The 288,358-nt window shown below is 42.4% G+C and overlaps 2 protein-coding genes across 3 annotated transcripts; both read right to left on the bottom strand.

Annotated features, from left to right (window-relative positions):
* Nucleotides 1-33,658: 33,658 nt before the first annotated feature.
* Nucleotides 33,659-126,168, bottom strand: ACVR1B (activin A receptor type 1B). The gene is made up of 9 exons (XM_077483278.1): nt 125,981-126,168; nt 77,319-77,558; nt 70,818-71,057; nt 64,526-64,756; nt 59,805-59,972; nt 59,537-59,693; nt 57,024-57,148; nt 48,096-48,226; nt 33,659-40,443 (listed from the first exon to the last, which is right to left on the bottom strand). Exons 1-9 carry the CDS (start codon nt 126,051-126,053, stop codon nt 40,318-40,320), a joined length of 1,491 nt encoding a protein of 496 aa, XP_077339404.1. The 5' UTR covers nt 126,054-126,168; the 3' UTR covers nt 33,659-40,317.
* A 25,303-nt stretch (nt 126,169-151,471) lies between these two features.
* Nucleotides 151,472-281,322, bottom strand: ACVRL1 (activin A receptor like type 1). 2 transcript variants are annotated; one of them, XM_077483276.1, is made up of 10 exons: nt 281,095-281,322; nt 233,654-233,762; nt 213,088-213,318; nt 211,100-211,299; nt 208,381-208,480; nt 200,051-200,197; nt 192,367-192,642; nt 190,064-190,261; nt 177,303-177,433; nt 151,472-161,716 (listed from the first exon to the last, which is right to left on the bottom strand). In XM_077483276.1, exons 2-10 carry the CDS (start codon nt 233,706-233,708, stop codon nt 161,582-161,584), a joined length of 1,473 nt encoding a protein of 490 aa, XP_077339402.1. In that variant the 5' UTR covers nt 233,709-233,762; nt 281,095-281,322; the 3' UTR covers nt 151,472-161,581. The 2 variants fall into 2 exon arrangements, with proteins under 2 accessions (XP_077339402.1, XP_077339403.1); XM_077483277.1 differs by having other exon boundaries at nt 233,654-233,759.
* Between the last annotated feature and the right edge of the window lie 7,036 nt (nt 281,323-288,358).

Raw genomic sequence — 288,358 nt, 5'->3', positions numbered from 1 at the left:
GTGGAACTTCCGCTCATTGGAACCCTCCCCCCCTCCGGCGCCACAATTGGCACCTTTCAGGGGGAGGGGGGTGCAGGTACCTGTACAGTACAGGTATCTGCACCCACGTCCGGCGTAGATTCTGCAGAATCTACACCCCTTTCCGAAGGTCCCCCGCTGTCTCCTGGGAAACACACGGATCCCAGAGACAGCGGGGACCATCCTTATTGCGCAGCGCGACTCGCACATGCGCAGTAGGGAACCGGGAAATGAAGCCGCAAGGTTCCCCTTCCTGATTCCCATAGCCAAGATGGCGGCGGCAGCACCCGAGAGACGATTGAGAGATCGGCTTTGGGTGCCGACATCGCGGGCGTGCTGGGCGGGTAAGTGTCATTATTTTAAAAGTCAGCAGCTGCAGTATTTGTAGCTGCTGGCTTTTAAAAAAATAAAAAAAAAATGGCAGAACTCCCGCTTTAACTCTGGCAGCTCCCGCCCTCTGTTCTGAGCTGTGCTGCCTTCCACTCTCTGCTCTGCGTATATCTGAATAGGCAGGGTGTGTGTTTGTGTGTGGGGAATATGAAAGGGGAAGAGGACACTGCTAAAGAAGGGGAGGAGGGGATAAAGGACATTGCTATAGGGGGGATAAGGAGAGGGGGGGGACAAAGGACACTACTATGGGGAGGGGGGGGGCAGAGGAAATTGCTATGGGGGACAAAGGACACTGCTCAATGGGGGAGGGGCAGAGGACATTGCTATAGGGGGAAGAGGTAGGGAAAAAGGACACTGCTGGGGGAGGGGGGGGGGGGGCAGAGGTCATTGCTGTGTGGGGAGGCAGAGGATACTACTGTGGGGGGAGGGGGGAGTGAAGGGGCAGAGGTAACTGCTATGGGCAGGGCTGCTTAGACAGCCACTGTAGGGCACCAGGATGGGGAGGGGTGTTCATAAAATCTGAATCCATTCAGATTTATAAAATACCTGTCTTTCAATGATCTCCTATATTTTCCTTCATTTTTACTCCTCTAACTCTACTGTCCTCTGCCCTACTGACATCATCCATTGCCCTACCAACCAACACTGGGGGACTTTGCAGGCACTATAACACTAAAATTAGCGCCTGCAAAGCGCCCTGAAAAAGCCGCTGCTGTGTCTCCAATGTGATAGCCGAGGGCTTTCGCACTGGAGCGGTGCGTTGGCAGGACAGTCAAAAAAAGTCCTGCTAGCAGCATCTTTGGAACGGTGAAGGAGCAGTTAACACCGCTCCTAAACTGCTCCTGCCCATTGAAATCAATGGGTCAGTGGGGCTATACTGCTGGCATAGCACTGCTGCAGCAGTGCTTTGCGGTGGTTTCAACCCTTTATCGGCCGCTAGTGGGGGGTGAAAGCTCCCCGCTAGTGACCGAACAGCACCGCAAAATTGATGGTAAAGCGGCACTAAAAATAGCGGCACTTTATCAACGACGTACCCACCGCCCCAGTATGAAAGGGGTCTTAGGCTCGGTTCACACTTATGCGATGCGGGAACCCTGCGAATCCACTGCGGATTCCCTCATTGCACCCGACTCACACAGCAATTCACACTGCCATATGCGAACTGCCAGGAGTGTCAATACATTATCAATGACACCATTTCAGCTCGCATATCGCACTGCGAACTGACAGTTCAGACATGAATCAATTCGCATGGGTATGAAAACCTATGCATTCTGATTCTGTTGCAGACCAATAAAAGGGTCTTGTTTGCTTGATCAGTGCTGCTACTATAGTCGGCAGTCCCGATGAGGGCATTCTAATGGAAGGGAAGTCTCTCCGCTGTCAGAACACTATCACCAAGCAGCAGGGATTACCCCATCCACCTCGAATGTGTGGATGGATTCATTTTCTTTTGTTTTGTCTGTCCTGCTGGCCTATCTAATTGAGTACATAGTTGAGTTGTGTAGCCTTGTTTCCACATCTTATGCATGAAAACAGAAACTGGGGGATGGAAAATTGGCAGCAGGTTCTCTGGACTAATGTAAAATGTGACATATTTGGCTATAGCAGGAGGCAGTTTGTTCACCGAAGGGCTGGAGAGCGGTACAAAAATGATGGTCTGCAGGCAACAGTGCAGAATGGTGGAGGTACCTTGCGAGTTTGGGGCTGCATTTCTGCAAATGGAGTTGGAGATTTGGTCATGATCAATGGTGTCCTCAATGCTACTAGCAGATACTTATACATCATGCCATACCATCAGGGAGGTGTGCGATTGTCCCCAAATATTCTGCAGCTGGACAATGGCCCCAATTTTGCAGTCAATATCATTCAGCACTATCTTCAGTGTAAAGAAGAATGAGCAGTTCTGGAAGTAATGGTATGTCCCCCACAGAGCCCTGATCTCAACATCGAGTCTGTCTGGAAATAACACGAACAGATAGAAGGATTCTACATCCACTAAAGATGTTCGGTTAGTTCTCCAAGAGGTTTGGAACAACCTACCTGCCGAGTTCCTTCAAAAACTGTGTGCAAGTGTGTTGTTTTGAACACAAAGGGTGGTTACACAAAATATTGATTTTATTTGGATTTCTCATCTCTTCACTTAATACTTAATTAAAGCAGTTGTATGCCCGAAAAAAAAAAAAAAAAAACCTGTAAGGCAAAGGCATAATGAGCTTGTATGCACCGCATACTAGCTCATTTTGAAATACCTTAGAACGAAGCACTGGCATTGCCTCCCGGTCACCGATGAGAGAGCAGACATGTTCCCTCTGTGTTTCTTCCGGGTTTGCAGCTCCAGCGTGGAGAGTGGCTGGAGTCCTTTTTCTGGCAAGAAGCTCTGATTTTCCAGTAAAAAATGTATAATAAAATGCTGCGCTATCCAAACGAAATCATATAGTCATCACATTCAGAATTGACATGACCATCTCCAAGAGATGTTGTGAAATGCTGCAATCCCACATGACTACCGACTAAACATGAATAGCAATCCCATGTGATTAAAACATTGCACTCTTATGCAATACATCCAATGTCAAACCAATAAGATTAAAAAATTGCAGTCATGCACTAAAACATGCTTAAAGTGTTCTTATGCCGCGTACACATGATCGAATCACAGTATGACGGACAATTCGATCGTGTGTAGGCTCCAGCGGACTTTTTCATGGTAAAAGTCCGGCGGACTTAGAAAGTAGTTTTGACTCAAAATTTGTCCGCCGGACTTGGCTTTCAGCGGACAATCTGTTCGTCAGTGTGCTAGTGTGGCGGACTAAGAATGACACATGCTCTGAAGTATGAGAAGGAAGCTATTGGCTACTGGTATTGAACTTGCTTTTTCTAGTCCCGTCGTACGCGCTGTACGTCATCGCGTTAGAAATCGCCGGACTTTCGGAGTGTCCGTGTGTGGCCAAGTCCGTTCGTTATAAAGTCCGGCGGATTGTTTGCCGGACCAAGTCCGCCAGACAATTCAATCGTGTGTACGCGGCTTTAGTGTTATTTAGTTTTGTATATTGGTTTATATATGTGAATGCACTTTATTTTGAATGATACATAGGCACATAGGTTGTCACGATCATAGTACATGATTGCAATTTTTTAATCACATTGGTTTGACATTGGATATATCGCATAGGAGTGCAATGTTTTAATCGCATGGGATTGCTATTCATGTGGGATTGCAGCATTTCACAACATCTTTTGTAGATGGTCTTGTCATTTTTGAATGTTATGACTATACGATTTAGCTTGGATAGCACTGCATTTTAATATACATTTTGTACTGGGTTGGCACGATTATATGGGACATGATCAGTGCTAGCAGCTATCCTTTATTATTAGTTGGATTTTTTGCATGGTAGCTCGCAAGAAGTTGCTTTGCATGAAATGCCTTAGCACATCCTCTTCTCTTGTATTGTCTGTATGGTTTATTAAAGAAGATTTTAATATTTTTAACAGATAGCGGTGTGCAGTCATCCATCTTCTTTATTGACATTCTTCTGTCACAAATTTGACTAGCATCTGCTACTGACTCGGGCTATATAATTATTGTGACAGACTCATCTGGGACAGAGGATTTTGGAGAGGACTACATGCCTCTTGCCTTGTGATTATGGTCCCAGGCATTTGGGGGAACTGTGCTCTTTGTGAGCTGTATGCCTGGGGACCCCTGAGGAGGCATTATTTTGGATTTAGGTCCATGTCCCCTCCAAGACATACAGAATTTGGATATGTATATGCCATATTAGCAATAGTGACTGAATTATACTGTTGGGAGACAAACTGTTAGATGCTAATATCATCAACTCCAGCCACCTGTCTGTTGTCTTCTATAATGCAAATGAGTCTAGTCTGGCTTGACACAGAGTATTTCACCTATTGTTGTTTTGTCACATTGGTGGCAAGCAGTGGGATGCTTCCTGCAGTCTGGGACATCCAAACCTCCACCTGGATCCAGGGTCCAGATAGCAGGAGAGGAGAGGTACAGATAACGGCCACCGTGGAAGAGGAATTCAGAAGGAGGTTGCAAGAGATGCAGCACAGAGGACCAGTATCAGAGCAGGTCCTGCTGGGATGGTTTGATTCTATCCGCTGCAAAGTCTGGAAGGAAGCGCTAGCCCATGAGCAGCTTCACCATGGAAAAGTTCTCCCCTCCAAACAGGAAAAGGTACTGGTCGCAGTATGGATTTCGGGTGCAGTTTTTGAGAGAAAAACCACACAAGGAGCAGACAGCTGAGTTAAGCAGGCTGGTCTGGGCAGAGATGAAGCTGGATGAGAGTTAGAGTCCTCCGGTGGCATGTATCCCAAGCATGTCTCTGGATAGCGGATGACGGCCCAATGGAAGGCTTAAGCTATGGTGGCCTGGGACTGTTGTATGTGAAGCTGACAGGGGACTCTAACTTTGGGAGTGATTTGGAGTGGCGGTTGGACGAAATCATGGATTTCAGAGAAGTGCTACTGAACGTCTCGGAAGTGCACTGGAAGAAATAGAGTTTTGGCCGTTCAGGAATGGGAGCTGGAGATCGCCTACAGGCGGCTGCTAGACTCTGCTCAGTGCCAGGGCTGGGCTCCCTTTGCCTGGGACTATCAGGAAAATTAGAGTTACGCTTACCGGTAACGTCTTTTCCAGTAGTCTTTCAGGACAGCCACTATGAGAGATAGACTCCTCCTCTTCCTCTGGAAACACTGCGCCAGCCCATAAATTCTTACTTCCCCTGCCGGACCTCAGTTTATATCGAGAATACCTCCGGCCAGCTGGGGAGACACAAGAACACATTAATAACATATTTATCAAATACCATTATCTTGCTGCGCTCTGGTCTTTTGTAAGACTCCCCCCAATTTTCGGGTGGGAACTAGGGCTGTCCTGAAAGACTACTGGAAAAGACGTTACCGGTAAGCGTAACTCTAATTTTCCCTAATCGTCTTTCAGGACAGCCACTATGAGAGGATAAGCGAGCACTTACCAGTTAGGGTGGGACTACAGCTTGCAAAACCTTTCGCCCAAAGGTTTGCTCACCTGCCGACACCAAATCCACTCTGTAGTGTTTTACGAAAGTGGAATAGCTGGACCATGTTGCTGCTCTGCAAATCTGCTCTGGCGTTGCTCCCGCTCTTTCTGCCTGGGAGGCTGCCATAGCTCTAGTGGAGTGTGCTTTAATACCCACTGGGATTTCTTTCCCTGCAACTAAATAAGCCTGCTCGATGGCTACTCTGAGCCACCTAGCAATAGTGCGCCGGGACGCTTTACAACCTTTTCTGGCCCCGGAAAATAAAACAAATAAGGAATCTGACCTTCTGAATGCCTTGGTCAGTTCCAGATAGTGTAGGATACATCTCCTAACATCTAAATAATGAAACTTTAGTTCCTTCTCACCGGAGGGATTGGGACAAAAAGAGGGCAAAACAATTTCCTGGCTTCTATGAAAGCTGGATGCCACCTTCGGCAAAAAGGCTGGATCGGTCTTTAAAACTATCCGATCCGGAAAGATAACACAAAAGGGAGCCCTGACTGATAAGGCCTCCATCTCACTGACCCTCCTGGCAGTTGTTACTGCTACCAGGAACACTGTCTTCAGAGTAAGCTCTCTCAGAGAACACTCCTTTAAAGGCTCAAAGGGGGGTCCAGTTAAGCTCTGCAAAACTAAAGATAAATCCCATCTGGGAAAGGACAGACCCTGGACCGGTCTCTGTCTGGACAGGGACCTAAAGAACCTGACTACCCATGGGTTGGCAGCCAAATGATCCTCCAAATAAACACTGAGGGCTGATACTTGACCCCTAAGGGTACTAATGGATAAGCCTTTATCTGCCCCGCATTGTAAAAATTCCAACACTGCGGAGGAGCTTCGTACTGGGAAAGAGCTCTCTGCGCACCACTTGTTGAAACGTAACCAGACCCTTTCATAGATCTGGCGAGTTTCCTTCTTCCTACTGTCCAGGAGGGTAGAAACTAGTCTCTCTGAGAATCCTTTAGATTTTAATAAACCCTCCTCAGTAGCCAGGCCGCTAACTTCCACTGGCGTACCTGTGGGCATAGGACTGGCCCCTGAGAGAGGAGATCCTCCCGAGGGGGCAAGAGCAGGGGAGGTTCTACCGCCAACTGCTTTAGCACTGAGAACCATGCTCTCTTTGGCCAATGTGGAGCCACCAGAATCAGAGATGTGCTTTCCATCTGAAACTTTCTCAGAACTGCTGGCAACAACACTGGAGGTGGGAAGGCATAGCAAGTTCTGAAATGCCAATTCTGGCTCAAAGCGTCCACCCCTAGAGCTCCCTCTCCCCTTTTTAGGGAGAAAAAACTGTGGGTTTTTGCATTGTTTTTGGACGCGAACAGGTCCACCTCTGGAGACCCCCATCTCTTTACTATGAGATTGAAGACCTCCTGGTTGAGAACCCAATCGCCCTCCCTCAGCCTCTTTCGGCTGAGAAAATCTGCTACTACGTTTTCCTCTCCCCTCAGGAAAACGGCTGAGAGCGAAAGGGTGTAGGTTTCGGCCCAGGACAGAATCTCTGTCGCTAAAGACAACAGGGCTCCGCTTCTGGTGCCACCCTGTTTGTTCACATAGGCCACTACGGAAGAGTTGTCCGACCGCACATGAATGTGGTGACCCCGGAGCTCTTCTTTGAAGAATCTGAGGGCTAGTCCCACTGCCCTTAGTTCTTTCCAATTGGACGATCGAGTCAACTCGCCGTCCTCCCAAGTGCCCTGGGCTAGAAGGGAACCCAAATGTGCCCCCCAACCTTTTCCACTTGCATCTGTGGTTACTACCCGAGAAACCGGGATGAGCCACAGACGACCTTGCGACAGATTTGTCAGTTTCCTCCACCACCAGAGGGATCTCTTTACCTGGTGGGGAATATGTACTAGGGTGTCTAGGGCCTCCTGACTGTGGTCCCACACCCCTAGGATGAAGGTCTGTAGGGGACGAAAGTGTAACCCTGCCCACTGCACTGCTGGAAGGGTGGATGTAAGAAGACCCAGTACTGACATCAGAACCCTTATGGAAACCAGCTGGTTGCTCTGAAGAGAGGCCACCGCACTGTCCAGTTTTCGTACCTTTTCTCTTGGCAGAAAAACTCTCAACAGTGTTGAGTCCAACAGGAAACCTAGATAGGAGATCTGTTGTGAGGGGATCAGGCTGGACTTTTCCAAGTTCAGAAGCCACCCCAGGTCTGTAAGGACCCTTTTGGTTAGATCCAGATCCTTGACCAACTGTGTTGGGGATGCTGCAAACAGAAGCAGGTCGTCCAGGTAGGCAATTATACATACCCCCTGGAGCCGAAGAAAGGCCATGGCTTCTGCCAGGACTTTGGTAAAAATGCGGGGTGCAGAGGATAGCCCGAATGGCAGGGCCTGAAACTGAAAGTGTACTGTTTCTCCGCCCAGATCTATGGCAAGGCGTAGAAACTTCTGCGAGGCCTCCGCTATAGGGATGTGTAAATACGCGTCCCTTAAGTCCAGAGATACCATGAAGCAGTTGTGGGGGAGAAAACTGAAAAGATCGATTCCATGCGGAATCTTTTGTATGTCACTGAAGCGTTCAGGGGCTTTAAGTTCAGAATCAACCTGAACTTCCCTGAGGGTTTTTTCACTATAAAGATGTGAGAATAAAACCCCCTTCCCTCCTCTGCTTTTGGGACCCTGAGAATAACATCCTGATTCTCCAATTCCCTCAGAGCTTCTAGCAAGGCCTCGGCCTTTACCATGCACCTGGGTAGATGCGTGACCAGGAGCCTTTGAGGGGGTGGTCTTAGGAATTCCAAGAGGTACCCCCTTCTTATTACGCCTAAAATAAATTGATTGGGGGATATTGTCTCCCACTGTGGAAGAAAGGCCCCCAGTCTTCCTCCCACTGTAGTTGGAATGTCACTGGGTTTTGCGGGGCTGGATAGGAGGGCGAAAAATCGCCCCTCCTCTGCCCCTGCCTTTTTGGGGCCAGGTCTTCTTTTTCCCCTCTGGTTTAGAGGTTTCCCTACGCCCCTGCGGACGAAACCCCTTTTTTGTTGGTACGGGGGTTTTCCGTTTGAGAGGAAAGGACTTTTTCCTGTCCGCTGTCCGGTCTAGAACCGTCTCTAGCCCTGGGCCAAAAAGGAGGTCCCCCGTGAGGGGTATCCCACACAGCTTTATCTTGGAGGCATTATCCCCTGGCCATGTTTTTAACCAGAGGGCCCTTCTGGCCGAAATGGCTAGAGCCGCCGTTCTGCCCGACATGCGGACGGACTCAGCAGAGGCATCTGCTATGTAAGTGATCCCTCGCAGCATAGTAGGGAAAGATGACAGAATGGTTTCCTTATCTGTGCCTGCCTCAATATGTTGTTGGATCTGTGAGAGCCAGTGCTCTAAATTGCGAGCCACAACTGTAACTGCCATTTCAGGCTTAAGATTGCCGATAGCCGAGTCCCACGTCTTTTTAAGCAGAGAGTCAATCCTTTTGTCCATGACATCTGCCAAGGCCCCCATGTCTTCAAACGCTAAATCTGTGTGTCTGGAGACCTGGGAGAACGCGGCATCCAATTTGGGATTTTTATTCCAAAGGCATGCCGGGTCCTCTGAAAATGGGAACCTTCTTTTGAGGGATCTAGACAAAAAGGGTTTTCTCTCCGGATCCTGCCACTCCCTTTTAACTGTTTCCATTAACACATCGTGCACTGGAAACACCCTTCTTTTTGGCTCTCCCAAACCTGAATACATTTGGTCATGCAGGGTTAGGGGCTTTTTATCCGTCTGGATACCGAGGGTTGCATAAATTGCCTTTAAGAGGTCCTCTACCTCATCAAGGGATAACTTATATCTGGAGGCTTTCCTGGACCCATCCTGGTCCTCCCCCTCGGAACCCTCCTGGGAATCGGAAGAGGAACTGTCTGGAAGTTCCCTACCTGTCCCTGAAGGGCCTGCGACCTCTGTCCCCCCTGCACTAGCAGGTTGGACCGGAGCAGAACTCTGTGCTAGAGGTGGGGTTGTATCCTGGGGAGATGGACCCGTGGGAAGCTGAAATTTTTCAAAAAGGGACCTAAAAGAAGAGAAGGTGGACGAGAGCTCTTTAACCGAAGCTGCTAGTCCTGACTCCTGTTCAGATTCCCTTTCCCTAACGAGGGAGTCAATACAGCCTTTGCACAACACTTTGGTCCAAGATTCCCCTAAAATGTCCCTACAGGAGGCACACTTCCTTTTAGAGCTATGCGTAGACCTAGTTTTTTCCGTAGCTTTCTAAAAAAAAAAGGAAAAAAGAAAAAAACAGAAAAGACAGAGTCAATCAAAAGCTCGGGATACAACCCTGGGAGTGCACTAGACCCTCTTTTGAAACGAAGGGATCTGAGCCTCCCTTCCCCCCTGGCCACCCAGGGGGTCTGCCCCCCCACCCATGATAGAACCATACATTGGGATGGGGGGATCCTTAGATAGAGAGAACCCCTCCCCAGGGTGCTCTTACCTTAGGAATGCTGGAGATAGAGTCGGTCGTTTGAGCCTCAGCTTCCGACATGACTGCAGGTGGCTGCTTACAACAGAGTTCCACGCTGCCTGTGCGCGTTCTGAACTCATCTCCAGCTGGTGCCCGGCCCTCCTATCAGCTCCACGACCCGGAACCGGAAGACGATCGTATTCGAGGTCAAGCCTTCGTTTCCACCGGATACGACGTCGCCCGTCGTTCGGCCCGCTCGGTTCAAAGAAAAAAGGAAGCGGACTGTACCCCTGTACAGGGAAATCTTCCGAACGGCTTGCCAGCTGCATCCCTGTAGACGCGATAGGAGTCCCCCACGACCTGAAGCCGCGCTCGACTCGGAAGGGGTGGCAGTACCTGGTGAGGTAAGTAAACCGTTCGACCCGTCCGACACGCGGACGTTGGTTTCGAACGGTTTGAACCCGGCTTTTTTAAAACGAAGCCCCTGCTTCTATCAACCGGGTTCTTTAACGAAAAAACGGCCACAGCCTCCCCGACTGATCGGCCTGGTTCCTTGCACAGTGTCTCCCCGGAGGAAACACTAATAACTGAGGTGCAGCAGGGGAAGTAAGAATTTATGGGCTGGCGCAGTGTTTCCAGAGGAAGAGGAGGAGACTATCTCTCATAGTGGCTGTCCTGAAAGACGATTAGGGAAATACAAGTTGACAATTTTGAAATCCTAGCTGAAGAGTCAGCAATGTGGCAGAGTAACAGTGTGCTTTGCCAACCTGCCCCCGCAGCTATGGACGTGGAGGTCTTATGGCGGATGCAGCAAGTGCTGACTGACCTTGATGATCCTGTTTCTGCATGGGATGATCGTGGATGGAGGAATGTGCCTGTCCAGCAGCATGCCAGAGAATCGGCAGTGGCAAATCTGGAGATTGCCATCCTCAAACCTGAAGCGCTGACAACAGGGCAGAGCTCTGCTAACCTCTGCCCAGCACTGATAGCATCTTCTGGGTTCCATGGATAGGAGATGGTGAACCTATCCCCAGACACCAGTTGCAGAGATTGGGGATTTGATAGACTTTTCTGCTGAGGAAAAACAATCTGTTGAGCCTCCAGCACAAGAGCTAGTATTAGGGCCAAACTTCCCTGTGCTCTGCCCAGCACCAACAGCAGTATCTGTGGAGTTACAAGGAACTTCCCCAGCTGAAGCGCTGTTCACTGGACAGAGGGTCCAAGACCTCTGCCCTACACCTGTGGCAGTTTCGGAGGCTCAGGGTGAGAAGGTGGCAATCACTTACCAGCAGCAGATACAGGGGGAGAAGGGAGAGGAGGTATTTGTCGTCTCTCCCCAACAGTTGGCCAGGGTGGAGGAAGCGGTCTTTCCTCCCCAACAAAGATTTGTGCACCTGGGAGACAGTACCAGAGACATGTCGTCCCAGCAGCGAGATGAGGGAACAGAAAAGGAAGCATTACCTCCCCAATGGCAGCTATCCAGTTTGGTAGTGGAGGAATCCAGCCTCCCACTCCAACGGTTAGCCAGAGCAGAGGGTGTGGAGTCCCCAGCAGAAGTGCTGGCAACAGGGCAGAGTTCTACCAACCTCTGCCCAGCACCGGCAACAACTGGAGATCCAGGGAGCCGGGGCAGTCAGCCCCTCTCTCCGGCAACAAGCTGATGTAGTGAAGCTGCTACTCCCAGCTGAATCACTGGCAACAGGGCAGAACAATGCTAGCCTCTGCCTAGCATAGTGTCTTCTCAGCTTCAGGGAACTGGGGTAGTGGACCCCTCTGCCCAGCAACAGGCCATGGAATGGTAAACACCACCCAGCTGAAGCGCAGACAGCCGGACAGCGAGTCAATGACCTCTGCCCCACACCTATTGAGGTCAACTATTCCTTGCAGCCAAGATTGGAGATCATGCGGACTATGTGAGTTCGCTTTGCCCATCTAGCGCATGTCCAGACCAGGTGGAGGTCTGGGACCTTGTTAGTCAACGTTTGATGGGGGAGAAAGGTGACAGATTCACCCAGGACAGAGGATTTTGGAGGGGAATAAATGCCAGCCTCTTGCCTTGAGATTATGGTCCCTGGTATTTGGGGGAATGGTGCTCTTTGTGAGCTGTATGCCTGGGGACCCCTGAGGTGGTATTACTTTGGATTCAGGTCCATGCCCCCCAAGACATACAGACTTTGGATATGTATATGCCATATTAGCAATAGTGACTGAATCATACTTTTGGGACACAAACTGTTAGATGCTAATATCATCAACTCCAGCCTCCTGTCTATAATGCAAATCAGTCTAGTCTGACTTGACACAGTATTTCACCTATTGTTGTTTGTATTAATTAACATGCTAATTATATAGTTGTCTGCTAAGTGTTTACTAGAGGGGAGGGAGGAGTATCCAGGAGCCAGCCCTACCTCGTTATCTAACCTCTTGTGTTAAAAGTGTATAAGAAGACTGTATTCTGGTTCTAATAGAGTCCACGTCAGCAGTGAAACAAGTCTCATCTTGTGCTTGGGAGCGGTTGTAATATCTGATATCTATATTCAGACTGGGAGGAAGTGGTATATGACGAAAGCACTCAAGCGGAGTGTAGGGACGTTTCGTCACAATTATGAACCAACCTGGGATGGTATATTGTACAATAGACAGACAGGTACAGGTTACATAGGAGGATTTAATCCATCACTGCTGATCCCAGTCAGCCCTCTGCAGACCCTGACAACCCTCCAAGCTGCAGCAGCCCAACTTCATTGCCAGTGAGATCAGTCTCTCCAGCTGGCTCTACATCCATCTCTGACTGCACACTCCCAGCTCTTCCAATTGTGCCTGCCACTCACCGATACCTGGATTTTGCAAAGGCATTCGATACAGTTCCTCAAATGTTTACTGTGCAAACTAAGGTCTGTTGGCATGGACCACAGGGTGAGCACTTGGATTGAAAGCTGGCTACAAGGGCAAGTTCAGAGGGTAGTGATAAATGGGGAGTACTTGGAATGGTTCCGGTGTGGAAAGTGGGGTCCCCAGAGTTCTGTCCTGGGACCAATCCAGTTTCATTTATTCATAAATGACCTGGAGGATGGGATAAACAACTCAATCTCTGTATTTGCGGATGATACTAAGCTAAGCAGCACAAAGCTTCTCCTCAGGATATGGAAACCTTGCAAGACAATCTAAAAAAAAAATGAACGGGGTGGGCAACTACATGGCAAGTGAGGTTTAATGTAAAAAAAAAATGTAACAATGCATTTAGGTGGCAAAAACATGCATGCAATCTACTCAATCTAGGATGAAAAATTACGTGGGTGTCCTAATAGATGATAGGCTCAGCAATGGCATGCAATGCCAAGCTGCTGCAAGCAAACAGAATAGTGGCATGCATTAAAAAATGGGATTAATTCCAAAATAAAACGATAATTCTCCCACTCTACAAGACTCTGGTCTGGCCGCACCTAGAGTATGCTGTCCAGATTCTGGGCTGCAGTACTCAGGAAGGATGTGCAGCAACTGGAGAGAGTCCAGAGAAGGGCACCAGAACTAATAAAGGGTCTGCAGGACATTAGTTATGAGGAAAGGTTACGAGCACTGAACTTATTCTCTTTGGAGAAGAGACATGATTTCAATGTACAAATACCGTACTGGTGATCCCACACAAGGGATAAAAATTTTCTGCAAAAGGGAATTTAAAAAGACACACGCCCATTCACTAAAATTAGCAGAAAAAGCGGTTTAACCCTAAACTGGGTAGAGGGTTCTTTACTTTAAGAGCGGTAAGGATGTGCAATTCCCTTCCACACACAGTGGTTTCAGCAGGGAGCATAGATAATTAAAAAAAACGATTAGATAGGTACCTATACGACCACAACATACAGGGATATACAATGTAATATTGACATAAAAGCGCGCACACACACACACACACACACACACACACACACACAATGGACTTGTGTCTTTTTTCAACCTTACCAACTATGTAACTGCGTATCACCTGAGGCCACCTTAGTGGGCTTCTGTAGACGTTCACTATCAACTTAAGGGGCCCATTCAGGCTGTATTCCTTTAGCACAGCTGTGTTGATGCAACATGTTACAGTGCCCTGTGTTACAAGCAGCCTACTAATTTTGTAGGAGCCAGCAGTGCAGCTTAACACCACAAAAGTCACACATGCACCAAGTTTTTTTAATACAACCAACCACAATGCATACCATTTGTGTAGGTATGCATTGTCCTTTTAGTGGCTACCGTACATTGCATTGGAAGTACCATTCAAAATGAATCACAATGTATGTGTTGTGGTAACGTGTTACTGTTACACAACTATTTGAAAACTGTACAGAGTATATTGCATACACACAAGAAACATGCCAAAGCACATGTGTATAAAACTCAAATGATCTGAAATTAAAAAAAAAAAAAAAAAAAAAAAAAAAGACAGCTAAGGGAGAAACAGATGTTAAAACACACTTTCTGGAGAAAGTGAACTTTCTGAGATCAGTAAATCCATTGTGTAGTGATATAGCGCCCTCTGCCTGCATCACTTGTGCTTTAAAAAGGCAACAATCAGATTTCAGAAGGAATTTTTTGTACTAAAAGATGACAGCTAATTATATAAAATAAATAAATATGCAGGGAAATTTTATATATTTATGTTGTTACAAGTAAAAATGACATTGTCACCGGTGAAAACTGTGTCATAATGATTCCAGCTATTTTGCAGCTCAGTTGCCAAGTTATTTTTATTTATTTTTTTGCAGAGTTTGAAGCGAGTTGCAGAATGAACAGTTGTAGTAGATATTTATGTTATTCGGAGAAGCTGCTGCTCACAATGGCATCTCTCCATTTTGTAGCTGCATAGACACTGTTGCCTGCTCCAACAGCAACTCCATAACTAGCTACATATTAAGAAAACATTCAGAGATTTGTAAATGCTAAAAAGTTACTGGCGTGACTTGGCCCTGATTGTTCTGGCCACTACATCTCTATGTGACCTTATGCGTGAGTATTTGTATTATCTTACTCCAGACATTTTTGGTTGTAAAACAAAAAATTCCGGTAATCAGTTCATATTATCATAAGAGGAGCCTCTTGGATCAACTTCACAGAAGCATATAGCTTTCAGTAACTGTGCATGATCATATTCTGGCCTAGTCATGCCTAAAGTGAGTCTTCAATGAAAGTTAAAAGGAAGTCCATGCTCCACCTGCTGGTTGAAAGTGAAACTGTATTTGACCACTTGCCTAAAGCGCTGTCACACTTTGAATGACAATTGCGCAGTCATGCTAACACTGTACTAAAATATTTTTATTATTTTCTTCACACAAATAGAGCTTTCTTTTGGTAGTATTTAATCTCTTCTGTTTTTTTTTCTTTTTTTTTTTAAAGACCAAATATTTTGAAAAAAAAAAAGTTTACTTTTTTTTCTGTCAGTAAATTTTGTAACCAAATAATATTTAGCCTTCACTGATGTGCGCTGATGAGGCACACTGATAGGCTGAACTGGTGGGCATTGAGGAGGTGGCATTTATGGGTTCTGAGGAGGTGGGCACTGATCAGGCACTAATATCCCGCACTTATGGGCACTGATAGGTGGCACTGTTAGGTGTCACTGGTGGCCGGTACTGATGGGCACTAATGGGCACCGATTGGTGGCACTGATCGCTGGCATTGGTGGGCAGTGATTGGTGACACTGTATGGCATCTCAGTGTTTACATGTGACCAGCTGTGATTGGACACAGCTGATCACATGGTTAAAGAGTCAGGGACACGGCTCTTTACAGAGATCAGGATGGCGCCGTGCCCTAGCAACACGGCAGGGGTGCGTGAGAGCGGCTGTTCTGGGACGCCGTCATATGACTGTGTCCTAGAATGACAGCTGCACTGCGCCGCTGTCATTTGACGGTGGGCGGGCGGCAAGCAGTTAATAGTTACCTTGTGAAAGAGACGTATATTTAAATAGTGACTCCACTTTTGTTGAGAAAAAAAACATTCCCCTCTGGGTGATCTGTGTACATTACAAGGATTTTAACAAATTTTGTTGCAGATTCCTACCTTTTGTAATTTGGAAGAAATCACGGTGTGTTTGTGTTCATGTGGTTATTGAATCTGTATGGGAATGGTTTCATAATCATCAATCAGCTGCTGCACCTGCAGGGCACTATTGAGGAAAATTGCAGGCTCTGCATCCCTTTAGGCCCCTTTCATACTTGTGCCACTTTTCCTGCAACTTTGGACATCCGAGTTCCAGGAAAAGTCGTACCCCATGATTCCTAATGATAATCATTCATACCTGTGCGACTTCAAGTCACACCGACTTCAAAGTAGCCTCTGCATTATTTTGGTCCGACTTTAATGCGAATTGAGGTCCATAGACCTCAAGTTTAGACAGGCATTCCCTGAAATCACTGCAAAATTGCACGACTTTCAAGTCACGGCCTTAGACGTGATTTTCTATTGCGAGTATCTCACCAAAGATGTCATTTTTGTTGCAGGGGATGTCTGACATCTGACTGCAGTATCTTAGTGCAGACTTCTGGAAAAATCAGTGAGCCAATCACAGAAGCAGGAAATGCTTCCTCTCACCCGGCGCAGTGGGAGAGAGAACAGGAAGTGACATCAAACTGAGATGTCAATCAAACCATCCGGCCGTTGTAATATATGCTCCGCAAGGCAGGCTAAACACCCACAAATAAAGCGCCATGTCTGCAATCTCGTGATTGCATAGACGTGGCGCTTCCCATAAGTGCCTCGTGTCTGGCCAGTATTAAAAATTAGTTTTTCTTTTTTTTATGACTGCCTGGATGGGGGGGCAGTGCCCATGCTCTCCCTATGGACGGGCCGCCACTGGTTCCAAGTTTCCTTTGTTTCAGTTGGGGTACATTTGAACTCCTGCAGACTTTTTCAACCAAAGTGCCTTCAGGTTTCCACAGAGATTCCTTGCCAAAACACCTAAACATTTTATATAAGGCAGCTGGTGGATAAAGCCTGCAATTTAGTTCCACAAAGCCACAGGTTCACAGTGCATCCAAAAGGTATTCACAGCGCTTTACTTTTTCCACATTTTGTTATGTTACAGCCTTAATCCAAAATAGATTGAATTCATTATTTTTCTCAAAGTTCTACAAACCATACCCCATAATGACAACGTGAAAGAAGTTTGTTTAAAATAGTTGCAAAAGTATTTACAGCCTTTCCATGACACTTGAAATTGAGCTCAGGTGCATCCCGTATCTACTGATCATCCTTGAGATGTTAGTACAACTTGATTGGAGTCCACCTGTGGTAAATTCAGTTGATTGAACATGATTTGGAAAGACACACATCTGTCTAGATAAGGTCCCACAGTTAACAGCACATGTTAGAGCACAAACCAAGCCATGAAGTCCAAGGAATTGTCTTTAGACCTCTGAGACAGGATTGTATCGAAACAGTTTCCATCATCAGTAAATAGTAGTTTGGAACCACCAGGACTCTTCCTAGAGCGGGATGCCCCACCCAAACTGGAAGGGCCTTAGTCAGGGAGGTCATTAAGAACCGATGGTCACTCTGACAGAGCGCCAGTGTTTCTCTGTGGGGAGAGGAGAACCTTCCAGAAGAACAACTATCTTCAGCATTCCACCTGTATGGTAGAGTGGCCAGACGGAATCCACTCCTCAGTAAAAGGCACATGGCAGCCTGTCGGGGGTTTGTTAAAAGGCACCTGAAGGACTCTGGCCATGAGAAACAAAATTATCTGGTCTGATGAAACAAACATTAAACTCTTTGTCCTGAATGGCGAGTGTCATGTCTGGAAGAAACCAGGCACCGCTCATCATCTGGCCAATACCATCCCTACAGTGAAGCATGGTAGTGGCAGCATCATGCTGTGGGTATGTTTATCAGCAGCAGGAACTGGGACACTAGTCAAGGGAAAGATGAATGAATCCATTTTTTGGGAAGTAGACACCCGTGCTTAGTAAAGGCATTGTGAGCTTTATGAAGTTGAATTTTTTTGTCACAATTTCTTGAAAAATTAAGAAATTAACCACTTCAGCCCCAGAAGGATTTGCCCCCTTCCTGACCAGGCCAATTTTTTTGCAAAACTGCACTGCGCTGGTTTAATTGACAATTGTGCGGTCGTGCGACGTTGTACCCAAACAAAATTGGTGTCTTTTTTTCGTCACAAATAGAGCTTTCTTTTGGTTGTATTTGATCACCTCTACAGTTTTTATTTTTTGTGCTATAAACAAAAAAAGAGTGACAATTTTGAAAAAAAACATTTTATACTTTTTGCTATAATAAATACACCCCCCCCCCCCCCAAAAAAAAACAAAAAAAAACATTTCTTCATCAGTTTAGGCCGATATGTACTCTTCTACATATTTTTGGTAAAGAAAAAAAAAATCGAAATAAGCGTATATTGATTGGTGTAGTAGAATTTCATATTAACCAATATATATTTTATGTTATTCATATTATTATATAGTAGTGGTCTTATCCATATTATTATTCAATATGTAAAGCAACAATTACTTTTCTTTATTAACTGCATACTGTGTTTTCCATAGATTTAGAAAGATTTCATTTTAAATGTTGAAATTTAGATGACTTCTCTGCTACTTTCTATAAGATAGTTTAATGGGTGAAAGTACATTAGGATAGTTCATTGTTTTAGTTTTTAAGTAAGCGCTAATTATAAAGATAAGAAAACAGGTGTTTAAAATAATTAGGTGGAATACAGGAATGCTATGTAAAGAACATTAAATGAATTTTGACAGGGTCAAACAAAGGTCTGCTTGAGCCCTCATTAAAACTGTTAAAATACATTGAATATTTATGCGTATGTTAATGATTAGACAATACTGAATAAGTAATTGGCTTTGGGTGTGTGTGTGTGTGTGTGTGTGTGTATAATGTATGTATGTATGTGTATATTATACATAAATATATATTGTGACAAAGTACTTTTACACATAGGATTATATGGTAACACAAAACACATCTGGTGGGGTTACTGAAAGTTCATTCTCCCAAAAGTCATAAATCTGTAATTCTTGAACTTGGTTAAATCTTATCAAGATGAAGGGAGTTTGATAACAAGCCTGGGTGCCAGACTGTCTACACAGGTGTTTTTAATTGGACAAAAGCAGTTATAAATCACTTTAATGAACATATAGGAATTCTGGGAATAATTAAGTTTATCAGTGTCAGATTTTATAAATGTCAGATTTATAGTTGGTTACATTGACTTAGATCTTAGCGACCAATCACATGTAGGAGAGATGATTAAGATAAGGCTTATAAAACAGGTATGTAAATGCAAGCTCTACAGTTGTCAGACAAGTCAGATAGGAGCGCATAAGGCTGAACTCTGTGTATGCTGCCCTATTGCAAGGGTCATAGAGGTCAGAACCAATGGGCAAATAAATATCTGTCCATAACTTGTCTCCTCGTATGAGTCAGAGAAGCCTTCTTAACTTGTTCCAGAGCGTGGGCTAAGGTGAATTTCCATCACAAACTTGGTCAAGCTGGAACCCAGAACTCTGTGAGGGGACTGGACCACTGGTCGACCGGCTGGTCCCCATCAGGTGACGGGTTCCCAAAAATTGGCAGAAAAGACCCATTCTGGTTAAAGGTGAGAACAATTCGCAATTGTTCCAATTTGGTTAGGAAATAAGAATACCTATATCTAATATGCTTGCATTGTAAGAAACTGTATAAATTAGACCTGTATGTTGTAATACTTTGAACATAAACCTGTATGTTATCAGCTGTTAATAAACCTGCATTGCTGAAGTTCTGCCTGGTTCGATACTTTACTATTCTACTTCATTGGTTTGCGCAAAAGTTATATCGTCTACAAAATACAGGATAGATATGTCATTTTTATTATCTTTTTTTTTTTTTTACTAGTAATGGTGGCGATCTACGATTTTTATCCGGACTGTGACATTGCGGTGGACAGATCGGACACTTTTTTGGGACAGTTGATATTTATACAGCAATCAGAGCTAAAAATAGCCACTGATTACTGTGTAAATATAACTGGCAGGGAAGGGGATAACACTAGGGGGCTATCAGGGGGTAACTGTTCCCTAGGTGTGTTTTCAACTGTGGGGGGATGTGACTACTTAGTAGGAACACATGATCTGTCTCTACTCCCCTGATAGAACTGGGATTTGTGTTTACACACACAAATCCCCGTTTTCACTCTGTCAGGAGCGATCGCGGGTGCCATGCAGACATCGCGCCCGTCGGGCATATGCATCTGGTCTGGGGAAGTGCTGCGGGCACGTGCCTGCTATAGCGGCTTGAAGAGTCAACGTACAGCTCAGCGATTTGTGCATCCGTGCCAACCTGTCACAGTATAACTGCGGTGGCTGGTCGGCAAGCAGTTAATGTGATACTAAACAGAGAACTGTTAAGTGTCATATTCTTTTGCATAAATTATATAGATCATGCTATTGTATCTTGTTTAAAAAATAAAAAAAATCCTTAATCCTGCAGTGCTGTTGTGTTGTCACATGATCTTTCCCCATTCTTTGACATCTACAGGGAAAGATCTTTGGAAGGTGCTTCTATTACTCTGCTGGTGTATGCTCGTGCTCTCTACAGTGAGTGTGTCTGGCCAGCCCTAAAAAGAGAAGAAAAGTTTCATTGCAAATTAGATAATAAATATCAAAACCCCGTTTTACAGCTCCCAGTAAATCTTTATTGCATATCAAATGTGTGTGTTTTTTTTGTGCATTAATATAGTGTAGGTTGAGTCAAAGATGATTGACACTAACTTTCATTTTGTTCAGACAGCATCTGTATCCAAGTCTTTTTTGTTCTTTATAGGTATTGGGTTCGGTTCACACTGCACTGATGCGGGAACCCTGCAAATCCAGTGCGAGTTCCTGCATCGCATACAACTCGCAGGCAGTTCACATTGCCCTATGGCTGAATTAGCACCACACAGACATCACATGTGATTTGCTTAGCAGTGCGAATCACATGCGATGTCTGACATCGCAGCAGTGGGAATCGGCCCTTAGCAATTACATTAGATACAGGCTCTTCTTACTTAACGACCAGGTTCTGTTCCAGCGACTAGGTTGTTAAATGAATTGGTCGTTAAACAAGGAGAAACAAGTAATCAATATTTTAAGCATTCTTAACTGCTGTATTGTACTGTATTCTGAGAAAAAAAATGTCTAAAACAGCCCAATACCAACCAGCTCAATAACGTCATTCTAATTTGCACAAACACAGAACACAAAAATATAAACAAAAACCTTACTTAGACTTACCGGTGGCGGTATTTCTAGAAGTCTTTTAGGACAGCACCTGGAGAGAGCGTAGCTCCACCCATGGAACGAGAAACCTCCAGCCATGTTGAAAGACAGATTTGTTAAACAAAACATACACATATAACAGTGCAAGTCATATTTGAAACCACTAGGGAGGGTAATAGCTACTGTCCAGAAAGACTGTCCTGAAATACTGTCACCAATAATCTAAGGTTTTCTCAAAGAGTCTTTCAGTACAGAACCAGGAGAGGATAGGCAAGAAAATGTACTCTGCTCTAGGGTGGGACTATTCGCCTGTAAGACCTTCCAGCCGAAGGCCTGCTCTGAGGCTGATAGTAGATCAACTTTATAATGCTGGTTGAATCTAGTGAAATTTGTCCACGTTGTGGCTTTACAGATTTGGTCAGGTGAGGCGCCAGCCCTCTCAGCCAGGGCCGGACTGGCTTACCGAGACATTTCCCAGTAGGCTGCCTGCCCTGGGGCCGCTTTGATCAAAGCCATGGCTGCAGTTCTCCCCTCCCTGCTCCTCCCATCCTCCTGCCTACTTGTCATGCACAGCGGGAGACCGATTTGTCACAGAACTGAGTGTTAAAAGTTAAACCGCGCTATGATAAAAGTCCCGCCCTCCTCCTAGACCAGTTCGTGTGACAGACGCAGTGTCCTGTCTATCACACGAGCTGGTCTAGGAGGAGGGCAGACTTATCATAGTGCGGCTAAACTTTTCACACTTAGCTCTGTGGCACATGCACCGACTGGTGTGGCTGTAATGATGGCAAGGGAGGCTGCAATGAGGGTACAGTACGTGGCTGCAATGATGGTGAGGGAGGCTGCAATGAGGGTACAGTACTTGGCTGCAATGATGGTGAGAAAGGCTGCAATGAGGGCACAGTAACTGGCTGCAATGATGACAGGGGAGGCTGCAATGAGGGCACAGTAACTGGCTGCAATGATGGCAAGGGAGGCTGCAATAAGGGCACAGTAACTGGCTGCAAAGATGGCAAGGGAGACTGCAATGGGGGCACAGTAACTGGCTGAAATGATGGCGAGGGAGGATGCAATGAGGGCACAGTAACTGGCTGCAACAATAGCAAGGGAGACTGCAATGAGGGCACCTGGGCATGGTAAGGCTGCAATGATGGTGAAGGAGGCTGCAATGAGGGCACAGTAAGGCTACAATGATGGGCACAGTAAGGCTGCAATGAGGGTGAGGCTGCAATGAGGCTGCATTGATGGGTACATGAGGCTGCATTCATTGATCTCTTGTATCATGTCCACAGTCTCAGACCATCTCTTGTATCATGTCTACATTCTCTTAACATCTTTAGTATCATATCTTAAGTTTCTGACCATCTCCTTTACCATATCCGCAGCCTCTGACATCTTGACATCGCCTGTACTATGCCTGCAGCCTCTAACCATCTCTTGTATCATGTCCGCAACCTCTGACCATCTCTTGTCTTATATCATGTCTGCAGTCTCTGAGGAAGTCTGGAGAGGAGTCAAGAGACACCAGAATCTCTCCCCAACCCCCCCACCCCCCCCCCCCACATTCCCAGAATCCCAGGTGTCCTTGATGATTGCTCCACTTTTACTACTTTTAATTGAAATTTACTGATATATATATATATATATATATATATATCGCTAGCCCTATGTGCCTTCATATCGGTCTTATTTATATACAATACGCTCTTCAAATGTGCTTTAAAATGCATGGTTTTCCCTTTTTATGAACAAGAAAATAATGATGTTGGGCTGGTATAATAATGCTATGGGGCTGGTATGACATTATTTCGAGGGCTGGTTTTTATTCCCAGTCCGGCCCTGCTCTCAGCCCAGGATGTTGCAACTGCCCTAGTTGAGTGGGACCGGATACCCTCTGGTGGTATCTGCCCTGAGGCTTAGTAGGCTTCTTCAATGGCTGTTCTGAGCCATCTTCCTAGTGAGCTTTGGAAGCATGCTGTCCCTTACAAGCCACTGAGAACAGTACAAAAAGAATTTGACTTCCTAAATTACCTAGTCAATTCCAGATATTGTATTAAACATCTCGTTACGTCCAGCGTGTGGAACTCTTCCTCTTTAGAATTGGCTGGGGATGTGCAAATTGTTGGTAGAATCACCTCCTGAGAAAGATGAAAGGTGGAGGAGACCTTAGGAAGAAAGCCTGGATCCACCTTCAAGACTATCCGATATGGAAAGAGCGTTAGGAAAGGTTAAATTCTGGAAAAAGCCTGTAGCTCACAGTCTCCTGGCAGAGGTTACTGCCACCAATAAGGCTGTTTTCAAAGTGCAATTTCTTACTGTTGCCTCCTCCAGAGGTTCAAAAGGTTTCTCAGTTAGCCCCTGCAGGAACACTGACAAGTCCCAACTTGGAAAAAATCTGATAGGCATTGGTCTTGACCTAGCCATTGCCCTAAAAACCTAATGACTAATGGATCCCTTGAGAACTGTACTAAACTGATAATGCGGCCACCTGTGTCTTCAAGGAGCTAACCGCTAACCCTGTCTCCATTCCCTCATGAAGAAACTCCTGGATGGAAATGGTCTCCTGCTGCAAATACTTTTGTCCCGCACCAGGAATTGTAGCATTTCCAAACCTTGAAATAAATCTCAAGACTTTTTTCCTGCTGTTTAGCAGCACGGAAACAAATTTGTTCGACGGACACTTATTCTTTAGAATCTGCTCCTCAGAAACCAGACTGCTAGCTTGAGCTGGCTTACATCTGGATGGGTCCCTGCCTCAGTAGATCATCCCGTAGTGGTAACATCCAACGGGGTTCCGTTACCAGGTTCAGGCGAGTCGAGAACCATATCTTCTTGGGCCCATAGGGAGCCACCAGTATTAGATTTGTGGAATCTTCCTGAAATTGTTTGAGGATGGTATTAACTGGAAGAGGGGAAAAGCATAACACAAACGGAAGTCCCATGGATGAACCAGAGCATCCAAACCATTTGCCTGATCCCCTCTGTTCAGAGAAAAGTAAGACGGGAGCTTTGTGTTTGAGTGGGTCACAAACAGGTTAACCTGAGGAGTGCCTCACCTGTTAACCACCACCTGGAAAATTCAGAGTTTAGGCTCCACTCGATTCTGAAACAGTCTTCCTAGTCAGGAAGTCAGCCATCCAATTTAAGCTGCCCTTTAGGTTTATTGCTGACAGGAACCCCAGATTTCTCTCTAGCCAGATTAAGATCTTCCGAGCCAAGGACAGGAGAATCCTGCTTCTGGTGCCTCCCTGCTTTGCTACATAGGCGATTATCGTGGCATTGACGCACAGGATCTGAACATGTTGGCCCCCAATTTCTTTCTAAAACCAAAAGGAGACCCATCCAAATTGCTTTCAGTTCCCTTCAAATTGGATGATCTTTTTGCGTCTGTCCAGATTCCCTGGGCAAAACGATCTTCCAGACATGCCCCCCTCCCCCAGGAACTCATATCTGTCCGTGGCATTTTTGAAGCAGGGAATACCCAAAGTAGGCCCTCGCTTTGGTTCCTCCACCAACATAACTTTCTCCTCACTTACGCAGGTATCATGAACCATTTCTCTAAGGGCTTGCTGCAAATCCGTTAAGTGGAGGCGGGCCCATTGAACGACTGTTATGGAGAATGTTAGGAGACCCCGTGTCGACAGTACTGGTGAGCTTGCCTAGATCTGTTTTATTCAAAACCAAAACACTGCACTATCAGGAAAAACAAAGCAGCTAACACACTAAAAATTGATATTTTAGTTCAAATACCATATAAGAAAAAGTGTTGCGCTAAAATAGAAAAACAAATATGTGCAAAATATCACAAGTGTGACCTATGTGTTTTGCCCAATATAGATTCTGACAGTTATTAACAACAACAAAACGTGATTTGTACAATTGTAATATAAACATATATATGAAGAGAAAGTCCTTTCGTGGAAGGCCAGATGCAATCCCCCTTAGTGCAGATAGAGAAATCAAAATGGCCAACTTCCCTCGTTATTAGGTAATTAAGCAATCTATTGTGTGTGTAATCGGAAGAGAAACTTTGTATAGGGGGCGTTGCTAAGTATTATTCAACTAGCATTGATCAAGATCATTTATAAATAAACAAATCTACATAATGAGGTGGAGCTCACATCTGATCTCCAGAACGAGGCTTGAAACACACGCCAGGCGGCCATCTTTGGGCCTAAACCGGAAGTGACTTGTAGTGACACCGGGAAGGGGGAATTCCAATTATGGGCCCTATTTTGCTATATAAGCAAGTTCTGCAGCAGTGGAGGCACACCCCAGACGACGTCTAAGGAGACGAAACGCATTGGGAGGACTCCACTGCTGCCATCCTTTATTAGACTTGTGCTCAACGGAAAATTTTGTTTCGTTGTCATTCGTAAAATACATCATTTCTTTCTGTTATATTCGTTATGTTACGATAATAAGTTTTTCGGATAATTCGTTATTATTCGTAGAGTGTCGAATTCATTCGTTCGTATTCGTTGAAATTCGCTATTTATGTATGTATAGACATTCGTGATAATGATTCGTAGTTTGGAAAGTCACTTGTTTATTAAAACTTTTAACACACACAATGACAATGTCTCTTCTCCTCGGCTCAAATACAATACAACACCCTTCTAACTCAGTTCTCAGGAATGCACTTTGCCAGTAATCCAACCTCCGGCACAAAATTAATTAGCTGATTGGACTATAAGATTTACTTTGAGCTGACCTTTTGTTTCATTAGATCTTTAAAGAATTACCGAATCATGTCGAATTAATTCGTTATATTTCTTTCGTATTCGTTGTTATTCGTTATTTTTTTATCCAAATGTCCAAAAGATGCAAAATTTGTCCGAATTTCGATTCGTTACGAAACAAATTGCACAAGCTTATCCTTTATGTGAGAAGCACTTAACTATATAAATGTAAGTTTGATAACTTTTTAATAAATTAATTTGTTTTACGGAATTACATTATTTGGCCCCATTCTTTTGTCCTGCAGGTTTCTTTTTGGGGAGCGTGACCTGCGATTACTGGCTTCGTGTTTAACTTGGCTTGAGAGGTGATTTTCAGCGTTGAGTTTCAATGTTTTCCGGCCGGAGTTGTATGACCTCAAAGCGCAATTGAACTTTGGAGCATATGCTCGCTTGGGTCAATAGGAGTCGGTAAGCCTACATCTGTTTTGGGTGGCGGTGTCAGCACCAGGGTGTTTATACTCAATATTCCTATGGATTGAAGGACATTTTGATTTCTCTATCTGCACTAAGGGGGATTGCATCTGGCTTTCCACGAAAGGACTTTCTTCATATGTTTATATTACAATTGTACAAATTACGTTTGGTTGTTGTTAACTGTCAGAATCTATATTGGGCAAAACACATAGGTCACACTTGTAATATTTTGCACACATTTGTTTTTCTATTTTAGCGCAACACTTTTTCTTATATGGATCTGTTTTATTAACCCCAGGATATTTTCCTTTTTCTCTTCCGGCAAGAAGATCTTTTGTTGGAGAGAGTCAATGCTGTACCCCAAAAATCTTATCACTTGGGAAGGGACTACGTTTGATTTCTCCTCGTTCAGGATCTAACCTAGGTTTTGCAAATGGCATTTTGTTCTGTTTAGATTTGCCAGCAGCTGATTTTTTTTTTTTGAGCTGGCGAATAGAAGCAGATCGTCCAGGTATGGAACCATCATAATTCCCTGGATTGTCAGAGGCACCAAGGCTTCCGCCATGACTTTGGTGAAGATCCTGAGAACAGACCAAAAGGCAGGTCTCTGAACTGCATATGGGATATCCTGTCCTCTGAGCTGATTGCCAGACGCCTCTGGGATGCTACTGCTATTGGGATGTGCAGGCAAGCTTCCCCGAGATCAATGGAAGCCATAAAACACCCCCCACCCCAAGCGGTTTCCTTACAGAGTAGATCGCATTCATGCAAAACTTTTTGGAGCAAATGGACCGATTAAAAATCTAAGGTTCAAAATTAAGCAAAATTTTCCAGTTTTTCCTTATTGGGAAAATGTGAGACTAGAACCCTAGACCTTCCTCCTCTAGAGGCACTGGAATAATTACTCCGTTGCCTTAGGTCCTCTTAGCCCCTGTACACACGGTCGGAGATTTCCACAACCAAATCCGTCGGATCTTGTCCGAAACTGTTGCATACACACATTCGGACAAAGTTGGCGAAAAATCTGATCTTTCAGAACGTGATGACGTAATTTTGTTACGATGGGACTACATTCAGGCTAGTAGCCAATAGCTTTGATGTAGGAATTTGACCTGAGCATGCGTGGCACTTGGTCCGATCAAAATTCTCTACACATGATCGGAGTATGTCCGATCGGCCCAGGTGGTCGGGAAATATTTCCAACATGTTGGAAAATTGGGGCCGACGGATATTCCTACGGAATCAGTCCGATGCATACCACACACAGTCGGATTATCAGACGACGCGGTCCGATAGGACACATTCTGACGGATTCTCCGATCGTGTGTACAAGGGCTAAAAGGGATATCAGTGCTAGGGCCCAGTCACTGCTTTCAACAGAACTGGGATGTCTCCAATAGATCCTCTCGGGAAGTACTTCTATGTGCTGCCTCAACTGTTCTAGCCAATGTTCCACGTTTCTGGCTACCACTGTTGAGGCCATGGCCGTCATAAGATTTGTTATAGACTAGTCCCATGCTTTTTTTTTTTTTTTTTTTTTTTAAACGGGAATCGTGACGTTTATCTATGGCATCCTTCAAGATACCCATGTCCTCGAATGCCAAGTCAGTATTGTGAGAAACCTGGGAAAAGGCTGCATTTAAATTTTGGCCTTTTGTTCCACAAACGCGATTCGTCTTCCTCAAAAGGAAACCTACGCTTAAGGGATTTTCAGAAAAACTATACATATTTCACTCAATAAAATGCAAATCAATTTATAAAAAACTTTTTTGAAATGTTTTTTTCTGGATTTGTTATTCTGTCTCCTATTGTTAAAATAGACCTACCATTAAAATTATAGACTGATAATTTGGGCCAGTGGGCAAATGTACAAAATCAGCAGGGGATCAAATAGTGTTTCTATGTGTATACAGTGAGGGGAAAAAAGTATGTGTATGTTCGAATTGCAATTTCAAAACATGTGATATATTTACACATTTGTCTGCATCTTACATCTTGTAACAGCGACCACCCAATGCCCAATCCATCTGTAACAAGCTAACATCTGTACATGACCTCTTCATCTCTCATGGCTTTAACATACTCGCCATAACTGAAACCTGGCTTCAAAATTTGGACTCAGCTTCTCCTGCTGCCCTCTCCCATGGTGGTCTCCATTGGACTCACTCCCCTAGACCCAATGGACTGAAAGGAGGTGGAGTTGGATTCCTTCTATCCCCACAATACACCATCCAAGTCCTTCCCATACCTCCCTCTCGTTCCCTTTCTTCTTTCGAGATGCACTGTATTCGTCTGTTTTCTCCTATTTCTCTGAGAATTGCAGCAATTTATCAGCCTCCTGGACCGGTGTCTCGCTTTGATGACTTTGCTGCCTGGCTACCCTACTTTCTCTCCTCTGAAATACCCACCATCATTCTTGGTGACTTTAACATTCCTGTCAATGTTAACAACCCAACTACAGCTAAACTTCTCAACTTAACCTCATCTTTTGACCTAACCCAATGGACACATACTTCAACTCACTCCAATGGTAATACCCTTGACCTTGTATTCTCCCATCTCTGCAACCCTAGCAACCTCACAAACACCCCCTTTCCTCTCTCTGATCACAACCTCATTAGTTTCACTGTATCCTTGCCTCCAACCACCCATCCTTCCATCACTTGTAGGAACCTTCGCAACCTTAAGCCTTCTCTTCTCTATTCTGCTACTGACCACCTATATGAAAAGCTCTCCCCTGTCCTGACCTTGCCATCTCTGTCTACAACAGTTCACTCTCATTACTAGATGCACTTGCTCCTCTAACCACACGCAGAATCAGGCCCCGACCGTTACAACCCTGGCAAACTGACAACACTAGAAATCTCAAGAGACATTGCCGTGCTCTTGAACGACTGTGGCGTAAAACCAAAATGCCTCCAAGACTTCACCATATATAAATCTGCCCTTCTAAAATACAATTCCTGCCTCCATGCTGCCAAACAAGCCTACTTTGTATCTCTTATTAATACTTTGTCATCCAGTCCCTGTCGGCTCTTCTCAACTTTTAACTCTGCTTCGTCCCCCACCCCCTCTACCCACTAACTCACTCACTGCCCAAGAGATTGCCAATCACTTCAAAAGACAAGATTGATGCAATTCGTGAGGACACCTCCGCTGTGCGTACATCTTCCCCACCCAACATACCTGGCCTAATAGCACATTCACTTTCCTCTTTTGAATTGGCTACTACTGAAGAGGTTGCAAAACTTCTCAGATGCTCACCTAACCAATTGTCCCTTGGACCCTGTTCCCTCACAACTATTAAGGTCCCTCTCTAATTCTATCTTATGCTCCCTCACTCACATCTTCAATCTCTCCCTCTAAAGTGGCACCTTCCCTCCTCCCCTCTAAAACATGCGCAGATCACCCCCATACTTAAAAAAAAACCCTCACTGGACCGCACCAACCTGAACAACTTAAGACCTATCTCATTTCTCCCATTCTCCTCTAAACTTCTAGAATGCTTAGTCTACAACCGTCTTAGCTCCTCCCTCAGTGAAAATAACCTTCTTGACCCATTACAGTCTGGCTTTCGTTCGCAGCACTCCACGGAAACTGCCTTACTAAAACTCACCAATGATCTACTAACTGCTAAAACCAACAGCCAGTACTCCATACTCCTACTACTTGACCTCTCTGCTGCCTTTGATACTGTTGACCACGCGCTCCTCCTCAATAAACTACATTCCCTTGGCCTCCGAGATTCTGCTCTTTCCTGGTTCTCTATCTATCACAGCGCTCCCTCAGTGTCACGTACAACTCTGTATCCTCCTCTCCATTGCCTCTTTCTGTGGGGGTCTCCCAAGGCTCTGTTCTTTGACTCCTCTTCTCTATTTACACCTCCTCCCTTGGTCACTTGATAACCGCCCATGGCTTCCAATACCACTTATACGCCGATGACACCCAAATCTGTCTACTCCTCACCCCTTCAGTCTTCTCTCGCATTACTAACCTACTAACTGACATATCAGCATGGATGTCACACCACTTCCTTAAACTAAACCTCTCTAAAACTGAGCTATTAATATTCCCCCCTGCACATGCCCCCCTCCATGACTTTTCCATCAAAAACAACAATACAACCATCTGGCCCTCCCCTCACACCAGGGTACTAGGTGTAACCCTAGACTCTGACTTGTCATTTCAGCCCCAAGTCCAATCGTTGTCAAAAGTTTGTAGATTTCACTTCCGCAAGATCTCTAAAATTCGCCCCTTTTTAACAAATTAAACCACCAAGCTCCTCATTCACTCCCTTGTTATATCTCGCCTTGACTATTGCAACTCACTTCTCATTGGCCTGCCTCTCCATAGGCCAGGTATATGCAATTAGCGGACCTCCAGCTGTTGCAAAACTACAAGTCCCATCATGCCTCTACCTCTGGGTGTCATGCTTGTGGCTGTCAGAGTCTTGCTATGCCTCATGGAAATTGTAGTTCTGCAACAGCTGGAGGTCCGCTAATTGCATATCCCTGCCATAGGCTCTCTCCTCTTCAGTCCATCATGAATGCTGCTGCCAGACTTATCCACCTTACCAACAGCTCAGTGTCTGCCAACCCTCTCCTCCAATCCCTACACTGGCTCCCAATCACCCAGCGAATACTAACCACAACATACAAAGCCATTCACAACTCTCCCCCAGCTACATCACCAATCTTGTCTCCAAATATCACCCAAATCGTCCCCTCCGTTCTTCTCAAGACCTCCTACTCTCAAGCTCTCTCGTCTCCTCCTCCCATGCTCATCTCCAGGATTTCTCCAGAGCCTCTCCAATCCTCTGGAACTCGCTACCTCCACTGGTCCGGCTATCCCCTACTCTTGCTACCTTCAGGCGATCCCTGAAAACTCATCTATTCATGGAAGCCTATCACGTCTCAAACTAATCTCCTACCACTTCCATCAGCTCATTGCCAACAGTTATAACCTTTTGTACCACCTGCCCCACCCTATTAGATTGTAAGCTCTTCTGAGCAGGGCCCCTCGTAATCCTCTATTTTTTTTTGTATTGTAACTGTATGGTCTCCTTTTTATATTGTAAAGTGCTGTGTACATTGCTGGCGCTATATAAATCCTGAATAATAATAAAAAACGGTCCAGAGGAAGTTGGAAACTTTTGTGAAACGCATAGACTTTTCAGAATGGAGTAACTATGGACATTTTACCTGATTGATGTTATGCTATGGGCAACACAGCGATTCGTGCATTGGAGAAATAAAACAATTTTAATAGTAGTTGCCTCATGGTGTGCTAATAAAGTCTGCTTGGTTTTGACAAATAGGATTCCCATTGTACTTTGTGTGTATAGATATTGGATGTGGCACAGCAGAGGTGCACCTATATCACTTGTGACTCTATACTCACGTGGGCTGCAGAGATAAGAAAAAGGAGCCAATGAAGAGCTTAGAAGGGAGCTGAAATATGAGCATGCTCCATAAAAGGACCCCAGGCGGTCTACAAGATCTCAAACAGCAGTGGGGACACAGAAAATAGGAGGGACAGCTGCCTTGGCAGTGTGTTTTGGGTCATTGTCATGCTGGAATACCCATCCATGACCCATTTTCAAAGCCCTAGCTGAAGGAAGGAGGTTCTCACCCAAGATTTGATGGTACATGGCCCTGTCCATTGTCCATTTGATGCTGTGATGTTGTCCTGTCCCCTTATCAGAAAGACACCTCCAAAGCATAATATTTCCACCTCCATGTCCATGCCAGTATGGTTTACTCAGCGACATCTAATAGGAAGTCCTGTCTCCTGGGCAGCCATTGGATGACTGTTCTATCATTGGAGGTGGGACTTTGTATGTAATCTGTCAGCGATCACCCCGCCTCCTCCGAGGCTGCAGTTGGGCATCGATCCGGCTGCATTCATCATGGCAATGGTGAGGCTGCATTGATGGGCACTGACCCTTATTTTGCTTCACAGTTCTTTAGTTAAGATGTATGTTTTTTTTTTTTGCTGAAATTTCCCTCTTAAAGCGAATGTACCCGTTATACGGAATAACCAAATAAGCCTGAGCTCATCCTTAGTCCTGAGCAGCGCTCGGGGATTCGTTAGGGGCCACAAAAGTGTATATATTTATTCTCCAAATAACATGCCTGGGCTCATTTCTTCACCACACAGACACAAAGGGAAGATAATTCTTGTTGGGCAATGTATTTGTGCTTGGGCGAACACAATTAGACCGAATTTTAATAGTTCAAAGTATGACATGGAAAATGGGCGGCCCTCGTGCACGTTCACTTAATAAAATCTGACCCTCTGAAAAAAGTTTAGACACCCCTGCTCTACACAAACCAAAGGCTTTGTGAGTATGCACATTGTTACATGGCATGTAATTTTTTTTTATAGTCGGGGGTTTAAACTTCAATGACATTTTTGTTTAACATACTGTCACCAGTACAGCATCACCAAATGCCTAGTGTGGCAGTGATCACACTATATATATATATATATATATATATATATATATATATATATATATATATATATACACATATACACACACACACACACACATATATACACACACACACACACACACACACTAGAGCAGTACAGTGTCACCTTAGTGACACTAATGCTCTGTGGAGGTGATCAAGTTTTTATACACTATGATTGTTTATACAGTGATCATCACTAGGCATTGATTTTTCCTACCTGAATGGTATCCATTCATGTGCCATTGTATACAATGTGTAAAACACAGTTCAGACCCACTGTGGTTGCCCCTGTACTATCTGACCACTGTGATTATTCACAGAGATCACAATAGTACACAATAGTTTGAAATGAAAGTCCACCCTAGTTCCTACGTTTGTGTGTGAAGTTGAGTCACTTAGCCTTATTTCCATATCATATGCATGAAAACATAAGAACTTGGAGGAAAATGGCAGCAGGTGCTCTGGACCGAAAAGTTTAAATATTTGGCTGTGGCAAAAAGGCAGTTTGTTCGCGATGGGCTGAAGAGTGGTACAACAATGAGAAATAATGAAAAGGGCAAGGAGTCCTGGAAGTGATGGTTTAGCTTCCATAGACAGAAGGATCTGAGGCAGCCTACATCCAGAGATTATCTGTGGTTGGTTCTCTAACATGTTTTGAACACCCTGCCTGCAGAGTTCCTTCAAAAAACTGTGAATTGATGCCGTTCTGAAAGCAAAGTGTGGTCACACCAAAATATTGATTTGATTTGGATTTCTCTTTTCTTATAAAGAATAAACTATTAACACTTCTATTTCTTAAAGAAAAATAATTCAGTTTACATGGGTATAAATAATATTTTGATTATGCTGTTAAAAAGACCACGCTTCCAAAACGGGTGTGATTTACACATACAGGTATAGAAGTTAAGGAAAATGAAGACACTGATAACATGAATAAAACAAATTTTTAATGTACAGCAGAAATTGGACAGCTTTTTATATTAACAAAAGATTTTCTATCATACATTATATTTACAATTGCATACTGAGGAGGTAAAGTGTCTAAGTGGTTCTTTTACAGTTCTTTCCAATACAATGAAAACCTGGATGGTAAGTACCAAATTCAGCTCTTCTAGAGCCAACACCACACAGCCAGTGTGGCAACAACTTTTTGTATCCGACTTCAATACATTATGTCCTTCCCAAGCTCTAAAAGGATCGCTTCAGAAGCCAATTCAGACTAACACTTAACTGCATTTTATGATCGACAAAGACTAACCTATCCCTGAAAAGGAACATGCTTGTGAAAAATTCTTGAATCATTCAACATCATTTTAATTTAAAAAAAAAGTAATGCCAAAATGTAACCACATCACAGTGCAAAAATACATTTTATTTTTCCAAATCCAGGCTTTCAGCAATCTGTTATCAGTAAAGAAAACCTGTCATGAGAGCTACCATTGCCTGTTGACATGGTAAATCTGAAAATACTGGTTTCCGTGTGTGGCATGCATTTCTTTTGGCTTAATCAGCATACTTGTTCCAAGTCAGTGACTCAGGACGAACTCAATTCAAAGAAAGCACGTGAACAAAAGAAACTAGCATTTCAAAGCAAGCCAGCAGTGCAAGACCTTGGATCTCTCCCGTGTATGTCAGCCGGTCCGACAGAAGACAGCCATTTGGCCAGCCTCTGTCAGACGAACAGGCTGGAAAACCAGCGGCCAACTGAAGAGCGCTGACCGGAGTGTTCTGACGGGGACATTGTGTGTCAGAACACAATGGCTCAGTGGGGAAGATCACTGTACTGACGTCGGATAGTCTGAATTATTCATGTATACCAGGCTTTAGCCTGTAGGTATGATGCAATATTAGGTTGGATGTTTTTAAACTTAGGTTTCTGGAGTAAGTGTTTAAGCAGGTAAGCCCTTCACTATTAAACGGTTTCTCTCTGAAAGATGAGTAGAAAAAAAAATATTTAGTTCAGAGGTAATACAATAACTTCATCTACATTGGCAATAAAGAGCCCTTTCACACCGAGTCATTGGCGGTATAGCGGCGCTATTTTTAGCGTACTTTCAGCAGCAATATTTGGACGCTAGCGGGGCAGTTTTAACCACCGCTAGCGGCCAAAAAAAAGGGTTAAATGTGCCGCTGTAGCGGCAGTTTGCCGGTGCTGCCCCATTGTTTTCAATGGGCAGCTGCGCTTTAGGAGCAGCGCATACATTGCTCCTACGGCACTGCAAAGATGTGGCTTGCAGGACTTTACCGTCCTGCAAGCGCACCGCTCCAGAGTGAAAGCTTTCAGGCTTTCACATTGGAGTGAGAGGAGAAGCTCTTTACAGGAGCTATTTTTAGCGCTGTAGCACCTATAAAGCGCCTCAGTGTGAAAGGGGTCTAAATCTTTTTGCTTCTGAGAGATGTGACTACCTGAGGCCTATTATCTCATATTGCACTAAATGTTTTGCAAATGAGGATACTGCCAATGTGTAGATAAACCTCTCAACAGCAGAGAGATCTCAGATCCACTACAGCCCTTGCTTTATTTGGAAATACAGGGCCATTTCTAAACAAACACTAGAAATTGATTATATTGATGAGACTAATTCAAACAAAGCATGGTTATCCATGATCCAGTTCACAAAATAGCTCCATGTACTTTGAACATGGATATAATTCATCTTCAGCATGTTCCCTTTCATAGCGCAGGTATGGAATCCTATTATTTGGGGTTTAGTGTTTTTCCATAAAGTGCATCTAAAGCCAAAGTTTTTTATTTCTCGGATAGACTGTAGAAGTATTAAAACTTCTGTCAGATATTACTGCCATCGGAGGCTCCATTGAAGAGACGACTTCACTTCCTGTCTGGTAAAACCATTGTCCCTAGAACAGGAAGTGATGGGAAATGGCAACACAGACAAAAGTAAAAACACTAAGTAGGAGACTGCAAAAACCACTGGCAGCTATTTATTGTGGTCCGTTTCTCTGGTACAGATTTTCCCTTACCTCTGTTTAAACATACCCAGAGGAGAAAGTCAGGGAAATCTCACTGATGGAGCCCTGGATAACAGTAAAACCATACTGGGGTTCCAACCATTCCCCATTATATGCAAAAAAAATTTGGTATAAATACACTTTAAACGTGTTTTAAAACCATCCAGTAAAAGCCCCACACTCTCTATCATTCATGTAGCAGCACGCTTTACAGTTAGTCTACATAGTCTATTATAAATCATTTTCACGCAGCAGCAATCATTATATGCTTTATACAAATTCTGTATTTCAGGCCTCACCATACACGAAAGATTCCATATGTTGATACGGATTGTGTCACCAATGATAAAATTCAGTGAATACCCAACTGCATAAAAAGGGGACATTTTTATGCAACAAAACCCCATTTATTACAGCACAGCTGAGCAGTCAATAAGAATCACTGAAATTTGCTGTCCCTGTTGATTATGTACCTATCTTCTGTAAAACATTTTTCGGACATCCTGAGAAATGATTAGAATTCATGCTACAGTTAACTTAAAAAAAAAAAAAAAAAGTGATCCTACTATCACTAAAGTATGTGCTTATGGCCTAAAAACTACCAATCAGCAGAAAGCTGTAAAATAGTCACCCTATATACATAACAAAATAGTAAAGTTAAAAAAAAAAAAGGGGCCGATATTCCAAGACACACTTTAGCAAATCCCCCCCCAAAAAAAAGTCCACAGCAGGCTGAGATGATTACTCTTTCATGTGAGGAAAAAAAAAAAACATACCTCCAAATAATTAATTTAGTGGTTATAAAATAATGCATTTAGTGACCATACAACTGAGATGACTAAAGTGAGTGAACAAGGCACATATTCATTGGACAAAAAGTAAAAAGAAACATAAATACCTGGAATATTGCCCAGGAGAAGAAGTGCCTTTTAAATTCTGCTACTTAAAAGTGAAGTATTTAAGAGAAAAAAATGCCAGCAATAAGAAAGGATGGTTCTTTTGCACAAGACAATCTAGGCCCCCTATAGGCACTAAATGAAGGGGACCAAGCAATGGAAGAAATTTGACAATTACAGTCTTACCTCCCAAGGGGCCTTTAAAAAGGCCACTAAAACCTAATCACAAAGACAGTAGAATCAAGTGGGCTTCAAAAGGCAAGAAAATGATCCAGACGATGGTATGGCATTTTCCTATTGCCCAAGAAAAAATATATTAGATAGGGGATAGAGCTATATTTTAGATAGGAGGGTTGGCACCAAGTTGGCCTAAATAAGGGCAAACAAAGCAGACTGGGTGGTAACTAAGCCTTTTGCTCAAGGATGAATTCCTCAAAGAAACCAGTCAGTAAAGAACATTCATTCACTTATTTCGGTCTATACCGCACATCATGGTTGGTGGCAAGTCCTGACATATACACTTTAATGCCAAGACTTTAATGCCAAGCTCCTGGCACAATTTTCTAGTCATTTAATGCATTAATATTAATGTGCAAGTATGTTTCAATAGGATCTACTTTGGTTCGCTTTTATCATAAAAGCAAGATGCTCCTGCACTACACAATCAAAAGTCACATAAACATGTATGAAACCATGTGCACAGGAAAACTAGTGTTGACCATGCCAGCCAGAGATCTGCTTTAAAAAGGAGAAATCCAGCCTGAGCTTGTTTGGCTGGGCTTCTCCTATGGGTCACAGGAGTGCAATTCATTTTTTTGCACTCCTGTGACCCATTTTCAGCAGAGAGCGGTCTGAAATCCGCTCTCTGCTGACGTCGCACAGATTAGTCCAGGCACGTGTTATCCCGAATCTGGAAGTCTGGATCTGCAGGTACCTGCACTGATGGCCGTCTCAGCCACTCAGCGAGCAACTGAGACGCCCACTCCCCGACCCTCTACAGCTCAGCGCTCCAGTGAGCGTGGAGGAGCAGAGCAGGAGAAGTGCTGATTGACAGTCAGCAGCTCAACGTTCGGGGAGACGGGCCATCGGCAGTGTTCGTGGCTCGGTTCTCAGTGCAGAGGCGGCAGGGGACAGATGCAGAATCCACCCAAGTATAAAACAGCAATAACCCTGATTCCCATACTTCTCCTTTAACATTTAAATACTACCACGAAAATGGCAATTGGTATCTAAGAAGTTGTTATGAGCATCACCAGGATTTTCCTATGTTCAGTCCTTCACAAATGCCTCCAGTGGCGCATTATATAGCTTTGCATTAATCTCCTGTTTCATACAGAGGAGCACAAATATTAAATCCAAACCAATATTTTTTTCAATCAACATGTACAGCAACCAATCGTGTTCGCTTACATTCCTCTGGAAATTCAAAACTGCCTGATCAGCATGTTACAGCACATGCGTGCATACTGAAAAGCTATTAAACTGCAATAAATTTGCAGACCGGCAATGCGTTACTGCTGTTATGTCAGAAAAATAAAAGAAAGGCAGTGCCCTTTCATCAAAATGGATTCCACAGCAGACCTCAATGTGTGATGCCGGCCTATCTTACCTTTATGAAAAGCGTCACTCAATATCACCTAATTGAATTGAGGAAGATGATATGTTGCATATATGTGTAAATGCATTCTCTAGAAATTGCACAACAGACAAAGAATAATGACGTATGCTTAAGATAAATACAACAGCCCGACCGACAAAGACCACGCACTGCACCTCCAAAACACTAAAAGGTAAACGCATGCCTCGTTAATGCACAAGCCAGCTTCACATTAGTATGTTAGTGAGCTGTGAGGCTTAGAAGCACCTCGGACAAGATAACTAGGAGTTTATTAACAGATCTGCACAGAAAGCCAAAAAAAAAAAAAAAAAAAAAAGTAATAAAAAAAATATATATATATATATATTTATAGAACTTTGGACACATCACTAAAACCCCTGAAGGATACACACAGAGAAATGGTGTACACCTGAAGAAACAGACAATGACATAGCATTATAAAAAATGTGACATGTATCTGTGAGGACCAATCCAGCGTCTAGGAGAAAATTTCATGTACAAATACAAATAGTTCCAGTGTAAATATAGCTTGGCGCATTTGGTTTTTTTTGTGATCTCTGTACAAACAATAGACTGAGAGGTAATATTTAGACATATGCATGTGTGTATATATTTATATATAGAGATTCTGATTTTTTTGTCGTTTCTCTTTTTTACAAAGAATTAAAATACTTAATAAAAAAATGTTAAAATCCCTCCTCTGCCCATCAACCCTCCCCCCAAACATCTTAAAGTAATTAAAAGAGCAAAAAGAAAAACCAAAAAAAAAAAAAAAAGAAGACACTCCAGTTAAAAGTTATGGCTTTAGTGTTATTGTACTGTAGATGTTAAACTAAAAAAAATAAAAAAATAAAAATAAAATAAAAACTCCCATTCCATTAAGATCCTGTGTTAAAATGCAATGTGTCACACACAGCAACCCTGCTTCCAACCTGCCGCAGCTGGAGCCTGGCTTGGGTGACCGAGAACAGGCTTATTTTTTTTCGCTGATCAAAAAGACAAAAGCTCTGCTTCTTTTCAGTTCCTTCCCAAAGAGTCCGGAAAAGGATCTCCATCTCGCTCCATGCCGGTCTATTTGATGAGCACAAACATTTAAAATCCCTGCTGTTGGCAAATGCTTGACACCTGAGATTAATTTACAAATGATGGATTTTTGCAGGTTGTCCTCGCTCACATCCGCTGGGACAGCACAAGCTGAGGGTCTTTTATTGAAAGATTTCTATTGCCAATATGTTTTCACCATCATTGTTTTCCTCTCCTCTGGTACGTGGATGGTTAGTGTTATGTTCAGACAAGCTCAGAGTTTGTATTTTGTTGCTTTGCAAAAAAAAAAAAAAAAAAAAAATAGAAAAATGTGACAAGTGGCCCTGTATGCAACCTTTACATGAAGTGTCCGGTGATCTACGTACAGACACCTCAAAAAGTCTTTTTGTTTACTTATACTTGCGCATGCAGACAAGCTCACATGTACACCTACAAAAACACAGGTCAAAAATAGCTACACACACCCTTGCACATGCACAGACGCGGGTCTACGTGGATAGTGTATTGTTTTCTTCCAAGCTCCAATATCATTCTGTACAAAGCCTGAATTGTAAGAACACAGTCCATTGCAAGGGGAGTCTCCTTGTTTGTGAAAGGGGTAAATCTAAGAGAAACCTCAGCTTACTTACTGGGACCTGAACCAGTAAGAAGAGCAGGGTCTAGTATGTTAGGCAATACTCTGAACCATGTGGACCAAGTTAGATGAAGTGGATTTTACCCTTCACAGATGGAAACGGGGGTGCCACCATGATTATTTCAGTTGGAGGAAAATAAAAAAATCAGGCAATGCGGCAGTCACCTGAATCGGATTCCTTATCTTCATGCTGTTAAGAAAAGGAAAAAAAAATAAAAATTGAAAAAAAAAAAAGGTTGTTTCAGACCCAAACCTAGAATTAATTGAAGTGTGCTGTTCTCTTCCATTTTGGCCAAAAGGCCCCATTGTTCAACTGGCAGTTGTTTGGGAAGAAACGTTGAGGTAGGCCTCATACTTATGTACTACATCATGGCAGCTTGTATGAATTTTTCCACATTTTCTAGGGGGCATTGTGAGAGGCTTCAGATCTTCACATCTTCTTGTATACTGAGCTGCGACAGTGTTTTCTTAATGCGCAGAGCTGTCAAGCGAGCTGCTCCGTTGGCGTACCAACACTCTCTCATCATCTTCCCCATCACCCGAAGAGCCTGTTTAATAAATGAAAGCACAAAACTTTAGTCAAGAATGAAGAATGGACACATCTAAAGACCTTATTTAAAAAAGAGTTCTCATTTGTAAGTGTAGTAACTTATCGCAATTAATCTGTGCTATTTTGAATTTAACAGAGTCAATTCTGATTGGTTGCTATAGGTTGCTGCCTATACACTGTAGGGAAAGAGCTCTTGAGATATAGTTCTGGAATGTACCTAAATCATTAAGAACTGATCTCCCAGACATTGTTCCTGCAAGAATTTTTACAAGCCTAGTGGGAAAAAAAAAGCAATAAACGCAGTTTTAGGTTTCAAAACAAGGTAAAAGGAAAAATGTCCCCAATATATACTTTAGGAATGCAAACTATTGAAAAGATTGCCAATATCTATTAAAACTTAAAGCGGGAGTCCACCGGGACTCCGCGTTTTTTTATTTTTTTTAAAAGCCAGCAGCTACAAATACTGCAGCTGCTGACTTTTAAATAGTGACACTTACCTGTCCAGCGCGCCCGCGATGTCGGCACCCGAAGCCGATCGCTCGCTCGTCTGGCGGGTCCTGCCGCCGCCATCTTGGGTATGGGAATCAGGAAATGGAGCCTTTCGGCTTCATTTCCCGGTTCCCTACTGCGCATGCGCGAGCCGCGCGGCACAATCCGGACGGTCCCCGCTGCCTCTGGGAGCTGTGTGTTTCCCAGCAGGCAGCGGGGCACTTGCTGAAGGGGGCGGGCGCTTGCGGAAAGGGGCATAACGTACGCCCCTTTCCACAGAGATTATCCAGGTAACTGCACCCCCCTCCCCCCTGAAAGGTGCCGATTGTGGCGCCGGAGGGGGGGGGGATTCCGATGAGCGGAGGTCCATTTTAGGGTGGACCTCCGCTTTAAAGAAAGAAAAAAGGAAGAACTGAATTTACAATATAAGAAAATCCCTTGCATAGTGGATTGGTGGACTGTGCTGAGAAAAATTGGATTCTTGACTTAACATAAAATCCGTTTCTCTGAGTTCATTGACAGACACAGCGCTTCATTATTCAGAACCATAGGGTTATATAGCCCCCTACAGGAGTAGGACACATACTAGGCGTAAAAGACTTTGTTATGCCTATGGGTAGTCCTAGGTGATATACACCCCCCCCCCTCTACTATAGGGCTTCAGTTTAGTAAGAAGCAGTGTCAGAAGCAATCAAACTCCTTAGAGGGGTGGGTGCTGTGTGTCAATGAACTCAGAGAAACGGATTTTACAGCAAGTCAAAAAAAAAAATTCTCAATCGTTCATTGACAGACACAGCGCTCCATTATTCAGAACCATGGGGACGTCCCAAAGCAGTGCCAAATATGAGGGGTGGGACAACGAAAAATCCCAAGGCTAACACAAGAGCCAACCAGGTAACAGGAGTTCAACCTGAAAAATACCCCTTCAAGCGGGAATAGACCCTCTAAGCAGCAGTCTGCAACAACCTTGCGGCCAAAAGAAGCATCCTCAGACAGCCACGTTGTATAATTTTGTGAGAGTGTACACCGACGACCAAGTGGCCGCCTTGCAAACTAGTGCAGCTGATGCCCGATGATGGAAGGCCAAAAGAAGCAGCAAGCAGCCAAGTAGAATGCACCATAACAGGGAAAGGAGGCACCCAACCTCTGATGGATCAGACTGACGAGGACTCTGGTCTATTCTGTCTAGAGAGGTCGCAGAAGCAGCAGACAGCCCCCTTTTTTTGGCCCGTCCGTGATCACAAACAGTGAGTCTGATCTGCTAAATGGTCCAGAGACTGCCAAATACACCTGAATCGCCCGAAACACATCCAGGGCATGTAAGGTAAATGCCTTAGGACATTTGACCTGGGACACAGGGAGGGCAACACAATGTCCTTAGCCAAAATGAATCAGAGGAGAGAACCATGAACAAGGGCAAAGAGAGCCACTTCATCATTGTGGATCAAAGGGTAAGTAGTATGACATTGTAATGCCTACAGTTTCAACACTGAATAGAGGCGATGGCAACCAAAAAAAGCCACCTTCTGGGACAGAGCAAGCAGAGGAATCTCCCGAATATTTCCAACGGGAGGCTCCTGTAGAACCGAATACAGCAAGAGTAGGTCCCTTAACGGTAGAAGCGATCGGACTAGTGGAGGCAGATGTCGAACCCCTTGATTAAGAGTATGCACCAGGGAGTGCAAGACCAGGGGACACTGAAGAAACCAGCCAAGGCAGACACCTGGCCCTTGATGGTACTCAAGGCCAAGTTCTGCTTAATTTTCTGGAAGGAGGCAGAGCAGACTTCAGGTAGTAAAGAAGCCAACTGAAAACCAAGGTCTGTATAGCAAGCTACGTCACCCCTCAGGGTAGCCGAGGACCCTGCTCACAGAAGACGATCGTCCAAGCAGCCCAGGACCGCAATCCCCAGCTTACGTAGCCACGCCAGAACTGGGGCTAACACCTTTGTGAGTACGCGAGGAGTGGAAGCGAGACCAAAAGTCAACACCTCAAGCTGAAAATGCTCTTTTTCCCCCCACAGTAAAACGTCGCTCTTAGTCGATGCCCCCCCTACCCCGGTGAGGGCTCTTAGTCGATGCCCCCCCTACCCCGGTGAGGGCTCTTAGTCGATGCCCCCCCCTACCCCGGTGAGGGCTCTTAGTCGATGCCCCCCCCACCCCGGTGAGGGCTCTTAGTCGATGCCCCCCCCTACCCCGGTGAGGGCTCTTAGTCGATGCCCCCCCCACCCCGGTGAGGGCTCTTAGTCGATGCCCCCCCCTACCCCGGGGTGAGGGCTCTTAGTCGATGGCTCTTAGTCGATGCCCCCGCTCCCACCGTGAGGGCTCTTAGTGGATGCTCCCACCGTGAGGGCTCTTAGTGGATGCTCCCACCGTGAGGGCTCTTAGTGGATGCTCCCACCGTGAGGGCTCTTAGTGGATGCCCCCCACCCCCCCCCTGGTGAGGGCTCTTAGTGGATGCCCCCCCCACCCCCCCGGTGAGGGCTCTTGGTGGATACCCCCCCCCACCCCCCGGTGAGGGCTCTTGGTGGATACCCCCTCCCACCCCCCGGTGAGGGCTCTTGGTGGATACCCCCCCCCACCCCCCGTGAGGGCTCTTAGTGGATAACACTACCCCCCACCCCGTGAGGGCTCTTAGTGGATAACGCCACACCCCCTCCCCCCGCGTGGGGGCTCTTAGTGGAGTAAGCTCACCGACAGCTCTGGTCACTACTAATATTCAGAAACCAGAGTGCAGATACCACTTCAGCCTAAAGATGGCCATGTGCCTCTAACTTCAAAGATAGAAGATGTTGGGGGGAATTCAATAAAGCTGCAGCACCACTTTTCTGGCGTAAACTGCTTTTAACGCACTGCGCCTAATTTATAGAAATCTGCTACAGTTTTGGTTCTAATAGCGTCTCAGGCGGCTAAATCATATCGTTTTAATTTGTTCCACTTCTTTGCGGTGGTGTAACACCCGCAACAATATTTTAAATAAAATACCGACAGTTTGTATCTCATGAAAGTGGAGCCAATTAACACAAAGTTTCTTTTGGTGTACAGAAATATATTTTGCAAAAGTGTTTCATGTTCTAAGCCACTCATGCCACTGCATCTCTAAGAAGCGGCTCTTTTTTTGCCTAGAAACTCCATACCATGTTAGACAATGTATGCACACTATGGCTTTTTCTGAAGTTTAAAAGCATATGCTCTTATAGGGAGAAAAAAAAATCCCAAACTTGTGTTTTTGAGAGGAGCTTTCGACCAGAAGAGACATGGCCAAAAATGCAAAAAAAAAAAAAAAAAAAAAAAAAAAACACAAAATGCATATGCTCAAAAAAATAAATATGCTGAAATCAATAAAAAGGTGCACAAAAAAAGCTCGATTTTAGGCAGAGAAATAAAAGCTCAATGCCAGTAAAATCAGCTTTTTTTAAGCTGCAGTGTGCATGAGCCCCAAGAGTGGCACAGCATGCACCAAAATCAAGCACAGGTTCTAGACAAGTACATGAATTTGGGGCATGCAGTGTCACCTTTGGAACATGAGACCCTTCTGGCTTTCTCCCCCGGTCAGAGAATTTACCCTAATGCATGGTTTCCATTGGTGAGCCAGGTCATTATATTAACTGATCTGATTGAATGGTATAAAACACAATGCCATAATTCATCAAAATATGGAGTTGAATAGGTGCCCATTTCACACAAAAAAAAAGTTGTGCATGGGTTCTAAGATTTTCAAGTATGAATGCTCTAAAGCCCCCCAGACTGTACTGCTCATTATCTACAGATAATAAAAAATATAAAAAAACACTACTTTTTGTAAACATCGCATGCAGTCGATATTCATAAAAATTGTGTTATTAAAGCGGTTATAAACCCTTACAACCAACTTTGACCTACAGGTAAGCCTAGATTAAGGCTTACCTGTAAGTCCAATAAATATCTCCTAAACCTATACGGTTTAGGAGATATTTACAAAAAGACAGCCACCACTGTCTACGGCGCATGCGCCGTAGACAGCGACGCGCAGGCCACAAATCGCGGCGATATGCCGCGAGTGTCGGCTCCCATGCGTGGGAGTGACGTCATCGCTGCTCCGGTGAATCACAGCGCCGGAGCAGCGAGACCCGGAAGTCACTCCGGGATCCGTGGCAGACATGAAGACGGAGGACCACTTTGGGGGCTTCGTTCTCAGGTAAGTTATTCATAATGAGCTAGTATGCTATGCATACTAGCTCATTATGCCTTTGCCTTGCAGGTTGCATATTTTTTTTTTTTATTATATACACATACTGTATATATACACACACAGTTTTGCTCATAAGTTTACATACTCTGGCAGAATTTATGATTTCTTGGCCATATTTCAGAAAATATGAATACCACAAACTTTTTTCACTCATGGTTAGTGTTTGGCTGAAGCCATTATCAACTGTGTTTACTCTTTTTAAATCGTAATCACAACAGAAACTACCCAAATGACCCTGATCAAAAGATTACATACCCCAGTTCTTAATACCGTGTATTGCCCCCTTTATCAATAACAGCTTGAAGTCTTTGGTGGCATTTGTGAATGAGGTTCTATCTTCTCAGATGGTAAAGTTGCCCATTCCTATTGGCAAAAAGCCTCCAGTTCCTGTAAATCCTTGGGCTGTCTTGCATGAACTGCACGTTTGAGATCTCCCCAGAGTGGCTCAATGATATCGAGGTCAGGAGACAGAGATGGCCACTCCAGAACCTTCACTTTATTCTGCTGTAGCAAAATGACAGGTCAACTTGGCTTTGTGTTTTGGATCATTGTCATGTTGGAATGTCCAAGTACGTCCCATGCCCAGCTTCCTGGCTGACGAATGCAAACGTTCCTCCAGTATTTTTTGATAACATACTGCATTCATCTTCCCATCAATTTTGACCACAATTCCTGTTCCTTTGTAGCTCACACATCCCCCAAAACATCAGCGATCCAGCTCAGGGTTTTACAGTAGGAATGGTGTATCTTTCATCATAGGCCTTGTTGACTCCTCTCCAAATGTAGTGTTTATGGTGGAGACCAAAAAGCAAAGTTTTGGTCTCATCACTCCAAATGACTTTGTGCCAGAAGGTTTGAGGCTTGTCTCTGTGCCGTTTGGTGTATTGTAAGCGGGATACGTTGTGGCATTTGTGTAGTAATGGCTTTCTTCTGGCAACTTAACCAAGTAGCCCATTTTCTTTAAGTGCCTCCTTATTGTGCATCTTGAAACAGCCACACCGCATGTTTTCAGAGTCTTATATTTCACCTGAAGTTATTTGTGGGTTTTTCTTTGCATCCTGAACAAATTTTCCTGGCAGTTGTGGCTGAAATTTTAGTTTGTCTACCTGACTGTGGTTTGGTTTCAACAGAACCCCTTATTTTGCACTTCTTGATTAGAGTTTGAACACTCCTGATTGGCATTCTCAATTTCTTTGATATCTTTTTATATCATTTTCCTGTTTTATACAGTTCAACTACCTATTCCTGCAGATCCTTTGACAATTCTTTTGCTTTCCCCATGACTCAGAACTTAGAAATGTCAGCACAGCACTGGATGAAAGCTGCAAAAGTATGTCAGGAGTCCAGAAACTCACTGACCTTTTACACACACAAATTACAAACCGATCACAGGCCAGGATGGTTACCTTTAATAGCCATTCAAATGCCTTTGTGTCAAATTGTGTGCATGTTATCAGGCCAAAATCAACAGGGTATGAAAAACTTTTGATCAGGGTCATTTGGGTAGTTTCTGTTGCCATTATGATATAAAAATAGTAAACACAGTTGGTTGATAATAAATGGCTTCAGCCAAATACTAACCATGAGTGAAAGAAAAGCTTTTGTGTTATTTATATTCTCTGAAAAATGGCCAAAAAATCTAATTCTGCCAGGGTATGTAAACTTATGAGCACAACTGTATATATGTTTAATGCTGCCTTCCAAAGACCATGTGCTTGCTCCTAAACTGAAAAGTTAGCAGTAGTTACTCATATTTACACTGGACATTTCTTGTGATTTTTTTAAAGAGGTTTAAAAAACCCTTTCCGACTTCAATGCCCTACTGTAATTGGATTAGTCAGAGTAGAACAGTTGTCACAACTCTAGTAATGTCCTATAATTAACATTTGTTTTAAACACATTTTGTGACATGGTAACTAGATTAAGGTGACAATTAAGCCTAGTACACACGGGCCTAATGTCAGGTGGCATTGACCGGTGCAATAGAAACCAGCCAACATTTAGCCCCTGTATACTGCAATTGGTCTGACAGTCTGTCAAAAGGGGCATGACTGAAAAAAGGTCCGCTGATCGGTTCCCGACCAGCGCTCTCAGCCAATGGCTGACAGTACTGGCTGGCGTGTTCTGGCGGTGGGCGTATCCCAGTCAGAACACAATAGCTCAGCAGGGGAGATCGCCGTACTAACATTGGATAGTTAGTACAGTGTCTCCTCTGGAGCGACTAGTTTATATTTTTTCATGCAGTCCTGCAGGGTTGGAATAATAAAATAAAAAATGCAACTACTAGTGGAGTAGGCTTTACCCAGGTGGCTATAAATGCTGAAGATTCTGACACTACGTTTAACTGAGAAAGCCAATTTAATCATTGGTGAAATGACTTCCTCTGAATAACCAAAGTGGAGAGGTGGGTGAACATCATGATCTTCACTTCAGCCAATCAGAAGGAGCATTACATTTACTAAAAAAAATAAAAAATAAAAAAAAAGTTACACGGAAAAAAGGTGAAGTCCCTGGTACTGCTTCCTGAACACAGTGCTGCTGACTACACGGCACAAGCTACTAGAGTCTAAGCAGCAGTTGGTCTGTTCTGGAAATCTGATATTTTTTAATAAAGTTCAAGTAGCCTAAACACCTTCATTGTTTTATCAGTCAAGTGTTGCTGGTGGGTGTCTACTTGTGTATGTCACACAGTGCCAGCGATAAATGTACGTGGAGGGCAACACAAGTAGCAGGTCACCATGGCTCTAAAGTACTCCAATTATATACAGGCCTCTTAGTTTGTTCTAGTAAGCTGAAAATGCAGGCATGGGATATGTAAACTAATATAGAATTATGAACTCTAAAAAATGTATACATTTACAGTACAACATTGTATAGCCAGTAAAGTGACCAGACTTTCTGCAGTGTGATAAGCCAACAGCAAGCACCGACCTCATAACTTTGCCACCAATTTGGTATGTTAGGCCGTAATTTCTGGTCGCATACTACTTTGCGCATTTCTTCAATAGAAGGATCCGACGGTACCAAATCATAGTATGGAAGCTGATATTCTTCATGAAAACCTGTAAATACATATATGTACGTCATAATAAAATAAAAACATGACACATGCTGCTCTGACAAAAATTCTATTTGCAAACAGATGAACCTAACTATAGGACATACAAGTCCATGGATAACACTTTGGGGTATAGCTATACAACATTAAATTGCTCACACATTGTCCCACACAATCATGCTGGCTGGATTCATTTTTCCTGTATTTTCCTGAATAGAACACCTGTGATTATCAGCTGCGGACCAGAAATCTGCAGTTTTCCTAATAGCTAAATGAGAAAATGTACTACTTTGTGGCCACTATATAGAGCTGACAATCCTAGGAATTCAAAAACTGCAGGGCTAATAATATATACTACAAGAATCTGTGTGCGCTTCATCCAATGTTTTATAAATGGGTCTCTAGGAGTACATATCAAATATATTTCACAGAAAAGGAACATCTAGCACATGCCACCAAGTAGATGTATACTTTATTGTGCAAAATTATACAGCACTAATAATTGTTCTGTCAGAAGTGGGATGCCGTGTGCTTCAATCCTCATTAACATGGTAGTAAAACATACCGCTTTACTTGCGAGCACATGCGTCAACATCACTGCTACTAAAGTAAAAATTCCTAATTGGTGCACATTTAGGAGACATTTACTGTACCTAAAAGTAGCCCTTATTACAGGCTTACCTATAGGTATAAAACAAAAAAGCAAACTTTTCTACCACTTTAATGTCATCAGCTGGTACTCTGACAAATTGAAAACTGGAGCATGTTACCCATTTCATTGGCCCACAGGATGTAGTGCTTGGGTCTGATCAGCCAATACCCAAGTCCAAACATTGGAATTAATCACCTAAAATGAAAAAGTGCAACTTCTGGTGCAGCCTTGCATGGTAGCCAATCAGCTTCTAACTTCTGCTTGATCACTTAAAGTGTACCTTCAGTCATTTTTTTCAACTTTCCGTCTATTAAATCTTCTGCCCTTGTTGTTTTAACTTTAGATAGTATAACTTTCTTTCTGCCAGTAAATACCTTATACCCCTTTCTTGTCTGGAAATTAGCCTAGGCTAATTACCTCATGCACAGCTCGCTCTCTGTCTCCTGAGAGTTTGCCAGGAAGGGAGGGGGGACGAATGGTAAGAGGGCCAATGAAAGGTGTGCCTCTGTGTCTGTGTAAATCCAGGAAGTAAACAGACTGAAGCTTCAGTTGCCCACAGTTAAAATGGCTGCAGCCAGACTTAGTGGATGTAGAGTTCTGCAGCATATTTTGGCCAGTACAGAATCACAGTACATATAACATATGCAAAGTGGTTGGAGGAATCTTCAGAATGGCAAAGATTTTTAATACAAATTATGTGAGCAGACTGCAGTTCCTCTTTAACCAGTTCAGCACTGGAAGATTTTACCCCCTTAATGACAAAGCATTTTTTGCAATACGGAACTGCGTCGCTTTAACTGACAATTGCGCGGTTGTGCGATGCTGTACACAAAATTGATGTCCTTTTTCCCCACAAATAGCTTTCTTTTGGTGGCACTTGATCACCTCTGCGGTTTTTATTTTTTGCGCTATAAACAAAGACTAACGATTTTGAAGAAAAAAAAAATATTTTTACTTTTTGCTATAATATCCCCCAAAAATACATTTAAAAAAACACAACAAAAAAAAAAAAAAAACAATTTCTTCCTCAGTTTAGGCTGATATGCATTCTACATATATTTGGTAAATAAATATCTCAATAAGTGTATAATTGTTTGGTTTGCGCAAAAGTTATAGCGTCTACAAAATAGGGGATAAATTTATGGCATTTTTATTATTTTTATATTAGTAATGGCGGTGATTTTTATCAGGACTGACATTGGACAGACACTTTTGACACTATTATTGGACCATTGACATTTATAGAGCGAGCTAAAAATAGCCACTGATTACTGTGTAAATGTCACTGGCAGGTAAGGGGTTAAACACTAGGGGTTAAATGTTCTAACTGTAGGGGGGATGGGCTACAACTGACACGACAGATCACTGCTCCCGATGACAGGGAGCAGTAGATCCCTGTCATCACTAGGCAGAACAGGGAAATGCCTTGTTTACATAGGCATGTCCCCATTGCAATAGTGTCTGTGGGACCTGCAGGCACACTCCTGTGGGCACGCCATCCTGCTTTTGTGGACTGACGGGTAAGTCAGTTTGCGCAGGAGTGCCGGATGACAAGCGGTTAAAAAACAAAAACAAAAAACACAAAAGCTGATTGGATTCTATGCAGAGCTGCATCGGATTTTGCACCCTCCAGTTTTAGTAAATCAGCCCCACTGCCATATAGGGAGAGAAGCAGGTCATAACCTGTGTAAAGGTCTATCTTTTATTAGGTGTTTTTGAAGCACCCAATTAGAGCCATAGGCTCATAATAGGCATCAAAAAAGCTAAACAGCGAGGTCCATGCTTGCCGCTCGCAGTTCACCCGGCTGTGTTAGAAAAGTGAATGAATATTGGCTTTCCTAACACTGAACCTCCTCTCCACCAATCAAGTGCTTGGGTCTGTTAACCTGTCACTTGATTGGCTGAAACGACAGGCAATGTGATTGGATGCCTACAGGCATCCAATCAAAGGAAAGGACGGGAGGAGAAGACGGGAGAAGACATGGAGGAGCATGGAGCACACCACCCGCCACCCCAAGACAGGGTAAAGTGCTAAGCAGATGGCAGGGGCTGGGGGGGCAGCATTCTTGATGGGCACACTGAGGCTGTAGTTTATCTTTTTTTGGCCTCCCTCCCACAAAAATTTTCAGCACCAGCCGCCACTGGTTGGGGCTAATCGAGGTGTGTGAGAGATATACAGTGCCTTGCAAAAGTATTCACCCTCCCCCGGCTTTTTACCTTTTTTTACATTACAGCCTTTAGTTTAATGTTTTTTTAATGTTTTTTTTACTTTGAATTAAGTGATGGATCAGAAAACAGTCTAAGTTGGTGAAGTAAAATGAGAAAAATAAATACATAAAACGATTTTTCAGAAATAAAAAAAACTGATAATTGGCATGTGCATATGTATTCACCCCCTTTGTTCTGAAGCCCATAAAAAGCTCCGGTGCAACCAATTACCTTCAGAAGTCACATAATTAGTGAAATGATGTCCACCTGTGTGCAATCTAAGTGTCACATGATCTGTCATTACATAAACACACCTTTTTGAAAAGCCCCCAGAGGCTGCAACACCTAAGCAAGAGGCACCACTAAACAAACACTGTCATGAAGACCAAGGAACTCTCCAAACAAGTGAGGGACAATGTTGTTGAGAAGAACAAGGGTTAGGCTATATAAAAAATATCCAAATCTTTGATGATCCCTAGGAGCACCATCTACCGACGGAAGAAAGCCATTACTTTCAGCAAAAAACAAAATGGCACGTTTTCAGTTTGCGAAAAGGCATGTGGGAGACTCCTAAAAACGTATGGAGGAAGGTGCCCTGGTCTGATGAGACTAAAATTGAACTTTTTGGCTAAAGAAAACGCTATGTCTAGCCCAAACCCAACACATCACCCTAAGAACACCATCCCCAGTAAAACATTGTGGTGGCAGCATCATACTTTGGGGATGTTTTTCAGCAGTCAGGACTGGGAAACTGGTCAGAGTTGAGGGAAAGATGGATGGTGCTAAATACAGGGATATTCTTGAGCAAAATCTGCACCACTCTGTGTGTGATTTGAGGCTAGGACGGAGGTTCACCTTCCAGCAGGCAATGACCCCAAACACACTGCTAAAGCAACACTTGAGTGGTTTAACCAGTTGCCGACCGCCGCACGCCGATGTACGTTGGTAGAATGGCACGGGCAGGCATAAGGACATACATGTACGTCCCTTGCCTCCCGCGGGTCGGGGGCCCGATCGGGCCCCCGCCCGGTGCCTGCGGCGGTCGGTTTTCGTCCGGGAGCGATCCGGGACGAGGGGGCGGCCATTCATTCATGGCCACCCCCTCGCGATCGCTCCCGACGAATAGAAATCCCCGGTGACATCACTTCCTCTCCTGTAATGTAAACACAGGAGAGGAAGTGATGTATTCTCTCCTCCGTGTCGGTATTTTTCGTTCCGACACGGAGGAGAGCGGATCGGTGAGTTGCACCAACACTCTACACACACAGTAGAACATGCCAGGCACACTCACACCCCCCCTTTACCCCCCGATCACCCCCCCAATTACCCCTGCCCCCCAGTCACAGTGACACCAATGTCATTTTTTTTTTTTTTTTTGCATTGGTGTCATTTGTGACTGTAATAACTGTTAGGGCAGTTAGGGTTAGCCCCCTTTAGTTCTAATGTACCCCCCTAACCCCCCCAATAAAGGTTTAACCCCGTGATCACCCCCCGTCGCCAGTGTCACTAAGGCTGGGTTCACATTGCAGCGGTTTATGAGAACGAATGTGATTCGCACCGCACTGCAGTGCAAATCACATCCGATCTCTGTGCGATTCGAGTTCAGCCATTCGCCGCACCCGCCGCAAATTCGCACGGGACCCTTTTTTTGGCCCGCAGCAGAATCGGATCGCATGGGTGTTCACACCATGCGATCCGAGTTTGCAGATCGCACTGCGATATGCGAACTGATCTGGGGGTGTCAGTAACATTTCACTGACACTCCCAGCAGTTCGCATAGGGCAGTGTGAACTGCCGCCGGGAGGCATGCGATGCGGGAACCCGCCGCGGATTCGCGGCGTTTCCGCATCGCTCCAGTGTGAACCCAGCCTAATAAGCGATCATTTTTCTGATCGCCGTATTAGTGTCACAGGTGACGCTAGTTAGGCAGGTAGGTATTTAGGTTCGCCGCAGCTTTTTATAGCGCCAGGGACCCCCATATACTACCGCATAAAGCCCCCTGATTGCCCCCTAGTTAACCCTTTCACCAGTGATCACCATATAACTGTTACAGGTGACGCTGGTTGGTTAGTTATTTTTTTATAGTTTCAGGGCACCCGCCATTTATTACCTAATAAAGGTTTAACCCCCTGATCACCCGGCGGGTGTCATTTGTGACTAATAACTGTTAGGGCAGTTAGGGTTAGCCCCCTTTAGTTCTAGGGTACCCCCCCTAACCCCCCCAATAAAGGTTTAACCCCGTGATCACCCCCCGTCGCCAGTGTCACTAAGGCTGGGTTCACATTGCAGCGGTTTATGAGAACGGATGTGATTCGCACCGCACTGCAGTGCAAATCACATCCGATCTCTGTGCGATTCGAGTTCAGCCATTCGCCGCCCCCGCCGCAAATTCGCACGGGACCCTTTTTTTGGCCCGCAGCAGAATCGGATCGCATGGGTGTTCACACCATGCGATCTGAGTTTGCAGATCGCACTGCAATAGGCGAACTGATCTGGGGGTGTCAGTAACATTTCACTGACACTCCCAGCAGTTCGCATAGGGCAGTGTGAACTGCCGCCGGGAGGCATGCGATGCGGGAACCCGCCGCGCATTCGTGGCGTTCCCGCATCGCTCCAGTGTGAACCCAGCCTAATAAGCGATCGTTTTTCTGATCGCTGTATTAGTGTCACAGGTGACGCTAGTTAGGCAGGTAGGTATTTAGGTTCGCTGCAGCTTTTTATAGCGCCAGGGACCCCCATATACTACCGCATAAAGCCCCCTAATTGCCCCCTAGTTAACCCTTTCACCAGTGATCACCATATAACTGTTACAGGTGACGCTGGTTGGTTAGTTCTTTTTTTATAGTTTCAGGGCACCCGCCATTTATTACCTAGTCTCACTAGTGTACCCCTAAATTTAGGGGTGTCTACTTTCCAAAATGGGGTCATTTGGGGGGGGTTTGTGCCATCTTGGCATTTTATGGCCTTCAAAACTGTAACGCCCTTAGAAAGCCTGAAGGCGGTGCTTGATTTTCGGGCCCCGTACGCGGCTAGGCTCCCAAAAAGTCCCACATATGTGGTATCCCCGTACTCAGGAGAAGCAGCAGAATTTATTTTGGGGTGTCATTTCACATATGCCCATGGCATGCGTGAGCAATATATCATTTAGTGACAACTTTGTGAAAAAAAAAAAAAAAAAAAAAAAAAAAGTTTGTAATTTTCCCGCAACTTGTGGCAAAATATAAAATATTCCATGGACTCAACATGCCTCTCAGCAAATAGCTTGGGGTGTCTACTTTCTAAAATGGGGTAATTTGTGGGGTTTTGTGCCATCTTGGCATTTTATGGCCTTCAAAACTGTAATAGGTAGTGAGAAGTGAACTCAAAAATTTACGCCCTTAGAAAGCCTGAAGGCGGTGCTTGGTTTTCGGGGCCCCGTACGCGGCTAGGCTCCCAAAAAGTCCCACATATGTGGTATCCCCGTACTCAGGAGAAGCAGCAGAATTTATTTTGGGGTGTCATTTCACATATGCCCATGGCATGCATGAGCAATATATCATTTAGTGACAACTTTGTTAAAAAAAAAAAAAAAAAAAGTTTGTAATTTTCCCGCAACTTGTGGCAAAATATAAAATATTCCATGAACTCAACATGCCTCTCAGCAAATAGCTTGGGGTGTCTACTTTCTAAAATGGGGTCATTTGTGGGGGTTTTGTGCCATCTTGGCATTTTATGGCCTTCAAAACTAATAGGTAGTGAGAAGTGAACTCAAAAATTTACGCCCTTAGAAAGCCTGAAGGCGGTGCTTGGTTTTCGGGGCCCCGTACGCGGCTAGGCTCCCAAAAAGTCCCACATATGTGGTATCCCCGTACTCAGGAGAAGCAGCAGAATTTATTTTGGGGTGTCATTTCACATACGCCCATAGCATGTGTGAGCAATATATCATTTAGTGACAACTTTGTGTAAAAAAAAAAAAAAATTTTTTTTTTTGTCATTATTCAATCGCTTGAGGCAAAAAAATAAAATATTCAATGGGCTCAACATGCCTCTTATCAATTTCCTTAGGGGGTCTACTTTCCAAAATGGGGTCATTTGGGGGGGTTTTGTACTGCCCTGCCATTTTAGCACCTCAAGAAATGAGATAGGCAGTCGTAAACTAAAAGCTGCGTAAATTCCAGAAAACGTACCTTAGTTTGTAGATGTGACAACTTTTGCGCAAACCAATAAATATACAATTATTGACTTTTTTTTTACCAAAGACATGTGGCTGAATACATTTTGGCCTAAATGTATGACTAAAATTGAGTTTATTGGATTTTTCTAATAACAAAAAGTAGAAAATATCATTTTTTTTTCAAAATTTGCGGTCTTTTTACGTTTATATCGCAAAAAATAAAAATCGCAGAGGCAATCAAATACCATCAAAAGAAAGCTCTATTTGTGGGAAGAAAAGGACGCAAATTTTGTTTGGGTACAACATTGCATGACCGCGCAATTACCAGTTAAAGCAGCGCAGTGCCAAAGTGTAAAAAGACCTCTGGTCATTTACCAGCAAAATGGTCCGGTCTGAAAGTGGTTAAGGGGAAACATGTAAATGTGTTGGAATGGCCTAGTCCAGTGATGGCGAACCTTGGCACCCCAGATGTTTTGGAACTACATTTCCCATGATGCTCATGCACTCTGCAGTGTAGTTAAGCATCATGGGAAATGTAGTTCCAAAACATCTGGTGTGCCAAGGTTCGCCATCACTGGCCTAGTCGAAGCCCAGACCTCAATCAAATAGAAAATCAGATTTAAAGACTGCTGTTCACAAGCGCAAACTATCCAACTTGAAGGTGCTGGAGCAGTTTTGCAAGGAGGAATGGGCAAAAACTCCAGTGGTAAGATGTGACAAGCTCATAGAAACTTATCCAAAGCAACTTGGATCTGCGATAGCTGCAAAAGGTGGCTCTACAAAGTATTGACTTTAGGGGGGTGAATAGTTATGCACATTGACTTTTTCTGTTATTTTATCCTATTTGTTTGCTTCACAATAAAGAAAAAAAAGAAAAAAAAACATCTTCAAAGTTGTGGGCATGTTCTGTAAATTAAATGATGCAAATCCTCAAACAATCCATGTTAATTCCAGGTTGTGAGGCAACAAAAACAAAAAAAATGCCAATGGGGGGTGAATACTTTTGCAAAGCACTGTACAGTATGAATATCATTTTGCTCCTTCACCCTCTCTGAGCTTTGAGGTTGAGGAAATGAGAGAGGCAGAATGCAAAATAAATTCAGGTATTTGGAATAAAACAAAAAACGAAAAAAAGAAAAAAAAGATTTTAGGGTGTATTTTTGAATACAGAGCTGCATATTTGTGTCGTTTATAACTGCCTGGAGTTCAGCTTTAAGAAGGTAATCTCCATATGTAATGAGAATATATGTTCAAACATTACATAGACAGGTATTGTTTTGTAATGCACAAAGGGAATTGAAAAAAAACAGATAACACAGTTTAGTGCACAGTAAGTTACAAGAACACAAGAATTCTGACAGGATCAACAGATAACTGTGTGCAGAAAATGTACTTGGCCAGGAAAAAGAAAATGAATGGGGCAACCGCATCTAAAGACTGGTGAGCTGCAATATATTGCATTTTCATGCTTCCATTTAGATACACTCATAAAATGGTTTATCTGTAGTGGAAATCATAGCAAGCCTTCAAGTCATACAGCACCCCACTGGCTGATTACGGATTTTAACCTAAATACACAGAAAAAGAGCCCTAATGCCTTGAAAGCTTGCTATGTTTTCAACTGCACTTAGGCATTAAGGGAATATTTTCACCTATTCCTATTTTTAGAAAATTTACCAATGTAATATGTCTATAATTTCACTTTACTAGATTTTTTTTTTTTTTTTTTTTTTTTTACAACTTGCATTTTAACAATAGATATCCACAGATGTAAGAAAAGAAACATACCTCCGGCGCTGCATCTACGGGCAATTTCCCAGTAAACTAAACCCAGAGCATAAATGTCAGCACACTTGAATGAGTCGAAATGTTTCATATTTATAGTTTCATCCAGCACCTCAGGAGCCATATATCTACACAATGGAAAAACAAAAATATTTAGCAATTTTTCTTCACACTGGTCTTCGAGTACCACTAAAGTGTGGGTTTCTTTTTTTTTTCTTTTTCTTTTTTTTTACAGTATGGGAGATGCACAAGCGTATTAATGTGTTTAATATCCTGAATCAACCCTGCTCAAACAAGTCAGTTGCAAGTTTCCAAGTGCGAGTTTCATATTGCTCTTCAACCACCACTAGAGGGAGCTGAGCACTCTCCCATACAACCCCTTCCAAGTGTTATACTTTACGTGTCACCCACTCCAGCAAGATCTTCACCAAGCATATAATATTCTTTAATTTCAATGGAAAGGCCTTTAATGCCTATTGCAAGCCACGCCAAAGGTTGCATACCTATCCTTTAGAAATAAATGCAGACTGCAGCACTAATGTGCAAGAAGCACAGCACCCGCTTGGGAAAATTTTGAGAAATAGGATGTATAGCAAATCTTGATGAATCTGAGACCGGCAAGTACAAAACCTGACATGGATGCTATCGGAGGGGACCTTACCTTAAACAGTTTTAAGTGAAGTTTGTTTTTCTTTAGCTTTTTTTGGCCACTAATGTAACTACTACATCATCGCCAGAACTTTTATATAAACAACCTGCTGGGTGCTGTAGCAGCCAGTAGTCTTTAAAACTTTGAGTTATAGCCATGTAGTAGCAGTGATTTGGGCAGCTTTTATAGCTGCCCCGATCACTTCTAACTGTAAATGAAGGTGTTGCATTATCCATTCGCTGTTCTCCACTAGGTAGTATGAACCTGTCTAATTGACCCCAATGTCACTTTAAAGAGTTCCTGTCAACTGCACTCATATGGCTCATTAGCCCCTTGTGAGAGCAATAAAGCCAAGTAAAAAAAATAAAGGTATTATATACACACACATTATATATATATATATATATATATATATATATATATATATATATATATATATATATATATATATATATATAAATTTTATTTTTATTTTTCAAACCCCTAGCCATACACACCTTCACTACAGTTGGCTGTGCATACATACAGAACAAGATCGAAGCACACATTCATTATCACTGCACACACCAGAATGGGAGAAATTTTACAGTTAACCAAGTTTATGAGCTGTAAAAGCTTTTCAATTTTGGGAGCTCTAGTGTTCAAACACTACCGAGCCCACAATCTTATGCAGCTGCCAGCTAGATCAAAGGAGATTACTACAGTAGTAGCTAGTGGCTTTTTTTGTGTGAATGAGAGCGCCTGGGGAAAAGGAGCAGTGTTGATTATTCACAAAAACACTAGACAACGACAGGACATGGCTGCAACTACATTTGTCAGAGATAAAACTATTGTATTACCTGCCAACAGGTGCGGTGGTCAGCTTGTGTTTTTGTGAATGACCAGTGCTGCTCCTTAAGCACTATCATTCACACAATACAGGACACAAGCTCCTACGGTAGCAATCTCCCTTGAACTAGCTTGTGGTAGCAGGAGATTCCAGGCTCCATTTCAACAGTGGTATGTGAGACATGGCTGTGAAAAAGGAAGGGTATCTAGGTTGCATGGGATTCCACACATTAGCATAACCTACTATTGAATGGGAGGCCAGGCACAGCAGAATCCTCCAAAATGACCACCAGACCTCTACAGAATATTCGATGGCCTCACTAAAACATATTTTTCATGCAACAAGATAGCATTTTGGTTATGCTGTGCTACAAAACATTCTTAAAATATTATAGGTATAATTATCCATCTTAAAAGGTAAGCACATCTGTTAAAATGTTACTATACAATCTCCTTTGAATATACAATACCATGTAGTACAAAGGCCTGCTTGACCAGATAGAATATAATTGGATAATTTAGGTTGGTTATTTTACTCAGCTTTCTAAAATCTAAGATTGTATAAAGATTCTACTATTCAGATGTGACACATGGCAGGATGAAGACTTTGAGCTGACAGATTCTGCTCTTGGGTCAGTGAAGACTTGGAGTTCTGGTTGCTACACATGTTGGACCCAAATTCTCAGTTGTATAAAGGTGTCTGACCAAGTTTAAGGTGTGTGGGTTGGGGTGCGGGGACTACAAAACTAATGAAAATCAAAACTAATCAAAATGCATGAAATAAGGACACCTATTTAAAGACCTAGATATGCAAAAGGTACATTTACTAAAAAAAAAAAAAAAAAAAAAAAAAAAAAAAAAACTTGCTAATGTGTTGGCAAACAATACAATTATCTTTCACATCATCTATGTTACATTTGTAAATGTCACTAATGTTTCAACATTTTCATGCTGCAACAATTTCCTTCACGAGGTGTAAAAAACACAAAAGTACAGCACAAAGAGTGATATGAACAACAGAGCTATAGATCTGACTCACCGTTTGGTCCCCACTCTCTGATTGGGAGCAATGTCTATGGTATCCGTCAGAGAGTCATGGCGCACAGCAAGACCCAAGTCAGCAATTGCACACACTCCATTCTTCTTTACCAGGATATTTTTGGACTTGAGGTCCCTGTGAGCAATTCCAGGCTTTCCTATTGAAAGAGAAATAAAACAGTCAATTTATTCTGTCCTAAATTAAGGAGGCCTAAATCAGGAATATGAAAATGGAGCAATACATGAAGAAAAAAAAGAAAACGTCTTACCCTGAGTTCCAACAATTTCCATATGTAGGTGAGCAAGGCCGCTTGCTGCAGAGAGGGCAAGCTTTATCATCCCCTCAATGGTAACTGTGTATCGGTTCAAATAGTCGAATAGTGAGCCATGTTCATGGTAATCCGAGACAAGCCACAGCTGGGTCCATGTTCCATTGTCTGCAAAATGTTAATCCAATAAACCATTTTACCAGTGGAATTGTAAAACTAATCTGCTTATTAATGTGCTAAGGCGGCTCAAATTTCACAGGGGATGGGTATAAAATGCTGGTTGGAAAATATAGCTTAAGATGAAGAATTTTCTGCTCATCACTTTACAAAGACAATTCTGTCCAAAGATACTTAATGCAAGGATGACAGATCTAGCTCTCCATGCAATGCACTAAAATATCAAGCCTGTGGGCTTTCCTAAAATCATGATTTGTTGATTACAGCATGTTAATATAAATTACCACCATAACTAAAGGTTTTTATAACTAAAGTTTCCCATCGTCAAAAAACGACAGCTCCAAGATTAGGGTCATTGGCAGTGTCTGCCTGCTATACACTTTCGCTTTACAAAAAAAAAAAAAAAAAAAAATCTGCCTAAACCCTCAAAGCATTTGCATTTTTGCATTATGGCAGTCCTGGGAGACGAGACAGCTATGACAGTGCATTATACATTCTGTAGAAATATTAGGGGAAAATTGTAAATGATCATGCATTACTGCAAATGTGTGTCTGTTGCATGTTGGAAAAACCTGTAAAAAAAAAAAAAAAAAAAAAAAAAAAAAAAAAAATTATGACCATCAGTCAAGCGGCAACGAGAAACTGCCCACAGGAAAAAAAAAAAAAAAAAAAAAAAAAAGGTGTTCAGATGTGCAGAGATGATTTTACTGCACTCTGACATCTTTGGTAACTTAACCACTAGGCCTCCAACTTTATGGAGCAGGGTGGGAAAGGTAAGCTGTAGACACATCTGATGCCAGAATATCAGGTAGAAATCAGATAGTTAATATGCCAAACTATCACTTTCCTACAGAGCGCTGGCCAGAGGTGGCTATGGGTGCCACATGGACAACATGGTAGCTGATTGGGGAAGTTTTAGCTGTAGATCTGGCCATTCACACGAAGATTTGAGTGTACAATGCAACAGCAGAGTGATGAAATCTGACAAAAAAAAAAAAAAAAAAAAAAAGCTTTTGCACAGAAACCATTAGCTCTTTCAAGCCAAGGAGATGTCTACAAGGGGTAATACCAAACTTATTTAGGCAGCTGTAAAGGACCTGATCACTTCAACAGCACCAAAAAAATGGTTAGAGGAAGGATTAAGGCCTTTTAAACAAACTGAGGTGATCTGATTTTCTGCACCGGATCATTGCGATTGATGAACCAGTTATATATACAGTATACACAGTTGTGCTCATAAGTTTACATACCCTTGCAGAATTTATGATTTCTTTCCAGAGAATATGAATAACAAACGTTTCTTTCACTCATGGTTAGTGTTTGGCTGAGTGCATTTACCATCAACTGTGTTTACTCTTAAAATCATAATCACAACAAAAACTACCCAAATAACCCTGATCAAAAGTTTACATATCCCAGTTCTTAATACCGTGTATTGCCCCCTTTATCAATAACAGCTTGAAGTCTTTGGTGGCATTTGTGAATGAGGTCCTTTATCTTCTCAGATGGTAAAGCTGCCCCTGTAAATTCTTGGTCTGTCTTGCAGGAACTGCACGTTTGAGATCTCCCCAGAGTGGCTCAATGATATTGGAGGTCAGGAGACTGATGGCCACTCCAGAACTGACTTTATTCTGCTGTAGATAATGACAAGTCGACTTGGCCTTGTGTTTTGGATCAATGTCACGTTGGAGTGTCCAAGTTCATCCCATGCAGCTTCCTGGCTGATGAATGCAAAATGTTCCTCCAGTATTTTTTGATAACATACTACATTCATTTTGCCCTCAATTTTGAACAAATTTCCTGCGCCTTTGTAGCTCACATGCCGAAAACATCAGCAATCCACCTCCATGTTTCACAGTAGGAAGGTGTACCTTTCACCATAGTCCTTGTCGACTCTCAAAATGTAGCGTTTATGGTTGTGGTCAAAAAGCTCAATTTTGGTCTCATCACTCCAAATGACTGTGTGCCAGAAGGTTTGAGGCTGGTTTCTGTCCTCTTTAGCGTATTGTAAGCGGGATACTTTGTGTCATTTGCGTAGTAATGGCCTTCTTCTTGTGACTTGACCATGCAGCCCATATTTCTTCAAGTGCCTCCATATTGTGCATCTTGAAACAGCCACACCCCGTTTTCAGAGTTTTGTATTTCATGTGAAGTTATTTGAGTTTCTTTGCATCCCGAACAATTTTCATGGCAGTTGTGGCTGAAATTTTAGTTGGTCTACCTGACCGTGATTTGGTTGCAACAGAACCCCTCATTTTCCACCTCTTGATTAGAGTTTTAACACTGCTGATTGGCATTCTCAATTTCTTGGATATCTTTTTATATCCTTTTCCTGTTTTATACAGTTCTTTTCCTGCAGATCCTTTGACAATTCTTTTGCTTTCCCCATGACTCAGTCAAGAAATGTCAGTGCAGCACTGGATGAAAGGTGCAAGGGTCTGTCAGGAGTCCAGAAACTCATTGGACCTTTTATATACACACACTAATTACAAGCAAACAGATCACAGGTGAGGATGGTTACCTTTAGGCCCCTTTTCACACTGGGGCGGTTTTCAGGCGTTACAGTGCTAAAAATAGCGCCTGTGTAGCGCCTGAAAAAAACTGGCCCCTTTCACACTGGAGCGGTGCGCTGGCAGGACAGTGAAAAAAGTCCTGCTATCCGCATCTTTGGAGCGGTGTATTCACCGCTCCTACCCATTGAAATCAATGGGACAGCGCGGCAATACCGCCGGCAAAGCGCCGCTGCAGCGGCGCTTTGCGGGCGGTTTTAACCCTTTTTCGGCCGCTAGCCTGGGTTAAAACCACCCCGCTAGCGCCTGCAGACCGCCGCTAAAACGACGGTAAAGCGCCGCTAAAAATAGCGGTGCTTTACCGCCGACGTCCGCACCGCCCCAGTGTGAAAGGGGCCTTAGACCCCTTTCACACCAGGGCGTTTTGCAGGCGCTATAGCGTTAGAAATACAGCGGTGCACTGGCAGGATGTCAGAAAAAGGTCCTGCCAGCAGCTTCTTTGGAGCGGTGAAGGAGCGGTGTGTTTACCGCTCCTCCACCTCTGTTCCCCATTGAAATCAATGGGGCAGCGCTGTAATGCCGCTATTGCGGCGTATTGACTTGCGGTTTTAACCCTTTTGCGGCCGCTAGCGGGGGGTAAAAGCACCCCACCAGCGGCCAAAATGCGCCGCAAATCCGGCAGTAAAACGCAGTTAAAAATAGCGGCGTTTTACCGCCGACGCAAAGGGCGGTGTGGTGTGAAAGGGGTCTTAATAGCCATTCAAACCCCTTTGTGTTAACTTGTGTGCATGTTATCAGGTCAAAATGACCAGGGTATGTAAACGTTTGATCAGGGTCATTTGGGTAATTTCTATTGTCATCATGATTTTAAGAGTAAACACAGTTCACTGATAATAAATGACTTCAGCCAAACACCAACCACAAGAGAAAGAAATGTTTGTATTATCATTCATATTCTGTGAAAAATGGGCAATAAATCATAAATTCTGCCAGAGTATGTAAATTTATGAGCACAACTGTATATAAACATATTGACTCACGCTAGAAGTGTACTGATTAATACATTAGTCATTGCAGCTGCTGTACACTTGATAAACAGAAAAAAAGGAAATTACAGTGCTCACAATAACAGACAAATCAAATTTAATAAGTGAAAAACATCCATATAATTTGTGCAGATTGTGCTCCAATTAATAAAGTGCAGTAGTGTTTTCAAACTTCAAGGTGCATCACACCCCCCTCCTGTGTCCCCACTCACAAGAAATTGACCCCTGGCTATTCAGTCCAGGGATCAATCAGGCTTGAATGTTGGCCAATGGATTATTCACCCAAAAAAAAAAAAATAAATAAAAAAGAAGGAGGAAGGCTAATAGTGAAGTACATTAAGATACGATTTGCACAAACGTGGATAGGTACTTACAGGCTGGCAAATTATAAATCGCATGAGATTTTTTCAATGGTAAGATCAAGTAAATGGAGCATCCAGCGCCTTGAGGGAGGATGAAATGCGTTCATGAAGTTTCCGGTGTTCGAGTCCAAACTACGCCACTTCTGGTTTCCGTGGAAAGCATGCTGGACGTGGTATTTCCTTGTTTTTACCACTGAAAAAATCTAATGGGATTTATAATTTGCAAAGACCCCCCCTCCCACTGCTAAACAAGGAAGTATAAAAAAATTCAATAAAAAAAATATTATATCTATCTGTATCTATATCTGCATCTATATCTGTATCTATATCTGTATCTATCTCTATATATCTATATCTATCAGTGCCTTGCTTTGTGAATTTGAATTATACAATCTTGTTCAATTTCCTTTAGATTTACCTTCAACAATGTAGTGCAAGGGCCTGCCTGAGTGCATGCAAATGAATGTGTTTAAACTTAGCAAAACCATATAAATAGGAGGTCAAACCTAAAAGGAAAATTGTAGATTGTATTGCCAGCTTAGAGTTCACATATGGTACACATCCCTAACTGTGCTGAAAGTTCTGAATAAATTATCAGTAGCAAACACACTGTAGAAGCACCATACCTTTGTTATCTGCGGCAATAAATCCCAAAATATTTTCATGCCGCAACATCACAGTCTGGTAAATCTCTGCTTCTCTGAACCAAGACCTCTCCTCCCTTGATGAGAATATTTTTACAGCCACATCGCCTCCTCTCCACTTGCCACGCCATACTTCACCAAAGCGACCCTTACCAATTATTTCCTGTAAGACAATTGTTCTTGCTACAGTACGCTGAACAAAGAGTGGTAGTCCTGTGGTGAAAAAAAAAAAAAAACACGCTTATCAACTGTTTGCAGATTAAAGTGTAAATCATGTCCAATTATGTATTCATTGAATGGACATTTGAACATTGCTGGACTAAATTCCTGAAATCTTTTTAATAAAATCTCATTATGCCCCGTGCACCATCAGAGAGTGGAAGGTTATACATGGAGATAATCATGCTCTTCTGTGTTGCAATGTCCTTACATGTTCCAAGCAGTGAAAAGAGAAAGGAGATGCTTTAGATACAGAGGAGAGTAAAACTCCCCAGTATGGTTATGCCAATTCATAATACATTTATATATTGGAGACTAGGATTCTAGCAGCTACAGAGCTGCTATAGTGTAGCAACTGTTTTAATGACAAAATTCTCAGAATTGCATATTTTTGTAAGTAAAAACACATTGCATGTCAGTATATGTAGTTCACATGTGTCCCTGGCTAGTTTCTGCTTTTTCAATTAAAGCCAGAAAGGCAAAGATCAGTTCTACTATAATATTCAAGTGCAAAAGACAATTCCAGCACTATTAGCACGTTTTAGTCTGAGGTACAACCTACAGAGTAGCTGATTCTGAGAACATACAGGCACAAGGCCCGTTATCTGGAAATCCATTACCATACTTTAACAATCCAGGAGTGAAATTTTAGGGTAAAAGACATTTGAAAAGACACTGTTAAAAATGTTGCTAGGAACCAGCAGAAGTTTTAGTAGTGCAGGTCAAAAGTAACCCAGTAACAGACCCCATGCATGTTTTTATGTGCATGCATAAATTATATCCCTGCACTGATTTTCTAGAACTCTTACATAACAGCATCTATTACACATCCATATTAAATCCACTTCTGCAAAGTCTCAGCAATTACTAGACATATTTCTCTTCTGACCTTGAAACGATAACTATTTTTAATTGAATTTGATGAAGTGCACTTGAACTAGCCTCCAACTGCACTCAAAAACCACGTACACTTACCCTAAGAGCGCATGCTCTGGTTAGATTCTGGCCACACAGTGTAAATTAAGGTGTGCTGCCTACACAAATTAATGGCTGTACGCATGTACTCGCAAGTAACAGAGTACTCACATGTATGCATATGGGCACACAACTCTGTACGTAGATTTCTGCATCCAGAGCGGTATGCCTTTACACATTAATGCAGGTACTTGCAAATACACTGTAAAGCTCCACACAGCCATTGACTTCTATAGGCAATTGTAGTAGAAGAAAGAGGGAGCAAAACTAAAGCTGCCCATACACCTATAGATTTATCTGCAGATTTTCTGGTTTCTATGGTTAGATGGAAAAAGTGCAACAGATTTATCCATGTATGCTAAACTGTGTGGTTGGAGGAATCTCCAACTTTTACCATCTAACCATAGAAAATCTGCAGGTAATATATAGATGTATGGGCAGCTTAAGAGGACTAAACTTATTCATCTTACATCCCGACAGGGAGAGACGATCGGCGGGGGGATCTGTGCCGATGATCAGCACATTGATTGGAACTGTGCTGACAATCAATGGGCCACCACAGCTGCCCGTCAGTGGCCCCCGTCAGATGTGCACAGCCCCCTCAGTGCCCATCAGTGAAGGAGAAAACATTTTATAACCAAAACAAAGAAAAACATTTTTCAAAAATTTGCATTTTTTAGCTTGTTTAGCAGAAAATAAAAACCCCAGTGGTGATCAAATACCACCAAAAGAAATCTCTATTTGTGGGAAGAAAAGGATAAAGATTTAGTTTGGTACAGTCTTGCACGACCACGCAATTGTTATTCAAAGTGCGAAATCGATGAAAGCTGAAAATTGTCCTGGGCAGGGAGGAGTGAAAGTGCCCGATATTGAAGTGGTTAAAATAAATTATATTGTGTATATGTATATTGTGTATATATTTACATATATATTTACACAACATGGCCTATAAACGTTTTAAGGTCATTAGGTGCTGCAGAAATCCTTGGATAGCTGCATTAAAATAAATCTAAATATACTCGTTCTAGTTCTTAATTACTAAGGACAACACAAAGTGGTTGTAAACCCTTACAGACCACTTTTACCTACAGGTAAACCTCAATTAAGGCTTACCTGTAGGTGCAAGAAATATCAGGCACCGATGTCTACAACGGCGCGCAGTTCGTGGCGGCTCCAGCGCGCATACAGGCGCACGCCAAGCTCCGCAAGTCGGGTCACGGGTCCTGCGGACTCGATCGCTGCAGGGATACCTGTGATCGTCTCCCGGAGAGGAAAAACAGGGAGATGCTAATGTAAACAAGCATCTCCTCGATCTTCCTAGTGACAGTGTCCCTGATCTCTGCTCCCTGTGATCAGGAGCAGAGATCAGTGACGTGTGACACGTAGCCACGCTCCCCCCGCCCCTCTACAGTTAGAAACAGTCCCCAGGACACACTTAACCCCTTAACTGCCCCCTAGTGGTTACCCCTTCACTACCAGTGTCATTTACATGGGAATGAGTGCATTTGTAGAGCAGCGAGTGCTGTATAAATGACAATGGTCCCAAAAATGTGTCAGCCATAATGTCGCAGTCACGATAAAAATCGCTTATCGCCGCCATTACTAGAAAAAAAAAGTATTAAATAAAAATGCCATAAAACTATCCCCCATTTTGTAAATGCTATAACTTTTGCGCAAACGCTTATTACAATTTTTTTTTTTACCAAAAAGATGAATATGTATCGGCCTAAACTGAGGAAAAGAATTGTTTTTTTTTATATATTTTTGGGGGATATTTATTATAGCAAAACTTAAAACAATGCGTCTTTTTCAAAATTGTCACACTTTTTTGTTTATAGCGTAAAAAAAATAAAAACCGCAGGGGTGATTAAATACCACCAAAATAAAGCTGTATTTGTGGGGGAAAAAAAAGGACAATGTTTGGGAGCAACGTCGCACGACCTCGCAATTCTCAGTTAAAATGACGTAGTGCCAAATTGCAAAAAGTGCTCTGGTCAGGAAGGGGGTAAATTCTTCCGGGGCTGCAGTGGTTAATGTGCAATTAGCAGCATGGTGCTTTTGCTTTTTAACCACTTAAGCCCCGGACCATTTGGCTGGCCAAAGACCAGAGCGTTTTTTGCGATTCGGCATGGCGTGGCTTTAACGGACAATTGCGCGGTCATACGACCTGGCTCCTAAACAAAATTGATGTCCTTTTTTCTCCCACAAATAGAGCTCTTTTGGTGGTATTTGAAAACCTTTCCAGTTTATTTTTTGCGCTATAAACAAAAAATTGTCAATTTTGGGGAAAAAAAAGCTTTTTTTTACTTTTTGCTATAATATCCGCCAAAAATGTGTATTGTCTACATATTTTTGGTTAAAAAAAAAAAAAAAACGTAATATGCGTTTGTTTTGCGCAAAATTTATAGCATTTACAAAATAGGGGGTAGTTTTATGACATCTTTATTAATTTTTTCCTATTAGTAATGGCGGCGATCAGCGATTTCTATCGTGACTGCGACATTATGGCGGACACATCAGACACTTTTGGCGCGATTTTGGGACATTTATAGAGTGATCAGTGCAATTAAATTTGCATTGATTACTGTGTAAATGTGACTGGCAGTGAAAGGGTTAACCACTAGGTGGCTCTGTAGGGGTTAAATGTGTCATAAGGAGTGATTTTGACTGTTGGGGGAGGGCCTGTGTGTGACAAAACTGATCACCACTCCCGATTACAGGGAGCGGTGATCAGTGTCACTAGGCAGAACGGGGAAATGCTCATTTACATGAGCATTTCCCTGTTCTCTGTGAGATGATCGCAGGTATCCCCGCAAACAGAGAATGGCGGACCCGCGACTGCATTCACGAAGCTCCCGGCAGCACGTGCCCGGAACTTGCCTCTTAAAGGGCAACATACAGGTACGTGATTCTGCCTGTATGTTCCCTGCTGCCGCAGTATATCTGCGTGAGGCTGTCGGGAAGCTGTTAAATTATCCATCTGTATATCCTACAATAGCTGTTTGAAAATGCTATGTCCTGACTCCCCTCCTGAGTTCTGACTACAATTACCATGTCTGCTAAGCCAAGCGATCATAGTCAGTGCGTGTCTGCATCACACACAGCTCTCCTATTCTCCTCTGTACCTGTCTTCAGCTCCTCCTTCCTCTTCCTGTCAACATGTTCTGCGTTTGTCTGCCCGGCTCTCATAATTCACCTGAAAAGCTCCTACCACCTCTGTATTAGCACAAGAAGTTATCTGTACATACAACACATGGGCACCCTGCAATCACGTGACTCCTTGGCTCCGTCTATCCTCTTCCCTCCCCAGCTGACGTCAGTGGCAGTGCTTGCGCACCCTGCCACCCACCAGAACTCTCAGCTGGCAGAGGAGAGAAAAGGCAACTTATCTTAACCACTTAAGCCCCGGACCAGTTTCCAGCTAAAGAACCAAGCCCCTTTTTGCGATTCGGCACTGCGTCGCTTTAACTGACAATTGTATGGCCATGCGACGTGGCTCCCAAACAAAATTGACGTCCTTTTTTCCCCCACAAATAGCTTTTTTTTGGTGGTATTTGATCACCTCTGTGTTTATTTTTTGCTCTATAAACAAAAATAGTGCGACAATCTTGAAAAAAAAAATCAATATTTTTTACTTTTTGCCAGAATATCCCCCTAAAATATATAAAAAAACATTTTCCTCAGTTTAGGCTGATACGTATTCTTCTACATATTTTTGGTAAAAAATAAATAAAAATTAAAAAAAGAAAATCGCAATAAGCATTTGATTTGATTGGTTTGCACAAGTTATAGCGTCTACAAAATAGGGGATAGTTTTATGGCATTTTTATGATTTTTTTTTTTTTTTACTAGTAATGGTGGCAATTAGCGATTTTTATTGTGACTGACATTATGGCGGACACTGACAATTTTTGGGACCATTGGCATTAATACAGCAATCAGTGTGATTAAAAATGCACCGATTACTGTAAAAATGTCACTGGCAGTGAAGGGGTTAACCACCAGGGGGCAGTGTAGGAGTTAGGTGTGTGCTTGTATGTTTTTTTAACTGTAGGGGGCGTGGCCTGGCGACTGACATCACTGATCGTCTTTCCCTATAACAGGGAACAGGCGATCAGTGACAACCTCAGTAGGAAGCACGAGGAGAGGTTTGTTTACACTTACCTCTCCTCGTTCCGCAGCTGTGTCCCGCGGCCACGGAGCTCAGGACCTGGTCGCGAGTGCGCCGCCGACGGCGGCATGCACGACCCACGGCTGGGCACTTAAAGGGAATGTACAGGTACGTGATAGTGCCCAGCCGTGCCATTCTGCCGACTTATATCGGTGTGAGGCGGTCCGACCAATTTATTTATTTATTTTTTAACTATGCAGACACAGACATATTAATATTACTCTCACTTGTTAGGTGACCTCTGTGCCCCCGATGTTTGTTTTCAAATCAAAAAGATAGTTTAAAAAAAAAAAAAAAATTGTGCACGGCTGGTTCCATCTTGATTGTGGGCATGTGAAAACCCACAAGCATTTACTTCCTGAATGCGGTGCATGCTGAGCTACCAGCAAACACCGCTCGTTCCCGCACATGCTTAGTGTTAACGGTGCTGAGTGCCGTAAACTTCCAGGTAGCTCCCAATACAGTGCGCCACCCTCCCAGAATACAGTGCGCCGCCGGGGATACACACCTACTCGCACGGGGACTCCTAAACACGAAGTTCAACTATAAAGATTACAAGGTAAAGAAACAGCCCAAAATTTTTTTTTTATCTTCATTTAGACATCTGTACAATGGCAGGAAGGGATGGATATAAACTTTACTATATGTGTGGACCTCCGCTTTAAAGGTGTGTTATCAGTACAGTTTAAGCATATTTATAATACAACACAGGCACAGGGGACCTTATTGTTCTAATTCAGAGTGGGTGGGACCATTTTATACAAGTGGCTTAACGACCACTTTAACACCACACCTAGCTTTTTCTTTGGCAAGTCTTCATTTCTCAGATTAGATTACAATTCTAGGTCAACATATGTATATTTAACCCTGCGACACTTTATACCATATCACAGATACAATGAACTTTACCTGAGCCAGAACCTGATGTGGACAGGTCAAAGATCAAATCTGGAAGAGTTTTATCTTTAGCCAAATACATTTCACATGATGGATCCTCTAAGTCCAGCCTCTGCCGATTGTGATACACTCGCTGGTGACAGTGGAACAGGACCACTACAATAAGGATAACACCCAGGAGAAATACTGGGCCAGCTATGACAGCCACAAGTTCCACCGGGCCCCAGCCTGATGGAGGTGGCTTCGTATAACCTGCAAAAAAAAAGAAATAATCTGAAATAGACGTAATAACTAGGTTTATTTCAAGACAAGAAGCTACAGTCTATTTCTTTCTAAGTGCCCCATTACTTAAATGCAACAACAGAATACATATAGTTATTGCTGAGAACATTCACAAACTAAACAGCAAGCTCTATACAAAACAATTTACGTATTGCCTTGTGTATTATATAGCTCCTACACAAAATTTGCCTCAGAATACTGTGCCTCCTGAACTCTACCCCTACCAACACTATTAACACAGGAAGTAGATGATTAGTATGGGAGGAAGCAGTATCCAGCCATGGTTGCTATGAGCAACCCCAAAGATTTCTTTTATCACATTTATAAATAATGCTTGTTGTCAGTTACCTTGTATGATAATATTTTTTTTATTCTCAAAACATTTCCACTTTTGAGAAACGCACTAAATATGAATCACCATCTAGTACTATAACATTTTTGCCAAAAAAATAAAAAGGAATTCATCACATAAATACGGGAAACACACATTGTTCTGCCTTATCGAGAATTTCCATTGCAACTAAAGGGAAATTGCATTTGATAAATGTATTCCCTATGAATCAGCATGGTGGAGTGGAGTCTGCATTCCTTATAGTGACCATATATAGACTTATGATTGCTCAGCCTGACCAGAGCCAAAAATTCCCAGCCACCAGGTATTAATACTAAAGGACCAGAGCTAAAATCATTACAAACAAAAATATCCTTAGGACTCCTTCACACGGATGTGCCTGGAGCCCGCTCTGCACAGCGGGGAAATAGCTCCGTCGATCCCCGCTGAGCAGGCAGATGACCGATCCTTCTCTGCCCACTGTGCAGGGACAGACCTGTCAGAGCACTGCTCTCCCCTATGGGGGATCGGATGAAGACGGGCCGCAGAGCCAGTTGTCACCCGATCTGCAGATAGATGGAAAGTAGGTTTTTCCTCCTTCGGATTGGAGCGCGTCAGATGTCAGCGGACATGTCACCGCTGACATCCGACGCACCATAGAGGTCTATGGAGCATCCGTTCAGGTCCTCCTAAAAAACCGACAAGCGGCCTGAACAGATCGTTCGCTTGAAAGAGGCCTTATGGTAAATAGCTAACCATGTGCTATTTACATACATAGGAAAAAACAATTAGGAGGTGTATGTGTTCAATAGCAAGTTTAAAAGTTAAATCTTTTTTTGGCAGGAACTGGAACATGCTGTCGTATACTCCAATCCAGAGCATCTCAAACATGCTCAATGGGTGACATGTCCAGTGAGTATGCTGGCCATGCAAGAACTGGGATGTTTTCGGCTTCCAGGAATTGTGTACAGATCCTTGCTACATGGGGCCGTGCATTATGCTTCAACATGAGGTGATGGTCGTGGATGAATGGCACAAGAATGGGCCTCAGGATCTTACCACAGTATCTCTGCATTCAAAATGCCATCAATAAAACGCATGTTCATTGTCCATAGCATATGCCTGCCTATACCATAACCCCACCACCACGGGCGGCTCGATCCACAACGCTGACATCAGCAAACCCAACCACACACACACACGCTGCCTGCCATCTGCCCTGTACAGTGAAAACCAGGATTCACCCGTGAAGAGAACACCTCTCCAAAGTGCCAGACACCATTGAATGTGAGCATGTGCCCACTCAAGTGGGTTACGATGGCAAACTGCAGTCAGGTCGAGACCCGGTGAGGATGAGCATGCAGATGAGCTTCCTTGAGACGGTCTGACAGTTTGTGCAGAAATTCTTTGGTTATGCAAGCCGATGGTTTCAGCAGCTGTCTGGGTGGCTGGTCTCAGACGATCTTGGAGGTTAAGATGCCGGTGTGGTTACACATAGTCTGCTGTTGTGAGGCCAGTTGGATGTACTGCCAAATTTACTGAGACCGCAATAGTAGAGAAATGAACATTCAATTCAAGGGCAACAGCTCTGGTGGACATTCCTGCAGTGAGCATGTCAATTGCCCGCTCCCTGAAAACTTGCAACATCTGTGGCCCTGTGCTGTGTGATAAAACTGCACATTTTAGAGTGGCCTTTTATTGTGGCCAGCCTAAATCACACCTGTGCAATAATCATGCTGCCTAATCAGCATCTTGATATGCCACACCTGTGAGGTGGATAGGTTATGTCGGCAAAGGAGAAGTGCTCACTAACAGATTTAGACTTGATTTGTTAATATTTGAGAGAAATAGGCCTTTTGTGCACAGAGTTGTAGATCTTTAAGTTCTGTTCATGATAAATAAGGGCAAACACAAAAGTGTTGCATTTATAATTTTGCTAGAGAATATACACATACATATATATATATATATATCATATATATAACTTTATGTGACAACACTGAAGAAATTACACTTTGCTACAATGTAAAGTAGTGAGTGTACAGCTTGTATAAGCGTGAATACTACAAGTGTAAATTTGCTGCCCCCCTCAAAAGAACTCACAGCTGGCAACAGAAGTGAGTACACCCCAAAGTGAAAAATGTCCAAATTGTCCCCAATTGGCCATTTTCTCTCCCCAGTGTCATGTGACACGTTAATGTTACAAGGTCTGTTGCTCTACATAAAGATGGCCCAGGCTATAAGATTACCCAGACCCTAAAACTGAGCTGCACCAAGGTGGCCAAGACCATACAGTGGTTTAACAGGTCAGGTTCCACTCAGAACACGCCAAAGTCGACCAAAGAAGTTGAGCACACTTGCTCAGCATCATATCCAGAGGTTGTCTATGATATAAATGTATGAGTGCTGCCAGCATTGCTGCAGAGGTTGAAGGGGGGGGGGGGGGGGGGGGTCAGCCTGTCAGTGCTCAGACCATACGCCACACACTGCATCAAATTGGTCTTTATGGCTCTCGTCCCAGAAGGAAGCCTCTTCTAAAGATGCACGAGAAAGCCGAAGTTTGCTGAAGACAAGAAGACTAAGGACATGGATTACTGGAACCATATCCTGTGGTCTGATGAACTTATTTGGTTCAGATGGTGTCAAGCATGTGTGGCGGCAACCAGAAGAGAAGTACAGAGACAAGTGTGTCTCTTATCTACAGTTAAGCATGGTAGTGGGACGGTCATGGTCTCAGGCTGCACGAGTGCTGTCAGCACTGGGGAGCTATAGTTCATTGAGGGAACCATGAATGCCAACAAGTACTGTGATATACTGAAGCAGAGCACGATTCCCCTCCGTTTATAGACTAGGCGACAGGGCAGTATTCCAACACAACGACCCCAAACGCATCTGCAAGACAACCACTGCCTTGCTAAAGAAGCTGAGGGTAAAGGTGATGGACTGGTCTAACATGACTCCAGACCAAAACACTATTGAGCATCCTCAAATGGAAGGTGGAGAAGCGCAAGGTCTCCAACATCCACCAGCTCTGTGATGTCATGGAGGAGTGGAAGAGGACCAGTGGCAACCTGTGAAGCTCTGGCGATTACTAAAAGGAAAATCCACTTTACACTAGTGCACTAGGAAGTGCAGGCATGGTAGATCTGAGGGGGACACGCAAGAAAAATAAAAAACAGCATTTTGCTGGTATATGAATGGATGATAAAATCAGCAGAGCTTCCCCGCAGATCTAAAGTGACTGACTTCCAAGTGCACTTGTAGTGCAAAGTGGATTTGCCTTTAGTAAATCAACCCCAAAGTGTCATATTTTCAGTGTTGTCACATGAAAATATATATTTACAAAAATATGAGGGATGTATTCACTTTTGTGAGATTATGTATCTATCACACAGGTCTGCACTCCAAGTTCTCCAACATGATATTATTATATATGCATGTATGTGTATGTATATATGTGTATGTGTGTGTGTATGTATATATGTGTATGCAGGGCCGCTGATAAGCCAGTACAGCTGACCCTGTTGTACCGGGCCCAGCCAGCAGGGGGGGCCCGAGCAATCTTAACAGCATTTAGAATAATAAAAAAAAAAAGAAAAAAGTCTGACTGCACAGGGCTGACCGATGGAGGAGGAGAGCATCACCGCAGGAGCCTGGATCTCAGATAACACAGGGGTCTATGGATAAGAGAAGAGGGGACATGTATTCCTATCAGCACCCGAGCCTCCCTCCCCCCTCCTTGGGAAGGACAGAACACCTGAGCTCTCCTCAAGGCAAGATAACAGGTGACAGATTGCATTCTTCTCCTGTGATCCCCGTTCTGCCTCTGTACAAATCTGTGCTGTAAACTTGCCCTGCACCTCAGCAGGACAGGTCTGGTGGAAGTGAAAGCTAAATTCATGAATATGTTAGGAAAATAATGGGACTTTTCAGGGACTACACACAGATGCATTTCACAAAATCATTCTTTTAATATAGTTGTATGTTGAATATATTTATATAACACCTGAAAAGTCCCAGTATATTCCTAACATATTCATAAAGTTGAGTATTAACAGCAAAGAAAGTGTATACATATATATAATACAGCCCATCTCCAGGAAATGAAATAAAGTCCAACCTTGCAGTGTGTGGAGGGGGGGGGGGGGGATAGACTCTTTCACTTACCTGTTTCCATGCTCCAGCCAGCTGCAGAGCCCTCTTCCTCCACCAAACCTCATCACATCGCAGGGGGGCTGAAGTGTGAGCAACTGGGCTTAGGTGTCTGTTTGTGAAGCAGTGATCAGCAGTGATCCAGAGGATCGCCGCTGATCACAGCCCATAAACAGTTTATGAACCAGAGATAATCAGGGGAGAAGTGTTTAAATATGTTCTCCCGCCGATCATCTCCGCACACTGAGAATACTCATTGAATGACACGGTAATGGCCACTTTATGAAGCTGCAATCTCAGCGCTTCACTGGCGATCTGTGTCAGAATTCACACTCCCCGATTCACCAGCTCAGAGGTGGAGAACCGGGGAGTGAAGAGAGAATCTGGGGGATCGGAGGAGGAAAGAGGAAGATGATTAACTTCCTTATGCCTCGTTCAGACCCCCCAACACTGTAACCATGTCCCCCTGTCATATTTATATATAATGTGTGTATATATATATATATATATATATATATATATATATATATATATAATGTTTGTGTATATACATGTATATAATGTCTGTGTGTGTATACATGTATATATTATGTAGGGGGACTCTTTATTTTACTAACATTAATCACACCGTGTGTCAGTGTATTGAGCTGTGATAATTTATCACTGCTTAATAAATTGACATCTCTGTGTATTGGTGAATTTCTAGTACTGTAATCTTGTAAAGTCTCACGAGATTCCAGTATTAGGGGCCGTTCTCCAGTGTTAGAAGCGTTTGTAGATCGCTTCACTCCTCCAAGGGTGAAGCGATCTACTCCGCTTTATAAACTGACATACAGAGGAGAAAGATCTCCTCTGTGAATGCCGGAGAATGAAGTAGTGAATAGATTTCACTGCTTCATAAAAGGACACCATAGTCAGTAAAACATACACAAGCGCTGTAGGGAACCATTCAGCGCTGGAAGAAGCCAGCTAAAGCAAGAAGTTGGGTAAAGCTGGGTACACACACATCAAAATTCAGTTTAGCAGTAATCGGACAAATTTTGATCTATGTGTAGCCCTCCGTGTTAGAAGTCAATCATTATACCACCTTGGTATATTCATATGCCATCCCACATACTGACTCCTACCACCTTTGATCACTTCAAATCACTGAAGTGGTCATTGTGGTTAGAGTGTTCCTTTAATATCTCTCAGAAAAAGTTAACCTCTGTATACTGATTCCATTTCATTTGATCATCCTCTAGTTGTGTTAAATTGGTGGGGGGTGCTGTCTGTATACCCTAGCCTCTCGGTATAGGGGCGGGGCCAGGGATGTGGCTAAAGGGGGCCCCATCAGGTAGGCTGTACGGGGCCCCATGATTTCTATCAGCAGCCCTGTGTGTATGTGTGTGTGTATGTATATATGTGTATGTATATATGTGTGTGTGTGTGTGTGTGTGTGTGTGTGTGTATGTATATATGTGTATGTGTGTGTATGTATATATGTGTATGTGTGTGTATCACACAAAGATGAATATTTCAGGTGGTTTTAATTACTTGGTAATTTATATCTCTTGACCAATCTAACAGCAAGAGTATCTCTGCCTGAATTCCTGGCTCCATCATCTCCACAGAGGCTAAAAACTTTTTAAACAGTAAATATCTTTGCGCCTTTATGGAAGTATAAAAAAAACCCAAGCAGGGAAACTAAGGACCCCAAACCCCAATAAAGGCAGGTGAGAAGACAGGAACATCAAAGATTCACATACCAGTGGGCACCAGGAGGTCCTTGCTGTTGCAGTCGTCTGTGTAGCAGCATTCAGTGTTGCGGATGTCCTCTGAACTTAGACAGTAGAATGGCTTTCCTACAGGTACAAGTTCACTCTTAGAAATGCATGTTCGCATTTGATATCTCATTCCGTCCATGTTGGAAATTGAGACCATACAGGCTCCGTCTGTCTCACATGTGTAGTTCGATTTGATGCAGCTAGAGCACAGACATCTAAGTGCTAAAGGGATTTAAAAAAAAAAAAAAAAAAAAAAAAAAAGAAGATTAAAATCAGTTTAACAATACTTACTGAAACATACAATATAGTGAAGACTGCTTTTTTTAAATGTATATGCTGCAAAAGGTCACTGTAACAAAGCAAATCACTTGTGTGATAGAACTCACACTGAAAAGTAATTTCACTGTATATTAGTTCCAGGGCAGACTTCTTGAGTTTATAATCATTGCACTAGACGTAATAGCTGATATCAGTCACACTGGTTGATTTTTTTCTACATAGTATTTTAAATAAACTGACAAAAAGCCAGGACTTTTCAGATGCAGCAAAAAAATATACTGCAAATACACCATCTCTCTTTTTTTTTATTGAAACAATCATATTAAAACATTTTTTAAATGAAAAAAAAATATGGAGATCTTTCCTTGGGAAGTCTATTGTGGGCCCTTGGTATAACCATAAACCTGGACATTCAATGTCGGATAGCACACCTTTTCACATATTACCCTGGTTACCCCACCCATCAAATCATTACAAACGCATATTTTCGTGCGGATTACGATGAGGCCCGGGTGAATTTGGCAGGTTTCTGAAATTCAGTTCATCTGCTCCATCAAGAACTATGAAAGAGTTGAATTCTCTCAGGTGAACACTTTGTACTGGGAAGTGCTACCTTGTCCTCAACCCAGCCCATAATCCTGTTGAAACCTTATTGCTATACAAATGTAACTATTTATAGGTCAAACGGGAATCTTTAGTTAAAGCGGAGGTCCACCCTAAAGTGGAGCTTCCGCTCATTGGAACCCTCTCCCTCTCCGGCGCCACAATTGGCACCTTTCAGGGGGGAGGGGGGTGCAGATACATGTACAGTACAGGTATCTGCACCCACTTCCGGCATAGATATCTGCAGAAGGTATGCCCCTTTCCGAAGGTCCCCCACTGTCTGCTGGGAAACACACGGATCCCAGAGACAGCGGGGACCATCCTTATTGCGCAGCGTGACTCGTGCATGCGCAGTAGGGAACCGGGAAATGAAGCTGCAAGGCTCCACTTCCTGATTCCCATACCCAAGATGGCGGCGGCAGCACCCGAGAGATCGGCTTCGGGTGCCGACATCGCGGGCGAGCTGGGCGGGTAAGTGTCATTATTTTAAAAGTCAGCAGCTGCAGTATTTGTAGCTGCTGCCTTTTTTTTTTTTTTTTTTTTTTTTTAAAGAAAAAACGGCGGACTCCCGCTTTAATCCATTTTTTTCAAATTAGTTTCACCTTGCTGAGCTGTATGAGAACTTTCCAAGCTTAGAATGTACAGATCTCCCCTCCGCACACAGAGGGACAGAAGAGCCACCTAGAGCTCTGCATTGTGGGAGACGGTTTTCCCATACCCTGAAGCATTGGATATTTTCTAGGGCTGAAACTAACGATTATTTTCATAATCGATTAGTTGGCCGATTATTCTTTCAATTAATCTCGGTTAATAGATTCTTTCATTCAGCAAATATACAAAGATTTTTCACATGAAGATTCTTGTCTGAAAATTGATGTGTGGCCAGCATAAGGCTTGGTACACACCTATGCAGTTTGCTTTTGATCAATTTATGCAGTGTATGTTGATTTTTGTGCACATGATTTGGCTGCGATTTCTTTTTTTTTTTTCTTTTTACTTTTTTGGCCAATTTGTCGTTTGGATTTAAAAAAATACAAATTGCTGCAAAAATGCACTACATGCTTTTCTGCAGCTTCTCCATTGAGGTATGGCATATTGAACCAAACAAGCACCGTTTTGCGTTGAAAAAGGTCCTGGACCCTTTCCAGCAGCTGAAAAAAGCATAGATGTGAATGTTAAATGAACTGTAGTGCGTTTCTGCAAAAAGCATTAAAAAAACACATGGGCGGGAACCAGATCTAAGACGTTTAGTAACCTAATGTTAAAAAAAAAAAAAATTAGCCCTTCATAGTATAATAAAAAAAAAAAATAATCGCTACTGTAAGGGGTTCATTTTTTACTGTGCAACAGTAAAAGTAATATTTACAGTAGCGATTATTTGCTCTTTTTGTACTATAAAGGGCTAATTTTAGTTTTTTTAACCCCATTATGTTACTGGCCGATTAATCGATTAGGAAATTAATTGATTATTATTTTCATAATCGATAAGTTGTCGATCGATTAATCGATTAGTAGTTTCGGCCCAGATATTTTCCATGCAGATGCTTTGGAGCAGGTACAATAAGGTGTATAATTGATAAATAAATCTTGCCTTCACCAATTTTAAGAAATCAGCAGTGGTGTTCAAAGTGTTGACAAACTTTGCAAGAGTATTAAAAAAACTAAAGTATAAATAAATTGCACCATGCTATAAAAACCTTTTACACCAATCTAAGAAGTGCAAACTCAAATAGAAATAACCAATCAAAATAATCACACACAAGAAACAATAGTGCAAATGAAATAAAATGTCAAAGTCCCATAGCCCATCTTTCTTCAAAATAAATATCCAACCACACACATAAGCATAAAGTTGTATAAAAATGTTCACTACACTATCACCAACTCCCATGGACAAATTATCACCTTCTGTGATAGTGATAATAAAGCCTATTTAAAAAAAAAAAAAAAAAAATGTTATACTTTGCCTGCTCTGTGTAGTGAGTTTTGCACAGAGCAGGCCTGATCCCCCTCTTCAAGCAGCGGGGGGTGATAATTGTATGGGCTTGCTCCCTATCCCCACCCCTGGCTGTAAATGACAGCAGCAGAGAAGCCATTGGTTCCCATTGCTGTCTGAGCCAATGGGGCGGCAGAGAGCTGGGACAGCAGCTGTTGTCTTGCACATCGCTGGATCAAGCTCAGGTAAGTATAAGGTGGACAGCTGCATATTCAAGGTTTATTTACCTTCATGCAAAGAGTGCATGAAGGAAAACAAAAACAAACAGCTTTTACAGCCATTTTAATATAAAAATATCAGACTTACAAAGTCCCTTTACAAAACAGGGATGGGCTCTAATGGAGGATTAATCTCTCTCTCTCAGAACAAACAGCATGGAGGAATGTAAATGAGTAAACAAAAAAAAAAATTAAAAAAAAAAAGTGCTCTCAGCATTGTTTAAAATCAAGCAATGTTAATTAAGGCCCCGTTTACATATTGCTTAGGTTCCTGCTTGTGATTTAAAAAGTGCGTATCACACACAGAAGTGCATGTCACGCATAGGGCAGCCCATTCAATTAAATAGTCTTCCCTATGGGTGTTTGTTGCAGTAAAACTCCAGAACCAAATCTGGGCCCTGAGCGAGACACGATTTTACATGCAAATTTTGCTGTGATTCTCGCACATTTTCATTGCGCGACAATTGCTCTGTATGGGGTGCTAGTCAGGGTGGTACCCAAACCTGTGTCTTAACACTATTTAGCATTGCGGGCAGAACTGCAGAAATTCTACACTCTATTACAAATCACCTACATGTGATCAGGGACTAAAAACTCACTCACATTAGGGCTTTATGCACACTGGACGTTTTTACAGCTGCTGTTTTGGATAGACTTTTTTTTTTTTTTTTAACTGCCTCTAAACTCCCCTGCATGCTACCCTATGTGTCCATGCCCACATAGGCTTTTATCAGGATTCCAGTGGCCTCGCTCTTTAACGTAGCTTACACACTAGGCTAAACACTGCTAAACACCAGCAAAAAAAACACCAAAAACATTTGCTTTTTTTCACTTGCATACATACACACACGTGATCCTGCACTTTCAGATGTCAGTGCATGTCTGCCGGCACCTGCTGATAGTTCTGTACACAGGCAGAACAGTGATCTGCCTATGTAAATAAGGTAGATTGCCTCATCAGTACAGAAGGCATTGATCATGTGTTCCTGCGAAACAGTCCAGCTATAAGTCGCTGACTGCCACCATTACTGATAAAAAATAAAAAAATAAAATAAGAATTCCATAAATATATCCCGTAGTATGTAGACACTAAGGTTTGCGTAAACCAATCAATATACGCTTATTGGGATTTTTTTTAACCAAAAATATGTAGCAGCCTAAATTGATAAAGAAATTAGATTTGGATTATTAAAAAAAAAAATTATTGGATGGAATTTAGATTAGAAAAAGTAAAAAAAAATAAAAAAATAAATAAAGTTTCAGCAGGGTTTCCTAATGAAGGCACTCAGCAAGTTTACTCATTGAGTGAGTTTGTTACATCAGAAGCGTATATTTTGGTTATTTACACTCACTGCCAACTTTATTAGGTACACCTGTTCAATTGCTTGGTAACACAAACTGCTAATCAGCCAATCACATGGCAGCAACTCAATGCATTTAGACATCTAGACGTGGTAAAGATGACCTGCTGAAGTTCAGAGCACCAGAATGGGGAAGAAAGGGGATTTAAGAAACTTTGAACGTGGCACGGTTGTTTGTGCCAGACGGGCTGGTCTGAGTATTTTAAAAACTGCTGATCTACTGGGATTTTCATGCACAACCATCTCTAAAGTTTAAAGGGAATACTCCGATAAAGAGAAAATATCCAGTGAGTGGCAGTTGTGTGGACGAAAAATGTCAGGAGAATGGGCAGACTGGTTCAAGATGATAGAAAGGCAACAGTAACTCAACTAACCATTCATTACAACCAAGGAATGCAGAACGCCATCTCTGAATGCACAACACATCGAACCTTGAAGCAGATGGGTTACAGTGGAAGACCACACTGAGTGATACTCCCGTCAGCCAGCAACAGGAAACTGAGGCTACAATTCACACGTTTAGAAGATTGGGAAAAACATTGCCTGGCCTGAATAGTCTCGATTTCAGCTGCGACATTCAGATGATAGGGTCAGAATTTGGCATAAATAAAGGAAGTATGGAGCCATGCGTTCATATTATCAATGGTTCAGGCTGGTGCTGGTGTATTAGTGGTCTATAGTCAGGAAGATAACGGAGAGTTTAATAAAAAAAAAAAAACCCACAGACTAGTTCTTTCTGGAAAAAAATAATAATTTAAGCGACAGCATGGATTCATGAAAGAGAAGTTGTCAAACAAAGCCGATTTCTTTTTAGGAGGTGGTAAGTAAATTCTTGGACAGAGGGGCGGCTGCGGACGTGGCATACTTGGATTTTGCAAAAGCTTTCGACACTCCCCACACGCGGCTAATGTAAGGTAAAGTCTACAGGCTTGGTAAGACAAATTTGTAAATGGATAGAAAACTGGTTAAGAAAAACTAATTCAGAGAGTGGTTAAAGATTCTTACTCTGAATGGTCTAAGGTTATCATTGGTGTACCCCAAGGTTCAGAGTTGGGACCCTTACTTATTAACATATGTTTCTAATGATATAGGTTCTTGGATAAAAAAAAAAAAAAACACATTTTGGTTTTTGCAGATGACACTAAGCTATGCAGTGGAATAACATCCTTACAGCATGTCTCCAATTTACAAACAGAACTCAATGCTTTGTTGAATTGGGCAGCTAAGTGGCAAATGAGGTTTAAGGTTGATAAATGTAAAGTTATGCATTTGGGCGGTTAAGAATATGCATGCATCATACATACTAGGGGGAGTACAACTGGAGGAATCAATAGTAGAGAAGGATCTGGGGGTTGTGGTAGATCATAAGCTCAATAATAGCATGCAATGCAAACCTACAGTTTCCAAAGCGAGCAAAGGCCTTTCTTGTATTCCTAGACATGGACACCAGAGATATTTTGCCCCGGTACAAATTAGTAAAACCTCATCTGGAATATGCAGCTCAGTTTTGGCCACCAGTTCTCAAAAAAGATATCAAAACTGGAGAAAGTGCAGAGAAGGGCAACCAAACTTATAAGAGGCATGGAGGAGCTCAGCTATGAGAAAAGATTACAGGAACTGAATTTATTCTCTCTTGATCTTGGAGATTAAGGGAGATATGACCAACATGTACAAAAACATAAGTGGTCCATACTTGGTGTGGAGTTATTCACTTTAAGGTCATCACAGACAAGAGGGCATTCGTTACATCTAGAGGGAAAAAAAGATTTAATCTCCAAATACAGAAAGGTTTCTTCACAGTAAGAGCTGTGAAAATTTGAAATATACTCCCTCCAAAGGTAGTTCTGGCAAGCTCAGTAGATTGCTTTAAAAAAGACCTGGATTCTTTCCAAAATGTACACAATATAACTGGGTACTGACATTTATAGGTAAAGTTGATCCAGGGATTTCCTCTCGGGAAGGAATTTTTTTCCCCTGCTGTAGCAAACTGAATCATGCTTTGCTATGGTTTTCCGCCTTCCTCTGGATCAACTGTGGGTGAATGATTGTATTATTTCCCCCCCCCCCCCCTCTTTTTTGGTTGAACTAGATGGACTTGTGTCTGTGTTCAATCTGACTATGCAACTATGAGTAATGATGTGATATTTTCTTGCCACACTTTGGGCCCCTTAGTACCAATCGTTTAAATGCCATGGCCTACAATGTTGACCATGTCCACCCCTTTATGACTACAGTGTATCATCTTCTGATGGCTACTTCCAGCAGGACAATGCACCATGTCACAAAGCTCAAATCTCACCACCGTTTTCTGAACATGAAAATGAAGCCACTATACTCCAATGGCCTCCACAGTCACCAGATCTCAATCAAATAGAGCAACATTGGGATGAGGTGGAACGGGAGAGTCGCATCATGGATGTGTAGCCAACAAATCTGCAGCAACTGCTTGATGCTACCATGTCAATATGGACCAAATGTAATGGATGTTTACAACAACTTGTTAAATCTATACTATGAAGAATTAAAGTGGATGTAAACCCTCTCCTATACTCAGTGAAGTGAACAGCCTCAGATGATATAGGGATATAACAAATTTTCCTACATAAGTTTTACATGTATAACTGATGTCTTTCCATTTCTACAATCTTTAGAACGTGCATATCCTGTTATAACTCTTTCTTCCTGTTCCAGCACCGAGTGTGGAGTCTGGGCATACACTGTGTGAGCTGATTGGAGGAAGGGCGCCCCCCCTCCCTCCACATAGGCAGAGGAATGAAGAAACGTACAGAGCTGTACTGTGAATAGTAAGTCCCTCCCCACAAATTTCCAGCTTATTTTCTCTCACGTGTCGGAGAACTTGTCAGAAGTCATCATGCTGATAACAGAGGAACAGAGCAGCAGAAAGAAATGGCACACAGAGCTTTGGGGGGAGAGAGAGGGAGAGAGAAGTAAAGAATACAGATATATGTGCCCAGGTCAGATTTCATAAATGGGGTTTACAACCACTTTAAGGCAGTTCTGAAAGTAAAAAGGAGGTCCAACCTGGTACTAGCAAGGTGTACCTAATAAAGTGGCCGGTTTTCGTATATTTTACGTTGCACTTATTAGATTGATTAGTGTATAAGGCTGTTTGTTATAGCACCGTGCAATCTATTTTTTCATACTCTTGCAAAGTAGCTATCATAAGGCACCTTACTCTTGCTGTCCTGATCCATCAACTGCCAGAAAACGACTGGTATTCCTGCACATAGGGGAACATTTGTATACTCCAAGAGTGTCTCATATTGCATTATTCTCTTCTATGCAGACAGTTGCTATGCCCAATCACTGCCACAGCAAACACTACAATTTCCAGAATGTTTGCAACTTTACTAGATTTTGGGAGGCTGCTACAGCAGGGTTGGGACCAGAGAGAAGCATCAACAAGGTGGAGGCAACTCGTGGTGCTGGCTAAGCTTCTGAATTACATTCATTTTTGCACTCACTGTATTAGAGCATGGGGTTCTTGAACTTATGATTTAGCAGTAAGCAGCATTAGTTCTCTGGCACTTCTTGTTTAAAAAGCTTTATCAAGTAAAATCTTTTATTTTTTATTTTTTCCCCATTACAGATTTTGCAATCACTTGCGAAAATAAATTGCATAATACTGAGTCATTAGAATGTTGATGGGAAAGACAGGTCCTTCTTTTTCCCATAAACTGGTACAAACCTTTTGTCAAAAGCAATAAAGCTACAAGTGGAACTCCAGTTTCCTAAATCAAAATATATAGAATAGCAAAAAAAAAAAAAAAAAAAAAAAAGCAGCTCTTGCTACAAACACTCATCTGATCCCCCAAACCTTCACTCTGTCAGGTTGCAAGATTGCCAGTGTCATGGACCCAACAGTAAAAAAGGTATGTATTAAGGGGAAAGAAAACTGGTGTGGGAGGCAAAAAGGAAGCCTTTTTAAAATACCGGAGTTATACTTTAAATCTTTTAGTAAAATGAATTCAAAACTTAACACTCACTTAAAAGTGATTATAAAGTCTAGTTTCTTTTCCAAAAAAATAAATAAACATGTCATACTTACCTGCTCCGTTGCAATGGATTTGCACAGAGCAACCCAGATCATCCTCCTCGGGTCCCTCTTCTGTGCTCCTGGCCCCTCCCTTCTGTTCAGAGCCCCCACAGCAAGCAGCTTGCTATGGGGGCATCCAAGCTGAGTCACAGCTCCCTGTGTCCAGACACTGCGCCCCGGCCCCCCTCTCTCCCGATTGGCTAGCTGGCAGAGCAGGAGGAGCCAAGGGCACCACTGTTGTCTCAACCAATCAGGAAGGAGAATTTTGGATGGCTGAGAGAGTCATGGGCATTGCTGGACAGAGAGGGATGTCAGATAAGTGTTGGGGGGGTGGGGGGTTGAGTGAGACTGCTGCACACAGAAGGCTTTTATTTTAAATGCAAAGAATGCATTAAGATAAAAAAATAAAATTCTGCCATTACAACCCCTTTAAGTAGGATATACACGTTTCGTTTTTCGTTCAGAGCAGGTTGAACGGAAAAAAAAAAAAAAAAAACAAATGCCAGGACCACGCTACATTTTTTTGTGCACCATGCGAGGTTAGCCCAGCGATCTCCCCCCGCTGAGCTGCCGCATTTAAAATAATGTACAAGTGAATGTGAGAGATGACATCATTAAGAGAACTAGGGAGGAGGTGGAATCCTTATTGGTAGAGCTCCAAAGGGATGAAGCTAAGGGGAAAATACTGGGAGTATGCTATAGGCCCCCCTAACCTGAGGGAGGAGGTGGACCTCCTATCACAATTTGGATTAGCAGCAAGGATGGGAAGTGTCATCATAATGGAGGATTTTAATCATCCAGACAGACTGGGGAGAGGGAACCACGCATTCATCATAAAGCATTACTAGATCTACTGATTATCAACAATACAGATCGGATCACGAATGTGGAAATACGGGGCAATTTAGGAAACAGCAATCACAGGTCAATTGGCTTCAGTATAAAATAACACAAACAGGAAACATAAGGGGAATACAAAGACACCGAATTTCAAAAGTGCCAACTACCCTAAACTATATTAAATAAAGGCATTAGCCAGTGCATCCCATTGGGTAATAAATTTAAAAGGGCGAACAAAAGTCCTGGATGGCTTAACGCCGATGTAAAAATGCATATAAAAAGCAGAGAAGGCCTTTAAAAAATACAAGGTTAAAGGATCATTATCAGCATTCAGACTATATAAAGAATGCAACAAGAAATGTAAGGGTGCAATTAGGGAGGCTAAGATAGAACATGAAAGACAACAGAGGAGAGCAAAAAAAAAAAAAAAAAAAAAAAATCAAGAAATTCTTTATGTAAACAGTAAAAAAGGGAGGACCATATTAGCCCCATAAAGAATGAGGAAGGACATCTGGTTACAAAGGATGGGGAGATGGCGAAGGTATTGAATTTTTTCTTCTCAGTCTTCACAAGGTAATCGGGGGGCCTTTAGTAACCAAAACTGCAGTGCTTATTCTCATGACACATCACAGGAAGCACCCTCACAGGACAGAATTAGAAAACTTAACATTAATAAATCTCCGGGACTGGATGGCTTGCACCTGAGGGTACTTGGGGAACTCAGTCAATTGCCAGACCATTGTTCCTAATTTTTACTGACAGTCTGACTGGAATGGTACCAGCAGATTGGAGAAAAGCCAATGTAGCACCAATATTTAAAAAGGGACCAAAATACATCCCTGGGAATTACAGACCAGTTAGCCTAACATCAATAGTGTGCAAGCTCTTGAAGGGGATAAGGCACTATATACAATATATTAAAAATGAAAACTGTTTCAGCAGTAATCAGCATGGATTCATGAAAAATCTCTTGCCAAACCAATCTATTAACCTTCTATGAGGAAGTGAGTTGCTATCTAGACAAAGAAAGGCCTGTAGACGTGGTGTATCTGGATTTTGCAAAAGCATTGGACACAGTTTCCCATAAATGTTTACTGTACAAAACAAGGTCTGTTGGCATGGACCATAGGCAGAGTACATGAATTGAAACCTGGCTACAAGGGCGAGTTCAGAAGATGGTGATAAATGGGGAACACTCGGAATGGTCAGGGGTGGGTAGTGGGGTCCCACAGGGTTCTGTGCTTGGACCAATCCTATTTAATTTATTCATAAAGACCTGGAGGATGGAGTAAACATTTCAATCTCTGCATTTGCGGATGATACTTAGCTAAGCAGCGCAATAACTTCTCCGCCGGATGTGGAAACCTTGCAAGACGATCTGAACAAATAGGGTGGGCAACTACATGGCAAATGAGGTTTAATGTAGAAAAATGTAAAATAATGCATTTGGGTGGCAAAAATATGAAGGCAATCTATACACTAGGGGGGGGGGGGGGGGGGGGGAGAACCTCTGGGGGAATCTAGGATGGAAAAAGACCTGAGGGTCCCAGTAGATGATAGGCTCAGTAATGGCATGCAAAGCCCAGCTGCTAACAAAGCAAACAGAATATTGGCATGCAATAACTTCAGGGATAAAGTGATAATTCTCCCACTCTACAAGACTCTGGTCCAGCCACATCTAGAGTATGCTGTCCAGTTCTGGGCACCAGTCCTAAGGAAGGATGTACTGGAAATGGAGCGAGTACAAAGAAGGGCAACAAAGCTAATAAAGGGTCTGGATGATATTAGTGAAGAAAGGTTACGATCATTGAACTTATTCTCTCTGGAGAAGACACTTGAGAGGGAATATGATTTCAATGTACAAATACCATTACTGGTGACCCCACAATAGGGATAAAAACTTTTTCGCAGAAGGGGGATTTAACAAGACACGTGGCTATTCATTAAAATGAGAAGAGAGGTTTAACCATAAACTGGTTCTTTACTGTAAGAGTGGCCAGGATGTGGAATTCCCTTCCACAGGCGGTGTTCTCAGCGGCGAGCATCGATAGTTTAAAAAAAAAAAAAACAGTTAGATAAGCACCTGAACGACCAAATTTTTTGCACTTCAAATAGTCACAAATGTATCTATTAAAAACGCCTATAAATGAAACGCGTCTAAACCTATGTTACCAAGTTTGCAAGATGTTATAGGCATTTGCTGTTCCAAATGCCTCTGAACATCCGTCCTGAAAACTTTTTTGCTTTCCTTTTCTTTTCTGTGCTGATAAGATAACAGAGGAGAGTTCAGAGGCTGCTGAAAAAACAAAAAAAACTTCCAAATGCTCCTAAATGCTCGTTTACCAGCAGCAGTTTACATGAGGCCTAAGGAATCTTTTGGCAGCAGTAAAAATGCAACTAAATAGCTCTATTTCAGATGTGTAATAATCAGTACTGAAACAAGCGGTGTCTCCAGCTTGAGAATACTTTATTACAGATCTGAAATGTTACCATATAACTGGAGTGTATGTATACTGCTGTACCTCTACTTTAGTATTTAATAAAAACCTGGACATAAACTCCCTTGCGTTAGTGAACTTTTGGATTTCAAATTGGATCTTGCTCCTTTGTGTCCAGAGGATTGGATGGCACACTAGTTTATGCTTTTCACATCATTTAAAATAATTCCATAGGAGATTCCCCTTAAAGTGGTTGTAAATCCTTACAAACCACTTTAACCTACAGGTAAGCCTAGATTAAGGCTTACCTGTAGGTCCAAGAAATATCTCCTAAACCTATACGGTTTAGGAGATATTTACAAAAAGACAGCCACCGCTGTCTACGGCACATGCGCCGTAGACAGCGGCGTGCAGGCCGCAGCGATATGCCGCAAGTGTCGGCTCCCATGCGCGGGAGTGACGCCATCGCTGCTGCGGCGAATCACAGCGCCGGAGCAGCAAGACCCCGGAAGTCACTCCGGGATCCATGGCAGCGGCGGTCATGAAGACGGAGGACCGCTTTGGGGGTTTCGTTGTCAGGTAAGTTATTCATAATGAGCTAGTATGCTATGCATACTAGCTCATTATGCCTTTGCCTTGCAGGTTGCTTTCCCCCCACCCCCCATGGGTTTACAAGCACTTTAAGCCCCATACAAACTATCAGATTTTCTGCTTATTTTTGTCTTCAGATTTACCAAAACCATGTAGTTAGTACAAGGGCCTGCCTGATTGCATACAAATTGAAACTAAGTTTGACCTCATTATATGGTTTTTGGTAAATCTGAAGGGAAAAAAAAAACTGCAGAAAATCTGATAGTGTGTATGGGGCTTTAAACCTGGCAGAGATTCTACTAAAAATGTTATGAAAAATGTGTCTGTGCAATGCTATTGAAATGCTATTTTTTTGGAAAAGCACACACACAAATATATACCCCAATTTTTTTATAATAGGAAACACGATGCTATGCTGAGTAAATAGATACCCAACATGTCACGCTTTAAAATTGCACACGCTCTTGGAATGACAGCAAATTGCGGTCCATGGGGACACTTTAGATGCCTTTACAGGTTCTCATTTCAAATTACAGAAGTAGTCGAGCACTAGAGTTATTGCTCTCATGCCAACATTCACAGCGATACATCACATGTGTGGTGGGAACACCATTTGCTTTTTTTTTTTTTTACACTGTCCCTTTCGTTTTTTTTTCATCACTTTTAGGCCTCATGGACACTGGATATTTTTACAGCTGCTGTTTTTGGCTTCAACCGTTTTTTTTCTAGAGCCAGTAAACTCCCCCCAGCATGTTATCCTATGTGTCCATGCACACATAGGCTGTTATCAGTTTTTTGGCATGGGTGTTTTCTGGCTGTGGAAAAAAAAACACACACACACACACACACACACACACACACACACACACACACACACAACTTGTGGGTTTTAAGAGGAGTTTCTGTAAAAATGCGCCAACGCTGATAAAAGCTTGAGATGCTAAAAACCACTGAAAATAGGTGACTATTCTGTGTTTATCAGCATTTAAGCCATAGGCTTTTGTGGAAGTATAGTTTTGCAAAAAAAAAAAAAACTGAAAAATGCTACTGCAAAACTCATTCTACAGCTAACGCTACTGACATTTTTATAAACTGCCAGTGTGCTTCCTATTACAAGGAATGTAAACATCACTTGTAATAGAAATAAGGATGACAGGTCCTCCTTACATAGAGCTTTGGGGTCAAAAGCAAGAGATCAAAAAAAATAAAAATAAAAGTCTTCTGCTTAAAAAAATGAGGGTATACTTTCACCTTGGACCGGAGGCGACATGTCATCGCTCCGGTCCTCCAAGGCCATAGAGGCGATCAAGACCATCTAGTCTTTTATCACCTCTGACCAGCCAGCTGCACCATCTGATTGTTTCTCAGGCAAGCCAGCCGAAAGGGTAAGCCTGAGAGACAATGGTGTCCCCCTTCTCGTCACCCCTGAAAGCCAGCTGCCGGCAGAAAAAAAAAATACAGGGGTTATGGCTGATCTCTTCAGCCATAACCTGCAGCATACACATACAGTGTGTGTAATACATACATATATATATATATACACACACAATATGTATGTGTGTGTGTGTGTGTGTGTGTGTGTGTGTGTGTGTGTGTGTGTGTGTGTGTGTGTGTGTGTGTGTGTGTGTGTGTGTGTGTGTGTGTATATATACACACACACACACATATATATATATATATATATATATATATATATACACATATATACACATACATACTAGAGCTGCAACTAACGATTAATTTGTCTGTCGACTAATCTATCGATTATTTCTTCGATTGGTCAACGACTATCCGATTATTTTTTTATTTTTTAATGAATCTAGTGTTTTTTTTTTTTTTGATTAGCTAATTCATCCTTTGGATAACCATGAGAGTATTGTATGGCAGGGCATTGGCGGGCATTGCAGGGCAGGGCATTGGCGGGCATTGCATTGCAGGGCAGGGCATTGCATGGCAGGGCAGAGCAGGGCAGAGTATTGGCGGGCAGGGTAGGGCAGGGCAGAGTATAGTATTGCAGGGCAGAGCAGAGCATGGCAGGGCAGAGCAGAGCATGGCAGAGCAGAGCATGGCAGGGCAGAGCATAGCATGGCAGGGCAGAGCATAGCATGGCAGGGCAGAGCATAGCATGGCAGGGCAGAGTATAGCATGGCAGGGCAGAGTATAGCATGGCAGGGCAGAGTATAGCATGGCAGGGCAGAGTATAGCATGGCAGGGCAGAGTATAGCATGGCAGGGCAGAGTATAGCATGGCAGGGCAGAGTATAGCATGGCAGGGCAGAGTATAGCATGGCAGGGCAGAGTATAGCATGGCAGGGCAGAGTATAGCATGGCAGGGCAGAGTATAGCATGGCAGGGCAGAGTATAGCATGGCAGGGCAGAGTATAGCATGGCAGGGCAGAGTATAGCATGGCATGGCAGGGCAGAGTATAGCATGGCATGGCAGGGCAGAGTATAGCATGGCATGGCAGGGCAGAGTATAGCATGGCATGGCAGGGCAGAGTATAGCATGGCATGGCAGGGCAGAGTATAGCATGGCATGGCAGAGTAGAGTAGAGCATGGCAGAGTAGAGTAGAGCATGGCAGAGTAGAGTAGAGCATGGCATGGTAGGGCAGGGCAGAGTAGAGCATGGCATGGTAGGGCAGGGCAGAGTAGAGCATGGCATGGTAGGGCAGGGCAGAGTAGAGCATGGCATGGTAGGGCAGGGCAGAGTAGAGCATGGCATGGTAGGGCAGGGCAGAGTAGAGCATGGCATGGTAGGGCAGGGCAGAGTAGAGTAGAGCATGGCATGGTAGGGCAGAGTAGAGTAGAGCATGGCATGGTAGGGCAGGGCAGAGTAGAGCAGGGCAGAGTAGAGCATGGCATGGTAGGGCGGGATGGCTGCATCCATCCGACCTCTCCCCTCCACTGCACAGATCCGTACAGAGAGGGGAGAGAGAAACCGGCGTCATGTCATGACGCTGGTTTGTTTACAAGTGATCGCTCCATCGGAGCGATCACATTGTAAACGCCTGGGTGTAGAAAGATGGCCGCCGCTTCGGAGCTAGGCCGAAGCCGCGGCCTCTCCTAAGGCCGAGACCGCGGAGCGCTCCGCGGATCGTGGCATGTGCGCACGGATCGGTGACGATCCGTTGCACCCCTAGGGACGGCGGCAAGGAGGGGGAGAAGAGGGGGTGGCGGCACGGAGGGGAGCGGTAAATGCTAAGCACTGCCCCCACTGTGACGCATCGACGCCCTGCACGCACGTCGACGTATTTTCTTAGTCGACGTAGTCGATTACGTCGACGTGTCGTGGCAGCTCTAATATATACACACATATACATACACACACACACACATATATATACATATACATACATATACACACACTGCATTCAGCAAGTGAAGTTCTATTATGCTGGTACATGACCCTGGACAGAATTGCAAAAAATTTGCTCAAAACGCATCTTCTAACTGCTTCTGTGGCATAGGGGAGTGAGGCGCTTTTCTTCATATCTGTTGGCATTGTCCTATAGCAAGCCCATTCTCAATATGGGTTTACAATAGGTTATGATCTGTCCTACACACAAATCAATTTTGGCTTCTATGGAAAGCCCTGCTCCATAGACCAATCTCTCACCCTTCTAAGAGAAAGAAAGTTGGTGCATTTTCATTTTTTTGGATGTCAGGCAGACACTTGAAAAACTGTGGACACCCTCTATCAATTTTTCCAAGGTCAAAACAAAGGGTGATGGGAGTCATGGTCTATGAGAAGCTAACCAATATTCTCAAATGATACTCATGTAAACCTTCTTAAAGTATGACCTCATCAGTAATCTCGGTCTTGACCATTCCCTATAGCTTTTGACTAGTAACACAGCGGAGGCTTCCCGAGCCCTGGGGACTTAATTTGCCCACCTTTTTTTTCATACCTACTCTCCCCTTTTCTTTTCACCCCTCCTGTATCTCTCATACCCTTGCTTTCTTTACCTGTCATACTGCATACACTAGATTTGTATGTATTGCCAGCTCATTTTCTCCTCCTAGTTGCAACAGGTATTACAACATATGTTTTTGCATACCTGTTCTCTTCCTAGGCACCTTTTGACCCAAGTCTTTACTGTTCTCAGTGGCAATTCACAATGCTCTTACATTTATAAAACTGTTTTGGCTCAACGATGATGTATTGTCCGAATTAATTGGGTTTACAGTGACTGGTAGCTGTATTAGTGCACGTTCAACAAAAACAATTTACTAGTTCAGTCTCCATTTGTCCTGTTTATTGTTATCAGACATGAACCTTCTCCATTTGTCCTGTTTACCGTTATCATTGAACGCAAAACTGAAAGTAAAATGAAAAATTCTAAACCGTGGAGCTGTTCCCAATAAAAAAGCCCTTAATACAAAAAATCCTCTAATTTTTGCAGGAGTGAATACCTATTCAGTTATAAAAAAAAAATAAAAAAAATAAAATAAATAAAAAAAAAAAAAAAAAAAACACTCTCAGACTCCATTCACACTGCTGGGCAGCCCATTCTTTTTAATTGCACCCATTCAAGTCACAGCAACTTTAAAAAAGAGGCTTGTGCTACTTTGGTGTGACTTCTGATGCAACTTTGGTTCAGAGAATGTAAAGTTGGAACAAAGCAACATCAAAAGTTTCTCCAAAGTTGTGCTCCAAAGTCACACTGGAAATTGTGCAACTTTAGAGACGCACTAATGTGAATGGAGCCTAGCATTAACTTAACTTGTTTACGTTCACCATGCTTTGTATCAAAATTATAAACATGATAAATTATAGAATAAAACTATCAATTCATATCTATAGTAACACTTCTAAAACCTCATGGGTCTGTGGTCTGTTTGACCCACTTCTGTATCATGCATAACAGTCATTACCCTTTTCCCATTGCATGAAATGTGATTGTTATGGAGCTTAAAGCGTATTTACAAAGAATAAAAAAGGCTTTTTTCGCTTTTCACCTGGTGATCCTGTCAGTAACACTTCTTGATACAAGGTGAGAACACTCACTGTACTGTATCTATAGAGAAGCAGTGATGTCATCCCATGACAGGACTACAATAACCTCCCCCTCTTATCCCCATAACATAGATCATAGGTTCAATAGTCCTCTGAAATAGTTTTAGACTAGAACAATGCAACTGATAGAGTACAGAACAATCAAAGCAAAGTAAGTTATCCGCTAACAAGATTTCTGGAAGGATCAACTGGTAACTGACAAAACACTTTCATTTCAACCTTCAGATTTACCAATCACTATGTAATATGAGGGGGGTCTAGCTGCACAATCCTTTTGATTCATATCAAATATCTGCATTTGCCCTCCATAAATTTTGGTTACTCTAAAGCAGTTTTTACAGCGTTTGTATTGTGAGAAGCCATATTCAGACATGTAAAAAAAATAAACACCCTTAGAAGTGCAATAATGTTTGCTGTAATTTATAAATTTGCTTAGGGGGAAATAAATATGTGCAGAACCTTATAATCAGCATAGTAAGACACATTGTCTGTGAACCAATTTTGCATGTTTTTACTTGTGGTAGATTTATTGTGATGCGTCAGATGTCTTGGCAGAAAGCTTTATCTTCCAAGACATCTTAGCTGCAGTAGATCGGCTCAGTCCAGGCACTTGGCTGCAAAACAAGTGTCACAGCCATTGCATTAGAATCATACAATGAAGGGACAGATCACTTTACCCCTTACTGTTCCCAATAAAACTGGAAATGACATTGTTTTGACAAGTAATTTTATATCAAAAGCAATCGGAAAGCAGCGCAATTCACTATATAAATTGTGAAAACTGACCGATAGTTATACATAATCCAACTATATTTAAAAAGAAAATACATACATATTAAATACAACAGACATGCTGGAAATGATCTGTCATTATCAAAATGTGTGTATAGTGCCCATAAGGTATATTCAATATATTATACACGAGCCGTGCTCTCCAACCTGCCACAATATGTTCTCACCTCCACTTCTGGCCTATAGTTCAAATAGGCCAATATGAGCCTTCTCCTTTAAAAAGGTATACACCTCAGGCACCTTCAGGATTGAACCAGATATTCTCCAATATCAATATGCAGCTATGCAATTATGCTTCGTGGGAATGACTTGTATGAACACTACTCCACCTTGTTTTAATAGCTCAAAAAAAATAAAAATAAAAAAAACTATTGCTTTCTGCTAAAGCTTCTCCTGCATTAATATATCGGATTGTACTCGCATCAAATTGTGCGCTGAAATCTGGTGCACCACAGAGTAAGAGTGTGTGCACTTTCCTGTCAAGATGTTACTTGGCAGGTACTTGCCAGCTTTGCACTTTGCAATCTTTGCCTAACTTGCTGATGCAGCATAAAGACGTCGCTGGCTCCTCCCTATACTTTACGTCACAGTGACTCAAATTTTTCAGGGGGATATCCTGGATTATCTTATGGAGCTACCCTTGCATGCAGGATCTAGATGTGCATCAATAAAAACAACCACCAGCCCCACAGCCTAGGACTGAAAGTCAGTGTGTCCTATTTGTTTTCTGCTCAGCTAAACGCAGTGCACATTTTTGCAGATAGGCACAACTGTGTACATGGGCTCATTGATTACTATGGTGCTGCAGTTGGATGTACACAAAACTATGCACAGCGCATATCTAAATTCAGCGTTTTTTTTCTGCTCGTGTGAACGAGCCCTTGGGTGAGGTTCACACAATGCTGAACCCGCAATTTCAAACCAGCATTTCAGTCTGACTTTTGGGAGGGGGGGGGGGCGATTTGAGACACATCTGTGCGGGTTCATGCACAGATGTCTATTGAAATCCCACTGAAGTCTCCAAAAGTAGTGCAGGAACTACTTTTGGGAATCGATGTGGCACCGCACTGATTCGAACGGTGCCGTTGCCATCAATAAGCTAACATTTGGCATGCAATTTGACATGGGGGCTAAAGGAAAGAGGCCACACGTGGCCCAAAACACACAGGTATGTTTGGTAGGCTTTAGTATTAGGAAACGCCTGACACCTTCAAATACCTGCTGGTTCCCGACTTCTACATTAATCTTCGCTAGACTAAGGTCTCGTGTACACTGCTGCTGGTAAGCGGGCGTTTAGGAGCAGTTGGACATTTTTTTTCAACTGCTCCCGAACTCTCCTCTATGCCATCTTATCAGGTCATGTACACAGGGTCATTTATAGTAGTTTCTAGGCAGTTGAGTTTAGAGTCCTTTTTGGAACGCAAAAAAAAAAAAAAAAGGAGTTCAGAGGCATTTCAAGCGACAAACCCTTCTAAACGCGGTAACTCGCATTGAGCCGCCTTTCACTTACAGGCATTTTTTATTTTTGGCCATTTTGAAAAAATATATATATTTTTTTAAACGCTTCTAAACGCAAATGCACCAAAAAGCCACTAAACGTGGCAAAACTGACATTTTAAACGTGGGTTACTATCTGCCAAGTTAAATCATTCAGGGGAGGTTGTAAAAACTTCCCATGTACATGAAGCCTAAAGGCTGACTTTTTTACCCTCAAACCAAGATCAGCTAGATTGTTTGCAAAGGTCTGAGAAAACACACCAAAAAAATTTCAAAACCATCAAGTGTAGACAACCGTGTTATGTCTCTAGATATTTTAATGAACAATTGTTGCAGATAATCGCGAGGCCCCAACAGGAGAGAGGGTTAGATAATCACAACAGTAACAAAAGTAAACTATGCGCTATGCATTTTTTAAAAGAAATAAACACATACATGTACAATTATGCTGGCCTTGCATGCAGCAACAAAGTATGCAATCTTTGGTAACTGGAATTGATGTTGGAAGCATGAAAAGCACTAAAAATATCAAATCTAATAAAGCCCATACATTTTTTTTAAATATAAAAACGGTTACAATACTCAGCAAAAAGACAGCCACCCTTTGTGCCAACACTGGGGAAAGTTGAAAAGCTATTAACACAAGTACGCAATGTGATTAGAATAAAGCAGGTGCCTCAAACTGGCATCCCTCCAGATGTTGTGGAACCCATCATGCCTCAGCCTGTGGTAGTCATTGCTTGTAACTGTCAGCCTTGCAGTACCTCATATGACTTGTAGTTCTGCAACAGCTGGAAGCCGCCAGTTTGAGACCCCCATTTTAAAGCCTTTTTTCTTTGGTAGTCAGCACCAACTTCTAAGTAAACTATCTTGGGCAGGAACTCAAGTCCATGTTTTAGTGACCTGCTGGGAAAACAAAAATACTAACTCTGCTATAAAAACAACGTTTGGGTTCACTGGTCACTAACCAGCTATAATATAAAATGATTATTCTTCAGGATTTATATAGCGCCAACAGTTTGCACAGCGCTTTACAATATGAGGGCAGACAGTACACTTACAATACAAATCAATACAGGAGGGATCAGAGGGCCCTGCTCGATAGAGCTTACAATCTACAAGATAGTGCATCTCTTTAAACTCGTCAAATTACTATGTGACTACTGAACAAACAGACTTGGAATTTTATGCAATACTTGTATCATTAAAAGGCGAGATTACGCCAACAAAAGACACTCATTCATTCACAGCACGATTGAATGTATCTCAGCCAATTACATGAGGTGGAGGGAGCGCGCCCATACAGAATTAATAAAACCTGCAGGAGACTGGTGCGTCTGCCATCAGGCAATTTCCGCTGACCTGAAACGTATTTCTATTACACTAGCAAAATGGAAACGTTTGAAACAGAAAAAAAACATTTCTGTGCATGGTGATCGGGCTGGGCAGGGGCATTCAGTTCAGGTATATCATACAGAGAACTAATGTCTCCAGAGGTCATTCCTGTGGACAATGTCATACACTATAACTGAATGCAAAGCATTTAGACTTCAGTAGTCCCTCTGCTGGATATATTACTTTACACTTCTACTTTTACAGCCAAACTGGGATAACGCCTACTTTATATTTGATTGCCTTTTTTGTAAACCCCAGTGCTGAAAAATCCTACAAATTTTTTATTTTCTTTTTTATGCAAAAAAAAAAGAAAAGAAAAAAAAAAAAGTAAAAAGCATTGTTCCCATGATTAGTGCATCACTGGTGCAATGCCAGGCTTCTGCAGATTCTTTCTCCAGCTCCCTGGCCATACCAAGGTACAGACTTTTCAGTTACTGAACTGAAGGAAAAGTCATTGGACCCTTGGCGGTGGAAGACGGGACTTGAAGTTCATTTATTCACAGATCTGTGAATGGACTCCTTAAATATGGGTGCAACATGTAATATGTTGTAAAAGATGTCACTACCCCACCGCTCTGCCTCATTAAATCAGAGAGCACTTTGCATTCATTCAGAAAATTCCAAGTATTCTCTGAAAGGCGGCCAAGCCGAGAAGCCGACCTCCTGTAATTACAATCAGGCTGGCCACTCGGCAGGGGACCCGGAAGCAAGTGGAGATCACTGGCGTAGCAGTGTTTCCTTCATTGATGTCAGGGGCATCAGCCTGCTATGGTATATACAGAGTTACAACGGTCCAAGCTAGACAAATGTCATTATGTAAAAATATGCCATACCTAAAATTCATCTTTAAAGTGGAATATAACCGCTGTGGTGGATGGGCAGTGAGAATGCTCAACAAACTTGCACATTATGCCACACTTAGTGCTGTCCTCCCCCTAGCAAATGCAATGCTGTCATGAGAACCGACTTGGAAGACCATAGCATGGCCACAGGTTGATTTTAAAGCATAACTCCAGCCAATACTACAACAATTTAGTTGTAGTTACATTAAAATATAACCCGGCATGAGAGAAATAGGCTGCCATTGGTAACTGCTTTCAAAAAATGCTAATTGCTCTCCTCTCAAGATGATCCAATAACTTCTGAGTAACTGACCCAGAGCAAACTTCAACTGCTGCATGCGTGTTCAGACTGCATTAGGCCTCATGCACGTAGACAGTTGCAAGAGGCAGAAAATATTCAAGGGTGTGGGAATTTTGCACCAAGCGTATGTTCAGCCTCTCGCCGTTCACCAGAAACTCACATGTGTTCAGATTTCTGTACACTGGGGGTCCTGGCTTGACACACTATGGAGGAACAAGTGCTAGACACAAGGCATGGAAATCTAGTAGGGCATGGCAATTCACAGAAAATGTAGAAAATTAAAAAAAAAATCCAGTTTAAAAGCTGAAAATTCCTGTGTGCTTAAAGCCTTAAGCTCATCACATGCTTGGATTTTATTAGTTAGAGAAAATATTTAAGGCATTTTCCATTTCTTGACACATTTTCAATACTTGGTTATATTTAAAAGGAAACCTGCCAGGCAAGAAGTGCATATAGTACTATTCTCTTAGTGCTAGTTGCCTGGCTTTAATATTTTTACTAACCCAAATCAGGAGCTCTGAAATACTGTAAGCTTGTTTCTGGTCATTGACTTACTATAAAGCATTGAAGCCAGAGATGGCCAGCCAAGTAGCATTTTAATAATGGGTGCTCAGTGACAACCTACATATTTCTCACGAAAGCTCTTCTCATATCTACCCTACTAAGAACATCTCTCTCATCAGAAGCAGTCAAGTCCTGACACCATAACAACCATGGTGCCAGGATGGTTGAAGCGCCAACACACCAGTCATTTCCCCAATAAAAATTGCCCGCAAAAAATAAAACTTTTCCGGCAGTGCCCCTCCCGAGACTAGACTCTGGATCTGCCCCTGGTACACACCGAGATTGTTTTACCAAAACTGGAGTGCAAAATTTGGTTCAGCTCTGCATGGAAACTAATCAGCTTCCAGGTTTTTGGTAAAAGATTAACAAGCTGCAGTTAGAAGCCAATTGGCTACCATACACCAGATTTTGCACTCTCTAGTTTTAGTAAATCAACCCCTATGACTTCCTAGTCTGTGTGTTCTGACTCACACAGAAAATATGCCAGAGATAAATCAGTCAAATATTAGGAAATGATCAAAAATGGCAGTTCTAGTAATGCACCGAAATTTCGGCCACTGAAAATTGTCAAAAATAAGGTTATAGACAGCTTGCCGATAGAAAAAAAAAAGGTGCAGATAATAGCGCAGAAAAAACATGTGATTTTGCCACGAGTTTACTTTTGACATGTTGGCATGCTTAAAGAGTTTTTCATAGGTCATGTCAACTGCATGAAGAAAAGCAACAGGGGTGCGTTATTGATGCGTTTTGAAGCAATTCAAAGGGGAGATGTGAGTTTTTGGTGCAGTTTTTTTAACTGACTAAAAATGCACCAGACAGGATTTCTATCACCACAATGGAAGTACAACGGACCAATGTGAAGACATACATAAAATTTAAAGAGATGCATTTTTCTAGAGCTTTTCTTGTGTTAATGTTGCCAAAATTTTCATATTTTTCTGTACGGTTTTTTGTAACAATCATCACCATCCTTAAAAGCAAAACTAACAAGAACAAGAACAAAAAACATTGCAGCTTAGCAGTCGAAAGATGTGGTGGCTTCATTCGTTTTACCTTTTCAGGCCAAGAATATTATAGCAAGTACACAAATTACCTGATCATTTTGCCAACATTCAGTGTTCTTGTCACTTTCTGTGAGCCTAACTGGAAGCAAAAACAATGTTAGCTTTCGTGTGTAGACTACCAAGCTCATCACTCCATGCAACCATGGCTCCCTCCACAGATACAGTGGAGCAGTGAGCATTGCCACCTACAACTAGTTTATTATTCACAAGATTACCAGGTAATAAAAAAAAGAAAACGAATGCAAGCACCTTATCTAAGAACTGGTCAGCTGCATTTGAGGGCTTAGACCCCATTCACACTGGGGCACTTTGCAGGCGCTACAGCGCTAAAAATAGCACCTGCAAAGCGCCCTGAAAGAGCCACTGCTGTGTCTCCAATGTGAAAGCCCCAAGGGCTTTCACACCGGAGTGGTGCGCGGGCAGGACGCAAAAAAATAAAAAAGGCATGCTAGCAGCATCTTTGGAGCGGTGAAGGAGCATACACCGCTCCTGTCCATTGAAATCAAGGGGCAGCGCGGCTATACCGCCAGCATAGCGCTGCTGGAGACAGCATTTTTAACCCTCGCTCGGCCGCTAGTGGGGGGGGGGGGGTAAAGGTGCCCTGCTAGCGGCTGAATAGCACTTTACCTCTGCTAAAAATAGCTGTGTTTTACCGCCTGCGCACCCACCTCCCCACTGTGAAAGGGGCCTTAGAGAATGTTTAAGCTCTATATGACAGTACAAAAGAATGCTGGAGTACTGTCTTGGCTAATATTCACCAGACCTTTTAAAATGAAGGCTCCTCTATCCAGGTAACGCCCAATAATTCTCTGAAAGCAAAAACGACATACAACACGCAAAGCAATATATGTGAAATTGAGCACATTTCTGCAGCATAATGGTTATCCTGTTTCTGGAGTTGAAATGATCTGGCACTGTGTGCAGACTATCTAATGACATGGCATTACTGCACCTGCTGCTGTCAGCCCAGGAAAGACAGATCAATGGATTGCTGTGAAATCTACAGAGAATGACACTTCGGCTAAACAGGCTGATGGCTCTGACTGCCTACAATAATGTTTGTTCAAGATTTACAAAGTATTGTTTTCAAAGCTTTTGGCCGACTGGGAGCTTTTCTTCTTGTTACGTGTTGTCTGTACTTTCCTCTTTTCAACCTCACCCCACAGCTTAGCTGAAGAATTGCACAATACATCCGTACTCTGGAAAGGCTCCTCCTGCATTCTTTCCTTAGTAAGTTATGAAAGTTAATAGCATGCCGCGCTGTAAAGGTGATTCTAACAAGACAGGTTCCAAAAAACAAAAAAAACAGGATATGTAGTTTAAAAACGTAAATTGTGTCTTTCAGTCCCGCTCCCACATCTATTTCTAAACATGTCTGTTTACTTATAACATATCTGAAAGGTTGCAAAGGAAAAAACAGCTACATAACTAAACCTTTTGTTTGCTTTATCTATATTTAACATTGCCAGCATTTTCTTAACAGGGACTATTGGGTTACCTGTATTTCTGCTCCTGTTTTCAGCAGTATACAATCAAAAGGGTTTAGATTTAAGCTTTATGTCATGCATGTTTTAAATTGAGCTTCCATGTAGGGCTGCAACTAACGATTATTTTCATAATCGATTGGTTGGCCGATTATTGTTTAGATTAAATCGGATAATAACCTTAAAAAAGTGAGGTGTAGAATATAGTTAATATGTAAAGTTTAAAAAAAAAAAAAAAAAAAAAAAAAAGGGGGGGGGGGGCAATTTATTCTTAACCACTTCAGCCCTGGACCATTTGGCTGGTAAAAGACCAGAGTACTTTGAGATTTGGCACTGCGTCGCTTTAACTGACAGACAATTGCGCGGTCGTGCAACGTGGCTCCCAAACAAAATCCATGTCCTTTTTTCCACACAAATAGAGCTTTCTTTTGGTGGTATTTGATCACCTCTGCGGTTTTTATTTTTTGGGATATAACAAAAAAATTGCGACAATTTTGAAAAAGGCGCATTTTTTACTTTTTGCTATAAAAATATTACCCAAAAAATATATAAAAAACATTTTTCCTCAGTTTAGGCCGATACCTATTCTTCTACATATTTTTGGGGGAAAAAATTGCAATAAGCGTTTGGGTTTGTGCGAAAGTTATAGTGTCTACAAAATAGGGGATAGTTTTATGCCATTTTTATTCTTTTTTTTTACTAGTAATGGCAGCGATCAGCGATTTGTATCGTGACTGACGTGGCGGACAGATCAGACAAGTTTTGTTGCTATTTTGGGACCACATTTATACAGCGATCAGTGCAATTAAAAATGCATTGATTATTGTGTAAAGGTGACTGGCAGTGAATGGGTTAACCACTAGGGGGCGCTGTAGAGGTTATGTCCTAAAGAGTGTGGGGGGAGGGGCTATGTGTGACAACACTGATCACCTCTTCCAATTACAGAGAGCTGTGATCAGTGTCACTAGGCAGAACGGGCAAATGCTAATGTAAACAAGCAATTCCCCGTTCTGCCTAGTGTCTACCTCTGTGAGACGATCACAGATATCGAGTCTGCGGGACCCGTAATCACACTCACGGAGCTTGCGGCTGGCCTGCACTATATGGTTAGGGAGCAAAATCTCTGATACACGCTAAGAAAAACAGAAGTGATATACTGTATATACTGTTAGAAGTTGAATCTGGTAAATATCAGAATTAAAGATCAAATTCAGCCCCAGAAAAAAAAAAAACACATAAGACTGTTTTGCAGATTTTCAGGCAGAACTGTAATATATTATGTATAACAGACTCTCTTGTCATAGGCGGGTGACTTTGTTAAAAGCTCCCTGTGCCTGCTGTCACTCATGCTGGCCATAAAAAAAACAATGTCTTCCTTAATTTTTTTTTTTTATTTTTTTTTTTAAGAACATTGGTTTCGATTTTCTAATCGTTAGTAGGGTTAAATCGACGTTTGTGTTTAACCATAGTGACAGACGTAGAATAGGAAACTTCTTGCTGAAAGAAATTTGCACCCCCTTCCTGCCCAAGCCAGTTTTCATTGCTGTTGCAATTTGAATGACAACCGCACGGTCATGCAACACTGTACCCAAATGAAATTTTAATAATTTTCCTCCCACAAATATCTTTCTTTCGTGGTATTTGATCGCCTCTGCGGTCTTTATTTTTTGTGAAATAAACAAAAAAAGAAGAGCGTCAAGTTTGGATAAAAAATATAGAGATAGAGAGATATACATCTCTATATCTCTTTCTCTAAATAACGAAAAATTTCCTCAGTTTGGCTGGCATGTATTCTTCTACATATTTTAGAGAAAATTTTTTTTTTGCAATAAACGTATATTGATTGGTTTGCGCATGGTTATAGTGTCTACGAAACAGGAGATAGATTTATTTTTATTTTTTTACTAAAAAGAGTGAAAAACAATATTTTGTAATTTTTGCTATAATATCCCCATTTAAAAAAAAAAATAAATAAAGCGAATTTTCTCTCAGTTTAGGCAGATATGTATTCTACTTTTTTTTAACCAAAAATATTGCAATAAGCATATATCAATTGGTTTGTGCAAAAGTTAGAGCGTCTACAAAATAGGGGGTAGATTTATAGCATTTTTTTTACTACCATAGTAAAGGCGGCGATCTTTATCGTGGCTGCAACATTATGGCAGACACATCGGACAATTCTGACACATTTTTGGGACCATTGCCATTTATACAGCGATCAGTGCTGTAATGATATAAAATTGTCACTGGCAGTAAAGGGGTTAACACTAGGGGGCGATCTAGGTTTTAACTGTTCCCTGGGAGGTGATTCTAAGGGGGAGGGGACCGACTAGAGGAAGTGACGGGTCATGGTTCCTAGCCAATAGGAACACATGATCTGTCACTACTCTCAGAACATGGATTTGTGTGTTTACACACACATATTACACACACACACTTCCGTGTTCCGTCCCTCGTGCTCGTGAAAAATTCTGGGCGCTTTCAGTTAGGCCCCTTTCACACTAACGTCCCGTTCAGGCCCGCCTGTCAGTTTTTCAGGCGGACCTGAACGGGTGCTCCATAGAGCTCTATGGAGCGTCGGATGTCAGCGGTGACATGTCCGCTGACATCCGACCCGCTCCGATCCGAAAAAGTGTGACGGAGGAAAAAGCTATTTTTCCATCCGTCTGCGGATCGGATCGGATGACGACGGGCACTGCGGTCCGTCGTCATCCGATCTCCCATAGGGGAGAGCGGCGCTGTGACAGGTCCGTCCCTGCACAGTGTGCGGAGACAGACCTGTCATCTCCCTGCTCAGCGGGGATCGGCGGAGTGATCCCCGCTGAGCAAACGGACATCCACGGGGCGGATCAGAACTGATCCGCCCCGTGTGAAAGGACCCTTAAATGTTTTAAAAATGAAAGTAGTATTGGGCAGCACTGCTTTTCACCAGTGTGTTCTAATTGACACATCCCTACCACACTGCAAAGCCAGGAAAGTGGCTCCACCTTGCCTGACCACTGAATAATGAAGAAGAGCATCTGGTTGATGAAGTTTTTATCGAGATCTTTCTGCACAGGACTATGGAAGAAGAGCATCTAGCTGTTGAGGTTCTTGCTGATCACTCCTACAAACTGTCTGAACACGCCTAATTAAAATCAGGCTGGATTGATAGCACTGTGCTAGGCAAGACAGACCTGATGGGCTCACAATGAGAACCAGTCACCCCTCAGACTTCTTTTTTTAAATTCACTGCAACCAGATTGCATACTCTCCTGTACAGGCATGATGCAATGTGTTTGTGAGCTGAATATTCATATTTGACTAGATTACTGCTTTACTATTCCTCTATGCCTGACCACACACTGCACATTTCCCAGAAAGCATGACTTCTAGGAGCACCTGTGTCAATAATCAGGAAACACTGGGGTTCATTAGAGATAATGAGTGCCAGCAAGCAGCAGTCAACCTGTCTGGAAAAAGGGAAAAAAATAAAATAAAAGAAGGACTCCAGTTTGCGTTTTAAATCACAGTAGTAAGAAAGTCTAATAGAGCTTACATGACAACTGACAGTATGAAACAATGCTAACCTGACAAATCCGTCAAAAAAAACAGGGTGGATAAATATAGGGTGCAGGCACCCAAAATCACAAATAATCTGTTGCTATGGGTACCTGCCCATTACATTGTTACTCAATAATAGGCTGACCAGCCTTTTCAGTTTTTTAAATATGGAATGTTGTTGGAACTTACAAATCAGTGTCAACTATAGCTCCACTGTTTTTTGTTTTTTGTGTATAAAAAAAAAAAATTGATCAACATGAGTTACTACAGATATATCCAGTGTTTAGTCCTATCCTCAGGGTACCTCAGACATAACAAGATCTATGGATAAAAAAAAACAACTGGCACATTCCTTGTCACGCCATATACTTGCATGTCTCCTCATTGTTAGTCCAAGTTTCATGAATACACCTTACACATACATGACTGCACTTTAAAAACACAGACTGAAGGGGGGGGGGGGGGGGGGGGGGAAGCAAAAAACACTGTTGTAATCATTTAGCGTATAGAGAAATACACAGAACAAATTCTATTTGTTCTGATCAGCTCACACAAACAGAAGATGAAGTTCGGGATAGTCTTTAGATGTTCTATAAAACTGCTAAAGCATGCATGCCTAAATGATACCCTCGTAATGCCAAGCCCAAGCTGCTGCAAGACCATATCATATAAAAACTGATGAGCTTCCAGGAGCCCCATTGGAGAATGAAGTCTGGCTACAGGTTGGGTCACTTATGGAAACTAATTGAAGCCTCACACGCAAAGCATTGTGTACACAAACTGTACTTTATGAACACATGGGCATTTGACACCTGATCCATTTTAAAAAGCAACAATAATGTGGAGAAACCAAGGGCAGAAGCTACACAATAGTTCAGCAACTACTTTCCCCTAGGGTTGCACCGATACTAGTATTGGCTCCGATGCGGTGGTGGGGGAGTTACAATCACCGATCTCCTTGTGTGGCTTTTAATAAAACATCTGACAGCCCCTTCTCCTCCTCTCCCTCCCCCTGCAGTATTCAGATGCTTTATTGAAAATCACACAGATCAGCAATTGTAACTCCCCCACTGATCGTCCCTGACTGTTCCATTTATCCTCCTCTGGTCCACCTCCATTTCATCCTCTGTTCTCCAGTCCGGTACCCTTCCATGTCATCCTACCCCCCCCCCCCCTTGTCATCCTCCGGTCCCCCCCGTGTGCCTCTGCCCTCCCGTCCCAGATCTGTCAGGGTAGAGAGTGGAGGAAGGAGTTGGTATAAATGTCATTTACTGGCTCCTTCCTTTTCCGAATGGCCAGAGACAGAGGCTCCTCTCCATTCATAACGGAGTATCATAAACTGTGTTTACGATGCTTCAGTTTTGGGCTGAAACAACTAATCGATTAATCGACAACTAATCGATTAATCGACAACTAATCGATTAATCGACAACTAATCGATTAATCGACAACTAATCGATTACTATTTTCATAATCTATCGGCCAGGAACATAATGGGGTTAAAAAACTAAAAACACTAAAATTAGCCCTTTATAGTACAAAAATATAATCACTACTGTAAATATTACTTTCACTGTTCTACAGTAAAAAAATGAACCCCTTCCAGTAGTGATTATTTGCTTTTTTTGTACTATAAAGGGCTCATTTTAGTTTTTTTAACCCCATTATGTTACTAAACGTCTTAGGCCTGGTTCACATCTATATGTTTATTGGTGCTTTTTGCAGAAACGCACTACAACAGTTCATTCACATGGTTTCCTATGGAACACGTTCATATCTGTGCTTTTTTCAGCCGCTGCATATTTGGAAAGGGTTCACTATACTTCAACGGAGAAGCTGCAGAAAAGAATGTAATGCATTTTTGCAGCAATTTGTGTTTTTTTAATCTCCCCCCCGCCAAAAAATGCAAAGAATGCAAATTGCAGTAAAATCACGTGCACAAAAATCAAAAACGTACAGCAAAAAGCACTGCAGAAACAGATCAAAAGCAAAAACTGCATAGGTGTGTACCGAGCCCTATGCTGGCCTCACGGATCAATTTACAGGTGAGAATATTCAGATGAAAAATCTTTGTACATTCGCTGAATGAAAGAATTTTGTTTGAAATTTTCACTTCATTTCTGAACAAAAACCACATACACTGTCTGAAAAATTCCTTTGACCAAGAAGTTTTCCCGTCACTGTGGTTGAAAATGAATGTCAATTTGACCCATTTTTTTTTTTTTTAAGTTTATTAACCAAAACAATAATGGGCCAACTAATCAATTATGAAAATAATCATTAGTTGCAGCCCTACTTCAGTTCGTGAATGGAGAGGAGCATCTGTCTCCTGTCCATTCATCTTCAGTGCAGCTGATTCTGCAAAGGAAAGGGCTGGGGAATGAGTGTCCTCAGTCCCTTTCCATGTCTCAAAAGGTGAGATGTCAGGGGCCCGACCCCTGAAATCTCACCAAAGCAACCTCCCCCCGTCACAAACAGGGTTGAGTAAAAAAAATATCAAATAAAAATGAAACATTGTAATAAATATTTAAAAGTAAAATAAAAAAAGTTATCTATAATTGTAAAATATACTGACAGTTCACGCCTCATCAGTGCTGCATATTAGTGCCATTGTCACATAACAAAAAAATAAAAATAAAAAAAGTGTATCAGCACTTGTACTCTGTCTTTAAAAAAAAGTGTCTTCGGTGCAACCCTACTTTCCCCTATAGTATAGTAATATAGCTACTCAGCAGCTGCTCCTTCATGTATAAAATTACAGCAAAATATGCTAAGAATTCAGACGTCGCAGCAACGATGCAACAGACACAGACTACATTCAGATCCTTGCGTGAGAAACGTGGCTCATCATAGCCATGTTTACGCACTGTATTACAATCAACTTTGTTTAAAAAAATAAATAAAAAATAAATAAAATAAAAAACAAACACACAGACGTGTAAATGCACCCTGATCTTCCTATAGGATAGTCATGGCTGACTGACCGCATAGAAGGCCAGTGACAACAGCAAATCAAAAACGGCTGAATTTGTTTTAACATGTGTAGTACTGAAGGAGGTCCCCGTTGTAAAGACCAGGATTAGCCCAAATCCTTTAGCCCCTTTCACCTTTGCCAGCCCTCCTATGTCAGGTTAGCTCACAGTTACATCACATAAATGCTCTAATAACACCACAATGACCCCTCAGCCAAAAACACCATCTCACATTTCAATACCCTAAGCAAAATAGGAAAAGGCTTTCGAGGTGCTTCAGCGGTGATCATATTATTCCTACTTAGTACTGCTGACACTGCAGCTGGGACTACACATTTATATGTCTGTCTATTCTGCCACAGGAAATTAGTCTGCATGGTTGTTTTTATGCTCCATCTAGATATCAGCAAAACCAATGCATCAGCCCAGATCAATGAGTGAAATGGATACACCAAAGGGAGAGCACATTTCTCTCCCTCTGCTAGCATGCACCAAAGTCTATGGAGGTTTTAGCGAGGAGACATAAATTAGACTGAAGAATGAGGATGGTATGTGCAGATCATCTTATACATCTTTTATACAACATACTACACACAAACCACTCAAATATGAATCTATCATTTTTTTCATAGTGCACACTTCCATTCTTACTGTACTAGGACAAAATATAACACACGAGTAAACATCTGTACAGAATCAAGCAACTCCTAGTCAACAGATTAGTGCTGTGTGTCTGATCTGTGTTTAAACCCAACCTTCAGAGACTTGTTCTGTCATGTTTAAACGTCAGGTTCCAGACAAAGAATAGAGCTTTGTTCTCTACAGTTGCGGTGTATGGTATTTATGGCAAAGGAATATCGCCCTCAGCAACACAATGCTGAAAAATGCAGGTGCTACTACATGCACTACTCCAGATAGGGAGCTAAAATAAACCCCGATGACTTCAGGTGAGCCTTAAATGTCCTTAAAGTTCAGCTGAACATAAAAATAAATAGGAAACCGACAGCAATGAATGAAAATGACTGCTTTGCTTGAAAAGATGCTTTCACATTATGGAAAAACACTAAAGCTGCTCCCTTCCACACTAAACCGTATTGGCGAAAAAAAAAAAAAAATCACTTTCCAACTTTATTTAGTAGAGTTTCTGACTTAACTAAAACCTGTGGGGGACATATACTAAATGTTTCGGTCTACATAAATCCTGTATAATAATTTTGTAGAAATCAAGACTGAACGTCACTGGCGAGAGCGTGGAGAAAAAGGCTTCTGTCAGAAAGCCATCCCAGCACTGCTTGTACGGTTTATAAAATAAAAGGAAACCTGTAGAGGAAAAACATGGAGGCTGCCATTGTTGAAACGCTTGTTGCATTGCAACCCACTGTCATGCTGTTTCAATGATTTCAGTATGAATCAGGTGAGTGCGAGTATCCTCCAAACTCATCTCTAGTCACTTGGACCAAAAAAAAATAAAAAAATTCTTGCACACATGCTTAAAACATAATTTTAGGCCTGAAGATTACATAAACCCCCCCCCCCCCACAAAAACGAAAAACAAAAGACAGGCTAGAGCAGTTAAGGCGCACCTTGGCACCCCAGATGTTTTGGTAGCACATTTCCAATGATGCTCAACTACATGTGCATCATGGGATATGTAGTTCCAAAACATCTGTTGCCAAGGTTCGCCATCACTGCCCTAGAGAATAAAATAGTGGTAGCTCCAATTTTCGGTGTCGCACGATATTACTGTAAATTCACCATCAGTAAAAAAACAAAACAAAGTTACGCGTTTTAGGGCACAAACGAAACATACTACCCAATAGTTTGATAAAATATAAAAGTAGAGGTTATACCAAGTAAAATAGATACCCAACCTTTCAAACCTTAAGTGTGTGCGCCTGTGACATGGTGACATTTCAGTATGCTATATTTTCCATAGGTGACTTTAAACGTTCCCTATAGATCATTAGTTTAGCGTGAAGGTCTTGTGCTTTCACTCCGGCACACGTGGTGCTATGCAACATGTACCGCAATCGCCATTTTCATGCATAGGTATCCCCAACGCATGCATTTTCAATGAGGCTGGGGAGGCCTCAAAAATGTTTTTTTTGGGGGGGGGGGGGGTTTATGTGCTTGGGTGTAAAATTAAATTTTTTACCATTTAAATTTTGTTTTTTTACTCAACTTTTCTTTCAATCACTAAGGGGCGCTGTTACTGTGGGCGGGTGGAAGCAGTCGGGGGGCAGCACAGCCACCCAAATGCTCCCATCTGACAGGCAGGGGGGATGAGGATATGTGAAATGTCCCTTTTCATGTGAAGGTCTGTTTTAAGAACCGAGTACATTTCTGGCAGAACAGATTTCCATTCAGAGAATGCTTTGTATTGTCTGAATTAACGCAAAGCATTCTCTTATTGAGCAAGGTGGAGATAGGGTTGCCACCTCATCCCTTTTTAAACCGAACAGGTTCTGTGGCTGATTAAGGTGGTAAACTCACTTGGTGCTTTATCTGCATTACATTAACCTCAGAACCTGTGTAATTCATGTGTTTGGGTTTAAAGGGATGAGGTGGCAACCCTAGGCGAAGAGCACAATGTCACCAACCAGCCACTCCTCATTCAATAACAGAACACACTACATTCATTCATAAAATGAAAAGCATTCTCTGAATGGCACCCCTCTCATCTCATCAATGGCATCTCAATGCATCAGGCCCACCACTCAGCACAGGACCTAGAAGCAGGTGAACCACTGGAGTAGTAGTACCTACTTTAGCAATTTCTAGCTCACAGTGGCATGGGCTGAGTATGGTATATGCATAGGTGCAAGCTGGAGCAATGTGACATGCATGCACATAATGTCCAAGCACCAAGTTGTGAATATATATAGAAGCTTTCTTACATCTCTTTCCCCTACACTGCACCTTGTGACCTGACAAAAAAGGTTCTATAGTTGAGGATGGTGAGGAAATGCTCTGTCTGTAGTACCCTGGTGACATTCTCTGCAAATGTTTCACGAAGACGATCACCTGACTGCTTTTTTTATATTGTGGCATATCAGGAATTTATTCATGTCGATTTTGAAGCTGTTCATTGGTCTGCTTTGAAAGCAAATCTGTGCTCTACCCATGCAGAACAAAGCAACAGGTTTAATTTAAGCCCAACTTCCATAGAAGCTCCCCCACAGCCTCATTCAGCAGATGTGTGCATTGAAAAACAGCCTGAAGGGATAAGCATGGAACTTTCCACGCCGCAATATGAAAATCCAGATGGACTCATGAACTGGAGAAAGGGCAAGGACGCCCAAAACAGTTGTTCCTTTTTGGTTCATGTGTACTAAGTGGTATTATATGGATTGGGATTAAGGGCTCATTCACATGTGTGCAGAGCTATTTATGTGTCTGGAGCAACATGGAACTGTGTGCAGGCAGCCTGTGTTAATTAATGGAGACTATGCAACAGCTGTACAGACTCACCCGGCACATTTAAGTTTGACGAGCATGCAGAAACGACTCTACAGCCCTGGATGTACACTGCATGTCAAACTCAGATGTGCAGGCGAGTTCATACAACCGCTATGTCTCCACTAACGCAGGCTGCCTGCATGCAACTGCAGACATATAAACAAGCGGCTCTTCATGATGTATGGAACTCTGCATCCATATGAATGAGCCCTAAAAAATATATATTTTGCAAATATCTGGGGCCACATCTTCACCTGTGGGCCCAACTGACCTGTGCACAATTATAGACTGCACATGCTGCCCACCCACTATTATATAACATTCTTTTATTTTCCAGATTCATTCTAAGATTGCAACAATCTGGAAGATGTTTGCGATTACTGCACAGGCATGAAATGCTCACGTAAGTGAATACACATTAGCGATCACAAACTTGGAAGAAGTTGCAGCTGTGCCCATGTCAACCTTACTTTTTTTTTTATTATCTTAAATAGGAGCTCCAGGCTTCTTCAGAAAAAATAATCTAGCTGCTGACTTTAAGGGCCAGTTCACACCAGATGCAGTTCCATGCAGTTCCCTTTTTTCTGCACCAATAGTCAGTTCCGGTCAGTTTATGCACCAGAAACTGACTGCATGGTGTGAACTACAACCATTGGAATACATGGAAAACACTGTGGATGCATTTTTAGTGCAGAAAAAAGCACACGGAACTGAGCAGAACTGCGTCTGGTGTGAACTGGCCTATATAAATATAAAGAACTCTTACCTGTCCAGGGATCCCACGATTTCCTCACATATGCCAAATTTTTTAACCTGTTCTGGGTGCAGGTGCTGGCACCTGTAGTAATGGAAACAGGAAGTAAAGCCTTGTAGCTTCACAGCATGTTTCCTACTGCAAATGCATGAGTTGCACTGCGCCTTGTGAATGGTCCCGTAGTCTGCTGGGCCTGCAATGTGTCCCAGAAGACTGCGGGAGAAGGGGCTGAACGGCCAAGCTCAGTTCGCTGCAGCGATCTGAGACGAAGTGGGGGCAGGTACCTGTCAAAACCAGGTACCTGCTTCCCCCCAAAAAGTGCCAAATGTGGCAGTGTAGTAGAGCTTGTCCTTTTGGGTGAAGCTCCGCTTTAAATTACACAAAAGGTTTTCTCCTGTGTGCATGACAACATAGTATTGAAAATGGGATAAAGCTCTCTTAAAGGAAAAGACATACATTCGCCTCAGAGTTTGCCATTATGTCACAAAAAGCTATGGCTGCACAAACAGAAATGCTGCATTGTAAAAAATAACAGGGGAGAGAAAAACATTTGCATCCAAAAGTTAAGTCCAGGTTCACACTGAGCAGCAGGAATGAATCCACGCAAGTTCAACTAAACTTAACCTCCACATCAGTCCTGATTTTGGCAGCGATTTCAAAGACATCTGTGTGGGTTTCTACAAAGATGTCAGTGGAAATCGCACCCCGAAATTGCAAAAAGTAGCACAGAAACTACTTTTTGAAATTGGTATGGCGCCGCAAATGCAGCGCCGCACAGATTAGGACAGCGCCATTACTTCCAATTTGAGCTACCAAGCTCCGAGATGCACAGGACATCCACTCTGCATCTCGGCAGCGCCATTTTTAAACGGCAAGGCTGCAAATGACACTGACAAGGCTGCAAATGACACTGACAAGGCTGAATTGATGGGCATTTAAATGTAAGTTTTTTTCTTTAAAATTCCCTACTAAACTTGGGGTGCGTGTTATATGCCGATAAATACTGTATTTGATATTCTGAGAACAATGTATAATATGTGAGGGTAGAGTACTAATACTAAATGGTACATAACTGAAGCTGTCCTTGTAAAAAGCTTTCGAAGTCCCACTTCTGAGTAAGGACTGTCCCTGAAGTTAACAGAGGAAATAATAGTGTGCTCCATATTTTTTATAATAGGACAATAAAAAAATAAAAAAAAAAGAAATGAAAAAAAAAAAAATATTCCTTGCATCTAAAATAGTAATGATATTCTAATTGTATGATGTTTCAAGGAAAAATCTCCAGTGATTTAATGCAAAATACATACTGTACAGTACCAAAAGAACAAACTCTAAAGCTCTGTACCGTATAAAATGTAAAATATACTTGACAGTTTCCCTTAAACCACCTATACCGGCTGTTTACAAATGGTGCGGATGACGAATGGATAGTGTGCCAACTAGAACAGCCCCTGTTGTCTTTATCACCTATACAGAATTGCCATTTCAATTTTCACAGGACTGCAAAAATGACAGTTGGGGACAGAGTGGGTACACACGGGCTGAAAAACGAACTGAAAATGGGCGGTTTGACCATAACCGGCTAATTTTAAGCCCGTGTGTATAGTTCCCTGTCCAACAAAATCCAGCGTCATGAGCATGCTGTAAAACTGGCATCTGATCAAAGCTCACACCCGATGGCTGAGCGCTGAACAGTGTATTGGTGGGGTGCTAGTCCCCCTGTTATACAATAGCTCAGCGGGGGAGATCGCAACACTAACATCAATGGCGATCTGGAAGTTTTTTTCCCGTTCAGCCCACAAGTTGAATGGAAAAAAAAAAAAAAAAAAACTCAGGCGGTGTGTACGTTAGCGGTAAACTAGCGGCGGTTTTAACCCCCCAGAAGGGGCTAAAAGCGCCAGCTTTGTGCTGCTTTCAAATCACTTTTACAGCAGCACCAATTCATTTCAATGGGCAGGGGCAGTGGAGAAACGGTGTATACACAGCTCCTGCACCGCCCCAAAGATGCAGCTTGTAGGCCTTTTCTTCCTGTCCTGCAAGCGCACCGCCCCAGTGTGAAACCACTCTGGCTTTCACACTGGGGTGACTTGAGAGGGGTGCTTTACAGGTGCTATTTTTAGCACATAAAACACCTGAAAAGCACCCCAATGTGAAAGGGGTCTTGGTGTGTACTCCGCATTATTGCGCCCCAGGCAACAAAAATGCTCCAATAGTATAACCTTCATACATAAGACCCCATGTGGCACCTGAGGGTATGCTAAGGTTATACAGTGAAAATTCTAATATTGATGCAATTAAAGTGTACATAAAGCCCAAAATGTGAAATTTTAAATAGATTAGGGAATGGTTAAAGGAGAAGTTCATTTTTTGGCACATACAAAATGTTCCAGCAGCTGCAGCCCCTTCCCACATCCCTGTGTCAGCGAGCAGGGGGATCTTTTCCCCGCTATCCCTATATGAAAATGATGTGGGCGTGCAATGTTAGACAGGTGTCCCCTTCTGAAAGGTCTTTCACCTTGTTGCTGTTACAATTTTAGTTTGTTTGATTCATTCAGTTGTTTTATTTGGGGTTCTTGTGGCCATGTAATACTGCAGGATGAGATATGTCTAGTACCTCAAGATGGCTGCTCAGCTGTATCCGGGACCAGCATGGAGCACAAATGGCCGGCAGTGACGTCACACCACCTCCGTTCGGAACTTGGATTCATTAGTAACTCAGTGACTGCCTGTATGTGTATTCTAATACAATGGATGACCAACAATAAAATCGGGCCACGAAGTTATTAAAAGGCTTAAAGTGGTTTTAAAGCTTTAAGGTTTTTCAGCTTAATACATTAAGGTGAAAAACCTGTGCTGCAGCTGCCCCCCAGACCCCGCTTTATCTTACCCAAGTACGTGCTCAGCAGCTCCAGCCGCTGTCGCTCTCCACAGTGAACAGATTGATAGCAGGTGCCACTGGGGGGGTGTTGGACTTGTGAGCAAGCCTGCATGGGTGCCCCCATGGAAAGTGGCTGTGGCGGCACCCGATGAAGAGATGGAACCTGGACCATCAGCGGGGGACCCCAAAAGAAGAGGAACGGGCAGCTCTGTGCAAAACCATTGGACAGAGCAGGTAAGTATATGCATGTTTGTTATTTAAAAGAAAAATTACAACTACTTTAATTCCAGTAGCCAATAAATCCAAGATCAGACAGCACATAGGTTGCTTTTAGATATTACTACATTACAGTCAATGGATACACACTCCTTTATTTCACAGAGGTGCCTGCTACCCCTAGCTGGACGTTTGGACATTCAAGTGCAATGGCAACTGACCAACTCTAAATTCAACACAAACGCATGCAACAGTCATTTGCTTTCTAACTTAATTGGTATGATAGTACAGGAATGCAAGCTTTACATAGAAGCAAAACATTCATGGCTAGCTTTGGAAGAAGCTTATTCCAAGTCATACTCCTAAATATCTTGGCAGAACATATTTTAACAAATCTACAAGTATGTTTATTTAATGACATTTCACAATGCATAATCCCCAACACTAAATTAATATTTCAGGAGCTGATAAAAGTTAGTAAAGTACAATTGCTTCCCTATATGAACTAGAAAACCACTGAGCAAGCATACAGATTTTCTTTACAATCATCCTAGATAGGATAGAAACAAGAAATTAGGATTGTTCGTAAGTAGACCGAAAGACCACACATGATCCAAATGGAGAAAAAACTGAAACTGTGATATCTTAAAAGCCTCATATGACAGCTGTGAAATTGTGTCTGTCTAGTCTATCCTTTAGCTGGGATCCATCATCAAAATTAAGTCTCAGGTTGCTCAGGGCAGCCTGATCTCATGGTTGGCCCATGTGTGCAATTTAATAGCAGCACAGGCACAAGACTATTTGATTTTTAAGAGCAGGGATACAGATTGCAGACAGATTCTGTCTAAATGCCCAATAAAATACTGAATGGATTCAAGTGTTTCTTGTAACCTGGACTCAGAAATACAAACTTCATATGTTGTGGAATGGTTGTTCAAATATAAAACTATTTTCTAAAGATCTAATGACAAATACATAACAAAATGAGTTATAACTAGTGAGAAAGATAACCTGCTGCTATATCATGTGAGAAGTTATTTTTATTTAATATAAGTAACCATATAGAACCAATTCAAATCCATTGAACAATGTGATAGTTGCCAGCCTTCAAGCACCAAAGTACTCGAGGAGAAACAGCTTTTCATTGCAGACTTGCATGTTTATTAGCATGTGGTGCTAAGATTGGGGTTTTTGTTCAGATGAAATATTACATTTCTACAGTGCCTTGCAAAAGTATTCACCCCCTTCGCATTTTTCGCGTTTTGTTGCCTCACAACCTAAAATTAACATGGATTGAGGATTTGCATCATTTACAGAACATGCCCACAACTTTGAAAGATTTTTTATTTTCTTATTGTGAAACAAATAGGACAAAATAACAGAAAAAGTCTCAATGTGCATAACTATTCAGCCCCCTAAAGTCAATACTTCGTAGAGCCACCTTTTGCAGCCATCACAGCTCCAAATCGCTTTGGATAAGTCTCTATGATCTTACCACTGGGATTTTTGCCCATTCCTCCTTGCACAACTGCTCCAGCTCCTTCAAGTTGGATGGTTTGCGCTTGTGAACAGCAATCTAAGGCTGACCACAGATTTTTCTATTGGACTGAGCTCTGGGTTTTGACTAGGCCATTCCAACACATTTACATGTTTCCCCTTAAACCACTCAAGTGTTGCTTTAGCAGTGTGTTTGGAGTCAATGTCCTGCTGGAAGGTGAATCTCCGTCCTAGCCTCAAATCACACACAGAGTGGTATAGGTTTTGCTCAAGAATATCTCTGTATTTAGAACCATCCATCTTTCCCTTAACTCTGACCAATTTCTCCGTCCTGACTGCTGGAAAACATCCCAACAGCATGATGCTGCCACCACAATGTTTCACTGTGGGGATGGTGTTCTTTGGGTGATGTGTTGGGTCTGCGCCAGACATAGCATTTTCTTTGATGGCCAAAAAGTTCAATTTTAGTCTCAGAGCACCTTCCTTCATACATTTTGGGAGTCTCCCACATGCCTTTTTGCAAACTCAAAACATGACCTTTTGCTTTTTGCAGAAAGTAATGGCTTACTCCTGGTCACTCTGCCGTAAAGCCCAAATCTATGGAGCGTACGGCTTATTGTTGTCCTATGTACAGATACTCCAGTCTCTGCTGTAGAACTCTGCAGCTCCTCCAGGGTTACCTTAGGTCTCTGTGCTGACTCTCCGATTAATGCCCTCCTTGCCCAGTCTGAGTTTTGGTGTGCAGCCATCTCCTGGCAGGTTTGCTTTTGTGCCATGTTCTTTCCATTTGGTTATGATAGATTTGTTGATGCTCCTACAGATCAAAGATTTGGATTTTTTTTTTTTTTTTTTATAACCTAACCCTGACTTTTACTTCGAAAACAACATTGTTCCTTACTTGCTTGGAGAGTTCCTTGGTCTTCATGGCAGTGTTTGGGTAGTGTTGCCGCCTCTGGGGCTTTTCAAAAAGGCATGCATATGTAAAGACAGATCATGTGACACTTAGATTGCACACAAGTGGACATCACTTCACTAATTATGGGACATTTAAAGGTAATTGGTTGCACCAGAGCTATTCATGGGCTTCATAACAAAGGCGGTAAATACATACGCACATGCCAATTATCAGTCTTTATTTCTGAAAAATAGTTTTATGTATATATTTTTCTAATTTTACTTCACCAACTTAGACTTTTGTGCTCTGATCCATCACATATTCAGATTAAAAAAAACATTGAACTAAAGTCTGTAATGTAAAAAAATAGGGGAAAAGCCAAGGGGGGTGAATACTTTTGCAAGAACTATATGTGCAGAAACAATATAAGTATGCAAATATAGAAGCAGAAATTCATAACTTTGTAAAACTGGTTTAGGCCTACATATGTTTTACATATATCAACTGTAACCAAGCTAGATGAAATCGGATAAAGACTAAGCCAGCAGGATACAAAATCAATACAAATATAAATTCAAGGTGATAATTTGTGTGTTCTAAAAGCAACAAAACATGACAATTTACATAGTACGATACAGACTTATCCTTGCCGACAATACACACTTTTCTTTATATAGTGCTATATAAAATGCATCTGTATATATTAATCTGTGCAAATTGGCCAAAAAATAAAAAATAAATGTGGTTTATGCTAGCTTCTCCTCTGAACATAAGCTCTTATTTTTTGCAGTAGTAAAAGACCTAATTATGGCTAGATGGCACTGAAGAGTGTAGGAAATACATATACATAATATTAAAAAAAAAAAAAAAAAAAAAAATATATATATATATATATATATATATATATATATATATATATATATATATATATATATATATATATATATATATATATATATATTTTATGCACACAAACAATTCTAGAGAATGCTAGAAGTAATCAGCAATTAGACGCAACTATTAGTCACATTTGCCAACACTCCAATGTTCTTTAGAACTGTTACATTGTATCTCGTTACTAAGATGTATGTAGTTCCTATGTTCCTCAGCACTGCCTAGAGGCCATGATGAACTACTGCAATTCATAAACCCTACACATCATTTGATTTTTGCCCATATAAATTCATTGAATGAACGGCTATGTGATTTTTTTATATAGAATCACATCGTGTTTTTATCCTCAGAGATTGGGAAAGGTTCTACAGATTTGGCTCTGTCCAAGCAGAACTTTGCACAAAATGCATCTCTAGGGTCTATATAAAACCTGTATAATAAGCTTTAATGACTGTAGCCATTATATGGTCCACTTGAACCAACGTAGTTGCGTATCCACGCTGTACGGATACAACTAAAGCTGCGTGTACACAGTACTACTTAGACCTTAGAAGGTAGTAGTTCCCCTGAAAATGTAACAGTTAGTGTAATTAAATAAAAAAAAAGGATCAGATGGCACTCCACTGTAGGATCAGTTTTGAACACTGGAGCACCCCTTCCATAATTTACCACTGACTGCTTTCACAGATCACATGCCTCTCCCAGCAGAACAATCTGCCCTCATTCACACCACCATACATTCCTCTCCCTTGCTTGTCTTCAGTACTAGAAACAATGAATAGTACTGGTATGTACAATCCATACTTCTACAAGCACACCAATCACTATTAATACATAGAAGATCACGCACTGATGTATTTGTACCATTATTCATCCCTCCCGAGGCACACAATTCCTAGAAAACACTGTGGCTTGCTAACCTATAAATGCAAGTTTTCAACAGGTACTGTATTCAGGGTCAGCCTACACAATCAAGTAAACTGAACCGCAGGTCATCTAATCTCCTGTGGAAAAGGCAGGCACCCTCCACTGTAGCTGCTAATTTCAACACAATATAATGTTTCTAAATTTAAAAAAAAATCGTTTTAGAGTGGGCATAGGGCAGACCCTCTGCCAGCTTCTTACTGCAGTCTTTATGTTCAGGAGATTTGTTCTGGTGACATGTGCATCTGTGACTCAAACAGAGGGAAATCAAATATTTTAAGTTGGGAATACTTCTGACGACAAGGGCTTCTACACAATGAAAGGTATGGCCATACAGCATTAGAAAATTGGGCAGGTTGTCACAGGTGACGCCTACAGCTCATTGCCTGTCAAGATCAATGACAGGCTGAAATAAGTGGCAGAAAGCATATCCAAGCAGTAATCGTGTAACAGGCCGTATGCTGCAGATGTGGACTTTCTGCGTTCAGGGTATATGTCCCTGTACACCGTTACCGCTCAGATCTGAGCACAGCCTCCACATATCTCAGCCTGTCAATTATGACAGGCAGCGGGCGGTATGCACCATTCCTGATGTCTGGCTGCCAAAATACTTTTGGTTTTCATGCTGCACAGGAAAATACATCCAAATGCCTGAGTCCTAATGGTGGCTATACACAATTCCATAAAATTATGGATTTTCTGATCACTCTCTCCCAAACAGAAAAATCGATCTATAGTCAATCGGTGTGATGCACGACGGGAAAGTATTGCAATCGATAGGTGGAAGATATGATTTAAGTTATCCACCGCATCTCTGCTTTTACCATGCAACTCATAATTTGATCAATCAAAACATGACTGAACTCATGAACAAAGCATCTAAATCAGTCAGGACTTACGGCTATCCAATTATTTACCAAAACAATCCTAATGTTCATATCACAAATCAGATAATAAAACTGAAGCACATGTGGCCACCATACACATCACTATCTGACCATACAATCGGCTTTAGGTTTACCAAAACTATACCTACCCAATCAATTTGTATCTAGTCAGACAGGTCATTAAACTACACAGCTCTTGGTCATACACTATATACTATCCAATTGTATAACCTCCTTTAGCCTGGGTTCACACATATGCGAACACAATGTGAGTTCAGCCAGTTTGAATGGCTGAACTCGCTTTGGAATTACAAAAAGGTGCAGTGACCCCCCCCCCCCCCGCACTGGAATCAGATCACATGAGTGTTCACACCCATGCGACCCGATTCCTGTCCGAACCCACAGTTCACACTGCGATCTGTGAACCGATCTGGGGGTGTCAATAACTTTGTATTAAACTTTAGATTTACCAAAACTATGCAATATTAGGACCGACCTAAAATATCCATTCAGGCAGATGTGCGCACTACATAGATGCTCGTTGTTGTAAAAAAGATTACACCATCAGATTGTAATGTTTGTTGTGAGCTTTATTAATACTATAAACTATGGGGACCTACCTGAACTACCCAATCAAGGTGGGCTTTTAGGAAAGCCACAAATGATTTGATTTTCTTTTCTGTAACCACAGGTTGCAGGAAATACAGTCTGTTGATGGGGGGGGGGTCCCCTCCCACAGTGCTATGGTGGTCTGACGTTGGGGAATCTTCCTGACAGAACACAATGATTGCTGCTAGTGGTTAAAGCCGCTGACAGTTATTGCATGCAAAAAATCTGATAGGCTGGTTATACTGAGGTTGATCGATGGACTTAAATACAACCAGCCTGCCCACACATGAATTGAATCTCTGCTGAACCCTGCTGAACTAGCCAAAATTCCATCCATCTACAGCCATCTTTACACCACATGGTTCAATCAGATCTTATAGTATGATGAATAGCCATCTTCTTTAGACTAAAGGGCATCAACCGTTTTATAAATTTGACTGTACAATCTTTGTACAAGCAACTTTGATTTTAAACAGAACTATGTAGCATTAGGAAAAAACTAAAATACCCATTAATTTTTTCATCCAACTCAGTTACCAGTTCTAAGGAGATTTTACCAACAGATTAAAATGTGTGGCGAGTGTGAGCTTTACCAAAATGATGCAATATGAAGACAAATCTACACAATTAATAGAATTTTTATCAAATTCACAGTTTCCTGCGGCCGGCAGTCAAAATGTTCCTATCCTGAACATGATTCTTCTGCATTCAGGAGAGGGAGGTTAAAGCTCACCTAAACACGACAGCTCCTAAACCTTGGGTGCTCAACCTGTGGCCTTCCGGTTGATATGAAACTACAAGTCCCATCGTGCCTTTGGGAGTCATGCTTGTACCTGTCAACCTTGCAATGCATCAAGGGACAAAGTTTTATAAAACAAAACCCATAACAAAGCCATTCAATACACTTCATACCAATAATGGGACACTATTCCACCCATTGATAATACCACTGATGGGACACTATTTACTACTAATGATGCTGGGACATTTTCTACTCCTGATGACTACAGTCAAGTACCGCAAGTAAACTGGCCCTTTGTTTAGAGACCCCTGACAGACAATAAATTTGGTGTCTAAAATGAAAAAAAGGAATTTATGACAATATTAGCATTTTTTCAGAGTAATTTTCAACCAACATTGAGCCTAAGTCGCCTGCCCATGATCAGAGCGGCCAAAACAAGCCCAGGAACAACAATGGAGCCCATAACTTCATACATCGTGGGACTTTTAGTTCTAGGTGGTTATTTACTAAAGCTGGAGAGTGAAAAATCTGGTGCAACTCTGAAATGGAAACCAATGAGCTTCCAGGTTTTATTGCCAAAGCTTAATTGAACAAGCGGTGGTTAGAAGCAGATTGGCTACTATGCACAGATGCACCAGTGTTAGTAAATCTACCCCATAGGGTTTGATGGAGTTGAGTTTAGACAAAAAACGCCAAAAGCTCCTAAACTCAAGTTTGGGAGCTGTCAAAGTTGGCTGGTGAAGGGTTCATGTACACAGGGCAGTTGAAAACCTTTTTTGAAATCTTGACAGCTAAAAATTGACTGTGAAAAACATCCGTTTTCACCTTTTACATACTGGGTTTATGCAAATTTAGCAGCCGTTATGAGCGTTTGAGGTTAGAAGCATTTTTTAAATATTGCCTTTAGAGACCTCCCAAATGCCCACAACGCATAAAAAAAACAGTAAATTAACTATTTCAGCCATTCTGTGAGAAAAGAGCAGCAGCAGACAGAGCAGTGGTGCTTGTAGATAGCAGTCTTATTGTGTTCTTACTATGGATCCCATCATGAACATGTGTGAGGAAATGCTCCTGATGTTGCTGAAGCTCCAAAGACAGAAAATGTCATTAAAGGACCAAAGTTTGTCGCTACTGGACTCATTCATTGATGCAGGTAAACAGTATGTGGTGAAATTTGTGTTTTTTTAACATTTTTATCATGTTCAAAAAATTACCAGAAACATTTTTACCTTTAGAAAAGCTTATAAATGCAGTTCATCGCAGTCCAACTACAGTCCTCAATGCAATTTTTCTGCTTTCAAAAATAAACAGTAAACTCAACTGCCTCTTAACTACTATAAAGGTCTGAGTGTATATGTACAGATAACAGTTTTCAGAGCCTGCTGAAAAAAGTGCACAACTGCTCCTTAAGCTTCAGGTTCACGGATCGTTTTTACAACCTCTCCTGAACAATTTAACTTGATAGTAACCCACGTTTAAAATGACAGATTTGCCGCATTTGAAAAAAAACAAAACAAAAAATATATATTTTTTTCAAAGTAGCCAAAACTGAAAAACGCCTGTAAACAAAACACAGCTAAATGAGAGTTACCGCATTTGGCGTCTGAAATGTTGGAAACTTCGGCGTCTGAACTCTTTTTTCCTTCAAAGAAAAGCCTATAAAAGCAACTGCCTAAAAACATAAAAGGAACCTGCGTATATGTACACATTGGAGGAGTTCAGGGGCACCTGAAAAAAAAAAAAGCATCCAACTGTCTATGAATGTCCGTTTACCAGTAACAGCGTCTCATTTGGAAAGCGAAGAGCTTACTCACAATACGAAAATTTTCGTTTGACAGAATACAACATCACAACTGATGTAATGTGTTGAGTGGGTTTGTATGTATTCTTTCGTTACTGGAGCATGCGTAGTCTTGCTCTTACAAATTTTTTCAGACGAAAAACATATTAGTTAAATGAAAATCAGAAGTTGCGTTTACATGTGACAAAAATGCTACAGTCTGCACATCCAGCTTTTGCCATACAAAAAAAATAATTATAATATAAAATATATATATATGAATCTGCTGTCGAAAGCACCATACTAACGATCCAAAAATCGTCAGATCGTTCGCAGTGTAAAATTGTACTTCTGATTTTCAGATCGCTTGTACTCTTGCACACCACTGCCTGAAAAAAAAAAAAGCTCAGTTTTCAGGCACACAGCAATTTTTTTTTACCAATCTAAAATGCAGTTCATTGTTTTCATTGAGCCTGTGCACACAGGTGCATAAACAGTTGCAACAACAGTTATGGCAAGTGAGCTATTCTACTGCATATAGATCGGTAGAATTTTTTATTTTATTTTTAAATTTGCGTTGCTGGTCAGTAAATAACCACAAATACATGCATGCAAATACACCCAACGTAAATGTCTGCAATTATGCCCGGAAATGCTGCTCTTCAAACTATCAGCAATGTGTGAAAGGGTCCTAATACAGGAGGGGTGCTACTAACCAGATCACCAGGTGAAAACAAAAGCTTAAAGAAAAAAAAAAAAGAAAACTGATGCAGCCACCACATCTAAAGACTTGTGAGCTGTAATACATTTTAGGGCTTGGGCATTTAGAGGGGATTCACTATTACTTCCTGTTGTGTCTATACGACAGGAAGTGAAGGAGAATCTAATAGGATGTAGATGGGACAATAAAAAGAACAAGGGATTTAATCTAATGCCAAGTGAGTGTTTTGATCTCCTGTAGAGACATATAGAGGGTGAGGCCCACAGGTGGGGTGAGCTAGGACTGACTACAATGATGTCTCCATTAGAATCCAGAGAGGTGATGTGTCCAGGTGAGGGAGTGTGATGTCAGCAAGGTCTCCTATACACAGCACTTCCCTAAACACAGGTTGGAGTGCTCCCCTCCCCCTCCACACAGAGCCCAGTGCTCCCCTCCACCATGTATACACTGTGTATAGGTAACCTCCCCCCTCCTCCTCCCCATAGACTCCACTCTTCGCTCCCCCCCGTACCCACACACTATTGTCCCGCTTACCGTTCGTCAGACCGGGGCCGTTGAGCAGAAGGACCTGCATAGCGACAACGAAGAAGGCCGGCAGTTCCGCCATAGTAACCAGCGCACGGCGACCACTCAACTGCGCGACCACAAGCCTTCCAGACAGAGCAAGCACTACGGGAGCGCGCCGCACAGCACGGCCTCCTTTCACCTGTGGAACGCAAAGTCTGCGTCCCACGCCTCGCTCGCGGCGCGCCCCGCCCGCCCCTCCAGGGGGACGGCGCTAGAGCTGATTGGCTCTCCACAGACGCCCCACCTGTTTACCAGCCAGCGGGCGGCGACGGGGCCCGATGACGTCAGACGAGGAATCTTTTGTTTCGAGTCGGTGGGCAGCGCGTATTCGGGTCGAGCGTGGCGCGCGCCTTAAAGGGGCAGCGTGGGCTGGCGCTGGCTGTCTGCCGGCATTTAATAAAGCGCCTGGCTGTCTGGGGCCCTTGCCTGCAAATAGACACATGCCCGTGTCTGCTGCACAGGGGGCGACTGAGGCCAGTCTGCGCACCGGCGGCTCGCTGTGCCTGCTGGGAAATGCTGTGCTTGCCTGTCCCCCTTGTGCCGAATTTCCTCCTTTCCGCTGAGATTTCACCCGTCGTGGTGTTCACTGTCCCCGGGCTTACGTTACTTCAGCTGTAAGGAAAGGGCTTTATTCCTCTCACTGTATCCTGAGGGGTACTATGGGGAGCAGAACGCTGCAAGTCTCATTCACACAGATTACCCGCTTCACTACCACAGACATTGTCTGCATTTTTTCAATAAAATGGTGCTAGTTACAATCTTTTCACGTCACGTGATGTTCGTTCACGTTTTTATAAAAAACGCTAATCTTCCAGTAAAAAACAAAAGTTCATTTTAGTGCACGCAAAAAAAAAAGAAAAGGAGATTTGCTCCAATAAATAGATACTAAAAAATAACAGTAAAGTTCCGGCGGGCTACATAAATTCATTCATATAAAAAGCTCAAACACTAAAATTCATAAACAGAAGTCCAAGATATAAGTGTAGTGTGTCCAAGGCAACAGGAATTATTCCCGCACTTTCCTCCTCGTCCTTTCTACATCAATACGGTCCTAAAGCCTCGTACACACGATCGGATTGTTGGCCAACAAAACCATGAATTTTGTCCAAAAGGTGTTGGCTCAAAATTGTGTTGCATACACAAATGTTGGCCAACAATCGCAAACATAGTGACGTACTACGTAGTTTTTCAGCGCCACCCTTTGGGCTCCTTCTGCTAATTTCGTGGTCGTAGAAGTTTGGTGAGTGTTGATTCGCGCTTTTCTTTTTGCGTTTTTCATTTCACGCTTTTCATTTTGTGCTTTTCAGTTCATTTCTAAATGGCCGTTCGGCATCCAGACATGTTGCGCAATTGGAGGAGTTAACATGTTATTTATTATTGGCCTTGGAGTTTTTGCTTTGACATTTTTTTGGTTGGATAATTATTGGATTTGGTATATTTTCTATGTTTTTGGATGCATAGAATGCAGTTTTTGGTTAAGTTCTATTAATTAGCAGGTCTAATTTTATTTGTTTTCTTTTTTTTAATGCACAATAAAAAAAAATGTGTAGAATAATACTTGGCTATGTGTTTTACTTCAAATGACAGTTGTGGAGTAGGCAGTTACATTTAAAAAAATACAATGTAAAATTGACAAGGGTCACCAACATAGTTGTATCTTTGATCTTAAATTCTAGAGGATAATGGTGTTCTAGTAACTTGCCCAAAAAAAAGCAAAGAAAAAAAAAAGGCATAATAATATTATTCTTGATATCACTAGAAAAAAAAAAGCCTTTGAAAATGTGTTTGCAATAACTCCATCAGTATCACCAGCAAAGCAGCTTCATTATTATCCCATTAAAGAAGAAGAGAAATTTGCACTGCATTTGGAGATTTCATAATTTGCCACGTCACAAATGTTAATTCTCCATTCCGAACGCTAGTTTACAAGACCGATCACTTCCGGCTCGTCCTTGCTTCCTAGCATGCGTGTTTGTACTTTGGACTTTTGTCTGACGGACTTGTGTACACACATTCGGAAAATCCGACAACACACGTTTTTGGCAGAAAATTTGAAGACATGCTAGCCAACATTTGTTGGCGGAAAGTCCGACAACAATTGTTTGATGGAGTGTACACACGGTCGGATTTTCCGCTAACAACCTGACATCCAACATCTCCCATCAGAAAGTCTGATCGTGTGTACGGGGCTTAAGTCTTCCACCACGTGTGACAAAAATGTGCACTCACAGAGATGCCCCATATACATAATATATATATACATAATAAATATATATATATATATATATATATATATATATATATATATATATAAGATGGTGGGATACTCAGCATTTTTTCATACAGAGATGGGTTTTGCAATACTCAGGTCCCCTATATCCCCCCCCCCCCCCACCCCCCCAGGGACTTCCAGCCATTCATTGGTGTCCCATAGGTTCCTCTTTCATAGGTGGTAAATAAGTACCAAAAAAATATACACTCATCGGCCACTTTATTGTTCAGTTGCTTATTAGCCAATCACATGGCAGCAACTCAATGCATTTAGGCATCTAGACACGGTGAAGACGACTTTCCGAAGTTCAAACCGAGCATCAGAATGGGGAAGAAAACGGATTTAAGTGACTTTGAATGTGGCATAGTTGTTGGTGCCAGGCTGGCTTGTCTGAGTATTTAAAAATTGCTGATCTACTGGGATTTTCATGCACAACCATCTCTAGGGTTTACAGAGAATGGTCCAAATAAAGAGAAAATATCCAGTGAGTGGCGGTTGTGTAGAGGAAAATGCCTTCTTATTATCAGAGGAGAATGGGCAGACTGGTTTGAGATGATATAAAGGCAACAGTAACCCAAATAAGTACTAGTTACAACAAAGGTATATAGAATACCGTATCTGAATGCACAACACGTTGAACCTTGAAACGGATGGGCTACAGCAGCAGCCGACCACACCAGGTGCCAATACTGTAAGCTAAGAACCGGAAACTGAGGCTACAATTCGCACAGGTTCACCAAAGTTGGACAATAGAATATTGGGAAATGTTGCCTGGTCTGATGAGTCTTGATTTCAGCTGGTTTCACATGGTAGGGTCAGAATTTGGAGTAAACTACATGAAAGCATGGATCCATCCTGCCTTGTATCAATGGTTCAGGTTGGTGGTGGTGGAATAATGATGTGAGGGATATTTTCTTGGCACACTTTGGGCCCCTTAGAACAAACTGAGCATCGTTCAAACACCACGGCCTACCTGATTATTGTTGCTGACCATGTCCATCCCTTTAGGACCACAGTGTACCCATCTTCTGGTGGCTCCTTCCAGCAGGATAATGCACCAGGTCACACAGCTCAAATCATCTCACCACTGGTTTCTTGAACATGACAATGAGGTCACTGTACTCCAATGGCCTCCACAGTCACCAGATCTCAATCCAATAGAGCACCTTTGGGATGTGGTGGAATGGGAGATTTGTATCATGGATGTGCAGCCGACAAATCTGCAGCAACTGTGTGATGCCATCATGTCAATATGGACCAAAATCTCTGAGGAATGTTTCCAACACATTGTTTAATCTATGCCATAAAGAATTAAGACAGTTCTGAAGGCAAAAGGGTTCCGACCTGGTACTAGCAAGGTGTACCTAATAAAGTATGGAGAAAAAAGTGCAGCACTGAAAATATTAACGTGCCAAAGATATACACCTAGGGAAAAATGAGCACAGTAAATATTTGTGCTAAAAAGTGCAAAAAAACTACGCAAAAATATTTAAAAGTGTTATAAAAACTTGAGTGAGTGTTATGTGCACCAAAACTAAACCCAATGAGATCACAAATTTCAAAAGGTCAAATGAAACTGCATGATCTATTAATTTCTTATTTCTTATCGATTGTTGTTATATATATTTGTTATAAGAAACAAACAACAGATGTGATATTATATCAAACAAGGGGAATATGCATATCAACTTTAAACTCAATGAGACAGTGCAAAGTGCATCAAAAAGGAAATAGCATAGTGGATTCTTCTAACACGATCCAAGGGTGGCATGGATCCCAAATATTGACGAGTCTCTAAAACATGCAAGGTGATATTCACACACAGCACCCAGGACTGTGCTTCCAACATTCAGGGGAGAGGTAGGTACTCTTGCCCTAAGATGTGGACACACACGCCACCGACGGAAGGTCAAACAGGCATGGACGGAAGTCATGATCCCAAGCCACGGACTCCTATAGTTGGACTGGTGGGAGCATACAACTTCAGCAATCCAACAGTGATCCAGAAAACAGGAACTCAACCACAATATTTCTGGTACATGTAGTTCTCCTCCTGTCAAGGAAAAATAGGGATCATAAAAGGAAAAAAAAGGAAGGCTTCCACAGAGCGCAGATCAAAACAACATATGATATTTAATGATAAAAAAGGGTACAGACATAACTCAAGATGTGTACATAAAATGTGATCACAGGAACTAGTAAAACAGGCGCAGTGTATGGTGCCTAGCAGGCTGTGTACCCATCATGTGTACCCCTAGCAGTCTACATTCCCCAGAAGCTAATGGACCTCAGATTGTGCTCTTTTAGCTTCACAGTGGGGAGGGAAAGTGACAGTTATTACAGAAGTGGTGTAATACACATCAGTTCTGTATTCTTCTACATTTGTGGGTCTCCCTCTGTTCCACCTACTAACAATGGCCATGCTAGTTATTGTTCCACAGGAGGGACAGTGGAGGCAGGTCCAGGTGGTGGTACCTTTGGCGGGCAGCGGCTTTACAACCACCATAACCACCTGAAAGCCGGCAGAACAAATTTAAAAACTGTGAAGTGGGGAGGAATTTATCAAAACTGGATCAGACAGAATCTGGAGCAGTTGTGCATGACAACCAATCATCTTCCATCTTCAGTTTGTTCAGTTAGGGTCTTTTTACATGGGCTTGTCCATTTGATAGACTCCTCTTACTCAGCAAGGGATCAACCCGCTGAGCAGGCAGATGACAGGCTGGTCTCTGCTCACTGTGCTGAGACAGACCTGTCAGAGTCCCGCTCTCCTCTATGGGGAGATCGGATAAAAATGGACTGCCTGTCCATTTTCATCCAATCCAATAAAGGGATGGAAAATAGGGTCTCCATCCGTCTGGATTTGGTGGACAGGATCGGATCGGATAGCAGCGGTTGTGTCAGCGGACATGTCACCGCTGACACCCGCTGCTCCATAGGAGTGAATGGCGTCTCCGATTAGGTCTGCCTAAAAGACTGACAGGCGGACCTGATCAGAAAGCCCGTGTGAAAGGGGCCTAAAGTTTGACATTTGAAAGTAGAAGCTGAGTGGTTGCCATGCACAGCTGCTCCAGATTTTGTCTGCTCCAGTTTTGATGACCCACTCTTCTCCATTGTGCTTAAAATCCTGGTCTTCTTTCTTTCTTTCTTTCTTTCTTTCTTTCTTTCTTTCTTTCTTTCTTTCTTTCTTTCTTTCTTTCTTTCTTTCTTTCTTTCTTTCTTTCTTTCTTTCTTTCCAGTAAAGAGCCTTTCTCAATGATTTCTCTGTTTTCCTCATAGGTCAGAACAAGAGGGAGTACTGGCAAAATGGAGCTCCTTAAATGATACTAAGCCTAGGTTCACATTGAAGTGATTTGGCATGCAATTTGAAATTATGTCAAATTGCATGCTAAATCAGCGGCTATTGCCGGCAATGGCACCGTCTGAATCGGAACCAATTGCCTTCAGAAGTCACCTAATTAGTAAATAGAGTCCACCTGTGTGTAATTCAATCTCTGTTTAACCACCTCGCGCCCGCCCTATAGCCGAATGATGGCTGTAGAGCAGGCGCTTTCGTCCGGGTGGCCGTCCCTGGACGTCCTAATGTTTACTTCCGCAACGCGTGCGGCCGCAGGCGTGCATCGGGGAAGTACTGACAGACAGAGTGTGAGAGGGGAGAGATGAACGGCTGCAGCGGCAGCCGTTCTGCTTTGCTTTGATTTGATAAAAAAAAAAAAAAGTAAAAAAAAAGTAAAAAAAAGTGCCATCCTCATCCAGTGCCATCCTCCCCCAGTGCCATCCTGCCCCAGTGCCATCCTGCCCCAGTGCCATCCGCCCCAGTGCCATCCACCCCAGTGCTACCTGCCCCCAGTGCCACCTGTTGTCAGTGCCATTTGTCCCCAGTGCCATCTGTCATCAGTGCCACGTATAAGTGCCATCTGTCATCAGTGCCACATAGTGCCATCTGTCATCAGTGCCACGTATTAGTGCCATCTGTCATCAGCGCCACGTATCAGTGCCATTTGTCATCAGTGCCACCTGTCAGTGTCACATGCCATCTGTTGTCAGTGTCACGTGTCATCAATGCCACGTATCAGTGCCATCTGTCATCAGTGTCACGCGTCATCGGTGCCATGTATTAGTGCCATCTGTCATCGGTGGCACGTATTAGTGCCACGTATTAGTGCCATCTGTCATCAGTGCCACGTATTAGTGCCACGTGTCTTTAGTGCCACGTGTCATCAGTGCCACGTATAAGTGCCACGTGTCATCAGTGCCACATATTAGTGCCATCTGTCATCCGTGCCACATATTAGTGCCATCTGTCATCAGTGCCACGTATCAGTGCCATCTGTCATCAGTGTCACATGTCATTGTCCTGGTGCTTCAAAAGTGTAATAAATAGTCAACAAGATAGATGTGTAATTTATGTTCCTAGAACACATGATGGCGCTACCTGCATGTTGGGCCTCTCTATGTGGCCAGGCTGTGAAAGAGTCCCACACATGTGGTATTGTAATACTCAGGAGGAGTAGCAGAATTTTTTTGGGGGTGTCATTTGTGGTATACACATGCCATGTGAGAAAAATAACCTATTACAATGACAATTTTGTGGAGAAAAAAAAAATGAAAAATCTTAATTTTGCAAAGAATTGTGGGAAAAAAATGACAACATCAAAAAGCTCACTATGCCCCGGATATATACAACTATTATAAGGCAATAGTGCTGTCTAGAATTGTCGAATGGGTGGGCGAGACAGGAAATGAGAAAAGATGGATACACCTAGAATACACATATAGTAAGGCACAATTAGATAAAATAGTATGGAACCCTCCAAAATGTAGGGTTTTGGATGCGAACACAAATGAGCTGACACGAATAGCATTAAAAATTTGGGATGGGGTGTACAAAAAATTAAATGGGCACTTTAATTCACCGTTTATAGCACTGAAGGAAAATGAGTTTTTTCCCCCTGGGAAAAAGGAAATAGGAGTTAATTGGATAAAAAAAGGAAAAATACAAATAAAAGATATTATGAAAGAAGGGAAACTTATAACACTAAGGGAATTAGCACATAAGGGCTTAATGGTAATGTGCGAATGCCGGTATCTCCAGCTGGCCCATTTTATTGGAAGCTTACCTCAACCAATAAGATCTGGAGAGGAGCTGACCATGTTGGAGCGACTCTGTACAACAGACAACTCTAAAGGAATTGTATCCAGGATGTATGGACTGTTGATGTCGGTGGGAGAGCTGGAGACCCCGCCATATATCAAAAAGTGGGAAAAGGAATTAGGAACACAGAGGGATAAAGACACAATAAGTAAAATATTAAGATTAACACATTGCTCGGCAATAGACAGTAAAACAGCCGAAATGAACTATAAGTGCCTAACTAGATGGTACAACACGCCGGATAAGACTGCAAAATACCAACAGGGAAGATCGGCAGAATGTTGGAGGGGCTGTAAAACCACAGGCACAATGGCACATCTATGGTGGGGATGCCCAAAAATCAAAATCTATTGGGGAAAGATCTTGCAAAAGATAAGAGAAATAACTAAAATAAGCGTGAAGGCGGATCCTTGGATTGTACTTCTCCACGGAACAAAGAGTAACGAAAAACAATGTCAAGAAACTATTATCCCACACCTCCTTAACGCAGTGAAGAAATTGATCCCTAAAAAGTGGCAGGAGGTGGAAAGTCCAACGATGTGGGAGTGGGTAGATGCAGTTGAAGAGGTTTATAAGATGGAAAAGTTGAGTAGTGGAGAAGATAATAAAAGAGAAGCAGTAATAAAAAAATGGGAATGTTGGAAAGATTTTAAGAAGGATTGGAGTTACGCAGAATATTTAAGACCATATTAGACCAATATGGGAGGAGGATAGGAGGAGACGGGAAAACGCTGACATTTAGCTTGGGAAAGGAGGGGGGGGGATGGGTAATGGGAAGGGAAATAATAAAGAGGTGTACGATGAATAAAAGATATGAATATAATAAGGGAAAAATATCTAATTTAATTGTTATTGATCATTTCTGATATATAATGAGATGCTACAATGATGTGAAGATGAAAGGAGACAGTGATGAACGAAAAGTTGATTTACGTCCCTCTAGAGAATTCGCTGACGTGGCAAAAAAAAAAAAAAGAAAAAAAAAAAAGAAAAAAAAAAAAGCTCACTATGCCTCTTACTAAATACATTGGAATGTCTACTTTCCAAAAAGGGGTCATTTGGGGGGTATTTGTACTTTCCTGACTTGTTCGGGTCACAAGAAGCGAGATAGGCCACCAGTACATCAGATGTGATCAATTTTGTGCGATTCGCACCACAACTTGTAGACTCTCTAACTTTCACAAAGACCAAATAATATCCACTAATTTGGGTTATTTTTACCAAAGATATGTAGCAGTATAAATTGTGGCCAAAATTTATGAAGAAAAATTAATAATTTGCATAATTCTGTCACAGAAACAAAGAAATATGCGTTTTTTTTCAAAATTTTCAGTCTTTTTTCATTTATAGCACAAAAAATAAAAACCCCAGAGGTGATCAAATACCACCAAACGAAAGCTCTATTTGTGGGAAAAAAAGGACAAAAAATTCATTTGGGTACAGTATTGCATGACTGAGTAATTGTCATTCAAAGTGTGAGAGCACCGAAAGCTGAAAATTGGTCTGGGCAGGAAGGGTGTTTAAGTGCCCAGTAAGCAAGTGGTTAAATACATATAAAAGTGATCAGCGCGCATTGGCTGCAGAAGGTGGAAGAGGTAAAGAAAATGGGGGACCTGATCCTAACTGCACAACACAAACAGGAGGCCCACAAGAAGACTTGGGGTATATGGAACGCCTTAATTTACTCAGCTGAGGGACAGCGCCTACTGGGGCCATAAGGGCCCCCCACCTTTCTCGGACAACTTAGTGATCACTCGCTACCGCCATGGTTCTCTCTTTCTCTGCTTCTCTACCCTTCTATTCTTCCTCTGACTCTTCCCTCTCTCTCCCCCTCCCCACCCTTCCTACCTGCCTCTCCCTCCCCCTTGTACTCCCGCCTACATCCCCCTGTCGACCACCGACACCCACCCACTCAGGAAAAGTTGGGAAGGTATACCCCGAAGTTTTGCTTCCCAAATGAACGTTATTTTTCTATGACATATAGGTGCATAGTTTGAGAGTCTAAACTGGCTCAAATGCTTTTCACTAACTGTTAAATTGTACTCTGCAGGTTATGTATTCTTTCTGATATATTTGATATGACCTTGATAATACTTGCACCTATGTTTGTACTTGTTTGTACTTTGTACACTGATGGACGAAATCTAGGCCTGATTGGGGGTCTGGCTATATAAACTGGAGGGCTGCCTTGAAGTTGTACCCCAGATGATGTCTGCTTAAGACGAAACGCGTCGGGACTTCACTGCAGCCTGAGATTTTTTTTAAAAAGCGCTTATGTTCTTTGTACACGTGAGTTTGATAATTTTTTATTAAATTATTTTAAACGAAAAAACGGAGTTACACTATTGTGGTCCCTGCTTCCTTCCTTTATATCTACCCCATTACCTATGACGATTTATGTGGATGGAGACATACTGTAGAGGAAATAGCCACACTTGAAAGTCTTCCAGAAAAGGGCAACACCGAAAAAGCCTATGTATATCTACAAGCATATATGATCCTCCAAATATAATTTTGAGTAGGATCCATTAAGTCTGGTAAGCCCCCATTTCATGTGGTGGAGGGTTCACGCGGTGATTGTGCGATCATTCCTTGGAGAAGGTGTAGGACTGTTTACACTTCATCGTATCATACACAGAAAATTTGGAGAACTTTTCACTTGTTTTCACGTTGTTTTCCTATTTTTGATATATATATAATTTTTTTTTATATATTTGTTTGGACATTCCAGCTTTGTTTATCATATACAGCAAAGAGTGTTTAAATGTATTTATTAGTTTGCACAGTTTAATGTATGCAATGATTACATTGGTCACATTGTAATGTGGTAAAAACAAATAAGCGCTACACTGTTTTTCACAAAATTTATTATGCCACATTTGTACACCTAGATGTTGTGTTAGCTGCTGTTTGTATACCGTCTACACATTTGAATAGCGCAGTGTTTTTGGTTCTTTTTGAAAAAAAACCTATGTTTGTACCACGGGGTTTCCGCGCCATGTTTGGAGGTTAATAAAAATTTATATTTGAAAAGTGATAAGCGCTATTTCCCAAACATCAATATAAATGCAAGTGAGCATTGAAAAAAAAATGTCTAAATATTAAATAATGACAAAATTCTAGCTGTCAATGCAAATAAAGTGAAGAGTGCAAAAGTGTTTGAAATAAAAAAAAGTCCAAAATGCTGATCCAAACAAAAGTAGATAGGTAAACAGTCTCTTCAAATTTGACTCCACAAACAGTAAGTGATCCTGTGCCTTCACACACCTGCTCGGTGCTCACAGAAGTCTCACCTTTATAAATTGATGAATCAGCCTTAAGGGTAAATATTAAGGCTGATTTTTAATTTCAATATTTAAGTTTTATAGTAAGTTTTAATTTCAATATTCACTTGCATTTATATTAATGTTTGGGAAATTGCGCTGATTACATTTATTTTATTGCTACAAGTGTATTGTGAACACTTCAGATCTAGCAATAGTTTCATTATCACTTTTGTTAGTTGCTATTTACTCACTTAGTAGCACGGGGGACTACATTTGAATTTTTCTGTATAAATACTGCTGTTCCGTGAATCCCTCAGAGGTTTGTTAGAGAACCTTGGTGAACAAACAGCATCATGAGGGCCAAGGAACACACCAGACAGGTCAGGGATAAAGTTATGGAGAAGTTTAAAGCAGGGTTAGGTTATAAAAATATATCCCAAGCTTTGAACATCTCACAACATCTCACAAGGCACTGTTTAATCCATCATCCGAAAATGGAAATTGTAGGCCCATGATAACTCTGGAGGAGCTGCAGAGATCCACAGCTCAGGTGGGAGAATCTTTCCATAGGACAACTATTAGTTGTGTACTCCACAAATCTGACCTTTATGGAAGAGTGGCAAGAAGAAAACCATTGTTGAAATAAAACCATAAGAAGACCCATTTGCAGTTTGCGAGTAGCCATGTAGGGGAAATAGCAAACATGTGGAAGAAGGTGCTCTGGTCAGATAAGACCATAATAGAACTTTTTGACCTAAAAGCAAAACACTATGTGTGTAGGAAAACTGACACTGCACATCACCCTGAACATACCATCCCCACCGTGAAATATGGTGGTGGCAGCATCTAGTTGTGGGGAATGGATTCTTTTCTTCAGCAGAGACAGGAAAGCTGGTCAGAGTTGATGGGAAGATGGATGGAGCCAAATACAGGGCAGTCTTGGAAGAAAACCTGTTAGTTTGCAAAAGACTTGAGACTGGGGCTGAGATTCACCTTCCAGCAGAACAATGACCCTAAACATACAGCCAGAGCTACAATGGAATGGTTTAGATCAAAGCATGTTCATGTGTTATAATGTCCCAGTCAATATCCACTCCAGACCTAAATCCAATTGAGAATCTGTGGCAAGACTTGAAAATTGCTGTTCACAGATGCCCTCCATCTAATCTGATAGAGCGTGAGCCATTTTGGAAGGAGGAAAGCGCAAAAATGTTACTCTCTAGTTGCGCAAAGCAGAAATACCCAAAAAGATATGCCCAGAACAGAGGAGGGACGGAGTCAGTAAAGGGCATACATGACAGGGTGAAAAGGTGAACCGGTCGGCACGGGTTAACTATCGTATATATAGCATGGTCAGTCCTTTCACTTACCTTATTGGCCCAGAGGATGGTGTGATGGGGAGGGGCCGGGAGTTTAGTTGTCCGGAAGGGGAGATCCCGGCTCAGTTGCAGAGAGGAAATCATTGAAAGAGCATCCTTCCCACCCACCCCTTTTGTTTTTTTATTATTGATTTTATGGTTGTGCTGTTTGTATTATTTGGCGATGGGGTCCTTGACGGAGGTCTATTATGGTTATTGGGAAAATGGTGAGGATCCATCTGAGGTATGGAGTCCTCGAGTGTGTACAGTATAATGCATACTGGTGTTAAGACCGATGGGTGCCTGAGGTGGTTTAGGCTCCAAGCCGGTGCTTTTTGGTTGGGGTCACAACTCAGCTATCTGGTGCCTCAGACACACAATTTTGGCAATATGGCACCATCAGGAATCTAGAATATTGTTATCTGGATAAGTTATGTATTGTTGTGTTATGTTATGTAAAGAAAGTGTATGTTTAATAAAAGGCAGTTTTCGGCCATTTTAACTTCATTTATGTTTTGTGTGGTTAATCCTTATAATTAAGAGAAGGCATTTGTGGCAGTGGTAGGGACTGTCTCAGGTGAGCTATTACCTACCCTAGTCGAGACGTGCAGCTGTAATTGTAGCGAAAGTGATTCTACAAAATATTGACTCAGGGAGGCCGAATACAAATGCCCGCCATACTTTTCAGATATTTATTTGTAAAAAAATTTGAAAACCATTTATCATTTTCTTTCCACTTCGCATTTATGTTTCACATTGTGTTGGTCTATCACATAAAATCCCAATAAAATACATTTACGTTTTTGGTTGTAACATGGCAACATTTGGAAAATTTCAAGGGGTATGAATACTTTTTCAAGGCACTGTATATGGCTTTGTTCTATTTTTCATGAAATGGTTTCTTAGGGCTCATTTACGCTTGCTTCATCTTCAACACACATTAAAGTGCCTACTGCTTCAACATGTTTTTGATGCTTTGGTGGTGCTTCGATGAAGCTTCGGAGGAGCTTTAGTGATGCTTCGGTGATGCTCTTTTGAAGCTTTGTTGAAGTTTAGGAATGCCGTGTGTGTGTGTGTGTGTGTGTGTGTATCATACCTACAATTTCTCCAAAACAAAGCAAATCTAAAACTGAATTAAAGCCTCTCAAAAGCTGCAAGTGCTTCAAGGGAGCTTTGCCATAGACTTGTATGAAGGCTTTGAAGACGCTTTTGAAGCACCACTAAATCTACATGGGGATGGGGTATAATTTTTGAAGCAAAGCCAAAGGCATTAATGTTGCAGGTGGCAAGCATCTTCACCTCTTTTGAGATGTGCAAGGAGGTTATTACAGAGTTAACCACTTCAGAACCACACTTTCCTCTATATAGGACCAGCATTTTTTTTTTGCAAGATGTGTTGGTTGCGAGCCAAACAAATTTTTGTTATTGTAGCCTGGCCTAATTTGGTGTGTAAGGTTGTACCAATACCATTTTTATATCAGCAAGTATGAGTAACAATACTTTAGGTCAAGTACTCGCCAATAACGAGTACCAATACTTTTCAGTGCGATTTGCGTCAATACAAAATAAATGGAGGCAAATCGCACTGCAAAGAATCACATGCAATTTAAACAGGAATGTGGCGAGATTCCTGTCCGAATCGCAGGCAATTTCCCCCACCATGCCTGTGTATGTGTATAAAAAGGGAAAAGCACCATCTAGTGGGCAGTTTATTATAAATGTTGGAACGCACATTAATACATATCTGGTCAAATGCAAAATATGCATAAGTGTGCCGGTCCTGCGGATGATAGAAAGTCACGGCCGCTGGAGCAGAAGTTCCAGGATAGGGCAGAAGTGATGTCAGCTTGGGGGTGGACCCCTATACATCTCCTCCAGCCCTGTGAACACCTCAGTGGCTGTGATTTTCTATTATCAGTGGGACCGGGACACCTATGCAGATTTTGCATTTGAATGCTACTTAATGTGAGTTCTAATAATAAACTGACCATTATATGGTGCTTTCCCCTTTCTATACACACACAGGAGCGGTGGGGGAGATTACATGCGATTCGGACAAGAGTTGCACCAAATTCCTGTTTAAATAGCATTGTGATTCTTTGCAGTGCAATTTGCACCCATTCATTTTATATTAAGGGAAAATTGCACCGAAAAGTATCAATTTCGGTATTAGGACCAATACGCTCGGTATCGGTGCATTCCTAATGTTGTGCCTTTTGGAGGGGTAGGAGGTATAAAGCTTTCAATTGGTAGCTTACCTGAATACATATATTTTTATCTTTTGGTTTATTTATAGGAAGGTATTGAAAATTTAACAAATTTTTTTTCCAGTGATTTGTAGTGTAAGGCCCTTTTCACACAAAGGATCTTATCAAGTCCACCTGCCCGTTTAGGCAAATCGAAATGGAGGGAAATCGGATGTAAACAGTGGAGTCCGTTTACACCAGGATGCCCATAGAGCAGAGTGGGCTCTGCCCGTGCCTGCTCTGCATAAACTGGACACAGGCCTGTCATCCACCCACTTTGCTCTAATCAGCAGGGGATCGGTGGACAGATCCTCTGCTGATTAGTTAGTAAAACCTCAGATTCTTCTACGTATAAGGACATTTAGGAAAGACTTAGGGAAATTGCCTTCTTTGTTATGAACTCTATTCACATTTATGCCCTCCTTCAGCCTCTAAAGTAGCAGCCCATCCTACTGTTATTTACATTGCTTTAGAGAGTTACATCCATCCATGCATATAAATTAGTAGCACTTTAATACACAAGCATGAATAGACTGTAAAACCATTCCGGTAAAGTCTGGTGAGAACACAGCCTGGCCAGCAGAAAAGGAAGTTGTCCAAGTATTGTGAACACTGACCATTTGTTTCCCATGACTTGTTTTGATTGTCCCCTTTGTTGCTCATGTGTTGTCACATTTGCCAGTGTGTTACCAACGTATAATGGCCATTGAATTACCTTCATTTTCCTAGGTATGCTGTGTCCTCTCCAGGATGATTTCCTCTTACTTTTGTTCTGGTAAACACTGCCTGTGGGACAGCAAGTGAGGATAAATCTCTCCAACAGAAACACAAACCTCAAGGAAATTCTGGGGGAAAAAACCCCCAGAAAATTGGATCATACTTACCGTAATTTTATTTTCCTGGTGCCTATCCATGGCAACATACGCATGATAGTAGCCCACCTACTTCCGCTTACAGGATCAGTCATAGCTATAAAAAGTTAACACCCACACAAGAGCTCATTCCTTGTACATCACTAGGAAGGAACTAGGTGGTTTTGGTATGCTGCCATGGATAGGCACCAGGAAAAGAAAATTACGGTAAGTATGATACAATTTTCTGTTTTCCTGGTGCCTCCATGGCAGCATACGTATGACAGATCAATAACTAGCTATTAGGGTGGGAAGCTTCAGCAAATTCTATCATAACATAGTGAGTACGTTTCTGGCTTCCTGCCAAAGACAGGTGTAGTGAGGACTACTAAGTCCATCAGTAGTGCTAAAAGAATGCTCCACAATAGAACCAGATTGGCTCCCCTGCTGGTCATGTTGGCTGATATCTCTGCATAAGGTGCCCACGATGTTCAGATGCTGCTGGAGGAATGTACAGCAATTACTTTTGGTGGTTGCAGCCCAGCCATATAGTGGGACCTTAGAATTAACTTTAGGAACCACAAGGCGATTGTGCGCTGGAGCCTTCTATAGCTACGTTGGCTAGCAAACGACTGTTTTGCAAGTGTGCCATCATTTATCTGGATGTATTTAAGGAGTACTTCACCTAAGTTGGACAAAGCAAATCCACTATGGAATAGGCAAATAAACGCCCACAGGCTCTTGATGCCATGACAACAGCAAGGCTGTGAACTTCCTGCGGCTTGAAGAGCTTCCGCAATAATTCCAGAAGCTGACTTCAGATAAGGGCAAATGTCCGCCTGGTAGAAAAACAACTGAGCACCATCCGAGATACCCTCCCCATCCGCACCAACATTAAAATCCCCAGGACAGGCCCCGGAGCATACCCCCTCAAGGGGACATGCCCCCAAAGCCTGCCCCAAAAACAGGATCCATCTTGAAATACAAGGGAAAAGTAAGGGGAAACATTCCAACATGACCACATCCAACCAAGAGACGGAATAAGAATGAATAAGGATGTCCTGTTTGAGGAGACAGATAGAAACAAACTGGAGCAAGATAGAGAAATGGGTTCTAACAACCTTGTCTTATGTTAAACCTGTGAAAGGTTCCATGCCAGACAAGGTCACCAGTCTTGAACAGTCACCTCCCCAAGTGAAGGCTACGAGTAAAGTACTTAAGATCCCACAAAGTCACACGGGCAGCAATATTAAGAGCTGAATGCTGACCTAGGCCCGGCTGCAGGCGAAGACTTGTCCAGTGAAGAAACTATTGGGATGAAAGTCCTGAGGCTTACACCAAAATAAGCAATCATCACATGTCCAACAATAGATTTAACAAGAAGTAAACCTCCCTACTTAGCATGACTCCATAATTCCCGGTCTCAAAATTTGAGCTTCAATCATCAAGCTGTCAAAGGCAGCTTGAAGCTGGATGGCAAAACACATTCCTTGGGAACAGATGATCCTGATTCAGTAGATCCCTTGGAGCAACTGTCTGTCACCCTTTTTTAGGTTGGTGTACCATATCTGTCTGGATCAGCCTGGAACACTTTCCATTCCGAACATGTGAGACAAATGAGGGAAGGAAATACTGAACGTCACAGGAGCACCCTACCAGAGGACCACTGCCAAAACGGCCTAAATTTTAGTTTGACTTAGTCAACCTCTGAAGTTGCCTACCTGGGACACACCTCCAGGAATAGCTCCAGGGGTAGAAATCAGTCTCACAGGTGTAGGCACTGCTGTCAGATGCAGTCTGCCTGCCAAGATGTATACCTGGAATGCTCATACCTGACAAGGCTGGAGCCTGGTGTTTTGCCAAGAATACCAATCTAGTCTTTTTCTTGAATTGAAGTATGCAACCTTAATGGAATTGTCTGCTTGCATCCAGATTACATAAAACAGCCCAAAACTTCTGAATGTTACCTTGGAAAACAAGACGCAAAAAAGACAACCAAGCCCCTTGATATGTAAGGTGTCTAGGTCTGTTCCCCAGAATGATCCACATTCTGAGGTGTCTTTCCATGGGGATTCCTTAAAATAGGAAGAGAAGACATCCTTGCACGAGAGACAGAGCCCTCAGCAATAGGGAAATCACCTGACCAAAGGCTGAGTCAACTTGTCCCTCGAGGAACAGAGGCCTGTGATGAAGCCAGGCCAAAGGAATTGCCTCCAATTAGGCTACCCTCAATTCTAGGCCTTTCATACAAAAGTGGAGATCCAGATCGCTTCTGGTACAGACAGCTTGAATCTGGGACTAGAGTGTGTAAAGTTATCAGTGAGGAAAAGCACTCGGTCCTGGGCTGTGAGTAGGGCCACCCAGACATTGCCAAGGTGAGTCAGTTTCAGCAACAATCTCTGAAGGCTCTGAACATATCCAAATTCCTGGAATATCTGGAGGACCATGTCAGGTTGCTTGATAAAGCCTGCACCAATTATTCCCCATCTAAGGATCTTTCTATGAGAATATTTCAAGAAGACAATGAGGCTAGTACTGGGTCCAGAATCCTAATACAGGAGGTGCTGACCAATAATAGACAAAGGGCACGATCCCAGAATGGTAGTGCATGGGTTCAAAAGCAAGGCACAGAATTTGCTTAAGGTAAGGGGAAAGAGATGGGAACATTGATTATCTTTGATGCCCATGAAGCCAGAAAGTGTCCCAGGCAAAAGGAGGCAATGCAAATTTTGTATTTTTCTATGGAAAACTTGCATCTGAACCTAGCCCCTTAAAGCTTCAAGATGCATACCAGATAATGCCACCATGGGCTTTTGGATAGTGAACTGTTTGCCACCAAAATTGGGGCAGAAGCACCTTGACCCAGAAAACCTTCAGAGGATATGCAGAGACCACAAATGGAGAAAATACGCTTCTTAACAATTAGAAGGAGAAAAAGACCTTGCAATCTGTACTCTAGCCTTCGTCCGCTAGTAATGACAAGTGTTCAACTTCAGCCACATCTCTAATGCTGTTGACCTAAACTGTCTCAACAAGAACCTGTCTCTGGAAGGTCATGCAGGCTACTTCTTTCGACTGAGGAAATGTTGTAGCAACTTTCTTACCTAGAGCCTGCTCTGGTTTCTTACCTGGCTCCTCTGGTTATTCTCCACTCATGGTAAACTTACCTACCTTAAAGAGAATGGCCAGCCTTAGGCTGAACATAAAGTACCAGCTTATTCTCTCTATCCTTCCTTGCCAGAAGTTGGCTTGCTCTCTGCTGAGGGTGGCTTTATGCAGGTGGTAGCAACAGTATTGGAATGCAGCTTGAGGTATTCTCAATAACTTGGATATGGTAACTTCACACAGGCCCACAGTCATCCTTTGTGGTGATGAATAGTAAGCAGGAGAGCTTCTGTTTACCCCTTTAAGGCAATCTTAGCACACTCTTTATCTTTAAAAGGCAACTTCATCCAGGCTCATAGCAATTCTTTGCGGATATGAATATTGGGGTGGAAGACCTTCCGTCACCCTCTTTAAGGCAGTCTTGACACATTGTTTACTTTGTAGGCTAAGCATAATGGGCCGGAGAGCTTCTGTCTGCCTCTTTAAGGAGATCCTGATGCACTCTTCAGGTCATAGTGTTAGCGTTTGCAGTATGGAGGGGATTTTCTCTACCTTAAACTGGATTTCTGGTGCTCCTCTCATGCATGTTTCTGTCAGTGGGACAGGTTGGGCTCCTTACCCAAAAGAGATGTCAGTTAGCACATGAATTCACTCTTTCAGCAGCAAAATACCTACCTGGTCTGATGACCTTTACCTATAGGAACCATGTGGATTTTTGTTATGCAGTGAGCTCAGTGTGCAGCACAGCTGGAACACTGACATTTAGTCAAGTATAATAAAAATAATGCCACGCTGAGATATAAGTAAGGAAATATCTATTCGCTAGGCAGCAGGAAATGGCCCTTGATGCAGGCTTTCCAGCTATGGGCGTGTTGGAATGTGGTCCTATCATGTGAATGCACTATCTGTACGCCGCTAGGTCTTTAACCCCATGTTCCTCAACTCTTCTGCCTGCCTCCCTATCAGACAGCTACTTACCTGACCAGTGAGTCCGCTTGGGCAGAGGGTGGTCTCCCTTACAGAGGGGCGGACTGACCATTTGGCCACTCGGGCACTGCCCGAGGGCCCCCGGGCCATTAGGGGACCCCATCAGGGTTGCCAGCCTCAGTAAAACCAGGGATAGTATGTAAAAATCTGTGTTTTTTGTTACATAATTCTCTGAAATGTCCCTTACCGACATCCTTTTGGTCTAAAAATCCTGAGATTATAGCTGCCCCACCTCTTCAGTACCTTCTCAGCCAATAGAAACATGTCTGTGTATACTGTGTGTACATGTATACTATGTGATTCAAGATCAAGCGAGCTTTTGCCCTTCTGCTCCACGGGAGGTTTCTGTCCTCCCTGAGCTCACCTTAGGACTATGTGATTGTATACTGCGTGTGTGTGTGACCCCATAATCTCTGATTGCCTGGGAGCCCCATAATCTCCTATTGCCCGGGGGCCCCCAGGAACACAGGCAACAGTGCTGAGCAGGAGCAGAGCAGACAAGTCCGGGTTCACCAACAGGCGGGCAGCGAGGTACAGAGGAGTAGGCAGAAGCGGAGTCAATCAGGCCAAGGTCAGGTGCAGGCAGAAATCCAGGGAGTCCAAGAGGCAAGTCTAGTCATCAGGAGATCAGAACACAGATACGGATACAGGAGCAAGGTCACGGGAAGCTGATGATCAGGCAGCACAGAGCAAAGGGTGTTGCAGAACTAAATAGACTGGTTGGCACCAAACAGTGCGCACGTGTGTGCGCGCCAACTCGCACAGGCGCGCAAGCCCGGACACCAGCGTGCCCATAGAAGCACGCGGGCAAGTTCCCCCCAGGAACATGCGTGCCATTGCGCACATGCGTGCACATCCACGCACCAGCGCGCGCATAAGTGCTAGCTGGCGCATGCACACCAGTGCCCACAGGAGCGTGCATACCTTCGCACGGGAACGCAGGTGCCAATGTGCATTGGTGCACAACGGCGCGCCAGGGCGCCCAGCAAGTCACCCAGCCAGGTAACCTCTCTGACACTCCTACTCCTGGCAAACTTCTCACCTTGCCCACTTCCAAGATGTCTTCCAGGTAGTCTTGCCCAATTCCAAGATGGCCACTCGGGGAGTACTTGCCAAAACCAAAGATGCCGCCCCATGTGAGCTCTATCTACTTCACCTGTTCAGCATAATGAATCATTCCCTTTAATGTAGACACTTAGTTTTCTCTTCCACAATTGCTACTAGAATGCATACTGGAACACAGTGCAGCTGCAGCTGATCCGAGAAGAGATGTAACACACAATTTATGAGGCCAGTTACAGATAAATTCCAAAAAATAAGAAAACATACTTATCTTGGAAATGCAATGTCACAGTTCAATGGATCCACTCACTTTTGGGAGGCAGGCTCTAGACTTGGACAGCTCTCTAAGGAACATAGCCCTGGCTGCACTGCTGTATATGGGGCTAGTTAGCACCTGATTTTTACTCCAAAAGATCCACAGAAAGGGGTTTCCTGCCTTATTGGAGCATTTAGCGTCCCAAGGTCAGGGACTGCACTTACAGGAGAGGCTGAACCTGAGCGGAAAACTACCAAAGGTGGCAGGTCAGGGTTTCTTCTCTTCACGCTGGGTTTCTTCTCTTCAAACTTTCATTGGATTTCCTTATTTTTAGGTCACTCAGCATATATAAACTATATGAATGAGGCTGAATTGGGTTGCAAATCTTCACTGAAAAAATGTGTGAATATTTTCTTTTTTCTTTTATGTGGAAAGCAAATTCATGATAACTTTGAATCATGTGCAGATTTTTTTCACATGATTCTATAATTTATGTAAGTATTTACACGATTTATCAAATTCTAAACTTCTTTAGCAAATCAGCTCTATAGTCACAACTACTTGTTTGCTAACGCATTGCTTTTTTACACTTAATGTGCCATTTTCCATTGAATAATTTGCCATTAGACACCACCCTGTTCCTTGTTACCAGAATGCAGGGACAACCCTTTAATGGCATGCCCTGGAAAGTTGCCATTAGAAATTGCCAAGCAAAATATACTGTACATGGGAAGAGTGCTTTTCTGTCAAAAGGGTTTCCTACACTGAACTCAGGAACCAGTGTATTTACTTTATGAGTTATACCCATAATCATGTTTCTCTTGAGTTTATGATCACATGTATGTTAAACAAAATAATCATCAACAGACAGACCTACTTTGTTCTTCACAGAATGTGATCTACATAGTAAACGAGAAAGACTGCATTTAGGGACTAAAATACTTGTTATCTGCTCCTAGCAGTAAACCTAAAGCCCAATTTTTACCCTGCATTGGGCAGATTTAGCTGCCCCCAGGCATCTGTTTGTGGCTGCACCCTTAAACACAAGCAACTGTATTAGCCAGCTGCTTATGGGTATTGTATAGGGCTGGGTCTCAGCACCATATAATCAGGGGGGCTTGTCTGTTGATATGTTGAGTTGCACATAGACATGAAATGGCCACCAGGAAATCCATTCACCATTCTGTTGAACAATTATAGCATAAACATAAACATGCATATTAGCCAGCTGTACATGTTCTTTCACTAAGGGGACAACTTTGGTGCCTCACTTACCTTGAAAGAGCAGTAGTGTTGGTGTTGGAAATTCCAACCCAGGCAAACTATTATTCCCATTAGATCAATGGTCTCCAAACTGTGGCCCTTTGCTTGCCTCTATACAGGCACTGATCCATCCACAACTGAAATTAATAATGGGGTACCATTCCTTCCACTGACACCAGTGGTGGGGCACTATCCCTCCTACAGACGCCAATTCTGGGGGGCTATTCCTCCCATCGATATCAACAATGGGGTACTATTATTCCCACTGATACCAACAATGGGGCACTATTCCTTCCACTACAACCAATGATGGGGCATGGTTTACTCCCTCTGACGCTAGGACATTTTCTACTCCCATTGGCCACAGTCTGGCCCTCCCAAAGTCTGAAGGACAGTAAACTGGTCCTTTCTTTAGAAATTTTGGAGACCCCTGCCTTAGATCATAAGTCATGTGATGTCTGCAGAGTGCCTCCAGACATATTATCATTTCCTAATCCAATCAAAATAATCCACATGGCTACTTTGCATTAACTCTATGTGTTTACACTCTAATATTGTCAAGGGTATGAAGGTTCCATCATACAAGGTGTATGGCCCTGAAGCACTCTTCTATACTTAATTTAGTGAGTGTCATTCAGTTTTTAGTTTTTTATTTTATTTTAAGAATTACTAATTTAGGAAACTTAATATAAAGCTGGAGGAGGGAAAATAGAGCTTGTTCTTGAAAAAGTGTGGCGCCAGAAACAACAATTGACTACTTCACTGCACCTCCTGTTACTTGCTTTCATGCCATGGTAATGAGTAAAGACCCGTACACACAATGAGAATATCCTACGAATGATCGTCTATTTTCTTTTGCATACTAGCCTCATGTCGAAAATGAAGAGGTCACTAAAGTCGTACAACAGAATACAACTTTGCAGGTGATGGCAAAACAGGAAAAAAATTTGTGCGAACATGCAAACACCATTAAAGTCTATGGGACACGAACATGAAAAATCAAAAGTGCTAATTTTAAAGGCTAATATGCAAGTTATTGCCATAAAAAAAATCGGGACCCATCCAGGGGACATGTATCAATGCAAAAAAAGTTTTCAAAACAACAGTTTTTTTTTTCAGGAGCAGTTATTTTAAAAATGCTTAAAGTGAAACAATAAAAATTAAATATTCCTATAACCACTTTCAGACAGGACCATTTTGCTGGCTTAAGACCACTTTTTGCGATTCAGCACTGCGTCACTTTAACTGACAATTGCGCGGTCATGCAACGTGGCTCCCAAACAAAATTGATGTCCTTTTTTTCCCACAAATAGAACTTTCTTTTGGTGGTATTTGATCAGCCCTGCGTTTTTTATTTTTTGTGCTATAAACAAATATAGAGTGACAATTTTGAAAAAAAACGCATTATTTTTTACTTTTTGTTATAATAAATATCCCCCAAAAATATATATAAAAAAAATATTTTTTTTCCCTCAGTTTAGGCCGATACATATTCTTCTACATATTTTTTGTAAAAAAAAAAAAATTAAAAAAAAAATAAAAATCGCAATAAGTGATTGATTGGTTTGTGCAAAAGTTATAGCATTTACAAGATAGGGGATAGTTTTACGGCATTTTTATAAAATTTTTTTTTACTAGTAATGGCGGCGATCAGCGATTTTTATTGTGACTGCGACATTATGGTGGACACATCGGACATTTTTGACACATTTTTGGGACCATTGTCATTTATACAGCAATCAGTGCTATACAAATGCACCGATTCCTGTGCAAATGACACTGGCAGTGAAGGGGTTAACCAGGGGGTGGCAGTGTAGGGGTTAAGTGTTCCTATGGACGTGTTACTAACTGTGGGGGGCTGAGCTTTGTGTTAGTGAACACTGATCTCTGCTCCAATCACATGGAGCAGAGATCAGTGTCACTTGTTGCTAGGCAGAACGGGGAGATGCTGTTTACAATGGCATCTCCCGTTCAGCCTCCCTGTGAGATGATCGCGGATATCCCAGCGGCGATAGAGTCCGTGGCACCCGCGACAGGACTCGCAGGGGTCCCGACCGGCACGCGAGCATGCCGCCGGCAGCGCACATGCCGCCGGCAGCGCACACGCGATGGCAGGGCAGCATATAGAAATGGACATGCCGACGTACATCAGCGTGCACTGGCCGGGAAGTGGTTAATGATCGTGCCTAGGGGGGTCCCCATAGTCTGCCTCTAAAGTAGCACATCTGTCTGATGTGTTTTACAGTCCCGCAGCAAAATTTAATTTCTAAAGGAAAAAATGTAATTCAAACATCTATCTCCGTCCACACACTATACACGGCCTCTATGTAGGCAGCCTTATATAGTGTGGGGTGTGGACTTTGTCGCCTGAGCCATCATTGTCCAAAGGCACCCTACCTTTGGCCAGTGATGGCTCTCGCAGCAGTGTTTGGCCAAAGCATGCAGGTTAGGTGCATGCATTGACCAATCATCAGACATCAATGCACTGTGATCTCGCAGTGCATTATGGGATGCTTGAATTTGCCGCGAACGGCCGATATGTTCGGTTCGTTTGTGACAAAACAAACACACTTACATTCGCCTCAAACATCAGGCTCATCCCTACCTACTACAGGTCCCAGGTTTCTCGGGTACTAACAATATAACATACTCTCCTCATAAACCTGTCTTATAAACTCTACTGACCCCTAGAAATCTTGTACATAAACATGATTTTTTTTTTAATATGATTTCTAGGGGTCCATAAGGTTCATAAAGTTTTGGTGGAGGGTATGCTCTAGGTATATAGTTAAAGAAGAATGCAGTCAGTTTGCTTTTCTAGGTAAAATCCTAAGGCTAGGTTCACATACTGCTTTAAGAAAACGTGAGGGGTTACCATTGACTTTTTTTTTTCCCTAAACAATAACAACCAATAATTCTTAATTGCACCCCCACACACTGAAATACACAGTGTGGTTTCCTGCATGTGAAAAAAGCACCATGCGGTTTCTGTGCGGCCACATTTTAAAAAAAAGGTACAAGGAATTTTTTCCTATAGGAAACACAGGCACAGCAGTCCATTCAAATGAATGGGTCACTGTGCTAGTGCAAACGTAGCACACAGAACCGCAGAATTACGATCCTAGCATAAAGAAGAGTTGAAGAAATATGCATCTTTGGGCCCTCTCACATCCCGGTCTCATAGCTGCTTTAACAGTTACCCTTCCACTGTTCATTAAAGCCAAACTAAAGATTTAAGGATCTGTACATGCACATAGGAATTCATATGTAATAATAGAGTAGACATTTACTAAGCTTATATTCTCTGTTCCATGCCTTTAGGTATAGAACAGCGATGGCGAACCTTGCCACTCCAGATGTTTTGGAACTACAATTCCCAGGATATTCATCTACACTGCAGAGTGCATGAGCATCATGGGAAATGTAGTTCCAAAACATCTGGGGCGCCAAAGTTCGCTATCACTGGTATAGAATGTGTCTAAAAAGTGGATGTGAGTTTTTCTTTCTCCCCACCTGAAATATTTTTATGTATCCGTATAATTAAATGAAAAAGTACACATGGTTAACTAGACATTCTTTAAATGCATTACTCATGCGCAAATTAATATTTCTGTACACGAATAGAAACAAGAATATGTTTTGTTTATATCATTTTAATCAATGATTGACAAATCCAGCACTTTAACATCAGAAAACAACATTTGTAGAAACATTGTTGCAAGCTTGTTATCAAAGATTTATAATAAATAATTTAAACAGTTTTTATACATTGTATACATTGACTATTTGCTTATATACACACTAAAACTAGAAATATACAGTCTAGTAAAAGGTGCAGATGTGAACTCTGCCAAAGTTGTTCTTTATAGATTCATATGGCTTCAGATGAGAATGAATGGGAAGAATGCTGGTGTAGTTTTTGGGATAACTCAGGGCTTACACTGCGTGAACGCTGAGACATTCACAAAGCACATTTTTTTTTACACAGACCATTGTATGGAAAGTCTAGTACACACTAGCATGTTTTATTGTTGTTGTTGTTCAACCCAGCAGGCTGAATGAAAAAAAAAAAAAAACGTAAGCACACGGGAGAATATTCTATACTGACAAACTAAAAAAATTGTATGCTGTTTCTGGTTGCTGACCAGCCGCCGCAGTTTTACTGCGGCAGAATGACACAGCAGGGCGAAACAACGTTACCTCAAGCCGCTCCGCCTTTTGGCCACTATGGGCGCGTGCACGCCCACAGCGTGTGCCCAAAGCCGATGCGAGTGTCCGGCGGCCACGATGACCACTGGGCACCCATGATAGCTTGTGACAGATCGGGAACTGGGATCTGTGTGTTTACACACACAGATCCCGGTTCTGTCAGGGGAGTAGAGACAGATCGTGTGTACATACTATGTATGAAAACCGATCTCTCTCTCCTCGTATACAGTCCCATCCCCCCACAGTTAGAACACACCTAGGGAACACAGTTAAACCCTTGATTTCCCCCTGGTGTTAACCCTTCCCTGCCAGTGACATTTATACAGTAATTAGTGCATTTTTATAGCACTGATCGCTGCATAATTGTCGATGGTCCCAAAAATGTGTCAAAAGTGTCCAATTTGTCAGCCGCAATATTGCTACCAAAAAAATAATAATAAAAATGCCATAAATCTATCCCCCATATGGAAGACGATATAAATTTCGCAAAAACTAATCAATATACGCTCATTGCACTTTTTTTTACCAAAAATATGTAGAAGAATACATATCGGCCTAAACGGAGGAAAAAATTAGTTTTTGTTTTTTAAAATATGGAATATTTATTATAACAAAAAAGTAAAAGTTTTTTTTCAAAATTGTCGCCCTTCTTTCGTTTATAGCGCAATAAATAAAAACTGCAGAGGTGATCAAATAAAGAAAGCTTTATCTGTGGAAAAAAAAGGACATCAATTTTGTTTGGGTACAACGTCGCACAACCGTGCAATTTTTAGGTAAAGCGACGCAGTGTCGTATTGCAAAATATGGCCTGGTCATTGAGCAGCCAAATCTTCCAGGGCTGAAGTGGTTAAAAAGCTGTTTGCCTTCAGTTTATTCGTTTATTTAAATCTGCTAGTCCATCTTAGGCTGGATTCACACCAATGCAGTTTTAGTGCTTTTTGCATTTTGCAGATTTGCACTACAGTCCATATAACATGGTTTCCTATGGAACATGTTCTGTAGTGCAAATCTGCAAAATGCAAAAAGCATTAAAAATGCATAGGTGTGAATCCAGCCTTACACTTTCCACTCCCCCAGACTGAAAATGCTGCTGTCCAAAAGGTGCCCTCTGTGCTCATTCATCCCGCGTGGGGGGCACTCTAATACAGGAGGTGTGTGATGCCCTGTACACATGGTTGGGAAAAAAAAGGGAAAATGTGCGATCAGATCGTGTTGTTGGAAAATCCAATCGGACCTTTTCCGTCGGAATTTCCGACACAAAGTTTGAGAGCAGGATCTAAAATTTTCTGACAACAAAATCTAATTGTTTAAATTCCGATTGTGTGTAGACAATTTCGATGGACAAAGTGCCACGCATGCTCAGAATAAACTACGAGACGAAAGCTATTGGCTACTGGCCCGTTTATAGTACCATCGTACATGTTGTAAGGCCGCGTACACACGGGCGGACTGTTCGCCCAACTTTGTCCGCTGAACAGTGTTTCAGCGGACAGTCCGCTTGTGTGTGGGCTTCAGCGGACAGTTTCAGCGGACAGTCTGACGAACAAAGTTTTTCGGAATTTCCGTAAGACAGTCCGCTGAAACTTGGTTTCAGTGGACAGTCCGCTCGTGTGTAGGCTTGTTCGACAAACTAAGTTTCGAGCATGCTCAGAAAGGATTTATACGGCGAAGGTTGCATTGCAGTGTATTGGACGTCGTATTTCTCGTCCCGTCGTACGTGCCGTTCACGTCATCGCGCACGCTTTCAGCGGACTGTTCGTTCATCGTGTGTGGTCAAGTCCGTTCATGCAAATTTTGAGCGGACTGTTTGTCGGATTGTTTGACGAACAAAGTTGGGCGAACAGTCCGCCCGTGTGTACACGGCCTTAGTCACCACGTTCAGAACGATTGGATTTTCCGACAACTTTCTGCGACTGTGTGTATGCTAGACAAGTTTGGGACAAAATCCGTCGGAAAAAATCAGACGGATTTTGTCGTTGGAAAGTCTGACCGTGTGTACAGGGCATTACTGGTCAGATCGCCAGATGAAAACATAGGGAAACATGCCTAAGCAAAGAAAACGAATGCAGCCACCATATTTAACGATTGGCAAGCTAAAAATACTTTTATTTTGAGTTTAAAACCATGTTAATTATTTTAGATGAAGATCAATTTCCAAAAGAACAGTATTGTATGTTTGATTTTAATTACATGCAAAACACAAGGATGCCTTTATCTAATAATGGAGGTACATTAGTACAGGATACAAAATTAACATTCATCATGGTTTCCTGGATAAATTAAAAAAACTCATTTAAACAAAAAAAAATATCAATAAAGAAATAGTGAATGGATCATATTGGGAGTAAATTGTACTGGCTTTCATGAAAATGTACACAATCAAAATTATGTGATAGAAGGCTGGCATTTAAAAATGTGTTTACTGACATTCTTGACACGTCCCTTTGATAAATCCTTATATGCTCCAGTTTCTGATTCGCACCATTCAGGTTAGCCAAAAATACTAATATACATTTATCCCTGTGGACTGTAACCAAATATTAACCAATCGAAGTTTGATCATAGAAATGTTCCAGCATGCTTAGTATAGGGCAGAACAGATCCAGCACTTGATTCAATTGTTGATAGCGGGGTCTCATTGCTAGGGAAAATAGATTTTTGTCATCTGCCCCTGTATTCATGGAAATACAATATTATAGCTAACAAAATACTGGCTTTCAGTTTGTTTGCATGTAACAATCTAGTTAGGTTGTTAAGGGATTAAAGGGTTTTGCATAAAAACTGCATTTGTATAATTTGCCTTCAAAAAAGCTTAGATGCAAAGAAATGTTTTAAAACTTTTATATAACATGCTTACAAAAATATAAAAATGCTTAAAATAAATTACAACTTATAAATCTATTATATAAATTAGTAAGACACTGTATTTAATGTAGCTCATAACTACACAACAGTCATGCCACTAAAGCGTTCTTTTGCGATCTGTAGTAAGCGACATGCCAGATGTTAAAGTGAACAAAAATCAAAAACAAAGTGACTAAATAATAAGTACTTCAAAGACAACTTCTATGACAGCTAAATGTAAATGTAAAATTGATTTATCTATCCATTTTATTCTCCCTAGCCTGGAGCAAGTTCACTTATCTGTCTGCATTTCAGTTACTAAAATCAAATTTGTATACTACTAAATTGGTATGGATTGCACCTTCTATATTAATGTGTGCCCCAGATATACTGTCAACTCGATTTTAAAATGTGAGTGACCTTGTACAACAGACCATCTGTAGAACAGAAACCAGCCTACATGTACTAAAATGCCAGTATAAGGAAATCATCAGCTGTGACATCTGTAAAACTGCGCTCTACTGTATAGCATTCATAAATGTGTAAATAAATGCCTATAACTGTAATAAAACAGAGATATTTGGCACTTGTGTATGTGTGATGCACAAGTAATTGTTTTGTTATCTTAGGCCACAAAGTCAATGGGATTATATGACTGAAAGTCAACTGTATATTAGAAATATTGCGTTAATGCTCCTCACTATTCCTGCATGTTGCAGAATCTACTACATTAAACCAAATTTAACGTTCGCAAAGTATGAGATATTTACTTTTAATGGTACCCGTAATGCAGGGCTCAGCAATTATTTTATAGGAGAATATACTTACACTAGTGTCAGCTACCAGTGACAGATAACAGGGATCGAAGATAAAACAGTATGTATTGGTGTGCATCTTCCCAAGTCCACTTTGGTGACTTACTGAATTGGACAACGTAGCTTGGTGGGACCTTTCATATAGTGCAAGTGGCACTCGTAGCACTGCCACAATCTTGACTGTGGCACTTAATTGGGTCATGTCTGGAAAACATTGCCCCAATTTACATTTTAATGAGATGTTGATGAGTTCTATGAGTTCTATGTGCATCTTTTATGGTTCAAATAGACCCCCACATATGTGGATAGTTACTGATAAATCTAAAGGAGGGCTTTAGTTGAGATTTTTTTTTAACTCAGTTATTGTTTACCTTAAAACTGGACTTGTGCTGGGGGATCTGTCCAATCTCTTTTCCTAGCTATTAAGAAGCAATTCTAGGCAGCAGGTTTGAATCTGGCTGATGCCTATGCCAATCTTTTTAGTACTGACATTTTGACATCAGCCTTTCTGTACGTGAGAGACTTACATTTAATAAATTGTGTTGATTTACTAAAAGCAAATACATTGTGCACTTTGCAAAGTGCAGCTGCTCCAGAGGTTAGTAAATTAGGTAAATGTTAACCTTGCAAAGAATACCCAATCACACGCAAGGATAATAAAAAATTAACTGCATTTCTACTTGAACACAATTGAATGATGGAAGTCAGAAGTGCTTCTGGTCATTTTCTAAGCTCTGGAGCAACTTCACTTGCAGTGTAAACATGCACAGTCTCTTTGCATTTAGTAAATCAACCCCAATCAGTATTTCAGCTTCCATACTTACCTTTTTTTCAGGCCGCTCCGGTCATGTGATCTGGCTTTTTTGTGTCAGTCAGTGGCAGCTACAGGGGAGACAATGAATGAGCCATGATACGCCTATGGGTGATGTCACCACTCCAGGCATTGCAAGCCATTGTCAAGTATTCTCTTCTCTCCCCTGCAGCTGGAGCTGGCTGACACAGGGGAAATCACAGACCAGACTGGAGCTGCCTGAAAAAAAAGCAGATCTTTCTTACATACATTAGGTTAGTCAGAATGTGTGTTAGGAGGGGCAGGGGACATTTTCAAGATTAGTTAGAATTATCCTGGAATTACTATTGTTCTGATTCAGATAAGCTGTTCTCTCTGTATGCATCTCAAGGCTAAATGTTCAGTTCTGGCCAGAATATACCTTATATGCATGTTAATTAAAAGATCACTCATGCAGATGACTATTCATCTGTTAGAAAATCCAATCCAATTAAATCCAATCCAATTAGATTGCTAGATTTGCAACCTTAAGTTAATGTCTATTGCTAGCCATAACATCAACCTGTTACTTAGATATATGTGCACTGAAGGAACAGTCCCTTACATGTACTTAACTTCCCTAAATGCTTGGGGTAGGAAAGTAGTTAGGAACACATGACACAGGGAGATTAAATCATTGATGACCCCAATCTTTTATCAATCTTTCATTTGTCTTTATACTAGGGCTTTTCATTTAAAATAAAACATCACACTCTGGATAAAGTTCTAGTTGATTACTGTCAAATGAATGAATGGGTCCTGTCAACAAAGAGACAAATTGTCCAAATAGATAAAGAGACAAATTGCCCAAACATTATAAGTGGCTATTAAATAGTTTACAATGTCCATGCTTTTGAAAAATGTAGGCGGGTAAAATGGCAAAGAGTGTTACTTGTCATTATTTGTGGCAGTAAACAACTCTTTTCAGTAGTTGTCTAAGCGGCACTGATAGTAATTTATATTTCAATATAGCCTTACTGAATATAGCAGAGAGCAATAGGCAAAGTGCAGTAGCCCACACAAACTAATTTGGTTATAGGGGTTACTGTGTTTGCATTTGGCGCTGCCTTATTGAATAAGACCTATGATATAGACAATGCTCATTAGACTTGTGAACAATCTTTCATATATTAGATTGTTGTATAAATAACTATGATTCGCCAAATAAAAGTGTATGTTCAAACAATACACATGGTATCTCCAGATGTTGTTGAACAAGAACAGGAATTTTACTATTTTAAGTGGCTAAACAGAAAAAAATTATTTGTCAAATGGAAATGGATGAAAAATTAAATTTGTACAGATTGATTTTTCTGGTGATGCCTGTATATTGAAGATCATTTTTGATGCCTTTCTTTGAAAATTCATAGACAAAACTTAGACTTAAAATTGCACATTTCTTCATACTGCTATCTCATGCTTATAGGTCATATTTCATGTCTTCTGGGCAGGCAAACCGATTTAAGATAAAGGGCTCAATTCACTAAACCAGGGGTGCCCAACCAGTGGCCCGGGGGCCACAGGTGGCCTGCGGAGCCCTCTGATGTGGCCCGCGATCTCCTGTGCTGGGATGGCTGGTTGGTAAGCTTGGATCACCGATCCGTCATCCTAGAGCCTCAGTGTTGTGAATTAATCCAGCGGTGGAGAAAGCAAGCGGCTGTGGTGCAGAGCCGCATAAAGCGATGCTTCCTGTATAGTCCTGACTCCTGTCACAGGCGGAGTGATACCAAATAAGGCCATATCTGTTCTGCAGCTGGGTACTGGGCTGCTTTCAAACTGATCCGCAGGTGCACCACCTACCTCGGAGGGCCCATAGAGTAGAGTGGATTGTATCCATGTCTGCTCTCTATATGCAGAGTGGACACAGACCTGTCATCCGCCCACTCCACTCATTGTGGCCCGTGACTGGTTACCAAGTCACTTAAGTGGCCCTCACTCTTCGAAAGGTTGGGCATCTCTGCACTAAACCATAACAATTGCTATTCGCCATAACAACTGTTATTGTCAGTGGTGACAACCAAAACTACAGTCACATGGCTGAAAATAACAAATGTAATGTGAAGAACATGTGTTTTTCTGATGAATTGACCTTTTAAACATAATTTAATTGTGAAACATAATGGTTTCAGAAAGTCTGAAATGCATGTTTGTATCTATATTTTACATATATACATTCACAAATCAGCATAAGGGGCCCTCATATCTTCACCGTTTCAATTAGGAGTTCAATCCAAGGTCCTTTATTAGGTTATTCTGAAACAGTGCAATATACCTATCCAAACACTGAAGGCATTGTTCCACAACTTAAGCCTGCTTGCTTTGATCTTTCATCACAAATGTTGCATGAAAATGACTTTCAGATTGGACATGTTTCCATGAAAAATAACTCTCCACTGTCTCCTGCTCACCCGGCCAGCTGTGTTTCTAATAAAACCATGGCTATCAGAGGTAGGAATTTATGCTTTTCTCAAGAGGGTTGACTAGACTGGTAACAAAACTATAATATTTCTGACAGCCACTCATCTAGTTTTCTGGGTTGGGATCAAGTGAGCGTTTCTTGTTTATCTATCAATACAAATTCTGTATTAATTATACAATATGTAATTACATTGTTATGTTAACGTTGGAAATCTAGGCCACACTCTGCCGTGTACAAACTGACAGTTTTTGGTAGCATGTATATCCTTCCGAATTTATCTAGAACAACTATTATCAAGATTCCAGTAAGGGCTGTATACATAGGGGTTTATTTACTAAAGGCAAATAGGCAGTTAACTTTGTAAGGATTTTTCCTTTGGCTTAATGAATGTAGTGAAAGTTCACTTTGCAAACACTACGCACAAGGGAAAAAAAAAACATATTTTTACTTGCACGTGTGGGTGATGGAAGTAGGTGGGGCTTCACTTCATTCGCTAGGCTAAGGGATAAATTACCTCCCAAGTGAACAGGCTACAGTATTTGTCTTTAGTAAATCAATGTCATACCAAACAGATGGCAGATCTTGACATGCCTAAAATTATACCTATAACAATACAAGTTAATAAAATGTACATGAATTTCTGTCTTTCAATATGGTACCTGAGCATAAAGGAATGTATACCATATAGCTCTACTAGTTCTTAGAGCTTGACTTGTCATATACGGGAAAAATTTGCCACTGGTAGAAGAGAAATAATCCCCTTGCTGTACCCTTAGATATATTAGATCAGAGATACAAGCTCCTGCAGACTCTCAGTATAGTGGTATAGGCAGGCAACTGTCAGGGAGCAGGAAGATCTATGGACTACAAGGAAGATCACCAGCCCCCTTGCAGCTCATTGAAAATGACAAGTGGCCAGCTGCAATGGATAGCAGTACTTGTAGGCATTCATGCACAGGAAATTGTGAATGAATGATGAAGGAATGTGGACGGAGTCCCGCATGGCCTTGCCGTTTTCAAATTGTGATAGCGGGTACAGGGAGAGGATCCCTGGTGGGGGGGGGTGCGGGAGAGCTGCAGATGCTGGAACATGTTACATATTCCACACTAAAAACAGGTAAAAAAAATGTAACATGTTCCAAAAGTGAGCTTATCCTTTAAATGAACAAAGAGAAATTGCTTTCCTTGCTTTATTAGGTTTGCCTAATATAATTCTGCTTAATCAAAAGAAAAAAAGTTACTACCACTTCAAGTGTCTTGTTGGTTGGGGCCTGTCTCCTAGAAACGATCCTGCAATAAATAAATGGGGGCTGCACACCTCTGAGCTCCAAGCTGAATAAACTTCATTGTTTTGAGTCACAAACACGTCCTCTCGGACTCTGCTCCTTCTCTAATGTATTTTGCCCTCCCTTCCAGCCTAGATACCTTTACGTCTATGTCCCGAGGGCGCATGACTCACAACAGGGGAAGAGTTGAGTCTGGCAGAACATTTAAGCGACTTGGAACAATAAAGTTTATCTTGGGCCTTGCCAGTGTGGAACCTACATTCCCTATTGGTAACATATTTTTAGGTGCCTACGAAATTAGCTAGCATATTTATTTTCTGGATAATGTTGTGAGGATGAGACCGATTCATTAAAACTAGAGAAAATTAAAACAAGTTGTTGACTGCAGAGAAGAATCATGATATTTTTTTTTATGAAACACAAACCCCAATTGGTTGCTACTTGTAACAATTCCACCTGTGTGCTTCCATTCTTTTCTCTCAGTTTAATGAATCAGTCCCAATGCTTACACTGACATGAATATATTCAGTAAAGATGTGTGAAATGTAAATGATATACAAAAGTATAGGCAACCAAAATAATTTTTTAGTTGATGTAAGCCCACTGAACTAAGATCTAAGTGGCTGCTTTCGGCAACATCTTTGTTGCTCTTTGTACTGACTTATGTCACATAAAACAACCTTCCTGGGTACAGAGGCATTAACTGGTGAAACACTATATGAAATATATTTACAAGCCAAGTATATCAAATGCAGTCTGTGACAGGCACTGTATTCCTTCATATTTCTTTATAAAAAGCTTACATTTTACCATAAAACAAAAGGCATTGTTTGAATTAATTATACTGCTTACACCAACATTTACAGCTGCAGTAGTGAATAAATAGCCTTTTACGGGTACCAGCTTTACTAGATATGTCTGGTAAATGTGAGGTAAATTTGATATTTTTATGAATTTTATCATTGTACAACTAACAGACGCAGGTGCACATTAAATGCTCACGTATAATGCCAGAATTATGCAATATAAATGTTTATTCCTTTTGCACCTTTCTGACTTTTACTGCCATTATCACTTTTTTGTATAGTTATGTAGTTTACAACCATTTTTCTAGTTGTTTTGGCAGTAAAGCTCAAGAGGTTTAATGTTAGGGCATATGTGCAGTGAGTAATAATGCTTTTTCTGACAAATGTAATGCATCTTTGCTAGTACTAGCACTGATGAAAAGCTGGTATACCTGTAATACAAAAAACATTTTAGCTGGTATCTTCATTTCTGTTGTGGATTCTGGATTGCGGTTTCAGTCTTGTGTTTAAGATGTGCATACAAATGACTTGTTTTTTCTTTAACATTCTTGTTTCCTTTGTTCCAATGAATTTTTTAGGTTGTTTAATGTTTTCTTGATCCTCAGAGCGGTAAGTCTTGCTGATGGACTCTGATACCAGCATTCCCTCATGATCTTTGTAAGCGCTGATAACACCTAGTAGAAACAGTTATATATATTAAAAAAATATAATTTTTATTTTGTTTTATATCACGCATGGAGTGCTTTTTTGGGGGGGCCGTCTGTGTACCATGGGGAAATGTCCCTTAACTTCCTTACCAAAACAGGAAGTGAAAGGAAATCTTCCAATGTGAGATGTCCCTAGAACAGCTATGCCCTTTGGAAGATATCTCCCTACCTCCTGTTGTGGGGCAGTAGTGTATTTAGGTTTTGTGCTGCCCTAGGCCTGACTAAACTCGGCACCCCCTAAATTAAATATGACCCACCCCTTCCTGCCAAGGCCACACCCCTTGCTGTTTAAGACCTGCCCTGAAATTATCGAGTGGGGACACTAATTCTGAGGGCCTAGTGGGGGGGGGGGGAAATGGATTCCCTTAATTTGCATAGATGTCCTCTCACTTCCCGTTTGGCTATGGGGCAGGAAGTGAAGGGAAAGCTCTGCAATGGGACAGGGATGGTAAAAAATAAATGGCACAAGCCGGCGGTGACTCTTTTCGTGCTGCACCCCTACAAAGTGCTACCCTAGGCCTGGGTCTTGTCGGTCTAGGCCAGGATACAGTGTTGTTGTGGGGACAACTCTAAAATGTTGGATTCCCCTCACTCTCATTCTTGGTGACAGCGGTCACAGGTACAAATAAAGAGGCGAGCCTCCCCAAAAGGAAACAGACAGCAACATAAAATCAAAAAGCCAGTAGTCACTACACCCAATTTGATACAAGCGCCAATTGATAAAAAATAGATAAATTAATTTTATGCGAACAAAAAATATGTGATAGGTGGCCACTGGCCACTAATCACTGATGTGTGTTCCCACACCAAATCTTATAAACTATAAAAGTGCAGCACAACCAAAATCTACTCATAAATTCAAAACATTGAACACTGAAGAAATGACACTTTGCTGCAATGTAAATTAGTGAGTGTACAGCTTGTTTAACAGTTTAAATTTGCTGTCCGCTCAAAATAACTCAACACACAGCCATTAACCTCCCTGGTGGTAATTCCGAGTGTGGCTCGGAGTTGAATTTCAGTACCATTGGCGGTAACCCCGAGCCACACTCGGGATTGCATTGCAGAATCCTGGTCCAGGTTACATACCTTGTCCCCAGGATCCTGCGATGTCCCCCCATTGTGTCTGCAGGCTGTGTCCTCCGCCTGAGGCTCTGTGTATCGGGCTCCATTCCCTGTGAGCGTGGCGACGCATGGGGGTGGAGCCCGGCGGCAAATTCAAAAAGTACATAAAACATAACACATACAGTACATGGTAATCTTACAGATTAACAAGTACTGATATCACTGGCAAACAATCTAAACAAAAATTGCTAAGAATATTCCCCACCGATCCCAGCGCACACAGAAACAAAAGATGATATAATTTGCAAGCTGCTATCATACAAAAGATAAATCATAAAAATTATATAGTATATAGCCCTCGTGAATCTATTGTCCAATATATACCATATTGACAGCGCTAAAACAACAAAACAATCATTCTTAAGAGGGTAGAAGCCCCATGGTTTACAACAAAAACCACAGTAATGTCCTTAAAAAGTCCCACACATCTGAGGATGGGATTTTAGTTGAAACACCAAAATGATGGAAAACAGAAAGAAAAGTCCATCTCCAAGAAAAGACCACCAGTGCAGAAAGAGCTTGTTAGCCGGTGACACCCCTTATGGTAAAGCACTCACCAGAACCCAATGGGTTAACAGGCACCTCTTTATAAATAGTCTTTCACTGGTATTCCTCTGTACCCAATTCCTGTGTCCTCATAGATTTTTCGGATTTAATACTTCACTCCCAGCAGCAAGTTCACATATAGAAAACAGCAAAAAGAGGTTCCATAGTGCAAACTGCTTTATTCTTTAAAAAATTTGTGCGCATATACACCATACGTACATAATCAATAAAAATTCATTCACAGAGATGTAACCACTAGAACAACCGGATTTGTCTCACCGCGGCTCCGGGCGTCTTAGATCGAATGCAGGCTCGGCTTCCACGGCGGGTCCCGGGCAATCGTACAAATCGACCGCTCTGTAGTTACGAATAGCTGCTTGGTCACGCCCAAGCAGCTATTCGTAACTACAGAGCGGTCGATTTGTACGATTGCCCGGGACCCGCCGTGGAAGCCGAGCCTGCATTCGATCTAAGACGCCCGGAGCCGCGGTGAGACAAATCCGGTTGTTCTAGTGGTTACATCTCTGTGAATGAATTTTTATTGATTATGTACGTATGGTGTATATGCGCACAAATTTTTTAAAGAATAAAGCAGTTTGCACTATGGAACCTCTTTTTGCTGTTTTCTATATGTGAACTTGCTGCTGGGAGTGAAGTATTAAATCCGAAAAATCTATGAGGACACAGGAATTGGGTACAGAGGAATACCAGTGAAAGACTATTTATAAAGAGGTGCCTGTTAACCCATTGGGTTCTGGTGAGTGCTTTACCATAAGGGGTGTCACCGGCTAACAAGCTCTTTCTGCACTGGTGGTCTTTTCTTGGAGATGGACTTTTCTTTCTGTTTTCCATCATTTTGGTGTTTCAACTAAAATCCCATCCTCAGATGTGTGGGACTTTTTAAGGACATTACTGTGGTTTTTGTTGTAAACCATGGGGCTTCTACCCTCTTAAGAATGATTGTTTTGTTGTTTTAGCGCTGTCAATATGGTATATATTGGACAATAGATTCACGAGGGCTATATACTATATAATTTTTATAATCTTACAGATTACATTACTGTATCAAATCATTAAACCTCCATTTTGTTCCTAGTGCTTTGTCCAGTGCCCTGCATGCACTTTAATATTATATATACTGTTTTTTCTGCCTGGAAACTTGAGATTGTCCATGGCAAAAAAAAGTGTACCTTTACGTCAAAAGTGGTTTTAGACAAGCTAGAAAACAGCGATAGTAAATTAGATCACTTGCATAATTGAGCAATAGTGAATCATGGGCAAATTCATTTAATTATTATTATATTATTTTTTATAATTATTTATAGTTATTTATTATATTATAATTTATGATTTCATGTTTGAAACTTTATCATACCCAGGATGTCTACTAGACTCTTGTTTGGACATATTTATTACTAAGAATTACAGTCATGCCAACATTTTATGCAAAACAATGTACCACTTTGAGACGCAAAAATCTGATATAATTGCCATAAATGCAGCCTCACCATTGCCATGAATGCAGCCTTACCATTGCTATGAATGCAGCACCCCCCATTGCCATAAATGCAGTGCGAAACCGGAAAAAACGAGCCGCAATTGGGCAACGGGCTTGTCTTTGGACATGCCTGGTCTAGGCTATAAGAAGATTGCCAAGACCCCGAAACTGAGCTGCAGCATGGTGGCCTGGACCCTACAGCAGTTTAACAGGACAGGTTCCACTCAGAGCAGGCTTCGCCACGGTCGACCAAAGAAGATGAGTGCATGTGCTCAGCGTCATATCCAGAGGTTGTCTTTGGGAAATAGACGTAAGAGTGCTGCCAGCATTGCTGCAGAGGTTGAATGGGTGGAGGGTCAGTGCCTGTCAGTGCTCAGACCATACGCCACACGCTGCATCAAATTGGTCTGCATGGCTGTCATCCCAAAAGGAAGACTCTTCTAAAGATGATGCACAAGAAAGCCTGCAAACAGTTTGCTGAAGACATGATAAATAAAAATCTTGTGAGCTACCAATAATATATTAGGCTGAAATCTTTGAAAGAAGCATCCTGTTGATGCAAGGAAATGTAATAATACCTTTCAGCTGCTGACACCAGTCACACTTCCATATGTTGTGTTTAAATCAAGGAATTATATATAAATATTGTGTCGCGCTGTGTAAATATCTCTACATAATACTGCAAACTAAATATTCAAACCTGCTATCAATCCATAAAGTGCAAGTGCAAAAATAAATAAATGTTGTGTCCCGTTACGTAAATTAATCTGCTACAATAAAACACAATAAATATAAAACAATTCCAATTCATATGGTGCAAATACAAAAGAATATATAAAAATATAGAATATTTAAATATGTGCTATAAATATTCCAGTGCAATAAATCAATATGAACAAATTTTACACATAAAAAAATTCAATCCTTCAACGATCAATCTATATATAGTGCTTCCAAAGAAAATTCCTCAGTGACTTGTGATAGTGCTTCAGAATTAAATTCTTGGTGACTTTTCACATGTGCCCCCCCCCCCTTGTGTGATTGCATTTACCTCAGGGGATGCGACCGCACAATTAAGTTTGGTCAGACAAGCAGTAGAAACATCATTGGGCTCAAGGTTAATGGACTCTGGATATCCTCAGGCGCTTCCATATGGTTGTCCCCGGATTAAATATATATATATATATATATATAAAAAATAGTAGGCTAGATAGTGTGATAACGTTTTAACAATGTACTCGCATGCTGTAGGTGCTTCCAGCGCGCCACTCTATATATAGCGTAGACAAAAATGAATTTCCCAACCCAGGGGGCGAGGTTCTGTCTCTCTAGCAACTATGTTCAGAGATCAGTGTCTCAGCTGACTCCTCCACCATCCTAGCCCCTCCCCATATGCGTATTTCGACGTAGAGCTTATCACGTGTCTTCATCAGGGGGATTCATACTGAAGACTAGCAGACTAAGGACATGGATTACTGGAATCATGTCCTGTGGTCTGATGAGACCAAGATAAACTTATTTGGTTCAGATGGTGTCAAGCGTGTGTGGTGGCAACCAGGTGAGGATTACAAAGACAAGTATGTTTTGCCTACGGTCAAGCATGGTGGTGGGAGCGTCATGGTCTGGGGCTGCATGAGTGCTGCCGGCACTAGGGAGCTACAGTTCATTGAAGGAACCATGAATGCCAACATGTACTGTGACATACTGAAGCAGAGCATGATCCCCTCCCTTTGAGACTGGGCTAAGGGCAGTATTCCAACATAATAACGATCCCAAACACACCTCCAAGATGACCACTGCCTTGCTAAAGAAGCTCAGGGTAAAGCTGACGGACCGGCAAGCATGTCTACAGACCTAAACGGAGCGTGGAGGAGTGCAAGGTCTCTAAAATCCACCAGCTCCGTGATGTCATCATGGAGGAGTGGAAGAGGACTCCAGTGGCAACCTGTAAAGCTCTGGTGAACTCCATGCCCAAGAGGGTTAAGGCAGTACTGGAAAATAATGGTGGCCACACAAAATATTGACACTTGGGCCCAATTTGGAGAGTTTCACTTAAGGGTGCACTCACTTTTGTTGCCAGCGGTTTTTAGACCCTAATGGCTGTGTGATGAGTTATTTTGAGGGGACAGCAAATTTACACTGTTATACAGATGTGAAATGATTTGATACAGTAATGTAATCTGTAAGATTACAGCGTACTGTATGTGTTATGTTTTGTGGACTTTTTGAATTTGCACCGGGCTCGCCCCCGTGCTTCGCCACGCTCGCAGGGAACGGAGCCCGTCACACAGAGCCTCAGATGGAGGACACAGCCCACAGACACTGCTGTTATTAATCTGGAGGAGAAGTTTAAACTGAACTGTTTTTGCTGCCTACCTTTTGTGTGGGACCTGCTTGCATGACTACCTGTCAGCTCAGGGGTCCATGCTCTGAGGTGAGTGAACTTAGATTGGAGGTGGAGGGTCTGTCACCATTCATTTGATATTGCTGTTCTTCACTGGTGGAGTCATCTTTTCATCTTTCTGAGACTTGTTTACCAGTATATTGGACTGTGTTTTATTGCGCTGTACTTCTTATTTTTATCATTTGCTATGGATTTTTGTGAAAGTCTTTTAGTGTTCAGCTTGCATTTTGGGGGTTTATTTTTGCGCTGATTGCACATTTTATTTCACACCATTGCAAACATTATCTGTGCTCAAGGCTGCCACGGCTATTAGGACGATTTGGAGAGACTCCAGGATTGGCAATTACTATTATACATGCTTGTATGATTCATCTATCTTGTGAGTTGCCATTTTGCTTTTAAACATTAAACTCACAATACTGCACTTAGTCTGTCGCCCCTCTGTTCCTGCTTTTACCCACAGAGTCCACTGCTTTGCTCTAAGGGTTCTGGTTCCAGGTGCTGATTGAATATTTATCAAGGACTAATTTTACAGACTATTAACATTTATATGAGTTTTTTAATTGTTTATTCCAGTTGTTAATATATTTTTTACCCATTTTACCTATACACTGTTCGCCATTGTTTTTGTAATAATAAAGGAAATGCCTTTTTGACTTATTTTTAGAGCAATAGGCTGCAGAGATGTCATCCGAAACTTGGCCGCGCTGACTCACGTTTAGATAATACAAGGTTCTGACCTCCTGACAGAAATAACCATGAGGATACCTCAGTGATGATGTAATTTTACTTCAGCAATATTATGTGGGAGACCAGCATTGGACTGCATTTGTTACCAGTCTTCTGTGGTAGATCTGTATTTGGGTAATTCAAATAGCTGCATTGGGATCCAAGGCTTTTAAAGAGGCACATTCCTCTGTTTCTGGGGTTTGTGTATAGAAAATATGCACAGTAAACTTAATCTAATTACCATGGTCGTATCTTGTACACCTAGTTCTTCTTCCATTGCTGAAGTCACCCCGCCTTGCAAAATTCTCTATGCCTGGCTGCCACTTTAAAACAACAGATCCTGTGCTGTGTCTCAGCAGCCACTGTAGTTAATTTGGCAAATAATGTTTTTAGGCTTTGTTAGGCTCCATTCACACCTGAGCGATTTGGATCGCTGGCAGAATAGCAAAATGCAAAAAATAGCGAAATATGCAATGCGTTTGCAATGAAATTTTTTGTTAATAGCATCCCAAACACTGTGCGATTTTGCATTGATTGTCGAGCAACAAAACTCGCTACAATCGCAGCAAAAATCACAACCTCAAACACTCGTGACTCTGTGCCAAGATTTGGTACATAAGCTTCATTAGAGCATTTTTGGAGCAGAGGGAGGCGCATTTAAATGAATGGTGCTGCTCCAAAAATACTCCACTAAAAAGCAAGGGAAAAAAAAGCTTAAACAAATGTGCTGCAGCACCTGTCACTACGCTACAATCAGGTGTGAATGGAGCCTTAATGCTGTAACATTGTTGTTACAATGTACTTAGACAAGTGTAGATCAAAAGGGTGCAATTGTGTTTATTTATTCCTATGCCACATACGCATGACTGGACTTTCCGACAGAAAAGGCCAGACGGAATAATTTCATCAGATATTCCGATGGTGTGTGGGCTTCAGTTGACTTTTTTTTTCAAAAATTCTGACGGACCTAGAAATAGAACATTTTTTAAATCTTTCCAACGGAATCAATTCCTATCGGGAAAACCGTTTGTCTGTATGCTAGTCCGACGGACCAAATATGACGCAAAGGCAGCTATTGGCTACTGGCTATTGAACTACTTTCTTTTCTAGTCCTGTCATACGCCATCGCGTTCGAAACAGTTGGAACTCCGTTGGAAACTCTGTCGGAAAGACCGTCAGAGTTTATTCTGGAAAGTCCGGTCATGTGTACATGGCATTAGACATAGTTAAAGGGTTGCTAAACTCAAAAAAAAGAAGCACACCCTTCCTAATAATTACTATAATATTTTAATATCATAATAATATAATAGCTGCTCTCCAGTCTTAAGCAGTCGGAATTCGAATGGAGGCTTGGTTGCCATTCTGGAAGGACATCCTGCTGCTCAGATCAAGGCTTGGTCACATATAATGTTTATATAGAGCAATGGCACAGCATGGCTCCCGTGTCCCAGATGATATCACATGTGATGAAACGCGTAGGACAGAGCAACGTGCTGACGTCATTGAGTGTTCTCATTCCCGGGAAGTGCAGGTGGTCTGCTGTATTTTCAGGCACTATTTACTATAAATGGATGTAAGTGAAATTTTAATTTTAATAAATTGAGTCAAAAGCTTTTACACTATTTGGAGCATTTTCTTTCATGTTTGGGGATGAACCTATTAGGATAATGCTGGGCTGATCATCACTGTCTAAATATCAGCCTCTGGAAGACACTGGCCAGGTTGTTTGGCCACATGCTCTGCTGACCTTTCTTTAATTAGAGGGTCTGATAAAGCTGGTAAGCCTGCATTCATCCCATTATGTTTCTTAAAATAGTGATGGATGTCCACCATACACACGGATCTTGCACGTGTCATACATTTATTGTTTATGTTTGCCATTTTTATCAGTATAAGTAACACGACTCCTTTATGATTCATTTGGGTTGCACTGTTCATATCTTATGGTAGAGTCGATGCTTTTGTCACTATAGAAATGTATTTTGTTATTCTTTTTTTTACCTTAAGAGTGGTTTCTTTTTTAATTTTCAATTACTATAATGTGTCTGTCCCCTTTGTTTAGCCCCAAAAACATTATGTATAAATAAATTACTTGTGCCGCCTGGCAGTCACCAATAGTGTGTTGGCAACGATTTGTCGACTCAGAGCCTCTGCACTTTTGCTACTATACTGCACAAGTTCTTCTTCTATGTACTGTTGGAAAGCTGTGTCTGCGCGCTGCTTACTGTGGAGGAAATCCCCTTACTGGCTATGATGCTGTAGAACGTGTTGGGGCCGGGGCTAAGTCGGATCGGGTCACATGTTCTGTGATGTCACCTCAGCTTTTTCAGGTTTTCCCAGCAGGCCGCGCAAAGTAGATTGGAGCCGTCAGTCAAGGATTGGATCCGCTTGAGGGTGTAAGGGGGTAGACCAAGGCCTTGACAAACAGCTCCACTCTGCTTTGGCTTTGCCAAAAGCATTTTATATGTAGCTGCTAGTATCCTCCATCATTTACCTTAAATGTGGGAGTTCTATCACGGTTTAGAACCACGTTAATGCTCAGTAGGGATGGGCTGAATGGACCCCTGCTCAGTTCGCACCAGAACTATCAAACACTGTGAAAGTTTGGACCTGAATAACGAACCCCATTAAAGTCAATGGGATTCAAACGTCAAAAATCAATTTTGAAGGCTTATATGCAAGTAATTGGCATACAATGGTTATAGGGGTCTGAGTCCTGCCCTGGGGGACATGCATCAATAAAAAAAAGTTTGTGGAAAAAAAAAAAGTTTGTGGAAAAAAAAAAAGCCTAAAAATAAAAAATTCCTTCCAATATAGTGCCTAGGGGGTCCCCTTAGTCTTCCTGTAAAGTGGAAGATATGCAACATGCAACGCTGTATCCTGGTCTAGGCCAACAAGACCCAGGCCTAGGGCAGCACTTTGCAAGGGGGCAGCATGGAAAGAGTCCCTGTTAGTTTAGCGCCAGTCTTATGGGGCGGACTGGGCTGAGAGGCAAATTAGTCTAGCGCCCCCCCCATAAAGCGGCCACACTGTTTCCGGTATGCAGGTGGCTGGCATTCCGCAACTGTGGGGGGGGGGGGCACCGCTCCTAATTTTGACTGTCCTATCACCCTGGACCACAAAACCTTCCTCACTGTGCTCTGCTGCACCATTGGCATGGTTATATCTTCTTAGTTCTCTCCATAAAATTAGAAATAGGGGGAAAACACTGCGCTATAATCAAATATATACAAAAAAACGGCCACAACAGCCGAAACAGCAGCCAACACCAAAAACAAACAAAGTTCAACAAGCAAAAGGTAAAAATAGTGTAGCGCTTCTATGGTGATAAGTGTAATCAATATAAATTAAAAGGATAATCATATAACAGAGATCATATGAATAATATGGATGGGTGAAGAAAAAGTCCAAAAATGGGCACAAGTTTCCACAATGCAGCTGGCACGAGGATGGCCGGACCGCCTCAAAGCAGGAGGGAGATCCCACTAAACGAATGTGTCCATGTGAATCAGCTTGTCTATAAACATCAAGGAAGGTAGATAAATACTTCTTACCAACTCTGTTGGACTCACGCAGTCGTATGACAGTTGAGTCTGAAAGGCTTGAGGTCACAATCTGGGACCAAGGAGTGGATCGGGGGAGGTCCGTCGAACTGGTGAGGAAACTCCAAACGGCTGTATGCCCGATGATGTATTTCACAGATGGAACATCAGGATAGTTTATAATCCAGCTCAGACGCGGCCCATTACACACCGATACTCCAATCTCCCCCAGATGGGGAGGAAGATGTTTGGGGGTTTAGACCAAAAAGAAGAAAGGGGAAAAGAAAAAAGGGCTCCACATGGTGCGGGTCAGACGGTATCACAAAAAATGGAATAAAATGGAACTAAAAGCAATGTAGGGTGCCAACAGCTAGCCCGACGCGTTTCGACACATATGTCTTCAACATGCCCCTGTCGAAGACATATGTGTCGAAACGCGTCGGGCTAGCTGTTGGCACCCTACATTGCTTTTAGTTCCATTTTATTCCATTTTTTGTGATCACTAAGTCATTAATAATTTTTTGACTTTAATAAATTACTATTTTATACCGTCTGACCCGCACCATGTGGAGCCCTTTTTTCTTTTCCCCTTTCTTCTTTTTGGTCTAAACCCCCAAACATCTTCCTCCCCATCTGGGGGAGATTGGAGTATCGGTGTGTAATGGGCCGCGTCTGAGCTGGATTATAAACTATCCTGATGTTCCATCTGTGAAATACATCATCGGGCATACAGCCGTTTGGAGTTTCCTCACCAGTTCGACGGACCTCCCCCGATCCACTCCTTGGTCCCAGATTGTGACCTCAAGCCTTTCAGACTCAACTGTCATACGACTGCGTGAGTCCAACAGAGTTGGTAAGAAGTATTTATCTACCTTCCTTGATGTTTATAGACAAGCTGATTCACATGGACACATTCGTTTAGTGGGATCTCCCTCCTGCTTTGAGGCGGTCCGGCCATCCTCGTGCCAGCTGCATTGTGGAAACTTGTGCCCATTTTTGGACTTTTTCTTCACCCATCCATATTATTCATATGATCTCTGTTATATGATTATCCTTTTAATTTATATTGATTACACTTATCACCATAGAAGCGCTACACTATTTTTACCTTTTTCTCTCCATAAAATTATCCTAAATTTGTGCTTAAAGTAGAACTATAGGGAACACTTTTTTTGGATATCAATCTATCATTGAATAGATGCAAAGGGGTTTGGTGTGGGGGTATTGGGGCAGCTGTCCACGCTAGCTTTCATAAGTTTATATATATTTTTTTTTTCTTTCTCCAATGATAATCTATAATGCTCGAACAATTCCCGTAACGTGCAGTTATAGGTAAAGTAGTCAGTGTTGCCGTAATTATGTATTTTCCTTCTTTTTCTTTTTTTCATTTCATTAAACATTGATACATTTTTAAATTTTACTTCTTTTTTTCTTTTCTTTGTTACAAAAAGTACCGGTATAGTCCAACTTCTATTGGTTTGGGTTGGTTATAGGAGGCTAGCGTGGACAGCTGCCTCAATACCCCCACACCAAACCCCTTTGCATCTTAAAATTTGTGGATGATGGTACTGGATAATTTGTAAAACTATATCTATCTGAGGCGATACTTGTAATTTTTTCTATCATTGAATAGAGTAAGGGAGGGTTATAGCCCCCGTCAGTTTATTTTCTACCATCCCTGTCCCATTGTAGAGATTTTCCTTCACTTCCTGCCCCATAGCCAAACAGGAAGTGAGAGGAAATCTATGCAAATTAAGGGAATCCTTTGCCCTCCCTCCCCCGCCAGGCCCTCAGAACTAGTGTCCCCATTCGAAAATTTAAACAGCAATGGGTGTGGCTTTGACAGGAAGGGGTGGTCATATTTAAATTAGGGGGTACACAAGGTACACAAGTTTAGTCAGGCCGAGGGCAGCACAAAACCTAAATACACTACTGGTACCATGTCTAGTATCTGCTGCAGCAATAATTGCATTTATAAAGCCAAAAAAAAACATTTTTTTGTATGATGAGGCCACAATGTAGTGCACTGGGAACAAGATTAGCGATTTTTTGGATACATTCTGGTGTCACTTTGATATTGTATAGAAGTAACAAGTGCGTAAAAATTGTTTTTTGGGTGTTAGTGGCGCCTTCCCTCCATAAGCCTAAAGAGGTACTCTTGATGAAAGCAAGAATTGGCCTTGCTGTAAAAAATTGCCATGATATGCACCTGTCAAACAAGTGCAGAAAAATTACTCTTTGAGTGTCGGGGGTGCCTTCCCACTGTAACCCTATAGAGGTGGAATAGGGTGGCTGCTCTCTACTCTTTTTTGATGTTGGCCTCCTTGGGGTTGTGCCCCCTCACCTTCAGTTTTCTCCTCTGCTCTATCAGGCACCCAAGTCACATCAGTGACCTCCTCATCATCATCATCTCCATCTCCATCTTCATGGAGACAACTTGGCAATACGCTGCAGGTTGGGGAACATGAATGGCAATTTGTCTACCAGTGTTCCTCCCTCTCTCTAGGCTCATGTTCCTGTCATCCTCAACCTCAGAACCAACATCTGAATCCAGTAATGGCTGGACATCATCAAGGAACAAGTGGCTGATGCTGTGGTCAAATAACGCAGCTGACTCCTCAATGGCTGATGTTGGGGCTATGGCAGGAATACATGTGAACAAGGAGGCAGGTTTATCCACTCTGGCAACTGCAGGGGACTGCACACTTGCCTCTGCTTGCGTGACAAAGATGAGGAAGGTTTAGTAAGCCAGTCCACCACCTCCTCTGCATGCTGTGGCTTGATAGCATGGGCAAACTCACTAAACAGGGGAAATTATGCCCTGTCTGAGGACTGACCACCACATCCACCTTTGCCTGTGGACACATTTGTTGCTGGCCGAGCTGCTGTGGGTGAGCCATCCATGGTCACAGTGGTGGCAGGTGGGTCGGCCGGTTTTCTCCTCCAGCTATGCTTTCCTCTCTCCTCCTCCTAGGAGTCCAACAGGATCACCTGTCATTTTGGCCAATGGGGAAACGGGTCTCATGTCCTGCTTCCTGATCGTCAGGGAGGCGATTCAGTGTGAAAATGGTGAATATTCATTCGCTATTGTCACACAACTGGGTGGGCTCAGGGCGCAGTGCTCTGCGCCCGAGACCACCATTTTTTGAAGCTTATTAGAGCCTCTAGCTCTAATTATGTGCTTTAAAAAAACACCCCTCCATTGGAATCCATGCATCCGGCGCCCTGTATGTAGATTAGGGGGGCGGATACATGGATGGGGGGTGGCGCCCATGCGCCCCTAATGGATTGGCTGCCACTGCACTCAGCCTACTACAAATGGTAAAAAAAATTGCTGCATGCATGAATGCAAAGGATGATCTACAAATTGCACTATAGCGCAACCATTCTCTACAAGGGCACCTTGGAACCCTAGGGTTCCTTCAGGGGTTGCTAGGTGTTCCTTGAACAATGAGCATTTTGTGACTCAAGTGAGTTACCACTGAAACCAATACATTTTTTTACTTTTCAGCTAGCTATAAGGGGGAATCCTTCCCAATGACCCAACATGTAAGGAGCATTCTTTGCAGTAACCATCACACTAATGTACTATGAGCTGTAGATATTGTAATTATTGGCAAGGGTTTCATGAGACTGTAAAGTTATATTGAGGGTTCCTCCACGTTGAAAAGGTTGAGAAAGGCTGGTATACAGTGCATGCACTGATGGGAAGTCTCTGCCCCATCTAGTGCACATATAAGGAACAGCACTTATTTTATATTTCTCATGAATAATTTGGACATAATGCCTCCGTGGGCTGTAAAGTAGGATATGCTTCACGTAAATCCATCCTACCTCCAGATAGTAGCAGGGACTGCTGGTAACAGTACAATCCATTTGTTTAACTAAGTGACATGGAAAAGTCTTAAACAAATATCAGAAATACCACAGCATTGTTTGCATGTTAGGCCCTATCCAAACCTGAGCATTTTGTAGCGTGGAAGTTGAAGTTCCAAAAACTTCAACATCCAAAATCCTCAATGGTGGCTATTCACATATGAGCACTCAAGTGCCTGTAGCTTAATGCCCTATACTCCAAAAGGTACATGAGCTATTTTTGAGGCAGATTTGCCCATTTTTGGCTCTATAGACTTCAATGGGAATGAATTAATTACTCAAATTTAGCATTTTCAAACTTTTTTCAGCCATTTTTCAGCTTGTACGAAATGGTTTCCTTCACCTAGGGATTTCCACTGGCTAAAACAAAAACACCTGAAGCTGGAATACACATGGAAAATTCTGAAAAACACGCTTCTAAAAAGCTTTTTTTTTCTAGCTGGAGATCCAGCCAACAATAGTTGTCAGCCTAAAATCAATGCTCCTTCATTTGGCAATTGGGCTGCCAATCAATCCAACTGAAGGTGATTATTACATGCTTACAACACTACTACTAATTAAGAGGCAGCAGCTTAGCACTATCAGCCTGCACCAAGAGGTGCCGTGACTGGCAGGATGTCCTGGTAAAAAAGCTTTGCAACAGATTCACAAAACAATAACTGTCTTAAGAAAACAGTATACGGTGAGGCATGATCTAACCATACTGAACATTTTATTTTGGGTTTGCATACACTTAAATAGAATTGCTTAAGCCTGCCATAGAGGGAACAATTTTCTTTTCTGCAATCTAAATTTCCCCATCAACACAGTCAGTGTTGATGGAGGAATCCTTCCTGTGGAGCTATTGTGTTCTCCTCGGGCGGAGAGGCAGGGGGAGCCGTCTTGGCCGGGAGAACACACGGTGATAATTTCTAGAGGCTATAAGTGCTGGCAATACTTGCATGAAAAAAATCTGACAGGCTGGTTGTACCCAAGTTGATCAATCAATTAACCCATGTATTGCCAGCACACATTCAGCTTGCCCATACATGGTTCGAATCTTGGCCGGTCTCTGCTTAACCGACTGAGATTCAAACTATCTATGGCCGGCATAAAAGAAGAATTTTTGGGTACATAAACAAAAAAAACTGTTTTACGGTGAGGCATGATCTAACCATACTGAAAAATTAATTTTGGGTTTGCATACACTTAAATAGAATTGCTTAAGCCTGCCATAGATGGATCGATTTTCTTTTCTGCAATCTAAATTTCCCCAGAAGAATTTTTGGGTACATAAACAAAAAAAGACCTTCATACTCACCTCAATGCTGCAGCATTGGTGTGATGTTGCAACTTTCCCATGCGCTCAGACCGAGAACTGAGAGATCACATGACCGCTGTTTACTCAGTTCTCAGTCTCCTTGGAGCAGAGCAGTGACTGTTAGACATCGCTCGCCACTCTGCCGCTCCAGCGCTTACTGGAGCAATGGGCCAGAGAGGGGGCGGGTGCAGCTAGCTGTCAGAGCCAGCTGTCAAGCGGGCAGCTGGCTGGATCCAGACAATATGGTTGGGATCCTTCTAGAGCCTGGAATGGCTCCAAACTGGATCAATGTTTCTGCATAATAATGCAAATCTATTTTTAGTGGAACGTAAGCAACCACTCAATAATACATTTTTACTGAGGAAAAGAAAAAGGATAAAAATATTATATATATATTATATATATATCAAAAAGAACAAAACAAAAAACATCTTGTAGGGGTATGTGACTAAATTTTAGCCTTGGACCCATCCTATCCCATCCAAATTTCTGGGATCTACTTTATTGTACACTTTATGATTTCTTCTACTTACATTATCTAAACACCAGGTGTTAGGAACATTTGGTCTTTGTTGATCAACGCAGACCACTTTCTTCATGTCCTCAAAGCTAGGATCATGTGGAACAACATCATAGAATGGAGGCCTGTAGTCTTCTACCATACCTAGAAATAAAAATAAAAAAATGTCAGCATGGTTCTGTGCGCATTGACTGGAAAGCTGAAAATCTAGTTAACATCACTTCTTATAACATGTACGCAAGTAGATATAACATATGCAAACTTCAGAAACTACAATCTAAAATGTTTAGTGTGAATTTCATGTAAATAGTATCATTAGCTTATTCAGTTTTTTACTATTCAGAATTTTAATAAAGTTTTTCCAGTAAAACAATACAGGAGTGACAAATAGTACATATGGTATAAACGTGACATGAACTTTGTACAAATAAGATAAAGACATTGGATAGCCCAGTGGTGGTTGTATGGGAGGTCTGAATAACAGTGCATAAGCAAGAAATATTTTCGTATGTTGCTTGTACCAAGAATATATTGTTCTAGATCTGCATTTTATGGGGGGGGAAGAAGGGGGAATTCGGGGTGGTGGGAGATTGAGTCAGAGGGATTTGTGGTGATGGAGAGAATACACAGATGGTGGAGGAGGGGTGAGGCCCATTAGCCTCATTAGGCTCCTAGAGTCTCCTTATGAGCAATCAGGTAATGGGCCATGATCTAGGTATAAAAATATGTAATGTTTCCCCCTAGAGTAAGGGTTCAGCCATAAGCAGGTGGTATTGGTTTAAATAACGGAACAATAGCCAGGAGTACCATGTAAGATGAAATTTATCATGTTAATCAAGTAGAGATTTGGTCTGCTTATTTGGTTTTTAATAGAGCAATAAAGTCATAAGGTTATAACCAAAATATTACTTTTGCTACTTTCCAGATCTGCAAAAACATACATACTGTTAGGATTCCTTTACACCCTAGCCTCATCCCTCAGCCTCAACATACAGTTTGCTCTGCTCTAGACTATAGTAAATAAAAACTCCAAAATTAGAAGCCATATGCCATGTGTGCCTGTGGCACTTTGCCAATCACCTGCTAAATTTATAAATGTCTATCTGGCACAAGTTAAAACAAAAGCGACCCTTGCAGACATTCATAATTTAGGCAGGCTAGTCCTTCAGTCTGTTAACACAACTGATGAAGAATGCAGGACTGTAATGTTATATATGCGCTTAAAAGGCACCTGTCTGTAATGTGGGTCTCAATGAAGAACACCGACAAGCTCGGAAGACTGTCTTCTTGTCATGATTCCTGCATTCAGGAAGTATGTCATCTACATCAGCTATAGAGCATGAATCACTGGTACACAGGCTACAAATGTTTTAACAATATACATTTGACATATTAGTGGTGTATCTTTAAAAGGAGACTATCAAAATAAACAAGTATGGGAGCTAATACTATTGAGTTTTTATAAAGGTTGTCACAGTCAAGGGTCAGGCTCAGAGACCAGTAGCTATAGCAACAGGGAGACGCCCATCAGCCAGCAGGATAAGTATATAAGCAGGTTATCCTGGCAGATGATGCAGGCTCACCCGAAACGTGGCATCTAAGCACTAACAGATATTTACCAGAGCTCCCGATAGTGGAGATGGGTTTTGCTGAGTGTTAGTACCAGTTTGTGGGCCTCAGGATTGCCCCACCAGGAGGTAAGCAAGTCAGGGTCCAGTATCAGAGATAGCATGTAGGGATCAAGCAGAATGATAGTCAGTAAACAAGTCAAAGGTTTGTAACAAGTGGTTGCAGGTTGGGATCAATTAGAAGCGTAGTTGAGGAATAAGCCAAAGATCAATAACGACTGGTAGCAAATATACAGATGGCAGCAGGAGTGACAAGAGAGAGATACTTTTCATAGAGGGCACAATAATTTGGCAAACAGGAAGTGCAAAGGCATGGCTTAATAGGAGGTTCATAGGTGAGGCAAAGAGTTCACGGTTTACCAGAAACAATGTTTAAGGCAAGATTGTCAAAAGAATTGTCCAGGTCCAACATCTCAGGTGGCTCAGCAAGAAGAGATACTGCCAGATGCAGCAGAGGTTGCAGGTGCAGATCCAGGTCCTGACAAGGGTATTCTCCAGAATGCTTGGGGGCAGACATGGTTACCCTCCCCTCAGTAGGTGGTGCTGTATTGCTGACCGCTTTACAAAGGGAATAGAGGATGAGAGCAACCTTGTTCCTTTGAAGCCTATATAGGTGTCTCCAGGGGAACAGTGGCCATCTTCAGTGAGGGTAATTCTAATAAATAACATTCCTCAACTGCAGTTGGCACACATTTGAGAAGTGGATATGGTACAGGATCCACGCTGGGTAGGGATATTGTATTTAGCTCTAGGGAGAGGTTCCTGGCAAGGAGAGACAGAATAGGAATACTGCTACCATCTCTGCTATTTCTGGGACTTTATGCTGTGACAAAGATCTTGCAGTTGGGCTCCAAAGTGTCACTCACAATGCTACACTGCCTAGCAGCCACCCCTCTGCTCAGATGCTGTTCTGGTAACATAAGCCTTATTAAGGTGACAACTTAAAGTAAAAGTCCATGCAAAATCTAAAATCCCTGCATCTATAGACACCAGGGATCTAACACTAACCTCTCTATCCCTGTAAATAAAAAACAAGTATACATACCTTTTTGGAAGCTGATCTGACCCGTACCGACCGGATCCCACACTGAGCTGTCAGCCGGGGCTTCTCTATTTAGGTGGGTGCAGAGGAAACAGAGGACAACGGAAGCCCCATAGTAACTCTATGGGTGATGTCACTTCCTATTAATTTCACAGTCGTGGTCCGTGTCCTCTGCAGAGCTTCAGGCGCTGGAGATCGGGTCGGAGCAGGTCAGATCGGCTTCCAAAAATGTATGTATACTCATCTTTTCTTTACAGGGATAGAGAGGTTAGTGTTAGATCCCTGGTGTCTATAGATGCAGGGATTTTAGATTTTGCATGGACTTCCTCTTTGAGTGCTGGAATGAACTAACATTGCTGAGAGCTACTGCATCTGTGTTGCCTGTGTCAGTGAGACTCTGATACCAAATTGCATTGAGTATTGTTTAACAAGAACCTTGCTACTGTTCATATGTTATTTATTACTTTCACTTAAACAAATAAATACAATACCAAGTTCATTGGTCTCGTTGTGCCTTTTCTCCATCTTTGACACCAACCAAATGGCCCCCTCCACATGCTTTCATCTCAGTTAATAAATTTCTATGTATTAGAGCTGCACAATTAATTATTAAAAAATTGTGATCTCGATTCAACCCCCCTGACGATCTCTATTGCAGAGTTTGCTGATTCTTTGATATAACAACTGGAGAGAATTATCTGCTCACTCAGCTGTCAAAACATCCGGGCAGTCTGCCAAGTTTTTAACATGAAACATTGTAACTAACTCTTCCTCTTAGATCAAAGGGTTGAACTTCTGTGTGTAAAGAAAAAATCCAGGCAGTCCGTTTTTAACAACTTGTAAATGCAGGAAGTTTAACCACTTAAATTCGAAATCTTTTTCTGACACTTATTTTGTAAGTTAACCACTTCCTGACCGGCGCACGCCGATGTACGTCGGCAGAATGGCACGGGCAGACATACTGGCATACAGGTACGTCCAGTTTTAAATGCCGCCTTGCCATCGCAAGCGTGCCGGCGCGCTCGCATGCCAGTTGGGACCCCGTGAGTCTGGTTAGGGTCCCGCGAACTCGATCTCTGTGGGCATACCCGCGATCGTCTCACGTTGTAAACAGCATCTCCCCGTTCTGCCTAGTTCTGCCTAGCAACAAGTGACGCTGATCTCTGCTCCATGTGATTGGAGCAGAGATCAGTGTTCACTAAATCAGTGTTCACTAAAACAAAGCCCAGCCCCCCACACTTAGTAACACACCATTAGGAACACTTAACATGGGGTTCTTCCTATATTATGTAATTATCGATACCCTTAAAAGTCCTATGAGGCTGGTTACCTCTTCCCCTGTTCTATATTAGGAACATTTAACCCCTACACTGCCACCCACTGGTTAACTCCTTCACTGCCAGTGTCATTTACACAGGAATCACTGCATTTGCATAGCAGTGATTGCTGTATAAATGACAATGGTCCCAAAAATGTGCCAAAAATGTCTGATGTGTCCGCCATAACGTCGCAGTCACAATAAAAATCGCCGCCATTACTAGTAAAAAAATAAATAAATAAAAATTATTAATAAAAATGCCATAAAACTATCCCCTATTTTGTAAACGCTATAACTTTTGCCAATCAATCGCTTATTGCGATTTTTTTTACCAAAAATATGTAGAAGAATACGTATTGGCCTAAACTGAGGGAAAACATTTTTTATATATATATATATATATATATATATATATATATTGGGGGATATTTATTATAACAAAAAGTAAAAAAATAATGCTTTTTTTCAAAATTGTCGCTCTATTTTTGTTTATAGCGCAAAAAAATTTAAAACGCAGGGGTGATCATATACCACCAAAAGAAAGCTCTATTTGTGGGAAAAAATGACGTCAATTTTGTTTGGGAGCCACATCGCACGACCGCGCATTTGTCAGCTAAACTGACGCAGTGCCGAATCGCAAAAAGTGGTCTGGTCTTAAGCCAGCAAAATGGTCCGGTCTGAAAGTGGTTAAAATCAATTTTTGCTAAAAAAAATTACTTGGAACCCCCAAACATTATATATATTTTAGCAGAGACCCTAGTTAAAATGTCAATTGCTGCAGTATTTTATGTCACACTGTATTTGCCCAGCGGTCTTTCAAACTAAATTTTTTGGGAAAAAATACAGTAAAATTAGCCCATTTTTTTTTTTTGTTTTAATGTGAAAGATGTTACGCTGCGAAAATCGTGAGAGAATCTATGATCTATCTTCTAAGCAAAAAAAATCATTATTCTCATTTTAGCCAGAATCATGCAGCTCTACTATGTATGTCCCAGAGATGAGAAGAGAAGAGAACAGCACCTACAGAATTACTGAAAGCGTGTAGATGTCATGAATTTATTTTTTATTCTATGAGCTGGTATTTTTATCCCTACCTGCTGCTCTTAATATGAAAAAGCTAATGAGAGTCTCTATAGAGTGGAAAAATAGAGACCCACAGTAAATGGGCACCACATCCCATGATAAATACTGTATATGTTGCTCTTTATAGACACCCCCCCAGAACCTCTAAGGTAATATGATAAACTGTCTGATAATCGTTTTAAATTACGTTTGCATCATTTGTATGATAAATGTCACCTGAGTAGGGTGAGAATAGGGCAACGTTTGCAGGATGTGCCTTTTACTGATGGCTTACATTTATTTGCCAATTCATTTATAAGGCCTCATGCACAATGGGTGTTTGAATTTCTCCTGTAAATGACTCCTAGCAGGAAAGAGCAACTTAAAAAAAACATGCCTTAAGCTGCATATTACACGTGCATTTAGGCGTGTCTAGCATTTGAGCGTTTATGGATTCCAGTAGCCAGAAAGTGTGAATGGGCCATAAGCATGTTGTTATTAAGCAACACAGAACTCTGGGAATTTGTTGGTGTGCATGCATGCAGTGGGTTGGTCCCCCCGTGTACACTTTATTTGCCCTGGTCTAAATTGATGAATTACTTATTTTTCTCTTAAAGTTAAAGTCTGCCTACCTGAAAAATCACAAAACTGGCCAGTTTTGAGGTAGTGATATTGATTTACTATAGGTAAATAGGCTGTTCATTTACTCTTAGCTAAGTGAATAACAAGAAGCTCCACTGACTTCCACTATCCAATCTTGTACAAACAAAAATACAGTTTTTTTTATTTTACACAGATTGAGTATTCTTTGCAAAATGATGTATTACCACAAAGCTATGGGAAAATTTCCTTGCAAAGTAAACAGCTTTTCTTTTTTGCCTTTAGTAAATCAACCTACTCCAACGCACTACTTTGTTCGCTGCCTGATATTGTACTGTCAAATTAAGCCCCTGACAATCGAGCTGGAGATACAAATAAAGGATGACTTGGAGTAGGTTTTGATCAGATAGGCTCACTTGGTAATCTCATTCAGATAATCACACAGGAATGTAATTAGTGTTAAAAGGCACATCAATATACATTAAAGTTTTAAAGACTTGTTTCCAGTATCCTTGTATGGATCTATATACACATACATTAATATATATATATATATATATATATATATATATATATATATATATATATATATATACATACATACACACACATAGATAGATAGATAGATAGATAGATAGATAGATAGATAGATAGATAGATAGATAGATAGATAGATAGACTAAGAAAAATTATAAACGCAACACTTTTGTGTTTGCCCCAATTTATAATGAGCTGAACTCAAAGATCTCCGACTTTTTCTAAGTACACAAAAGGCGTATTTTTTGCAAATATTCTTCATAAATCTGTCTAAATCTGTGTTAGTGAGCACTTCTCCTTTGCTAAAATAATCCATCTACCTCACAGGTGTGGTAAATCAAGATGCTGATTAGGCAGCATGATTATCGCACAGATGTGCCTTAGGCTGGCCACAATAAAAGGGCCACTCTAAAATGTACAGTTTTACTGTATTGGGGGGGGGGGGGGGGGTCGGGGCTTCCAAAAACCAGTCAGTGTAGCACATCTCCTTTGCATAGAGTTGATCAGGTTGTTGATTGTGGCCTATGGAATGTTGGTCCATTCCTCTTCAATGGCTGTGCAAAGTTGCTGGAACTGGAACACGCTGTCGTTATACACCAATCCAGAGCATCTCAAACATGCTCAATGGGTGACATGTCCGGTGAGTATGCTGTCCATACAAGAACTGGGATGTTTTCAGCTTCCAGGAATTGTGTACATATCCTTGCAACATGGGGCCGTGCATTATGCTGCAACATGAGGTGATGGTCGTGAGTGAATGGCACAACAATGGGCCTCAGGATCTCATCATGTTATCTCTGCATTCAAAATGCCATCAATAAAATGCACCTATGTTCGTTGTCCATAGCATACACCTGCCCATACCATAACCCGATCACCACCATGGGTTACTCGATCCACAACGTTGACATCAGCAAACCGCTCACCCACACAACGCCATACACGCTGTCTGCCATCTGCCCTGTACAGTGAAAAACGAAATTCATCCATGAAGAGAACACCTCCCCAAAGTGTCAGACGCCATCGAATGTGAGCATTTGCCCACTCAAGTCGGTTATGATGATGAACTGCAGTCAGGCCGAGACCAACGATGAGGACGAGCATGCAGATGAGCTTCCCTGAGACGGTTTCTGACAGTTTGTGCAGAAATTCTTTGGTTATGCAAACCGATTGTTACAGCAGCTGTCCGGGTGGCTAGTCTGGGCTGGTGTGGTTACAGGTGGTCTGCGGTTGGGAGGCCGGTTGAACGTACTGCCAAATTCTCTGAAATGCCTTTGGAGACGACTTATGGTAGAGAAATTAACATTTAATTCAAGGGCGACAGCTCTGGTGGACATTCCTGCAGTCAGCATGCCAATTGCACTCTCTCTCAAAACTTGTGACATCTGTGACATTGTGCTGTGTACACTGTGTGCACATTTTACTGTAGAGTGGCCTTTTATTATTGCCAGCCTAAGGCACACGTGTGCAATAATAATGCTGTTTAATCAGCATCTTGGTATACCACACCTGTGAGGTGAATGGATTATCTTGGGAAAGGAGAAGTGCTCACTAACACAGATTTAGATAGACTTGTGAACAATATTTGAGAGAAAATAGGTCTTTTGTGTATAACAAAATACAATAAAAATTTTAATGAACTACTACTTAACATGGGCCAAATATCAGGTGCTTTTGGCCACTTCAATAGAAACTGGCCAACATTCAGCCCATGTGTATGACAGCTGGTCTGACAGAAGCTGGCGGAATGAATGACAGAAAAAGATCTGCCGATCGCCATCCGTTTAGCACTCTCAGCCAATGGCTATGAGCACTAACAGTTGCGTTCTGGTGGGAGGGAGGATCCCCCTGTCAAAAGACATCAGCTCAGCAGGGGAGATCGCTGTTGTACTAACCTCGGATTGTTAGTACAGAAACTTCTCCTGAATGCTTCAGTTTTTTGGGGTTTTTTTGTTCAGCACGCTGGGTTGAGAGTTCTCATAAGATAGGGGTGTTTTAGATTTTGTATATTTTGTAGAAGTGACTGTAGCTGTTTCAGTGCACTTGTAATTTTTTTTTTATTTACACTAAAAGTAAATTTTTTATTACAGGTTTTTTTTTAGATCTACTCTGCTTAGACCAGAAGAAGTAGGGGCTAGATCTTCTGAAAGCTTTTCCTAAAAAATAAATAACAAATGGATGGTCCGCATTCCTTACAGCTCCCCACCCTCTATACAAGTTAGTTACAAAAAAATAATAATAAAATTGGACCAAAAACAAATAAGTTTACCCTGGCCCGTCACTGACCCTTCAGGTAGAACTGGGTACTTGAAATCTTGAATGTGCTCTTGCGCTCTTGCAATAAGTTAGAGAGCATTTTTGCAGAACTTCAAGTGCCCAGCTTTCCCCGGAGGCAGCAGTGAGACAACGTGATGTCATCCACACTGCCTGAAAGTCTTGAAACTCAGACTGAGGTATGTTTTTTAAATTATTTTACTTATTGGTAAAACCTTATTTTTTATGGTTTTACAACCCATTTTGTATTTAAAGAGGGATTCCACCTACAAAAAAAATATTACCGTATTTTTCGGACCATAGGGCGTACCGAGTTATAAGGCGCACTAGCAATGATCGGCTACTAACGGGGTTTATTTTCATATATAAATCACCGGGTTATAAGGCGCATTAAATGAAACAAAACGCTTCCTCCACTTCCGTACCATTGATTCATTAATGTTGAATTCTCTCGCAGCTGCTCTATTTCCATGTTGTACTGCGTGACTGATAGCCTTGAGTTTGAAATCCGCTTCGTAAGAATGTCTCTTAACAGGAGCCATTTTTTGGGCAGCGAGTATAGAAAATGAAAGAATGAATGCGCACACCTTCTGACTACGATGGCCGCAATGCCCAATCCAAGCAGTGCAGCTTCGTAGGATTACCAAAGCTAGGAAGCTGCACTGCTTGGATTGGGAATTACGGCCATCGTAGTCAGGAGGTGTGCGCATTCATTCTTTAATTTTCTATACTCGCTGCCCAAAAAATGGCTCCTGTTAAGAGACATGCTTACGAAGCGGATTTCAAACTCAAGGCCATCAGTCACGCAGTACAAAATGCTGGCTGTGCTAAAACATTTTGACAGATTTTTGCCATACATTAGGCGCACCGCATTATAAGGCGCACAGTCGATTTGTGAGAAAATTTAAGGCTTTTAGGTGCGCCTTATAGTCCGAAAAATACGGTAAAAGCCAGCAGCTATAAATACTATAGCTGCTGACTTTTAATAAATGGACACTCACCTATCCCAGGGTCCAGCGATGTCGGATCGATCGCTCGGCTCTCGGCTGCTGCTGCCACCATTCTAGGTGAGGGAATCAGGAAGTGAAGCGTTGCGGCTTCACTTCCTGGTTCCCTACTGCGCATGCGCGAGTCGCGCAGAGCAATATGAATGGTCCGTGGTGTCTCTGGGACCCGCGTGTGTCAGGAAACAGCATAGACTCCTGTGGGAGTCTATGCCCAGAAGTGGGTGCAAATACCTGTCTTAGACAGGTATCTGCAACCCCCTCCCTCCTGAAAGGTGCCAACTGTGACACAGGAGGGGGGGAAGGTTCTGATGAGAGGAAGTTCCACTTTAGGGTGGAACCCCGCTTTAAGGGGTTGTGAGGTTGTAAGTGCAGGGGAGGTTATACTTTTTTAAAGCATATCTTTCATTAAAAATGTAAAGACAAGTACATTTTGTAGGAATCTCTTCAGGCATCTGTAGCCATGACACGCTATATGTATGCTGTGACAGACTCACCCAGAACAGAGGCTTTTGGAGGGGACTGAATGCTAGCCTCTTGTATACCGACTATGGGCCCTGGCATTTGAGGGAGCTACAAACATTTAGGAAGATATTCTGTTATGTAATGCAAAAGGACATTTTTAAGGAGGCCATGATGGTCTCTGCCAGCTTGGGGTGGTTGATATATTGTCTCATTTTGTTGTGTACTCTTTGCTAGGTTGTTTGGGGTGTGGTTGTATTCCAATGTTCTATTGTGTCTGTCTACCTTGGATATTATGGGATGTGAATGTAGATTAGCTGTGAGATTGGTGGGGGTGAATTCCTCTAACAGCTCTCACTGCTTGGACTTGATGGACTTGTGTCTTTTTTTGACCTCACCTACTATGTAACTGTGTAACTGCTGATTGGACAGTCTACCCCGCCCGGAACGCAAAGGGGCAGGGAGGGGGGATTGTCCAGAGTATTACCTGTTTACATATATTTTCAATAAACCCCCATCAAATCATTCTCTGCAGCTATTACCTTTTGTACCACCACCCCCTCCCTTTATAATGTAAGCTCTATGAGCAGGGCCCTCCTGTACCTTTTGTATTGTACAGTAATTGTGTTGTCCCCCCTATACATTGTAAAGCGCTGCGTAAACTGTTGGCGCTATATAAATCGTGAATAATAATAATAATAATAATAATAATAAACAGTCCATGTTCAGCAACCAAATGAGTATTGCCTTGTTTGTTGTTAGTAGCGGTTGGAATATCTGATACCTATATTCAGACTGGGAGGAAGCAGTATATGACGAAAGCACTCAAGAGTGTGGGACATTTTGTTAACATATGCTTTATCAGAATCTGTTATATGTTTTTACGTGTTCTTGTGTTTCTGCTGTTATTACGTTGCCCCATGCAGACAATATTTATTTTGCTGAAGGACAAGAAGATATTTAACTGCCAGTCAAATTTCTTCACCGATGGTTGGCAACCAGTGCAGACAAAATAACATGTTCACCCTGTAACCACAAATGTTATTGATTGTCTGTAATCTTGATGATTGTAATGCATTTCCTCTACAGAAGCATTCTTGCTGTGGTGAGTGTGTGTTTTTTCGAAATACTTGGCTCAGGTCTTTTCCTTCTGCTATTAACGCCCACTGCACATTGTAGATTTGTTATTGCTGGAGGAATTCTGTGGGTGAAAGTCAGACTCCATATCAGCGCTTTGACTGCACAGCAAACTTGAAATGAAGTCAATGTCAAAACGAAACCCCTGGAAGGTGCTATTTTCCACTTCACCAAATGCATTCAGTGCTGCGCTGGCACTCTTTTGTGGTGGAAATGGTCCTGTAATTCAGATTTATGGCAAGCGGCTGCAGAAAGCATGGCTGCGTTCCAAGTTTCCCTCTGATGCTGCTAGTTTTCTAATCAGTGTTGAATAAACAGAGTGCTGATTGAATGTAAGGGCTGCTTTAATCATGGACCTGGGTGCTGACACCAGATTACAGTGTTTATAATTTACAGCTAATCCTTTGTGGAAAACAAAACCAACTGAAATCAAAGGGCTGATTAGCAGGCCCGCAGTGTCCGTTTTTGTTCCAGTGCAAGTGACAAGTTCTGCCATGTCAGATTATTTGCCTAAGCAATTAATCGTCATGTACAATGAGAACTTATTCACTCTTATGGATGTGCAAAACAGATATACAGATCTTTGCACGCTGTCACATATCTCAAACAAAGGATTAGTGGCACCGGTGAGAACGATTTACAAGATGTCGCAGCTTTGCTCTTAATACCCTATTAACACATTACAATTAGAGATGAGCGAACTGATTCGGGAATTTGGATTAGTGCGAATGTTGCTGATTTGGAACAACTGATCTGATGGTCAAATACAACTAGCCATTTCTGATATTACAGTACATCTGGTGTATTTTGTCAAAGCTCATAGTGCAAGAATACAGTGCAGCTAAAACTTAACCACTTCATCCCCGGAAGAATTTACCCCCTCCCTTCCTGACCGAGCCATTTTTTGCGATACGGCACTGCATCGCTTTAACTGACAATTACGCGGTTGTGCGCCGTTATACCCAAACAAAATTTACGTCCTTTTTCCCCACAAATAGAGCTTTATTTTGGTGGTATTTGATCACCTCTGCGGTTTTTATTTTTTGCGCTTTAAACAAAAGAATGACAATTTTGAAAAAAAACAACACAATATTTTTTACTTTTTGCTATAATAAATACCCCATTATTTAAAAAACAAAAAAAAAACAAATGTATTCATCAGTTTAGGCCAATATGTATTCTTCTACATATTTTTGGTAAAAAAAAAAACACAATGGGGGTTGTTTACTAAAGGAAAATCCACTTTGCACTGCAAGTGCACTGAAAGTGCACTTGGAAATAAAGTCGCTGTAGATCTGAGGGGGATACGCAAAAAAATAAAAAAACAGCATTTTAGCTTGCACATGATTGGATGATAAAATCTGCAGAGCTTACCCTCATTTCAGATCTACCCCTTAGATTTACAGCGACTGCACTTCCAAGTGCACTTTAAGTGCACTTTCAAGTGCACTTGCAGTGCATAGTGGATTTGCCTTTCGTAAATAACCCCCAATAAGCGTATATTGATTGGTTTGCATCTACAAAATAGGGGATAGATTTATGGCATTTTTATTATTTTGTTTTCTACTAGTAATGGTGGCGATTTTAATCAGGACTGCAACATTGCGGCAGACAGATCGGGCACTTTTGAGAAAAATCATCGTTCTGGCTCTTGTTCCCATAATCACAGTTTCTGATTTCTTCCCTATGCATGAATGAACTAAGACTCACCATTTATAATGGTCCTTCTGCAAATTTCCCACACAACCAAACCATAGGCCCACACATCTGTCTGTTTATAAGATTCAAATGAGTCTGTTCGAATGGTCTCATCGAGGAGCTCTGGTGCCATGTAACGCTTAGTTCCAACTCTTGGGTTATTACCAATGTCAAGATAATCACCATTCTGACAGTGCATCACTGCAAGACCTGTAAATAAAATGTATATGTTTTCACTTTTGTAATGTAATAGTAAAGAGAAAATTAATAAAAAAATAAAATTGTATAATAATACAAATATTTACATGCTTAAAATATTGAACTGAAAAGTTTAAAAATAAATAAAGAAATACAGATAACAACATGTACATACTGTTTGGTAATATATATAAAAAAAATAATAAAAATAATTAAATATAATACAGAAATAGGACATCAGTATACATATTAAAGTAATTTCAAAAGTTGTTCTCAATATTTTTAAATATACAGCTTTCTTTAAAAAATACTTGATATGTCCATTCAGGCACTTTCTGCTATGAAATGACCAATGTTTCCTAGTGGTGCTTCCACTTTGCCACCCTGTATCTTGCATTTCTGGTGGAGAATACAGGCAAATGTGTTAACACATTTGTCATAGGCACGATCCTCCATTGTCTCCTTTAAGAAGCTTATGCAGAGCAATGCTGTGCAGCCGTTGATGGAGGAAGAGCATCTAGGCAAGAAGTGGCTGAAATAAGTGGAGGAAATTAGCAACACTGAGATGCAAAAAAGAACAAAAATCATAGAGTAGGGAAAATAATTATTTGATCCCCTGCAGATTTTGTAAGTTTACCCACTTACAAAGAAATCAAGGGTCTATGATTGTTATCATAAGCGTATTTTAAATGACGGAGACAGAATATGAACCACCAATTCAGAAGAAACACACAATATAAATGTTATAAATTGAGTTGCAGTTCATAAGTTCATAATAAAATAAGTATTTGATCCCCTACCAACCAACAACAATTCTGGCTCCCAGACTGGCTACAGTAAGTGCTCATGTGGTACACCGATTAGTCCTGTCAATTTAAGAAGGTGCTCCTAATGACAACTCGTTATATGTATAAAAGACACCTGTTTACAGAATCTTTTTCTTCCATTCAACCCTCACCGTCATGGGCAAGACCACAAAGAAGTCAGGGACAAGATTGAAGACCTGCACAAGGCTGGAATGGACTACAAGGTCATCAGAGAGAAGCTTGGTGAGAAGTAGACAACTGTTGGAGCGATTATTTGCAAATGGAAGAAATACTAATTAACCATCGATCGTCCTCGGTCTGGAGCGCCATGCAAGATTTCACCTCATGCGGTAAGGGTGATCATGAGAAAAGTGAGGGATCAGCCCAGAACTACACAGCTTGTGAATGATCTCAGGGCAGTTGGGACAACAGTCACCAATCAAACCATTGGTAACAATATGCCACCATGGACTAAAATCCTGCAGTGCCCACAAGGTCCCCCTTTTCAAGAAGGCACATGTACAGTCATACCAATGAACAGCCAAATGATTCAGAGAAGGATTGGGAGAAAGTGCTGTGGTCAGATTGGACCAAAATTGAGCTCTCTGGCATTAACTCGACTGGCTGTGTTTGGAGAAAGGAAAATGCTGACTATGACTCTAAGAACACTAACCCCACAGTCAAATACAGAGCTTATGCGTTGGTGCTGTTTCTTTGCTAAAGGTACAGTCCAATTTTGCCGCATTGAGGGACCAAGTATTGTAATATTTTGGATGAGAACCTTCTTCCCTTCTTCCCACAAATGAGTGGCTCAAGAAGAAGCACATCAAGGTCACGGAGTGGCCTAGCCAGTCTCCAGACCTTAATCCTACAGAGAATTTGTGAAGGGAGAACTTTGAGTTGCCAAGCGAATGCCAAGAAACCTTAAGGATTTAGAGAAGATCTGTAAAGAAGAGTGTACCAAAACCCCTCCTGAGATGTGTACTAAGTAACAAGTCTTGTTTTGCCTTGGGATCAAATACTTATTTTACTCACTGACCTATGAATTTATAACATTTGTATCATGTGTTTTTTCTGTATATATGGTAGATATTCAGTCTCCATCATTTAAAAAAAAAACACTTATGATAACAATTATAGATTCTTCATTTCTTTGTAAGTGGGCAAACGTACAAAATCTGCAGGAGATCAAATAATAAAATAGATTTGCCCACTCTATCTAAAATAAAATTGGAATGATAAAAGATTCCTTTAATTTGTTAGGGAACCACATCTATATAATTAAATTTTGCCACAAGTGCAGATACTCACCTAGATCTGCAATGCAGCATTGTTTGTTTGATTTCACTAAGATATTTCTACTCTTCAGATCTCTGTGTGCAATAGCGGGTTTTCCTTGAGTACCAAATATTTCCACATGAAGGTGCACCAACCCACAAATGATTGACACTGCGAGTTGTAAACAACTTTCGGGGTCAACCGTGTTCCTCTGAAGATAGTCATATAGTGATCCATTGTCATGATAATGAGTGATCAGCCAAAGCTGGGTGCTGGAGTTTCGAGAAGTCATGTCAGATGCAATAAATCCTGAAAATGAAAAACGACATGTTTAATAAAGTCATAAAAATAATGTCTGCTTCCAAAAAGTCATCTAGCGCCATATCAAATCCTTGCTGGATAGTTTGCTCAGACGCGTGCAAGTTATTTTTATGTAGAAAACAGAGCCCATTTATACATACGGCAGTTCAGAAGCAATCAAGCTCTTTGCACAATAGCACTAAAGCGTTTATAAAAAATATCTTTTCATTTCAGTCTGCTTCTTTGTTTTCTAAAAATGATTTTGCTTACTTTAAACTGTGGCAACTGCATCAATAATGAGGGATCTCTGTACATTACGGTCATTTTCCAGTGGATGTAAAAGGCTCACAGCTTTTTGCAGCAGTATTTCTTGTTTTACAGCTTGAGACATGTGATTATAGACTGGCCTGCCTCTTTTTGCAGAACAGACAAAAGGTAAGAATCTGCAAAGAAATTTGCTAAAATCCTTACTTTAGGCTCAACGAACACAGCAGGATAATGATCCTTATTTTTAAAGTTATTTTCAGATTAATCCAATGAGATTTGAAAATGACTAAAAATAAAAACATCCTTATCCTTGTCAGAGAGGATTGCTTTTCTTCTTCCCAAAACTGGAGTATGATTTTAATAATATAGTCAGACATACAGTATATGGCACATAAAAACAGAAGCGTGTAAATAGACCTTTACATTTAAAGGAAACAGCTATAAAGTGAATTACCTAAATCAAAATTCCCAGATTGAAGTTTTTAATTCAGAGTCAAAACACACTTGTGCGATGCTGTGCATTGCGGCAAAACGCTTGTTTATAACAATACACTTGTATGTGTCAAAGTGTTGCAGTGTTGCATGTTGGATGACACCACAAAACAAACTAAAGCCGCTGGGAGAACAAAATAGCTCCCCCAACAACACTGTTAATGGGGGAATATTGAACGATTTCTTTTCTTGCAACCCATAAGTGCTGGAAAGAAAATCGCATCATCTATTGCCTGCCTTAGAAACAATGCTGCATGTCCATTTTTTTGTCGATTCTTGTGGACAATCAAATCAAAATGAATGGGATGCCTAAACACAATGCACGTTAACACGCATTAATACAATGCAAGACAACGGAAAAGTGTGAGTGGGCCCTCACAGACTGCATTACAGTGCTAGAACCGACCCTACTTACTTACACCACAAGTAATGTCACTGCCCTGAAACAAATGCATCCTATGAGCCAGGAAATGCTGCCTCCAGTGGTATCTCTAGGGGGTGGCTTTTGGGGCTATATCCCTGAATCTGGGGCCCATAACCCGAGTCTCTGCAGGGATCCCAAAGGGGAAGAGAGGTTCTTTGGGAACCCTGATGTAAGTGGGGGGCTCTCTTGGGACCCTGATGCAAGTGGATGCTCTCTTTGGACCTTGATTTTAAGGGGGAGGCTCTCTGGGGACCCTAATGTAAGGGGGGCTCTCTGGGAACCCTGATGTAAGTGGGGGGCTTTCTGGGGACCCTGATTTTAGGGGGAGGCTCTCTGGGGATCCTTACGTAAGGGGGGCTTTCTGGGGACCCTGATGTAAGTGGGGGGCTCTCTGGGGATATATACTAACACACACACATATATTACTGTATACCCGCCCAAGCATATGACATTCTTTACTACGCTGCTATGGGCTCTAGCCCCAGATCTTTTGTAGACCTAGTAATGCCCCTTGCTGCCTCTATCAAAATATCTAAGATGTAATCTTTACATAGATTCCTGGTAAAAAGGCAACTATTGTGCATTTTATGAAACTATACTTTTTTTGTGCTGTTATCTGCTTTTATTTATTGTTTAACCACTCCAGCCTCAGAAGATTTTATCCCTTCCTGACCAGAGCACTTTTTACAATTTGGCACTGCGTCACTTCAACTGACAATTGCGCGGTCATGCAACGCTGTACCCCAACAAAATTTTCATCCCTTTTTTCCCACAAATAGAGCTTTCTTTTGGTGGTATTTAATCTCTGCCGTTTTAATTTTTTCCACTATAAACAAAAAAAGAGCTTCAATTTAAAAAAACAAAACATTATTTTTCACTTTTGCTGTAATAAATATCCCCAAATGAAGAATTTTTTTTTTTTTTTTTTTTTTTTTTTATCAGTTTAGGCCGATATGTATTCTTCTGCATATTTTTGGTTAAAAAAAAAAAAAAAAAAATCACAATAAGTGTATATTGATTGGTTTGCGCAAAAGTTATAGCATCCACAAACTATGGGAAAGATGTATGGCATTTTTATTATTATTATTATTTTAATTTTTTTACTAGTAATGGGGGTGATCTACAATTTTTAGCGGTACTGTTACATTTCGATGGACAAATCGGACACTTTTGACACATTTCTGGGACCATTGACATTTATACAGCGATCAGTGCTATAAATATGCACTGATTACTGTATAAATGTCACTGGCAGTGAAGGGGTTAACACTAGGGGGCGATCAAGGGGTTAAATGTGTGTTTTCTCAGTGTGCTCTAACTGTATGGGGATAGGACTGACTAGGGGAGGAGACATATTGTTGTTCCTACCTAGTAGAAACAAACAACATGTCTCCTCTCCCCTGGCAGAACAGGGATTTTTTGTTTACACACACAAATCCCCGTGCTGGCTCTCGTGCACGCGATCGCGATCTCATGCAGCGGTCGCACGCGCACACCCTCTGGCGGCTCTTAAAGGGATCCATTCTGTCCCTGTAAAAAGACGTGAGACAGTCGGGAATCTGTTAATATTTAAAGGGACCGTCTATGAAAATTCAAAAACATTGTCAAAATGTGAGTTAAAGAGTTTGTTACCCCAAAAATCTGACAACTTTATTAAAGTCAGAGACACAAACCCTGGAGCCATTATCACATGTATAAGAAATCAAAGTGACACATATACACTTTTCCCAATCTTGCTGGCCAGTGGCCAGTGCTTCACATAGGATAATCTAAACCAAAATATCAAGGCCATCTGTATGTGATGTAGAACATAAAAGAAACTGGTTCATGACTAACATCTACAGGATTGGCCAAGCAGGTGATGAAATAGGTCTGCCATTGTATGTTTAACCACTTGTTGGGAGTAACCTAATTTGCAGCACACTGAAATTAAAGTGGTTAAATCTCCATTTGGCAAAAAGATTTAATCATCCATAAAGCCATAAGCCTAGTACCCACTAGTACACTTTCATTGGTGTCATTTGGTGGTAAGAATAATACCTCATCATTGGTGTCACTGGGAGGAACTGTGCCTCATCATTGGGGTCATTGGAAAGAATTTTGCCCCTTTATTGATGTCAATGTGGGGAATTATGCCCCAATGTTGGTGTCCTAGGATGAAATATTGCCCCAAAGGCCAGATAAGGCAAGCAAAGGGTCGCATCTGGCCCCCGGGCCACAGTTTGGAGACCATTGGTCTAGTTTAACAACAAAGCTTATGAAATAGAAGAAAGTCTGTGTATTAGATATCAACCTTTTTTAAATATTGTAGCAGTATCTAAAGCAGGACATTCCAGCAAAACATTCAAAAACTTAAAGGGTGTTGTATTTAGGAACGAGCTACAATACCTCGTAACTGCTGTGAAGGGTTCATTATAAGCTACAGAAAATTACTGATTTAACTTGTAACCAGTAACAAAGAGATTCTACATGCTTATAAATGTAATGGTTGCCATATGTCTTTCATTAATTACCATATTTTTACTGAATAAATTGGTTTACATGTTGTTAAAAAAGTGTGTCATTTTTTTACTATTATGAATATGATGATGTTTGGGTCACATCTTAGAGGACTTTTATTTAGGACAAAACGTGATTCTTCATAATAAAGTTAAGATTAAATCAGGCCTGCTACCAGTGGCGGCCCGTCCATTAGGGGCGCATGGGTTCCGCCCCCTCTCTCCTCCCCACCCCCTATATGCAGTGGACAGATTCATGCATAGCAAGAATCTATCCACGGCTGCCCAACACCAACACTTTTTTTAACAACAGGTAAACCAATTTATTCAGTAAAAATATGGTAATTAATGAAAGACATATGGCAACCATTACATTTATAAGCATGTAGAATCTCTTTGTTACTGGTTACAAGTTAAATCAGTAATTTTCTGTAGCTTATAATGAACCCTTCACAGCAGTTACGAGGTATTGTAGCTCATTCCTAAATACAACACCTTTTAAATTTTTGAATGTTTTGTGGGAATGTCCTGCTTCAGATACTGCTACAATATTTAAAAAGGGTTGATATCTAATACACAGACTTTCTTCTATTTCATAAGCTTTGTTGTTAAACTAGACCAGTGGTCTCCAAACTGTGGCCCGGGGGTTGGATGCGACCCTTTGCTTGCCTTATCTGGCCCTTGGGGCAATATTTCATCCCAGGACACCAACATTGGGGCATAATTCCCCGCATTGACATCAATAAAGGGGCAAAATTCCTTCCAATGACACCAATGATGAGGCACAGTTCCTCCCAGTGACATCAATGATGAGGTATTATTCTTACCACCAAATGACACCAATGAAGGTGTACTAGTGGGTACTAGGCTTATGGCTTTATGGATGATTAAATCTTTTTACCAATTGAAGATTTAACCAGTGGTTAAACATCCAATGGCAGACCTATTTCATCACCTGTTTGGCCAATCCTGTAGATGTTAGTCATGAACCAGTTTCTTTTATGTTCTACATCACATACAGATGGCCTTGATATTTTGGTTTAGATTATCCTATGTGAAGCACTGGCCACTGGCCAGCAAGATTGGGAAAAGTGTATATGTGTCACTTTGATTTCTCATACATGTGATAATGGCTCCAGGGTTTGTGTCTCTGACTTTAGTAAAGTTGTCAGATTTTAAAGTGGAATAAAATGACCTTTTACTGCTGACGGGCAGGCCAGGATTTTCATGATAGAAGGCTCTTCTGTCTCTTCCGTCATAAATGTTTCTCCCAACCTGTGTGCAATAAAGTACTCTGAGCAGGGCATGCACAGCTTACAGTAAATGTACCACTCTTTGCTGTGATGAAGTGATGCCCGTGTGCATGAGCGGGAATGACATCATCAAGGCCCGGCCTTGAAATAAGCAGAAATAAGAGCAGGAGACAATGGAAATGCTGAATGCTGGAGAGCTTCATTTGACAGGCGTGGCATACTAGCACATTATGGCATAAACCTCCTCAGGGCCCATTAAAAAAAAACTATAATGGAGTTGAATTCTGCTTTAAGAAGTTCTGGTCTGGGTCTGGGATCTGGAGGCCTTGTAGAGGTTAAGCCTCAATTCCTCTGCTGCGGGGCGCTTTGGCAATTTGTGAAAATGAGCCTCCTTTGTCTTCTCACACAAAAGGTACAGATTCCTGGATGTTAAGCCAGTGTCCTTAACAGACTTGTGAATATTGTCCCAAACCTAATTACCAGTATCAATGCGTAGGGAAGTTTAAAACTGATCTTAGAAAGTATTATTTTAATGAAAGGGTAGATGATGATTGGAATAATCTACCAGCAGAGGTAGTGAGACAGTCAAAAGTAAATGACTTCAAACATTGGGATAAACGTAGATCTAAAGTCAGACAACAAAGTTAACAAACCCCCCCCCCTCCAGAAAAAAAAGGGCAGACTTGATGGATTACTGTCTTTTTCTTCCAACACTTTATGTTTCTATGTAACTTCATAATTTATCATACATCTTTAGCGATTTAGAAAATATTAAATCATGGTAAAATTATAAAAAATCTTAGTTTAAATTCCTTACAGAATGTTTGCCAAACACATAGCATTAGAGGGTCTATAAATAAAGGGATACAATCTTACAAGTGCTCAGCTGTGTTGTTGTCGGCAATCAAAGTAGTATCTTATCTGCTGAATGAGTGAAGGTCTGTTTATCAGTAGTTTCGGAGTTTCTTTGAAAATTTCAATTGAGACATCTGTTACTAATGAGAAGTATAAATTGACTGTGTTACTTTGTAACTGAGAAAGGGGACCACCTTGTTCAGTGGACTTTGTCAATTTTGTGACCGATTTGAAGTGCACTTGATAATTTGTTATAATCAATGGAAAATCAATCAACATCTGAGAAGTGACAGACACAACAAATACAATTATAATAAGGAGCCAGTTCTTTTTCTCTAATAGAGCAGCCACCCCTTCTTTGATTGAATGTAAATAATGGATAATTTGTAGATCTAATTTGAGGAAACTCGCATATGTACATTCAGATTTCCACCACCCTAGGAAACCATACATATTTAGACTCCCATCATAAGATTTGATTTTATCGATTATTTAAATATTTGTTCAAAGGGGTTTTTCCCAAAGGGTCTTAATGTATGTTTGGTTTGTGAGGCGCCTTGTCCGTTTATATGTTTTATGTCGGTCTACTGTCTTTATGTGTCTTTTAAATAATTGGTTGTAGGTAAAAAAAACTTTGATTAATCACATAGGTGGTGTTATGTTAGTATTTTTGAAAAACATATTAGGATTATTTCTAATGAAGTTATCGTACTGAATGAATTTTTGTAATAATGGTACTTTTGATATTTAAAATAAATCTTTTTTAATTTTGAAGTCTTCACCTATATTTATCCACTACAGCCATAAGTAACCATCTAGCCCCCTTTTTTTTCTGGTGGTGGACCTCTCTTGTGTCCCCCCAAAGGGGGAGTTTTTTGCTTATATTGTTTTTGGTTATGGTAGTAGCCTCCTATATAAGGAGGAGTGATATAAGGTGACTTAAGCTATATCATTTAATTGAGGTGATTGGTGGATGAGGTCTTTGTGTTTGTTTATGATTTAAATACAATCTTACAATCTGACTTAAATCAAGTATGGTAAACATTGGTTTTAATATGGGGTATATATGAGAAACACTGATCAGGTCATATTGTACCTTAACATAATTCTGTTGTGAAGAAAGGCAAACTAAAATTGTGCAAAATGTTTCCTTTTAACAGCAGGGCAGGTCAAACCACATCCGAAATTAACCGTAACGCCCAACTCATTCAGTGGATTACCTAATGCTATTTTGAGATGTCATTCTTCCAAAGGTTTTTTTTTTTTTTCAGTTGACCTAATTTTCTTTGAAAACCCTTGTTCAGTAAAAAATACAGCAATATTCAGTGTTTGTTATAAATTTTTTATTGTATTAAGTGTTTAGATGATGATTTTATTTATAGTTAGGATTAATTTACTAAAAAGTGGAGAACTTTTACTGATGTAACCATTTTCTACTCCTTAGGATTCACAAATATTTTCTTGGAACTGATGTGTGATTAGAAGGTGAAAATAATGGAAAGTAGATTGTAGAAAATATTTTAGGGAAGCTGGAGTTAGTTCTATGCACTGAAGAATAAAACAGTGTACAAGTTAACAAAATGAGTAATTAATAATAATTAAAAAAAAATACAGCAACTGTACATTACCCAAGATATTTTCATGACGTAGTAAGACTGTATTGTAAATTTCTGTCTCTCTGAACCATGACTGTTCATCTCGAGAAGAGAATATCTTTACGGCCACATTTTCTCCCTGCCATGTGCCTCTCCATACTTCCCCATATCGCCCCTTACCTGAGAATAAATGACAGTCTGTTACATTTTCTGATATTGTGCATCAAGATACATTTGTTGCCAAATGTCGCCATAAGACATGGTAATGTAATGTCTAACCAACATTGATCTGAAATATGGTACAGTCACACACTACAAAAAAAAAAGAGAAAATACAGTTGTACAGAGCTCTTCCTTTGTTATTACGTATTCAACAAACTTCCAAAATTAGTTGTCTGATAATCTGATCATATTAAAAAACGATTACTCTAACAAAAATGTATTTAAAAAAAAAAAAGAACAAGTTTATATTCATTGAAAGTAGTACAAGAATCATGTCATATATGGTGCCACCAAGAAAACATAAAACTATTGAATAAAATAATTAGTTCTGGTGGTTTATGGGATACATTTACAGATTCTTATCATACCTGTTCTGCTTATTGCTGTCTTGTGAGTGTCTTGCTGAGATATAAATCCAGTCATTTTTTAAAATTTCTATGCAGAGTGAGTAAAAAATAGGATTTTTTTCATCATACTTACCGTATATACTCGAGTATAGGTCAATCCGAGTATAAGCCGAGGCCCCTAATTTACCACAAAAAACTGGGAAAACTTATTGACTCGTGCATAAGCCGAGGGTGAGACATCCCTGTGTCCCGTCCATCGCTGTGTCCATCCCTGTGTCCCGTCCATCGCTGTGTCCATCCCTGTGTCCCGTCCATCCCTGTGTCCATCCCTGTGTCCCGTCCATCCCTGTGTCCATCCCTGTGTCCCGTCCATCCCTGTGTCCATCCCTGTGTCCCGTCCATCCCTGTGTCCATCCCTGTGTCCCGTCCATCCCTGTGTCCATCCCTGTGTCCCGTCCATCCCTGTGTCCATCCCTGTGTCCCGTCCATCCCTGTGTCCATCCCTGTGTCCCGTCCATCCCTGTGTCCATCCCTGTGTCCCGTCCATCCCTGTGTCCATCCCTGTGTCCCGTCCATCCCTGTGTCCCGTCCATCCCTGTGTCCCGTCCATCCCTGTGTCCCGTCCATCCCTGTGTCCCGTCCATCCCTGTGTCCCGTCCATCCCTGTGTCCATCCCTGTGTCCCATCCATCCCTGTGTCCATCCCTGTGTCCCGTCCATCCCTGTGTCCCGTCCATCCCTGTGTCCCGTCCATCCCTGTGTCCCGTCCATCCCTGTGTCCCGTCCATCCCTGTGTCCCGTCCATCCCTGTGTCCCGTCCATCCCTGTGTCCCGTCCATCCCTGTGTCCCGTCCATCCCTGTGTCCCGTCCATCCCTGTGTCCATCCCTGCCTACCTGTGCCAATCTGCAGCCTCTGTGTGCCATGCCGCACCTCTCCTCCTCGTCTGACAGACGGCGGCCATTCCTCTGTTCAAAAGCCGCGCCTCTCTGTCTGTGATAGGCGGAACACTCAATTTCCCAGCAGTCAGTGTTCCGCCTATCACGGATATCCTCTCATCCTCGTCCGTAGTATGAGAATGAGCGGATGTTCCGCCTATCACAGACAGGGAGGCGCGGCTTTTGAATAGTGGAATGGCCGCCGTCTGTCTACCTGATCTCCGTGACTCGAGTATAAGCCGAGGGGGGCACTTTCAGCCTAAAAAAAGGGGCTGAAAATCTCGGCTTATACTCGAGTATATACGGTACCTGTAAAATCCTTTTCTTTTTCATACGTCATGGGACACAGAGTCAGGCTAATATTCATTACCTGCTGGGTTATACTTCATCTCCAGGTGAATGGACACTGGTAGACCAAAGGTCTTTAGACAGGAAGTGATTCCCTATATAACCCCTCCCATACAGGAAGTACTTCAGTTTTGTAGCAAGCACTGAATCCTCAGAAAAGAGGGGAGGGATCTCTGTGTCCCATGATGTACTCAAAGAAAAGGATTTTACAGGTAAGTATGATGAAAAAAGCCTATTTTCTTTTTCATACATCATGGGACACAGAGTCAGGCTAATAATTCATTGCCTGCTGGGATGTCCCAGAGCAATTGCCTTGAGGGGAGGGTGACACCCTGCCAAGCAATAGCCATCAGGACTTATACGGCAGCCCGCAGTACACTGCAGCCGAAAGCCAAGTCCTCGGCTGTTCGAACATCCACTTGATAACATTTTGTGAACGTATGCACCGAAGACCTGGTAACAGCCTTATAAATCTGAGCCACCTGATGGCGAAATGCCCAGGAGGTTCCTACACCCCTGGTAGAAGGAGCTCTCATCCTAAAGGGAGGAGCTTTATGTTTAAGACCGTAGGCCTGAATGACCAATTGATGGACAATTGGCAATGGAAGTTTTGGAACCTGCCTGTCCTTTCTTGGGTCCTTTTGGTAAAACAAAAAATTAGTCTGATCCTCGGATCTCTGCAGATCTAGACAAATAAACCTTGACTGTTGTAGAGGCCTGGAATGGAACTGGACATAGGGCACCGCCTTGAAGGAGGAGGATACCATCCTCCCCAGAAGACTCATACAGAGAATACTCTTGCTTGGACCGTATCTAGGATCAGGCCTAAATACTTTAGACCTCGAGCTAGTTCCAAGGCTGACTTTTCTGTATTTCTGATCCAAAAGTGGTGTAGGCTTTTCAAATTTTATTTGTCTAGATCTGGGCAATCAAGGTTTTCGCGTATGATGCAAATCTTTGTGCACCAGATAAAGGCTACTGCGCATGTGCGGAGAAGCTGCGTGTGCCAGGGCCACAAAACAAACAAAATTCTAAGTCCAGCAGCGCTTTTGCGAATGCATGTGCGCCATGGCCGCCAAGCAAATAAACTGCTAAGTCCAGTGGTGCTTCTGCGAATGCACGTGCACCATGGCCACCAAAACAAACAACTGCTGAGCCCAGCGGCACTCTTGCGAGCGAACGTGCGCTATGATGAACCAAGGCGAAATGGCACATCGTCGTGCGCCATCATACAGGTAAAAAACAGCCAGACACAAGCAAAAAAGGTACACTTTGCAAGCACCCACAGCTAGTCCAAAACTCCCCCATTTGGTCACTGCACACAGGTGTCCAGCCTCTAGCTAGCTTGACTGAGTGTTACAAAGACTGGGACACCCCACAATAATAAGTAAAGGGGTTTCACTTACCTGTCCAGGCACAGGGCAGCTTAGAAACTAAGAGACCAAACTTCCATCACGGCGGGTCCTTCAAGGACTGAGGACCTTCAAGGACTGAGTACCCTTTTCATGTTTAGAGTTTACTCCCTTGGACCTGTACAGCACTCTGCAGGAATGCCTTAGCACTGGAGTGTCCAGGATTCCATTTCGCAGGGTCCAGGGCCCAGAGACCACATTACAGGCAAAACCTCACAGGATCTTAAGTCTTCATTGCAGGGCTCGGGTACCATTTATCTAAGCATATAAAGCCTGTGTCAAATGGATCCAATTGGTCAATCACTTGATTCATTTAAGAACCGTTTGTGGGACTAGAGACCTGGAGCTCAGAGAGCTCAAACAAACCCTGCCATCCACCTTGCAGACACTGGTAAAAAACTGAAGTGCTTCCTATATGGGAGGGATTATATAGGGGATCACTTCCTGTCTAAAGACCTTTGATCTACCAGTGTCCATTCACCTGATGATGAAGTATAACCCAGCAGGTAATGAATATTAGCCCGACTCTGTGTCCCATGATGTATGAAAAAGAAAAACTGTACTTGTAGTGCAAGGGCCTACTTGACTGCATGCACATTGGTAGCATATTGCTTTAGTTTTTGGTAAATCTAAAGTTTATTGTACAAAGATTGTACAGTCAGATTGTAATGTGTAACTGTATGGTGACCCGTCAGAGCAAGAAACAATAATGTAAACATTAACTGCTTTTGTTTTTTTGGGTTAAGCTGCTCTTAGCTCAACATTTTAAGTAAATGGTAGGATTGAGTTAAGGTTAAAGTAATTGCAAAGTCAGAAGGTTTTCTTTTATCTTGATACATTCTATGCATTAAGCTAAAAAAACTTGTGTGCAGCAGCCCCCCTAATACTTACCTGAGCCCATCTCGATCCAGCAATGTTGCACGAGAAACTCGGCTGTCCCTGACTCTGCCTTCTCATTGGCTGAGACAGCAGTGAAGCACCATTGGCTCCTGCTGCTGTCAAAGTCAGTGAGCCAATGAGGAAAGAGAGGGGGTGGGCCATCACTCTGTCTGAATGGACACAGGGAGCTGTGACTCAGCTCGGGTACCCCATAGCAAGCTGCTTGCTGTGGGGGCACTCATCAGGAGGGAGGGTCAGGAGCACAGAAGAGGGACCCCGAGAAGAGGAGGATCTGGACTGCTCTGTGCAAAATCATTACACAGAGCAGGTAAGTATGACATGTTTGTTATTTTTAATTTAAAAAAAACGAGACCCTAATTTCACTTTAAACTGAGGTTAGGTTTCAGGCTTAGTTTACATGAGCAGCAGGAAAAGGTGTTAGATGACATGTTTTCCACTTTTAGAAATGCTCACTGAAGTCCTCCCCTTGTTTCTATCATTGTAGTGAAGTAGTACACAAAGGAGTACACTGTGGTTGTATACATCAGTTTGTGACAAAAACAAAGTTGCTTGCATCATTTGTGTTGTAAGCCACCAATGGTATGCTATGCAAATGCCCATGTGCACATGCATAGCTTTGGAGAAAGCAAACACAAAACATAAATGCAAGCACTAATGCTGCCAGTCCTCACTGGCATGTATTTTGCACTCCATACTGAATGCGGCTTTGAAATTACGCTACTTCAGGACGATTGCAAAGCCGTGGATCAGTGCGATTTCATGTGTGGCTTGCCGACATCTGTGTGACTTTATGCACAGATGCCTATGCAAGTTGCACATAAAATCGCCATAAATAGTGCAAGAAACCTTTTTCAAATTTGGGGAATTGAAGTTGCACTGATTTGAAGGGTTCCATAGGCAAGAATAGGGTGCGGCTTGTTGTGAGATTTTAAATTGTCAAGTTACATGACAAGTGACTCCAGTGTGAACGGGGGCTTAATCGATTATGTTCATGGGCCTCAACACACAAGAATCATGTCCACCCAGCATCCATCATTTTACATCTTGTCAGCTTACCATTGATCTCTCTTCTGACTGAATTAATGGAGGCTGTGTAAAGGAATTGCTAGACAGAACGGTGGTTGCAAGGTCATTGAGAACGTATAATGTGTATTGAGGCATTCTGCTTGATAAAAAAAACACTTGGCCCTGCAGTTTAGCATTAGAAGCCTTTCAATTGAGTATTATGGCATGCTGCTCATGCATCATTGTTCAGTAGTCTAGAATGAGGTCTTTAAGCCTTAGGTAAGACATTTAATGGCAATGTGCATTGTAGTCTATAGCTGTCATTGACCTATCGGAATAGTATAAAAATAAAGTGGAAAAGCAATTAGTCGCTATGGTCAAAACACATTTCCCTATGCATCAGTTTTCCCAGGGAATAGTAGTATTTTTGGCGTGTGCTGCCGTCTTCTCCTTTCTTCATCTCTTATCATGAATACATTCATACCAGACTTATCTAGGTCTGCAGAATATATCTGTCACCCTTAATCCAGCTGCCTCCCAGCTCTCATCAAAATAATATACAGTATATCCTTTCAGAAAATCCTATCTGCTGTGCAGAATATATACAGGCAGAGAATCATGGGGTTCTACCCTAGATGAAAGGGTGACCCTGGTAATAATTAGACGAATTATATACAAAAACAAACTGCTCTAGTTAATAGTTATCTTACTTTTTAAATTTGTGGGGACTCAAAAATGAACAAAAAAAGATCGACTGCGCTAATTGTTTTTTTCACATCAAAATGTATGCGTTAATGTGCACTGTGTTTTGGAATGCCGACATGCATTTTAGACATGTTATATAACATTTTCAAAGGTGTCTTCAATGGCAAATGCACACCCAAAATACAGCATGTAAGCCTTTTTGCAATGCATTGATGTAAGCACACACTAACAACTTTATCAGGTCTTTACAATTTTTCAGCTGTGTGAAAATGCAGAAAAATGTATGACAACTGCTTTGGTTTCAATTTACCCTGAGGTTACTTCTGCTGTATCCCACACTTACTTACTACACTAGTTATTGAAGACTATAAACCATATAAAAATAGGCAAGGAAGCATGGTGGTTAAATGCGGTCTGCTTTCCTGACTGAATGCGAGCTTTCCAGACAGAGGCACTTGTATTTCCAGAAGACACCACATCACCCATTACAACTGTCACACAGTGCAAAGGAAAGGGTAACAGTGTAATATGAATGCTCTTCGGCTTGCGCAGGGGGTATACTAGGTGTGCCTGGGCACACCCTAATCACTACATGCAGTGCAGATTCCCCCTACAGCCTGGGCTTCTCCCCGTGTTTCCTCCACCCACCTCACAGTGCTGCTGGCTTCCCTCCTCTCCTCCCAGCTGCTGCAGGGGATGTTTCACAATGGAGTGTAGAGGAAGAGGCTAGTAAATATGTAATTTTCCGGCCCCTTCCTTTTCTAAATGAACACAGCGGGGACACACACTCATTGTGTTCATTCATAACTAAAGCATAGTAAACTAGGCTCAGCAATGGCATGCAATGCCAAGCTGCTGCTAACAAAGCAAACAGAATATTGGCATGCAATAAAAAGGCAATTAACTCCAGAGATAAAATAATTCTCCCACTCTACAAGACTCTGGTCAGCCTCACCTGGAGTATGCTGTCCAGTTCTGGGCCCCAGTCCTCAGGAAGGATGTACTTGAAATGGAGCGAGTACAAAGAAGGGCAACAAATCTAATAAAGTGTCTGGAGGATATTAGTTATGAGGAAAGGTTGCGAGCACTGAACTTATTCTCTCTGAAGAAGAGACGCTGAGAGGGGATACGATTTCAATTTATAAATACCGTACTGGTGACCCCGCAATAGGGATTTTAACAAGACACGTGGCCACTCATTAAAATTAGAAGAAAAGAGGTTTAACCTTAAACTAGGTAAAGGGTTCTTTACTGTAGGAGCGGCAAGGATGTGGAATTCCCTTCCACAGGCGGTGGTCTCAGCGGGGGGCATCGATAGTTTAAAAAACTATTAGATAAGCACCTGAACGACCACAACATACAGGGATATACAATGTAATACTAACATATAATCACACACATAGGTTGGACTTGATGGACTTGTTTCTTTTTTTAACCTCACCTACTATGCAACTATGTTACTGTGTTTACTATGCTGGACTACAACAGCTTTTTAAAAGGTGGCCTACGTCAGTGGTTGTCAGCTCTGTCTTCAAGTACCCCCAACAGGCCATGTTTGCAGGTTTTCCTTTTATCTTGCACAGGTGCTTTAAATCAGAGTCAATGGCTTGGTATTTTGGACAGTTATTTATTAAGAGGAATTCCCAAAACATGTAATGTTGGGGGTGCTTGAGGACTGAGGCTGAGAACCACTGGCCTACATGACCCTCAATGCTAATTGCCTAATCATTTTTGGTGTGTCATTTTTATATGTGATTTAGAAACTACTTACGTTAACGATATTATTGCGTAATTCCTTTGTGTTTAAGGCTGGGTTCACACTGCTGCGGGGGGAGATCCGGATGTGATTCGCACCGCAAATCACATCCGATCTCCGTAGCGATGCGAGTTCAGCCATACAGATAGTATGGCTGAATTCGCATCGGTCCCGCAGCAAACTCGCACGGGACCCTTTTTTTGGTCCGCAACAGAATCGGATCGCATGGGGGTTCACACCATGCGATCCGATTCCTGTGCGAGTCGGCAGATCGCACTGCGATATGCGGACAGATCTGGGGGTGTCATTAACATATCATTGACACTCCCAGCCATCCGCATAGGGCAGTGTGAACTGCCGGCGGGAGTCATGCGATGCGGGAAAACGCAGCGGATTCGCGGCGTTCCCGCATCGCAGCGGTGTGAACCCGGCCTAAAAAGCTTTTTTTGATGAGATAGTTTATGATGTTACTCAACATATTTCTTTATGACCCATGATTTCCATGTTTGCACATTAGAGGAAGTGATGTAATGATTTAGATACATTATTTTGGTTTATTGGAATGCTGCAATATCCATACGGTATATGTGCTGTGACGTATTTTTCCTTTTGTTAGCAGCAGCATTTATTATAACTTTATCATGTGATATAGACTGTTAAAGGAGAATATCATTCATTAGCAATATCTGATCCTTTCCAGTTTAATTTGATTTGCAAGTTTATTTTTCTTACCTACACATTCACCGAGTGTCACCTGTCGAGCCACAGTTCTCTGTACAAGGAATGGAAGACCAGAGCCACTACCAGTAGTGCAGTAGTCATCCAGGAGATCCTAACAAAAATTTCACATGCGTTAATTTGTTTTTGAAAAAATAAACTTTAACAAGAAATACAGCATAGACAGTATAAATCATTGACTTACAGTCTTTTGAATATTGTGCATTTATATGTACTGTTTCTTCAATGCTGATACTCCAAACACACAGCACTATGTAGGTAGCACACGCCAATCTGACAGTTTGTGTACAGCAGAGCGTAGAGCCAGAGGCAGCACAGTACAGAATGGAGGGCAGGAATGGAAGCTGCTGGTGTTTACTTTTCAAATTAAGCAAGTTGGCGATTGGTTGCTAGGATCCCCAGGCATCTTAGCAACCAGTGGCAGTGAGTCCATAAGGGCACACTGCACTGCCCCCTCTCTCCAGCCACTCCCATATGACCAATGGATAGATTCATGCATTGCATGAATCTACCCATGGCCACTGCTCCTATCCCCTATTCAGGTGCCCGCCCCCTGTTCGGGGTGCTGGGCGCCTGAACTACAGAGGTGGGGGGTTATTTTTGAAGCACCTGATTAGAGCCATAGGCTCTAATAGGCGTCAAAAAAGGTGACCTGCGCCATGCTTGTCGCTCGCAGTTTACTCAGGTGTATGAAATGAATATTTGCTTTTCTAACACTGAACCGCCTCTCTGCCAATCAGGTGCTCGGGTCTGGTACCCATCACCTGATTGGCTGAAATGACAGGCGCTGTGATTGGACACCTATCAGGCATCCAATCATAGGAGAGGACATGAGAAAACATTGAGGACATGGAGGAGCATGGAGGCCACCGCTCGCTGCCATCAAATGCCGAGCAGATGGGGCACAGTGGCAGCATTTGATGGCACAGTGGCAGCATTTGATGGGCACAGTGGTAGCATTTGATGGGCACACCGGCAGCATTTGGTGGCACAGTGGGACTATTTGGTGGCACAGTGGCGGCAATTGATGGGCACAGTGGTGGCAATTGATGGGCACAGTGGGACTATTTGGTGGCACAGTGGCGGCAATTGATGGGCACAGTGGTGGCAATTGATGGGCACAGTGGGACTATTTGGTGGCACAGTGGCGGCAATTGATGGGCACAGTGGGACTATTTGGTGGCACAGTGGCGGCAATTGATGGGCACAGTGGAGGCAATTGATGGGCACAGTGGAGGCAATTGATGGGCACAGTGGAGGCAATTGATGGGCACAGTGGAGGCAATTGATGGGCACAGTGGCTGCAATTGATGGGCACAGTGGCTGCAATTGATGGGCACAGTGGCTGCATTTGATGGCACAGTAGCCACTGCTAGCAACCAATCACTTGCTGGTTCATTGAAGGGTTAAAGCTTTTGTAAACCGAACACTTCATATTCCTGATATGTGCCTGCTGTACCATGTACTTGTATGAAAAAGTATCCTGTTTACTTTGTATTGCTTCCTTTGTGTGAAATCCCTGGTGTTCCTGCCACTCCCTTTGCGTTCCTATCAAAAACTGACCACACTAAGCAGAAGAATACACCATGGTCAGTTCCCTAGCTGTGCTGGGAACTCAGGCTGCTCTCCAATCATGTGACTTGTCCTGACACACCCCCACTGCACAGCCTTTCACTGGGAAGCTCAGTGTCTTTCAGCTTCTCCTCCCCCCAGCTCTTATGCAGCTGGGAACAGAGGTAATGTGATCACTTATAAAAAAGGGGAAAAAGGTAATTATAATGTTTTTTATAACTATACACAAATGTTTTGCCTTTCATTTCTATTTTGAACTGAATAGGTTGTTTTTAAAAGCTGAGGGTTTGCAAGCACTTTAACTGAGGCAGCTCCCACTCCTGCCCTCTATCCAGTACTGCCTCCTATTCTCCACTCTGAAGTAAAGATGAGAGCGGCGGAGGCTGGGGAGAAGCAAGGCCATGTTTGTGAGCTACCAGATGGCTAACCGCAGTTGATGGGCAGTTTGCGATCCATGGCTTGCCCACCCCTTACCTAGGGGATTAGAAGACTGGAGGGCTACCAGGTCACTGCTGAGAGCCGGCCTCAATTAAAGTGTAAAAATTTACAGAAAGTACAACCATATGTAGAGCTAGTTCACGCCACAATGCCCGTGTTTGGCATTTCCACATGCTCATTTCCACATGTTTTTAACGTGTTTGTAATGCATTCATAACGTGTTCCAGTGCATTTTTTTTTTCTTTAATTGGAATGATTAATTCAAGTGAAGGAGTATGCTAGCATTTACTTTGAGGTCACTTCCTACACCTTTTTCAGGTTTCTCCATTGCTTGATGTGTTCATTATTTTCAGAAAGTGAAGGATGTCTGCATCCTCCAACAAGGGTGATTGGAACATTGATTGGACAAAGCTGAAAGCATCTGGCACGAACAAGCCCTTTAAGTGGCATACACCTCCTGAAACTTAACCTAAACATATTTACACTACAGATTTAAAAAAAACAATTGCCTGGAGTTCCGTAAATGGCTAAATGTTGCATTCAATGAATGGCTAGCACTGCTTAATCTGTATATTTGCATGTAACATAGCATAGTTGTTTTTGTCCTAGTGTTATAGTACTGCTGTACAAATGATCGAAACCAGGCTCTGATAAAAAATAAGTTCACCACAGCGTTATCTTTACCATCGGTCAGATGACTCACCCCTAAAGTGCTGTCACCAACAGTTGATGCATTTACAATGTCTTCATTTCCAAAGTCAATGAGTCTGGCCAACAATTTTTTCCTGCTTTTTCTCCTCAGTTTCCAGAATAAGAATGTAAATAGTATGGCAAGGATCAGAAACAGGGCTACTGGGAGGACAGTTACAAGGACAAGGCCTACTGGCTCTTCAACTTTCTCTTCTAGGTAAAAAGAAAAAAAAAATGCCTTTAGGTGTGAACTAAGACTAAGTACAAGTTACATAGGTTAATCTTTATTCAAATTAGCATGTCATTCCCTTCTTGAACTAAAATAGGTTGATGTTGTTTTTTAGATTTATGTGCAGGAAATAGAGCGATTTATGATTCATAACCAGGCCTGGACAGGCCATAGGGCACACCGGGCACTTGCGCTGGTATGGACAAAGCAGCTGGGCTGCTCCTTGAGCCCACACCGCTCACCTGGCCTCTCTGTGGCCGGCCAGCCAGTTCTGTTCTGCCATCAGGTCAGGGGAGGTGGAAACTACAGGTCAGGTGATCTGTGACCATGACACTGAAGGGGATCTGAAGGAGACACCGGACCGCAAAGAAGGTAGGCTCTCTGTGCGCCTGGATGGGAGGAGCAGCACGGTGGCTGCATAGAAGAATCAATCTCTATTCTACTCCTGCAGCTTCTAGAAACTCTCTTCTCCTCCTCTCTCTCCCACTTGCATTCAGAGGCTGCAGGAGGAAGATGGAGAGATTGATTCTTCTCAGGTACCCACATGTGCTCTACACCACACCCCCAGTTCTCTCAGGTCCCCCCATGTGCTCTCCACCCCCCCAGTGCTCTGATTTCCCCCCAGTGCTCCCCCTTGTGCTCTCAGCCCCCCGTGTTCTTCGCCCCATGCTCTCTGCTCCCCCATGTTCTTCAGCCCCCTAGTCCTGTGCTCTCAGACTCCCCACAGTGCTCTACAGCCCCCCCGGAGGCGCTCTCTGGCCCCCTATGCTTTCCAGCCCCCCCATGCTAACCATCCCCCCACAGAGCCCTTCACTCCCCCGTATTCTCTACCATCCTCTTGTGCTCTCTTCCCCCCCATGCTCTACGACCGCCCCCTGCTCTCGCCTCCATTAGGATGGTGATTGGGGCAGGGGTCGGTAAATATGCCATGGGCTGCTCAGTCTAAAATACCCGGGCCTATTTTTTCTCCCAGCCCGGCCTGTTCATAACCCAGATGACACACCTGCCTACTGTCATCAAAATTGTCACGCTCCTTAAACAATCAAGACTTTTTGCCAATGTTTTCCTCTTCAGTTTGCCTGAAGGAACAGAAATCCATCAATTTGAAAAACTATCCAACATGTTGGAAACTCTCTACAGCCACTAACATGGACCCCTGTGGCTTACATGACTACCCTACACTTTTCAATAATTGCAGGCTATGCTCATATATGTTGCTTCACTTTCTGGTACTCGCTTATGTATATAACTTGACCATGCCCATGCCCTTTAAATATCTTTCCATGAAATACTGATATAATGGACATATGCTGCTATGCCAGATTTTACTTGCAGATTTTGACCAGTTTCTTACAGGGGTGATCAACTGATTCAACAACAAAGCCATATGTCTCCTAAAAGTAGCCAACCTCTATGAATAGAAAGCAATAACATACATAATTTAATTGAGACACCTAAAGCCAAAACACATGTATATCCTACCTACAACAAATGATTGTTCAGCATGAAAGTGAATGAAGACTGCATAGTTGCCAAGTATCAACATTTCAGTCTCCATTCACTTCTGAAGCACACTCAGGCAAACCCGAAAACCTGACACTTCCCCTCAGATAGGGAGAACTGCCTTCTCCATAACGTCCAACATTCTTAGAATCATGTTGAACTGTTCCTGACTGTCTAGCTTAGGCCAATTACACAAAGTGCACATTATCAAAATGTGGAAATGTTAAACCCAACACCAGTATGGTAAGTGATAAAAGGTGTTACTTTACTTATAGTGTAAATGGTGATATCAGCATTACAGAAATTGGAGTAACAGCATCTTGCTTCTGAGAAAGAGGTCTTGCTGTTGCACTGTTCTGTTATATCGCTATTAAAACAGCCACGGACCCTGTGGATTTCATTTTTTTCAAGCAATTGCTCTGTTACAAAACATGTCTTCCCATTGCAGGTATTTTCTGAGCAGTGTCCTCCTTCACAGGTACAGTTGTAAGAAGTGACATCTGTAAGAATATAAATAGTTTAACAGTTTTTAAGTGCCTTAGAGATCAAAATACCAAACCATTTTATAAAGTACGGTTTCTTGACCATATGTTTGTCTATATGTAACATTAAAGGTTTTTTTATGTATAAATTCTCTAGTAGATCATAAGGAAATTAATAAAAGCATTAAAATGATAATAAGTATTCCTTATAGTTGGATCCACCATTCTGTGCAGCTTGCAGTCCTAGAATAACATTTGCTATAAACCACCTCTTACATATTAACAGAAATTGCAGTTGATAGCTCAATTCCACCTGATCTGATGACTTTTTATAATGCCTAAAAGGGTTGTAAAGGCAGAAGTTTTTTTTTTTTACCTTAATGCATTCTATGAATTAAGATAAAAAGCCTTCTGTGTGCAGCAGCTCCCCTCAGCCCCCCCCCCCCCAATACTTACCCGAGCCCTATCAATTCAGCGATCTCCACAAATTCCTCGACTGTCCGGGACTCTCTCCTGACTGGCCGACACACAGTAGCAGTGTCATTGGCTCCCGCAGCTGTCAATCAACCTCAGTTAGCCAATCAGGAGAGAGAGGGAATGGGGCCAAACGGCAGCTCTGTGTCTGTAGCTTGGGTGCCCCCATGCAAGCTACTTCCTATGGGGGCACTCAACAGGAGGGAGGGGACAGGAGCTCCAGACAGGGACCCGAGAAGGGGAGGATCCGGGCTGCCCTGTGCAAAACCATTAAACAGGGCAGTTAAGTATAACCAGGGGCGGGCTGGGCCGGGGGGCAGGGTGGAAATCTCCCCCCAGGCCGTCTAACTTTTAATCAAAACAGGCTGTTTGCTGACATTTTTTTTTTTTTTTGAGAAAGTCGGCCGCTGATTGGCTGTGTTGCTACTGCGCTGCATTCTGGGAGTTGTAGTCTGGTGGGTAGAGACTGGAGGGAACTGAGCAGCGAAGCAGGTAACTTCTATTCCCGGCAGGGAGACCCATCACTTCACAGGGGGGCCGGTCAGCCAGCAACTTCAAGCTATCATTCTCCTGCTGCTGTGTTAACTCTCCTACTGGCTGCTCTCCTATAATCTCTCTCTCCTTCCAGGACACATCACGTTTGTTTCTGTTCAGATTCTTTCATTTATTCCAGGCTGATTTCACTCATGCTTCATCCCCCTCCCCCTCCCTCTGTGCACTCATCTCTCCCGGCTGGTACAATCTTGCTGTAGGTAAGTCACACTCTCCTTGCACCAATTCACTTATCTTTTTCCCAATCATTTTATCTTCTCTCCTGTTTTGTAATTCTGCTCTCCTCATATAAATCACTGTAGCCTCTCAGCTCTGGGCATTCCACACATGTACTTGGGCTGACACCCTTTCCATCCCAGTTTACTTTTGCCTAATACAATAGTTCTGTCAGAATCATGCCTCAGTCTAACACATGCAGCCCCTCACTCTCCATTAACTTATACTACAGAATTTGGGCTGTTTCACACTAGTGCAGTGACTGGCATTTTTCCACACTGAAAAAAATACCAGTCACTGCTAGAGCACATAGAATACAGCTGTTCTCTATGTGCCCCATTTACACTGCAGTACCGTCCAGAGGTGCGGTGCAGTAAGCTGCAATAATATACAGTAATTCTACATTTTATCGCAGTGCACTGGATGGCACTGACATAGTTATCAATCAGTCCTTCTCAAACTGACAGAAATGCAGCAGCATTTTTTTTTCCTTCCAGTGACCCCACAGCACGTCACAAATATTATGGCACTATTACCCCCATTCCCTCTTCCACCTGGGGGGGGGGCGCAGTTTGCTATCTTTGCCTGGGCACTGGATGACCTTGTCCCCGCGTTACACAGAGGGATCACCTGCAGAAAAGACTCGGGAATGGTACAGTACATGATGTCCTGCTGGGAGCTGGCCATTCCCTGTGGGTCCTGCTGGAACTAATCATGGCCTGTTGGCAGTGGCGGCTGGTGCTAAAATATTTTTTGGGGGGGGGGGGGGGGGGCAAACTGAAAAAAATGTTAAAAAAAAAAATTATTCGCAGCCACTGTGCCAATCAAATGCTGCCAGTGTGACAGTGTGCCACCCGCTTGCCTTCTGCCCTGCACTTGCCCTGTCTTGTGGGGCAGCAGGTGACAACGAGTGGGTCCTTCATGCATCTCCTGCACTTCTTTTCCTCCCGTCCTCTCCTCCCATCAGGCGTCCAATAGCGGCGCCTGTTGTTTCAGCCAATCAGGTGACAGGTAACATGACCTGAGCAACCTGATTGGCTGTGAGCCAGGTCAGTGTTAGGAAAGCAATGTCTTCGGTTCTCTAACACACCAATAAGTAATCGGCGAATGCACAGCAGTGTGCCTGCTGTTTTCCTTTTTGGAAGCCTATTAGAGCCCATGGCTCTAATCAGGAAGCCTATTTGAGCCTATGGCTCTAATCAGGCATTTCCAAAGAAACTCCACCGCTGTAATTCATATGCATGGCGCCCAACAAAGGACCAGGCACATGAATAGGGGGCGGCAGCGGCAACCATATATAGATTCATGCAATCTATCTATGTGAGAGAGCAATTGACAGGGGGGCAGCGCTCATGCGCCTTTATGGACGCACCACCGCTGCCTGTTGGTCCTACTGGGAGCTGGCTATGGCCAGTGCCCAGCAGGACCCACAGGCTGGGAGCTGGCCATGCACCTGTAGGTCCTGCTGGGAGCTTATCATGGCCTGTAGGGCTCTGCTGGCCACTAGCCATGGGTAACCTTGTAATACAAGGTGGGCATAGATAGTGAACTTATTCGGGGTTAAAGTGGGCCACGTGACTGGACTTGCCCCCCAGGCCTAAGGCTGTCAGCCCTCCCCTGAGTATAACATGTTTATTATTTAATAAAAAAAAAAAAAGACTTTACAATCACTTTAACCGCCTCAGCCCCGGAAGATTTTACCCCCTTCCTGACCAGAGCACTTTTTGCAATTCGCCACTGCGTCGCTTTAACTGACAATTGCGTGGCCGTGCAACGTTACACCCAAACAAAATTTACCTGCTTTTTTCCCCACAAATAAAGCTTTATTTTGGTGGTATTTGATCACCTCTATGGTTTTCATTTTTTTTTTTGCGCTATAAACAAACAAGGAGTGACAACTTTGAAAAAAAAAAAACGCATTATTTTTTACTTTTTGCTATAATAAATATCCCCCGAAAATATATTAAAAAAACTATTTTTTTCCTCAGTTTAGGCAGATATGTATTCTCCTACATATTGTTAAAAAAAATAAAATAAAAAATAAGCGTATATTGATTGGTTTGTGCAAAAGTTATAGTGTCTACAAAATAGGGGATAGTTTTATGGCATTTTTATTATTGATTTTTTTTGTTACTAGTAATGGCAGCAATCTGCAATTTTTATTGGGACTGCGACATTATGGCAGACACATCGGAAAATGTTGACACATTTTTGGACCTTTTGGCATTAATACAGCGATCAATGCTAGAAAAATGCATTGATTACTGTAAAATGTCACTGGCAGTGAAAGGGTTAACACTAGGGGCGATCAAGGGGTTAATGTGTTTCCTAGTGGGGATTGTGCAGGGGAGATGACAGATCGCTGTTCATAATCTGTATGAACAGACAATTTGTCTGTTCTCCCCTCAGAGAACTGGAAACTGTGTGTTTACACACACAGATCCCAGTTTTCCGTGTGTCAGCGGCGATCGCGGGAGCGCGGCGATCGCGGGAGCCCGGCGGTGATCGTGACCGCGGGGCACTTGCATCTGCTCGGGGGGCGTGCGTGTGCCCACCCCTAGTAGCCACAGGACAAGGGAACGTTACATAACGTCATTTCGCCGCAGTACAACTGCCGCGGTTGGTCGGCAAGTGGTTAAATAGAACGTAGTGCTGTTTAGAGATACTCCTAGGCTGCTTCCAACATTGAGTGCAATTGTTGCATTCTATACTATTCTTGATATTGTGAAGAGGAAAGGAACCACGTTAGTATATGGGGGCAAGATGCAAGATGAAAGTTGAATTCCAGGTAAACTGGTAAAATGCAAAGATGAAATACATTATGGAAGTAGTTTTAACTGCCAATTGATGCGCATTTCTGTTGATCCAATTCTGAGATTTACACAGCCCTGCCACACATCACAAACCTGTCTTGTAGGTGAGGTCATGGGAACGAATCTCTGCAGTTAAATAATGCCGCGTACACACAATCGGACATTCCGACAACAAAATACATGGGATTTTTTCCCGATGGACGTTGGCTCAAACTTGTCTTGCATACACACAGTCACACAATGTTGTCAGAAATTCCGAAAGTCAAGAACGCAGTTAAGTACAAAGAGCCAAGAAAATTGAAGTTCAATAGCCAGTGCGGCTCTTCTGCTTGATTCCGAGCATGTGTAGAACTTTGTGCTTTGGAATTGTGTACACACGATCAAAATTTCCAACAACAGATTTTGTTGTCGGAAAATTTGAGATCCAGATCTTAAATTTTGTGTGCCGGAAATTCAGATGGAAAATGTCTGATGGAGCCTACATGCGGTCAGAATTTCCGTCAAAAAATTTAATCTCCAGTCTGACTGGATAATGAAAGGAGAAGCAGCAGACTGAGTAGTTCTCTCTGCCACTCTGATTTATCTTTTTATCAACATATCTCTTCTTAGCATATGAGCACTGAAAAACTGATTGTCTACATGTGCTGCTTCTCCCTCTTCCACTCTGAGCTCTGCTTTACAGTGGGCTGCAAGTGGCTGATACCAAGTCAAATTCAGTTACATATACTGTATTTAAAATATGAGAATTAGGAATAAAAACTTTTCTGACTTACAAGAAACACATGTGCTCCAAACACAGAAATTTTCTGTTATCTCCATCTTAAAACTTGCAGAGTCAGTTCTATGATCTCATTCTTCACCTCGATCTCTGTTTTACTGACCCACACTCGACTGGTCTAATTTTAAACATCTACCAAACTCTCGTGTCCAAACTATCAGACTTTTGCCCACCGTATGCACACAAATGGGAGAGTGGAAATGCGGTATGTTGGTAGACTGAAGATTGGAAGATTTGGAGTTCCACAGCTCACTGTCCTATCAATATCAACGCAATGAAATCCAATAATAAGTTCCTTATTAGATGGTATCTGGTACCTAAAACAATAATTCATCATCGGAAAACACTTCATAATGTACCAAAATGGTACATTCAAGCACATTTTGTAGGACTCTATAAGAGATGTATAATGTGCAGTGCTTTCTATATATCTATATCTATATCTATATATCTATATATATATATATATATATATATATATAAATATTGATGATACATAATACCACATTCATATATAACATTCAAACTTCCCAATAAAGTGATCTATATATAATCATAAACATCTTTTTTTGTTCTGCAGATTAATTAAATATTGTGTTACCAAAATGTGAACAACATATATTCATACAGGGCAATTCAAAAAGATTGGATTTAAACTTTTTATTTCAAACAAACTGTAAGGGATAGAAGCACCTTCTGCACATCACTGGATAGGAAAAGGTTCAAAGTTATAAACCGGCCTCGAAGTTCCATTCAGTGCCACACAGCGGCGCTGTTTCTCATTTATAGGAAAATGGCAAAGCCACAGGAGAAGTAATTTTCTGCAGTTTGCAAAGTGCGAATGAGAACTCTGCCTTTGGTTCAACAAACAGCAGCCTTGTCATAAGCAAATTTATGAGTGGCATGAAAAATGTATTTAAGATGGTTGCATATGCAAACAAAAAAGCACTGACCATCCTCACAGGTCAGATGAAAATGTTAAGCGTATCCGAGGTGCGTTTGAATGGAGACCTAAGAAATCCTCAGCACGGGCAAGCATTGAACTTGGATTTCCTGAATCAACGGTATGGCATGTTCTTAAAAACCATCTGCATGTGAAGCCATACAAGTTGCAGTTACTGCATTCATTTTCATGCAAGATTGGTACCTGCCTCACTTGCACTTGGAGGTCTGGTGTTATCTGAACAACACCATTCCAGGATGATGGATTGGAAGAGGTGGACAACAAGATCTTGTTCATTGTCTGTGGCCTTCCAAGTCATCAGACCTTACCCCTGTGCTTTTTATCTGTGGGGGTACATAAAATAAAGGGTACTTGTCCCACCTATGCCTCCTACTCTTCATGATCTGAGACATTGAATTGTTGGACCTGTGAAATGAATGACTAGCGCCCAGCTCATTACTGAGTGGCAAGAAATGGTCTACTGTTTTGACGTTTCTCGTGGCGCTCATGTTGAGTGAATACAGTTAAAAAGTCTCCTACTTACAAATCTGAAAACTGCAGACTTTTAAAGATGTGAACATGCATTCTCATGTCAAATAACGAAAGTAGCTCACGTGTCTGCCAGACATTGCCATCTGTGTGTGCCCTCTGCCACAAGCGGTTGTGCTGCTGTGTACTTTACTGTATAGTACAATAGTGTACAGAAGTACAGTGTTGATTTCAAGCCCAGGATGTCTGTAAGCAAGCATAAAAGCAGCAGTCTTGCCTGTTCACTCCATGCCAGTCCCTGTATGTCAGCTGTTGTACTCTAAATTTTAAGGTACTTTAAGATTAAACATCTTTTTACAGTCATTTTTTTGATTGTGTGTTTATTAGGCATTATTTGTGTGAAAAGTTTAATAAACTTCACTTTGTTGGACCTACAAACAGAACTCATTTGTAAGTAAGGGAGCTACTGTACAACCCAAAGGACCATAAAACATTGAACCTTCCTCTATCCATTGATGTGTGGAAGGTGCTTCTATCCCTTAGACCCCTTTCACACTGCAGTGGTTTTCAGGTGATTTAGCGCTAGAAATACCCTCTACTAAGCGCCTGAAAACCTCCTCTCATTCATTCCAGTGGGCCTTTTCACACTGGAGAGGTGCACTTGCGGGACAAGAAAAAAAAAAGTCCTGCAAGCAGCATTTTTGGGTGGGTTGGGAGCACTGTATTTAGCACTCCCAAAACGCCCCTGCCCGTTCGAGTGAATGGGCAAAGGTGCTTTGAAAGTGCTGCCCATTCACTCGAAAAGCCCTTTGAAAGCACTAAAAAAACTGGAGTTTTTAATCCCTTTTTTGGGGTTAAAAGCGCCCCGCTGGCTGCCAAAAATCGGCGCAAATGCGTAGTGTGAAAGGGGTCTTAGCCCTTGTACACACGGTCGGAGATTCTGTCAGAATTTCCTATCGGACTGTTTTGTCGGATATTCCGACTGTGTGTGGTCTGCATCGGACTGTTTCCGTCGGAATATCCGACGGACCAACTTGCCGGTAAAATTTTCCGACAAAATGCTCCTATCGGACATACTCCGATCATGTGTAGCCTACTCTGACAGACAAAGTGCCATGCATGCTCAGATCAAATTCCTAGAACAAAGCTATTGGCTACTAGCCTGAACGTAGTCCTGTCGTAACGAAATAACGTCATCACGTTATGTACAATCGGATTTTCCGACAACTTAGTCCGACCGTGTGTATGCAACATCACTTCCGGAATTAATCCGTCAGAATTACTCTGACGGATTTGGTTGTCGGAATCTCCGACCGTGTGTACAAGGGCTTACAGTTTGTTTGAAATAAAAAAGATGAAATCTGTTCCATCTTTCTGAATAATCCTGAATAAAAAAAATATATAACAGAAGTCTCTTTATTTGTGCCTTTACCTTGCTTATACCTGGTGAAACAACAGGAAAAAAAAAACCCTAATGGAACTTTAGCGGCCTACAATACATAGTTACAGCACAGTGAAAGAAAATTGTATCAAAACAATATTGGTAAAAAAAATAGGTAAAAATTTTATTAAGACAAAACATTAAAAATGTTAAGGAGAAAGCAAAAAAGTTCCAAAGTAATAGGTTCTTTCCAGCTTAAGCAGCACTGCTATTTCTTTGGAACTTTTTTTGCTTTCTCCGTAATGTTATATTTGATTATAGCAGCTGCTTAGTTTAATTTACTTATCTTGAGCGCTGGATAAGTGACCCTGTTTGCTTTTACTTATTAAACATTAAAAATGGTTGAAGACTGGTGTATAGTTAGGCCAACATAGTTCAAGTTTACATAAGTGCATACAGTTCAATAGAATCCACAAACTGCCTTGATGAAAACACAGTGGCAGAGCAAGCATGTCTACCATGTCTATAAATAAAGTGCAGCGCTAAAGAAATGTGATCATATATAAAAATGCAAATGCAATACTATACAATCAAGCCAATGTGCATACATAAATAATATTCCACAGAAGGAGACCGTAAGAAAGTCTCAAAAACACATCAAACAATGTTATGCCCTGTACACATGGTCGGACTTTCAGACGGAAAATGTGTGACCGGAACATGTTGTCGGAAAATCTGATCGCGTGTAGACAATTCCGATGGACAAAGTGCCACGCATGCTCAGAATAAATTACGAGACAAAAGCTATTGGCTACTGCCCTCTTTATAGTCCCGTCGTAATCTGTCAGAATGTCTGAGTGTGTGTACAGGGCATTAGAATACACACAGTATAAATAAGGTGCATACAGTATAAATACGGTGCAGACCTGGTCAAGCCAAAATCATATATACCAAATAACAAACTAAAGTCCATTAAAGAGATCCCATGGGAGAATCCATGCTAAAAATAAAGACACCCATCACCAGAGCAAACTTCAGAGATCCAGATCCAGTCAGAGCTTTAATCGGGTCTACAACCCACTGGCAGACCGGATGTCATCTCTGATTGTTGCAGATGGTGTATAACGGAAGGCTCACAGTGAACAGGAAGTAGTATCAGAAGACCATCAATGGAGCTCGATGCCAAAGTGTATGTAAAATACAAGACTCCACATAGTGTGATACTGTATCAACATCCAATTTATTAAAAATGAGGTGCACTCAAATTTGCAATAGTAGTAATATGCATATAGGCAAATCCAGAAATTAACAGTTTCCCCTCATGAAAAACGGCTGAAAAGCAGTCGCGCATGCACAGTAGCGTGTGTACCTGCGACAATCAGAGATGACATCCAGTCTTCCTTTCGTTGGGTTGTAGACCCAATCAAGCGTTGACTGCCCCCCCCCCCCCCCCTCCAAGTAAGGGTGGTCGCTGGATCTCTGGTACGCCTCCAAAGTTTGCTCTGGTGATGATTGTAACACCGGTGGGCATTTGATCTTAATTTTCAGAACAGACTCTCCCATGGGATCTCTTTAATGGACTTTAGTTTGTTATTTGGTATATATGATTTTTGCTTGCACAGGGCTGCACCTTATGTATGTGTATCATAACACTGTTTGATGTGTTTTTGAGACTCTTACGGTATCTTTTTATGAATTTTTATTTAGGTATGCACATTGTCTTGTAGTATTGCATTTAAATTTTTATGTATGATCATATTTGTTTAGCGCTGCACTTAATTTATATTATTAGCGTGCTTTGTATCCGGGTTATAGTGCACAGCCGCTAGTCATTTTGTTTCCAAGCGCAGATATATTTTTCACTTTATTTGTGCTTTAATTATGTATGTAGGTCAGGGGGGCGTGTCCAAGATGGCGACCTGAGAGGTTGTGGTTGCCAGAGCTCTGCTGACTTTTCTTATCCGGCCACTAATTTCCATACTTTGAATCCACCTGGTACTTACATCCCTGGGCTCCAGATGTCAGGCAGGACAAAGCGCAAGGGAAAAAAGCATTCTTACCCGGACCCAGCCCCGGTTCTGGCCCTGCAGGCGGCGGCTCCCCTCGTGCAGGCGCGCAATATGGCGTCCCAAACGGAGATGGAGGACCGGGAGGTGGACGCCCAGATTGGATTCCGGGAGGTCATGGCGGCTATTGCCACCTGTCAAGCGGCGCTGACCAACAAGATTGAGGCTGTGCAACTGGATGTCGGCCTGGTCCGTCAGGACCTAGATAAGCTGCGGTCGCGGGTGACAGAGACGGAGCAACGTGTGAGCAGAGTAGAGGATCTTACCTCGGAGCACGTGGAGTCCATACGCACCCTCCATACACGAGTGCGAGCCCTGGAGTACAAAGCCGACGACGCCGAGAACAGGAACCGGCGGAACAATCTCCATATCGTCGGCCTGCCCGAGGGAGTCGAGGGGAGGAACCCCACCGTATTTGTGGAGGAAATGTTGCGTGGCCTCCTTCCTGAAGCGCAATTCTCGCCCTATTTTACAGTTGAGATTGCGCATCGGGTTGCCCCCACTCCGGGACCTCCGGGTGCGCGGCCGCGCACACTCATCTTCAGGCTCCTGCACTTTCGGGATCGGGACGAAGCTCTTAGGGCGGCCCGTCGGACTGGAGATCTCAAATACCAGAATGCCACCGTAATGCTGTTCCCGGATTACTCTCTGGAGACACAGAAGCTGCGAAGGTCATTTGATCATGTGAAGGCTGGTCTGCGCGCTCGAAATATTAAGTACAGCGTTCTTTTCCCGGCTCGGCTGCGGGTACAGGATGGAGAGGCCACCAGATTTTTCACTGACCCGCGTGAAGCTGCGGCCTGGCTGGACTCCCTCCCTCCGCGTCGGTGAGACTCGGTGGTAAAGGTACACTTTTGCTGTCATCCCTGTCTTGATTTAGATGTACTTTTCTCCCCCCGGCCCCTCTTACTTACCTCCTGTGTGAGACTCTCCTGTAGGTTGTGAGATTCGAGGGGATTTCTCACTCTTTGTACTCAGGCCCTGCCCCCCACTGTACGCATGGGCATGTACATCAGCGAACGTTTTTGGAGCGAACGCATGTAGCTAACGTCCGTTGAGGGCTTCGATGGCTGATGTCAATACCGATTGCAGTTGCTGCGGCCCCCCATCAGGTCGGGGCCTGGGGTTGTTTGCCTCCACTGGATTTGATGGAAACTGACTGCACAGTCTGGACTTAGTGGCGGAGCGTTGGGGACATGGGACCCTGGGAGATATGCGCTACTGTGGCGGGGAGTAGCTCTTGAGAAGTACTTTCTTTATTATCCGTGACTTGTGGCCATTCGGAGTCCGGGGGGGGGGGGGAATGTGTTTATTGCATGTCTTGAGACAGAACTGTTTATTTTCTCCCCTGCAGGTCTCCCGCTCGGGGAGGTTATTCCGGGACTTTCTGTAGCAACCTAAGTTTGGAACCCCCACCGGGAGGTGGGAGATTTGTTATACTTGGTCAGCACCTCTATGGCCCACTGGTGCCTTTGCGTAGAACCTCACGCTATGTTTCTGTGCCCTCCATAGCAAATGACTTGGTTACTGGTTTGGGGGATTAAAGTGCCCCCGGGTTTGGGGGGGGGGTGCGGGGAGGGGGGGACTGTTTATATCTGCCGTTGCAGGTGGGGCTGTGTTTCTTTTTCTTTTTCTGTTTTTTGTTATTTTCGTTTGTGTGTCTTTATGGCTCAAGGGGACATGCTCACTTTTCTCTATAGCCTGGTATGGATATGTTCAGCTTGCACCTTTCTCTGGGGGGCTGCTGGGGGGGGGTCCGGGGAAGGGGGGGGATCCTGTGGATTGTGACACTTTATATGCCTTCCTGGCCTGATGGGTGAGATCTCGCTTATCTCTTGGAATGTCCGAGGCCTTAACTCGGCGACCAAGCGTTCCCTAGTGTTCAAATTTTTACAGAGATTTAACCCCCACATTTGTATACTCCAAGAAACCCACCTGCTTGGCTCGCGGATACTTGGAGTCCGCAGGGCCTGGGTGGGCACTCATTATCACGCAACTTATTCCAACTACGCTAGAGGTGTCGGTGTCCTGATCCACAGGTCCCTCCCGGTTCAGATCAAGGAGGTACGGACGGACCCTGGGGGCCAGTTTGTGCTTCTACATATGTCTGTATATGATAAAGATATGGTGTTAGTGGGCCTCTACCTCCCCCCCCGGCGAACGGGCAGCTATTATATGACATTATGCATTTGGCCTTGGGTTTTCATACCTCGGAGATCCTCTTAGTGGGGGATTTTAATTTAGTGCCTCAACAGGACCTGGACAGACTGCGCTCTACCTCCCGGGCTGGTGGGGAACTTCAGAGTTGGGCTGACACCTTTTCCCTTACTGATCTCTGGCGCCACTTTCATCCCAGTGGCCGTGAATTCACTTGCCACTCTGCTACTCACCGAGCGATGTCTCGCATAGACCTGGCTTATGCCTCTCCTGGGGCCCTGAGATGGACCAGGTCTGTGCGATACCTGCCTAGAGGGATCTCTGACCATGCCCCTCTCATGCTTACCTTGTCCTTGTCCCGCCCGCCAAATTCGAGGGTGTGGCGTCTGTCCGGGTTCTGGGCCACTGAAGAGCGGTTGCGGGAAAAAACTGAAGAGGCTGTCAATTTTTGGCAGCACAATGCTGACTTTGAGAAAGGTTCTATTGTGTGGGACTCCTTTAAAGCTGTGCTCCGGGGACATTACATCTCCAATATTGCCTCCTTGCGCAAGGCAGCGTCTCAATCCCTTACAGACTTGGAGGGGCGGTGTGGTAGGTGGGAGGCGGAGTATGTTCGCACGGGAGGGGAGGAGGCCTATCGGAGGTGGCAGGAGGCAGTCTGGGATGTTTCCCTGCTGGCTGTGACCGAGACCCAGGAATCGCTGCTACACTCTAAGCAGAGGATTTTTGAATATGGCAACAAGAACGGTAGGCTGTTGGCGTGGCTGGCGAGGGTTCGCTCGGCTTCCACACACATTGCCAGTATCCGTGATGCTCAGGGGCGGGAGCTCACCTCCCCTGAGGACATAAATAATAGGTTTTATGAATTTTTTAAAGGGGTGTACGAGTCTAGGCGAGGCTACTCGGACGCTGCACTGACGGGCTATCTGGCGGGCATCCCCTTTCCGGTGTTGTCTGCAGAGCAGAGGACGATGCTGGACGGGGCGATTTCGCTGGAGGAGATCCAGTTGGCGATTGGAGGCCTTCAAGCGGGCAAGGCTCCGGGCGCTGATGGTCTGCCGGCGGAGTTTTACTCCCAACATAGTGATGTGCTGGCTCCTAAATTTAAGAGCCTCCTTGATGGGCTCGGGGAGGAGGACTGGCTTCCGGATTCCATGGGGGATGCCATCATTGTCCTCATTCCAAAACCGGGTAAAGACCCTCGGGATTGTGGGGCTTATCGTCCAATTTCTCTCTTAAATGTGGATGCCAAGCTGTTAGCGAAGATTCTAGCCACTAGATTGAATTCGGTGATCTCGACCCTGATTCACGCTGATCAAACAGGTTTTATGCCTGGAAAGGGCACCGATATCAACATTAGGCGCTTGTTCCTTAACCTCTCTATAGCTCATGAGACGCCGGGGTCCCGTGCAATTGCCTCTCTCGATGCCGAGAAGGCATTTGACTCGGTGGAGTGGGGCTTCCTCTGGGGGGTGCTCGGTTGTTTCGGGTTCAGCCCTGTATTTACGAGATGGCTCAGATTGCTTTACAGTGCTCCCAGGGCCAGGGTGCGCACAAACGCCTGGCTGTCAGGGCCCATCTCTCTTCAGAGGGGCACCCGGCAGGGATGCCCTCTATCGCCGGGGTTGTTTGCTCTGGCCCTGGAACCCCTGGCAATCCTCATTAGAGAGTCGTCGGTTATTAGGGGTTTTCGGAAGGGGGATCTGGAGGAAAGGATTTCCCTGTATGCCGACGATGCCCTTCTCTACTTAAATGACACGGGTCCGTCGCTATCGGAGGCGCTCGCGATTTTCAACAAATTTAGTTCCTTTTCGGGGATTTGTATAAATTGGTCCAAATCAATCTTGTTCCCTGTGGACGACCAAGTGCCCTCGCCGGCCAGTAGTATCCCACTGCAGAGGGCTGCCGAGTTCAGGTATCTCGGGGTGACAGTGGCTAGGGATCCTGCTCGGTATTACGCTCTAAATGTGCTCCCTCTTCTCCGCGCCCTGAGAGAGAGATGCCAGTCCTGGTCCGGACTCCCATTGAATCTCATAGGGCGCATAAATATTCTGAAAATGGTACTCCTCCCCAAATTTAATTATATTTTTCGAAATTGCCCTGGCTGGATTCCGGGGTCTTTTTTCAGGGAGGCGGATAAGCTCATTGGGTCCTTTATATGGAACGGATCGTCCCCCAGGCTGGCTAGGTCTGTTTTACAGTCTCCAACGAATGTCAGTGGCCTCTCCCTCCCCAATTTAAGGGCCTACTACTGGGCGGCTATACTGGTTACGGTTTCGTGGTGGTTTGCGGCGTCGAGGTCGAATGGGGCTGTGAGCCTGGAGGCGGCTGTTGTGGGCTCGCTTACGGACTTGCAGGAGCTGGTTTACAGGGGAGTGGCGGCGAACACTGCGCTCCCCGGCCCGACGAAGACGACGCTCAGGGTTTGGCGAGTGGCAGGGCGAAGGTTTGCGAGACCGAATTGCTGGTCTCCGGCCCAGCCACTGTGGGGTAACCCGAACCTGCCGCATTTTAGGTCGATCCCGGACCCGCAGGTCTGGGTGCGATTCGGAATAAATACGCTGGGGGACATCCTGTCGTCAGGAGGGATGCTTTCCTTTGTTCGTCTGGCAGGACCGCGTGCCATGCCTGGTTGGATGTATTTCAGATACCTCCAGCTGCGCCATGCTGTTAGAGCTCAATTTTCTATATCCCCGACCTTACAATTCACTCCACTTGAAGAATTATTCACGGGGGAGGGCCCAAAGAAACCCCTCTCGGATGTGTACCGGGTGGTCTTCCCAATTGAATCTACGAGGCTGAATCTGCTTTGGAGTAAGTGGCAGGCTGATATCCCTGCTCTGGAGAGGGAGGATTGGGAGGAATGCCTGGAGAGGGGTACTAAACTGGTTATATCAGCAAGTGATAAACTCATCCAGACGAAATTTCTTCATCGGGTGTACCTCACTCCAGAGCGTCTGTCCAGGATATATCCCACTAGAGACCCCCACTGCCCCAGGTGTCGAACTGAGGTTGGAACATACCTGCATATGTTCTGGGAGTGTCGACGGCTGGAGGATTTCTGGTTAGGCGTTTTTGATCACTTAAATACCCGGCTGGGGTTAGGGGTCCCTCGGTCCCCTGCACTAGCCTTATTGGGCATCCATCCAGATGAGCTCACACCTTACTACTCAAAGCTATTGACCTCCTATCTCCTCTTCTATGCGAAGAAGGTGATTTTGTGTAAATGGCTTTCGGAGCGCCCCCCAAGTGTAGCCCGGTGGGAACGAGCAGTCGACGCTGCCCTCCCATTATACAAGCTAACGTACCATAATCGGGGTTGTCCATGGAAGTTTGACAAGATCTGGCTCCCGTGGACCTCCGGGACAGCCACTTGAGGATAGAGTTGGGATCATGGCTGGCCTGCCCTCCAGTTTGTTTGGGTCTGCCCCCCCCCCTTTTTTCTCCCCTCCTCCCCCTCGGTGGGTCCCCCTCCCCCCTCATGTCCCCCTTCCCCCCCCTTCCCTCCCCATCTCCCATCCGCCGATGCTTACTTATATGGGTATATCTCCTGTATTGTGTTCGGTGATAGATGATCTGTTCTTGGCCTCACTGTCGGGGTATTCGATTATCCCTTTTCTGTTATGTGATACTCTGAACTACAATGTTAGTCTGTAACTACTTGGCTGTACAATTGAGTTGTTCCTCTGCCTCATTCTGTTTTGTATCCTGATATGATATCTTTGAAATAAAGCACTCCTGTTTTTCAAAAAAAAAAAAATTATGTATGTAGGCCACTAAAGTCCCATTGGCTTTTTTTCCCTGTTTTTCTATTTAACCACTTGCTGACCAGCCACCGTCATTATACGGCGGCAGATCGGCTCGTTCCCACAAACCGCCATAGGTGTACGTTGGCACCTTTAAGGGCGATAGCAGGTGCCCGCCGCACGGCCGCAATGTCCTCCAGCCACCCACGTTCGCAGGCACGAGAGCCAGAATGGGGATTTGTGTATGTAAGCAGACAGATCCTCGTTCTGACAAAGATATGCTGTTCCTAGTGATTAGAAACAGCGATATGTCTCCTCCTCCAGTTAGTCCCATCCCCCCACAGTTAGAAACACACATGAGGGAACACATTAAACTCCTTGATAGCCCCCTCATGTTAACCCCCTCCATGCCAGTGACATTTTCACAGTAATCAGTGCATTTTTATAGCACTGATCGCTGTATAAATGTCAATGGTCCCAAAAAAGTGTCAAAAGTATCCGATCTGTCCGCCGCAGTGATGCAGTCCCACTATAACTTTTGCGCAAACCAATCAATATATGCTTATTGTGATTTTTATTTTACCAAACGCATGTAAAAGAATTTATATCGGCCTAAACTGATGAAGAAATACATTTTTTTATATTGGGGATGTTGGCCTCACTACCTTCTTCGACCACACCTGCATCTTTCTCCTCTGCTTTTATTTTCTGAAACTTTGGACTACAATACAACTTTTTGTTCTTCACCAGTGCTCACAACCAAGATCAAATGCACTCAACAGATGCAATCACTCCTTAAATTAATAAGTTGGTCTATACTTGCTTTAATACTTGCTGTGATCCACTCCTCAGCTGTATTTGTGATCGTTAAGCGTTCATCAGTTGCCTGAATGAGGGGGTAATCTTATACTGGCCATACACTATAGGAACAATCAGCTGAACCCATTTTCGAAAAAACAAACATTCGGCAGTGAGAGCAAACGATAGTGTCATCATGTAATGACCAATAAATCCTTCATTGGACATAAATTAATCAATTTTTTGTTTAATTTTTCACATATACCTAGTGCAAACAGTTCGGACGGGAAATACATGAACTTTTCATGTTATCATTTGTTCGGCAGAAAATTTCCAAACTTGTCCTTTGTTTTTTCGGCTCAAAAACATCCCACCGATTACCAATTTTGTGCCCATTAACTAACCAAAAAACAAACAAACTGGCAAAATGACAGAATTTTGGCCGATTTTTCAAATAGTGTATGGCAAGCATTAGTGTGGTGTCTGGCAGCTGTACTTCATTGGATACTTTGTAGTAGTGGCTAGGCTCGGAGGAAGGGGGTGCGGCCCCAAAACACGTTAGCTGTACCCCATGTTCTGTGCATGCCCATGCACTGTATTTATGGCCTTTTGTCAGGTGCACTTTGTGAGTACCCACTTTTATACAAAAATTTCAGATTATGAAATTATCTTTGGTAATGCACTTGTTGTTCCCTTCTCTTGCTATATAGCCACTAATTTATCATTTTTTGTTCTATACTCAAACTCAAAAATATGCTCCCATTACATTGTGGAATACACAAAATAAAACTATACACTCTACCTATGTATCCCTAGAAATGTATATAATTTTAGATAATGTTTTATACTCTAGTGCAGCCTTTCTCAACCTTTTCAACACAGAGGAACCCTTGAATTAGTCTCGGGGAACCCCTGCAAAAAATGTGAAATCTACAGTTCATGATACATTAGTGTGATGATCAGTGGGAAGAATGGTCCTTACACTTGTGGTCATTGGGAAGAATTACCTCCTTACAGATAGCTAAAAAGATCAATGGGATCTTGGGAACAGTGGGAACTTATCTGAGAGGCAGAAAATGCCCAATGCTGAAGGAACCCCTAGCAACCTCTGGAGGAACCCTGGTTGAGAATCACTGCTCTAGTGTGATATTACATTTAAATTGATATGTGACCTCAATACTCTTTTTATGCTATGTTAGTCTTATTGATTGTAACGTAGCACTCTTTCTTTCATGAAAATTCAAGTAATACTGAAATTGAAAATACTACAATTAATGATGAATTACCGGTAATTCTTCTAGGCTCTACTGGTTCTCCTAATCTCCGTGTGCTGATTGTTTCTACTTGTTACTGTGAAGGAGTAATCTAATCAGTGTGGGTATAGTGACATATCATTAATGTGTACAGTGCATGTGGTGCAGACAGGCCTTAAAGGGGATAGGGCCCAGTGGGCACTCACTTCACACATCTCTGGCTCTGTTGTTATAGGCTTACAGAAGTTGTGACAGCAGTGTCATTTTCATCAGCTAAAGGAAGCCAAAGGAGAGAACAGGGTGTAAGCGCAGGGTGTACTCTCTCCTCATCCAGCTCTTCCTTCTGACCTGCCCAGCAATCTCTCCAAGCACTGCACACTCCTGTATGAAGAGGACAGAGGCTGAATCTACTCTGCCAACCGTCTCTTTCCCTGTGTCTGGCCACATTTCAACCCATGGGCATGCAATGAGGTCTTGTGGAGGGGGAGTTAATTCTGGCTGTTTGCTGCCTGTGCATTACTGCTGTGCTTGTGAGCTCTTGAAGGAGTTGTGTAAGTGCCAGTGGTAGATTTACAGCCTTCAGCTGACTGAGTTAGCTCAGGGGCTGGCTGCTTGCTACCTGTGCACTACATGGACCTGATGGCATTGACAATGGTGGCAGCAATGTCCAGAACATTTCCACCCTTTGTGTACACACAGCTGATTGGCTGATAGCTACCTCCCAAGTTCAATTAAACATGGGCTTGGACCGAACCCAAAGCCAAACCCAAGCTCATCTTCATTCAAAAATAAAAGATAAAAAAAACTAAAAGTGACTGGCGCCCACATTTTTTTTCTCTGCATCATACACCATGAACCAAACTCTGAAATGGAAAAGTTAGCCTGCCACACTATTTAGGGGTCATTCTGCATCACCCCAAGAGGAGGAGTGCTACACAAAATGAATACAGAGCTGCATTGATTTCATTTTAAACCTGTTAAGTCCTGGCATTACAAACCATGGGAGGTGTCTCGCTACCTGTCATTGTTAGGAAAACATCTGCCGATCTTTATGCCTAGCTTTAAATAAAATGTCAAGATGGGGTTGAGGAAAGGGGGAGCAAATGCCTTGATATTCCACTGTTCTCTCAAAAAGAAAACTATTTTGCTTTTACTTTTACTTGCAGGATGTTCTGAGCTGGGAGAGCGTACTTCTAGAGAGATACAGGACTTTTAAAGGCTTATTTTAAGAGCCAGCAAAGATCAATAGTGAAAATACAAGAGGTATATTTGGAAACTCAGTGAAGATAAGTATTACTTTCAGAGCATGAGGGTCATCTTTACCCCACTTCTGGTACCAATCTGAAAGGTTGTTCCTATCTCAGCTCCTCTTTCCTGTGCTCGAGCTGGACTCTGGTGGTCAATGGAAAAACTCTCTGACCAGTCGGGCCGCCTGTAAAAGAGCTAGAAGAAGGCGGGGTGGCCCGGCAAGAAGAACCGAAGAGGGGGACAAGACCCCCGAAGTCGGAAGAAGAAGGCGGCGGTGAAGAAGAAAGCTAGGCTCCTCTGCTAGCAAAAGAGCTAGCAGAAGATAGCGGAGGAGTCCGGCGAGAAGACCTCCGAAGACGGAAGACCCCCGGAGCTGTGCAATAAACTATTTTAACCCTTGTGTGTTGTGTTTTATTTTTACTTTTTTCCACAGGTGAATGGGTAGGGGTACATTGTACCCCATACTCATTCACATAGGGTGGGGGGCCGGTATCCAGGGGCCCCCTTATTAAAGGGGGCTCCCGGATTCCGATAAGCCCCCCCCCCGCCCGCAGACCCCGACAACCAATGGCCAGGGTTGTCGGGAAGAGGCCCTTGTCTTTATCAACATGGGGACAAGGTGCATCCCCCCATGTTGAGGGCACGCGGCCTGGTACGGCTCAGGAGGGGGGGGGCGCTCGCTCGTCCCCCCCTTTCCTGGCCGGCCGGGTAGCGTGCTCGGACAAGGGTCTGATGTGGACCTGAGGGGGACCCCACGCCGATTTTTTCGGTGATGGGGTTCCCCTTTAAGTCCATACCAGGTGGCAGGGCCAGCGACATCTCCTTCGCGGGCCCCGCCTACCTGGAGACGCGCTCAAAGTGAGCGGACTTTCCTCCACGTGTGTGGGCGAGTCCGTTCATTTCAAAAGTACGGCGGATAGTCCGGCGGACCTAGTATGCCGTATTAGTCCGCTGAAAAAGTGCCGTGTGTGGGCAAGTAGCCCGTTCGGAAAGTCCGGCAGACAGTCCGGCGGGAAGTCCGCCGGATAGTCCGCTACGTGTGTACGCGGCATAACAAGTAAATACTTTTATGAATAAGCTATAAAGCTGACCCTGGATAAAGCAAATAATGTCTAACAATAAAATGCTTGTGTATTCCTTCTTCAATCTTGGTGTGCTTTGTGTATTTCTTCCAAATCTGTGGAGTAATCTAGCTTAATACGTTGCCCCTGTGCAGGAATTTCCTGTATTAAGACCAGTCACTGCTACTCTCTCTCCTTGGGCAGGGTGACTAGTCTTGTCTCCGCCTCCTCATGTAGTTTTCTGCAGGCAGCCTGTAGTGGGTGGACCTGTTAAGTCCTTCCACAGCTCTGCCTCTACACAGGTTATGTGCGGCACAGCAAGGATGTCATTACCACGCTTACAAGATATAAACTGAAGTTCAGTTTTTATTCACTTACCTGTTACAGATGGGACAGTCCAGAATAAAATCATCCAAAGGCTTTTTTGCAGCATTTTCTCTTGAAAATGTTTGAACCAGTTCAGCAGTTGTCATGAGCCATTTTCCTGCTGGAGGAAAAAACACATTTTTAACATTTTATTTACCTAAAGAATCATACATGACTCAAGTCTTGAATCCTTTGAATATATATAAAGATTATTGTTCTGTTTGGGGCAGGATACACCTATATTGTGCTTTCTTTCTTTAATTCACCCCTTAGTACCGGTTCACACTGGGGTGGCCTATCAGACGACTTAGCCACCTGACAAGTCGCGCTCCATGCTTTACAATGGAACTGTTCTAATTGGAGTGACTCAAGGCGCTCTGACTTAGAAAAAGGTTCCTGTACTACTTTGGGGCGACTTTGGAGCGGCTTGCATTGGCTTCTATACGGAAGTGGTTTTGCAAGCCACGTTGAAGTCGCGCTGTATGGGGCGGCTTCAGAGTCAGATGAGAGTTGGGCGACTTGAAGCTGTGCCTGTGTGAACCAGCACTTACCGTTCACATTGTTTTTAGTCTATTAGGTGTTCTTCTTTCCCCCCTAAATAGCAGAACATCTATTTGATCAGACCATCTCTACATTGTAAGCAATAAGCCATTAGAATGACTTGTGTGAAGAGTCAAGGCATCTTAAAATATTCATGTTGTAATTATGGCATATTTGTAATGTTTAAAAAATATTGATATTCGATGGAATTCCTGTTAAAGTGTGGCCCTTTTAGGTCGATGATATCACAGGCATCCTCACCCCTTTGTGTACGTCAGCTATGGGTCAGAGAATCCCATGCCCACAGCTTACTTACCCAAGCATGACAGCTGACTCTTGGGGTCAGACCCAAACTTGAACCTGTTCAGAACAAACACAAGCTTACCCCTATTCCTGGCCTAACCTTTTCTTACTTTGAGGGGCTTAATAATAGATGTGTGAGCCGAGTTGAGTGAAATTGTGTAATTATGGAAATGTTTATTTTTGTTGTTTGTTTTATGCATTTTTGTTTCATTATCTACTGCATATACAATCTTTATTAATAAGTAAACATGTATTATATGACAAAGGGTTCCCAGAGTACTATAGGTTATCTAAAGACACTTCATAGCTACTTGCATTGGAGAGCTGCTGGTCAGATAAAAACTCAGACCCTGATAAAGATGTGTTCTGCTAGCTCACTCAAGTTTTGGAAGCAATGGGGTTCTTACAGCAAAAAAGTATTCTGAAAAGTATTAATGCTAAGTATGTGAAAAAACTAGAGCTCTATCTGCTGGCTGGATAGAAGAATATGGGGTTGACTTACTAAAGGCAAGTAGATTGTGTACTTTGCAAGTGCAGTTTTGCTAATTTTCTCTAGAGCTTAGCAAATGTGGTGAAGCTGCGCTTTGTAAAGAGTACTCAATCAAGTGCAAGGAAAAAAAAAAAAAAAAAAACAACAACAGCTTTTCTGCTTTTACATGACTTTATGATGGAAATCAGTAGAGCTTCAACACATTCACTAAGTTCTGGGGGAAATGAGTGCAACTGCATTTGCAAAGTACACAGTCTATTTGACTTTAGTAAATCTACATCTATATAATATTTAAGTGCATCTAAACCTAAAAATAAAAATGTAATTTATTTTAGTTTACTGTTCCTTAGAGGTGGTGGCTGCATCAGTTTTTTTTCAGGCTAAGTACATTTTCAGCAAGTACAGAAAACACCTTGTGGTCTTGCCAGAAATACAGTGTGCTTTTAATTTCCTGTTAGCTGAGAATAAAGCACAAATATTTCTTCATATTTATCTTATGTGTAAACCGCTAGTGCCATCAATCCACCATGTAAAGAAGATGATCAGGGACAGATATGTTTGAAGCACAGCTGGTGTGACAACAATAGCCTCAATAGATACAATGGAGAAATGAATGTGTGTGTCATTTGCAGTATTTAGGAAAAACCAGGGTGGTTCCGTGCAAATAGCTGTTATTCGTTTCTATGGGAGCTGCTCCCTTCACTGGGACAACTACCTAGGTAGAGTCTATAATAAAGGATTAAGAAGTAGTGAGTGTGGCGCTGCTCTGCTAATAATGTAATGTGTGTGTGGTTCCTTTTAACATATCAAAAAAGCGTATGGTGCTCTGTGATTTGCAATGTGGTATCCATATGAAAACTACACATTTAAATAACCAAAATCAGTAAAAAATACATTCAAATACATTTGTAAAGTGACAGGTGCTCTTATGGACCAGCTATTAGGTAACCATTACACTATAACAGTACAAATGACCAATTTGTGTTGTGTGCCAAAAAGTCCTTGGGTAAGTAATCAGTTCATATATACATTAATATGCATTCACTTGATAAGTTTGTAAACTGACAGGTGCTCTTATGGACCAGATATTAAGTAAACATAACCACTATAACGATTTATTCCGTTCAAACAGTCAGAATTGCACTTACAATTAGTCAGCATTCAATAGGCATAGAAATCAGGAAGTCCGGGACGCTATGCGCTCCATGGACCCAACAGGAAGTGACTTATTCAAGGACTTTCTGGCACATATCACAAATTCGTTTTTTGTTATAGAGGTTATGTTTACGTAATATCTGGTCCATAAGAGCACCGATCACTTTACAAACTTATTAAGTGAATGCATATTAATGTATATGCGAACTGATTACTTACCCAAGGACTTTCTGGCACACAACACAAATTGGTAATTTGCTCTATAACAAAACTAATTTGTGATATGTGCCAAAAAGTCCTTGAATAAGTCACTTCCTGTCTGGTCCATGGAGCGCATAGCGTCCCGGACTTCCTGATTTCTATGCCTATTGAATGTGGAATATGAAGAGGAGGCTGGACTGCAAATCCCAGGCTGCACTGCAAAGAGTCAAGAGGATTGTGGGAGAGACTCTAATGGCGTGTACACATGACCGGACTTTCTGGGAGAAAAGGTCAGATGGAATAATTTCATCAGATATTAGATTGTGTGTGGGCTTCAGCAGACTTTTTTTTTTTTTTCAAAAAGTCTGACGGACCTAGAAATAGAAAATGTTTTAAATCTTTCCAATGGAATCAATTCCTATCGGGAAAACCGTTCGTCTGTATGCTAGTCCGGCGGACCAAATACGACGCATGTCATCGTGTTCGAACTGAACGGACTTTGGTGTGATCATGTGTAGGCAAGTCTGTTTGGTCGGAACTCCGCCGGAAACTAGGTCAGAAAGCCCATCAGAGTTTATTCTGACGGAAAGCCCAGTCGTGTGTACGCGGCATTAAAAACACAGGGCCAAGAGGCCTTGTTTCCTGGATCCCAATGGGAGAGCAACCCTCTGTTGCTCTGTGGGGGATTGCGCCCTACCAAGGGGCACACAGTCTGCAGCTCCAGCCCAGAGGAACAGAACCCGTGCGCTTCCAGAAGGACACTCCACAGCAGCACGGAATCGGCCGATTCAATGGATCAGAGACTGAAAACCATTGCGACACATCTGCAGCCAGAAGAATCAGGTGTATCATTCTCTGGAGGACCGCTGAACGCATACAGGATTGGTGAGGGGGCTTTGCCCAGGAATCTTATTGCCTACCATAAAACACCACACCTGAATACTGTGCTTAGACACCTGTTATCTAGATTACATAGAGGAGTGCTATATCACAGCACCAGCTATTTTACATTCCTTCTCATTACCCTGTTACATTGAGGAACCCTTTTCCGCAGAGCTCTTACATGTTGGTGAAGAGAACAAATGCAAAGCTTTGCTCCTAGAACAATATTGTTGTTACTCTTAGCCCATGTACACATGGTCGGACATTCTGATGGAAAATGTCCGATCGGACCTTGTTGTCGGATAATCCGACCGTGTGTGGGCTCCATCGGACTGTTTCCATCGGAATATCCGACCGACAAAGTTTTAGAGCTAGGCTATAAAATTTTCCGACAACATGATCCGATCATTTGTAGAGAATTCCGATCGGACAAAGTGCCACGCATGCTTAGATCAAATTCCTAGACAAAAGCTATTGGCTACTAACCTGAACGTAGTCCCGTCGTAACGAAATAACGTCATCACGTTACGAACGATCGGATTTTCCGACAACTTTGTCAGACCGTGTGTATGCAACACCAGTTTTGGACAGAATCCGTCAGACAAAATCCGACAGATATTGTTGTCGGAATGTCCAACCGTCTGTACAAGGGCTTAAAGGTGAGACACCACTGGTGTTTGTATTACTTCATTGTGTGTGTATTGGAGGTACTATAGGCCGGCCTGGGGTTCCCCTTTAGCCATAGTATTCTAAATCAATCAATAGCTTGTTTGGGGAGTCCATTTAATATGTCTATTTTTTATTTTTTTTTATTCTTTTATTGTTGCATAATGTTATTGACTGTTTTGAGAACCGTTTCATCCAAGTCCTGGCTACTTATAAGACTTAGCTTGCATTAATATTACTTTAAACTTTTCTCTGGTCCAAGTAAACTTGAGAGAGCAGAACTGAGTTTGTGTATTATTACTGGGTTATTCCATTAATCACATTGCTAGGTGTGCCAGAGGGTCTGGGACAGTTCTTTGGGTTTGAGAGGCAGAGTAACGGACTGAATAAACAAAAGCAGCTCCTTCGGGGGTATCGCTATATATGTAAAATACATGTACTCATTTGGTTGGTGTCTAATTTTTTATCTGCCCAGAGTTCAGTTTTAAGCCATCCAAAGATGGAAAATAGTTCTAATAGAACTGTTAGACAATGTCCAATGTATAGGGTTTGCTTCAATAAATGTGTAATTGAATCCGTTTTTCTTTTAAGGAAATACAGATTTTATAGAAGTGGCTCTTTGTTTCCAGCCTGTTGGAGAGTACAGGAGCAGGGCAGGAAGGAAAGCAGGAAGCACTTTCAGTTGTCTGCAATGCAATATAATTATTGTATTCAGAATCAGGATATTCTTTCCCTTTAGGGGATTTTACAAATTCTCCTATGCCTCTTTCTACAGGTCATTATTTTAGTTAATAAAGGGAGCACTGATAAGGATCAAACTAAAGGGCGCTGTCTTAAGTAGGTTTTCATCAGCATAACAAAGTTGTTACATATCACTATGGAATGATTGCTGTGATACACACCATTCAGTATTAGGGACTTTCAGGTAGACCCTCAGTGGATATATGTGGGCCAGATTTAACAGTAGTGCTCCCTGTTCTTGCTTTGTGCCCATGTTTTATCTTTATAGAAGCCTACGCCCAGTGTAACAATCATAAAATAAACCTAGGAGGAGATAGCCCGGCCGCTGCACACCTCATCCGGCCCGAGTGGTTTGCAGATACAATTTGTACCCAAACAAAATTGATGTCCTTTTTTTCCCCATAAATAGAGCTTTCTTTTGGTGGTATTTGATCACCTCTGTGTTTTTAATTTTTTGAGCTATAAACAAAAAAAGAGCGACAATTTTGAAAAAAAACACAATATTTTGTACTTTTTGCTATAATAAATCTCCCAAATAAAAAAAAAAAAAAAAAAAAAAAAACAAATTTTTTCATCAGTTTAGGCTGATATGTATTCTACATATTTTTGGTGAAAAAAATTGCAATATGCGTATATATATATATATCTCGATTGGTTTGCGTAAAAGTTATAGCGTCTACAACATAGGGAATAGATTTGAGGCATTTTTTATTTTTATTTTTTTTAGTAATGACGGTGATCAGCGATTTTTGTGACTGACACTTCTGACACTTTTTTTGGGACCAATGACATTTATACAGTGATCATAGCTAAAAATAGCCACTGATTACTGTATAAATGTCATTGGCAGGGAAGGGGTTAACACTGGGGGACGATCAAGGGGTTAACTGTGTTCCCTAGGTGTGTTCTAACTGTGGGGGGGATGGGACTGACTAGGGGAGGAGAGCGATCGATGTTCCTACTTAATAGTAGCACACAATCTGTCTCCTCTCCCCTGAGAGAACCGGTATTTGTGTGTTTACACACACAGATCCCGGTTCTCTCTCTGTCATGAGCGGGTGCCCGTCGGTCATCGCACCTGACGGACACACTCATCAGCTTCGGGGATGCTCTGCGGGCACACCTGCTAAAGCATCTTAAAGAGCCGACGTACAGCTACGATGGCTTGCACAAGGCAGTTAACCTGATGCAGCATAATTTGCAGTGGCTGGTCGGGAAGGAGTTAAAGCATTCTATGCACTAAAGTAAAAAAGCTCCCCCCTAGAACCCCCCTTATACTTACCTGAGCCTGATCTTAGTCCAGCAATGTGCACAAGAGCAGAGGCCCTTTAGCTCTCTCTCCTCATTGGGTCAGACACAGCAGCCAGTGAGGAGCAAGCAGGTGGTGGGGGGGGGGGGGGGGGAGGCAAGCCACTTTCTGTGTGTCTCATGGATATACATAGCTGGCTTGGGAGTAAGCATGCAGAAGTACCCATATAAAGCGGAGGAGGCGGCACTTGGCAGGGAGGAGGGTCTAGAAGCACCGGTGGGGGAGCTGAGAAGAGGAGGATCGGCCTGCTCTGTGCACAACCATTGCACAGAGCAAGTATTACATTTTTATTATAAAAAATAAAATAAAAACTGTACCTTTACAATCAGTTTAACTTTTGCCTAGACAAGGATTACATCACCTTGGGCAGCACCTTGGGATAACATCACACATCCAAAGATGCCGCAGGCTGCCAGACCAAAACATGATCCAAAGCCAGCTCCCAAATCCACAATGGTGGAGCACAGAATAAGCTGTGAGGATGACAACGCTGGACTCCATGTTAGGTAGATATCTTTTTTTTTTTTTTTTTTTTTTTTAAGTCAGCAGCTGCAGTATTTGTATATGCTGACTTTTAATTTTCACATGTTAGGCAGAAGTTCCAGAAGTGTAAAGTACACAAGGGACCTGATTTACCAAAATATAAAGTGAGAAGTGGAATTAAGAAAACCTGTGTTCATTTCAAAAATCCAATCCAATTATTTATATTTATTTATTATTAATTACAGGTACTTATATAGCGCTGCCAATTCACGCAGTACTTTACGTATATAATGTACATTCACATCAGTCCTTGCCCTCAGGGAGCTTACCATCTAAAGGTCTCTAACTCACATTCATACATACGTACACCTACTAGGGCCAATTTAGACAGGAGCCAATTAACCTACCAAAATGCCTTTGTATGTGGGAGGAAACCAGAGTACCTGGAGGAAACCCACGCAATTATGTGCAAAATAAGCCCTTCTTTAAAATTCCTTGCATGTGACTGGATGTTTGACAAGTACACCTTTGTTTTGACGCTATAAGCTTAAAAAAAAAAAAGCAACTGCCGGGTATAAACTGGAGGCCCCTGGAAGTGGAGATACCTGCAGAAAATTTGGCTGAGTCACAGACCGTTCTAATTGGATAAAGCTTTGACACTTCCTTGTAAAGTCAAAGCATGCCCGCTACCCCCTAGCTCCCCATCATTATGATAGGCTGTGCACCAGTTATTAGGTACGTTCAAGAGGTGGGAAGGGACAGGAAAGTCTTGGCACTACCAGTAAGTGCTAGAGCTTTGCCAAACAGAAAAGCTGTAGCGGCTGAGACTCCTGCTGCTGCAGGTTGGTATAGACGACACTTGCATGGCACCTAACATTAGGTTTATCTTATCTGAACATATTGACAGTATGTCATTATCAAATGTTGCTAACAGTACTCCTAAGCTTTAATTAATTTCATTATATCCAGGTGAACACTGGCCGAGAGTGGGGGCAGGTAGACTCTAGTCCCCTAAGTCAGTACTAATAAGATATGTTGGGTTGGTGGTTTTGAGTACAGATACTACACTATTTAGACATCGATGACAGCAGGACACACAGTAAGTGACACACGCTTCATCTAGGAGAGTAGAGTCTTCCAGCACCAACTTTCTTTTTAGTTTTGGATGTCCTTTGACCAAAGGAAAAATAAAATGAAAGTGGATTGTGGGACTTTAAATGAGGCATGGATATGTGTTTGAAATGGTCTAGGATACCTAAAATATTATTCATTGTCACCTTCCCTGCGGGGAAAATCTGTATACCCATAAAAAGTTGCTAATCAATCCAATAAATTAAATACAGATACTGAATAGTAGGTATATATAATGTATCATAATATATAAATACATGGATCATGCAACAAGAAGCATAATTGTAGTAATAATCATATTGACATATTTAATGTATATAATGGATAGACATAATTGGTACAAGCAATCACAATTAAAAAATTGAATGGACATACAGAGCAGGTGAACATGGTTATCCTAATAAATATAACTATAAATGAATAAAAGAAATTCATGATTGTAGCAAACTTGACTTGGCATCCCTGAGTATGGACTCTACGTGTTTCATGGCAATTTCAGCCAATCATCAGGAGTGGGATGCATCAAAAATCGCTAAATAAAGAGATGAAATAAATGAATAAATTGGTCGGTCACAGTCTCAAATGAAAAATAATTGCTTTCAAAAAGAGAGCAGGTGTTAAATGTGAATGCATTACCTTTGGCCACGTTCAGATAAGTAACCCAACAGACCCAAAAAGGGAATAGGATGGTGGCACTGAATGAACCGTCTCCCCCGGGGTTGAGGCGGGGACACATCCCCTTCACCCTAAGCCATAGCTCTCCAAGGAACATGGAGGAATGGAGAAGGGGCAGTCATTTTCTTTTATCAATACAGGGATGGAGGCATGCTTATGTTGCGTTGGGGTCCAAACAGGTCACGTGCTTTTTATTATACAAAGGAAAAATACATTGATGCAGAAATATATGAACGTGTGTGACACTAAACCATTGCCGTTTGCCCTGCCTACCATTAACCATGGCACTTTGGCACCAGAATAATGGTGTCATGTACAGCCTACCTGACAGTCACCCCACCCCTCCCCCACATTTCCTTGGGGATCCAGAGGAGAAAAAGGAGGTGGTACACACAGAGGCAAATTGTGGATGTGGTGGGGTTAAAATGTATGCCTACAGACAGAAAGCAAGGGTCAGGAGTGTGTAGTGTAAATAAAGCATGGGTCAGGTCTCCTCTTGTCCTCCAATTAATCCTTATATCTCTGGCATACTGCAATAACATACGGAGGCCTGCATCAACATGTAGCAACAATCCTGATTCCCCGCAATATATAACCCTGCACAGTTCCCGCTCAGCCCCTCTCCCGATTACTGACCATAAACCCGGCACACCTGGCACAAAGCCCAGCAACCATGAGATCACATCTCACTAGGTTGAGGCTGCACCATGGAAATGTTGCTGCTAGCTATGAATGTAATATTTATTGATGTTGTGGTGTACCACCATGTCATGGTTCCCTTTCACTGTTTACTTTCCAAGACTATATGGCTCCATGTGGACAGTGAGCTGAATAAACATGAAAGTTAAGCTTCCCTTTTAGATGCCTTGTCTGTAAAACTTGCTTGGATCTTGGTTTCATTTGCCCTTTCAGTTCCTTATTACAAAGGGCAAGTTATTTAACCTTTGCTCCTGGTATCAATCAATACATGATGCAACACTAATTGAAAAGTTCTGTTAACATCACAATAGGACCATAGAAATAAGATGCTCCTTAATGGACCTGGCTGGATTCAGAAGATAAGATAGACCAGTTTTAAAGCAGAACTTCACTCTCTCAATCAACATTGACTAATAATAATAATCATTTTTACATGTTTGGCAAATGATGTCATACATCCCAAGAGTCTTCAGGAATTTAATCATCTGCCCTTACTCAAGATGGCCCTGGCCAGAAATTTCACGTTTAAAAAAAACAAAAAAAAAAAACAGTAATTCTGAGGAAAATAAAGCATAAAATCGTGGATGGATGGGGAAGTTTGCTTTGAATATTAATTAAAAAGATGTAGTGTTCCGTAGACAAATTCCTATTGTATTGTAATATCTTGACCATAATACTATACAAATATGTATAGTATGTTAGAAGGCTTTTAAGACAAAGATTTTAATCTCAATTAAAGTGATATTAAAGCGGAGTTCCGCCAGGGTAAATAAAAATGAAAAGTCAGCAACTACAAATACTGCAGCGGTTGACTTTTAATATATGCTCTGAGATGGAGATGATAAACCTGTGTGTCGAGAAGAGTGCTATAAGTAGATTAGCACAAAGCTAAACTATACAAAGGCCAGCTCTGTGTGTGTGTGTGTGTGTGTGCCTTCCTCCAATCAGCTGTCTCGCCGTCTCTCACAATGTCTAGCAATGATTCCCTCCTACAGGGGAACCAGGAAGTGAAAATTCTAACAAAACATGCACTTTCTAAACAATATATCAAGGTGCAGACAGAAGATATACATGTAAAACTTATATAGGGAGATTTGTTTCGTCTCTGTGTATCATCTGAGGCTGTTCACTTTATTGGGTATATGTGAGGGTTTACATCCACTTTAGGATAAATAAAACTTTCTGCCTTTGGCCTATGGAGGGGACTCCTGGTTCTATTCTCTTTGTGATTGGTGGAATTTCCCAGTTAAAAGAAAGAACAGGTGGCATATGGAATTGATGCTGAGACTAATCACTTTGAGGAAACTGAGGATTTATAATGGCAATGTAGACTCTGGACAGTGTCCACATCTCCTAGGAGTTTGACATTGGCCGTGTCCCCTCCAGGAGCTTTTGGGTATCCCTCCCTGAGGAAGTTGAAATGAGAAAGAAGGGTTTTTTGGTTCCCTGTGCCAAGTAAGCAGCAAAATAGTACACTTTACACTGACATAGATTGTGATGCAATTTCAATACCTATAATATACAATTTAGGGAATGTTATCTTTACTGCGGAAAAGACAATTTACAAAAAAAATAGTTAATTTTGCTTACAATAATGTTGCTAACATGAATGCAGTCATATTTATCCCCCCACCCCCACCCCATGAAGCCCTCAGAAGGGAAAAGATGAGTGGTTGTTTGTTGTCCCCAACCTTGAGAATCACCAGTAGATCAGTATTAAACCTTAAAGTCCTAGTAAGTTTCTGTCCATGGCAGTAGATATATTTGAGGTGGGCCCTGGAACATGTACTGCTCATCTGCTGTGCCGCTGTACAGAGGATGCTAGTGAAGACCAACTTGAGTTTTGTAAAAAAAAAATCTTGCTCTGCCTTAATCTACTTGATACAAAGACTTGCTGCTTCTCAGTTGTCCGCTCATCCTGGGACTCAACAAGGGAGCTTTACCACCACCCCCGCCCTATATAATCCTGATAATATATAAAATGTACTATTATTAAAACAATACCTCCCTCCACTAAGTGAACCCACATCCACTAATTAAGCCTCATGCACACGAGACGCAGTTAAACGCGCGTTCAGATGCAGTTGGACAGTTTTTTCAACTGCACCTGAACTCATTCAATGTTATCCTATGTGTCCATGCACACAGTCTCGTTTTTTTCCGTTTATATGCAGTTGCGTTTAATCTCGTTTTTCCAGAAGCAAAAAAATGCGTTCAGAAACAAAAATTTCTGCGTTTCAGACGCAAAACGCGGCAAAACGCGGTAAAACGCGGCAAAACGCCGCTACCGCGTTTAGCCGCGTTTGCGTTTATATGCGTTTTTAAAGGTGACCTTTTTTTTTACATTAAAAATCTCAAAAATGATTGCAAATGATGAAAAACCATTAGAAAAATATTTTAAACAATTGCAATTGCAAGTGGACAATCCACAACTTGTGGCAAGTGACGTGGCAAGTGGACAATCCACAACTTGTGGCAAGTGACATGGCAGGTGGCAAGTGATGTGGCAAGTGGACAATCCACAACTTGTGGCAAGTGACGTGGCAGGTGAAGTGGCAAGTGACGTGGAAAGTGGACAATAGACAACTTGTGGCAGGTGACGTGGCAAGTGACCTGGCAGGTGACGCGGCAAGTGACTTGGCAGGTGACGTGGCAAGTGGAAAATCAACAACTTGTGGCAGGTGACTGGCATGTGACGTGGCAAGTGGACAATCCATAACTTGTGGCAGGTGACGTGGCAAGTGACGTGGCAAGTGGACAATCCACTTGTGGCAGGGGACGTGGCAAGTGACGTGGCAAGTGGACAATCCACAACTTGTGGCAGGTGATGTGGCAAGTTATGTGGCAGGTGATGTGACAAGTGGACAATCCACATCTTGTGGCAAGTGACGTGGCAGCTGACGTGGCAAGTGACGTGGCAGGTGACGTGGCAGGTGATGTGGCAAGTGACGTGGCAAGTGGACAATCCACAACTTGTGGCAGGTGACGTGGCAGGTGATGTGGCAAGTGACGTGGCAGCTGACGTGGCAAGTGGACAATCCAAAACTTGTGGCAGGTGACGTGGCAAGTGACGTGGCAGGTGACGTGGCAAGTGATGTGGCAAGTGGACAATCCACAGCTTGTGGCAAGTGACGTGGCAAGTGGACAATCCACAACTTGTGGCAGGTGACGTGGCAGGTGACGTGGCAGGTGAAGTGGCAAGTGACGCGGCAAGTAGACAATCCACAACTTGTGGCAGGTGATGTGGCAAGTGACGTGGCAGGTGATGTGGCAAGTCACGTGGCAAGTGGACAATCCACAACTTGTGGCAGGTGATGTGGCTGGTGACGTGTCAAGTGGACAATCCACAGCTTGTGGCAGGTGGCATGGCAGATGACGTGGAAAGTGGACAATCCACATCTCGTGGCAAGTGACGTGGCAGCTGACGTGGCAAGTGACGTGGCAAGTGGACAATCCAAAACTTGTGGCAGGTGACGTGGCAAGTGACGTGGCAGGTGACGTGGCAAGTGATGTGGCAAGTGGACAATCCACAGCATGTGGCAAGTGACGTGGCAAGTGGACAATCCACAACTTGTGGCAGGTGACGTGGCAGGTGACGTGGCAAGTGAACAATCCACAACTTGTGGCAGGTGACGTGGCAAGTGACGTGGCAAGTGAACAATCCACAACTTGTGGCAGGTGACGTGGCAAGTGACGTGGCAGGTGATGTGGCAAGTGATGTGGCAAGTGGACAATCCACAGCATGTGGCAAGTGACGTGGCAAGTGGACAATCCACAACTTGTGGCAGGTGACGTGGCAGGTGACGTGGCAAGTGAACAATCCACAACTTGTGGCAGGTGACGTGGCAAGTGACGTGGCAAGTGAACAATCCACAACTTGTGGCAGGTGACGTGGCAAGTGACGTGGCAGGTGAAGTGGCAAGTGACGCGGCAAGTAGACAATCCACAACTTGTGGCAGGTGATGTGGCAAGTGACGTGGCAGGTGATGTGGCAAGTCACGTGGCAAGTGGACAATCCACAACTTGTGGCAGGTGATGTGGCTGGTGACGTGTCAAGTGGACAATCCACAGCTTGTGGCAGGTGGCATGGCAGATGACGTGGAAAGTGGACAATCCACATCTCGTGGCAAGTGACGTGGCAGCTGACGTGGCAAGTGACGTGGCAAGTGGACAATCCAAAACTTGTGGCAGGTGACGTGGCAAGTGATGTGGCAGGTGACGTGGCAAGTGATGTGGCAAGTGGACAATCCACAGCTTGTGGCAAGTGACGTGGCAAGTGGACAATCCACAACTTGTGGCAGGTGACGTGGCAGGTGACGTGGCAAGTGAACAATCCACAACTTGTGGCAGGTGACATGGCAAGTGACGTGGCAGGTGATGTGGCAAGTGACGCGGCAAGTAGACAATCCACAACTTGTGGCAGGTGATGTGGCTGGTGACGTGGCAAGTGGACAATCCACAGCTTGTGGCAGGTGGCATGGCAGATGACGTGGAAAGTGGACAATCCACATCTCGTGGCAAGTGACATGGCAGGTGATGTGGCAAGTGACGTGGCAAGTGGACAATCCACAATTTGTGGCAGGTGACGTGGCAGGTGATGTGGCAAGTGGACAATCCCCAACTTGTGGCAAGTGGACAATCCACAACTTGTGGCAGGTGCCGTGGCAAGTGACACGGCAAATGCAAGTGTACAACTGCTCTCTATGCTGCTGCTGCTCACTCTGATCAAAATAGCAGAAATAGTTAAAAAAAAATGCTTTGAGAGCTTGGGGAGGGTCTACATGATGTTATCTTTATAAACGCGTCTAAACGCAAACGCGTCTAAACGCGTCTAAACGCGTCATGCAAACGCGGCAAAACGCGCGTTTCTAAACGCGCGTTTCAGCTTTTTTTTAACAGAGGTTTCATCTGCGTCTCGTGTGCATGAGGCCTAGAGTAACAATTTATCATGTTTATTTTGTTTGTTTAACAATTTATCATTACGATGAATCAAAAATGAATCAGACGACCCCTTATCTAATAGGACAAAAAATTATCTATCTATTGTCCATAATTATGTATAACTGTTAATCATTTCACATTTTTCTTTTCACATTAATGCCTAAACATCTTCTAGTTTCAGTCTACAATAAGTATGTTGTAATACTGGTCACAAATGTTGTAATATTAGTTTGGTGGATAAATAGTAGGCACTGGGGTCTGATGTTTAAACCCTCTACAGGGACACTTCTGCGTGGAGTTTGTATGTTCTAAATATGTTTGTGTGGATTTCCTCTGGGTGCTCTGGTTTCCTCTTAGGACGAAGCTGGTGAACTGGCTTCCTCTTAAAACGGGCCCTAGTGACTAGGAAGGGTTAGGGAGTGATGTCAATTATGTCCTCTTTAAATTGATTTAATATATTTTGGAATTACAAAATACAGGAAATTATTAATATTTGAACAGATAAAACTATGCAATAGTTAGATAGAACCAAAGGATTCGAACAATTTTTTTTTTAACTTTCCAGGCAAAGATAACAAATATAACGTACTAGAAAAAGAATTTGACCTCCAAAAGCATTTGAAAAAATATAATGGGATCTGAAACCATTTGTGGGAAGTATCCATTTTAGAGAACTGTTAAGAAAACTTACATGTGTATGAAACACTAATATCTAATCTGAGAGATCCACCCAGATTAAATATAATTATTTTTAAATAACAGAACTCCTTGGATAAGTCTCCTAACTTACCAAATGTTCATAAATCTTTGACAACTCGTAACTGCATAGTCTTTATTCTCCCGCTACATCAGATTTGACGCAATGTACATATTAGTTTTAACTACCAGTCACTTATTTGTATCAGAGATGTATTGTATATCAGAGATACCACCCATACTGTATATTTAGACATAGTAATGTTGCTGCTTTGTGAAAGCAATAGGGACAGTAGTCTGTAGTTAAGTGATGATGAATTGTACCTACCTCAATCACAAATCACTATGTGTATTGGGGTTGGTTAACTAAAGGAGTAGAGCATGTTTAATTTTAAAGAGAATTTTTATTTATCCTAATGAATGATGTGAAACAAAGTATACATTCACTTTACAAAGAATGCCCAATCGTGTGCAATACAATTTAAAAAAAATCAGGGGTCACTCACACATGAACAAAGGATTCTGGGCAGTACAGCTTCACTTCATTCACTATTTTAAAAAATTAATCTTGCAAATTGAGCATGCTCTACTTCTTTAATAAAACAATGCTATTGTGTTTGGCACAGAAGTGTTTCTTCCTCATCAAAGTACACCTTACCACCCACACACTACATTATACTCTTTCCCGAAAACAAATGGCTGTACCTGGAACTGACACAAGGCCATGCAGTGATTGCTTATTCCTGTGTCAGTTCCAGGTATAGGCTATCAGTTTTTGGGAAAGGGTATAATGTAGTGTGCGAATGAAGAAAAGCAGCACTAGAGAAGGAAAGATTAGCTCCTAATACAGGGGAATATTGATAACAATTATCTTTATGTAATAATAGATTATAAAAATGTATCTTTGTATAAGTGTCAGAATTAATATTTTACCTATACATCTACAGGTGAAAATTATCCCAAAGAAATATATCTTGTTTAATAGTTTAATAACTTCCCTTTAACAATCTTTTTTAATGAAAACTTATTAACAATTTCCATCATCTTAAAGTGATTGTAAAGTCTTGTTTTTTTTTTTTGGTTTAATAAACATGTGATACTTACCTGATCTATGTATTGGTTTTGCACAGAGCGGCCTCGATCCTCCTCTTCTCGGTTCCTCTGCCGGAACTCCTGGCATCTCCCCCCCCCCGCTAAGTACCACTTGCTATGGGGGCACTCATATACGTTTGCTCCTGAGCCCTGCTTTGTGTGTCCATAAGACACACAGAGTGGGGCTCACCCTGCCCGCTACCCCCTCATCACTGGCTCTGATTGACAGCAGTAGGAGACAATGTCTCCTACTACTGTATTTGAGCCAAAGAGGAGGGAGAGAGCTGAGAGAACCTCGGCTCTCATGCACATCGCTGGATTGAGATTGGGCTCGTGTTTTGTCATCAGCTGACGTCATGATGTCAATTGATGACAAAACGCACAAGGCCGGACACCACGGCCATTTTTGTAAAAATTTTACATGCGCATGTTTCTTTATACGTTTGTGAGTGTATTTGTTAAATTTATTCAGTAAAGTGCTTTTAAAATTTACTGCAGTATGGAGAATTGTTTTACACTCTTATGAGTTTTGATCCAGTCTATATTGAGACCTGTGTTTGAAGCTTGGGAGACAGATTTATGTGGCCAATTGGAAGGAGCTCTTGAAGACACCGCATACCATAATTGGATTCAAGTGTTTTCATCTCTAGCCTTCTCTTTAGAGTCTGAGGTAAGAGGGGTGATCTGAAGTGTGGCAAATAAAAGGTACTTTCTGACCGCTCTTTAGTGAGGGTCATGGCAGTCTGGTAAGCAGATTGGTATTATCACAGTGGTGTGGAGTGAACTTTTCCAGACACTGGAGGCGAGGTTGGGATCTTTACTTTATGAACTAATTTGGGACTTTTTTATCTTTATATTTTAGCAGGGCATTGTGTCATATAGTAAACAGGAATTAGCTTTTCATTTGACTGGATAATTGGCGTAAATATTTACGCAAGTTATTTTGTGAATATTCTCAACTTTAGTGGGTTATCTATGTTTTTAAATAATCTTTTAACCCCCCTTTAAATTTTATTGGAAAAGTTTGAGCAAGATTTATATTAAACCTGGGCAAAGCACAGTAAAATGAAAAGCAATTTCCTACAAACAGACTCCAATCGTATATAGATTGTACCAGTTAATAAAGACTTTCAATATTTTTTTTTGCCACTAAAAATCTTAATTTATTTCAGCCTAAAACAAGCATTATTTATTATTTTGCAATGAAAGAAAGATGAGGAAGGAACTTTCCCCTACGTGACTCTTTTTGAAGTTTTTCTTTTTGTTTTTCGCTATCTTTTGACTAAACCCTAAAAGTAGAACTTCAGCTATATTTCTAATAGAGTAAATGGGCTTATGTCAGGTTAATATCACAGCTCGTTTCCTCGATCAGAAGATGCCCCTGCCCATTTCTAGTACTTATGACCATACAGGAAGTGACTAGAAATCTCTACTTAAAGCAGAGCTCCACCTAAAATAGGGAAGTTCCACTTTAAGGACTCTTCCCCTGTTCCTGCTTGTGAAATGGAGCTTTTGGGGAGGAGGGGGGAGCGGATACCTGTCAAAATCATGTACCCACTTGCGTTCCAACTGCCTAGTTGATCGGAGTGAAAGTTCTTTCCCCCCTCCCTCCCACAGTCTACTGGGACATATGACAGGTCCTAGAAGACTGCAGGATCATTCACAGTACACAGCACCACTCGCACATGTGCAGTGGGTACCCAACTGTGAAGCTGTCATAGCCGGGTGCCCATAGCAAAGATGCCATTGCCAGGGAAATAGGAAACAGGGGTGAAAACGGCTGCAACGAGAATAGCTCTGGATTGTATGACAGGCTGGCTGTTTATTAAAATTCAGCAGCTTCAGTTTATGTAGCAGCTGACTTTTAATTTTTACATAGGAGACTGGAGGTCCTCTTTAAGCTAGCCATAGATGGATTGAAATTCAGCTTGTTCAGCAGTAATCAACCTTATTTGTATCCATCTTTGGCCATTCCCCCTCTAAACTATCAATCTAACTGACTGGAGTTGATTTACTAAGACTGAAGAGTGTAAAATTTGGTGCAACTGTGCATGGTAGCCAATCAGCTTGTAACTTCAGCTTGTTCAATTAAGCTTCGACAATAAAACCTGGAAGCTGATTGGTTTCTATGCAGATATGCACCAGATGTTTCGCTTTCCAGTTTTAGTGTCAGGATGCTCCCACCAGCAGACAGTTGCATCCTCCCCGAAGACCTATGAGGCGCAGAAGAATGCACATTCCTGTTGCGCATAGAAACTGGGCCGTGGCGCATGGATTGTGCAAGCGCGAACGGGAGCGCAAATAGAAGCCGTCACGCACTCCCATACGCAACGGTGCTTGCGCGAACCCCGGCGCTGGCGCGCACCCGCGCTGGTGCCAAACTAGCCTATTTAAGTTCAGCCAACACTTTACCTGGTGCTGCTTTGTCTTCAGCTCCCGAGTATCCTTTCCTTTGTGAACCTGTGTCCTGATTACCTGTTACTCACCTGCCTCTTCTGACCATCCTTTGAACTCTGCCTGTACAGACCTCGGCTTGTCCTGTGACCTATCTCCTGTCTCCCCCCTGGCACCTGCACCTTCCTGACAATGATCCTGCCTGAATCTTGTACCCAAATCTGCCTGCTGTATATGACCCTGCTCCTTGCTGCTGCCACCAGTTGGTCTCCTGCTGAAGCTCTCCGGTGTCTCTACAAGCCCTTCTGGGACTATTACTCAGCTGCCACCAAAGACTTCCTGGCACTCGTGCAACTCTGCTCTCCGGCGCTTTCTGTTTACTCTATCTGGGGCCCTGAGCCAGAGTGGTAAAGGAGGGCTTGCTCATCCATTCAGGCTCTTCTACCAGGTACGTGATATTTAGTAAGTCAACGCCACTAACTCCTCTCAAAGTGGATCAGAGAGTCATTCCAGAAAAAAATACAACAGGCTAGTTATATAGAACAAACCTGTACAACCATCCTGCCCATACATGGGTAAAAATTTGGCTGGTCCCTGTTGAACCCGTTAAATTGTGATCCTTGTATGGCCGCCTTTAGTGTCACAAGCAGTAATAAAAAATAAAATAAAAAAAAGCATAGATGTTCTTTTCCCTTCCAATATAAAATACACATTTTACTGCATTCAGGTAGCTTTTGTAGTTTATCAGGCACAAAACTGTTGAAGCCATATCATTCACACCTCCATCAGCAGAAACTAAAGACAGGAAAGATAAAATGGCTTCAAATACAAATGAAGTATGTTAACATACTGTTATCACAATACACTGTCATCAAGCAGAGCTCACTCAGCCGGCAATGAATTGTAGTGTCTATTCAGGCTCCTTATCAATACTATCTACAGACAAACACAAGTCTACATGAATGCTTTGATAAAACCAAAAATGTAGTATTTGTTCATTTAAAAAGCATGCTGTTAGAATGTAACCACAGACACACCCAATTTTGATTAAAACATTTTGTGAAAATTAAAGAATGGAGTTGCTTCGGCATTCTTAGGTGAATATTTTCTAAGTATTGTCTAAACCATTTGGAAAAAAAAAGTCTGCATGTCCAAGGTTTCCTGACATTGAATTGAGGCACCCGGCTGTCTCTGGGGAAACAAGTTCAGGAATCAAGATTGTTTAGATGTTGGCAGTGATGGAGAACTGCAGTCACGCACTCTGAACTACTCTGAATCTGACCACAAGCAGGAAGATACGTTTTAACTCTGTAATTTCATTTGCCATATGCTTTTCTGAAATATTAAAAGGGCCCCACTGAACAATTAGCACCGTTTTCTGATAGTTACATAAGTCTAAGAGAGTTAGCGGTCCAGAAAAAAAAAAACATTGTCAGTAAGTTTAAAGTTGTCCACCTTATAAATAAAAAGTTTAAAGATTTCCTGTTTAAGGCAGGCATGAATTGCACCCAAGAGTGACTGCATGATGTATTGATCGGCCTAACCCCAGATCAGCAGTTTCCCATGCACAATGTAAAATGTATAGAACTGATTAAAAACAGAGATAGGGAATAATGAGTTCAGAGCGGTAATATTTGTGTTATTCCCACAATCCTGGCTCAGTTAAGAGTATCAACGCTGCTCAGATTGTTCTTGTAACAAGCTGTGTTATTGCTAACTGCTGGCTACAGGCCCATCCACAGCATATCTCCCATGTGATGAATTAAATATGGGATGTCTGTTATGTGGAAAAACTCACATAGCTCTTACATACCAAAACATAGGTCATTAAACAAGTCTGGCTCCATAGGATGGGCTGCTATGTTAAACTCGGGTCCTCTGGGTCCCTGTTCACTTCTGCAACAGGACATGTGCTTCAGAAACGACGGACTGTGTGTTTATTCTAGATCTAGTATTTACCACAATCTACTAGTATAAGAACACTGGCTAAACAGATATATTGATTAAAATATGTATATCTTATAACATAACCTGCCTATAGGTCATATTCAGATTAATGTCACCTTTCCATGCATACAGCAGAGCTGAACAACTTTGCACATAGGCTTGATGAAGTGGGAAGATGGAGAGATGTAACTCAAGTACATTTTTATTATTGATTTTTTGTATTTATTATATTTTAGTTGGGACGGAGTGAATGAGCTGGGAGAGTCCGAAAAAAAGTGCATGCTGGAAATAACAGCAGAGGAGGCATAAAGATGCTCTGACTTTTAGATGCCTGGATTGAAATGGAGATGCAGAGTATTGGAGGTGGTGGATCATTGGGAGGAATCCATTCAGAGAGGTGCTGTATGGCGGTTTTAACCCAGAGGGCAAGCATTTTTATTTAGTAGGCCTAACAATACACATAACATTAAATCAGTAAATAAAGTTAGATATGAAAGCATAACCAGACAGGTTATAGTGATTTGGGCAAAAAGGAACCAAAAAGCCCTCTACTAAACCAAAAAACGTATTGCAGAACTGTAATAAAACAGAAGGTATCTGCATGTCTCACTTACAAATCTAAAAAAAAAACAAAAAAAAAAAAAACAGGGATTATTTCTGACGATAAGAGGAAAGTACAGAGCCAAGCAAATCATTTTTTCCTTGTGGGCCAAGGGTGCATCCAAATCTGAGGTTTTACAATACAGATAAACTGAACATTATAGAGCCATTTATATCAAAATGCATACAACTTTTCAAGCTTGTTGGCCCTCATCAAAACAGTGAATGGAAACCAAGGCATCCATGAATTATAACTAGGAGACCAACAAAAATTATAACCAAAAAAGTTATGTTGAGGTGGGCTGAAGGAAAAGAGAAGTCCACTACTAAACATGTATGGAGTTCAAGACAGCCTTCAAACATACGGTATTACTGTATATCTGCATGTCTCACTTACATCACACCAGATATAAGGGATTGTTACTCACTTTATAATAGCAAGTATAAGCATGCAAATCATTCCTTTATACCTGAGCAAACCTGGATGAAGGCAGCCATATACTGTATAGAGAGATTATCACAAATATGTCAGAAAAGCATATGTATTCACTCATCCTGCCAGGGATATCTGCTGAGGTTGTGAAGAGTACATAAACAACCAAATTGCTATTCAACCATGCGTAAAAAAATCATGATTGAGAAATCATCATCTAATACAATGTTTCTCAAGTGGCAGCCCTGGGGACATATACAAACTTCCAGTGCTACCTTGGTGGTCTTCAGTATCCCATCTAAAAAAGTCAACTATTCTGTACCGTAAAGACTAACGGGTATCACTACTGCAGCATCTAATTCTGTCTTATTGTTTTCAGGGTTGTAATGAAAACCAGCAACATAACTATGTCTTATGGCAATTTTGTCAATAACAAAGGTGAAACAATGCTATTTTCTGAAATGATGAGCTTCATTAGAAAATCCATAGCCTTGAGTTGTGGCCTCTACTTGAGGCGTTCAAAATATGATCTAATGTTGGTTGATTCTGAAAATTGCAATAATAAAAAGAGATGATCTTGCACATTGGTGATATATAAAAAATATAATAGTAGCGATGATATCAATAAATAATAAAATGGTCAAGGGACAGGATAAGATGGGTATCACTAATTCATATTAAGTTTGTCTGAGTCCATATAATAATGCTCATATAATATCCACTTCACAGTAGTCAAATGACAAACTTCCTTCTACGCTGAATACCAATGGGAACTGAGCTCCCAGAACTCTCACCATTCTATAGATAATCAGCAATAACACCAGGCTTTTTTCCTTCTATTCATTCCATCTATTCATTCATTCCTCAATATGGCGTGATCATCCGAGAACAATACACCAGGTGGATTTCAGTAGGGAACAAACCATATCCAGCCCTGAAAACTCAAAATGGTGACCACAGTCGCCACAGAAGGAAGGGAAGGAAAAAGGATTGCCTCCAATGGTGTAGTATGTTGAATAACAAATGAATTTATTAAATAAAAAACAATTGGACTCTTACATGGTAAACAACATGAAAAATGGCGTTCTGAGTGCCTTCTCACTTCACTTCCGGTATCCAGTCTATGTCTACTTCCGGCCACTCCTTATGCGTTACGTCATCACGTGACTTCATCAGGGGACTGATGAAGTCACGTGATGACGTAACACGTAGGGATGATGATGCCATATTGAGGGGATGAATGAATAGAAGGAAAAAAGCCTGGTGTTAATGCTGATTATCTACAGAATTGAGGTGAGAGTTCTGGGAGCTCAGTTCCCATTGGTATTCAGCGTAGAAGGACGTTGGAGTTTGTCATTTAACTACTGTGAAGTGGACTTTATATGAGCATTATTATATGAACTCAGACAAACTTAATAATAATTAGTGATACCCATCTTATCCTGTCCCTTGACCATTTTATTATTTATTGATATCATCACTACTATTATTATATTTTTTATATATCACCAATGCCCAATATCATCTCTTTATTATTGCTTTTTTCTTGTGTTATGTGAGCACTATTAGGTTTTGTAGCAGGTTGAATTCACTAGCACTTATTCTTTTTTATTCTCGTTTTTACACTCCTTTATGGAACAGAGTCACACCGTAATATTTTTGTGGTAGCGCGAAGGCTCTCAAACACACTGGTTCTGAAAATTGCCACCATGCTTTCCTATGCATTATTTGTGTCACCTACAAGCTCCCTGTTGGAAGGCTGGTTGAATTTATTTGGGTGCAAGGAATTAAATTTGATCAGTCCTTTGCCTAGCACATTTTAGAGTATTCATAATTAATTTCCCCTATGCCATGTATGACATAGAAAATATTTCGCTCAATCCAAGCCTGTAGCAAAACAAAAGCTTTTTCAGATTAATTAGTTAATGCCCATTCCTACATGCTCATGATTTTAGATCTATGCAGTTGTGGTCATGATTTTACTTCTGAACTGGAATACTAACTACTGTTTTTTTTTTTCTTTTAAGGCTCCATGCACACAGAAGCTTAAAAAAAGCTTTTTCTGGACGCCAGATTGCTGGCAGAAAACGCTGGTTGAAAAACTTGCTTTTAACAGCGTTTTGTACTAGCGTTTATTAGCGTTAGCGTTTATGGGCGTTTTCAATAAAAATACACAGAGGACACTCCAAAAATCCCACAGTACATTCCAAACTCCCACAATGCATTGAAAAAATAGAATGCCAAACACTAATTAACACGCGTTTATGAGCGTTTATAAGCGTTTATCAGCGTTTGTCGTTTTTTGGCAGTGAAAAACGGCACTTTGAACGCGAATTTCTGGCGTTCAGAAAAAAGCCCATAAACTCCAATGCTCATTAAAGCTGAAAAACGTCCATGTGTGCATGGACACATAGGCTAACAGAGTGGAGTTTATGGGCTTTTACAAAAAACGCCCAAACTCCAATAAACTGCAGTTTATCAGCTCCAGTGTGCATGGAGCCTTACTAGACATGGGTGGACTTATTTTTACTCTTGTTCCAAGAGTTCCTGCTGCACAAGAAACTACCCAGGTCCAGGTCTTGTTTTTCTTTATTGCCATTGAATAAAGAGAAAAATATGCTCCATTTTTTTTTTTTTAAGTAAACCTTTGAAGCATTATTAGAACACAGTATTCCCCTAAGGCACAGCCGCATGGCATCTGTTAACACATTATAAATAAACAACTATTGTTATATATATGTTGGAATTGCAGGAAATGCTATTTCCATAGAGTCTAGTGTTCTGGAGCAGTCAAAGCACTATGACGCCAGCAGCAAATATGACATTCCAAAGGTATTTTTTATACTGATAGCATCATTGGTCTGGCTAAACATATGAAAAGCGGCGGCATGACAGAACACTAGGTTGTGCCACGATGTCTGCTGCTAAACTGTAACAGAGTCAGTTATGAGTGACTCAAATTCAACCTTTTAGGTGAAGTGGGTTACTTGGAGATGTAAAGGTCCTGCTTGTTTTTGATCTAATGCTAATATGAAACTCTCTGTGTGACCGAAAATTACATCTGTGCCTGTGCCTTTGATGGTGGCAACATACTTGCTTGGCTTGTGGAGGGCCTGGCGCCCACTAAGGAGCGGTGCACTTTGCTTAGCCTGTTATTGTTCTATGCACATAATCCTCTATTGGAAAAAAAACATTACGCCCTCACTGTCATACTGGAAAGGGCTTGTGAATAAGGCGATTCTGTTCTATAAAACAATGTACCTGAGCAGGGGATGCCCCAAAAAAATTCAACAAAGTTTGGAAGATTTGGTTGGATAGCCCAAGTTCCATAGCCTAATGCTGCGTACACACGACCGGACTTTCCGGCAGAATAGGTCAGATGGAATCATTCGTCGTATAGTCTGATCGTGTGTGGGATAGTCCGATCATTTTTCTTTAAAAAATTGATACGGACCTAGAAATAGAACATGTTTCAAATCTGTCCAACGGACTCAATTCCTATCGGGAAAACCATTTGTCTGTATTCTGGTCCGATGGACCAAATATGACGCAAGGGCAGCTATTGGCTACTGGCTATTGAAACTTGCTTTTCTAGTCCAGTCATACGTCATTGCGTTCAAAACGAATGGACTTTAGTCTGTTCATGTGTGGGCAAGTCCGTTAGTTTGAAAGACCATCGTAACACCGGCGAAAGTCCGTCGGGAAGACAGTCTGACCTTTTCTGCCGGAAAGTCCAGTCCTGTGTAGGCAGGATTATAACTATAAGGATCCTAATACTGGGGTGAAGGAGGTCTGAGTGGTGTTGGATCTGGGTGCATATAGATATGTAATGTGTGTCCTAATAATGGGATTATTCAGGATCTGATTGCTGCTTAAACAACTATATGTGGGTTTGTTTGACGGCCTCTTTACCTCAAAAGCTTACTAAAATACTCTATATTTCTGTTTATGATATCATGTTGGTATTCCTGTCCTCTTTTTAGGGGACTTGCATCCGGGAAGGTGAAGTTGTCTACAAGGTGGCGTGCCTGGACTGGGGGGGGGGGGGGGGGTGCTTGAGGGTGTCGTTTTTTCTGTTTGCAAATTGTTTGTCTAGGAATCCCACCCTGCATGGCATGGTTTTGGGTTCCTCTTTTTGTGTCTTTTGTGCTATGTACTATTGAAAATATTAATAAAAAGAAATGTACAAAAAAAAAAGAAGATGGAACACTCTGGTACTTTTTTGATAGTCAATGACAATGTTGTTAAGCAAGCCCCCTCCCTGAATTTATGGTCAGTACCAGCTTTGTTAACCCCCTTAACCTCTTCTCTGCTTTGGTGGTCAGTGACAGTGCTGTAACCCTTCCCCTGCATAGATGGATCAATGGCAATGCTATTAACCCCCCTCTTAACTGCCTCTATGCATTGATGGTCAGTGGCAGTGCTGTTACCACCCTCCCTGCATGGGTGTTTACTGGCAATGCTGTTAATCCTCCTTATACCCCTTCTTGCATTAATGGTCAGTGACAGTGCTGTTAAATGCCCCTTAGTCCCATACCTACATTGGTGGTCAGTGGCAATGCTGTTTATCCCCCTTGTACCCCTCTCTGCATTGATGGTCAGTGACAGTGCTGTTAAACGCCCCTTAATCCCATACCTGCATTAGTGGTCAGTGGTTAACCCTGCTCTCTGTATTGGGAGGTAGGTGGCAGTGCTGTAAGCCCCCTCCCCACATTGGTGTTCAGTGTCAATGTTGTTAATCCCCCTTAAATCCTTCCCTGCACTGATGATCAGTGGCAGTGCTGTTAACTGCCCTTTAACTCTCCCCCCTGACTGGTGGTCAGTGGAAATGCTTTTAATCCCCTAAGTCAAGCATATGCAATTAGCAGACCGTCAGCTGTTGCAAAAATACAAGTCCCATCATGCCTCTGCCTCTGGGTGTCATGCTTGTGGCTGTCAGAGTCTTGCTATGCCTCACAGGACTTGTAGTTCTGCAACAGCTGGAGGTCCGCTAATTGCATATCTATCCCTGCCCTAAGTGTTTACACACCAGATCACCTGCTCTAGCACTGTTCTCTCCTTGGGCCGGGACTATACAGCTACTGTTTTGGGGGAGATCGCTCAGCTTGACACTACTGGGTTAATTGGAGTTTAGCATCCTGCCACCAGCATACGAAATATCCCAATGTGCGGCTGGCCAAATGGAGCCTGCAGACTGCATGTAGGGCACCAGGACATCATAGTTTCTTTATTCAGACTGTAAAAGCACCTCATTATAAGTCTATTTGTCCATGCACACTTAGTCATTTACAGGTCAAAAAAAAAAACACCAAGAAGAGCTTAAGAGCAGAAACAAATGCTATACATGTCTAAACGCATAAAAAGCAAGACGCATGAAGCAAATGTGCATTGATGCATTCCAATGAACAGAATAAATTCATATTGTGGCCAGTAGCATGGATTTACACTCAAATGCTATACGCACCTAAATGCGTGTGCAATATGCGGTTTTTAACCGTGCTTTCCTGCCATCAATTCTGGCATTCAAAGGGGCTCTTTCAGAAGCCCTGTATGCATGAGGCCCAAGGTGGATACAGCTCTCCTAAAATATGAAGGTAATTCTGATGATATAGGACAGCATGGTGGCCAACTAAATTGTGTTATTTCCTTACTCCTAGCCAATGAGCAGGGCCCTTTGATTACTCCTGTATCAAATTGTATTGTAACTGTACTGTCTGCCCTCATGTTGAGCAAATTGTTGGCACTATATAAATCCTGTATATTAATAATAATACAGTGCTGGGGTTCGGACTTTTATCCCGCACAGAAAACTATCTGCATAGAGCCTGCGTGTTCTCCCTGTTTTCCTAGTCATATTGGTAATCTGGCTTTTCTAAAGGTGTGCGTATGACTATGATAAGGCTTGTAAACTCTTTTTTAGGGCAGGTACTGATGTGAAAGCTGCAGTAAAAATAATAGGTTTATATGAATGAATAACATAATAAAACAGAGACGTGGTTTAACCATATGTTTCTAGTAATCACTGCAGGAAGGGGTTTCCAAACTGATAAATAAAATGTATACAGAGAAAAATCCAAAACCAAGCTTGAGTACAGATGTGCAAATCTGTTAGTGTGCAAAGATATTTAACGATTCGCATTAAATCTGTGCATCTTATAAGGCTATTGGTCCTTCACTGTATGTGATGACATCATAAATTTTATGGAATCATTTAGCCATAAAATGCTAGAATATGTATACCTCTAATACAGGGTGAACATGTTGCCAGAGATGAGTGTTTTCATTTACACTTTTCACACCTTCCATCACTCAGCTTGCATTCTTTGCCCCAGGCGATCACACATTGTAACAGTTTCATAAGGAAAGAAGGGAGGGGGAGCTTTTAATAAAACATTGCAGTCTATAAAGAGACATTAGATACTGACCATGATTATCTGAACTAGAGTTTGATCAAAATTCATGCAGCCTGTTCATTTAGTCTTTTCTGATTTTAGAAATTACTTCAAGTTCACTTTTTGCTGTCATTTTGATGCCAGTAGTATAACATTTTTGGGCTATATTTCCTATTTATTCTTGTCATTACTGACAGGTAGTGACCTTTTTGGAAAGGATAAAAAAAAATTCTCTTAATTTTTGTTATTTCTTAAAGTGAAACTACACTGCATCTGAGCTCTACAAACCAAAAACGCTATTTAAAAAGGAGAAGTATAGCCAAAGCTCATTTAGCTATACTCGCAGTTCGTTCTGCACTCCTGTGGTCCATTTTCAGCCAACAGTGGGCTGAAGCCTGTTGTTGGTAGGTGTCACAGAGCCGGTCCAGGCTCCGAAAACATCCTGAACATATGGTCAGGATCCGCCCAGAAGCTTGGACTGACAGTTGGCTCAGCCACTCAGCGATCTGCTGAGAGCCTGAGCCAGCCCCTCCTCAGCCTCTCAGTGATCTGCTGAGAGTCTGAGCCAGCCCCTCTTACCCCTTGCATAGCCCAGTGCTCCAGTGAGTGTGGGGGGGGGGGGCAGAGCAGAGAGCCAGACACTGACAGCCCCGGGCCTCTCTTCTCACAGAGTGCTATGAACTGAACGATCAGCAGTCTCAGTGCAAAGCCAGCGGGAGACAGATGCAGCATTAGATCAATGCTCAATCCACCTAGGTGAGTATAAATATTTTTTTTTTCTAATTCCCATACTTCTCTTTTAATTAATTCTTAATATTCCAAGCAAATTCCCCCATCCATTAAAGTCTCCATGCTTTATTTTTCTTTGAAAACGCATCCCTAGCATTTCTGGCCATGGCCATCTTTAGTAAGGGCAGATGATTCTTGTAGCATTTACTTCCTGGAATACATCTGCCCTTAGCTCAGGCATGCAGGCAAGTGGGTGTGCTTAACTGAGAAATCCCCTCCTCCCCTTCTGGGATGTATGACATCATTTGCCTAGGCCTGGAAACCAGGAAGTAACTGAAGAAATGGAAAAAAGTTTGAAATAAGTAAATATGATATACTTTCCCATCTACGGGCATACCCCACTTTTAAAGTACACAATGGGGTTTATTTACTAAAGCTGGAAAGTACAAAATCAGGCTCACTTCTGCATAGAAACCAATGAGCTTCCGGGTTTTATTACCAAAGCTTAAAAGAACAAGCTGGGTGTTAGAAGCTGATTTCTATGCAGAAGGGAGCCTGATTTTGCACTTTCCCGCTTTAGTTAAAAAAAACATTCTGTACTTAAAAGTGGGGTATGCCTGTATTTATTAACGGTAGCAGTATAAGGATTAAAAATAGTCAATGTTGATTGAGAGAGTGAAGTTCCACTTTAACTTGACTACCACCAACTTATTCATTAAGAACAGTAGCTTTTTAATTTACCCGTCATTTTACTGCTCTGTTATTACTGTCTGAATCATTTTTCTTAACCACTTCCCGCCCGCCCTATGGCCGAATGACAGCCTTAGAGCAGGCAGGTTCCTTCACCTGGCCGTCCCTGGACGGCCTCGCGTTTACTTCCGCAATGCGCGCCGCCGGGGGCGCGCATCGCGGAAGTTTAGTATTCGCCGTGTCTCCCGGAGACAGGCAAATACAGATCGCCGTGAACGGCCAATCAAAGCGGCCGCTCACAGCGCGATCGCAGCTGCCAATGGGAGATGATCTCATATGTAAACATATGAGATCATCTCCCATTGCCGTGTCTCTCCCTCCTCACACAGAGACAGCGTGTGAGGAGGGAGAGCGATCTGTAAGTGATAAATTGTTACACTGTCAGCCCCAGTGCCATCTGTCAGCCCCAGTGCCAGTGCCATCTGTCAGCCCAGTGCCGTCAGCCCAGTGCCATCTGTCAGCCTAGTGCCGCCTGCCAGCGCCAGCGCCAGTGCCTGCTGTCAGCCCCAGTGCCGTCAGCCCCAGTGCCGCCAGTGCCGCCAGCGCCACGTGCCGTCAGCCCCAGTGCCATCAGCCCCAGTGCTGCCAGTGCCGTCAGCCCCAGTGCCACCTGCCAGCGCCAGTGCCACCTGCCAGCCCCAGTGCCATCCGTCAGCCCCAGTGCCATCAGCCCCAGTGCCGTCAGCCCCAGTGCCGCCAGTGCCAGTGACACCTGCCAGCGCCAGTGCCACCTGCCAGCCCCAGTGCCATCCGTCAGCCCCAGTGCCGTCAGCCCCAGTGCCACCTGCCAGCGCCAGTGCCATCCGTCAGCCCCAGTGCCACCTGCCACCAGTGCCACCTGCCAGTGCCACCTGCCAGCGCCAGTGCCGTCAGCCCCAGTGCCGCCAGTGCCACCTGCCAGTGCCACCTGCCAGTGCCACCTGCCAGCGCCATCAGCCCCAGTGCCACCAGTGCCACCTGCCAGCGCCACCTGCCAGCGCCAGAGCAATTAGCCAGAGCACCATCTGCCAGTGCCAGCCCCAGCGACATCTGCCAGCCCCATCTGTCAGCCCCATCTGCCTCCAGTGCCATCTGCCTCCAGTGCCACGTGTTGTCAGTGCCATGTGGGGTCACTTTGTGGGCATTTCCATTGTCCTGGTGCTCCAGGGCCTTCAAAACTGTAATAGGTGGTTGAGAAATAAGATGTGTAATTTATGCTCCTAGAACGCCTGATGGTGTTATTTCAATATTGGGCCTCTGTATGCGGTCAGGCTGTGTAAAAGTCTCATACATTTGGTATCGTTATACTCAGGAGGAGTAGTAGAACGTATTTTGGGGTGTCATTTTTGCTATGTACATGCTATGTGTTGGAAATATCTTATAAAATGGACAACTTTGCGTAAAAAAAATGCGTTTTCATTTTTTTTCCACATTTTCCCAAAACTTCTGGAAAAAAATGAACCATTCAAACGACTCATTATGCCTCATAGATTATACGTTGGGGTGTTAGCTTTCCAAAACGGGGTCACTTTGTGGGCATTTCCATTGTCCTGGTGCTCCAGGGCCTTCAAAAATGTAATAGGTGGTTGAGAAATGAAATGTGTAATTTATGCTCCTCGAACGCCTGATGGTGCCATTTCAATATTGGGCCTCTGTATGTGGCCAGGCTGTGTAAAAGTCTCACACATTTGGTATCGTAATACTCAGAAGGAGTAGCAGAACGTATTTTGGGGTGCCATTTGTGGTATACACATGCCATGTGAGAGAAATAACCTATTACATTGAAAATTTTGTGAGAAAAAAAAAAAAAATCTTCATTTTGCAAAGAATTGTGGGAAAAAGATGACAACATCAAAAACCTCACCATGCATCTTACTAAATACCTTGGAATGTCTACTTTCAAAAAAGGGGTCATTTGGGGGGTATTTGTACTTTCCTGACTTGTTCGGGTTGCAAGAAATGAGATAGGCCACCAGTATATCAGGTGTGATCAATTTTGTGCGATTCGCACCACAGCTTGTAGACTCTCTAACTTTCACAAAGACCAAATAATATCCACTAATTTGGGTTATTTTTACCAAAGATATGTAGCAGTATAAATTGTGGCCAAAATTTATGAAAAAAAAATTATAATTTGCTAAATTTTATCACAGAAACAAAGAAATATGCGTTTTTTTTTTCAACATTTTCGGTATTTTTTCATTTATAGCGCAAAAAATAAAAACCCCAGAGGTGATCAAATACCACCAAAAGAAAGCTCTATTTGTGGGAAAAAAAGGACACAAAATTCATTTGGGTACAGTGTTGCATGACTGAGTAATTGTCATTCAAAATGTGAGAGCACCAAAAGCTGAAAATTGGTCTGGTCAGGAAGGGTGTTTAAGTGCCCAGTAAGCAAGTGGTTAAAGTATAACTAAAGGCAAATCTTGTTTTAGTTTTGGATAGAGTGGAAATGGATTAGAACATCTGTGAGGGTTTATTTAATGTCTATTGAAGGAGATTCGTCCTTTCTATTTGACCTTTTTACTGTTATCACCAAGAATGGAACTTGTGGTTGTTACTAGAACAGGAATAAAGGGGAAATATTCCAATGGGGACACTAGCTCTGGTGACCCTGATGACAACAAGGGATTCTCTAATTTTAAGGGATTTATTCTCACTTCCTGATATGGCTATGGAGAAGAAGTGGAAGGAAGTCTCCCAAATGGGACAAAAAACCCTTCCTGCCTTTAGTTTTACATTAGGTAAATAAGTGAGCTGCCATCTAGAAGGCCTGTGGATGTGGTGTATCTGGATTTTGCAAAGACATTTGATACAGTTCCCCACAAGCGATTACTGTACAAACTAAGATCTGTTGGCATGGACCATGTGGTAAGTACCTAGTCTGAAAACTGGCTACAGGGGCAGGTCCAAAGTGTGATGATAAATGGTGAGTACTTGGAATGGTCTGTTGTGAAAATTGGGGTCCCCCAGGGATCTGTCCTGGGACCAATCCTGTTTAATGTATTCATAAACAATCTAGAGGATGGGTAATCAGCACAATTTCAGTATTTGCACATTATACCAAGTTAATTAGGGCAATAACTTCTGCGCTGGAAGTAGAAACCTTGCAAGAAGACCTAAACAAAATAATGGGGTTGGCAACTACATGGCAAATGAGGTTTATTGTTGAAAAATTGAAGGTAATGTATTTGGGTACCAAAATTATGCAAGATACTGGCTGGGGGGAGAACCTCTGGGGGAATCTAGGATGTAAAAGGACCTGGGGTTCCTAGTAGATGACTCAGGCTTGGCAATGCCATGCAATGCCAGGCTGTTGCAAGCAAAGCCAGCAGAATATTAACATGCATTAAAAAGGGGATTCACTCCAGAGATAAAACAATAATTTTCCCACTCTACAGGACTCTGGTAAGGCCGCACTGACACACTGCTACACCAGTCTCCATTGGAGGCTCTTTACCACATGATCAGCCGCGTCCAATCATGGCTGATCACGATGTAAACAGGAAGAGCCAGTGATCGGCTTTTCCTAACTCGCATCTGACAGACGCGAGTAGAGGAGAGCTGATCGGCGGCTCCCCTGACAGAGGGGGTCTGCGCTGATTGTTTATCAGCGCAGCCCCCCCCCATGGATGCCCACCCAGGACCACCATCAAGCCGCCCAGGACCACCAGGGAAGGGGGCAACATGTGGATGGCCAGGTATGTACACCATGGCCATCCACATATGGAAAAATTTGCACAATACATGCCAATCAGTGCCCACAAATGGGTACTGATGGGCAACATTATGGTCCAGCTAAAAAAAGTGATGCCCAGCAATGCCACCAGTGTCATAGGTGCCACCCATTAGTGTCATCAATGCCACCTCTCAGTGCCCATCCATGCCCATCAGTGCCCACCTATCAGTGACCAGTGCCCAAGTGTGCCACCTATCAGTGCCACCCATAAGTACCCATCAGTGGCACCTATGAGTGCCCATCAGTGCCGCCTACGAGTGCCCATCAGTGCAGCCATATCAGTGCCCGTAAATTGAAGAAGAAAACGTACTTATTTACAAAACAATTTAACAGAAACAAAGAAAAACATTTTTTTTTCAAAATTCTCTGCCTTTTTTATTTGTTTTGCAAAAAGTAAAAATCGCAGAGGTGATCAAATACCACCAAAAGAAAGCTCTATTTGTGGGAAAAAAAATAATAAAAAATTTGTTTGGGTACATTGTTGTATGACCGCGCAATTGCCATTCAAATTGCGACAGCGCTGAAAGCTGAAAATTGGCTTGGGCAGGAAGGTGCAAAAGTGCCTGGTATTTAAGTGGTTAACCTTACATTGCATAGAGGGGTTCTTTACTGCCAGGGCAATAAGCATGTGGAATTCTCTTCAGCAGGGAGCATTGATAATTTCAAAAAATTATTAGCCCTTGTACACACGGTCGGAGATTCCGACGAAATGTGTCCTATCGGACCGTATTGTCGGATAATCTGTCTGTGTGTGGTCTCCATCGGACTGTTTCCGTCGGAAAATCCGTCGGACTAAGTTTTACAACTTGTCTATAAAATTTTCCGACAACATGCTCCGATCAGACATACTCCGATCATGTGTAGCCTACTCCGACGGACAAAGTGCCACGGATGCTCAGATCAAATTATGCCTAGACCAAAGCTATTGGCTACTAGCCTGAACGTAGTCCCGTCGTAAAGAAATAACGTCATCACGTTATGTACAATCAGATTTTCCGACAACTGTGTCCGACCGCGTGTATGTAACAGTTTCGGACAAAATCCGTCAGACAAAATCCAAGGGATTTGGTTGTCAGAATGTCCGACCGTGTGTACAAGGGCTTAGATGGGCACCTCAATGACCACAACCTACAGGGGGACATGATGTACTATTGACAAACACATACATACATTTAACTGAATGGACTGATGTCTTTTTTCAACCTCACCAACTATGTAACTATGTAACAACCAAATTCTAAACTGATAAAAATAACTTTCTCTCCCACTTTCAGCACAAGTGTAATCTATTATTTCCTAAGCATATGATCTGGTATAGCTATCTCTCTTCTCCTCTAATAATGGAAGATTTTCATGGTCCATTTCCAACAAACTGAATAGCTAATTATTTAATTCATTCAACAGGAACTATTACAGTTACAATAGTCACTTTGGAATTAGCAACGACAGCTTGGGAACATTAGAATAATTCTGTGCTAGTCTGCTTCTTTAATAGTTGTTGTCTTTTTTTTTTTTCTTTTTTTTTTTTTAAGTATTATTTAAATCTGGTCTAGCATTTCACCAATGTAATCATTTCTAATAACTTTTTTATTTTTTTTTTGGATCCAGGGCTTTTTTGGCAGCTCATCCTCTTGGAGCACCCAGTATTAAAAGGTGTAAAATGGCTAGTATCAGCATGATGTTGAGCTGGCATACTAGCTACCCCTATGGGGGTACCGGCCAATATCTTGGTATGTGGGTCTGGGTTGGAATCTCGTGAAAAAGGGATACATTGTTGTAAAAAAATAAATAGTAACTCTTGCTGTTCTAGTCTAGAAAAAAAATATCACTGCAAATACTACACGTATATTATGATGTACACAGGTGAAAATTATTAAAGCAAAATTACAGGATTTTTGGTCTTTAATAAATAATTCACATGTTCAAATTTAACCAGTCAGAACATCTTCAATCCAAAACCAGCACAGTTTTCATTTAAGCTGGTTATAAAAAACATAGAATAGTTGGGCATGCGACAGATTTACAGATATAGACAGGAAATCGTGGCGACTACAAAATACACTCCCTTCCTCTGAGCCAGCAGGCCTGCCATGTTTATGTATCAATATTGGACAGAATGTAGCCACAAAGTCTAGGCAGGTACACTGGACGGAGCAAAATATTACAAGATGTAAAAGTTGGTCCAGGGATCTGCATTTCTTGAGTTCTTCAGCAACGAGTGTTTTGATATGTCTGTTCAAAAAGTGCAAAAAAAAATCCTGTTGATCATGTCCTATGTCCAGTGCATGCTGTAATATTACTGTATCTCAAACAATATGATCAAGCCTGTCCAGCTCACTTTGGGGAAAATCCCCCGCCTCCCTCAATTTCCAGCTCATACCTAACTAGCTTTAAAGGCTAAGTTTACTTTTAATGAAAAAATAATGAATGCACATATTTTTGCAGTTAAAAAGAATATCTATCTATTATCTTTTTTAAAACAGGAGCCTGCAAAGTATTGCGTCCACGACCAGCAGATCGTGGGTGCAATGTCAGGCTCCTGCACATACCTATAGCTCTATGCCCATACCTCTGTACAGGTGGTCATTTTTAGGTGGTAGTTTCTTCAGTCACAGATTTTTGTGAATGAATGATGTGGCTTTGGTGGTGGAGCTCTGCACCGCCACACTGTTTTTAAAAGGTGACAGAAGGTGCAGGAAGAAGAACCCCCACTCGCAGTGACATGAGAACATGTTCTAAAGGGTGAACTTGACCTTTAAAACTCTCCTCTCTCTCTCTTCAAAAGGCTGGGCAGACAGGTGCCAAAAGTCATCTGAAAATGGTCAGTTGGGCAGGAACCAGCTGACTTTTAGCCCATGTGTACAGCTCCCTGCCCGAAAGAGCCAGTTGTGAGACAAGTATGCTGGAAAACCAGCATTCAATCACTGCTGGCAGTCAATGGCTGCAAGCCCTGATCAGTGTGTTCTGGCAGGGGGGCAGTGCCCCTGTCAGAACACAAAGGCGCACTACAAAAAACAAAGGCACACTAACATCATTTAGATAGTAAGGTGTCCTTTCAGTTTTTTCGTTGAGCCTGCTAAGTTGAATAAAAAAAAAATTGTGTGTACCCAAGCATAACGGACGGGGGTTTGTGACTATTCCCCTTGCACCTGTTGCAGAGCATGCCCAAGGCCTCAACATCTTCCATAGTATACAGGATGAAACGCCCCTGCGGTCTCAGGTGAATCCCTGTATCGGTAAGCAGAGTTCCAGGCAGTCTGATACTCGTATTGGTACCCCCAGAGGGCATCCTGGGTCCCATAACAGACGGTAATCCTGGTACTGGGAACATTTTCTCAGCAAAATTGACTCTTCTCTTCAGCACCCCACACGGACATGCGGTGCCTCGTGCAATAAGTAGGCAGAGAAGCTCCTCCTATTGGCTCCTCTGGTCAAGTAAAATCGCAGGCTTTTGGTTATGTAACTCGTGGGCTTTTCTCTTAACTCCGCCCACAGCTCACATGCCAGGTAGTTACCCGCAGTTAGCCCCTAATGAATAGAACATGGCACAGTCCAAAACCGTCTATTGCGTAGACCTTAAACAGTTTCCTCAAATTGAGAGAGGTATGGCAAATCCCGGACATGCGAGCCCCCACATGAAGTACTAACCCCCTCTTCACCATGGGGGGGGGGTCCCGTGGAAAGTAGCCCAAATGAAGATACAGTCCTTCAATAGAGGGTTAGAGGATAAGGGGAAGTTCAGGCACTGGTAATTGCGGGTTAGAGGTATCAATCAGATCCAGAGGACAAACAGCTCCACAGACTGGATCCAGCAGTCACCGAATAGGCACCTCTCACTTGACCTAGCAGCCGATGATATGCCAAACAAAGTCTCTGCCACAGACTTGCTAATGAAACTTAGTGGTTCTTGAAAGTAGATGCACAACAAAGTCTATGCCACAGACTTGTTAATTAAACTTAGAGATTCTTGAGAGTTTTTAGGAAGAACTACCATACAGTACCAGATACTGTAAGGATATTGATCCAGGATGCGTCCTCAAACTGAGTTTTCAGGCTCCTCCAGAGACACCAGCCTTGCGCTCGGTCCTCCACTGGAAAAGTCATCCCCTGGATCCTTCAGTTCTCCTCGGCTTCTCCCCACAGGCGAGACAGCACAGGACCACCCCTGGATCAGTAGGCCCCAAGATATTCCTGGGCCTACACTCTCAGTTGCAGAGCCTCGGGCCAGCAGGCTCCGAGGCGCAGGCCCATGCGTCACACACCCCAGGCCAGGAGGGCCCTGGGGTTGAGATCACGGGCCCCAGAAAGCATAATGGACCATCCAACAATAACCCGAAAAAAATGGCGTCGGTACCTTAAATACCCTCTCCCAGAATGCACAGCAGGAAAACCACACCCACTGGACCATTTCTGAGCAAGAGGCGGTATTCAATACATCCAGCCTGCTGTTGTTCCACACCCACTGATGCTGACAGTGACACCTACGGTCAGGTGGGAATCAGTGCAACCCAGCTTAACTGGTACAGAAACCAGAACTTTAGAGAAATTAATTGGAGCCAAACTACAGCTTCAGATAAATTTAAAAAAAAACCACAATACCGTCTGCTCATTAGGAGCAGGGCGCTACACGGGTCAATATAATTATTATTTTGACATTCAGTCATCTGAATGACCTTTATATTTCAATTTGTAGCCGGCCACGAATTGTATTATTCACAGCAATATGTAGACATCAGGCTGCTCTTTGTGTTATGTGATTATTTTAGTGTTAGACTGTTATGAGGAGGTATTCAGTTTGTTTTATAGTCACAGCTACTTTTTAACTGTACAGACCATCACACATAAGGGAGAGTAGGTTTTATGTTCTCTAAACAACAAAGAGCCTTCGGACTCCTCTGTACATTCTCTGAACTCTCTTCCTCCTACATCTCTCATACTCAGTCAAGTCATCAGGGCTCTTTCACACTGCAGTGTAACCGTGGTTTTCATATAAGTTACTTGCAGTTTCCTATAGACTTCTAGTATGTCCCATGTTTTTAGTGTGTTTTGTGAAAGCACGCCAAAAAATTCCTTCATGCTGCATCTTTGATGTGCTTTTAGAAAATGCATGACATGGGGGATATTAGAAGACTATGGAAAACTGTGGGTAACTCACACGTAAACCAGGGGTACACTGCACTGCACCCTCACTGCAGCCAAACCATAGCGGGGCAGCGTCAAAGCGCTCTAAAATGTCCAGAAGTGGACAGAGGAAGGAAAGAAGCCATGGAAAAAAGGGAGCTGCCCTCAACCAGAATGCCATAGGCACTAGCCATGAATATTCTGGTAAATATACTCATGCACTATTTCCTCCCAAAAAATGTTCTTTCTCTTCCATGTAACCATTATCAACAGTATTCAGTTCTCAACAGGATTTTCCTGAATGTAATTGGCTCATTGCTTCTTCTAGAAGTCTACACAGATCTAGAGAGTAATTTACGGGTAGTCCGTTGAGGATTACAGCATCCTAAGCAATGTCTTTAACGTGGTTGTAAACCCTTACAAACCACTTTGACCTACAGGTAAGCCTAGATTAAGGCTTACCTGTAGGTCCAAGAAATATCTCCTAAATCTATACGATTTAGGAGATATTTACAAAAAGACACGGCGATATGCCACTCGTGTTGGCTCTTGTGCACATGCGCGGGAGTGACGAATCACAGCGCCGGAGCAGCGAGACCCGGAAGTAACTCCGGGATACATGGCAGCGGCGAAGATAAAGGAGGAGGACCGCTTCGGGGGCTTCGTTCTCAGGTAAGTCATTCATAATGAGCTAGTATGCTATGCATACTAGCTCATTATACCTTTGCCTTGCAGTTTGCATAAAAAAAAAAAAAAATAGCCTTTACTTCCTCTTATACTAAAGTATAATTTTTTTTATAATTTTTTGAATCAGTGTTTTTATTTTCAAATGTGGCTACACTATGGGGATGCAGCAGCTGTAGGAACAAAGCCGCAGGTCCTAATTTGACAGGCATGTGGATGGAGGTGTATGGCCTCTGAACACTGACAGTGTGCAGCTAGGGCCACTCACCCACACCTGCACACATATCAAATTAGGACCTACGGCAGTGTTCATACAGCGCTGCATCCTCGTAGAGTAACAGATAGCTTCTGCCACACAATCAGCTCATTCACTCAGAGAACGTGTGTGAATGAGCCCTTCATTTTTTTAATGATTTATTACAATTATTTAAAATTATTTTTTTAAATAAACTTTTACTTTTTTTTTTTACAATTTTAAAAAATCATCTTTTAACTAGGTTTACCACTTCCATACTGGGCCTATTTTGGCACTCCTCTCCTACATGTAAAAATCATAATTGTTTTGCTAGAAAATTACTCATAAACCCCAAACATTATATATGTTTTTTTAGCAAACACCCTAGGGAATAAAATGGTGGTCGTTGAAACTTTTTATGTCGCACAGTATTTGCGCAAGATTTTTTCAAACTCCATCTGCCCTTAATTCAGGCATGCAAGCAGGAGGGTGTGCTTGGCTGACAAAACTCCTCCTCCCCTCCTCATGACTCCTGGGATGTATGATATCATTTGCCTAGGCCTGGAAACCAGGAAGTAAGTAACAAAAATTTAAAACAACTAAATATACTACTTTCCTATCTAAAGTCAATGTTGATTGAGAGAGATCAGTTCCACTTTAAGTTATCCCCAGTGGTCTAAGAAAATTCCTTTCCTGATCCTGTATACCTTTTTGCCCTTGCTGATTCTGTTTTTCAATTGATTTTTGTTATTCTTTTTCACAATTCCGGTCTGTCTGCTGGATTCCACTGTTCATTTTGGTTGGCACAACCTCTGCTCATTGTTTTAATCTTGATTTTATGATACATGCTGTAACCTATGCCTGTTGTATGGTGTATGTTCTTGACTGTTAATTTGTGATCTCATCCACATGTTAGCAGTTGCTCTTCCATATCTAGGGGTTCCCAGGGTTAGTACCCAATGACTTTGGACGCTGACACCATAAAAGTCCTTTAGAAAGGTTTTTATTTGCAGGGGTAACATCCAACGAACACAGTCTTGTATGGGAACAGAGGGCAAGGGTGAAGAAACTCAGGCACCTTGAACTGCTAATCATCAGAAAGTCTCTAATACAACCCAGAGAGTAGCCACTCGCAGCTGGACGCTTCAAGGCTGAACAAATCTCTAGCCAGAGATTATGGCAGTCAGCACTTTGATCCGAAATCTACAAAGTCTCTGAACTTGAATAAAGTTTGCAACCGAAAGTGAACAGGAACCTTTCCTCAGTACCTGAAATGTTCTCCCCTTCAGTTACCGCGCCTCGGACCAGCCGATTCCGAGACTCGGGAACAGATGGATCCTTTCCCCTGACCATGCAGGTCCAATGGGGCTAGTCAAACTGACCATATTGCGGGAGGCACACGCTCTCGTGACCGGGACCCCCGGACCCCTCGCGGGGCTACCCCGGTCCAGACTCAGGGACAGGCAGCTCTCGCCTCATGAACAAACCCCGGACACGTGACTTCAACATCTTAAGTACCTTTCCCCAGACTCCTCAGTGGGGCCAGACGCACCCACTGATTGGCTCCGGGGAACGCCGATACCCAAAGCGTCCAACCAGGCCTGGTTTTGGGCCTGTCATGTGCAACTGTGCACATGACCAGGCAGAACCTTAACACAGCCCAGCCAAACTGATGTCAAAGTTAAACAATCAACCTTAAAACCCCTTTACTGTTCTGAGGAAAAAACAAAATTTGTACATAGCGGACACCTTGTCCAAAGTGGCGCTGCTACAAAAGATGTTAAAACATGAAGTAGACACATTTTAAATAAGGAACTTTGAATGCAAAATAAGGGTCAGTGCCCATCTGCAGCCTCACCATTGCCATCAATACAGCCTGATCAATGCCCATCTGTAGCCTCACAAGTGCCATCAATGTAGCCTCGCCATTGCCATAAATACAGCAGCCTCACCATTGCCATCAATGCAGCAGCCTCACCATCATTGCAGCCTGATTGATGCCCATCTGCAGCCTAGAGGGTACAGGGAGGGGGGGCGGGACGAGTGCCGACAGAGTACACAGTGAGAATCTCCTATGATAGACAGAACATTGGTCCAATGGTGGCCCAGGAGACGGGACTTCCTATTACAGAGGCCGCCAAGTAAACAGGAAATTCTTACTGTACGTAATCTGACGGTACTTGTCCCGTCCCCCTCCCTGTCCCCTCTGAGGCAGCTTAAATTGAAGTATTGGCGTATAACACGCACACGCTATTTGAACACAATTTTCATGGTGAAAAAGTGAGTGTTATACGCCAATAAATACAGTATATTTTATATTTAAACAAAAGGAATAAAAATAAAATATCCGGGTTAAAGTATAAGTCCCTATGCAAAAGAAGCTAGATGTTAAATATAAAAATATGTATTTTAACAAAGTGAAATTTGCCACCTTGTGGGGGGAGGGGGAGCGGGTACCTGGTTTTGACAGATACCCAGCTCCCACATCCTGCGGAGTTCGCCACGGCGAACTTAGCTGTAAGTTTGGCCCTCATTGCAGCTGGCCCCTTGAGATAGTGCAGAGCGATTCGCGTATGCACAGAAGGAAACTGACTGTGAAGCCACAAGGCTTCAGTGCAAGTTTGCCTTACCCAAAATGGCGGCACCAGCACCCAAGAGCCGATTCAAGAATCAGCTTGGGTGAGGGCATTGCAGAATCCCTGGACAGGTATATTCCCTAATAGTAAAAGTCAGCAGCTGCAGTATTTGTAGCTGATGACTTTTCATTTTTTGGTGGAACAGCTGGAGCTCCGCTTTAAGGTGATTTTATTTTATGAAAATATAATGAAGAATAAATATTGGCATTCTTTTGAACTGGGTTAAGCTGGTAATAAACTGGTAGATTCTTGAACATACATTTATTGTAGTTTTACATTGGATTTGCCCATCTGAGGAGGGCTGCATTTGTCATACATTCGGGATGCATCTATGTCAGTTTTCTGCCGCTGCAATTCTGCGCATAAAACCCACATACTGTCTATACAGTACATGATCCTGTCAGGACTTTGGAACATATAGAAATCTTTCATTTACAAGTTCATAAAACCGCTTTTACAGTATACAGTAGTAGTAAATATATAACTTTATGGACAGCGTGTTGTGGTGTGCTACCTTGCAAAACATAGTGCAAGCATGTTTTATGTGCGATCTGGAGTGTTGCAAGTCCATTCAACATTACTGCTTTGCCTTAATGCAACACACTAGACTGCAATGGTGAGAATGGGCCCTTATGCTGTAAATATATCATATATGGCTGGTTTCACCCACAATGCATTTTAATGCGCTGTATATGTGCATTATCATTAGTTTGAATGGCACTGCAAAGCATGTATGTGAGTTTTCATGAATTACCATGAGCTGTGTTACTCCAAAGATGTGTAGGCATGTTTTGTGTTGTGTTAGGCTCATTATTAGAAAAAAAGTGAATGGGTTGATTTATCACAATGCACACCAATACAAAAAAAAAAGAGAAAAGCATAGTAGCACACTATAGGTGTTAATTATACCTTTTGTCATTCGCTGCTTTCTATTAACAAGATTGAGCCTTAAAACATTTGGGGATGTTGCCACTAAAGTGAGTGACCCTGGTTTAAAATGAAAAGGAATAAAGCTCTAGAAGATAGAAATATGAATTGTGATTGTTACAGATGATATAAGTTCACGCTGAGAATGGGCAAGCTATGAATAAATGCCAATCTTATGGGAGCTTCATTAGAGAATACACCAGTGGTGGTCAACTTTCTTGAGAGACAGCAGAGGTACAACAGATTATAGTCAAAGACTATGGGCATGATACAAGAGATGATCAGTGACTGTAGACATGACACAAGAGATGGCCAGAGATTGCAGACATGATACAAGAGATGGCCAGAGATTGCAGACATGATACAAGAGATGGTCAGTGACTGCAGACATGATACAAGAGATGGCCAGAGATTGCAGACATGATACAAGAGATAGATAGTCGGTGACTGTAGACATGATACAAGAGATGGTCAGAGACTCCAGACACGATACAAGAGATGGTCAGAGACTCCAGACACGATACAAGAGATGGTCAGAGACTCCAGACACGATACAAGAGATGGTCAGAGACTCCAGACACGATACAAGAGATGGTCAGAGACTCCAGACACGATACAAGAGATGGTCAGAGACTCCAGACACGATACAAGAGATGGTCAGAGACTCCAGACACGATACAAGAGATGGTCAGAGACTCCAGACACGATACAAGAGATGGTCAGAGACTCCAGACACGATACAAGAGATGGTCAGAGACTGCAGACACGATACAAGAGATGGTCAGAGACTGCAGACACGATACAAGAGATGGCCAGAGACTGCAGACATGATACAAGAGATGGTCAGAGACTCCAGACATGATACAAGAGATGGTCAGAGACTCCAGACATGATACAAGAGATGGTCAGAGACTCCAGACATGATACAAGAGATGGTCAGAGACTCCAGACATGATACAAGAGATGGTCAGAGACTCCAGACATGATACAAGAGATGGTCAGAGACTCCAGACATGATACAAGAGATGGTCAGAGACTCCAGACATGATACAAGAGATGGTCAGAGACTCCAGACATGATACAAGAGATGGTCAGAGACTCCAGACATGATACAAGAGATGGTCAGAGACTCCAGACATGATACAAGAGATGGCCAGAGACTGCAGACATGATACAAGAGATGGCCAGAGACTGCAGACATGATACAAGAGATGGCCAGAGATTGCAGACATGATACAAGAGATAGATAGTCGGTGACTGTAGACATGATACAAGAGATGGCCAGAGACTGCAGACATGATACAAGAGATGGCCAGAGACTGCAGACATGATACAAGAGATGGCCAGAGACTGCAGACATGATACAAGAGATGGCCAGAGACTGCAGACATGATACAAGAGATGGCCAGAGACTGCAGACATGATACAAGAGATGGCCAGAGACTGCAGACATGATACAAGAGATGGCCAGAGACTGCAGACATGATACAAGAGATGGCCAGAGACTGCAGACATGATACAAGAGATGGCCAGAGACTGCAGACATGATACAAGAGATGGCCAGAGACTGCAGACATGATACAAGAGATGGTCAGAGATTGCAGAAATGATACAAAACATGGTCAGAGAATGCGGACATGTTGTAAGAGATGGTCAGACACTGTCGACATAACATTGGAGATGGAAAGAGACTGTGAACATGCTGTAGGAGTTTTTGAAGACTGGGGACATATATTACATGAGGCTGCCGAAAATCAGCATTGTAACAGGGACACAGATTAGTGTCCACCGGGGTCCTTTTTGTGTGCTCCTCAGGCCTCAGGTTGGGCACCAGGGATGGATGCATTCTTTGCACTTTATACAGTCAGTCTCTTTACTTGCTTATTTTTTATCTATACATATGTTTTTGCACTGTACCATTTAAATGTTAGTACAGTTTAATTTGTAGGAATGTATCTGGATGGTTGAAATACATTGTTCAATTCTTGACCGTTCTGTATGTATAGAGACTGATCTTTTGTGCCCATTCGGGAAGCGTTGTTTTGAGTGTAAGCAAACATTTTACATTCTGTGGTTGTTCAGGCAGTGTCTATATGTATTTGGCAAAACTTTATACCTGTATTCCAAATTTACTTTACATTAACAACCAGGCTTACTCCCTTGACCTGCATGAAGAGCCCTTGAGGGGAACAGACTTTTTTACATTTAGCAATGACATCTATGAATCCCATCATTGGTCACATATGAAAGAAAATATTCTGAATTTGTAAATTTTACCAATTGTAAATTAGTTAGTCTGTAATGTGCAGATATGTATAATGTAACAAGTAAGTAAAACATAGTTGAGTCTGCCAGATTATATAAAGTAGTGGAGCTCCACCTGCGACTTCATTAAGAAACTGTAAATCATACGCATTTACAATGAAGCTAGTTATAGTAAAAACCTCTTAGTTTCATAATTAATATTTTAAATTGATATTGATCTGTGATAGAAAATTAACACAAGCTGATCTGTGGACTCTCAATAGTACTCAAACTGGTAACTGAGCAACACCAATATAAGAAACATATATTGACCCGCACATACTCATGCTTTATTGTTAAATCTCACCTTAACCCCTTAACCGCCGACATCACACAAATATGCGGCCCTACTAGACTGGGCTTTTTTCCGTGGGGCCAAATGTTTTTGAATCTCCCTTTGTATTGGGGTCGCGCTCCCAGCACAGAGACTGGGGTCTCACCTAGAGCCCCGGGCCCCGTACTAACATTTGGGACCCAGAACACTCGATTCCAGGTCACCCGATTTCTGCGATAGCCTGTGATCGGCAACCACAGTGATCAGTCACTGTGAAGCCCACCCCCATGTTCTCTCGCTCTCTGAATAAAGGAGAGAGATACATTGTATCCTTCTCTTTCCTTGCAGAGAGAAAAAAAAAGTCTTAGTAAAATCAACCCCTTATGCCGCGTACACACAACCGGACTTTTCAACATCAAAAGGTCCGACTGAACTATTCCGGCAGACCATTCGATCGTGTGTGGGCTGCAGCGGACTTTTGATTTGCAAAAGTCTGACAGACTTTAGAAATGGAACAGGTTTCAAATTTTTCCACCGGAACTCCGCCGGACCCAGTTCCTACCGAGAAATCCGCACATGTGTATGCTAGTCCGACGGACAAAAACCGACGCGAGGGCAGCTATTGGCTATTGGCTATGAACTTCCTTATTCTAGTCCAGTCGTACGTTATCACATTCGAATCCGTCGGACTTTGGTGTGATTGTGTGTGGCCAAGTCCGTTCATTCGGAAAGTCCATCAGAACTCCGTCAGAACTCCGTTGAAAGTCTGTCGGACCTAGTCCCTTGAAAAGTCTGGTCGTGTGTACGCCGCATTAGTGTCAATGTGTTTTAGGTGGGATATAAAAAAATAAAAATGCATACTATTGTTTCTGGGCTATACTACGAATATAAAAAACAACTAACATAGACATATATGGTATTGCTGCAATCGTAAGGGGAAGGAGAACTTATTTTGAGGTATTCTTTGGTGGAAGGTTATGGTAGTAGCAAGAAATATACAGCTAAATTAAAAAAAAAAAATTTCACTATTTTGGCTCAGTTTTCCTTTGATAATAAAATAAAAAAAATAAAAAAAATGGCAGATATCCATCACCATTTACCACCAATTAAAGCCCAATTTGTCTTGAAAAAACAAGGTATAATCCACCTGGATGCACAAAGTAGTTGTATGATTTTACAAATACATGTCAAAGTTGCAAAATTGTGCTTAGGCATTAAGATTTGTTATGGGTTAATATTACATATCTTTAATGATTTTGTTTTCTAATTAGTGTTTTAAAATTATGTTGACCTGTGATAGCAAATTAACACAAGCTGATTTCTGGGCCATCAATGGTACACAAACTGGTACCCGAGCAACGCCAATATAGCAAACGTATACTGACCCACACTTTATTGTTAAATCTCACCATAATATCACATATTGTTAATTATTTTGTTTTCCAAGTACTATTCTAAAATGATGTTTATCTGCGATAGCAAACTACCACAAGTTGATTTCTGGACTACCAATGGTAAACAAACCGGTAACGGAGCGAAATCATTATAAGAACTATATATTGACCCACACATACTCACGCCTTTAGTTAAATCCCACTATAATCTCACATATTGTTATTGGTTTAATTTTCAAATTATTCTTTTAAAATGATGTTGATCTGCGATAGCAAATTATCACAAATTGATTTCTTGACTATTAATGGTACACAAACCAGTAACTGAGCAACACCAATATAAGGAACATATCGACGTACACACGCTTTATTGTTAAAGCCCACTGTGATATCACATATTGTTACAATCAAGTCATGTACTGTAGAACTTATCACAGCTGACAGTTTAGGTGGGAGGTCAAAGGACTTGTAAAGAGTGACCAGTGACCTAGGGCAACAACTAAGGGCAACAACTAAGGGCAAAGTGCTCTCCACGGGGGATGAAGAGAAAGCGATAAATTTGTTTTCAACTACATAGAAAAAGATATTCCAATTTAAAAAAAAAAAAAGTTTTATTTCTATAATATTCTAATTCCTTATTCAAACTAGTGTACTGCTTTGAAGCTTTGCATAAATAAAGGAAAATACAAAATAGAATAGGAGCATTAATGAGATTTCCAGCCAAGCAGCCAGCAGATAGTTCCAGGCGGTGTGTTATCATGTCTGTCTAATCTCTCCCCACATTAAAATCAAGACCAGACTGAACTTAGATGGCAGCTGTCTTCTGTACTGTCTAAAACAGAAAGGCGGAAGGTTCTAAAGAATAAAAAAAAAAAAAAAAAAAAAAAGAATGTTTCTTATGTCAACTTTACCTGCACAGAGCTTCAGGTGAGAATGGGACTTGGAGGCAGATCATTAAAACGCCTTATTCATCCCTTCAGGAGTTTTTCTCCTTAGCTTTCGTCTAGGACTCTCCTTCCATCAGCCTCCTCTTTCAGCTGGAAGTTTCTTTCAGTGCCTGCTTATGGTTTTGATTATAACTATGCACACCCGCGTCATGGCTTTTTAATGTCTTTAGTTTCCTCTCTCTAAAAACAGTCTTTTTTTTTCTGGCTACCAATCCCAGCACTTCCTGTTGGTCTTTTTTTTTTTTTTTGTTAAATACAGGATGCAACACATGACACAGTTCCCTTTTCAGAAATCCAGCCACTGATGTGAAAGCTCAAAGTAAATGGATTAATGAAAAGTGACAGAGGTCCTGAAGCTGCCATTTATCCCCACAATGTTCAGTTTCAAGAGAGATCTGCATTACAAGTGGCATGCATGCGGCTTTGGTTAGCATACGCTGAGATTTACGCCGATTTACGCTGAGATTTACCATATTTCAGGAGTTCACCAAACCACAGATGAGATGTATCACTCTTCAATTCCACTGTCACTTTACTAGCTGATACACAAGAAAACTACATTTAGGCATAAGACACAGATGCAGTTGAGAAATCTGACTTTCTTTTACAGCAAAATTATTTTGTGTGATTGCAGGAAATTATAAAACAATAGCTGCAAAATTTATCTTGTGGGATTTAACACACATTAATATGCTTACAGTGGGAAAATATTACATAATAAGTCCAAAAATTTGCAATTAAATTTCTTGCACATTTTGGTCAATGGTGGTGATTAATCATGCTAGGCAATGCAACAAAATCACTCCGTAGTGAGATTAGGCGCTATATATGTCCAAGCAATTGAAAACCCTCCTTGCATTTATATAAAGAGAAAAGTACAAAATGTAAATAAGGAACATCCAGAGTGGAGACACCCAAATATAGGAACATTGTTACTGGTCAAATCACCAGGTGAAAAAAAAAAAAAAAGCTACATATTAAAAAAGCAAATCGCATATAAGGATTGGTAAATTGCAGAATATTAAAGCTGAAGCTACAGCTTTAGTTACATTAGTTATCTGTAATGAAGAATGTCCCATGATGTACAAGGTGCTGGATTCTGTAAAGATCTTCCCTGCAGGGCTGCCCTGTCCTCTTTCTGCTGATGACCATGTCTGGTGACCATGCCCCCTTATGACATCACCGCCTGGGGCATGATGGGGCGTGACATTATAAGGGGCCATGGTCACCGGATGACATCACCCGGTGACCACGCCCAATGCCAATAAAAGTCGTTGTGCACCGCGTACCCGGCATTACAGCGGGAGAGAGCGTTGTGTCAACATCGGAAGAAGAGAAGACGGAGGAAGGTGACGGAGAAGACCAGGCCACCGGTAGCAAAATAACAGGCAGAAGATAGCGGAGGAGCCTGGCAGAAGATATCGGAGAACGCGGAGAAGAGGCCAGAGAACGCAGAGAAGAAGGAAGAGACCTCCCGAAGTCGCAAGAGACCCCCGGAGCTGCCCAATAAAATACTAAAAATCTGTGTAGTGCGTTTTATTTTTGACATGTTTCAAGGTGAATGGGTAGGGGTACAATGTACCCCATATTCATTCGCATAGGGTGGGGGGGGGGAATCAGATCCCTGGGCCCCACCCCCTTTCCGGACTGGCCAGGCTGTGTGCTCGGATAAGGGTCTGGTATGGATTATTGGGGGGACCCCCACGCTGTTTTTTCGGCGAAGAGGGTTCCCCTTAAAATCCATACCAGACCGAAGGGTCTGGTATCGTCCAAGGGAGGGAACGCCACGCCAAGCCAAACGTTTTCTACCAGAAATCTGGCATCCAGAAAGAGATTTTTTGAGCTCCAGTGTGCATGGAGCCTAAAGGTTATGCAAAAGGGACACATCCCTTCCTGCCCTCTTCTCCTTTGAGAAACTTTCTCACTGAGTACACTGCCTGAAACATGACCTGTGAATGGAGTGAACAGACTCTGCCCCATTCACAGATCATGTTGGAGGAAATGTAATTGGTGAAATAACCTCTCTCAATAGAGGAGCGAGAAGTAGGTAGTATGTCCCTGCTTGGGCACCTTTAGTGCAGCTAGGCCCAGAGAACCAAAGCTGTTAACCTCCACATTGCCAGAAGTTCAGCAATAGGAAAAGGACAGGGCAGCCCTGAAATGAAGGATTTCTAGGAACCTTATTCCAGGCAAAGTGACAGAATCTATGCAAAGCAGCCCCCAACCTACAATACATACACTATATTGCCAAAAGTATTGGACACCTGCCTTTACACGCACATTAACTTTAATGGCATCCCAGTCTTAGTCCATAGGGTTCAACATTGAGGTGACCCACCCTTTTTCAGCTATAATGGCTTCAACTTTTCTGGGAAGGCTGTCCACAAGGTTTAGGAGTGTGTCTATGGGAATGTTTGACCATTCTTCCAGAAGCACATTTGTAAAGTCAGGCACTGATGTTGTACAAGAAAGCCTGGCTCACAGTTTCCACTCCAATTCATACCCAAGGTCTTTTATCAGGTTGAGGTCAGGACTCTGTGCAGGCTAGTCACATTCCTCCACCCCAAACTCGCTCATCCATGTCTTTATGAACCTTGCTTTCGGCATTGGGATGCCATTAAAGTTCAAGTGCGTGTAAAGGCAGGTGTCCCAATACTTTTGGCAATATAGTGTAAACTCAGCTGCTAGCGTTCCCCATCTCTCCTTTCTCCATGTAGATGGCACTAAAATTTCAGTGTCAGGAGCTAGGAGGAGTGAAGACGTCATTTCTTTGTTCATATGGCAGTGCTTGGACCTTGTTACTGGCAGCTAGACCTGATCACTGTCATATATGAAGTGCTCATATGTTACCCTATACTTAGAAGCACTGGGTATGTTTGTGTCGGCTGATAAAGCAGAAAGCAGGGAGCATTGGCAAGATAAGTATCAGTGGGTGGGAAAGCCCTTTTACATAAACATTGTCATTTTGCCATAAACAGCCACTCGTCTCTTAGTTCCAAGAAAGGTTGCTAAATATACAGGTGAAATATACATATTCAAGCTATTTTACCTGCCTAAAGACTAGTAAATATGTTTATCCAAGCTTGATATTGACATATCAGCCAGATTGACAGCCAACCAGGTTGGTGACCTGACTTTTCTCTACTTCAGTTAACCAATACAGCTTGGTCAGCTCCCTTCAGCAACCTGTGGACAGAAAGCAGGTTAAAATGTTCTCCCACTTAAAAAGATTAGAGAGGCCTGTAATTGTCATCATAGGTATACCTCAACTATGAGAGACAAAATGTGGAAACAAAACCAGACAATCACATTGTCTGATTTTTGAAAGAATTTATTTGCAAATTATGGTGGAAAATAAGTATTTGGTCACCTACAAACAAGCAAGATTTCTGGCTCTCACAGACCTGTATCTTCTTCTTTAACCACTTCAGCTCCGGACCAATAAATACCTTAAGGACCAGAGGTGTTTTTGCAATTTCGCACTGCGCTGCTTTAACTGGTAATTGCGCGGTCATGCAATATTGCACCCAAATGAAATTTGCGTCCTTTTCTTCCCACAAATAGAGCTTTCTTTTGATGGTATTTGATTGCCTCTGCGATTTTTATTTTTTGCGATATAAATGGAAAAAGAGCGAAAATTTTGAAAAAAAATGATATTTTCTTCTTTTTGTTATAAGAAAAATCGAATAAACTAAATTTTAGTCATACATTGAGGGCAAAATTTATTCAGCCACATGTCTTTAGTAAAAAAAATGTCAATAAGCGTATATTTTTTGGTTTGCGCAAAAGTTATAGCGTCTACAAACTAGAGTACATTTTCTGGAATTTACACAGCTTTTAATTTATGACTGCCTATCTCATTTCTTGAGGTGCTAAAATGGCAGGGCAGTACAAACCCCCCCCAAATGACCCCATTTTGGAAAGTAGACACCCCAAGGAAACTGCTGATGGGTATGTTGAGCCCATTGAATATTTATTTTTTTTGTCCTAAGGGATTGAATAATGACAAAAAAAAAAAAAAAAAAAAAGTACAAAAAGTTGTCACTAAATGATATATTGCTCACACATGCCATGGTTATATGTGGAATTGCACCCCAAAATATATTCCGCTACTTCTCCCGAGTACGGGGATACCACATGTGTGGGACTTTTTGGGAGTCTAGTCGCGCACGGCATCCCGAAATCCAATCACCACCTTCAGGATTTCTAAGGGTGCAAATTTTTGATTTCACCCCTCACTACCTATCACAGTTTCGAAGGCCATAAAAAGCCAAAATAGCACAAAACCCCCCAAAATGACCCCATTTTGGAAAGTAGACACCCCAAGCTATTTACTGAGAGGCATGTTGAGTCCATGGAATATTTTATATTTTGCCACAAGTTGCGGGAATATTACAAACGTTTTTTTTTTTTGCACAAAGTTGTCACTAAATGATATATTGCTCACACATGCTATGGGCATATGTGAAATGACACCCCAAAATACATTCTGCTGCTTCTCCTGAGTACAGGGATACCACATGTGTGGGACTTTTTGGGAGCCTAGCCGCGTACGGGACCCCAAAGTCCAAGCACCGCCTTCAGGATTTCTAAGGGCATAATTTTTTTATTTTACTCCTCACTACCTATCACTACCTATCACAGTTTTGACGGCCATAAAATGCCAAGATGGCACAAAACCCCCCCAAATGACCCCATTTTGGAAAGTAGACACCCCAAGGAAACTGCTGATGGGTATGTTGAGCCCATTGAATATTTATTTTTTTTGTCCTAAGGGATTGAATAATGACTAAAAAAATAAAAATGTACAAAAAGTTGTCACTAAATGATATATTGCTCACACATGCCATGGTTATATGTGGAATTGCACCCCAAAATATATTCAGCTACTTCTCCCGAGTATGGGGATACCACATGTGTGGGACTTTTTGGGAGTCTAGTCGCGTACGGCACCCCGAAAACCAATCACCACCTTCAGGATTTCTAAGGGTGCAAAGGCCATAAAATGCCAAAATAGCACAAAACCCCCCCAAATTACCCCATTTTGGAAAGTAGACACCCCAAGCTATTTACTGAGAGTCATGTTGTCTGAACGAAAAAATGCCCACCATTAGATACCTCCCTTCATCCACCCACTTCTAATGATGGACATACATGCACCATTTATATATGCCGAAGCATGGGGGCATCCTCCCGCAAAAAAGTTATGCCGCGTACATACGTTCAAACTTTTCCATGGGCAAGCCCCCTGTCGGAATTTTGACCGTATGTACGCGGCATTAGGAGCAAAATCACTCCTCCACCCCTTATGCCCCCATGCTTCGGCATATATGCTCTTTTTTAACTGGGGTGGTGAAATCACCGCCTACAGCACTGGAGTCACGGCTTTATGTATCGTGGGAGCAAACGCTGTTGCTGTCAAGATAAATAAATCCGCGCTGCAGCTGAATGGCGTACCTGCTAAGCAAATTATGGTTAACGTTAAAACAAAGTAACATCCCAGTAAAACCTTACCATACCATACCTGCAAAGCAATTGCCAAAAAAAACAGTAAAAAATAAAACATTTTTTAACACAACCTGTGCCTAAAATATATATATGCCGAAGCATGGGGGCATCCTCCCGCAAAAAAGTTATGCTGCGTACATACGTTCAAACTTTTCCACGGGCAAGCCCTCCGTCGGAATTTTGACCGTATGTACGCGGCATTAGGAGCAAAATCGCTGAGAGAGAGAGAGAGAGAGAGAGAGAGAGAGAGAGAGAGAGAGAGAGAGAGAGAGAGAGAGAGAGAGAGAGAGAGAGAGAGAGAGAGAGAGAGAGAGAGAGAGAGAGAGAGAGAGAGAGAGAGAGAGAGAGAGAGAGAGAGAGAGAGAGAGAGAGAGAACAATAAAACGACAACTATTTTTGGTTTTTATATTTTATATTTTTTTTGTTTTTTTTATTTTACTTTTTTTTTTATTTTATTATTTTTTTTTTTATACACTTTTTTTTGAACTGTAAACTGTAACTGTAACGGTTCGGGTCTCTCAAAATGCGATGGCATCTTGGGAGACCCTGTGTAAGTGTGCCTAGCCTGTGAAATGCTGTACCCTACGCTAATACTTCACTAGTGTGTGGTAGCGTTCAAAACACTCACCCTGACAAAGACCAGGATTGCCAGGACAGCGTGGACAATAAGAACGGGTGTCACGCCTATATCCGCGCTTGCTACAGACACGACATCTTTTTTGGGGGGCTCGTTGGGTAGGGGTACTCGGGAGGACATAAGAATAATGCCTCTCATGCAGCCGGCTTACTGCATTTGGTTGGGAATGGTGAGGTACAGAACCGTCTGGAAACAGAAGCTCTGTGACAACCTCTCTTTGGAAGAAAAGAAAGGTTAATGTTCCGCCTGAAGTTTTGTATAGCACAAAAGCATTCAGCAAAGCCAATTGAAATAAGTAAGCAGACACTTTTTTGTACCAGCGTCTGGTCTTACGGGAAGTTAGATACGGCGCCAACATCTGGTCATTGAGGTCCACCCCTCCCATATTTTTGTTATATTCGTGGACACAGAGGGGTTTCTCCACAATACCAGTCGCCGTAGAAATTTGGACCGTCGTGTCTGCATGAAGGGAGGCAAGAACGAAAACATTCTTATTATCCCTCCACTTCATAGCGAGCAAATTATTACACCGATAGCAGGCTCTCTCCCCCAGCCTAAGACGGGAATCTACAAGCCGATGGGGAAAGCCCCGGCGATTAGGTCGCACGGTGCCACATGCTCCAATCTGATTATCAAATAAATGACTAAACAGTGGCACGCTGGTGTAATAGTTGTCCACGTACAAGTGGTACCCCTTTCCGAATAAGGGTGACACCAATTTCCACACCATCTTGCCAGCGCTTCCTATATAATCAGGGCAGTTCTCCGGCTCTACGTAACTATCTTTACCCTCATAAACCATAAAGCTCCATGCATAGCCTGTGGCCCTGTCACAGCACTTATAGAGCTTGACCCCGTATCTGGTACGCTTGTTGGGAATGTACTGTTTGAATGACAAGCGACCAGTAAACTTAACCAGGGACTCATCAACGCAGACAACTTTTTGGGGAGTAAACAAGTCTGCAAAACGTTGATTGAAGTGGTTTATGAGGGGCCGAATTTTGTAGAGCCGATCGTATTCAGGGTCTCCACGTGGACGACAAAGTTCATTGTCACTGAAGTGCAAGAACCGCAAGATCTGCT

The sequence above is a fragment of the Lithobates pipiens genome, unplaced genomic scaffold, assembly GCF_037356315.1.
Source record: "Lithobates pipiens isolate NorthernLeopardFrog02 unplaced genomic scaffold, aLitPip1_a1.2 Scaffold_16, whole genome shotgun sequence".
NCBI classification, from domain to species: domain Eukaryota; kingdom Metazoa; phylum Chordata; class Amphibia; order Anura; family Ranidae; genus Lithobates; species Lithobates pipiens.
The sequence above is the reverse complement of the archived record's forward strand: the minus strand, read 5'-3'. Positions and strand labels throughout refer to the sequence as shown.

Bases quoted from the DNA above. Each gene is read 5' to 3' on its own strand.
- ACVR1B (XM_077483278.1), bottom strand. From the start codon at position 126,053: ATGGCGGAACTGCCGGCCTTCTTCGTTGTCGCTATGCAGGTCCTTCTG. The intron at 77,559-125,980 runs GTAAGCGGGACA...AAATCCCTTTAG, and splicing joins CGGCCCCGGTCTGACGAACG to CACTTAGATGTCTGTGCTCT. The intron at 64,757-70,817 runs GTAAAGTTCATT...TTTTCACCACAG, and splicing joins CACATCAGGTTCTGGCTCAG to GACTACCACTCTTTGTTCAG.
- ACVRL1 (XM_077483276.1), bottom strand. From the start codon at position 233,708: ATGCTGCAAAAAAGCCTTTGGATGATTTTATTCTGGACTGTCCCATCT. The intron at 213,319-233,653 runs GTAAGTGAATAA...ATATTCTTACAG, and splicing joins GACTGTCCCATCTGTAACAG to ATGTCACTTCTTACAACTGT. The intron at 192,643-200,050 runs GTAATGTACAGT...TTTCATTTTCAG, and splicing joins ACGTCATGAAAATATCTTGG to GATTTATTGCATCTGACATG.